Here is a 288,358-nt window from a genome sequence, read left to right on the forward strand (position 1 = left end):
TGGATTATATCGAAGACAGACGCAAAGTGCTGGAGTAATCAGCGGGTCAGGCAGCATCTCTGGGTGATGTTTCGAGTCACACAGAAGGGTCTCGACCTGAAACGTCACATATCCTTTTTCTCCGGAGATTCTGCCTGACCCGCTAAGTTACTCCAGCACTTTGTGTCTATCTTCGGTATAGAACAGTACAACACAGAAACAGACCCTTTGGCCCACAATGTCAATCCCAAATTAAACCTCTGACTGCACATGATTCATATCCCTCCATTCCCTGCGTATCCATGTGCCTATCTGAAAGCCTCTTAAATGCCACCATCGTAGTTGCCTCCACCACAACCTCTGGGGCGGTGTGTTCCATGCGCCCACCACTCTCTGTGTAAAACCCTTGCCCTGCACATCTCCTTTAGGATCAACAAACTCATCAGGAAGGCTGGCTCCGTGCTGGGGGCGGAGTTGGATTCACTGGAGATGGTCTTGATGGGGAGGATGGTCCTCAAACTGCAGAGCATCCTGGACAATACAGCTCACCCCCTCCATGACACACTGGTCAACCTGAGGAGTACCTTCAGCAACAGACTGGTTTCAGCAAGTTGCAGTACACAACGCCACAGGAGATCCTTCTTTCCTGTGGCGATCAAAGTGTACAATACCTCCCCCTTCTGTCGTGCGGTAGACTGACTCCCCTCCACCCCCTCCTCCCCAATCTTTGCACATCACCAAACCTTTCCACTCAACCTTCCTGTAATGGGGCGACCAGAGATACTGCCTGATCCACTGAGTTCCTCCAGCACTTTGTGGTTTACTCAAGGTTGCAGCATCTGCAGTGCCTTGTGTCTCCAGCAACGTGATTATAATTAGATTCCAAGGTGATGGGAGTATGTGTTTGCAAACAGATCACTGCTTCCGACAGGCACTGGTGAAGTCACAGATTGAAGGGGTTTATGCGAGGCACAGATTCCAGAGATACAGCTCCACCACTGATTTACCGGCAACTGGTGGCCCAGCACCTCCTTTAATGCGGACAAAATTCCGAGAGCGCGCTTGAAAACCCCCCCTGGAAGTCCACCAGAACGTGTGGCGTCGAGGTCGGGTGAAAAGGCCGATCTCGACCTCACTAGGAATTCCGTGGCCGATCGGTGGGTCGAATTTGCTACTTGAGACCGAGCCTCTGGAACTCCAGCCCGGCCGGAGCCGGCAGATCCGCTCCCATAGCCGACTTCCGAGGTCGACTTTGCGGACCAGGTATCTCAGCCTCTGAGCTGCCTCGGCAGGCTGTTCAAGCACCATCGGACTCCTCTCGGAGGCCGCGACTCGTGTTGGTCTGGTTCTGGTTCTGGGTGTTATTGCGAGTAGTTATCTCGCGCAGGTCGGAGTGAGTAGAGTAGTGATTACATTTTGAAGTGGGCCTTGTTGACCAAGTTGAGGAGATCTAGTTGCTCAATCCCCTTTTTAAATGACTGAACATCGGGAGCTGGATGTGTTGGGTGGTAACATATTCCATTCCCTTATCGTCCTTGGGTAAAGGGAATATTGGTAGCAAAGTTTATTGAAATTCAGCGAGTTGATGATGTAGGGACCGGTATTTTGTGTCGTTTCATGGCGGTTGGTGCTCTGGGATGATGGGAGATTTGATGGCGTGATTTTGTGAATCTCCTTGTAAATTGCAATAAGTCTGAGCTTGATTCTGCAGAGCTCTAGCGTATCCCATCCGAGAGGTCAGCATATTATTCTCGCTTGATTTGCGCTTGTAGTCATTACATACGAAACGAGCTACTTTCTCCAGGGTGATCTTGTTGTTGTTGTTGTTGAAAGGATCCGTAACTCCCCCTCCCATTCCCAGTCTGACCTTTCCGTCATGGGCCTCCTCCAGTGCCATAGTGAGGCCCACCGGAAATTGGAGGAACAGCACCTCATATTTCGCCTGGGCAGTTTGCAGCCCCTTGGTATGAACATCGACTTCTACAACTTTAGATAGTTCCTCTGTCCCTCTCTTCCCCTCCCCCTTCCCAGATCTCCCTCTATCTTCCTGTCTCCACCTACATCCTTCCTTTGTCCCGCCCCCCCTGACATCAGTCTGAAGAAGGGTCTCGACCCGAAACGTCACCCATCCTTCTCTCCCGAGATGCTGCCTGACCTGCTGAGTTACTCCAGCATTTTGTGAATAAATACCTTTGATTTGTACCAGCATCTGCAGTTATTTTCTTATATCATTCCACAATACTCCAACTTGGCTCCGGCAAAACCAGGAATCTACAAAGGCTCTGGAAGCAAGGGTGCCGGAAAATCAGCGGCGGGGCAGTACTGATGTTGCAACACTCTCCAACATTACAAACGAATCTAAAGATATACGGAACTGATTGAAGAGTATTTAAGTTTTCAACGGAGAGCTGGCGAGTGAAGCAGGGTGTAGAGGCTCATCCTCGCTCAGCCAGAGGCAGAGGCACAGGAGAGCTTTCTGCCCTATGTTGTTAATGTCACACCACGCTAGTCCAACATGCTCAATGAACAATCTTTACAGCTGACCTTTTGCAGCAAATTAAGCTGCAGTAGAGAGTGATCACAGTAGAGCAAAGATCTCTGTACCGAGAGAGAGGCATCGAGGGAGAGAGTGATGTGTTTAGTTTGGAGATACAGCGTGGAAACAGGCCCTTCGGCCCAGCGGGTCCGTGCCGACCAGCGATCCCAACACTATCCTGCACACACTAGGGACAATTTTTACATTTACACAGCCAATTAACCTACAAATAAAATCTGCAAATCAGTACGTCTTTGGATCGTGGGAGGAAACCGAGAACCAACGCAGGTCACGGGGATAACGTACAAACTCCGTACAGACAGCACCCGTAGTCAGGATCGAACCCGGGTCTCCGGCGCTGCATTCGCTGTAAGGCAGCAACTCTACCGCTGCGCTACCGTGACCACCCTAGAATTTGTAGAGGGGGAAAGAGAGGAAAAGAGGGGAAAGAGAGATATAGAGGGGGGAGGAATAGGAAAATAACTGCAGATGCTGGTACCAATCGACGTTATCACAAAAAGCTGGAGTAACTCAGCGGGTCAGGCTGCATCTCAGGAGAGAAGGAATGGGCGACGTTTCGGGTCAGACCCTTCTTCAAACTGATGTCAGGGGAGGGGGGAGGGACAAAGAAAGGATATAGGTGGAGACAGGAAGACAGTGGGAGAACTGGGAAGGGGAGGGAAAAGAGAGGGGCAGAGCAGCTATCTAAAGTTAGAGAAGTCAATGTTCATACAGCTGGGCTGCAAGCTGCCCAAGTGAAATATGAGGTGCTGTTCCTCCAATTTGCAGTGGGCCTCAGTATGACAATGGAGGAGGCCCATGACAGAAAGGTCAGACTGGGAGTGGGAGGGGGAGATGAAGTGCTGAGCCATCGGGAGATCAGGTTGGTTAAGGCGGACTGAGCGAAGGTGTTGAGCAAAATGATCGCCGAGCCTGCGTTTGGTCTCGCCGATGTAGAGAAGTTGACATCTGGAACAGCGGATACAATAGATGAGTTTGGAGGAGGTGCAGGTGAACGTCTGTCTCACATGGAAAGACTGTTTGGGTCCTTGGATAGAGTCAAGGGGGGAGGTAAAGAGACAGGTGTTGCATCTCCTGCGGTTGCAGGGGAAAGTACCTGGGGAGGGGGTGGTTTGGGTGGGAAGGGACGAGTGGACCAGGGAGTTACGGAGGGAACAGTGAGAGGGGAAGGGGGAGAGGGGAAGGGGAGAGGGGAAGGGGGAGAGGGGAAGGGGGAGAGGGGAAGGGGGAGAGGGGAAGGGGGAGAGGGGAAGAGGGGAAGGGGAGAGGGGAAAGGGAGAGGGGAAGGGGAGAGGGGAAGGGGGAGAGGGGAAGGGGGAGAGGGGAAGAGGGGAAGGGGAGAGGGGAAAGGGAGAGGGGAAGGGGAGAGGGGAAGGGGGAGAGGGGAAGGGGGAGAGGGGAAGAGGGGAAGGGGAGAGGGGAAGGGGAGAGGGAGGGTGGAAAAGGGACTGTTTCCACACTGTATCACTCTCTGACTCTGAGAGGAGGGGGAGAGGAAGAAGAGGGAAGTGAGGTTGGAGGGGGGAGAGGGAGGGGGAAAGAGTGGGGAGGAGGAGGAGGGGCTGAGGAGAGGTGGGGGGACAGGGGAGCAAGGGGGTGAGAGAGAGTTGGGAGAGGGAGAGAAAAAGTTGGAGCGAGAAATGGGAAAAGAAGGAAAGGGGGAGAGGAGGGAAAAAGGGACTGAGAGAGAGGGGGGAGGAGAGAGAGGAATGTGAAAAAAATGGGAAGGGAGAGACAGGGTGAGCGAGAAAGAGAGGGAATGGGAGAGGGGGGGAAGAGTGAGAAGATAAAAAGTGGGGAGGGAGAGCAAGAAAGAGACAGAGGGAGAGAGTGAGAGAGGTGGGAGAGACAGAGAGAGGAAGACACTGAGAGGTCGCTGCTCTCTATTCCCTGTGTGTCCGCTCCCTCTCCATTGCCCCGCAGGTGTACTCAGCACTAACACAATCTGCACATCAGACGCTGGGTTAACGGCCTATGCTTACAGTCATCTCATATTCTCAATGAGGTTGGCGCTGCCTGCAGACGTTCATTACTCTGCATTATTGTCAGCCTGGGTCTGGGGAGCTGAGGGATGCTTTGCATTAGAAAATAGAAAATAGGTGCAGGAGGAGGCCATTCGGCCCTTCGAGCCATCATTGTGATCATGGCTGATCGTCCCCAATCAATACCCCGTGCCTGCCTTCTCCCCATATCCCTTGATTCCACTAGCCCCTCGAGCTCTATCTAACTCTCTCTTAAATCCATCCAGTGATTTGCCTTCTGTGGCAGAGAATTCCACAGATTCACAACTCTCTGGGTGAAAAGCTTTTTCTCGCCTCAGTTTTAAATGGCGTTCAGCCTGGGTGCAGCGTGATGATGGACCGGTGGGCTGGCGGATTCTTAAAACTGGCGTGAAAGGATCGTTCAGGTTTATCTATCTGACTCTGTTTGTGCCTGACCTGGGGGGGAAACTGGGTGGAGGGCATTGGGGGGGGGGGGGACTGGAGTCTTCTCGGATGTGTCCGACTAACTTGCTGAGCTCATTAACCAGGCCGTCATTATACTTGATGCACAGCGCTGTCCTGCTGCTGTGGATTATATGTGCAGGAAGGAGCTGCAGATGCCGGTTTACCCCGAAGACAGACACAAAATGCTGGAGTAACTCAGCGGGACAGGCAGCGTCTGTGGAGAGAAGGAATGGGTGACGTTTCGGGCATCACCCATTCCTTCTGTCCGGAGATGCTGCCTGTCCCGCTGAGTTACTCCAGCATGTGGAGTCTATCTGTCGTGTATTCTGTAGTGCGCCTGGTGTCTCTGGGCCAGATTAATCTCTGCCCCTCATGGCCCGGAATCTGCCCTCGTAAATTTGCAACAATAGAAAACAGAGCCCGCCCGCCAAATAAAAACAGACCTGGTTCTCTTAAAAATCCCCATTACCGTGACCGTGTTGCAGCTGCCCGAATTACAGCCTGCGTTTGTAAACATTTATAGCCTGCGTTTGTAAACATTTATAGCCAGTTACACTGTTTGCAACCTCCCCTCACTGAACAGCAACAGCTTGCTCCTCAACATCGAGGGACTGGGCCACTGAACACAGAACCCATCCTTTTTCCCCTCCAGAGATGCTGCCTGTCCCGCTGTTACTCCAGCACTTTGTGTCTATCATCTGCAGTTGATATAAATCAGCATCTGCAGTTGCTTTCTATACATCGGACAGTACAGCACAAGAACAGGCCCTTCGGCCCACAATGCCTGTGCCCGACAGTGTGCCAAAGTAATCTTCAATGCCTGCATATGATCTATATCATCAGGTCATAAGTGACAGGAGTAGAGTTAGGCCATTCGGCCCATCATGTCTACTCCGCCATTCAACCATGGCTGATCTATCCATCTCTCCAAACCCCATTCTCCTGCCTTCTCCCCATAACCTCTGACACCTGATATCCCTCCATATCCATGTGCCCATCTAGTTTAGTTTCGGTTTTACAGTGTGGAAACAAGCCCTTCGGCCCACACGGAGTCTATGCCGACCTGCGATCGGGTCACCTGCACATTAGTTCTATCCTACACACTAGGAACAATTTACAGAAGCTAATTAACCTACAAACCTGGACGTCTTTGGAATGTGGGAGGAAACCGGAGCACCCGGAGAAAACTCACGCAGTCACAGGGAGGTCAAGGTCAAGCCCTGGGCTGTGAAGCAGCAACTCTACCGCTGCGCCACTGTGCCGCCCTTAAGGCCTTTTAAATCCCACGATTGTATTTGCCTCCACCACCATCCCTGGCAGCACGTTCCAGGCACCCAGCACTTTTTGTGAAAGACATTTGCCCCACACATCTCCATTCAACTACCCCCCCTCCCCACTTACCTTGAAACCATGTGCGGGCTCAGTGGACTGAAGGGCCTGGCTCCACGCTGCATCTTTAAACTAAACTGAACAAACCGTGACGTCTTTGGCGTGTGGGAGGAAACCGGAGGTCCCGGAGAAAACCCACGCAGGTCACGGGGAGAACGGTACAGGCTCCGTACAGACCAGCACCCGTAGTCAGGATGGAACCCGGGTGTCAGGCAGCAACTCCACCGCCGTGCCACCGTGCTGGGATGGTGTCCAATGGGATTGGAGTTTGGGACCGACTTGAATTCAGAAATACTACACCATCGCAAGAGCTTTCAGACAACAACAGGGCAATGAAAGTGTGACACTGAGCAATGGTCCTGGGAGGCTCTTGTCCATTGTAGAGAAGCGCACATCACACATTGCAGCATCACGACATTGGGAAACTCTCAGACTAATTCTGCAAAATCAGGTACAAGGACTCATCAAGATAGCATTTCCACATATCGGACGTAGTCCCACAAATGCGGGTTATTCACTCAACAACGTTTATTTTAAACAGATACAATACAAACAAATGCAGGTTGCATACAAGAGGCTGCAGATGCTGGAATCCTGAGCTAAACACAAAGTGCTGGAGGAACTCAGCGGGTCAGGCAGCATCTGTGGAGGGAATGTATAGGTGCCGTTTCATGTCAGGATCCTTCCTCAGGCATGGAGCAGGGGGGAGAAAGCTCGAAAAGAGAGACGGGGGTGGGGCAAATCCTGGAAAGTGGATTCAGGTGAGGGAGGGAGGGGGGTGATTGGAGAAGGGTAGATTAAGTGACAGAGGTGAAAAGGAGACGAAAGGACTTCAGGTAAGGGATAAAAGGTAAAATATAAGCTCATAAGTCATACGAGCAGAATTAGCCCATTCGGCCCATCGGGTCTACTCCACCATTCAACCATGGCTGATCTGTATTTCTGTCTTTAAACCCATTCTCCTGCCTTCTTCCCTTAACCTTTGACACCCTGTGTCAAATATGGGACTCGGGAATGGGAAGGTGGGAAAAGGAGCAGGGTGACATGGTGGTGGGAGATGGTGAGAGAAATGGGCCCAGGAGGGGGTGGGGCAGTTCTTGAAATTGGTAAATACAAAGTTCACACCGTTCGTACCAATGTTCACAAGATTGCAGGAAGTGACAGGGAATAACGTTTAGTGCAAGATGATAATTCGAGGGTCTCCAATGAGGTAGATGGTCGCTCAGGACCGCTCTCTAATTGGTGATAGGATGGTTCAGTTGCCCGATAACAGCTGGGAAGAACCTATCACTGAATCTGGAGGTGTGCAGTTTCACACTTGTGTATCTCTTGCCTAATGGAAGAAGGGAGAAGAGGGATTAAGGTGAGGCTCATCCTTGATTATGCTGGAGGGGGTGGAGGGGGAGCCCACATTCTCTTGCATGATGTTTTGCACACATTTTACACTCATCTCCTCTCCCGCCCATGGCTCCAGTATTTGCTGGGTGAAGTTCCTGGACCTTCATTTCACCTCATCCTTTAAATTGATGTCTTTGTTGTACAGCAAAACGGCCCATCGTTTACTGCACAATCAATTCCTGACTGGTACAGTTCTGTACATAAATACTCTGAACATGCATTGAGGGGTGACTTTATTGAGGTGTACAACATCAAGAGGGGCTTGGATAAAGTGAACGTTCACAGTCTTTTTCCCCCCAGAGGATCTTGAACCTGAGGGCATAGGATTACGGTGGGAGATTTAAGAGGGACCTCAGGGGCAAATCTTTCACTCAGAGGGAGTCTGTATCTGGAAAGAGCTGCCAGAGCACGCTATAGAAGTAGATACAATTAAGACTTTCAAAAGACATGGGAAGGATTTGGAAGCCTCTGGGGCCAAATGCAGGCAAACGGGCCTGGGCCAATATGCCAACTTGGTGACATGGACAAGATGGGCCGAAGGGCCTGTTTCTGTGCTTATATTACTCCCTGACTGTATGATACTCTTCAAACCTGTACCAGCTCTTTGGCTTTTGTAACTTGACATAATTGGAAAACGCATTTCATTTTTCCAGAGTAGATTTTCCACATTAACATGAGAAAGCCACAATTTTATCATCAAAGTACTAGCAACATAGCCTCCGCTCTTTGTAATTCAAGTGCTTATTTTTATATATATGGATATATACATATATCGAAAATACTCTTAAAAAAATTCTTGTAACGGACAGAAAGCTTGAAACATGACTGACTGATGGTTCCAGCGAGATGCTGATGGGTTTCAGGGCCGGGCGGGGGCTCCTGTTGGCACGGCTGGTGGTTTCACAGCTACCAGTCACGCTGGGCCCTGGGGGTGAGGGGACAGGGCACTAGCTCCCGTCTCATTCCACGCTCCTGTATTTTGTGAACAGGTTGTAGAGGACTCGGAGTGTAGACTTCAAGTCGCAGTTCACGATATCTGCAAGTGGGAACACACAGGTTTTGGATCGGGCTTGCAGTTTTAGACAATAGACAATAGGTGCAGGAGGAGGCCATTCGGCCATTCGAGCCAGCAGCGCTATTCAATGTGATCGTGGCTGATCATTCTCAATCAGTACCCCGTTCCTGCCTTCTCCCCGTACCCCCTTTTACTTAGCGTCAAGAGTCAACAGCGTTCCATTGTCATACATCCCCGAAGCAGAACAGTTACATTCTTACTTGCAGCAGCACAACAGGTATGTCAACATCGTCATAAAGGTCATCTTTATTTTAAATCCAGTCAATTGGCCCATCATTCCTATGCTGTCTCTTCACAAATGATCAGCCATGATCACATTGAATGGCGGTGCTGACTCGAAGGGCCGAATGGCCTACTCCTGCACCTATTGTCTATAAATAAGCACTCCAAATAAGTTTTACAAATAAGCTCTCCAAATAATCCCGCTCCTCGCTCTCTCCCCACCCTCCTGGAAATCTTTTCTCTATAGTTATTGATGAGTTTATTCTTGTCACATGTACTGAGAGGCAGTGAAAACTTTGCGTGCTATCCAGTCAAACCAGACTATCGATGAGTACAATCAAGCCATGCTCGAGTACAAAGGGAAATGCCAGAGCATAGAATACAGTGCACAGCACTGTGGCGTTCCAGTTGCAGAGAAAGGGCTGATCAGGCGGTACAGTGGCACACTGGTAGCACATTGGCACACATCGCGCCAGAGACCCGGGCTCTACCCTGACTGTGTGGAGTTTGCACGTTCTCCCTGAGACTCTGGGGGCTTCAGCCGGGTGCTCCGGTTTCCTCCCACATCACAAAGACGAATGAATGAATGAATGGGTTTATTGGCCAAGTATGTACACATACAAGGCAGGTTAATTGGCTTCCATTTTTTAAATTGCCCCTGATGTGTAAGCAGTGGGATAACATAAAACTAGTGTTGACGGGTGATCAAAGGTCGGTATGGACTCGGTGGGCTGAAGGGCCTGTTTCCATGCAGTATCTCAAAACTATTTTTAAAAAGTGCAAGATCCGCAATGAGGTAGGTTGGAAGATGGGCACAAAATGCTGGAGTAACTCAGCAGGTTAGGCAGCGAAGGGTTCTCACCCGAAACGTTACCTATTCCTTTTCTCCAGAGATGCTGCCTGACCCACTGAGTTACTCCAGCATTTTGCGTTGATCTTAGGGATAAACTAGCATCTGCAGTTCCTTCCTACACAGGTAGGTTGGAAGATCGGAATTTCATCCTAGTTCATGAAAGGGCCAATTCCTGTCCCCCTTCTTCTCTCCCTCTCCTTCCTATTGATCCAGTTCCCGTTGGAATGGATTTGTTGAAACTGCTTCTATTGCCCATTGAGGTGCAGACCACCTCACCCCACTGATTGGAAGTCAACCTCCCTGCCACTGGTCACGGACAAGTCCGTGCGCAGCGAGATCTTAGCAGGCGAAGGCCAGATTCTGGTGCCAAACACATAAACCGACAGACCAGCAACTACCTACCTTCTGATCGAGGTTTGGGCTTCTCCAAACCCCCGTCTTGCATGAGCTCAAAGGCGAAAGACACATTGTGGACCTGTCGAGAAAATCATGCACAGGGTTTAACCTCAAGAATTCATTAAGGGATAGAGATAGGAAGAGTAGGTGGGCAAAAAGTGTGCAAATGGAATAGGCGAGGTTAGCCTCTTTGGATGGAAGAATGGACAAGAGCAAATTATTTAAACAAAGAGGAACTCCAAAATGTTGCGGTACCAAGGGATCTGTTAGTAATAGCAGAACCAAAGAACTGCAGATGCTGGTTTATACACAATGTCCTGGAGTAACTCAATGGATCAGGCAGCATCTCTGGAGAAAAAGAATGGGTGATGTTTGGGGTCGGGACCCTTCAGACTTGTTCACTCTGAAGAAGGGTCCCGACCCAAAATGTCACCAATCCCTTTTCTGGCGGTAAAAGCACATGGAACACAAAATGTACGCAGGCAACTAATGCGAGTAATTGGGAAGGCTGGAGGAACACTGGTCTTTATTGGGAGTATGCTGCTTTCAAGCTTTTGTATCTTCTGCCCGACAGGAGAGGGGAAAATTGTGAGAAGAATCCAAGTCGATAAAGATTTACCTTGTGTTCAAAGCTGTCCGGGGTGAGAAAGAAGTTGTGCAGAGGTATGAAGTAGCCCTCTACAAGCCCCATGAGCAACACGAGATAGACACCATCGGCAAACTGTGGGAGAGAGTTGTGACAAGACGTTAGCATCAGGGCCGTCTTAACGCATGGGCCTGATGGGCACTTGCCCGGGGCCCCACGAGCATAGGGGCCCCATGCTGATCTGTGTATGTTAAGTGACTTGCAATAAATAAATACTACTTTAAAAATGTAGGTTCAATAAGTGCTTTTTTCGCAACATTTTCGGTCCCAGTGTTTTTTTCGCAACATTTTCGGTCACTAAGTGCTTCTCACAGCGATCTGTTTCGCAACAATGTAGCACCCTAAGTCTATCGCTAAGTGCTTTTCGGTAAGTGTTCCGCCGGCACGACAGGGGGGGGCTGGTAGGGAAAGGGGGGTGGGGGAGAGTAACGGTAGGGGCCCCAGTACACTGCTTTGCCCGGGAGCCCATAATGCTGTAAAAACGGCCCTGGTTAGCATTGGACCTGACCAATAACACCAGCATGAGTTGATGCGCCAATGGCTCAGGGAGACTCCCCCGTCCCCCATCATTTTCAAGGGACCAGCATGGATGGGCAGTCATCTAATGTCACCATATCTTGGCACTGCATGGCTATACTCATTAGCCCTGTTTGTACTGATCTTACAGCTCCCTTGGTTCCATAGCCTTTCGGGATTATCCGTTTTTCCAGAGTTACGGAGGTCATTGCCTCTGAGTGAAGTCCAGCTGTACCAGAACAGTCCACCTAGGTCGCTGAGGGGCTGAGATACCGGCCTGCAAAGGCCGGCCACCGAAGTCGGCTATGGGAATGGATCTGCCGGCTCCGGCCGGGCCAGAGTTCCACAGCCCCGGCTGCAAGAGGCAAACTCGACCCTCTGATCAGTGCAGAGGTCCCGATGAGGTCGAGATCGGCCTCCTCACCCGGCCGAGGCACCACATTTTCGGGAGGGCATCTGGGGTGGTTTTCAAGTGCACTCTCGTAATCTTGTCTGGATTTATAAAGAGGTGCCGGAGGTTGAGGGAAGACCACCAGTTGCCGGAAAATCGGTGGGGGACCTATAGTCCGTGGATGTGGGAAAACCCTGCGATTGCATCAGTCACAAAGGCACCTGGTCCACCAGACCCACCAGTCCATGGTGTAGACAGATGCAGCGGAGGAGCACACATGGTAACACAGCAACCAAGAGGTGACGTCACCAGGACTGACCACACAGTGTGGGCTCTGCTCCCCAGAATCATTCACACTGAGGCGGGGTCTTGGAGGAGTTCATCACAACCACATCTCAAAGGGACCAAACACTTGCATGTGGACCCAACCTAGGAGTCACATCTCCTCAAAGACGAGGTTGCCAACCCAAGACCTGGCAGCATTGAGCACCAGTGCCCCAGTCACTGGCAGACACCACTGGATGCCCCTCTGCACTGCTCTGTGGCTGGCTACAGTGTTGGCCAGAGCCAGGGGACATCTCTGGACATGGCGAGGCCACTCAGCCCCTCAGGCTCGTGCCGCCAGCCGATCCCTCTGCTATCCCTGCCCCCTGATCCACTCACCTGGGTCTCCAGCTCAGTAACCTCCAGATTCAACTTGTTCAGATGTTTATTCACAAACGTGATCAGCGTCTGTGGAGGGAAGTGAAACTGGTCACGATTCCCCTGGAGGCCGGGGGGGGGGGCAAGAGGGGGCCGCGGCCCCTAGTGACACTCCGAACGCGAGGTGGGTGGGACAAGCGTGGGGAGAGGAACAGCAAGGGGAGGGGGGTTGTCCAACAAGAGAAAGGGGGTTGGGCAAGAGGCAGGAATGGAGTGGGGCAAGAGGCAGGGGTGGGGCAGGGTACATGCGGGCAAGAGGCAGGAGTGGAGTGGGGCAAGAGACAGGGGGGGGAACAGCATAGGTAAGAGGCCAAAAGGTGGGGGGGCAAGAGGTGGGGGGGGGGTAGGAAAGAGGCGGGGCGGAAAGAAAAGAGGCGGGGGGAGAGGTGCGGCAGGGTATTTGCGGGCAAGAGGCAGAGAGTGTGGGGCAAGAGGCAGGCAGGCAGGGGACATGGGCAAGAGGCGGGGGGGCAAGGGGCAGGGGACATGCGTGCAAGAGGCAGTGGGGTAAATGGGCAAGGTGGGGGAACAAGCTAAGGATGGGGGAACAGGCAACTGGAAGGGGACTGGCATGGAGATGTGGGATGGACACAGGGAGAGGGGAAGAGGAGTGAACAAACAGACAAGGGGAGGGGAAATGGGCAAGGGGAGAGTGTGAACAAGCTTGGGATGGGGGAACAGGTAACAGGAGGGGGACAAGCATGGAGACGGCAGGACAGGGAAGGGAGGAGTACACAGGCATGGGGAGGGGAAAGGGGCAAGGGGAGAGGGGGGATACAGGCAAGGAATCACACCTTTTTGACGACATTGAGCTTGTCTGGAGCATGATCGAAGAGTGTGTCAAAGGCATCTCGCTCTGAAAAAGATTGAAGAGTCACATAGAGGGGAGGGACAACACAGGGTCTGATCAACACACACGGACATGGCTCCTGATGACAACTGAAACATGTACCGGCAGCGGGGGGGGGGGGGGCAGGAGTAGGTCGGATCCTGAACCAGGAGTAGAGTCTGGACCATTGATTCAACGACAAGCCATGCATATTTCCCCCCAATCTCAGATCTTAGCTAAAGCCCAGAGTAATTGAGTCATTCAGCATAGATAAGGGCCCTTCGGCCCAGAGTGCCTCTGCCGACCATCTGACCAGTGGAGTTCCACAAGGATCTGTGTTGGGATCTCTGCTGTTGATGATATATATAAATGACCTGGATGTAGATGGGTTGGTGAGTAAGTTTGCTGACAACACCAGGATTGGGGGAGTTGCAGACAGTGGGGAAGGATGTCAGAAGATACACCAGCATGTAGATTAGCTGCAGAAATGGAGTTCAGCCTTCAAATGTGAGACGTTGCACTTTGGAAGGTTGAATGCAAGAGAGTGTTTACTGTCAATGGCAAGAGCCTTGTTGACCGTGGGGTTTGTTGACTGTGGTCAGGGCGGGTGGGGGCAGACAGTGAGTGGGAGCGTACAATGACAGCGAGAAAAACAGGACAACATTCACAATTAATCAACACGCAAAGTCAAGCCACTTGTTGAACCAATTACTATAGAAAGACACAAAGCGCTAGAGTAACTCTGTGGGTCAGGCAGCTTCTTTAGTCTTCAGACTTTGTTTTAGAGATACCGTGCGGAAAGATGCCCTTCGGTCCAGCAAGTCCAAGCCGACTAGCGATCACCCCGTACACTAACCTACATACACTAGGGACAATTTTACAACTTACCAAAGCCAATTATCTAACAAACCTGTACGTCTTTGGAGTGTGGGATGAAACTGGAGCACCCGGAGAAAGCCCACGCAGGTCACAGTGAGAACATACAAACTCCGTACAGACAACACCCGTCGTCAGGATCGAACCCGGGTCTCTGGCGCTGTAAAGCAGCAACTCTACCGCTGCGCCACTCTGCCACCCTTGCCCATCTCTGGAGAAAATGGATGGGTGACGTTTCGGGTCGGGACCCTTCTTCAGACTGAAAGTAGGGGGTAAGGGGGTGATGAAGAATTGGAGGCAATAAAAGACCAGGAGCCATCAGGGCCAGCCCAGATGACCTCAGGCAGGGCGGTGCCTGGTAGGTCCATTGTCGTCTCTGGACGGTGTGATCTCCAGAGAAACAATATGGAGAACTGTGGAACTGGTAAAACGACTCAGGAGGAGGAAGGGGGCAAGGAGGAAGGAAAGAGGGGAGGGGAGTATAAGATGAAGTTACAAAGTTAGAGAATTTAATGCTTGCAGAAGGATCTTGACCCGAAACGTCACCTATCCCTTTTCTCCAGAGATGTTGCTTGACCCGCACAGTTACGCCAACATTTTGTGTCAATCTTCAATGTTCAAACCGCTGGGTTGTCGGTACTTACCATGTCGCCCTGACAGAGCCCTGGGAACAAACAGAACACAGCGTTAGCAATAAGCCACTGGACAGTGAGGTTACAACAACAATGCCAATTTGGTGCGGTTCAGTAGCACAGCAAGCAGTCCAAGGACAATTAAGAATGGGTGTTGAATGGTGACATTTGCCAGCAACACCTAGAGATGTTTTTAAGGTCCTTTAAGGTGAGGGCTGAAAGATTTAAGGGGGCCTTTAAGGTCGGCATTTTCACGCAGCAGGTAGACCATATCTGGAATGATCTATCAGAGAATGCAGATACAAGCAAAATATGGACTAATGCACTAATATCGATAAGAAGGTTTTATATGGACCAAATGCAGGCAAATGGGACTTGCCTCTTCTTTGGCTTCCTCTATCAGCTCATTCCAGATACGGACACCTTCCGAGTGAAAGTTATGTCCCGAGGTCCCTCGTAAATCTCTCCCCTCTCACCTTTAGTTTTAGAATCCTCTCTCCTGGAAAAAACTGTGAGCGTTCACTTTATCCATCCCCCTCTTGATCTTGTGCGCCTCAATTAGGTCACCCCTCAGCCTCCTACACTCCAAAGAAAAAAGTCCCAGCCTGTCTATAACCTCTCTTTAGACTTTAGAGATACCGCGTGGAAACAGGCCCTTCGACCCGCCGTACACTAATGCTAACATCACACGAGGGACAATTTACCATTGTACCAGAGCCAGTTAACCAACAAATCTGGACGTCCTGGTCTGTGGGAGGAAACTGGAGCACCCGGAGAAAACCCATGCGGTCACAGGGAGAACGTACGAACTCCCTACAGACAGCACCCGTAGTCAGGATCGAACCTGGGTCTCTGGCGCTGTGAGGCACCGACTCTACCGCTGTGAGGCACCGACTCTACCGCTGTGCCACTGTGCCGCACTCTCCCGATATCTTAATCCCGCAAGTCCAGGTAATGTCCTGGTGAGGATGTTTGGGGCCTGAGGGTGGATTCGAGTAGAGCCCTGGTTTGCCCCAACTGCTTCCAATCACCACGGATGACTAACAATGCCCCGGTTACCAGTTGTACGTTCAGAAGCTGGACCTGCAGTTAATCACGCAGCGGTGGAAAGACAAGTGGGTGTACATACTCGACATTCCCAGTGACCTCCTCTTGGATGTGCCGGGACTGCAGTATCCCCTCTCTCTTCTGTAGGAATAAAATGGATTTGCAAACTTAAAGCGCTGGTGTGATCAGGGTTTGTTTTAAATCTGTTTCCATCAGCACAGCAGGTTCCATCCAAGCTGACAATCTGACGATAACAGCATGCAAGACGTTTGGGCAGGTGCACGGAGAGGAAAGGTTTAGAGGGGTAAGGGCCATGTGTGGGCAAGTGGGTCTAACCTAGATGGGAAATCTTGGTCGGCACGGACGGGTTGGGTGTCAGGCCTGTCTCCTGACTGTTGCTTGACTGTTTGTGTAGAAAGGAACTGCAAATGCCGGTTTATACCGGAGAGACACAAAGTGCCGGAGTAACTCAGTTGGTCAGGCAGCGTCTCTGGGGAAGAAGGATGGGTGACATTTCGGGTTGGGACCTTCTTCAGACTGAAGTGTGACTCGATGAAGGGGTGACCTCTTCCTGACCCTCACGGAGCAGAGACGGGGTACTGACACCATCAACTCCACACAAACTCCCCCAACACAGTCACGTTCACATCCACACCGCTGTGTTCACTCCTCACCCCAGGCTCACTCACTCCCAATCACATCCGCACCGCTGTGTTCACCCCTCACCCCAGGCTCACTCACTCCCAATCACATCCACACTGCTGTGTTCACTCCTCACCCCAGGCTCACTCACTCCCAATCACATCCACACTGCTGTGTTCACCCCTCACCCCAGGCTCACTCACTCCCAATCACATCCGCACCGCTGTGTTCACCCCTCACCCCAGGCTCACTCACTCCCAATCACATCCGCACCGCTGTGTTCACCCCTCACCCCAGGCTCACTCACTCCCAATCACATCCACACCGCTGTGTTCACCCCTCACCCCAGGCTCACTCACTCCCAATCCACCAGTGCCCTGATTAAACATGTTTACCATTCTTCTGATCCATCTTCCTATCTCTCTAAGCCCCACCATCCCTATATTGTTAACTCCCTCTGGGCCCTACACACTACCTCTCTATCCACCCCCCCCCTCCCCCAGCCCATACACCCCTCTCTATCTGTAACCCAGCTCCATACCCCTCCTTATCTCTGTAACCCCTCCCTCTGACCCCGACATTTCCCTATCTCTGTGATCCAGACACTATTCCCTGTAATCCCCTCCTGTCCCTACACCCCGGCCAATCTCTGCAACCTCCTCCAGCCCACTACCCCTCTCTACCCCTATCACCTCCTCCTGCCCCTCCTCGCCTCTCTTCCTATCCCTTCCCCGCCTACATTTCGAATGGGAACCCCCTTATTATTTTTGCAAATACACAAACTGCTGGAGGAACTGGGCGGGTGGAGCAGCATCTGTGGCGTTTCAGATATACGGATAGGAAAGGTTTAGATGCAGAGAAATGGGACCAGTCCAGTGTACCAACTTGGTTGGACAGGATGGGCTGACCGGTGTGCGTCTATGTTGTATAACTCTGTGACTCTGTGACACTAATCATTACTGTGTGCAGTTGTGAGCACGGCAGTGTGGGGCAGAGGTGTGTGCTCACTGTCTGCACCTGAGAGAAGGTCCTGTTGCCCTCGGTCACCTACCTGGACAACCACAACCTGCACAGAGACGTGGTCTGGGAGTCGGATGGGTGCCCTGTAGTACTGAGAGACGGCGACCAGGAGGTGCAGTATGGCCACCAAGCTCTTCATGTGAACGCCTGAGCAGCAGGAAGAGGCAAACCCGGACGATTAGAATCGAGAGCGAGCACCCCCATGGCCCACAGGAGGACATCCCCCTCTCACTCGCAGTTCCCAGCCGTCTAGATAAACAAAGCAGCTCCCCCCTCCTCCCCCCTCCGGCCTTTCAGACCAGCGGAGCAGACCCACACCTACCCCCACACCTACCCCCTCTCTCCCTCCCTCCTCCCTCCCAATGGAACAGACTCCCTCCTCCCACCCCTCCCTCCTCCCTCCCTCCCTCCCTCTGACCCAATGGAACAGACTCCCCCCTCCCTCCCTCCCTCTGACCCAATGGAACAGACTCCCCCCTCCCACCCACCCCTCCCTCCCTCCCTCCGACCCAACGGAACAGACTCCCTCCTCCCTCCCTCCCTCCCTCTGACCCCATGGAGCAGACCCCTTCCTCTCTCCGTCCCTCCCTCCCCTCTCCGCCCCCCCCCCCTCTATGCCCCCACCCGGGGCAGCGGACCCACCGTCCACGGTCCACTTGATGCTCCGCGGGGGCAGCTTAAGAGTCTCGTTGATCTTCTCCAGGACGGTCTGAAGTTTCTGCTTCTGAGCGATCTCCGATTGCGTCACCTCAGCCACGTTTAACTTCTCCCCCTCCAGCTTCTCTGCACACGGGGAGAACGGGAACGTGAGATGGACGGAGACGCCACGCTCACGGAGCCCAGAGCACCCAGGCACAGGGCACCCGCACCACCCGGAGAGTGACCCCCCCCACTCGTCCCACGGATTGGAGGGGGAGAGGGAGACATTGGACAGGCTGAGACGTTTCTCTTTGGAGCGTCTGAGGCTGAGGGGTGACCTTATTCAGATGTTCAACATCATGAGGGACATGGATAAAGTGAACACTTTATCCATCAGGGTAGAGGATTCTAAAACTAGAGGGCACAGGCTTAAGGTGAGAGAGGAGGGACTTAAGAGGAACGTCAGGGGCAACCTTTTCACTCAGAGGATGGTCCGTATCTGGAACGAGCTGCCAGAGGTACCTATGGAAGCAGATACAATTACAAGTTTTAACAGAGGTATGGATAGGAAGGGCTTAGAGGTCTACGGACCAAATGCAGGCAAGTACATATGCCAATATGCCAACAACCAGTCTGGAGAAGGTGGGCTGAAGGGCCTGTTTCTACACTGTATGGCTCTCTTCAGAGTGTATATTTATGGAAGATTTCATTTCGACTGTTTAACAAGACGTCTGTAGAAAACCAATAACATTTATAAATACATGCAAATTGAAAGAACTTCCTTTGAAATAAAGTGAAGCGCTCGGTGTCCTTGACAAATTATATCCCCATTTGATCAAAGCAGAGATCTAACAATGGATAAATAACAACTGTGCTTTCAAATCATTTACAGTGGAAAGAGAGACGGAAAGCATTGATGTGGAGGCATCTTTGAAGCTTCAGCTGTAGCAAATGCCACAAAGGATAGAGTGGAATTGCAGCAGGGAATGGTTCCGGCTGCCTTCATCGTTTGGTGTGTGAAATGCACACAGGCTCCCAAAACCCAGCCATTTGAGATCAACCAGCTTGTGCCAGCTCTTCTATCGTGAGATTCATCCAGTCCTTATCCAGCGAGATGGCTCCTCAAGGAACCAGAATGGTCTAGATGGGCCAAATGGCCGCCCTCCATTCTGAGCAAAACACAAAGGGGTGGCACGGTGGCGCAGCGGTAGAGTCGCTGCCTCACAGCGCCAGAGACCCGGGTTCGATCCTGACCACGGGTGCTGTCTTTACAGAATTTGTACATTCTCCCCGTGACCTGCATGGGTTTTCTCCGAGATTTCCTGTTTCCTCCCACATTCCAAAACTGTACGGGTTTGTAGGTTAATTGGCTTGGCATAATTAAAAATGGTCCCTAGTGTGTGCAGGATAGTGTAAGTGTGCGGGGATCGTTGGTCGGCGCGGGCTCGGTGAGCCCAAGAGCCTGTTTCCGCGCTATATCTCTCAACTAAACCAAGTGCTGGAGGAACTCAGCGGGTCAGGCACCATCCATCGAGGGAATGGACAGACGGCATTTTGGATCAGGACCAGTCTCCAGATTTCCAACTCTATGCTTTGCGACTGATGATTCTTACCAAAGAGTTTCTGTAGGACTTGACCATCGTACAGATCTTCAGCTAAATCCTTCACGATGATCCTCTCCTCCACCAGCTCGTCATTGATCCAGTCGATGAAAACCTGGCCAAAGACAAGGCAGTAGTTTAGAAGGATCTCGACCCGAAACGTCACCCATTCCTTCTCTCCTGAGATGCTGCCTGTCCCGCTGAGTTACTCCAGCATTCTGTGTCTACCTTCGATTTAAACCAGCATTTGCAGTTCTTTCCTCCACAGGCAGTAGTTTAGTTAGAGAGACAGCGTGCATCAAGCCCTTTGGCCCACTGACTCTGCACCGACCAGCGATTACCCATTCACATTAGTTCTATGTTATCCCACTTTCACATCCACTCCCCGCACACTGAGGCCAATGTCCAGAAACCAATTAACCTACAAACCTCTGGGATGCAGGTGGGACGTGCAAACTCCACACACACACTGCACCCAAGGCCGATCTGCACTACGGGTGCTGTCTGCACGGAGTTTGTACCTTCTCCCTGTGACCGCCTGGGTTTTCTCCGGGTGCTCCGGTTTCCTCCCACACTCCAAAGGCGTACAGGTTTGTAAGTTAATTGGCTTTGGTAAAATTGTGAATTGTTCCTTGTGTGTAGGATAGTGCGGGCGATCGATGGTCTGTGTGGATTCAGTGGGCCAAAGGGCCTGTTTCCACAATGTATGTCTAAAGTCTAATGTAAAGCTGGAGGGGTGGGGGGGGGGGGGGGGGGGGGAGGGTGTAGATGGAAGGAGATGGGGTGGAGGGGAAAGAGGGAATCTTCACCCATTCACCAATCACCTCCTCTCCCTCTCTCTGGGAAAAAGCTTCTGCGTCCAAACTCTAAAGAAACATCGTACAATATCACAAATATTGTAAATTGTGTGTAGTGTGTGCTGGCGTGACGGGGATCGCTGGTCTGTGCGGACTCGGTCGACCCAAGGGCCTGTTTCCGCTCTGTATCTTTAAACTCAAAGTAAAACGTACAGACTACCTTATTGGGCGAAACACAGCATGGGTGATTGGCAGCCTGGGGAGTGAGTGAATGAATGAATGAATGGAGCGCTGTCTTGCATTGACCACTCTCACCTTGATCAGTTCCTGCAGCTTGACATCGTTCCTGGAGTTTGGATCCAGCATGGTTCGCACCTCATTCTCCTCTACGGCAGAAAAGAAGAAGGCGGTGAGGAACAGTCAGGACCCCCCCCCCCCCCCCTCCCACCCCCCCCATCACCACACGGGTGATCTGACCGGCAGCATTACGGGCGGTCTCTTACCCAACACGGTGTCCTCTCGGTCCAGCTCAATGGCGATGGGGCTGAGGGGCAGGTTAATGGCATTCTTCCCTTCCTCCTGCAGCTCCGACACTAAGACAGAGGAGGATGGCAAAGGTCAACAGCTGGACACTGAGGGGGCAGCACCATCGTGTAGTGGGTGACCACATCTGGAACTGGTGGTCTGGGAGGCATCCCTCTCTCCCCTCCAGATGTGAAGCCAAGGGTAAGAGTTCAGGCCAAATGCTGTTGCTTCTTCTTCAGTGATCAGACCCCAACCCCAGGGAAGTGCGCTCCACACTCTTCCCCCCCCCCCCCCCCCACTCCTCATTACCCGGGGTCAGTGGAAGAGGGGGGGAAAGGAGGGGGGGGAGGAGAAGGAGGGGGGAGAAGGGGGGGGAGAAAAGGGGGGGGAGAAGGGGGGGGGGGGGGAGAAGGGGGGGGGGAGAAGGGTGGGAAGACACGGGGAAGGGGTGGGAAGGGAGACGAAAGGAGAGAAGGACCTTGCAGCTGTGCCAAAACAAAAACAACAAGTTGAGAAAGACAGCAATGAGAGTCAAGAATGTTTAATTGCCATATGTACCACCAAGGGAACAATAACAATCTTACTTGCTGCAGTTTAACAGGACTGTAAAGGCAATAACACAGAGATAAATATACAATAATCAAAAATACAATAAATTAATAACCATAATACTAGGTACCCATAATACTGCCAGAACAAAATGCCCTAGTGCAACCAAAGACATATAGAAACATAGAAAATAGGTGCACGAGTAGGCCATTCGGCCCTTCAAGCCTGCACCGCCATTCAATATGATCATGGCTGATCATCCAGCTCAGTAGCCTGTACCTGTCTTCTCTCCATACCCCCTGATCCCTTTAGCAAAAAGGGCCACATCTAACTCCCTCTTAAATATAGCCAATGAACTGGCCTCAACTACCTTCTGTGGCAGAGAATTCCACAGACTCAGTCCATAGAAGATCATAGTTGTTGGGGGCAGTGTTCAAGAGCCTGATGTTTGCGAGGAAGAAGCTGGTCATGAACCTGCCGATCCTCGTTTCCAGACACCGGAACCTTCTTCCCGATGGGAGCAGCGAAGTGAGAGCTTGGCCAGGGTGGTGGTGTAGGTCTTTGGTGATATTGGCTGCCTCTTTGAGGCAGTGCCTCCTGTAGATCGCTTTAGATCCTGTAGTACTGGACAAGGCAGTGCCTACCAATCTCGGTGGTCTCTCCTCTGTTCTTGGCCGTTCGAGTTGCCGAACCAGGTCGTGATGCAACGAGTAGGTATCAACAGGGGCACAATCTCCCACTATTTCATCCTGGATACCTCCGGGTGATCAGAACATCAGCAGCACTGTCACTTTGCAAACTTTCCAGGATACCTTTCATCCCCCACATGCTCATTTTAATTGCAAACATAAACATTGGAGAAGAGTTGTGTGCCAGTATTGGTTGAATATTCTATTAGACTCTGCAGGAAGCTCTTTAATACAAGGAGAATTACCATTGTTCCATTAGCTGCTGACTCCAAGCCAAACCTCGATAAATCAAATATCCTGCTGCTATCGCAGAGCTGGCTGCAGACGCATTTCAACACTGGAATCACTGCAGTAGCAAAATTCGTGCAACGATATGCATTTGCAAACTGTTTCTCCATTAAGATCAACATGATCACCATGTTACGGCTCAATAACTCAATCTGCTTTCAGGTCGAGATGCATTGAGAAATATTGGACCGGCAGATGAATCATGAACTGAAGCAACAGAAAAGGAAATAACTGAGGAATGGTCCCAACCTGACACACCGTCTGTCCATTCCCTCCACAGATGCTGCCTGACCCGCTGAGTTAGTCCAGCACTTTGTGTTTTTACTCAGGATTCCAGCATCTGCAGTTTCTTGTGTCTCCAGGGAAAGAAGCCATTTGGCCTACCAAGCTTGGACTTATTTATCATGGCACAAAAAGTCCATTCGGCCCATCAAGTGCATGCCAGCTCCCAGAGCAAACCCGTCAGTCTCATTCCCCATCTCCTTCTTCCACTGTGCACGAGCAAAGTATTCTCTCTTACACCTTCCATTCTTTTACGCTGGCCCACACTGAGCTTAGTATAGTTTAGTTTAGAGATACAGAGCGGACACAGGCCCTTCGGCCCAACAAGTCCGCGACGACCAGTGATCCTCGCACACTAGGAATATCCTACACACTAGGGGGCAATTTACAATGTTAACCGAAGCCAATTAACCTACAAACCTGCACGTCTTTGGACTGTGGGAGGAAACCGGAGCACCCGGAGAAAACCCACACGGTCACAAGGAGAACATACAAACTCCGTACAGACAGCACCCTTAGTCAGGATCGAATTCGGGACTATGACGCTGTAAGGCAGCAACTCTACCGCTGCGCCACTGTGGCGCCCCCTAATGTTGGTTCATAGCAAACAATTAAAGAAATAGTGTAGAAAGTAACGACAGATGCTGGTTTACACAAGATAGACAAAATGTTGGAGTAACTCAGTGGGTCAGGCAGCACCTCTGCAGAAAAGGAATCGGTGATGTTTCAGTTCGAGACCCTTCGTCAGAGGGTTGATGGACCTAAGAGAGACAGAGACAGAGGTAACATTTCAGGGCAATGCAGACGAAGAGTATTAGTCTGCTGGGATTGCTCCACTGGTTGTTGCCATGAATTCAATGGGCCGAATGGCCACCCTCTGGCACATGATGAGTGTAAGTAAAATTAATGGACTTGGCAATAGTCAATTAAGTTTGGCTGAGCGGCCCACTCTTCCTTGGTACACTGTTAATGATGTACTGTAGGGAATAGTAGCACCTTCCTCTTGCCCCGTTTACCACGTCCCTTATCTCGATTCTTCGCTGAAATCTCTAATCGTAACGTGGAATTCAATATAGCCACTGCCTCTAAACAACCGCGTTTTATCCCCTGCAATATTCAGGCCCATGGCAGTACCACCCAAAGCAACGGACAAAGGCAGACTAACAAAAGAGTTCGGCTCAATTATTATTTCGTCTTTTCTCCCTTTCCTCTTCAAAAATAATCAAATCAAACTTCCATTGCCAGTTCAGAGCAAAAAAAATCAATTACCTGGAGTAACCCTTTCATGAGCTACCGACAAATGCAAAGATTACAAAGGCATAGAAAATCCTGAGTGGAACAAGTCAGCATTTACTGGGACAAAGCTTTCAATTTCATTATTTCTTTTAAAACCCACATTCTCCAAAGGATTTGAAGGAGTTTCTATCCCCATTATGAGATTACGACCCAGAGCATTGACACACGCAGACAACAATTGCTACAGCAAATAGGAATGATGATTAAAATGACCATTCAATGCCTCAACATACTGGAGGGCAGATCACACCTTACCTTTACAACAAAGTGCTCCACAACCCATTGCACTCAAACCAATTCACCTTCATACTGCCTGAGAATTGGGAACAGCCTGAAATATTTTAATAACCTTCAAGATGAGTCATTGCCTTCCTCTCAATTTGTCTTCGGTGGCTGTGTTCCTCTGCACTCTGTTAAATGCAGTACCTTTGCTATGTCTCTTTCAACACAGTGGCAGAGCTCGTACATCGGAAAGTTGTAACGCTGCATGTATTCTATCCCCTCGTAGTCGCTGTTGTTGCATCAAAGAGCAGACTTCCTGTGTATTTCTGGAGAGCAAATGCTCACCGGCTCAATAACTAAAATACTGAAAATCAAATAAGCAGGCTGTCGATCCCAGCGGGCTTTGTATTTCATCCCTTGTGTCCGTTTAAACACAAACTCATGTGCGCACACATAGGGACGCACATACATGCAAACACATGCACACACAGACATACACACAAACACACGGACATAATTGAGGAACTCAATTATAGGGAGAGATTGGGCAGGTTAAGACTTTATTCCTTGGATTGTAGGAGACTATGGGCTGACCTTACAGAGGTGTATAAAATCACGAGGGGGATAGATCGGGTAAACGCATAGTCTTTTTTCCCCCAGAGTAGAGGAATCAAGAACAAGTAGACATGGGCTTAAGGTGAGAGGGGAAAGATTTAGTTGGAACCTGAGGGGCAACCTTTTCACACAGAGGGTGGTGGGTAAATGGAACAAACTGCCAGAGGAAGTAGTTGAGGCGGGCAACACACCCATGCAACACACAGGAGTAGATTGTCTTCCTGCCCATTCATAGAGCCAGAAACAGGCTCCTCAGCCCAACGGCCATGCCGACCACATTGATTATTTTTTACACCAGTCTCATCCACCTATATCCCTCCAATCCTTTCCTATCCAGGTACCTGTCCAAATGTCTATTATATCTTGTCATTGTGTCCGCCTCAACTATTTCCTCTGGCAGTTTGTTCCATATACCCACCACCCTCTGTGTGAAAAAGTTGCCCCTCAGGTTCCAACTAAATCTTTCCCTTCTCCCCCCACCCCAACAATCAATCAGCCAAGAGTCCCAACCGGAAGCATCATTTATCCAGGTTCGCCAGAGATGCTGCCTGACCTGCTGAGTTATTCCAGCACTTTGTGTCTTTTTTTGTAAACCAGCATCATGTTTTTTACAACCACCCCTTTTGTCTTGCTGATGTTAAGGCCTAGATTGTTGAACCATGACACAGATTCTTGATCTCTTTCTTGTACTTTGTCTCATTGTTGTTGTAGATCTAGGTGACAACAATGGTATAACTGATGAATTTAATGATCGAGTTGGCATTGCACCTGGCTATACAGTCATGGGTACACAGGGGGTTGAGCACAGGATTGAGCATGCAACCCTGAAGGGCACCCTGAATTACCAGTGAGCCACGTTGGGCAGCAGAAGTTCCCGGCGAGCCACGGCCACACATCGACAGAAACCCTCCTGGAGTCATCCGAAGCCCGTGCGCTGCTCGGTCCCACAGACCAGGACCAGTGAGGAGGGTGGAGGGGGCCGGCGACGACGACGGAGGCTGGACAAAGGGACGTTTTCAAGATGGCGGCGGAGGGAGGAGAGGATCGGTGCCGCCAGGGCAACGGGTCTTTGAGCCCAAGGTAAGACTGCACTCTTAAGAACTTTGAAACTTTGTGGGTGCTAGAAACATGGCAACTCCTTGTGCACTGTCTCAGTGAAGTTACTAGAACACTACAATCGTTGCACCTTTTAACTTATTTATGATTATGCTTACCTGTAGTATAATTTTACTGGATTGTATGCGAAACCAAGAATTTTACTGTACCTCGGTGCATGTGACAATAAAGCATCATCATCATCATGTATTGAGTTTGAGGGTGGAGGATATGTTACGACCAACTCTAACTGGCAGTTCTGCCAGTCAAGTAGTCCCAAAGACAGTTGCCCATGGAGGCCCCAAGGCCCAGGCCCAAATGATTATGGATGAGATTATTTAGCATCATGGTTTTGAAGCCAAGGTGTAGACAATGACTAGCGTCCTGATGTAGAGACACAAGAAACTGCAGATGCTGGAATTTAAAGTAAAAGACAAACTGCTGGAAGAATTCAGCCAGTCAGGCAGCAAATGTGGAGGAAATTGGACAGATAATGTTTCTGGTCAGGATCCTTCTTCAAACTGATTTAGATTTTAGTCTTTCAAAATACAGCATGGAAACAGGCCCTTCGGCCCACCTAGTCTGTGCCGACCAGTGATCACCAAGAGTACCAGCACTTGTACACACTAGGGACAATTTACTATTTTACCGAAGCCAATTAACCTGCAAACAAGCACATCTTTGGAGTGTGTGGGGAAACCGGAGCACCCGGAGAAAACCCCCGTGATCACAGGGAGAAAGTACAAACTCCGTACAGACAGCACCCGTAGTCAGGATCGAACCTGGGCCTCTAGCGCTGTAAGGCAGCAAGCAGCTGTACCGCTGCATCACTGTGCCGCCCCGTTAATGAGTAAGGACCAGTTTCTGTGCTGTTCAACTCTATCTGCTACAGGAGATCTTGCTTGTTTTTAAACACAGATGCCATAAAACTGCGAGAGGGTCTAATCCCATTACTTTGGACACGGCCACTGCCCTGACACAAGCCATTACACATTTAATTGATGGAGATGATACAGAAGGAAATCTACTGACCAATTCGCTCAACCCCTCTCTCTCAAACTCAATAATCCACACTTAACAACCTCATAGAACAGCCGGAGTTCTCATACCAGCTTCAGCAGAGTTAGTCCTGGGTAACATCGCAGAGAGTAGCTTCCTGTCCCTCACGCCCACCCCACATCGATCGGGACCTTCACTGTGCTGGCTCATGGCCGCACTTTCCTCAGACGAGGATGGATGGATCGTTTAGCGTGGCAGACCGAGTCTCTGGGATTCAGAGAGTCGTGGAGCACAGGGTGCTTGTTTGGGCCGACGGCAGATGGCAGCTGGGCCAAACAATGCAGGAGTCAAAGAGCATTTTAGGTTTAGTTTAGAGATACAGCATGGAAACAGGCCTATTGGCCCACCGTGACCGTGACTGCGCCGACCAGTGATCACCCCGTGCACGAGCACTATCCTACACACTAGGGACAATTCACAGAAGCCAATCACCCTACAAACCTGCATGTCTTTGGAGCGTGGGAGAAAACCAGAGCGCCCGGAGAAAGCCCACGCGGTCACAGGGAGAACGTACAGACTCCGTACTGACAGCACCCGTAGGCAGGATCGAACCTGGGTCTCTGTCGCTGCGAGCCAGACAGCTCTACCGCTGCGCCACCGTGCCACCCTCCATTTTACTGTCATCAGGAACTGAACAATGAAATTCTTCTTTGCAGCAGCCATGCAGGCACATTAACACAAGAACCAAACATACAGCAATCAATAGTACAGTGAATTGTCAGCAATACTAGATGAGGAGACCATAATAGTGCAAACGGAAGTACAGAGTGCAAACTAAAGTCATCTTGGTTTGGTGCTGAGCAGCATGTTGTGCAATCAGGGTCTTGTTTCCACATTGTAACTCTAAAGTAAAGTCCTCAGTTTTAACCGCTTCTACCAATCTCCCCTTAACTATCCCTGCTTTCAAAGGTACTTGGAAATTCTATTGCACTTGCACAGCTTCAGGCATCGTAAAGCTCACTATGTTGCTCATGTTGACCTGTTGCTCAATTATGAAATATGCACAGCAAGATCTCACAAACAGCCACATAATAACGACCATACCCTGTTTTACCTTTGAAACCAGGAACTGCAGATGCTGGTTTACAAAAATAAAAAGACACAAAGTGTTGGAGTAACTCAGCAGGTCAGGCACCATCCCAGGAGAACATGGATAGGTGACATGATTCTTCTTCAGAGGTCTGAAAAAAGGGTCCCGATCCAAAACGTCACCTATCCATGTTCTCCAGGAATGCTACCTGACCTGCTGAGTTATTCCAGCACTTTGAGCTTTTTCTTTTACTCCAGCATTTTGTGTCTATCTTCGGTGTAAATCAGGATTTGCAGTTCCTTCCTACACATTTAGTCTGCTCCACTGCAAAATCTCAAGGTATGCCGACTTTAAAGAAGTTCTCCTCCTCTCTCCAACGAGAGTTCTGCAGCACCCTCTCTTGCCGATCCCTCTCTGTGGTTCCTCCTGCTCTCCGGCTTCCATCTATTCTGTACCTTTTCATACCTCTAGTTTCTCTCTCCCCTGACTCTCTCTCCGAGGAAGGGTCTTGACCCGAAACGTCACTGATTCCTTTTCTCCAGAGATGCTGCCTGACCCACTGAGTTACTCCAGCATTTTGTGTCTATCTTTTGTTCTGCTGTTGTTGGATTAGCGATCCATGTCTTGGCTCCAGGGCCTTGGTGACAAATTACCGCTGTTGTTCAACAATGCCATCTTACACTCTTACGCCCATCTCAAGCGAGGAAACCAAAGACCGACAAGGCCAACGGTTTTTGCTTGCTCCACAAGGCTGACCCCTGAGCTTCCAACTGTTGACCGCGTTAAACGGCCGACCCCACTCCCACGCTGAAAGGATCGCTCGCTCATAAGTTAAACTGTAGTGCTGATCTTCCAACCAAACTCATCACGACCCCTTGCACTTTTTTTTATCTGCACTTTCTCCGTAACTGTACCGCTATAATGCTGCCACACGATGCTCTGCATTCTGGGTTTGTTCTCTTTGCACTGCCTGTTGTACTTGTGCACAACTTGGTTGTCCACATGTATAGTATGATTTGATTAAGGTGGACACAAAATGCTGGAGTAACTCAGTGGGACAGGCGGCATCTCTGGAGAGAAGGAATGGATGAGGAGGAAAGTGCTGGAATAACTCAGCATTTTGAATTTGATTTAATTGGATAGTAGGCAAACAAAGGTTGTTCCCTATATCTTAGTACACGATGATAATATACCAATACCAACTTTTCCCAACTATTTTCTGTTAGTTAACCAATCTTCTATCCATGCCAATATGTTTTCAGCGACCCTCTGTGTTCGTACCTTGTGCAGTAATCTTTTATTTCACCTTACTGAACACCTTCTGGCAATCCAAATACATCACATTTGCTGGTTCTCCTTTGTCCACCTTGTTTGTCAGATCCTCAGTGAACTCTGTAAATTGGTCATTCACAATTTCCCTTTCACAAAACCATGTTCTCTCAGCTTCATCGTCTTAGGATTTTCTAAATGTCCCCGCAGTTACCTCCTTAATAATAGATCCAACATTTCCCAAAGGCAGGAATTAGGCTAACTGAGAAGGCATGAACTAACAGACCAAGAAGCAGCCTCTTCCCCACTGTCTATAGTATGGTACTTTATTTGTCACGTGTACCGAGGTTCAATAGACAATAGGTGCAGGAGGAGGCCATTCGGCCCTTCGAGCCAGCACCGCCATTCAATGTGATCATGGCTGATCATTCTCAATCAGTACCCCGTTCCTGCCTTCTCCCCATACCCCCTGACTCCGCTATCCTTAAGAGCTCTATCAAGGTCTCTTGAATGCATTCAGAGAATTGGCCTCCACTGTCTTCTGAGGCAGAGAATTCCACAGATTCACAACTCTCTGACTGAAAAAGTTTTTCCTCATCTCAGTTCTAAATGGCCTACCCCTTATTCTTAAAATGTGGCCGCTTGTTCTGGACTCCCCCAACATTGGGAACATGCTTCCTGCCTCTAACGTGTCCAACCTCTTAATAATCTTATACGTTTCGATAAGATCTCCTCTCATCCGTCTAAATTCCAGTGTATTCAAGCCTAGTCACCCCAGTCTTTCAACATATGACAGTCCCACCATTCCGGGAATTAACCTAGTAAACCTACGCTGCACGCCCTCAATAGCAAGTGACATTCATTTTTGTATACAGTTCAGTACAAATATCACTATACACAGGCACGTAGAATACCTCCGGAATCAGAAGGCTGTCATCGGGCTACTGAACAGTCCTCCCAGAAATTAGTGTGTAATCCCGATCTTCCAACCTACTTCACTGCAGCCCTTACACTTAGTTTTAATCTGCACTTGCTCTGTAACTGTAAGACTATATTGTGCACATTGGTATTTTTCTCTGACTAGCAGGTTCAAGAACAGTTTCATTCCCATAACCAACAGGCACTTGGACACTGCACAACGCTAACCACGACTAAGAACTTCTATAGACTGTCTCTGGTTGTACAAGGGACAACGGGATTTTTATTTGCACAAGTACTGTGGCTATTTATTGGTTTTTTTTTGTTTACTATCTATTATCTATGTGTATTGCGTTTATAGACCTGTTATGCCGCTGCAAGTAAAACTTTATTGTTCCGTTGTTGTTACATATGACAATTAAACACTCCTTCTCTTAATTATTGTACTTATGGCTTGATTGTACTTCGTTAGTGTGATTTGACAGGATAGCAAGCAAACAAAGCTTCTCACTGTATCTCAGTGCACATGACAATAATCAACCAATACCAGTAACTTGCCTGTGATTTCTTGCTCTGTTTCCCAACCTTCTTGAGAAGTCCCATAACATTTTCATTGTTCCTCTGCTTTTTCTAGTCTCAGAGACATAAAGTGTCTCCAAATGCTAATTTTCATTGCCCAAACATGACGGCCACTGACCTTGCCCTTCTAGGTGGTAGAGGTTGAGGGATTGGGAGGTGTGTCCAAGGTAGTAACTTCGGAGAGTGTGAGGATAGACAATAGACAATAGGTGCAGGAGTAGGCCATTCAGCCCTTCGAGCCAGCATCGCCATTCAATGCGATCGTGGCTGATCACTCTCAATCAGTACCCCGTTCCTGCCTTCTCCCCATACCCCCTCACTCTGCTATCCTTAAGAGCTCTATCCAGCTCTCTCTTGAAAGCATCCAACGAACTGGCCTCCACTGCCTTCTGAGGCAGAGAATTCCACACCTTCACCACTCTCTGACTGAAAAAGTTCTTCCTCATCTCCGTTCTAAATGGCCTACCCCTTATTCTTAAACTGTGGCCCCTTGTTCTGGACTCCCCCAACATTGGGAACATGTTTCCTGCCTCTAATGTGTCCAATCCCCTAATTATCTTATATGTTTCAATAAGATCCCCCTCATCCTTCTAAATTCCAATGTATACAAGCCTAATTGCTCCAGCCTTTCAACATACGACAGTCCCGCCATTCCGGGAATTAACCTAGTGAACCTACGCTGCACGCCCTCAATAGCAGGATGCGGAGAAAACCCACACAGGTCACGGGGAGAACATATAAACTCCATACAGACAGCACCCGTAGTCAGGGTGGAACCCGGGTCTCTGTAAGGCAGCAACTCTACTGCTGGGCCACTGTCCCACCCATTTCTAATCACCCCATTACAGGAAGGAGATGGAGGTTTTCGAGAGCATGCAGAAGAGGTTTATCTGAATGCTACCTTGATTAGAGGTATAAGGAGATGTTGGACAAACATGGTAAAGTCACATTTAAGAGACTTTTAGATAGGCACTTGGATATACAGGAAATGGAGGGATATGGATCATGTGCAGGCAGAGAAGATTAGTTTAACGGCATCATGTTCAGCGCAAACATTATGGGCCAAAGGACTTGTTCCTGTCCTGTACTGTTCTGTGATCCATGTGAAGAGTTATATGGAAACTGGGATAAAGAGAGGGCAAGGAACAGTTAGAAGTTTGATGGCAGGTTTAAAGATGCATCGTTGAAACAGGCCCTTCAGCCCACACAAACCTCCAACTAGTTCTATGTTATCCCACTTTCTCATCCACTCTCTACACATTCTGGGCAATTTACCGATGCTAATTAAGCGGTCGACCTGCACGTCTTTGGGCTGTGCGAAGAAACCAGAGTACCCCCCAGTGATGACCCCTTCTCCCATCTCCAGCGGACCCCCTCCTCTTGGACCCCCCCCTCCCCCGGTTGGCCAACTACCCTCACTAGAAGTTTTCATCTCCAACTGCCGGCGTGACATTAACCGCCTCAAATTCTCCACTCCCCTGACTAACTCTAACCCACCAGTCTGAAGAAGGGTCTCGAACCGAAACGTCACCCATTCCTTCTCTCCTGAGATGCTGCCTAACCTGTTGAGTTACTCCAGCATTTTGTGAATAAATACCTTTGATTTGTACCAGCATCTGCAGTTATTTTCTTAGAATACCTGGAGGAAACCCACACGGTCACGGGGAGAAACGTGCAAACTTCACATAGACAGCACCCAGGGTCAGGACTGAACCCGGGTCTGGCACTGTGAGGCAGCAGCTCTACCAGCTGCGCCACTGTGCTGTTTCATATCTTGTATTATATTTTGTATGGAAATGAAATCCGCTGATGTACAGCTGTATCTCCAAAACATCCCCCAGCCCAGCTCCAACTAAATTCAATTACGTTGTCAAGGTTACCTAGCTTCAGTCCATCAGACTTAATGCCTGCTGAACAATAACATTCACCTGCTCGCCCAACAGCCCAAGTGGGGACTGAGATCTGATTACTGATGTCCCCACAGTTGAGAAGGCCTCCAGCCACTCTGGACCTGGGCCACTGACAAAGAGCAAGACAAATCACGCACATGTGAGGAGACAGGAGGAGGGCTGTTGTCAAAGGGCTCAACTCAATGGGGTCAACTGTGGAGCGCATCCATTTTTCCCATTATCCCTACGGCTGTGTGTAGATGGGGGAACCCAGACTGGGTGAAGGCGGAGAGTGTTGTTCAGTTTACAGCACGGCACCAGGCCCTTCGGCCCACCGAGTCAGTGCTGAGCATCGATCGCCCATTCACACTAGTTCTATGACGCTACACACTAAGGACAATTTATGGTGGTCAATTAACCTACAACCCTGCATGTCTTTGGAATATGGGAGGAAACCGAAGCACCCAGAGAAAACCCACGCGGTCACGGGGAGAACGTGCAAAGTCCGTACAGACATCACTAGTAGTCAGGATCGAATCCGGGTCCGTGGCACAGTAAGGCAGCAACTCTACCACTGTGCCACTGTGCTGTTCCATTAATAGTGTTGACAGCTCAGTCCTCAAGTGAACAGAGGGGATTGGGGGGGGGGGGGGATGTGGAAAGGAGAGGAGCTCCTTGCAACATTAAATAGAACTTTGCTGACTATGTTGAATGGAGTTTACACAAAGTGAAGAGTGTGTTAAATACATCGGAAGGAACTGCAGATGCTGGTTTACACCGAAGATAGACGCAAAATGCTGGAGTAACTCAGCATCGTCTCTGAAGAACAGGAATAGGTGACGTTTCGGGTGAAACACTTCTTCAGACAGAGTCTGGGGAAAGGGAAAATAAGAGGAATGAAAAGGTACAGAACAAATCAGAGCTGACACTGATAACCCGGGAAATGTGGAGCCCACAATGGTTCATTGTTGGCTGTGGACGAGGTGATAACGAGGGGATATGAATAGTGAAACTAGTCGGACGACCAAGGTGAGGGAGGGATGGTGAGAGAGGGAATGTAAGGGTTATTTGAAATTGGAGAAATAAATATTTATACCACTGAGTTGTAAGCTGCTCAAGTAAAATGTAAGGTGCTTTAGTTTAGTATAGGGTAGTTGAGAGATACAGCGAGGAAACCCACCGAGTCTGCGCCGACCAGTGATCCCCACACATTACCACCATCCTACACGCACTAGGGACAATTTACAATTATATCAAGCCAATTAACTGACAAACTTGCATGTCTTTGGAGTGTAGGGGGAAACTGGAGATCCTGGAGCAAGTAGACAATCACGGGGAGAACGTACAAACTCCGTACAGGCAGCACCCAGAGTCAGGATGGAACCCGTGTCCCTGGTGCTGTGAGGCAGTAACTCTACCACTGCGCCACTGTGGTGCTGTGGTTACTCCAATTTGCGCGTGGCCTCACTCCGACAGTGGAGGTGGCCCCGGACAGGAAGGTCAGTGTGGGAGTGTGTTAAATACGGTATATTTATAGTCACCCATTCAATTGAATTGCCAGAGTGTATATCGAGCAATCCTTCTGCATGATCTACAAAGGCTTGCAACTTGTGCCTTTCTGCCAATTTCTTTGACCTGACCCATCCGCCGATCAACATAACATTTTATATAAATATTGAAAATCCTTCCTCTCAATCTGAAACCAGAACCTTAAATCTAAACTGAAAGATCAGAGGCCGTTGGTGGTGTGTGTTGGAGAATGACAGCAACAGTGTGAAACAGTAAACAAGCAATAGTTAACATTTAAACCACTGATACAGTTTATAAGTATTATTCACTCCTTCTGGGCACAGAAACACAAAAGAAAAGCGGTCCGACCAGGCTAACAAGTTAAAGATACGATCAGGTCCAAGCGAACACTTTAATGTTGGCAAAACAGACTGTTAGCCCGAGGGCTGGAAAATTTAATCACTGCTGATCTATCTCTCCCTCTTAATCCCATTCTCCAGCCGTCTCCCCATAACCTCTGATACCCGTACTAATCAAGAATCTATCTATCTCTGCCTTAAATATATCCAGTGACGGCCTCCACAGCTGTCTGCGGCAAAGAATTCCACAGATTCACCACCCTCTGACTAACAAAATTGCTCCTCATCTCCTTTCTAGAAGAAGGTCCTTTAATTCTGCGGCTTTGCCCTCTGGTCCTAGACTCTCCCACCAGTGGAAACATCCTCTCCATATCCACTCTGTCCAGTGTTGCAGTGCTAATTGTTTAGGTGCCAGAGCTGTCACTGGTGCCAGAGAAGCCGCTGTTAAATTCCCCGCTAGTTAAAACTCCCCGTTGTTTATTTTGGATTATTTTCTACAGAGGTGCCAGAGCGGCCGCTCCGGTGAACTCCAGCAGCACTGCACCCCTGGCTCTATCCAAGACTCTTCCATTAATCCTTCATTCCCTTTGACGCCCCAACCACTCAAACCTCCTGCTCCCCTCCCTCTTCAACAGCCCACCAGTCTGATCCCATTCATTCCCTTCCTCCTTGCATCCTTTAACTTTCTCTTACAACCATCCATCTGGTTCCCAATTTTCTTTGCAGGGAAAACCCACATTTTTTATCACGCTCGTAAGGTGCTTGTAATCTTCAAAGAAAGTAAAAATTTGAAGACCGAGTAGAGCTGCTGCCTTACGGCGCCAGAGACCCGGGTTCGATCCAGACCATGGGTTTTGTCTGTATGGAGATTGTATGTTCTCCCCGTGATCGGTTTCCTCCCACACTCCAAAGACGTACAGGTTTATAGGTAATTGGCTTGGTATAATCGTAAATTGTCCCCAGTGTGTGTAGGGTAGTATTAGTGTACGTGGATCGCTGGTCGGCGCGGACTTGATGGGTTGAGATTCCTGTTTCCACGCTGTATCTCTAAACTAAATTAAACTAAACACTCGTCTGTCTCCTGTGCTCCATGGAATAAAATCCTAGCCCATTAAAATAAAAGCCATGCCTTCTCTCCACAGAGGCTGCCTGTCCCACGGAGTTACTCCAGCTTTTTGTGTCTAAAATCCTAGCCTGTGCAACCTCCTCTCCCTGTGGCTCAGGCCCTTGAGTAACTGGCAACAGTCTCGTAAACCTTCTCTCCGCCCTTTCCAGCTTAAAATCCCAAATTCTCCAAGTGCCCAAAAAACCTGCAAATAACTTTGTAAATATAGAGTATGATTTATATCCCAGGTTTACAGCAATCTCCCGGAAACCCGGGATCAGTGCACTCAGTACTCCAGGAGCGTAGCGTGGTAATGTACATTGTTCCTGAAGTTGGAGTGCAGCCAATTCAGTGCAGCCCATTTAACAGAACGCCACTGTTAGGATTTGTTACGTCTCAACAAAGACTGAACTCGTGTTGCATCCCTGCAGGGAATGAATGGACAGGTGACGTTTCTGGTCGTGACCTTTATTCACACTGATTGGAGTAAGCTGAAAAAGAGAGGTGGGAGTGGGACAACCGTTCCCTCCTACTCCAATCAGTCTGAAGAAGGGAATACTATAATTAACACTACAACAGCATCTAAGGAACAATTGGACAGGTACATAGATAGGAAAGTTCAGAAGGATGCTGGCAGGTGGGACTAGTGTAGATGGGGCGTTTTCATTGACAGGGCCATAGGTCCGGTTTCCTTGCTGTATGACTCTATGACCCACTGAGTTTCGTCAGCACCGTGTAGGAAGGAACTGCAGGTGCTGGTTTGCACCGAAGATAAGACACAAAATGCTGGAGTAACTCAGCGGGACAGGCAGCATCTCTGGAGAGAAGGAATGGATGACCTTTCGCGTCAAGGGTCGTCTTCAGACTCACACTCCGGCAGCACTGTGTCTTGCCCAAGTCTCCAGCATGTGTGTCTCTCTGAACCCAAGTTGCTCCGATCTACTTTGCTGGTTCGATTGCTCTGTCCTCCCTCTGGAACACCTCTGGATTGCCAGCTGAACTTTCAATTGAGTTTGAAGAGGGAGCCAAGGGCAGGAGCTGATGTCACCGAGGCCTTATTAGGACTGAACAGCAACAGAAGTAAACGCTCTCTGCCCGGGTAATTAAATCTCTGTTCAATATCCACAACTCTCAACCATAAAAGGACAAATGACCTCACAAGGCTTCAGAGCACAAGCTAAGGCAGAGAAAGCGGCCGGCTCACAATTTTACAAACCGCTCAAGTCAGCTGGTTTTCTCCAGAGCATCGGAGGCTGGGGGGAGACCTGGTAGAAGTATGTAAAATAATGCGAGGTAAAGGGTAGACAGCCAGAACCTTTTTCGCTCACGAGTGGAGAGTTCAAATACTGGAGGGCATAGCTTTAAAATGAAAGGAGCAAAGTTTACAGGAGATGTGCACAAAGGAACTGCAGGCGTTCTTTTTTACATGGAAGACACAAAATGCTGGAATAACTCAGCGGGTCAGGCAGCAGCTTCGGAGAAAAGGAATAGATGACACCTATTCTTACCTATTCCTTAGATGTCACCTATTTCTTTTCTCCAGAGATGCTGCCTGACCCATTTTAAAGGAGATGTGTGCAGTAAGATTTTTGATTCGTGCCTGGAAGGCGCTGGTGGTGGTGGGACCAGATACAGTAGTGGCGTTTAAGACACTTTTACATAGGCACATGGATATGCAGGGAATGGAGGGATGTGGATTACCAACTGACAGAGGAGATTGGTTTAGCTTGTTAGCGTGTTCGGCAGAGATATTGCGGGCTGGAGAGATTTGTTCCTGTGCGGCACCGTGCCACATTCGATGTTAACACCGATGGAGTCACCTGAGATCACAGTTGCAGGTGTTCTCCTGTCTCCTCATCACTGCTGGACATTGACCTCATCCAACTTGTGAAGGAAAGAGATAGGGCGGATGCACAGAGTCTTTCCCTCAGGGCAGGGGTATCCAGAACTAGAAGGCATAGGTTTAGGGTGAGAGGGGGAGGATTTAAAGAGGACACGAGGGGCACCTTGTTCACACAGAAGATGGTGGTATATGGAACGTACACCCAGAGGAGGTGGTGGACACAAAGTTCAAAGAAGTGATGTGCTCGATGAGGACAAACAGTGGGCGTGGCCTGGGTTGGACACGAGACCAAGGCAGAGTCATAGTGTCACGCAGCGTGGAAATGGACCCTTTGGCCCACCTCGCCCTCACTGACCAACATCTCCCATCGCCACTAGTCCCATTGCCAGTGCTTGGCCCATATCCCTCCAAACCTGTCCTAACCATTGGGCAACCTGTCTAATTGCTTCTTCGGCAGAGAGTTAGAGATGCTGCAGCTCATCTTCCGTCGAGTGGCTACCTGCACCGGGCTTGTTCGGTCCCGGTGTGATCCCCGTGCAGTCTCCTGCGTGCAACCCAGCTTGCAGCTCGACGCATCGCTCGGTGCAGTGTACAGCTCACGTTGGCACAGTGGCCCAATGCTGTCACATAATGGTTTCACCAGCCAGAAGGGACCCGCCCACAGATCCAAACCCATCTCCAAACTCCAGGACCTACCCCCTTCTGCAACTCCATCTTTGACTTCCTGACCCACAGACCGCTATCAGTGAAGGTAGACGCAAAATGCTGGAGTAACTCAGCGGGTCAGGCAGCACTTCGGGAAAGAAGGAATGGGTGGAGTTTAGGGTCGAGACCCTTCTTCAAACTGAAAGTCCTGCCCCCTCCCTTGACATCAGTCTGAAGAAGGGTCTCGACCCGAAACGTCACCCATTCCTTCTCTCCCGAGATGCTGCCTGACCCGCTGAGTTACTCCAGCATATTGTGTCTATCTTCAATTTAAACCAGCATCTGCAGTTTTTTTTCCTACCTCTATCAGTGAAGATAGGTGACAACATGTCCTCCATGATAATTTTCGCCACTGGTGCCGTGCAAAGTTGCGTTCACAGCCCCTTACTCTACTCCCCATACATTAACGATGGTGCGGCCAAATTCTGCTCTAACTCGAATTGAATTGAATAAGTTTATTGGCCAAGTATGTACACATACAAGGAATGTGCCTTGGTGCTCCGCTCGCAAGTAACAACACAAACATACAGTAAACAATTAAGAATAAAGCATAAAATATTAAAAAATTAAGAATAAAACATTATAGTTTAAACATGCGAGTGAAATAAACCGGTGGAAAAAGAGGCTACAGACTTTGGTTATTGAGTAGAGCTACTACACACGGAAAAAAAGCTGTTTTTGTGTCTGGCTGTGGCTGCTTTGACAGTCCAGTCGCCTTCCAGAGGGAAGTACTTCAAAGAGTTTGTGGCCAGGGTGAGAGGGGTCAGAGATGATCTTGCCCGCTCGCTTCCTGGCCCTTGCAGTGTACAGTCCGTCAATGGGGGGAAGGTTGCAGCCAACAACCTTCTCAGCTGATCGAACGATTCGTTGCAGCCTCCCGATGTCGTGTTTGGTGGCTGAGCCAAACCAGACCATGATGGAGAAGGTGAGGATGGACTCTACGATGGCAGTATAGAACTGGACCATCATTGCCTGTGGCAGATTGTGTTTCCTCAGCTGCCGCAGGAAGTACATCCTCTGTTGGGCCTTTTTGACAGTGGAGTCGATGGTGGCCCCCCATTTAAGGTCCCTGGAGATGATGGTTCCAAGGAACTTAAATGACTCCCCAGATGTGACTGTGGTGTTGTTGATGGTGCGTGGGGGAGGGAAAGGGAGCTCTCCTAAAGTCTACAATCAGTTCCACTGTCTTAAGGACATTGAGCTCCAGGTTGTTACGAAGGCACCAGGATGCCAGCTGTGTCACTTCCCATCTGTAGGCAGATTCCTCCCCATCCTGGATCAATCCAATCAGGGTTGTGTCGTGCACAAACTTGAGGAGCTCCCGTCGATAAGTTTGCAGATGACACCACTGTGGAGGGCTGGATCTCAAACAATGACGAGACAGAGTGCAGGAAGGAGATAGAGAGGCTAGTAGCGTGGTGTCGGGACAATGATCTTTGCCTCCATCTCAGCCAAACAAAGGCGTTGATAATTGACTTCAAGAAGCTGGATGGAGTACGAGCTCCAAACTGCATCAATGGTGCTGAGGTGAAGAGGGTTGAGTTTAACGTTCCAAAGAATAAATTTCACTAACAATTTGGCCTGGTTCAAGCACATTGATGCTACTTTCAAAAACCCTTTACGTTCCCAGAAGGCTGAGGAAGTCCAGCCTATCTCCAATCCCTCTCACCAACTTCTACAGATGCACCACAAACGCATTCTATCGGGATGCATCACAGCTTGGCAACAGCTCTGCCGAAGAGCGCAGGAAATTGCAGAGTTGTGGCCACAAATCCAGTCCATCACACAAAACTGCCTCCCCTGCACCGATGCCATCTACACTTTAGACTGCCATCGACGCTGCCTTAGGGAAGAAGCCGACATAATCGAGGATAATCAAGCATAATTCAGTCTGAAGAAAGGTCCCGAGCCGAGACCTCACCCATCCTTTTCCCCCAGAGATGCTGCCTGACTTACTGAGTTACTCCGGCACTTAGTGTCTATCTTCAACATAATCAAGGATCTCTTTCACCATGGTCATCCCCTCTGCTCCCCTCTCTCAAGGGGCAGAAAATACAATAGGTTGCAAGCACGTACCACCAGATTCAGCAACAGCTTCTTCTCAGCAACCATCAGGCTCTTGAACACAGTGCAACACTAACCTCAGCAACTGTGATCTTCTGTGGACTGTGTCTTTGGTTGCACTGTAGACTTTTGTTTTGTACTATAATGGCTACCTAGTGCTACAGTAATATTATATTATTGATTATTATATAGTTGACAGTTTATTTCACTACTGCTCCATCACTCACACTGCGCCACAGTGTGTTCATTAAGCAAAATTCAACTTGCATCGTCATACTTTATTGCCGACAGTCTGACCTGCTGAACCAAAGGACATTCTCCCCACCATACACACCCCCACCACCTCCAACAAGTTCCTATTAACTTGTTGTATGTTGCCGAATACTCGATCCAACTTCGACAGGTGCATGGTGGTGAGCACAGTGACTGGTAGCATCGTGGTTTGGTTCAGTAACTCGAACGCCAGGAATGAAGGAGGCAACAGAGGGTGATGACCACTGCCTAGTCCATCACCAGTACTAGCCTCCTCACCACCAGAGGGATCTGCATGAGGTGCTGCTTCAAATAGGCAGCCAATATCATCATCAAAGACCCACACCCCCCTGGCCACGCTCTCACCTCGCTACTAACATCGGGACGAAGGTACAGGAGCCTGAAAACCACCAGGTTCAAGAATAGCTTCTTCCCTGCAACCATCAGGCTCTTGAACACTGCACAACACCAACCACAGCATCTATGATCTTCCAGTGGACCGTGCAGTGTGACCACAGCATCTATGATCTTCCAGTGGACCGCGCAGTGTGACCACAGCATCTATGATCTTCCAGTGGACCGCGCAGTGTGACCACAGCATCTATGATCCTCCAGTCTTTGTGTCTTTGTTTGCACCGCGGACTCGGTTTTGCACTATTATAGTTACCTAATATTACGGTCATTCGTTTATTATATTATTATTCATCATGATTAATAGAGCGGCAGTCTGGTGCAGCGGTAGAGTTGCTGCCTTGCAGCACAAAGTGTGATCCTGACTACAAGTGCTGTCGGTACGGAGTATGTACGTTCTCCGTGTGACTGTGTGGGTTTTCTTCGGGTGACAATAGACAATAGGTGCAGGAGTAGGCCATTCGGCCCTTCGAGCCAGCACCGCCATTCAATGTGATCATGGCTGATCATTCTCAATCAGTACCCCGTTCCTGCTTTCTCCCCATACCCCCTGACTCCGCTATCATTAAGAGCTCTATCTAGCTCTCTCTTGAATGTATTCAGAGAATTGGCCTCCACTGCCCTCTGAGGCAGAGAATTCCACAGATTCACATCTCTCTGACTAAAAAAGTTTTTCCTCATCTCTGTTCTAAATGGCCTACCCCTTATTCTTAAACTGTGGCCCCTGTTTCTGGACTCCCCCAACATTGGGAACATGTTTCCTGCCTCTAACATGTCCAACCCCTTAATAATCTTATACGTTTTGATAAGATCCCCTCTCATCCTTCTAAATTCCAGTGCTTTGGCTTCCTCCCACACTCCAAAGACGTACAGGTTTGTAGGTTAATTGGCTTGGGTAAAATTGTAAATTGACCCCAGTGTGTGGGATAGTGCTAGTGTACGGGAGATCGCTGGTCGGTGTGGACTCGGTGGGCCGAAGGACCTGTTTTCCACACTGTATCTCTAAAGTCTATGACAGTTAAACACTCTCAATAGACAATAGACAATAGACAATAGGTGCAGGAGTAGGCCATTCAGCCCTTCGAGCCAGCACCGCCATTCAATGCGATCATGGCTGATCACTATCAATCAGTACCCCGTTCCTGCCTTCTCCCCATACCCCCTCACTCCGCTATCCTTAAGAGCTCTATCCAGCTCTCTCTTGAAAGCATCCAACGAACTGGCCTCCACTGCCTTCTGAGGCAGAGAATTCCACACCTTCACCACCCTCTGACTGAAAAAGTTCTTCCTCATCTCCGTTCTAAATGGCCTACCCCTTATTCTCAAACTGTGGCCCCTTGTTCTGGACTCCCCCAACATTGGGAACATGTTATCTGCCTCTAATGTGTCCAATCCCCTAATTATCTTATATGTTTCAATAAGATCCCCCCTCATCCTTCTAAATTCCAGTGTATACAAGCCCAATCGCTCCAGCCTTTCAACATACGACAGTCCCGCCATTCCGGGAATTAATCTAGTGAACCTACGCTGCACGCCCTCCATAGCAAGAATATCCTTCCTCAAATTTGGAGACCAAAACTGCACACAGTACTCCAGGTGCGGTCTCACCAGGGCCCGGTACAACTGTAGAAGGACCTCTTTGCTCCTATACTCAACTCCTCTTGTTACGAAGGCCAACATTCCATTGGCTTTCTTCACTGCCTGCTGAACCTGCATGCTTCCTTTCATTGACTGATGCACTAGGACACCCAGATCTCGTTGAACTCCCCCTCCTCCTAACTTGACACCATTCAGATAATAATCTGCCTTTCTATTCTTACTTCCAAAGTGAATAACCTCACACTTATCTACATTAAACTGCATCTGCCATGTATCCGCCCACTCACACAACCTGTCCAGGTCACCCTGCAGCCTTATTGCATCTTCCTCACAATTCACACTACCCCCCAACTTAGTATCATCTGCAAATTTGCTAATGGTACTTTTAATCCCTTCGTCTAAGTCATTAATGTATATCGTAAATAGCTGGGGTCCCAGCACCGAACCTTGCGGTACCCCACTGGTCACTGCCTGCCATTCCGAAAGGGACCCATTTATCCCCACTCTTTGCTTTCTGTCTGTTAACCAATTTTCTATCCATGTCAGTACCCTACCCCCAATACCATGTGCCCTAATTTTGCCCACTAATCTCCTATGTGGGACCTTGTCGAAGGCTTTCTGAAAGTCGAGGTACACCACATCCACTGACTCTCCCTTGTCAATTTTCCTAGTTACATCCTCAAAAAATTCCAGTAGATTTGTCAAGCATGATTTCCCCTTCGTAAATCCATGCTGACTCGGAACGATCCCGTTACTGCTATCCAAATGCTCAGCAATTTCGTCTTTTATAATTGACTCCAGCATTTTCCCCACCACTGATGTCAGACTAACTGGTCTATAATTACCCGTTTTCTCTCTCCCTCCTTTCTTAAAAAGTGGGATAACATTTGCTATTCTCCAATCCACAGGAACTGATCCTGAATCTATAGAACATTGAAAAATGATCTCCAATGCTTCCACTATTTCTAGAGCCACCTCCTTAAGTACTCTGGGATGCAGACCATCAGGCCCTGGGGATTTATCAGCCTTCAGTCCCATCAGTCTACCCAAAACCATTTCCTGCCTAACGTGGATTTCCTTCAGTTCCTCCATCACCCTAGGTTCTCCAGCCCCTAGAACATTTGGGAGATTGTGTGTATCTTCCTCAGTGAAGACAGATCCAAAGTAACGGTTTAACTCGTCTGCCATTTCTTTGTTCCCCATAATAAATTCCCCTGCTTCTGTCTTCAAGGGACCCACATTTGCCTTGACTATTTTTTTCCTCTTCACGTACCTAAAAAAACTTTTGCTATCCTCCTTTATATTATTGGCTAGTTTACCCTCGTACCTCATCTTTTCTCCTCGTATTGCCTTTTTAGTTAACTTTTGTTGCTCTTTAAAAGAGTCCCAATCCTCTGTCTTCCCACTCTTCTTTGCTATGTTATACTTCCTCTCCTTAATTTTTATGCTGTCCCTGACTTCCCTTGTCAGCCACAGGTGTCTCTTACTCCCCTTAGAGTCTTTCCACCTCTTTGGAATAAATTGATCCTGCAACCTCTGCATTATTCCCAGGAATACCTGCCATTGCTGTTCTACCGTCTTCCCTGCTAGGGCCTCCTTCCAATCAATTTTGGCCAGCTCCCGCCTCATGCCTCTGTAATCCCCTTTGCTATACTGTAATACCGACACTTCCAATTTTCCCTTCTGCCTTTCCATTTGCAGAGTAAAACTTATCATGTTGTGATCACTGCCTCCTAATGGCTCTTTTACCTCTAGTCCCCTTATCAGATCAGGATCATTACACAACACTAAATCCAGAATTGCCTTCTCCCTGGTAGGCTCCAGTACAAGCTGTTCTAAGAATCCATCTCGAAGGCACTCTACAAACTCTCTTTCCTGGGGTCCATTTCCAACCTGATTTTCCCAGTCTCGACTCCTGACACTCCTGACACTCGAGAAAATCTGATCAGAGCGTCTTCAACCAAAGCAAACCCCAAACCCCAACATTAAAGGTAAAACTCAAATCAGTCGACTATTTCAGACTACATCCGTCTGTGTTCATCGCTCTTAGAGTGCTAAACTCACTCTGTTTGGCACTCTGAACATCGCAACTTGTTACGGATGCAAAACTTGCATTTATATTGAAATGCAAGATGTTTTCACAGGGCTATTATTATGGACATTTTAACTCCAACCATTGTGAGGGTTAGTGGTACGCGTTGTCAGAGGACATAGATGAGGCAGATACATTAACAACGGTTTAAAGGCATGTGGACAGGTTAACAAAGAGGAAAGGTTGACAGTGATATGGACCAAATACAACAGGCTCAGGAAGGCACCTTGGACGAGTTGGGCTGAAGGGACTGTTTTCATGCTCCATGACTCTATGATTCTATAACAAACAGATCTAGAGGAACGAGTTCCTGTACTCTCATTTTGCTATCAGACACTTTGCACAAGTGACTTTGCTCACTTGATGAGCAAGGGAACAGCAAAGCTGCACCTGTTTGTGACGGAGCACACAGAGGAAACCCCCGCGGTCACAGAGAGAATGTGCAAACTCCACACAGACAGTACACAAGGTCAGGATTGATCCTGGGTCTCTGTCGCTGTGAGAAAGCATCTCTACCAGCCACCTCACTGGTGTGGCGCAGCGGCAGAGTTGCTGCCTGACAGCGCCAGAAACCTGAGGTCGATCCCGGCTATGGGCAAGCTTGTCTGTACAGAGTTTGTGTGTTCTCTCCGTGACCTGCGTGGGTTTTCCCCAGGTGCTCCGGTTTCCTCCCACACTCCAAAGACGTACACGTTTGTAGGCTAATTGGCTTGGTATAATTGTAAATTGTCCCTAGTATGTGTGCTCGTGTGTGGGGATCGCTGGTCGGCATCAAATTGGTGGGCCAAAGGGCCTGCTTATGCACTGTACAGCTAAACTAAACTAAGCTAAACTAAACACTGTCGCACCTGTGTAACAGAGTGCAAGTGTTAAATGGCAGGAGAAATCCAGCTGCAAGTGAACTACTGGACCTCAAATTCACTGATGATACCTCCATTGACGGCCAAATCAACAACCGTGAGACAAGGTACATCAGAGACCCAGAACTTTGTGTCAATGGCGTCAGGACAACAACCTAGTCCTTCGTGAGCCAAGGAAACAAGAGGGTGAACACAACCTTGTCAGAGGTAGCTGGCGAGACTGTGGAGGCATTGGTAGTGATCTTTCAAGAATCGCCCGTGTCGGGAATGGCATAATTCTGGCCCCATGTCTAATGACCTTATGGTATGTCCTCATTAATGGAGCAGCTGTAGAGATGGTCACTTTCCTAGGCTTCAAGTTCCTAGGCTTCCATATCATTAGCAATCCAAGGAAAGACACAAAAAGTGCTGGAGTAACTCAACGGGTCGGGCAGCATCCCTGGAGAACATGGAGGCGACGTTTCAGCGTGGGACCCTTCTTCAGACTGATTACAGGGGGAGAAGAAAAGAAAATCCCTCTCACCTGTGCCCACCTATTACCTGCCACGCTTTGTCCTGCCTCTCCTCTCTTCCAGCGTTCCCCCGCCCCACAATCGATCTGAAGAAGGGCCCCGACCGGAATGATCACCTATCTATGTTCTCCAGTGATGTTGCCTGAAATGCCGAGTTACTCCAGCACTTTGTGCCCTTCCATTGCATTCATCATTACAGTATGTACACTGTTTACTCTGTAAGCTTCACGTGAACAAGGAACTTCACTGCATTCTACTATCTATATGACAATAAATTTATCAGAATCTTACTCCACCAGACCTGTGTCTCTCAGCAGAGTGTAATCCCTTTCTATACTTTCACATTGGAACCTGTCGCGGGGAGGGGGGTATTAGAGGCATTGAGCACAGCATGGAAACAGGCCTCTCCAGTCTCATTTGCTTGCAGTTAGCCCATATCTCTCCAGACCCTTCCTATACCTATGTAAAAACTGGTAATTGTAACTTTCTCTGGCAGCTCATTCCAGTTTTCCTCTGAAAGCAAAGGTTGCTCCCGAGGTCCCTCCTCAATCTCTCCCATCTTGGGGCAGCACAGTGACAGAGTTGCTGCCTTACAGCGCCAGAGACCCCGGTTCGATCCTGACTATGGGTGTTGTCTGTACAGAGAGTTTGTTCGCTCTCCCTGTGACCTCGTGGGCTTTCTCCAGGTGCTCCGGTTTCCCGCCACACTGCAAAGACACACAGGTTTGGAGGCGGCGTTGGAATGAACTGCAGATGCTGGTTTACACCGAAGATAGACCAAACAAAATGCTGGAGTAACTCAGCGGGTCAGGCAGCATCTCTGGAGAGGAGGAGTGGGTGACGTTTCGGGGCGAGACCCTTCTCCAGTCTGAAGAAGGGCCTCAAAACCGAAACATCACCCATTTCCTTCTCCCAGAGATGCTGCTTGTCCCGCTGAGTTACTCCAGCATTTTGTGTCTACCTTCAGGTTTGTAGGTCAATTGGCTTCGAAAAAAATGGTAAATTGTCCCTAGTGTGTAGGACAAGTGCTTGATCACTGGCCGGCACGGACTAGGTGGGCCGAAGGGCCTGTTTCCGCGCTGTATGTCTAAACTCGCACCTTAAACCCGCGCCCGCTAAGTTTTAGAAATCAGCACCCTGGGGAAATAGACTATGGACGTTCACTTTATGAAGAGCCACTTGATGAAACGACTAGTGTACCTTCCATAGATGCCACAGACAGACAGCTCCCCTCCCTCCCCTCCCCTCGCCCCAGTCTTTTGATCAGTTGCAGCAAAATTACTCGCAAAACTTTCGACTCGAACCACAAACTACAAGAAAACTTCAGAGGCCAGAGAGTGACACACATAACCGGAAAAACATTCCACAGTCTGGCTACACCCCAGCCACCCAGCCACAGCACAGCACAGCAGTACCGTACGTTTTCGACAGCAACTAAAGATCCACAACTTTGCACACACCTTGTGATGAGCTTTGAAAACTTTTGCAAACTTTTCTTTTCTCCACCCTAAACAAGAAGAGCAAAGATTCCGTCCCCCGGGCTCCAAGAACACACGGAAAACCCCTGTTCTTTTTTAAATTTACCTTCTTTGGCTTTTTTCCTCCTGGCCAGAGTGCCCCCGAGTTTCCCCAGGAACGACTCGTCTTTTCTGGAAGAGGGGGATTTGGGGACTGGGGATTTGGGGGTGGAGGGGGATTTCTGTGGGGAGCTGGCCATGGTCGGGCGGTGTGACTGCCTTGTCCTTGTCCTTGTCTTGTCTTGTCCCGGGAGGGAGGGAGGGAGAGAGCTGAGCTCTCACTCAGACACACAGACACACACACTCACGTTAGAGCAGGGAGTGTGGACGGAAACGGAATTGGCAACGTGTTCCGAATTCCAGCATTGGAAGGCAGCGAGTCTTGCAGTCAGAGCCCGTCTCCAAAACGCCACTCCCACTCAATCTCAACTCAATCTCAGCTCAGCTCCGGGCCCAGAACACAATCCCCTCAACCATCCAGCTTTTGTGTGTGTCTAATCTTCAGTGTAAACCAGCATCTGTGGTTCCTTCCGACACAGAAACCTGCTGGAATCCAAGGACCCCGGTCCCAGAGTGGGAGTTATGGAAAGTTACTCTCTCTCTGTTACTCTCTCTCTCCATTACTCTCTCTCTCTCCATTACTCTCTCTCTCTCCATTACTCTCTCTCTCTCCATTACTCTCTCTCTCCATTACTCACTCTCTCTCTCTCCATTACTCTCTCTCTCTCCATTACTCTCTCTCTCTCTCTCTCTCTCTCTGTTACCTCTCTCTCTCTGTTACCTCTCTCTCTCTCTGTTACTCTCTCTCTGTTACTCTCTCTGTTACTCTCTCTCTGTTTCTCTCTCTGTTACTCTCTCTCTCTGTTACTCTCTCTCTCTGTTACTCTCTCTGTTTCTCTGTTACTTTCTCTGTTACTCTCTCTCTCTCTGTTACTCTCTCTCTCTGTTTCTCTCTCTCTCTGTTACTCTCTCTCTCTCTCTGTTACTCTCTCTGTTACTCTCTCTGTCACTCTCTCTGTCACTCTCTCTCACTCTCTCTGTCACTCTCTGTCACTCTCTCTGTCACTCTCTCTGTCACTCTCTCTGTCACTCTCTCTGTCACTCTCTCTCGTTTCTCTCGTTTCTCTCGTTTCTCTCTTTGTTTCTCTCTCTGTTACTCTCTCTGTTACTCTCTCTGTTACTCTCTGTTACTCTCTCTCTTTGTTACTCTCTCTCTGTTACTCTCTGTTACTCTCTCTGTTACTCTCTCTGTTACTCTCTCTCTGTTACTCTCTCTGTTTCTCTCTGTTACTCTCTCTCTGTTACTCTCTCTCTCTGTTACTCTCTCTCTGTTACTCTCTCTCTGTTACTCTCTCTCTGTTACTCTCTCTCTGTTACTCTCTCTCTCTCTGTTACTCTCTCTCTGTTACTCTCTCTGTTACTCTCTCTCTGTTACTCTCTCTCTGTTACTCTCTCTCTGTTACTTTCTCTGTTACTCTCTCTCTGTTACTCTCTCTGTTACTCTCTCTCTGTTACTCTCTCTCTGTTACTCTCTCTCTGTTACTCTCTCTCTGTTACTCTCTCTCTCTGTTACTCTCTCTCTGTTACTCTCTCTCTGTTACTCTCTCTCTGTTACTCTCTCTCTGTTACTCTCTCTCTGTTACTCTCTCTGTTACTCTCTCTCTGTTACTCTCTCTCTGTTACTCTCTCTGTTACTCTCTCTCTGTTACTCTCTCTCTGTTACTCTCTCTCTGTTACTCTCTCTCTGTTACTCTCTCTCTGTTACTCTCTCTCTGTTACTCTCTCTCTCTCTGTTACTCTCTCTGTTACTCTCTCTCTGTTACTCTCTCTCTGTTACTCTCTCTCTGTTACTCTCTCTCTGTTACTCTCTCTCTGTTACTCTCTCTCTGTTACTCTCTCTCTGTTTCTCTCTCTCTCTCTGTTACTCTCTCTCATTACTCTCTCTCTCTCTCTCTCTGTTACTCTCTCTCTGTTTCTCTCGTTACTCTCTCTCTGTTACTCTCTGTTTCTCTCATTACTCTCTCTCTGGTACTCTCTCTCTGTTACTCTTTCTCTCTCTCTTACTCTCTCTGTTACTCTCTGTTACTCTCTCTCTGTTACTCTCTCTCTGTTACTCTCTCTGTTACTCTCTCTCTGTTACTCTCTCTCTGTTACTCTCTCTCTCTGTTACTCTCTCTCTGTTACTCTCTCTCTGTTACTCTCTCTCTGTTACTCTCTCTCTGTTACTCTCTCTCTCTGTTACTCTCTCTCTGTTACTCTCTCTGTTACTCTCTCTCTGTTACTCTCTCTCTGTTACTCTCTCTGTTACTCTCTCTCTGTTACTCTCTCTCTGTTACTCTCTCTCTGTTACTCTCTCTCTGTTACTCTCTCTCTGTTACTCTCTCTCTGTTACTCTCTCTCTCTCTGTTACTCTCTCTGTTACTCTCTCTCTGTTACTCTCTCTCTGTTACTCTCTCTCTGTTACTCTCTCTCTGTTACTCTCTCTCTGTTACTCTCTCTCTGTTACTCTCTCTCTGTTACTCTCTCTCTGTTACTCTCTCTCTGTTACTCTCTCTCTGTTTCTCTCTCTCTCTGTTACTCTCTCTCATTACTCTCTCTCTCTCTCTCTCTGTTACTCTCTCTCTCTGTTTCTCTCGTTACTCTCTCTCTGTTACTCTCTCTCTGTTTCTCTCATTACTCTCTCTCTGGTACTCTCTCTCTCTGTTACTCTTTCTCTCTCTCTTACTCTCTCTGTTACTCTCTGTTACTCTCTCTCTGTTACTCTCTCTCTCTGTTACTCTCTCTGTGTTACTCTCTCTCTGTTACTCTCTCTCTCGTGTCTCTGAAGCTACAGTTAGATGTGGAAAGGTTGCACGCTGGGAGTCCCCGTTTGCCCTCGAGTCAAGAATGTTTTACTGTTATATGATCCGATACGGAACAATGCAATTTTTACTTGCAGCAGCACGCAGCTAGGCAAACATCTGCAAAACCCACGACAAACGACAAAAAAGATTGGTATATATAAGAAAAACTAATAAGCAAAGAATAATAGTACAGAGTACCCTATCCTGCTTAAATTAAACTTGCAAGGAGTTGGGCTGGAGTGAGTGCAGACGGGTCAAGGAGTTGGGCTGGAGTGAATGTAGACGGGTCAAGGATTTGGGCTGGAGTGAATGTAGACGGGTCAAGGAGTTGGGCTGGAGTGAGTGCAGACGGGTCAAGGAGTTGGGCTGGAGTGAATGTAGACGGGTCAAGGAGTTGGGCTGGAGTGAGTGCAGACGGGTCAAGGAGTTGGGCTGGAGTGAGTGCAGACGGGATTCACCAGGTTGTTTATGGGGTTGTATATCAGCCAAATGCAGAAAAATGGGTCTGGCCCAGTCTGTCAACTTGACCGGCTTGGACAAGTTGGACTGAAGGGCTGGTTGTGCTGTGAAGCATCATGACTGTGTACCTAGAATTACACAACATGGAAACTGGCCTTGGGTCCAACTTGTCGATGACTACCAAAATGCCTGCATTTGGCCCAATTTTCTCTAAACCCGTCTTTAGGCTTTAGAGACAGGTATTTCAGCCCACCAAGTCCGTGCCGACCAGCCGTCACCCCGTACAGTAGCGCTATCCTCCACTGCCATCTCCACTGCTATGAATTCCACAGATTCACCCCCTCTGGGTAAAGAAATTCCTCCTCATCTCCATTCTAAAGGTATGTCCTGGGGCTGTGCCCTCTGGTCCTAGACTCTCCCACTACTGGAAACATCCTCTCTACCTCGGGTTGCCAACTGTCCCGTATTAGGCGGGACATCCCGTGTTTTGGGCTAAACAGGGACAGCCCTTGTCCCGTATTTGAGTGCTACCGGCAGTGTTCAGGGTTGGACCACCGGGCACTTGTGGGTTTTCATTCTCTGGTTAGTTTCCCCCCTCCCGCTCGCTCTCTCCTCTCCCTTTTTTTTTACAAATACTTTATCCCAAAAACAAAAACAAACATTCAAAGTAGTAACGTGATCAAATCAAAAGTTGCCTGTATTGGCAGTTTACAAACAAAACAGTTATCAAATTAAAATTCCGCCACCTTTGTCAATAATACATTCAACCTCACGCGGCAACCAGCGTTCACGGAAGGCCTCCAGGGTCCGCGTGGACACCACGTGTTCCCTGTCCAGGGACACGCGGGCACGGACGTAAGCTCGGAACAGGGGCAGGCAGCCGACCCCTGTGCGGGCATCGACTACCCGCTGCCTAGACCCGCAAATGGCCATCTTGGCCAGGCCCAGGAGCAGATTAACAGGGAGACCCCCTCCTCCCTCCAGACCCTACCCCCTCTGTACCGGGTGCCCAAACATCAGGAGCATAGGACTAAAATGGAGCCAAAACTTGAGGAGCAGTCCCTTCATATACTCGAACAGGGGCTACAACCTCTCACACTGTAAGTACAAATGGTACACGGTCTCTTCCTCGCCGTAGAAGTGACAGGCGGCCGACGAGTCTGTGAACCGGCTCAAGTACCTGTTCCAGGCGAAGGCTTTATGCAACACTCTCCACTCCAGGTCCCCAATGTAAAGGGGGAGGACTCCCTTATAGAGAGACCTCCACTGGGGACCGCTCCTGCCGTCAGCTGGTAACACAGACCGCCAGGGCGTGTCCGGACGGATGACGAGAGCGAAGAAGTGGAGAGTGTATAGGAGCAGCCTGTATATGACGTGCCTCTCCGCGTCACGGAACAGCGCGCTGGACATCTGGGAAAGGCGGCTCATATTGCATGGGGCCGGGAAGGGACGGGACCCGGGCCGTGGGCCCGATGAGCAATTCCGACGGAGCGGGGGTAAGCACAGTCGGAATCGCTCCACGCACATGCCTCTCCCCGACACCCACCGTGACAGGGTGAGGACCGGCCCCCCTCACAACCAACAATGCCCCCCTCCCCCTGAGGAGCAGCGCCCTGGCTGAACGTGACCAAATTCCTGGCTTTAAGGAGATCGCGGTAAAAGCCAGGCAACTCCCGCCTAGCGCGCCGACTCAAGCCCGCTACCGGGAGCCGTGTGCCCTCCTGGAGGCAGTGCCCCCTTCCTCTCCCTTGGGAGTGTTTTTAATTTCCACGTTTTAATTATGAAATGTCTCTGGCGTCTCTCAAACGCCCATCCCACCCCACCCCCACCGCCCCTGTTTGGTCGGAGGCGGAGCGCTCACAAATTCCCTGTGCACCGATGCCCCTTAAATCTCCCGAGTGCCAGCCCTCCCCGGCAGGAGCAACACCTGGCGAATTGTCAGAAAACGTAGCAGCTCTGAGATCTTATCAACCGACTCATCAGATCTGTTGCCGTTTGATCTCCATCTCGCGGCACCTCCTGCAAGATTCCTCACAAGTCCCTCCCTCGTCGCCAGCTCCCGACTCCGGGTGTTTCTCTGTACGGAGTTTGTGCGTTCTCCAAAGATGTACAGGCTTGTAGCAAGCCAATTAACCTACAAACCTGTACATCTTTGGAGTGTGGGAGGAAACCGAAGATCTCGGAGAAAACCCACGCAGGTCATGGGGAGAACGTACAAACTCCGTACAGAGAAGCACCGGTAGTCGGGATCTGGCGATGAAAGCGCTGTAAGGCAGCAACTCTACAGCTCTGCCACCATGCCACCCTGTACACCAGGGGCTCTTCACACTCCCACTGTGCCACTCTGCTGCTGGACGAGATAACTGGAAGAGAGAATGAATTTACACAGAGAAGGCTGCTTCTGAGTGAAGGGGGCGTGGAACTAGTATGACGAATAGGGTGGCGAAGCAGCTGGATAAACAAGCAACTGTGGAGGCATAAGATCGTAAGTGATAGGAGTAGGATTAGGCCATTCGGTCCATCAAGTCTATTCCACCAATGGCCGATCTATCTCTCCCTCCTAACCCCATTCTCCTGCCTTCTCCCCATAACCTCCGACACCCGTACTAATCAAGAATCTATCTATCTCTGCCTTCAAAATATCCACTGACGGCCTCCACAGCCTTCTGTGGCAAAGGATTCCACAGATTGCTTCAGAGGCAGTGGTGAGCGGCAGGAAGTGCAGCATGAAGTGCAGCATGAAGCTCTGCATCCAATGTGCCACTCCTGCAGCAAGTCAGTGTTGAATGGTAGGAATCGGACATCAATATCCACGAAACAGGAAAATGATCACAGCCAGAAATAACTTTCAGCAGCGTTGTGTGAGGCACAGCCATTGGTTCAATGGTGCTTTTATTGTCACATGTGCAAAGTCCAAACACACAGTGAAATTATTTTCTTACAAGCAGTCCAGTAGAGTATCGCCACTCCTAAGCAGATCCCCGATTAGCGAGTGTACAGAAACAGTCTACTAATCCCACATGCAAGATGCGGCTTGTTTTGGTGCCACTTTCGATGTCCAGTCCGCGCTCTCGTTGTTATGTGGTCCCCATTGCTGGCGAGCACCAGGCTGCTGCAGGCTCCAGCCATTGCCTTCCTTGGAAGTCTAGATCGACCAGCGAACTGACGTCCCTCTCCTCACCTGTCCACCAATGTCCCTTGGGGTGCCTCCTCCAGCCAACCTCGAGGGTGTGGAAGGCCCGATCCCAGCTTCCTTTAATATCTTTGGAGTGTGGGAGGAAACCAGAGCAACCGGAGAAAACCCACCTGGTCACGGGGAGAACGTACAAACTCTGTACAGAGAGCACCCGGAGTCAGGATCGAACCAGGCACAGTAAGGCAGCAACTCTACCGCTGTGCCTCCATATCGCCCGGTTACTAATCCATTGTATTATTGATTATTATATAATTATCCGTGTGGTTCTGCATTAATGAGCCTGTTGAGCTGCAGCAAGTTGGAATTTCATTGTTCAATTGCCAGTACTTATGACAATTAAACACCCAGGAGTCTTGTATGTTGTGACTGATCAGAGACCCAGACGCGAGTCTTTCACCGAACCATAACGCTCCAACAATAGAGGGTGCACAGAAATAGCAAGCCAAGAATAACTTGTCACCTGGGAACCTTGCTCCAAGGCAGACTCACCAATGAATGAAACTGGAGAATCTCAGTCAGATGATTCTCAAATCTCAAGGGACTTGATAAGAGGGTGACTTTAAGGAAATTTCACCGCCGTTAAGGAAACGTTACGGGAACCCCTACGTGATTTTATATGGGTGTTGAGAGAGCTATTCGATCAGTCCAACCATCCTCCACCAATCCCACTCTTAGTACCTACAACAGTACAGAAGTTCAGACTCTTCGGCCCACAATGTCCCCACGGAACATGTTACCAAGTTAAACTAACCTCCTCTGCCTGCGCGTGATCCATATAAGTTCTTAAGTTCTAGGAGCAGAATTAGGCCATTTACAAAAGTGCTAGTGTGCGGGGATCGCTGGGCGGCACGGACTTGTGGGCCAAAGGGCCTGTTTCCGTGCTGTATCTCTAAAGTAAACTAAACTAAAAAAAACTAAACTAATAGAGGGAGGTGCAGTCTCAATGTTCCTGCCTCCTTTCAACAGATGGCTTTGGTTAAAGAGACTCCCCCACTTCCCCCCCCCCCCCCCCCCCACCTCTCCCATCTACTGGTGCAGCTTCTCCTGGAGGTCTCTGGCGTGACCCATTTATGAACCGTGTGTGCGTGGTGGGACTCAGGACCAGTTGAACTTGTAACCCCTGGCCAACATCCAGGTCTCCAAGTCTCGGCTCTCTTCCTTGTCCTGCTGCCTCTGCTCCTCCAGTAGTGCCACCAACTTGTCTCTCTGTTCTATCACCTCCAACATCTCGTTCAGGATCTGCTTCTCCTCAGCAATCTCCTTCTCGGTTTTCCGGAAATCTGTTCAGGGAACAAAAGCATCCAGATGGTGAACCAACTTGGTAGACCACGAGTGAAGTTGGACAATATGGCGGCTCGGTGGCGCAGCGGTAGAGTTGCGGCCTTACAGCGCCAGAGACCCGGGCTCGATCCTGACTATGGGCGCTGTCCGTGTGGAGTTTGTACGTTCTCCCCGTGACCTGCGTGGGTTTTCTCCAGGATTTCTGGTTAACAGCGTTGCCAGGGCTTTGGCCCTTGTGCCGCTCCCATGAGGGTGCTGCTGCCGAGGCTGGACGCATGTTTTAGTTTAGTTTAATTTACAGATACAGCACAGGAACAGGCCCTTCAGCCCACCGAGTCCACACCGACCAGCAATCGCCACACACTAACACTATCCTACACTTACAGGGACAATTTACATTTATACCAAGCCAATTAACCTACAAACCTGTACGTCTTTGGAGTGTGGGAGGAAACCGAAGAAGTTGGAGAAAACTCACACGGTCACGGGGGGGGAACCTACAAACTCCGTACAGACAGCACCCATAGTCAGGATCGTACCCGGGTCTCTGGCACTGTAAGTGCTGTAAAGCAGCAACTCTACCGCTGTGCCACCGTGCCACCCCAACCTGATCTTTTCAAAGCTGAGGTTATTAAACCTCTGGGATTAGTATTTCAGAGACGACCCGAATCAACAACTCAAGCACCCAGGAACAAAGGAGACAACAGAGGGCGGCACGGTGGCGCAGCAGTAGAGTTGCTGCCTCACAGTGCCAGAGACCCAGGTTCGATCCTATCTACGGGTTCTGTCTGTACGGTGTTTGTACGTTCTCCCTGTGACCGTGTGGGTTTTCTCCGGGGGCTCCGGTTTCCTCCCACACTCCAATGACGTACAGGTTTGTAGTTTAAGTGGCTTGGTTTAATCGTACATTGTCCCTTGTGTATATAGGATAGTGTTAATGTGCAGGGAGCGCTGGTTGGCGCAGACTCGGTGGGCCGAAGGGCCTGTTTCCGAGCTGTATCTCTAAACTAAACAGGGGGGTGGTGGACACTGCCCGGTCCATCACAGGTACTGACTTCCTCACCATCGAAGGGATCCACAGGAGGCGCTACCTCAAAAAGGCAGGCAGTATCGTCAAAGACCCTCACCATCCCTCTAGAGCTGTGGGTTTATTGCCCATCTGAATGTGCCCCTGAGAAGGTGGGACGAGCTGCCTTCTGGAACCACTGCCTTCCTTCTGGTGAAGGTGCTCGCACTGTATCACAAGGAGGGGAGTTCCAGGATTCAGACTCAGTGTTAATGAAGGGGCAGCAACATATCTCCAAGTCAGGATGGTGAGATACTTCCCAACCCAGGCGACTATTTGCATGCTGGCCACAGAAGCAGATCTACAAACTCACACGACAATCGATCCACACTCTTAAATCTGCATTCCTCCAGCAACATTTCCTACATTAACCTTGACCGAACTTTGCTGGCTTTAACTTGCACTAAACGTTATTCCCTTAGCATGTTTCTATCTGTACACTGTAAATGGATTGACGGTAATCGTGTATTGTCTTTCTGCTGACTAGTTAGCACGTAACAAAAAGCTTTTCACTGTACCTCGGTACACGTGACAATAAACTGAATTGAACTGAGCTGAGGGTAAGGCCCCTGGATTGAGGAGGTGCCGGGGGAGTGACTTGGGCAGTGTTTCGCCTCAATTGGCATAACTTTGCATCTCATCAGCTGCCAACGTGGTGTTGCTGATCACACCTGCACTGCTGGCAGAACGTGTCTACCCAGAGTCACAGTGCGGTTTCCGAGCTGGAAGGTCAACAGTAGACATGGTCTTCTCCCTTCGTCAGCTCCAGGAGAAGTGCAGAGAACAGCGGATGCCCCTGTATATTGCTTTCATTGACCTCACCAAGGCGTTTGACTTCGTCAGCAGAGATGGCCTATTCAAGGCTCTCCCAAAGATCAGCTGCCCACCAAAACTGCAGAGCATGATAGAATCCTTCCACATCAACATGAAGGGGACAGTGCAATTCAATGGCAGTTTCTCGGAGCCCTTCGACATCCGCAGTGGCATCAAACAAGGCTGCGTCCTCGTTCCCACACTCTTTGGGATTTTCTTTGCTCTGCTCCTGAAACATGCCTTCGGCACCGCAACAGAGGGGATCTACCTGCGTACTAGATCAGACGGCAAGCTCTTCAACCTTACCCGCCTCCGAGCCAAGACAAAGGTACGTGAAGCTCTCATCAGAGACATGTTGTTCGCCGATGACGCAGCAGTTGTGTCCCACACCCAGCAGGAACTACAGTAATTGATGGACCGCTTCTATCGGGCTTGCAAGGACTTTGGGCTGACCATCAGCCTGAAGAAGACAAACTTCCTGGGACAGGATACCGAGGCACTGCCTGTCATCACCATCGACGACTACAAACTCGATGCCGTCCATCAGTTCACGTACCTCGGCTCCACCATCACCGACAACCTCTCCTTGGACACAGAGATTGACAAGAGGATCGGGAAGGCAGCGACAACTCTCGCTCGCCTCACAACTCGAGTGTGGACCAATCCAAAGCTGACAGTGAAGACAAAGATAGCAGTCTACAACGCCTGTGTCAACAGCACGCTGCTGTACGGCAGTGAGACATGGACTACATATGCCAGACTGGAGAGAAGACTCAACACCTTCCACCTTAGAAGCATACGCCGTATACTGGGTATATCCTGGCAAGACAGAGTGTCCAACGCTGAGATTCTGTCTCGTGCTGGGCTTCCGAGTATGTACACTCTACTCAGGCAGCGCAGACTGCAGTGGCTGGGCCATGTCCACCGCATGGAGGATGGCCGTATTCCAAAAGACATCCTCTATGGAGAGCTAACATCTGGGAGGAGAACCATCGGCCGCCCCCAGCTACGTTACAAGGATGTCTGCAAGAGAGATTTGAAGGTGCTTGACATCGATGTGGAGTCCTGGGAGAGCCTTGCAGCTGACCGTACAAGGTGGAGAGGTACCCTGAACCAACATCTCAAAACGGGGGAAGAGAAACTGATGAACACAGCGGCAGACAAGCGGGCACGCAGAAAGGAGCACAGCAACTTCAACAGACCAGAGACCACAACACAAATGTGACCTTTGCCACAGAGACTGTCACTCCCGCATTGGTCTCTTCAGCCACAAGCGACGCTGCTCCTGCCGAGGTGTGGAGCAAGCGGCCAACTAGGATGCATCACCCATGGTCAGCCATGACCGAGGGGGGCCTAAGAAGAAGGGGGAATGACTTGGGCAGTGTTTCGCATTGATTGGCGTAACTTTGCATCTTATCAGCTGCCAATGTGGTGTTGCTGATCATACCTGCGCTGCTTCTCCTGCTCACCAATTATCCCTGGGGATTAGGCAGATGGCTAGCAGACAATTATTTAATTAAATGCCGGCAGGAAAAGCCAGCAGTTGGTTGCTGCTAATTACAAGCCCCCAAAGCAGAGTGATTTAATTAAGACCAGCACGCCCCCCCCCGCTCACCTTCCACCGCCATCCGACTGTGGAGCAGCTGCTGCAGCCGGCTCTGGTGGTCTTCCAGCTCCAGCTCCCGAGCACTGGGAAAACACAAAGGGAAAGGAGTGGGAATGTTGCCAATCTGGGAACTGCCCACACATGAACACATCTTCCCGCCTGGATTACCCCAACAGTAACGATCCGGAATGAGAACGTCATTATGGGAAAAGCCAGGATTAGCCAGTCCATAGGTTAAAGTCAATTCAGGATGGATGAGGACTTAAATGAATACTTCCCCTCGGTATTTCCCATTGGAGAAGCCATTGTTTTCCCTGGAGTGCAGGAAGAGAGTGTTTGTGTACGAAATGATCACTGGTCGGCAGGGAGCCAGTGGGCTGAAGGGCCTGCTTCTGTACTGTATCTCTATCGTCTAAAGTATAAAGAGTATTCTAAAACTAGGGAGTTTCGGCTGAGGGGCAAGCTTTTAAACACGACAACCTCCAATAAGCTCTGAATTACATAGGTTATTATTGTTTATTTGTTTTTTATGTGTACGTGTGTGTGCGTGTATATATATATATAAGTGTGTGTGTGCGTGTGCATGTGAGCATGTGTATATACACATACACTGAGCTTTTTAAAACTTTATTATATTGTTTGCAGTGTACTATGTTTACATATTCTGTGGTGCTGCTGCAAGTAAGAATGTCATTGTTCCATCTGGGACACACGACAATAAAACACTCCTGACTCTTGACTTTTTTCATTCAGAGAGTTGTCTGTATCTGGAACGAGCTGCCAGAGGAAACAATAGAAGTGAATACAATTACGAGTTTTAAAAGACATTTGGACAGATATATGGATAGGAAGAGTTTAGAGGGATCTGGGCCAAAGTGGAGGAAATGGGACTCGTATGTCAACTTGATTGGCCAGAGAAAGATGGGCCAAACGGCCTGTTCCCGTGCGGTACAGCTCTACGAATTATATCTTGATTACAACAGTGATTTCTATAATCTGTATAATATTGATATACAGTTTAATATGGCCCCATAGCAGATGCGTCCACATCGCGGGGCTGGAAACTGGAAGTGTCCTGAGCTAATTCTGCTACCACCATCATCTATTGTACAAGTGATGGCTCCCACTGATTGTCGCCGGAAGCTTGTGCCCTTTTCAGGACGGACGATGATAGTGATGTAACATTTGAAACACGGATGATGGACACGAACGAAGAAGACAGTTTAATATCCATGGTGCATACACGGAAGCAATATCTTGATTATAATTGGAGAGATAAACGTACACTTCACAATCTACGGCATGTTTGAAATCAATTAACATGGAAACAGTCTAAAGTTTGGTAAATGTCACAACGACCAGTTTGCACGTTCTCCCCGTGACCGCGTGGGTTTTCTCCGGGAGCTTCGGTTTCCTCGCAAACTCCAAAGACGCACGGGTTTGTAGCTAATTGGCTTGGTAAAATTGTAAATTGTCACTGGTGTGTGTACAATAGTGTCAGTGTATAGGGTGATCAAGGGTCGGTGTGGACGGTGGGCCGAGGGGCCTGTTTCCGCGCTGTATCTCTGAACTAAACTAAAGTGACATCGTGAAAAATGAAATAAAAAGAGAAAATGCTGGAAGCACTCAGCAGGTCAGGCAATTAAACACATTTGACCCTTGTATGGAATACTCACAATATCATCATTTCAGCCTCGTAACAAACCAGTACGTTCTTCTCCATCACCAGTCTAAACCACTTCTGCATGAGTTGAGGTTCATCCTTTGAGTCGAACTCTGCAGATTCAGGTTATAATAATGTCCAGTTAGTGGCAGCTCTGTCCTCTTATCTGTCAGCCTGCCTACTCTTCGTAAACCAGCATCTGTAGTTATTTGTTTCTACATTCTGCCTGCTAACCAGAGTGCACTACCTTTAGTGCAAGTTCCATGAAAGACATCGTAGAGCAAGTGGATCACTGCTTATTCCTGTGGGTTGTTGAATATTTGCCATGTTGAATATTTTCCCGAATAACCCTGTGTGAATTACACAATGGCTGAATGCATAATTGGTAATATCACAGGGACGGGGGAGATTCCAGATACTGGACTATTGAGCAAGGAACAAAACGGTGGAAGAACTCAAGGGGTCAGGCAGCATCTGTGGACCAGATGGCCAGATGACGTTTTTGGTCCGGACCCTTCCTTAGATTCTTCCTCGTCTTCAGGTTCTCTTGGTATCGGGCTCCTTCTTTTCAAGAAGGGTCTTGACTTGAAGCGTCATTTGTCCATTTCTCTCCACAGATACTGCTGAACCCTCTGGGTTAGTTTAGTTTAGTTGAGTTTATTGCCACGTGTACCGAGGTACAGTGAAAAGTTTTTGTTGCGTGCTAACCAGTCAGCGGATTTATAAAGCTATGTAGCACGGAAAGAGGCCATTCGGCCCACTCATTCATGCTGACCAAATTCCTTGACCGAGCTAATTCCAGTTACCCGCGTTTGGCCCATTTCCCTACAACCTTTCCTATCCATGCATTTGCACAGGTATCTTTTAAATGTTGTTATTGTACCTGCCTCAACTACTTCCTCCAGACGTTTGTTCCATATACCCACCACCCTCTGTGTGAGAAAAAACTGTCCCTTAAATCTTTCCCCTCTCACCTTAAAACTATGCTCTCTAATTTTAGACTCCCCAACCCTGAAGGAAAGACTGTGCCCACCTAGAAGCCTCTTAAAACACCACTTTGGTATTTGCCTTTACCTCCCACCCTGGCAGTGGGTCCCAGGCACCCACCACCCTCTGTGTACACATCAAACTTGTCTCAAGTATCTCCTTTAAACTTCGCCCTCTCACCATAAACCTATGCCCTCTAGACTTTGATATTTCCACTCTGAGAGAATATTTAAATATAAATATTTTAAAAACACCCGCTGAAGACATTTACATTCTCTTCCACATTCCCAGAAAATGAACATCTGAAAATTATTTTGCTAAATTACGTGTTTTATAATGGCACACATGATTACATTTATGTGAGAAATCGGCTTTTGTGTCTTTTAGTGCTGCGATCTATATTTCCATTAAGAAGCAGTTTGCTCCCAGTGAGCCCACATGTGTTAATTGGTTGGCAGAGTTGTGTATGCAGAGTTTAGGATGTATATAATAACTTACCTCCCCCTCCCACCAGCCCCCCTCGCCCCTCCCCCATCCCGCACGGTGTAAATCTGAAACCTTTAATTAATGGTGCTGATGGGAACATTTTCTCTGCCTCCTAACACTGCCATTCAGTTGCTTTTGTTAAATCAATTCTGCAAAGCAAGAGGATGAAGTGACAAAAAAATGGCAAGGGAAACAGGGGAGTTCTTGCTGTATAAACAGAGAGATGGTGTGTGTATGGGAGAGATGGTGTGTGTATGGGAGAGATGGTGTGTGTATGGGAGAGATGGTGTGTGTATGGGAGAGATGGTGTGTGTATGGGAGAGATGGTGTGTGTATGGGAGAGATGGCGTGTGTATGGGAGAGATGGTGTGTGTATGGGAGAGATGGTGTGTGTATGGGAGAGATGGTGTGTGTATGGGAGAGATGGTGTGTGTATGGGAGAGATGGTGTGTGTATGGGAGAGATGGTGTGTGTATGGGAGAGATGGTGTGTGTATGGGAGAGATGGTGAGAACAAATACATGCCCTGACCAGACTGAGTAGAGTTTAGTTTTAGTTTAGTTTAGAGGTACAGCGCGGAAATAGGCCCTTCGGCCCACCAAGTCCGCGCCGACCAGCAATCCCCGTACACTAGTACTACCCTGCACACTAGGGGCAATTTACAATTTTACCAAGACCAATTAACCTACAAACATGTATGTCTTTAGAGTAGTGGGGAAACCGGAGTACTTGGAGAAAACCCATGCGGTCACAGGGAGAATGTACAAACTCCGTACAGACAGTACTTGTAGTCAGGATCAAACCCGGGTCCCTGGCGCTGTAAGGCAGCAACTCGTACAGTGCCAGAGACCCGTGTCGGAACCTGACTACAGGTGTTGTCTGTACGGAGTTAGTACGTTCTCCCTGTGACCACGTGGGATTTCTCCGAGTGCTCCGGTTTCCTCTCGCACTCCAAAGACATGCAGGTTTGTAGGTTAATTGGCTCTTGTAAATTGTTCCTGGTGTCTAGGATAGAACTAGTGTGCAGGTGATCGTTAGTCAACGCGAACACAGGAGGCCGAAGGGCCTGCTTCCACACTGTATCTGTAAACTAAACTAAACTAAGAAGGAACGCCTTTGAGGGATATGTGCCAAATGCAGGTAAAGCAGGCCGGACCAGAGTGCCAATCTGGTCGACATGGACAAGGTGGGCAACAGGGTCTGCTTCCATGAGGAAAAACTTTTTCAGTCAGAGAGTTGTGAATCTGTGGAATTCTCTGCCTCAGAAGGCAGTGGAGGCCAATTCTCTGAATGCATTCAAGAGAGAGCTAGAGCTCTTATGGATAGCGGAGTCAGGGGGTATGGGGAGAAGGCAGGAACGGGGTACTGATTGAGAATGATCAGCCATGATCACATTGAATGGTGGTGCTGGCTCGAAGGGCCGAATGGCCTCCTCCTGCACCTATTGTCTATTGTCTATTGTCATGCTGTACAGCTCGATGACTGTATCTGGGTACATTTCCACGTCAACACACTCTACATCTCTTTTTTAAGATAGTGTGGTGATCTGAGCACGTCTTGCACGTGTCCATGAGAAAAGAATCACCGGCTTGTTCTGTGCCACGCCACATCTGGTGCATTAATCTCACACAACAAAAGATTATCAGTTACAATGCACATTAGAGTGGTGTAGAGTTACAGGTTATTTATTCATTTTAACTTACAACTACTAACAATTAACTACAGGGGTGGGGTGGGCTGACTGATTGCACCTTGGCATGGCGCGGTAACTGGAACGCCCAGGAGTGAAGGAGACCACAGAGAGGAGACACTGTCCGCTCCTTCACGTATTGATCTCGACACCAGCAAGGATCTATAACCGTAGTTTCCTCAACAAGGCAGCTAATGACATCAAAGATGCACATCACCCTGGCCACATTCTCATCTTGCTGCTACCATGGGAAAGACGTTCATAAGTTCTAAGAGCAGAATTAGGCCATTCGGTCCATCATGTCTACTCTGCCATTCAATCATGGCTGATCTATCTTTCCTCTCAATCCAATTCTCCTGCCTTCTCCCCATATGTGGTGGCACCTAACGGCAGCGGCTGACTAGCAGTCTGTCCGTCTTTTTTTTGTTGAGTGTCGGTGTTGGGATGATTTTTATATATATATTTTTTTGGTTGTGTATGTGTGGGAGGGGGTGGTGGTGTGTGGGGGGTGGGTGTGGGTGGGTGGGTGTGGGGAACTTTTCTCTTCCTCACGGCGCGGGGTGTGGCTCGGCTGCGGCTCGGCTGCGGGGCCTAACATCCCCCGGTGCGGCTCGGCTGCGGGGCCTAACATCCCCCGGTGCGGCTCGGCCGCTGGACTTTACATCCCGGTGCGGCTTGGCCGCTGGACTTTACATCCCGGTGCGGCTTGGCCGCTGGACTTTACATCCCGGTGCGGCTTGGCCGCTGGACTTACATCGCCCGGTGCAGCTCAGCTGCGGGGCTTAACACCGCCCGGTGCAACTCGGCTGCGGGACTTAACACCGCCCGGTGCGGCTCGGCTGCGGGACTTTTCACCGCTGGTGCGGCTCGGCTGCGGGACTTAGCTGCGCAAGGCTTGGTCGCGGGCCTTTCATCGCCCGGTTCGGCCGCGAGACGTTTCAGCGCTCGGTGCGGGGACTGTGCGGGTCGGTCGGGGACGAGCTGTCTGTCCGTGGGCGTGGGGAAGAGAGGGGAAGTTTTGTTGCCTCCATCACAGTGAGGGGGTGTTTGGAGTCACTGTGATGGACGTTTGTGTTGGGGTCATGTGTCTTGTGTCTTTTTTTTTTTCTATGACTGCTATGTAGTTTCGTTCGGTACTTCGGTACCGAACGACAAATAAAGCTCTGTTATACTGTTATAACCCCTGACACCCGTACTAATCAAGAATCTATCTATCGCTGCTTTGACTTGGCATCTACAACCTTCTGTGGTCATGAATCCCACAGATTCACCACCCTCTGACGAAATAAATTCCTTCTCATCTCCTTTCTAAAGGTACGTCCTATTATTCTAAGGTTATGGCCTCTGGTCCTAGACTCTCCCACAAGTGGAAACCTCCTCTCACATCCACTCTATCCAGGCCTTTCAGAAGGTACGGGAGCTTCTTCCCAGCAACCATCAGTCTCTTGAGCTGACACTGAACAACACCAACCTCAGCAACTGTCATCTTCCAATGACTGTGCCTTTGGTTGCAATGCAGACTTTGTTTTTACACTATTATGGTCACCTAGTATTACGGATTATTAAGCTATTGTATGATTAATCATTATATATTTATGTGTCATTATATTTAAGAGCCTGTTACACTGCAGCAAGGAAATATTTCATTGTTTCATTATTGGGACATACGACAATTAAACACAAATAGGGGTGGCACAGTGGTGCAGCAGTAGAGTTGCTGCCATACAACGCTAGAGACCTGGGTTTGATCCTGACCATGGGTAGTTTCTGTACGGTTTGTACATTCTCCCTGTGACGGCGTGCATTTTTTGTGGGTGCTCTGGTTTCCTCCCACATCCCTAAGACATGCAGGTTTGTCAGTGCTTGACTACCAGTGTATAAGATAGAACTAGTGTACAGATGATTGCTGGTCGGTGCGGACTCAGTGGGCCGAAGGAACTGCTTCCACACTGTATCTCTAAACTAAACTAACCTCTTGATTCGTAACTACATCGAGGCAAAACCCACACTGCTTGCAGGATTCACTCTGGAGCAGAACATGTTGGACAAGGCAAGAAGCAAATGAAACAATTGATTGATATCACGGTCGATTGGCACAACTTGCAGCTAAACTTGATTCTGCTGCTGTTGAACAAGAACTGGAAACGCATCATCAGGGATGGAATTGAATCCAGACTCGTGTGAAGCAAACCATTTTGTGTTTAATTAAGAGTCCAGAGTGTTTAATTGTCATATGTTTGGACAACGGAACAATGAAATTCTTACTTGCAGCAGCATAACAAGCCTGTAACACAATATACATAGATAATATATAATAAACAAACAATCAATAAAGTAATAACCCTGATACTAGCGCAAAAAAAGCCCAATGTCCTCAGTGCAACCAAAGGCAGACCACAGATCGTAGATGCCAGGGGTTATGGGGAGAAGGCAGGAAAATGGGTTCAGAGGGAAAGATAGATCAGCCATGATGGAATGGTAGAGTAGACTTGATGGGCCAAATGGCCTAATTCTACTCCTTTATCTTATGAATTTATGAAGTCGGTATTGTGTCATGTTCAAGAGCCTGATGGTTGTAGGGAAGAAGCTGCCCTTGAACCTGGTAGTCCAGATTTTCAGACTGCGACATCTTCTTCCTGATTGTGCGAATAAGTTGAGAGCTTGGCCTGGTTGGTGTGGGTCTTTGATGATGCTGGCTGCCTTCTTGAGGCAGCACATTCTATAGACCCCTTCAACAGTGGGGAGGTCAGTACTGTGGTTTTCAAACCACTGCACAATATTGCTGCTCCCTGCAACCTTCCCGAGGGCTCTTGGCTTCTCCAACTCTCGCCACCTCAGCTCCTCAGAACTTAGAGCCATAGCGTCATAGAGCATGGAAACAGGCCCTTCGGCCCATAACTTGCACGAGTTCATGCCGACCAATTCACGCTGATCCCACTGATTTTATTGCACCTCACATTCCCATCTATACCCATCCTCCTCCCCCCCCCCCCCCCCCCCCCCCCCCCCCCCCACAGATTCTTCCACTCACCCCACAACACTAGGGGGCAATTTACAGCGGCCATTTAACCTACTTGCCTGCAGGTCCTTGGCATTTCAGATGACACAGGGAGAATGCGCAAACTCCACACAGGCAGTGTCTGAAAACAGGATTGAATCCAGATCTCTGAGGCAGAGGCTCTACGCGCTGCGCCTTGCATTCACAAGGCTTGGATAGAGTGGATGTGGAGAGGTTGTTTCCATGCTGTGGGACCAGAGGGCTCAGAATAAAAGGACGTTCCTTTAGGAAGGAGATGAGGAGGAATTTCTTTAGTCAGAGGGTGGTGAAGCTGTGGAATTAATTGCCACAAAACCTTTCCTCTCCACATACCTGTCCAAATACCTTTTGAATGGTGTCATCGTACCTGCCCCAACTACCTCCCTCTGATAGCTCGTTCTATATAGCCACAACCCTCTGTGTGAAAAAGATTGCCCCTCAGGTTCTTATTTAATCTTTCCCCTTTCACCTTAAACCTATGCCCGCTAATTAGATCCACCTATCCCGAATAAAAAACTCTGTGCATTCACCCTTTCTATTCCCATCATAATTTTATACACCTCTACAGGACCACATCTCAGCCTTCTGCTCTCCAAGGAATAAAGTCCTAGCCTGCCCAACCTCTCCCTACAGCTCAGGCCCTCGAGTCCTGGCAACATCCTCATAAATCTTCTCTGCATTCTTTCCAGCTTAGTTGCAAAGCATTCAGAGCTATTAACGGACTAATCGTGTTCCTGTGGGAACTAACATGGCTACTCCAAGCTTTTTTAAAAAGCACTTTGCAACTGCATGAAAAAACCTCAAATTAAAATTTTAAAAGAGAATGTTTCCGATGAATCAACAGTCGATCCAAACCGTTCTCCAACCAATGACGATACTAATAACATTTCAATGAGTAATCACATTTTGCCAGGGCTTACAACAATATATAAAATAATCATAGACCTCAATAAAAGCAAACATGACTTCAGCCTGCTAGACACGTCAAGAGGCTCAGTGTCCCTCCTGTTAAACGTGGGCGGCACAGTGGCACAGTGGTAGAGTAGTTGCCTTACAGCGCTTGCAGCACCGGAGATCCGGGTTCGATCCCCACTATGGGTGCTGAACCTTTGTAAGTTCCCCCCTTGACCTGCGTGGGTTTTCTCCGAGATCTTCGGTTTCCTCCCACACTCCATAGCCGTACAGGTATGTAGGTAAATTGGCTTGGTAAATGTAAAAAAATATTGTCCCTAGTGTGTGTAGGATAGTGTTAATATGCGGGGATCGCTGGTCGGCACGGACACGGTGGGCCGAAGGGCCTGTCTATGCGCTGTATCTCTAAACTAAACTAAACTAAACATACAACATAGTACAGTTCAGCACAAGAACAGACCCTTCGGCCCACACTGTCTGTGCTGAACATGATGCCAAATTAATGTAGGAAAATAACTGCAGATGCTGGTACAAATCGAAGGTATCACAAAATGCTGGAGTAACACAGCAGGTCAGGCAGCATCTCTGGAGAGAAGGAATGGGTGACGTTTCGGGTCGAGACCCTTCTTCAGACTGATTAAACTAATCTCCTCTGCCTGCACGTGATCCGTATCCCTCCATATCCACATGCTTATAAAAGCCTCTTAAATGCCACTATCATATTGGCCTCCACCACCATCCCCAGGCCGGCCGGTGTGTTCCAGGCATCCACCACTCTGTGCAAAATCTTGTCCTGCACATCTCCTGTAAACGTTTCCCCTTTCACCTTAAAGCTATGCCCTCCAGTGTCTAGTCTTTGCCATTTCCACCCTTGGAAGAAGGTTCTGACTGTCAACCCTATCTAGGCCTCCGCTAATTTTAGATTCTTCTATCAGGTCTCGCCTCAGAGAATAAAATAAAGTCTGTCCAACCTGATGTTCCAGCCACCCACTGCCTATTGTCTTTTAAAAACTCATGTGGGGAGAGTTTCTGTTTGCACCACCCTATCAGGCAGAGAGACCGGACTCCAAGAGGAATAAAGTCCCTTACGATAACAACACTTAAAAGACATTAGGACAGGTATATGAATGGGAAAGGGTCAGAGGAAGTGTGTAGGAAGGAACTGCAGATGCTAGTTTATACTGAAGTTAGACACAAAAAGCTGGAGTAACTCAGCAGGTCAGGTTACATCCCTGGAGAAAAAGGATAGGTGACATTTCAGGTCGGATTCCTACTTCAGATTGAAACTTCACCCATCCTTTTTCTCCAGAGATGCTGCCTGAAGGCTCAGATGGATTTGGGCCAAATGCAAGCTTAGATGGGGCTTCTTGGTTGGCATGGACGAGTCGGGCCGAAGGGCCTGTTTCCGTGTGTATGTCCTTTTATGACTCTAACTATTTAAAATTGAAAAGTCAATAAAATGACAGGCGCTGGGAATCTAAACTAATGGTGCGGCTTGTTGTTGGAAGAATCTCAGATTGGTTCGAGGGTGGAGGAAGTTGTCAGAAAGCTCTTCAACCTGAAACGTTCTGGTCAACAGTTCAAGTTGAACTGATGGCAGGTCTGGAATCCTCTTCACCAACCTCACAGTCTTTTTGAAAGCTCGTCAACCTTTTGGCTGGAAAGGGTGCAGAAGAGGCTCACCCAGGATGTTACCTGGTCTTGTAGACTTGAGTTACAGGGAGAGGTTGGGTAGGCTGGGACTTAATAGGGGACCACAAGGGCCACTCAGAGAACGGTGGGGGTGTAGAACCAGCTGCAGAAGAAGGGTCATCGGGAGAGAGTCATAGAGTCATAGAACAAGAATACAGGCCTTTCGCCCCACCTTGTCCATGCCATTGATGATGCTCCATGTAAACTACTCCTATTTGCCCATATTTAGTGCATATCGCTCTCAACCTTGCCTAAAAAATGTACCTGCTCAATTAAATGTTGGAATAGCACCATAAGTGGAAGTGATTATGGCTTTTAAGACATTTGGACTGATATATGGATCTGCAGGGTATAGAAAACTATGGGCCAAATGCAGGCAAGTGGGACTGGTCCACTATGCCAACTTGCTCAGCATGGGCACGATGGGCCAAAGGGCCTGTTTCCTTGCTCCACAGCTCTGTAGGTTCACAGAGAATGAGGGGGGCTGGAGTTTGCAATGTGTTGATTGACACTGTAATTGAAGTGTTATGACATTCCAGCTAATATCAAGATAAGTGGAGAGTTCTCTCCTGTGGCATGAGAGACTCTCAAAACTGTGTAACAGTCCGAGAAATGATATTACAAGATTCAACATTTAAAGAGTTGAAAGCTGTATAACATGACCTTGATGGAAGCAAGTTATTATAGTATGTCACTATTGTAACTGCACTTGTTAACTGTTAGCCCCTAGGCTTTCAGTAGTCATGGCAACCTGCAAAAAGCCTTGAATATGGTAGAGCTACGATTAACGTCAATTCAGAGAGGAGGGGACAGGATGAATTCTGGCCTCCCTCGGTAATGCAATCCCTGGGTGGGTGTCAAACGGTTGCCTAGTGCTGTGAACTGTGAACTGTGGGGCAGCACGGTGGCGCAGCAGTAGAGTTGTTGCCTGACAGCACCAGAGAACCCAGGTTCGATCCTGACTACGGGTGCTGTCTGTGCGGAGTTTGTACGTTCTCCCCTTTCTCTGGGTGCTCCGGTTTCCTCCCACACTTCCGCCAAAGACATGCAGGTTTGTAGGTTAATTGGTTTCGGTAAAGATTGTACATTGTCCCTTATGTGTAGGATAGTGCCGGTGTGAGAGGTGATCATGGGTTGGTGCGGGCTCGGTGGCCGAAGGGTCTACTTCCGTGCTGTATCTCGAAACTAAAACTAGGCGTAGGGAACAGGGTTTCAGAGTGTGACTTCGGGTTGGAGGCCTGTGACCAATGGCGTGTGGTGGGGTCAGTGCTGGGTCTACTGGCGTTTGCTGCAAACATTAACCAGATGGATGACAATGTAGGAAACATTGTCAGTACATTTCCAGATGGCACCAAAATTGGTGTCTTAGTAGAGAGTGAGGAAGGGTATCTAAGTGTGCACAAGGAACGGCAAATGGAATTAACACTAAAAAGTGAGAGTTATCACTTTTTGGTTTGTCAAACATTACTTTAGACTTTAGACTTTTAGACTTTCGACTTTAGACATACAGCGCGGAAATAGGCCCTTCTGCCCACCAAGTCCATGCCGACCAATGATCATCACGTACAACAGCACTATCCGACACACACTAGGACAATTGACAATTTTACAGAAACCAATTCACCTACAAACCTGTACATCTTTGGAATGTGGGAGAAAACCAGGAGAAAACCCACGCGGTCACATGGAGAACCTACAAACTCTGTACAGACAGCACCCATGTTCAGGTTCAAACCCGGGTCTCTGGTGCTGTAAGGCAGCAACACTACCACTGCACCAATGTGTGCTGCCCAGCACAAGGTGGTAAAGAAGTTGTGTGGCACACTTGCCTTCATCGGTCAGGCCACTGAGTACAGGAGTTGGTACTGCACAACTTGTTGGGAAGACGGAGCTTGGAGCATTGTGCACGGTTCTGGTCACCCAGCTAAGGGGAGGAATGTGGAATAGCTGGAAAGGGTGGTGAGGAAATTTACCGAGACTAGATGCCTTGAGTCATAAGGAGAGGTTGAGGCCCATGTACTGGCAGTGCAGGAAGCTGAGGAGTAACCCTATGGAGGTTTATAAAATCATAAAGGACATTGATAAGGTCGATGATAGTCTTCTTCCCAGGGTAGGAGAGTCTAAAACGAGAGGGCATATTTTTAACGTCAAAGAGGGAATGATTTCAAAGGGACCTGAGGAACAACTTTTTCGACAAAGAGGGTGGTGGGTATATGGAATGAGTTGTCAGAGGATGTGGAAGAGGTGGGTACAATTAAAATGTTTCAAAGATTTTTGGACTGGGACATGGATAGGAAAGTTTGAAAGGGAAATAGGTCAAACGTGGACAAATGGGAATGACTCAAGAAACATCTTGGTCGACATGGACATGTTGGGCTGACGGAGCTGTTTCCATGCTCTATGGCTCTATAACTTTCAAACTCTGCTGGACTAACCAAGGAGGCAGCTCACCAGAGCAATTAGGGTTGGGCGATTAAATGCTGGCTCAGCATCCAAAGTCCACAGCCCCTGAATGCTTAATAAAAAAATAATCAATCTTTTTAAGTGACTCCAGTCTCAGGCATTTATTCACAAAATGCTGGAGTAACTCAGCAGGTCGGGCAGCATCTCGGGAGAGAAGGAATGGGTGACGTTTCGGGTCGAGACCCTTCTTCAGACTATACTACCAGTCTCAGGCAGGTGTGTTTTCCCTTCAACTGCCCTCTGAGGTAATTGTGGGAGTCTCTCGGCCGGTCCCCAATGACCAACACAAGGCCAGCTTGAACTTTAGACTTTAAACTTTAAAGATAGAGCGTGGAAACAGGCCCTTCAGCTCACCGACTGCATCGACCATCGATCACCCCGTACACTCGTTCTATCCCGCACATTAGGGACAATTTACAATTTTGCCAAAGCCAATTAACCGCCAAACCTGTATCACTGGAGTGTGGGAGGAAACCGGGGCGCCCAGAAAAACCCCACGTGGTCACGTGGTGAACATGCAAACTCCATCCAGGCAGCACCGGTAGTCAGGATTGAACCCGCCTCTGGATCTGTAAGGCAGCAACTCTGCCGCTACGCCACCCGTGCTGCCCTGGAAGCAAGACGTGGCGGCCCCGGCGCGCGGAAGTGGAGAGGCGGCTGCTTCAGGCAACGGACTGAGCGTTTGCGGAGGTTACGGGTTGTGATACCGGCGGAGGTGGCCGCGGGAGGCCCTTCAACAGCTGGATGAGCGAGGAGATCGAGCGCAGCCTGCGGCAGCTGTACGGAGCGGCGGTGGAAGGACAGGCTCACCCCTACTTCAGCGATCCAGTGTCGCCAGGACCGTCGCCGGGCCTTAACGCGAGTAAATAAGAAATAGCTTGTCTCCTTGGGACAAGATCAGACCCTTCAAAGACTTGAAAGTTGGAAGATGCCACTGGAAGATGGCGGCTCCCTGCGTTCTGCTCCACATGAGGACCTATCGTACTCATGGACAGTATGAGTCTGGATAGCAGGCAGAACAAACATTCCACTGTATCTCTGCACACATGACAATATATAAAATAAATTAAACTAAACTAATACTGGATGTAACCTAACTTGCCCTCTGTAATCAGACTGCTGATTGGTCTTCCTGTAAGATAGGTTTAATCCTGATCTTCCAACCTACCTCATTGCATACAATGGACTTTTTCTCTGTAACTGTGACGCTGCAATGCTGTAACACTATATTCTGCACTACCTGGTGTACATGTGTAGTGGTTTGATGGGAATCATGTCCAGTATTATATGAGGGGATATCGTGCAGATAGTCCTTCACTGTATCTCAGTGCATGTGATGATAATAACCCTGTGCATGTTCATGAGTTCTAGGAACAGAATGAGGCCATTCAGCCCATCGAGTCTGCCCCACCATTCAATCATGACTGATCTACTTTTCCCTCTCAACCCCATTCTCCTGCCTTTTCCCCATAATCCCTGACACCCGTACCAATCATGAATCTGTTAATCTCCGCCTTAGAAATCTCCATTGACTTGGTCTCCATAGCCGTCTGTGGCGATGAATTCCACAGATTCACCAAATAGGAGCGCTAATGGGACATGTTGGCTGGTGTGGGCAAGTTGGGCCGAAGGGCCTGTTTCCACAGGGCCTTTTTCCATGACTATGACTCTATGACTCCGTGACTCCGTGAATGCAGTGGTAGATGATAAAGTGATAAATACCTGACTCGCCCCGAAGCACTTTCTCCAACAACACCCCACGCTCCTCCAACACCCGCTGCTTCTCCTCCACCTCCTGCAGCTGCCGCTGGATAATCTGCCAGCAAGATAAAAGGGAGAGGCATTATTTTGTGCCTGTCTTCATCGAAGGAGTATTACTCGGTTCCCTCCCATTACAGGGAGGTTGTGGAGGCTGTGGAGAGGGTAGAGTAGAGGTCTACAAGAATACTGCCTGCATCACAGGGTATTAGCTATGAGGAGAGGTTGGACAAACGTGGATTGTTTTCTCTGGAGTAATTGGAGGTTGAGGGGAGACCTGATATGATCACGAGAGGCACAGATAGGGCGGACACAGAACTTTGGAACTGTGGAGGCAATTTAAATAATAAGAGATGAAAAGGCTTTGAGGTTTCGAGGGACATGGGGGCCCTTGTGGTGGTATTTCAAGAATCACTAGAGTCAGGAGCGGTTCCAGACGATTGGGAAATTGCAAATATTACCCCGCTGTACAAGAAGGGAGCAAAGCAGAACAGTGGAAACTATCGGCTGGTTAGTCTGAATTCAGTGGTTGGTAAAATTTCAGAGTCCATTATAAAGGGAGGTTACAGAGTACTTAGAAATTCATGATAAAGTTAGCATGAAGTCAGTAGACATGAATGGCCTAATTTTGCTCCTATCACTTTTGAACTTATGAAGTATAGATAGGGTGGACATAGATAAGGCGTACAGTCTGAACTTTCTTTCTAGAGTGGGAATGTCACAGATTAGAGGGCGTAGCTTGAATGTGAGAGGGGGGAAGTTTAAAGGAGAAGTGTGGGGCATGTTTAATTTTTACACTGAGATGATACAAGCTGATACAAGCCAAAGACATTTCACTGTACCAAGGTACCCGAGGAACATGTGACAATGAAGTATCATTGATAAAGTATCATTCATTCCTTCATTCCTTCATTCCTTCATTCCTTCATTCATACCTGTGCTCTGTGAAGTCGTTTCACCTCTTCTTTCTTCAGCTGCACCAGGGCAGGGTCCTGGACCGTCCTTCGTTTCCTCGCACCGCCCTGACAGAACAGACAGAAACCTATGAAAACTGTGTCGGAAGGAACTGCAGATGGTGGTTTAAACCGAATAAAACACAAAAAGCTGGAGTAGCTCAGCGGGACAGGCAGCATCTCTGGAGAGAAGGAATGGGTGACGTTTCGGGTCGAGACCCTTCTTCAGAATAGTGAAAACTGACAGCTTTAACCTTTAACTTGGATTGGATAGGCTTGGATAGAGTGGACGTGGAGCGGATGTTTCCACTAGTGGGAGGGTGCAGGAACAGAGGTCAGAGCCTCAGAATTAAAGGACGTTCCTTTAAGAAGATGAGGAGGAATTTCTTCAGTCAGAAGGTGGTGAATCTGTGGAATTCATTGCCACAGAAGACTGTGGAGGCCAAGTCAATTGGATATTTTTAAAGCAGAGATAGATAGATAATTAATTAGTACGGTTGTCAAGGATTATGGGGAGAAGGCAGGAGAATGGGGTTAGGAGAAAGAGATAGATCAGCCATGGTTGAATGGTGGAGTAGACTTGATGGGCTGAATGGCCCAATTCTGCTCCTATCCCATGACCTTATGACCTTTAACAGCTTCAGGGTGAGCGGGACAACGTTTGAAGGGGCTGTTCAGGGCAATGTTTTTGTACACAGAGGGTGGTGGGTGCCTGGAAGTACCAGGGGTGGTGGTGGAAGCAGGCATGATGGGTTTATACACTGTGGACGGCTTGATTGTAATCATGTATGGCCTTTTCGCTGACTGGATAGCACGCAACATAAAAGCTTTTCACTGTACCTCGGAACAGGTGACAATGCAACACTAAACTAAACTAAAGTAAAGCAAACTAAACATGGATATGTAGAGAAAGGAGGGGTATGGATCACGTGCGGGCAGAGATTAGTTTAACGGCATCGTGTTTGGCATGGACATTGTGGGTTGAAGGGGCTGTTCCTGTACTGCACTGTTCTGCATTCTATAATGGTCAGCATGATAACAGGCTGGAGAGTTGCAGAGCCACGGGTTGTTCCAGAAAGGGTTGGGTCACTCTGAGAGGTGCTATATATATATAAACATCCCTCAACCTTCACCATTGAAGTTTGAGTTTCTCTGACGTTTTGCTTCAAAATGATCAAGAACCATTCACATCCCGATCAATCCGTCTTCTCGCCTCTCCCATCCTGCCCATGCACCCGTCTAAATGTCTTCTAAAGGTTGCTATTGTGCCTGCCTCCACTACTTCCTCTGGCAGCTCGTTCCAGATATTACCTCCCTCTGTGTGAAAAATGTAACCTTTAGACTTTTTGGCTTTGGAGATACAGCGCAGAAACAGACCATTCAGCCCATCGAGTCCATGCCGATCAGTGATCACCCCGTACACTAACCCTATCCTACATAACATAACATAACATAACAACACTTTATTGTCACTCGGCACAACACCGAGCGAAATTTCAGCAGTCACACAAAATACAGCAAAAAGAAAAGAACACAGGACACCCGACCCCAACACAAACATCCATCACAGTGACTCCAAACACCCCCTCACTGCGATGGAGGCAACAAAACTTCCCCTCTCTTCCCCCCGCACCCACGGACAGGCAGCTCGACCCCTACCGAGGCAAACGACACGCACAGCCCCCGCAAGGGGATGGAAGGCCCCCCGGCCGAGCCGCCCCGGGCACCGAAACGTCCCGCGGCCACACCGGGCGATGTTAAGTCCAACGGCCGAGCCGCACCGGGCACTGAAACGTCCCGCGGCCGAACAGCGCTGACGATGTTAAGTCCAGCGGCCACACCAGGGACAATATATAAGAAAATAACTGCAGATGCTGGTACAAATCGATTTATTCACAAAATGCTGGAGTAACTCAGCAGGTCAGGCAGCATCTCGGGATAGAAGGAATGGGTGACGTTTCGGGTCGAGACCCTTCTTCAGTCTGAAGAAGGGTCTCGACCCGAAACGTCACCCATTCCTTCTCTCCCGAGATGCTGCCTGACCTGCTGAGTTACTCCAGCATTTTGTGAATAAAGGGACAATATATAATTTTATTAAGCCAATTAACCTACAAACCTGTACGTCTTTGGAGTGTGGAAAAACCAGAGCACTTGAAGAAAACCCACATGGTCACAGGGAGAACGTGCAAACTCCGAACAGACAGCACCTGTACTCAAGATCAAACCTGGATCTCTGGCGCTGTAAAGAAGCAACTGTGCCACCTCTCACTTGTAAATTTCTCCCCTCTCAACTTAAATCTGTGCCCTGTAGTTCTACACTCCTCTACCCTGGGAAAAAGATTCTCATTATCCTGTCGATGCCCCTCATAATTTTATAAATCTCTGCAAGATCATCCCTCAGCCTCCTACGTCCAAAGAAAAAAGTCCCAGCCTATTGCAACCTCCCCCTGTAATTCAAGCCTGTAAGCCCAGGTAACATCCTAGTGAATGTCCTCTGCACCCACTCCAACAGGTGTAAGGAAGGGATGGGTAGCAGAAACATCAGCACACGAAGGGGCAGAATGGCCTTCCTATGCCGCACACCCCCTGCAAGGGGAAGCCTACTGGTCAAGTTCTTCCCACCCATTCCGCTGAAGTTCCGTCTGATTAACCCTTGTTTCCCCGGGTGGGGGGGGGGGGGGAAGTGCTATAATTTCTCAAAAGTGAAACACTGCAGATGCTGGAATTCTGAAATAAAGCAGAGAAAGCTGGAGATACTTGGGCAGGACATCAGTCTTGGAGGAGCTCACCTCTTGCTTGTCTTCAGATGGGTCGTCCAAGGAAGATTCAGATTCATCGTCAGCGAACTGGGAGTCCACTAGCTGATTCCCAGGGCCTGCAAAGGAAGAAGGGAGTCTGAGACAAGTCTGAACTGAGCACCATCCATGGCATTTTACTTGGGAAAGTCACACAAACCAGCTTTGTTGCATCTCCCCACCTGCTGCCCCTGCTCTGAGCATTCTCCAGCCGAGGGCAACTGACATTTAAACAATGACAAGGAACTGCAACTGCTGGTTTACAAAACAAAGACACAGTGCAGGAGCAACTCAGCGGGTCAGAGAGCACCTCTGGAGAACATGGACAGGTGGCGTTTAAGGTGGGGACCTTTCTTACAACTTCAGTCTGAAGTTGAAATCAGGCAACTATTACATTTGGACTCAGTGGGCTGTTTCCATGCATGGGGTGCTTAATCGGGGGTTATCTTTATGTATGGCAATAATCCCGCTGATCTAGGGTGGCACGTTGGCACAGCAGTGTGCTGCTGCCTTAGAGTGCCAGAGATGCGGGTTTAATCCTGACAAAAGATGCTGTCTGTATGGAGTTTGTGCGTACTACCCGTGACCCGAGTGGGTTTTCTCCGGGAGCTCCGGTTTCCTCCCACACTCCAAAGACATACAGGTTTGGAGGCAAATTGGCTTGGTAAAAATCGTAAATTGTCCCCCGTGTGCGTAGATTAGTGTTAATGTGCGGGGATCGCTGGTCAGCACGGTCTCGGTGGGCCGAAGGGCCTGCTTTGGCACTGTGTCTCTCAGTCCGTGGCTGATGTACTTCGAAAACCGTACATTTACGAATGAATTTATAAAACACAAATACATTTCAGTAAGTTGCCGCTGGGTCAGATGGGCTCCTGAATTACAGTGGCTCATTTGCCCCGTTGAGTCGTGTTGTTTCAAACTAAACAGCCCTGGGCTCAGTAGCATCTGGAAAATATATCCACATTGTGGACATCTGTTGAGGCAAAACATTTGGCGTCATACTGTCTAGTGAGATTTAAAAATAAACATTTCAAAAGGGTAATTGAAAACTATTGTAGTGTGATGAAATATTAATAACTTGCGAGCACACAACACAAATTAACAACATAAATATTCATATTTGGCCTGTGCCTGCCATATTAGGATGCCACAATCAGGGCGAAGATGCAATATCTCACTGCTTATCCCTGTGTCTATCTAAAAACCTTTTAGCTGCCGCTGTTGAATCAGCTTCCACCACCACCCCCTGGCAGTGTGTTCCAAACACCCACCACTCTCTGTGTGAAAACAAATATCTTGTCCCGCACATCTCCTTTAAACTTTGCCCCCTCTCCCCGTAAAGCCATGCCCTCTAATGTTTGATATTTCCATCCTTGAAAAAGGTTCTGACTGTCTAAGAAGGAACTGCAGATGCTGGTTTACACCGAAGAGAGACGCAAAATGCTGGAGTAACTGGAGCATCTCCGGCAGAAAGGAATGGGTAATGCCTTGGGTGGTGGAGACTCGTGATCAGACTGTGATTGTTTACTCTAGCTATGCCTCTCATAATTGTATATACTTCTATTGGGTCTCCCCTCAGCCTCCAAAGCTCCAGAGAAAACAATCGATTTTAATCTAATACCCTGAAATCCAGGCAGCTCCAAAGCCTCCAGATCCTTTCTGGAATGGGGCGAGTTTTATCTCAGGTTTCCAGCATCTGCAGTCATTGGTTATCATCCATCCACAGGCACCTGAACCTCTGCCAACCTCCCACCAGTTGTAAGCCACCTGGACTGAGTGCTCCAAGATGAGGCACTTTAACAAGACTTGCACGGGTACCTGGGGTGGGACTGAGTCCATAAGCATCTTGGAGTGTGGGAGGGATGAATGCTTTGGGCATAGACCGTTTCATCTCTTTATGCCTGACGCTCTTCCTCTTAAAGCTGATCATCAGACGACGGATATCACCCTTCGAAGTCCCCTCTCCCGCATCGTCCAAAGCAGAGGAGCCAGCCTGGCCTTCCTTGTCCTTCTCCCTCCGGTTGGAACGATGGCTGCTCTTCCCAGAGCTTCCGCTGGACCCTCCAGCTGGACCACTGGGCTTGGAGGAGTTGGGGGACATCGCTGGGCGAGGGGAAGCGGGAGCTTCTGAAGGCGACCCTCTGTCCCGGGGTGAAAGGGGAAACCGTGACCTGACGGCGCGGAGCCAGTGGCCGTCAGTCGGTGCCAGGGGTGCATCCGGGCCGGAGGTGTTGGAGGCACCGAGAGACAATCCATGGAAGGAACTGCTGGAGAAGGTCCTCGCCCACCTGGTCTTACCTTTCTTCTCCTGGGGCTGCCCCACTGTGTGAGGAAGCACGGGACTCTTGCTCTCAAAGAAGGACTTCCTAAATGCATTCACTAAGAAGCTCAGTGGTGACCCGGGAGACTCCAGGCCCGGACTTTTGGTGTGGACGCCTTCCATGGCGGGAGAGTCGAGGGGACCACTCTGGTCTGAACTTATTGAAATAGTTGGTCGGGACAAACGCGATGGCTTTCGGCCAGGATTTGGAAGGAGCATCTCCCTGGCATCGTTCTCCGTCTGCATGGCACCCCCGTCCTCCTGCTCTGTTTCCATGGCCCCGTGGCTTGTGTGCGGAGGACTCCACACCAGTGGGTGGGACGGTGCTGTGGGTGAAGGGGTGCCACCCCGACTCTCCCCTCTTGCAGAGGTGGGGCTCGTCCGGCTCGAGTCCCCCTCCCCCGCGGCATCTTCCGAAGGTCCAGGAACTCCTGACCAAGTGGCGTCTGGGACCAGGGCCTCCTGGAGCCCCGCGCTCTGCCTGTCCTCCACCTCTCCGTCGCCAGCCTCCGCGGGCTCACTGCCGCTCCAGCACGACAGCTTGTGGACGGTCCTAGGCGACTGCCATGCCGCCGCCGGCCGCAGCCTCCCGGTGGTCAGCTGTGCCGTGGACCCGGTGCCTCGGTGAGGACGGCACACGCCGTCTCCACCCTCGGCTCTCTGTTGCCGTGGTGACCTGTGAGGCAAGGAGGAACCCCTGGTCAGGTGTGACCGCACCTGAAATCAGAAGAGCTCAGGTCAACACTACATCAGTACCAAAGCACGATTTATAAGACACGTGGGCAGCTACATGGGTACGAGTGGTTTAGAGGGATAAAGGCCAAATGCGGGCAAATGGGACTAGTTTAGATGGGGCATCTGGTCAGTGGATGCGTTGGGCCAAACTCGTCCAAACTATGACTGGTTTGACCAGTCATAGAGTCATGCTATACGAGTCCATAACTAGTCAAACCAGTTACCTGGTAAACTTCATTGTGTTCTGTTAACTCCACACACAGAGTTGCCCAGTACATCTCCTTTAAAAATGCTGCCCTTCTCACCTGAAAGCTATCTCCTTTCAAATCCACCCTGGGGGAAAAAGTTCTGATTGTCTACTCTCTCTATGCCTCTCATGAATTTATATACTTCCTTCAGCTCTCCCTTCAGCCTCCAAAGCTCCAAAGAAAACCATCCAGGTTTGTCCAACCTCTCGGTAGATCTAATACCCTCTGATCCAGGCAACATTCTGGCAAACCAAAACGCCATTGTAGCTCCATAACCCTCTGTCACACCATTCCCCTCTTAATAAGATTGGACACGAGCTTTCAACCTCTACGGCCTGGTGTAGACTTGTAAAGGTGGCAACACAAGTAGATAGAGTGGTAAAGAAGGCACTTGCCTTCATTAGTCGGGGCATTGAGTGTAAGAGTCAGGAAGTCATGTTGCAGCTTTATAGGAATTTAGTTAGGCTGCATTTGGAGTAGTGCGTGCAGTTCTGGTTGCCCCATTGTGGAGGCTTTAGAGAGGGTGCAGGAGAGGTTTACCAGAATGCTGTCTGTGTTTGGAGAGGTTGGACAAAAGTAGAAACAGGCTCCTCTAAAGGAGATGCACAGGGCAAGCCTTGTTTTTACACAGATGCTGACTTAGATGTAGGAAGGAACTGCAGATGCTGGTTTAAACTGACGATAGACACAAAAAGCTGGAGTAACTCATGGGGTCAGACAGCATCTCTGGAAAAAAGGAATAGGTGACGTTTCGGGTCGAGACCTAGATGCCTTCCTGAGCAAGTCCCATTTGCCTGCATTGGATCCATATCCCTCTAAATCTCTCCCATCCATGGACCTCTCCACAAGCCCTTGAAGCAGTGTAATTGTACCTGCATCCACAGCTTCCTGGGTATCTGTAGTGAGCTGCCAGGGTGGTGGCGGGAGGCAGATGCAATAGTGACTTGAAGAGTGTTTTGGATAGGCACATGGAAATGCAGCAGACAGTGGGATATGGATCACGTGCGGGCAGAGGAGATTCGTTTACAGACTGTTGAGGTTAGCATCATGTTCGGCACTGACATCATGGATCAAAAGTCCTGTTCTTGCACTGTACTGTTCTATGTTCACGTTCATTAATCCAATCCGTAAACAAAAGCCCAGGTTTGTAATTAACCGCTGACTTGGCATAAATTACCATGCACAAAGGAATCCACCTTCCTTCTGCTAACCTGGGGGGTTCAAGAGTTGGGACTTTATGTGACAATTGTGCAAGAGGCTAGTGAGTCCACACTTGGAGTGTTGTGTGCAGCTCTGGTCTCCCTGTGCTCGCAAGGGTGTGATTAAGCTAAAGATGGCGCAGAAGAGATGGCAAGGAGTGTGCAGGGACTGGAGGGCTGATTGATACGGAGAGACTGGACAGGATGGGAGTTTTGTCCCTGGAGCAAAGGAGGCTGAGGGGTGACTCCTCTGCAACGCAAAGAGGTCCTTCTACAGTTGTACCGGGCCCTGGTGAGACCGCACCTGGAGTGCTGTGTGCAGTTTTGGTCTCCAAATTTGAGGAAGGATATTCTTGCTATGGAGGGCGTGCAGCGTAGGTTCACTAGGTTAATTCCCGGAATGGCGGGACTGTCGTATGTTGAAAGGCTGGAGCGATTGGGCTTGTATACACTGGAATTTAGAAGGATGAGGGGGGATCTTATTGAAACATATAAGATAATTAGGGGATTGGACACATTAGAGGCAGGAAACATGTTCCCAATGTTGGGGGAGTCCAGAACAAGGGGCCACAGTTTAAGAATAAGGGGTAGGCCATTTAGAACGGAGATGAGGAAGAACTTTTTCAGTCAGAGAGTGGTGAAGGTGTGGAATTCTCTGCCTCAGAAGGCAGTGGAGGCCAGTTCGTTGGATGCTTTCAAGAGAGAGCTGGATAGAGCTCTTAAGGATAGCGGAGTGAGGGGGTATGGGGAGAAGGCAGGAACGGGGTACTGATTGAGAGTGATCAGCCATGATCGCATTGAATGGCAGTGCTGGCTCGAAGGGCTGAATGGCCTACTCCTGCACCTATTGTCTATTGTCTATTGTCTATTGCATTGGAGATGTGATAGAAGTCCAGTAGTTTAGTTTAGTTTAGAGATACAATGTGGAAACAGGCCCTTCAGCCCACCGAGTCCATGCTGACCCGTGATCCCTGTACACTAGCACTAACCTAAACACTAGGGACAATTTACAATGTTAACCGAAGCCAATTATCCTGGAAGTTGACCAATTATTTTTTTTAGAGATACAGTACGGAAACAGGCACTTCGGCCCTCCGAGTCCATGCCGACCAGCAATCCTTGTACACTAGTTCTAACCTACACACAAGGGACAATTTACCGAAGCTAATTAACCTACAAACCTGTACGTCTTCGGAGTGTGGGATGAAACCGGAGCACCCAGAGAAATCCCACACGGTCGTGGGGAGAACGTACAAACTCCGTACAGACGGCATCCGTAGTCAGGATTGAACCCGGGCCTCTGGCGCTGTGAGGCAGCAACTCTACGACTGCACCATAAATGCAGGCAGCTTCACTTCCCAGCAGCCTGTCAGTCAGCCAGAGTGAGTTAACTTCTCACAGAAGGTGAGGACAGTGAATCGTACCTGGGATGGATGTTCCTGAAGTCCAGGGGAGGTGGGTGAATTCACTGCTCCCTCTCCCCCCACCTGCTCCATCTTCTTCCGCAACAGCAAGGGGAGCTCTGTGAATGAGAAACACAGGCACCAAGACCATCACTCCCAGCCTCACGCTTGAAGCCACCGTGTTGCACGCAGCTAACAATGGGCTGTTTCCTTTAACATCGTTACTTTTTAGCATATCTTTCATTCACTTGTTCTATATCTCTCCATATCACCACCTATATCTCTCGTTTTCCTTTCCCCTGACTCTCAGTCTGTCGAAGGGTCCCGACCCAAAACGTCACCTATTCCTTTTATCCAGAGATGCCGCCTGACCCGCTGAGTTACTCCGGCTTTCTGTGTCTGTCTTCGGTGTAAACCAGCAGCATCTGCAGTTCCTTCCTGCACATCTCTGGAAAACACAGCTTGGTGGTCTATCGTGCCAGGATACTTCACGAAGGGTCCCGTCCTGAAACGTCGCCTACCCATGTCCCTCCTGAGATGCTGCCTGGCCCGCTGAGTTACTCCAGTACTTTGTGTCTTTCTTTTTGTGTAAACCAGCACCTGCAGTTCCTTGTGCCGACATAGAAGGAAGATGTTTGCTACTTTTCCTTGGTCTGGGGATCAGCTGTGGTGGGCACATGGTGGGGCAATGGGAGCTGAGGTCATTTAATGAAGCTTCCAATACAAGGACATCGCAAATGCTGGTGAATTCAGCAGTTATTGCCCATCATTTCCCCTGAGGGAAGTGGGGGAAGAAGGGAAGGAGGGGGATGTAGGAACAGAGGTAAAGAGGACAAAGAGAGGAGAGAAGGGAAGAAAGCACACAAAGTGCTGGAGTAACTCAGCGGGACAGGCAGCATCAATGGAGAGAAGGAATGCCCGACTTTTCGGGTCACAAACCTTCTTCGGACTGAGTGTCGGGGAGACGGAAACTGGCGATATGGAAGGGCACAAAGAGAATGAATGTAAGGTGTGAAAACGACAAATCAAAGCAGATGCTGTTCAAGGAAATGTAGGGTGGACAGGTGACACTTTGGGTTGGGACCCTTCTTCAGACCTGAAACATCACCTGTCTATGTTTTCCAGATATGCTGCCTGACCCGCTGAGTTACTCGAGCATGATGTGTCCTTTTGCGTGAACCTGCATCTGCAATTCCTTGCCTCTACATCTAAAGCAGGGAAGAAGGTCCCATGTTGGCCAGCTGTGGTCCCCTCTGGTGAAGGTGCTCCCACAGTGCTGTGGGGGAGGGCGTTCCAGGGTTCAGACCCAGTGTCGATGAAGGGGACAGTGCGTGACTTGGAGGGGAACCTGTGGATGGTGGTGTTCCCAGGACCCCACTCTTCTGCATAGGTGTGTTGGTGCGAGAGGCAGAGGGTGTTTGGGTCTTGGTGAAGCTGAAGAGGTGGATTGCCAAGGGGGAGGTGTGTAGACCCCTCCGGGACTGGCACTACCTGCCGCGTGCGTCGCCACTGCCTCTCTGAGACAAAATGCTGGAGTAACTCAGCGGGTCTGGCAGCATCTCTGGAGAGAAGGAATGGGTGACGCTTTGGGTCGAGACCCTTCCATAGATGCTGCCTGACATAGATCCAGCACCTCCTCACATGATTGAATGATTCAGAATGTCAACTCCAATAATTTTTAAGACTAAGTGTGCATGAAGGTTGATTGGGTTACCCAATTACTTTTTAGGCCCAGTTACCTATTGCAGAAATTAATCTTTAATTGACAGAATTTCCAGGGTTGGAACTTTATCCCATCCCCCCAGGACTGTCCAAACACCTTCCAGGAGCCAAATAAACATGGTTGTCACCGCAAACCAACAGGGTTGGCTCTAACATTGACAGATCATGTGTTTGTGTCTGTATATTTACAATCAGAGAATAATCGATTTGTACATTTAATGAACATTTGGATAAGCAAAAGCTGTCGTCAGGTGAGCGTTTACTGCCCCCTTGTGGGAGTTTTAATCATAGCGACAAGATCTGCGGGTTCCTGCTTGTGTCTGAAGAAAGGTCCCGACCCGAAATGCTGCCAATCCATTCCCCCCCACAGATGCTGCCTGGCCCGCCGAGTTACTCCAGCACTTTGTCTCTTTTTTTTTGTAACTCAACATCTGTGTTTCATTGTATCGAAAGTTGAACACGTGCCTGATAGCGAGTTCTTAAAGACGAATTGAACAATAAAAATTGTAAAGAGCTTCTTTGTGTTTTGCTCAAGATTCCACCATCTGCAGTTCCGGGTGTCCTTGGAGATTAGTGTGTCAGACTGAGGAAGTCTGGCAGCTGTTATCCAAACCTGGAATACAGCATGCCCTGCTCCCACATAACCTCTAGATCCAGCCGCTAGTTTAGACTGTAGAGAAACAGCGCGGAAACAGGCCCTTCGGCCCACCGAGCCCATGCTGACCAGCAATCACCCCGTACACTAGCACTATCCTACACACTAGGGACAATTTACAATTAACAGAAGCCAATTAACCTACTGTGCTTCTCTAGAGTGTGGGAGGAAACCGGAGCATCCGGACAAAACACACACAGTCAGATGGAGAATGTACAAACTCCGCACAGACAGCACCCGTAGTTAGGATTGAACCCAGGTATCTGGCACAGTATCTGGCAATACTACCGCTGCGCCACCATGCCACCCCACAGTATCATCTGAAAGAAGCACTCCCTCAGTACTGCCCCTCCCACAGTCCGATGTTCTCTCTGTGATTAACAGGCAGGCTACCGAGAAAGATCTGTGAGAGGTGTTAAGCGATATAATATTTCTATCTTACTGTTGGAAAGTTTTTTCCTCCACTTATCCTGTCTGTCCATGGGTGGCGGCTGGAAGCTGGAAGCTCGCCTTAGGGCTGTGGGTGAGAGGTATAAAATGGAATATATTAATGCATGGGTTAAAAAATCTTCACTGGTTCTCTCGGAAACCGCTTCTGCAAAGAAGCCCGGTCCATCGTGGGCACAGCCCTCCCCTCCATCCAAGCGCTGCCTCAAGAGGGTGGCATCTTTCATCAAGGATCCCCATCATCCGGGCCGTGCCCTCTTCGCACTGCTACCATTGGGCAGGAGGTACAGAAGCCTGAAGTCCCACGCCACCAGGTTCAGCAATACCTACTCTCCCACAACCATCAGCTTCTTGAACTGACCTGCACAGTGATCTCGACCCGAAACATCATCCATTCCTTCTCTCCAGAGATGCTGCCTGTCCCGCTGAGTTACTCCAGCATTTTGTGTCTGTCTTCGGTTTAAACAGCATCTGCAGTTCCTGCCTGCACAACTCTAATCTTACCTCGACAATGGAACTCTACAGATCAACTCTTATTGCATCAATAACCCTGGACTTGGTTTTCTAATTGTGTTTCGCACGAAAGACTTGCTTTTTTGCAGTCTTTCTATTTTCACTGTCATGTCAAATTGTACATGTAATTTATGTATGATTTATGTTTTGGTGTGTTGCCTGTCTGTGTGGCCGTGAGGCTGCAGCAAGCAAGGCTTCTCATTGCACCTGTACATCACTGTGCTTGTGCAGGTGACAGTAAGCTCGATAACAGTAACTTCTATTAACAGGGCTCTGGGAGGAAGTTTGAGCAAAAAAAACAAGGTATGGGAGGATTTGTGGAGAGAAATGGACAGGTGACAAGAACCCTTGCTTTCCATCTCTCTCCATCCCTCCCCATCCTAGTTCTCCGACTAGTTTCACTGTCCTCCTGATTTCATTTTACTGATTGTATGCCTCGTTGTCATCTTCCCCTCAGCTAACAATGATCCATTCCACATTTTCCTTGATCTCGTCCCCTTCGATCTCTCGTTTTCACACCTTACCTTTCCATGTCTCCCTGTCCCCTGACTCTCAGTCTGAAGAAGGGTCTCGACCCGAAATGTCACCCATTCCTTCTCCTCCAGAGATGCTGCCTGACCCGCTGAGTTACCCTAGCTTTTTATGTCTATCTTTGGTTTAAACCCACATCTGCAGTTCCTTCCTACACATTGGTAGCTGTTTGTTGGGTGAAAACGAGCTAACAATGGCCTATTTCCTTTATCATCGTTACTTTTTTTACATATCTTTCATTCATTGTTCTATATCTCTCTTCATCATCGTCTATATCTCTCCTTTCCCTTTCCAGTGGCTTTCAGTCTGAAGAAAGGTCCTGACCTGAAACGTCACCCATTCCTTCTCTCCTGAGATGCTGCTTGACCTGCTGAGTTACTGCAGCATTTTGTGAATAAATACCTTCGATTTGTACCAGCATCTGCAGTTATTTTCTTACAGTTACACGATGTGGTCACCAGGTGGCGATGCAGTTCACCAAATGGTCACTGGTTCTCTGCAAAGTTGACTGAGGTATGGCCCCTGTCACAAGCCTTCGGAAAAGCCAAGGCCCTTCGCAGGTGGCTAAATGGTCCTCCCTCTGTGCAATGATACCAGAACCGTGATGCTCCCAACGAGAGACAAATCTCTTTCCCTCAGCGTGCGTGACTCTCAGTGGGATCGCGTTGGAGGGGGCGGGGATGTTGGAGGATGATGTGTTGGATGTGGATGGGGCTGGTGGGGTGAATGGGGAGGGCCAGGGGAACTCTGTCCTTGCTCTAACTGGGGGGGGCGGGGGGGGGACAGGAGAGGGGGAGCGAGTGCAGAACTGTGGGAGAAGGATCAACGGGGGAAATCCACGTTTATTGAACATCTCGGATCTCCTCCCACCCTGCCTGTAGAGGGAAAAGTCCCATCATGGAGCAAATGCAGCGGAGACGGAGAAGTTGAGAGGGAGATATGGCGCCCGTGCACGAGGCAGGGTGGGAGGAGGTGCAGCATCATGGTAGCTGTGGCAGCTAGTGGGGTTGCTGTAGATGTCAGTACATAGTAAGCATTTAAATGATTTAATGGAAGGGTAGTGTACACATCTCACTCAGCCAGTCGTCTTCCCGAGGGATATCCAGCCTGCAAGTTGACCAATTCGTTTTTTTTATAGAGATACAGCACAGAAACAGGCCCTTCGGCCCACTCAGTCTGCACCGACGTGCGATCACCCCGTACACTAGTTCTATCCCACACACTAGGGACAATTTACCGAAGCCAATTAGCCTACAAACCTGCATGTCTTTGGGATGTGGGAGGAAACCAGAGCACCCGGAGAAAACCCACGCGGTCACAGGGAGAACGTGCAAACTCCGTGCAGACAGCACCCGTAGTCAGGATTGAACACAGGTCTCTGGCGCTGTGAGGCAGCAACTCTACCGCTGCGCCACCGTGATTACTTTACCTTCCAGGGGCGTGGAGCTGGTGTAGCGTGGACCAGCCTCAGCTTCCTCTTCAGCCGGCGACTGGCTGCCTCTTGGTCCGGTCCCCACCGGTCTGCCTGGGCCCGAGGTGTCCAGCGCACTGGGGGGGTGGGCTGCTTCCATCTCCACTTCAGAGCTGCAGCGGATAAAGCACAACAGGAGAAGGTGAGGTACGTCCCCCACCAGGCCTAGCAGTGGGCGAACCACTCCCCCCACTTCAGCCCATGCCCCTCGAGAAGTGGCCGCCCAGCTACTCCCCCAACTGCTCAGACCCCCGAACCACTCACCGTCTTCACACCCCCTTCCCTAAGGTGCCGCCACCTACTCCCACACTTAACCCAACCTCGCTGGGTTATTCTACTGTGGTTCAGTAATATTCTAGCGCACTATGACTTTGCACTACAATCTTGCACCATTCCGCTGTTTTGCACTTGTCATTGTATGTCAAAGAGTCACAGAGTCAGAGAGTGATACAGTGTGGAAACAGGCCCTTCGGCCCAACTTGCTCACACCGGCCAACATGTCCCAGCTACACTAGTCCCACCTGCCTGCGCTTGGTCCATGTCCCTCCAAACTTGTCCGATCCATGTACCTGTCTAACTGTTTCTTAAATGTTAGTATAGTCCCAGCCTCAACAACCTCCTCCGGCAGCTTGTTCCATACACCCACCACCCTTTGTGTGAAAAAGTTATCCCTCAGATTCCTAATAAATCTTCCCCCCTTCACCTTGAACCTATGTCCTCTGGTCCTCGATTCCCCTAATCTGGACAAGAGAGAGTACAATATTATTGTATTTCATGGTTCAATAGTTCTTTATTATCACATTATCTACATTATCACATTACCGACATGGATAGGATGGGTTTGGAGGGAGATGGACCAAAGCAGGCAGGTGGGACTAGTGTAGCTGGGACATGTTGGCCGGTGTGGGCAAGTTGGGCTGCAGGGCCTGTTTCCACACTGCCCGACTCTATGACTCATTGTATTGAGGTACTGCGGAAATCTTTTTTTTTGCATACAGTTCAGTAAATTATTACTGGAGGGCATGCAGCGTAGATTCACTAGGTTAATTCCCGGAATGGCGGGACTGTCGTATGTTGAAAGGCTGGAGCGATTGGGCTTGTATACACTGGAATTTAGAAGGATGAGGGGGGATCTTATTGAAACATATAAGGTAATTAGGGGATTGGACACATTAGAGGCAGGAAACATGTTCCCAATGTTGGGGGAGTCCAGAACAAGGGGCCACAGTTTAAGAATAAGGGGTAGGCCATTTAGAACGGAGATGAGGAAGAACTTTTTCAGTCAAAGAGTGGTGAAGGTGTGGAATTCTCTGCCTCAGAAGGCAGTGGAGGCCAGTTCGTTGGATGCTTTCAAGAGAGAGCTGGATAGAGCTCTTAAGGATAGCGGAGTGAGGGGGTATGGGGAGAAGGCAGGAACGGGGTACTGATTGAGAGTGATCAGCCATGATCGCATTGAATGGCGGTGCTGGCTCGAAGGGCTGAATGGCCTACTCCTGCACCTATTGTCTATTGTCTATTGTACACATAAACACAATCTCAGAATGAGCACAAAGTGTATAGAAATAACCCACTGAGACCATATTGCTCATTTTCACCGAGCCCACAGCTAACAATGGCCTGTTTCCTTTATCATCATTACTTTTTTGCATATGTTTCATTCATTTCTTCTATATCCCTCTACACCACTGTCTATATCTGGTATACACTGGAATTTAGAAGGATGAGAGGAGATCTTATTGAAACGTATAAGATTATTAAGGGGTTGGACACGTTAGAGGCAGGAAACATGTTCCCAATGTTGGGGGAGTCCAGAACAAGGGGCCACAGTTTAAGAATAAGGGGTAGGCCATTTAGAAATGAGATGTGGAAAAACGTTTTCAGAGAGAGAGTTGTGAATCTGTGGAATTCTCTGCCTCAGAAGGCAGTGGAGGCCAATTCTCTGAATGCATTCAAGAGAGAGCTGGATAGAGCTCTTAAGGATAGCGGAGTCAGGGGGTATGGGGAGAAGGCAGGAACGGGGTACTGATTGAGAATGATCAGCCATGATCACATTGAATGGCGGTGCGTACAGGCTCGAAGGGCCGAATGGCCTCCTCCTGCACCTATTGTCTATCTCTTGTTTCTCTTTCCCCTGACACTCAGTCTGAAGAAGGGTCTCAACCCAAAATGTCACCTGTTTCTATTCCCCAGAGATGCTGTCTGACCCGTTGAGTTACTCCAGCATTTTGTGTCAATCTTCGGTTCCTTCCTACACCATATACAAGTCGCCAGGTTTTAGTGCCTTTATCAAAGACCATTATCATTTTTGCATGTACACTGTTTATATGAGCTTCATGTGAACTAGAATTTCATTGAATCCTGGTGGATGTGGCAATAAATCGGAATCTGAATCTTCCCTGGGGCTTGGGTTAAGGGAAAAAGACTTTGCAGTGTTTCAATGTATTGGCCAGGCAGACATTTCATCACTGCTGGCCTATCAGACAATTCCATCGAGCATCTGAGAGTTAGCCACATAACTGAATCATCTGTGAACACAGATCAGAGAGACCAGATTCCCTGTGTTTTAGTAACATTCCACATTGTATTATGAACTGAATTTATATTCTCGTGGTACAGTGTTGGGATTTGAACTTGTGTCCCTACATTGTTCATCCAGGCCCCCGGTCCAGAGGTGTAACTACTGCAACACTCATTACAGGGCGGCACGGTGGCGCAGTGGTAGAGTTGGTGCCTTACAGCGCCAGAGACCCGGGTTGGACCCTGACTACGGGTGGAGTTTGCATGTTCTTCCCGTGACTGCGTGGGTTTTCTCCGGGTGCTCTGGTTTCCGCCCACGCACCAAAGACGTACAAATTTGTAGGATATGTGTAAGAAGGAAGTACAGGTGCTGGTTTACACCGAACATAGACATAAAATGGTGGAGTAATTCAGCGGGTCAAGCAGCATCTCTGGAAAAAAGGAATAGGTGACGTTTTGGGTCGAGACCCTTCATCAACTGGAGGTTCCCACCTCCTTGACTCTCAGTCTGATGAAGGGACTTCACCTGAAATGTCACCTATTCCTTTATCTCCAGGTTTATAGGTTAATTGACTTCGGTAAAGATTGTAAATTGTCCGTAGCGTGCAGAGTAGTGCCAGTGCATGGGGATCGCTGGACGCATGGACTCGGAGGGCCAAAGAAGCCTGCTTCCATGCTGTATCTCTGAACTAAACACCACTGTCACCCCTCTCCATTCCCCTCCCCATGGGCCCATATTTCCCTTTCTCCCTTACGCTGTTCCCTTCCACCCATTTCCCTCCCTCTGGCTTTACATTTCACTCCTCCTCTTTTCTCCTTATCTAACGCACTTTCCTCTCCATTTCATTTCTAACTTTTGGTCCCCTACTCCACCCACCCACCAAACTCCCTCTTGTATCCACCTATCACTTGCCAGGCTTTGCCCCACCCGCACCTCTCCTTTCCCAGCTTTCTCCCCTCTCCCCTTACTCCATCACTGAAGAAGGGTCCCAGCCTGAAACATCCCCTGTCCATTCATTCCCTCCACAGATGCCGACAGATCTGCCCATTTCCTCCAGCACTTTGTTCTTTCCTTGCCACAGCTCCCTCCAGCAGCCTGAGGTATCATGTCTAGACTTACATTTGCCAGCTTCTGGTTTTAATAATCTTAGCACTGAACTCCTGTCAACCGCAAGGTCTGTGCAGCAACAATGAAACCACAGAGATAGATTTCTCAGTTTCACTGGCTCCCAGGCTGAATGACTCATTCTCCCTTCACTTCAGTCAGCAGTGAGGCATGACATCGGATGTTCGGGACAGCCGGAAGAAGCAGGGGGTCGACACGAAATGCTGGAGTAACTCAGCGGGACAGGCAGCATCTCTGGAGAGAAGGAATGGGTCAAGACCCATCCTCAGACTGAAGCAGCAGATTGTGTTGCTTGGCTGTGCAGTGGTAGAGCCCGCAGCCTCCGGGGACCCCGGTTCGATCCTGACCTCGGGCACTGTAAGCGTGGAGTTCGCTCGTTCTCCCTGTGACCGCGTGGGTTTCCCCACGGCTGATCTAGTTTCCTTCCACATCCCAAAGACATGCAGGTTTGTCGGCCTTAACCGGCCTCTGTAAATTAGGGTGCTAACCTAGAACTAGCGAATGAGTAATCATTGGTTGACGTGGACTCAGTGGGCCAAAGGACCCTTTTTCCACGCTGTGTCTCTAATCTAAACTAAACGTTGGTTAACAAAAGGTTAATCAGCATCTGTAAATTGCCCCCAGGAGCATGAGTGAGGGGTGGAAACTGAGGGGGAGTTGGGGGCAATGTGGGGAGAATGAAGTGGGGTGAGTGTAAATGAGTGATGGGTCAGTGGGCGATCTACTAACCATCCCCACATCACCCTCAGCTCCCATGCCCAGATTGCATCCCGTGAACGGGAGATGTTTTGCAACACAGATGGGATTTGGTACAATGCTCCCTCCGGCTGCTGCTCCTAATTTCGCTATTGCCATCGGGAAGAAGGTGCAGGATCAATGAAAACCGTGACCACCAGGTTCAAGAATTGCTTCTACCCAGCAACCATCAGGCTCTTGGACACTGCACCACACTTTACTCAGCAACTATGATGGTGACCTAAAAGGACACAAAGTGCTGGAGTAACTTACCGGGTCAGGCAGCGTCTCCATCTCTGGAGAACATGGAGAGGTGATGTCTCGGGTCAGGACCCTTCTTCAGAAACGTCACCTGTCCATGTTCTCCAGACTTGATGTCCAGCACTCTGTGTCCCTTTGTGTAAACCAGCATGAGCAGTTCCATGTTTCTACATGTTTCTACGTCACCCATTCCTTCTCTCCCGAGATGCTGCCCGACCTGCTGAGTTACTCCAGCACTTTGTGAATAAATACCTTCCATGTTTCTACATGAAGGTTGCCTATAAATTGTATTATTGACCATCACATAATATCTGTGTGTTATTGTGTTTGCGGGCCAATTAAACCGCAGAAAGTAGGAATTTCATTGTTCTGTTGCGCCAGTACATAGGACAATGAAACACTCTTGACATGAGTTTTGACTTACGGAACTAAAGTTTCGTATAGTTTAGAGATACTGCTTGGAAGCAGGTCTTTCGGCCTTCTGAGTCCACGCCAACCAACCAATGATCACGCGTTCACTAGTTCTATGTTGCCCCACTTTCGCATCCTGAGGACAATTTACAGAGGTCAATTAACCTACAAACCTGCACGGACGTGGGAGGAAACCGGAGCACCGGGAGAAAGCCCCTGCGGTCACACGGAGAATGGACTCCACAGACACAACACCTGAGGGCAGGATCGACTCTGGGCCTCTGGTGCTATAAGGAAGCCACTCTACTGCTGCGCCACCGTGCCGTACCATTGCGCTAGGGTGCCGCCCTGTAACTGGTGTTCAGTGGTTAAATACTGGGCCAGGGGCCTGGACGAACAAGGCAGAGACACAAGTTCAAATCCCACCACAGAACAATAGAATATAAATTCAGTTAATAATATAATGTGGAATGTTTCTAAAACACAGGGAATCCGGTGTTCTTGCACAGTCTCCCTGGTCTGTCCACAGATGATTCAGCGATGTGGTTAACTCACAGATGTAGGAAGGAACTGCACATGTTGTTTTAAACCAAAGATAGGCACAAATAAGCTGGAGTAACTCAGTGAGTCAGGCAGCATCCCTGGAGAGAAGGGATAGGTGACGTGCCGGGTCTGAAGGAGGGTCTCCACCCAAAATGTCACCTATTCCTTTTCTCCAGAGATGCTGTCTGACCCGCTGAGTTACTCCAGCTTATTTGAGGAGGCCAAGTCAATGGATATTTTTAAGGTGGTGATTAACAGATTCTTGATTAGTACAGGTGTCAGGGGTTATGGGGAGAAGGCAGGGCAATGGGGTTAGGAGAGAGAGAGAGAGAGAGAGCCATGACTGAATGGTGGAGTAGACGATGGACTGAACAGCCTAATTCTGCTCTTATGACATGAACTTATGAATTTATTCCTGTTCTCCAGAGATGCTGCCTGAGGTGCTGTTACTCCAGCACTCTGTGAAACGTCACCTATCCATGTTCTCCAGACTTGCTGCCTGAGGCGCTGAGTTACTCCAGCACTCTGTGAAACGTCACCTATCCATGTTCTCCAGAGATGCTGCCTGAGGCGCTGGGTTACCCCAGCACTCTGTGTCTATCCAGGGTTGAGACTTACCCACTGCCATCACTGGCCACCATAACCCAGACCGCCAGCATGTTCGCTCCCGTCCCGCCCAGCGCCCGCCCGGCACGGCCGCTCCCCTGGCCTGGGGGGGTCGCAGGGAGGTCCATGTGTCCGGGTGCTCGCTTAGACCTCTTGGTGCCGACTGACCCGGAGCGGATCAGAGACGCTGTGGAAGGAATGAGAGGGATGTGGTCGTCAATAAACATCCGAGGTCACATCTGCCGCACCCTCCACCTCCACCTCCGCCTCCACCTCCATGGGCAAGGCAGTACCACCACCCACAACTTCCCCTCCAACCAGTAACCAAGCCTGTGCTTGCTCCACCAATGCCTGACAGATCTCCTGTATAGTTTACTTTAGTTTAGAGATACAATGTGGAAACAGGCCCTTATCCCCATCGAGTCTGCACCGGCCAGCGATCCCCGCACACTAACGCTATCCTACACACACCAGGGACATTTTACAATGATACCAAGCCAATTAACCTACAAACCTGTCCGTCTTTGGAGTGTGGGAGGAAACTGAAGCTCCCGGCGAAAACCTACACAGATCACGGGGAGAACGTACAAACTCCGTGCAGACAGCACCCGTGGTCAGGATCGAACCCGGGTCCCGGGCGCTGTAAGGCAGTAACTCTACCGCTGCGCCACCGGTCACGGTTTTAACTCCCCTTCCCATTCCCATACTGACCATTCTGTCCTGGGCCTCCTCCATCGCCTGAGTGAGGTCTCACGCAAATTGGAGCAACAGCACCTCATATTCTGCTCGGGCAGCCTACACACCAGCCGTACGAACATTGAATTCCCCAATATCTAGTAATAACCCATCAACACTTCTTCCTCTCCCCAACCCCCACCACAGTAAGCACACTTTTCTCCCACCACCCCAGTGACCCTGCTCTTTCCCCCTTCTCTGTACACTCCTCTCCCATCCTTGAGTCTCTCATTTCCCTTCCATCCCCTCCCTCCAGTCTTCTCCTCCACCCATACCCCTCCCTCCGGCTCATATTTTGCTCAATCCTCTTGCCGCCCTCTTATTTGACACTCTTGTCTCCTTTTCACCTCTAGCCTTTGCCATTTATTCCACCCATCTGCCAATCAAGCCCCCACCACTCACCTGCATCCACCTATCACTCGCCAGATTTTGCCCCAACCCCACTTCTCCGTTCCAGTGCTCTCCTCCCTTCTCCATTAAGTCTCATCGACGTCGGTGTGGGCGTGTTTGCCCAAAACCCGGCCGGTGGAAAAATGGTAGATATTCTTCTCCAGTGAATTTTTACAACAGGCTTCTGACAATACGGAGCTCCCTCAGTGCTGCCCCTCCCACAGTGTTTGCGGGGTTACGTCTGTGCCCGGGCGGTGCTGGACAAGGACTGTGCGCTGTCCACGGGCGACCTGGGGGATTTGCGGGACCGTTGGGCACCGTGGGGGGATTGGATGCATCCTGGATAGGGATTGTAACATAGTTGTATAATAGTTCCATTTGCTATATTTGTTTGCATTGTATTCTGGTGGTGGGTTCCGTTTTGTTTTCTTGCGTAGTAAATATTATTGTTAAATTATTGAATACATTTTTTGATTTATAAACCCCCTAAAAAACAGTGCAGCGCTCCCCCAATAGGGAGAGGAGGAAGAGACAACTGGGAAAGGGAAGTGGGGGGAGGGCAAAGCCTGGCAAGTGATAGGTGGATACATGTGAGGGGGGTGATCGGCAGATGAGTGGAGTAAGCAACGACTCAGGTTTAAGGTGAGAACATTGAATAAGAACCTGAGAGACACCTTTTCCACACAGAGGGCGCTGGGCATTTGGAACACATCACCAGAGGGAGTAGTTGAGGGCTGAACCACAACAACATTGATAAAAGATCTCAACAGGTACATGGATAGGAAATGTTTAGTGGGATGTGTACGAGGGAGGTGTAAATGGGACTAGCTCAGGTAGACATCTTGGTCAGCAGGGACATGAAGGGACTCGACCCGAAACGTCGCCCATTCCTTCTCTCCAGAGATGCTGCCTGTCCCGCTGAGTTACTCCAGCATTTTGTGTAGGTCTTTGGCACAAGGGACCGTTTCCATGCTGTGCGACTCTCTAAATCCAAGACTGTATTACATTAGGTTCTTGCTCTGATCAGCTGGGCGACACGGTGGCGCAGCGGTAGAGTTGCTGTCTTACTCCGGTTTCCTCTCACACTTCAAAGACGTACAGGTTTAGAGGCTAATCGGCTTTGGTAAATTTGTAAATGAACCCTAGTGGGTGTGTATTGTGCGGGGATCGCTGGTCGGTGCGGACTCGGTGGGCCAAAGCTCCTTTTTTGGCGCTGTATCTCTAAGCTAGACTAAACTAGAAGCTGTGATCTTACGAAAGGGGTGTGTGCCTATTCCGGCTCTTAATGTTTGATAATCATTCCCCTTGTCCTTCTCACGCTTTGACCACCCCAACACAGGTTGCCATGCTGTTGGGCACGAAGCTCTCAAAACCCCTCCCTAAATTCTCCACCTCTGTCTCTCCCCTTGTAAGATGCCACTTCAACCCCATCGCTCTGACCAACTCTGTCTTCACAAAACAATAGGAATGTGGAAGATGGCGCCCCGGCCTGGCGACTCTCTGCATGCAGGTCCCAGAAGTGGATCTGCAATCATCCATTACAACCACCCAGCTCTTTTGCTGGCCTTGCCGAGACAGCGTGAAGTGTCGATGGGAGTCGATGGGAGGGAGGTTGGTTTGCGTGATGGTCTGGGCTACGTCCACAATTCTCTGCAATTTCTTGCGGTCTTGGGTGGAGCTGTTCCCAAACCATGCTGTGATGTGTCCCGTAAAAATGCTGTTCATTTAATGCCTGCCAAGAACTCAAATCTGCCGGAATGAAATGTGCTGAATAAATACTTGTGATAAGCCAGAGAAACATTGCCCTTGGCCTTGGGATGATACAGTTTCTCTGGGGTCTGGTGAGGTTGCAGAGGAAATTCAGGATGTTCCTGGATGGAATGGTTTAACTTGAGGAGAGACTGGATCAGCTGAGTTTGTTTTCTTTGGAGAGAGGAGGTTGAGGGGGATCCTGGAGAGGGCGATCGGTAGGGTAGATTGTAGTTTAGTTTAGAAATACAGCGCAGAAACAGGCCCTTCGGCCCACTGAGTCAGCACCGACCAGCGATCCCTGCACACCAACACTGTCCTACACACACACACAAGGGACAATTTACAATTATACCAAGCCAATTAGCCGACAAACCTGTACTTCTTTGTAGTGTGGGAGGAAACCAAAGATCTCGGAGAAAACCCACGCAGGTCACAAGGAGAATATACAAACTCCATACAGAAAGCACCCAGATGTTCTAGTGGCCAGAGATTCTAGGGTGACGGAGGAATTGAAGGAAATTCATATTAGGCAGGAAATGGTGTTGGGTAGACTGATGGGACTGAAGGCTGATAAATCCCCAGGGCTTGATGGTCTGCATCCCAGGGTACTTAAGGAGGTGGCTCTAGAAATCATGGACGCATTGGTGATCATTTTCCAATGTTCTATAGATTCAGGATCAGTTCCTGTGGTTTGGAGGGTCGCTAATGTTGTCCCACTTTTTAAGAAAGGAGGGAGAGAGAAAACAGGAAATTATAGACCAGTTAGTCTTACATCAGTGGTGGGGAAGATGCTGGAGTCAATTATAAAAGACGAAATTGCAGAGCATTTGGATAGTAGTAACAGGATTGTTCCGAGTCAGCATGGATTTACGAAGGGGAAATCATACTTGACCAATCTTCCGGAATTTTTTGAGGATGTAACTAGGAAAATTGACAGGGGAGAGCCGGTGGATGTGGTGTACCTCGACTTTCAGAAAGCCTTCGACAAGGTCCCACATAGGAGATTAGTGGACAAAATTAGAGCACATGGTATTGGGAGTAAGGTACTGACATGGATAGAAAATTGGTTGGCAGACAGAAAGCAAAGAGTGGGGATAAATGGGTCCCTTTCAGAATGGCAGGCAGTGACTAGTGGGGTACCGCAAGGCTCGGTGTTGGGACCGCAGCTATTTACAATATACATTAATGAATTGGATGAAGGGATTAAAAGTATCATTAGCAAATTTGCAGATGACATAAAGCTGGGTGGCAGTGTGAACTGTGAGGAAGATGCTACGAGGTTGCAGGGTGACTTGGACAGGTTGTGTGAGTGGGCGGATGCATGGCAGATGCAGTTTAATGTGGATAAGTGTGAGGTTATCCACTTTGGTGGTAAGAATAGGAAGGCAGATTATTATCTGAATGGTGTCAAGTTAGGAAAAGGGGATGTACAACGAGATCTGGGTGTCCTAGTGCATCAGTCACTGAAAGGAAGCATGCAGGTACAGCAGACAGTGAAGAAAGCCAATGGAATGTTGGCCTTCATAATAAGAGGAGTTGAATATAGGAGCAAAGAGGTCCTTCTACAGTTGTACAGGGCCCTAGTGAGACCGCACCTGGAGTACTGTGTGCAGTTTTGGTCTCCAAATTTGAGGAAGGATATTCTTGCTATTGAGGGCGTGCAGCGTAGGTTTACTAGGTTAATTCCCGGAATGGCGGGACTGTCGTATGTTGAAAGACTGGAGTGACTAGGCTTGTATACACTGGAATTTAGAAGGATGAGAGGGGATCTTATTGAAACATATAAGATTATTAAGGGGTTGGACACGTTAGAGGCAGGAAACATGTTCCCAATGTCGGGGGAGTCCAGAACCAGGGGGCCACAGTTTAAGAGTAAGGGGTAGGCCATTTAGAACAGAGATGAGGAAAAACTTTTTCAGTCAGAGAGTTGTGAATCTGTGGAATTCTCTGCCTCAGAAGGCAGTGGAGGCCAGTCCTCTGAATGCATTCAAGAGAGAGCTAGATAGAGCTCTTAAAGATAGTGGAGTCAGGGGGTATGGGGAGAAGGCAGGAACGGGGTACAGATTGAGAATGATCAGCCATGATCGCATTGAATGGCGGTGCTGGCTCGAAGGGCCGGATGGCCTCCTCCTGCACCTATTGTCTATTGTCTATTGTCACCCGTAGTCAGGATCGAACCTGGGTCTCTGGCGCTATAAGACAGCAACTCTATTGCTGCACCGCCCAGATAGTAGATGCCCAGGTCAGATGTGCATAACCTTGGGATCAGAGCACTAATCGTTATTCCCTTTGTCCTGTATCTGTACACGGTTGATGGATTGATTGTAATCATGTTTAGTCTCTGGTACTGACTGGATAGCGGGCAACAAAAAAAAGCTTTTCACTGCACGTGAAAATACACGTGACAATAAACTAAACTAAACTAAAATAGATTCAGTGTCATAGAGTCACATTGCAAGGAAACTTTCCCTTTGGCCCAATGTGATCATGCCAGCCTCCATGTCCTGTTTAACTTAGTCCCATTTGCCTGCATCAGGCCCACATCCCACTGAAACCATTCACATCCACATGGCCATCCAAATGTCAAAGTGACCGAGGATTGAGGTGAGGAGACAAGAGGGTGTCCGATAAGGAGGAGTGAAATGTAAAGCCGGAGGGAGACATGTGGGGAGAGGGGAAAGAGGGAGGATAAAAGGGAAATGGGGAACTTGGGAATGCAGAAGAGCATACAGAAGAGGAGCAGGGTTTGGTGGGGAGGTGGACGATGGTGGGAGAAAAGTGTGCACATGGGGTGGGGGGGGCTTAGTAAAAGGAGAGGGGTGCAGGGGGTGTTGCGAGTCTTTGGTTTAGTTTTGTTTAGTTTAGTTATACAGCGTGGAGCAGGCCCTTCAGCCCACCCAGTCCACGCCGACCGAAGATCCCCACATATTAACACTATTCTACACACGCTAGGGACAATTTACAATTTAACCGGTATTAAAAAGAATGAATGGTATTAAAATGAAAATAGAAAAGCCCAGCACAGGTACAGGCCCTTCAGCCCACAATGTCCCTTCAGCCCACAATGTCCCTTCAGCCCACAATGTCCCTTCAGCCCACAATGTCCCTTCAGCCCACAATGTCCCTTCAGCCCACAATGTCACTTCAGCCCACAATGTCCCTTCAGCCCACAATGTCCCTTCAGCCCACAATGTCCATGCCCAACATGATGCAAGATAAACTAATCTCCTCCACCTGCAATATCCCCTCCATTCCCTGCACATCCACCTGCCTCCACCACCACCTGACAGCGCCTGCAGTGCGTTCCAAGCACCCACTCTCCATGTAAAAAACCTGCCCCACACAGCTCCAATAAACTTTGCCCCTCTCGCCTTAAAGCTACGTCCTCTAGTCGTTCCCCTTTCATGTCCGTCTTTTGTATCGTTTGCCCGACAGGATTGAGGAGATGAAGAAATGAGTGGGTTATGAGTGGTCCTTGATCATATTGGCTGCTTCCCTGGGGCAGTGTGCAGGGTAGAGAGAGTCAATGGTGGGGAGTCTCGTCTGTGTGATGAAGTGGGCTACATCGACAACGTTAGTTTAGTTTAGAGACACAGCACAGAAAGGCCTTTCGGCCCACCGAGTCTGTGCCGACCTGCGATCACACCGTACACGAGCACGATCGTGCTCACACTAGGGACAATGTACAATTGTTACTGAGGTGAATTAACCTACAAACCTGTACGTCTTTGGCATGTGTGAGGAAATCAGAGCACCCAGTGAAAGCCCACACAGGTTACAGGGAGAACGTACAAACTCCGCGCAGACAGCAGCCGTAGTCAGGGTCCGGCCCTGGGTCTCTGGCGCTGTGAGGCAGCAACTCAACCACTGCACCACTGTGCCACTTTGCAGTTGAGTGAGGGGTGGGGTTGGGGTGAGGGTTGGGGTTGGGGTGAGGGGTGGGGGTTGGGGGTGGGGGTTGGGGTGAGGGGTGGGGGTTGGGGGTGGGGGTTGGGGGTTGGGGGTGGGGGTTGGGGGTGGGGGGGTTGGGGGTGAGGGTTGGGGGTGGGGGTTGGGGGTTGGGGTGAGGGTTGGGGGTGGGGGTGGGGGTTTGGGGTGGGGGGTTGGGGGTGGGGGGTTGGGGGTGAGGGTGGGTGGAGCTGGGTCTATGTGAAGGGGTGGGGGTGGGGGGTGAGGGTGGGGGGTGCACTGTTGAATAGCTCCTAGGTGTGAGACCCCAGAGCGGCTGGCTTGGACCCATTCCCAGTCGCCACCTTCCCCCCCCAGGATTCACAACGTCTCGTTCCACGTTGACCTTTCCAGTGGGCAGCTGCCCACCAGCTGGGGCTGATAAGCTGAATTATTCCTGACGAGGATTGTTTTGGTGCCAGCTTGTATCAGAATGTTTGCAGAACAACTTGTTCAAGCGAGTCGACCAAGGTTGCTGTTACATTGCCCCCAGGGGGTGGTTATAGTGAAGGTGAGTGGGGCAGGGGGTGAGGGGGGCAGGGGGTGAGTGGGGCAGGGGGTGAGTGGGGCAGGGGGTGAGGGGGGCAGGGGGTGAGAGGGGGCAGGGGGTGAGTGGGGCAGGGGGGTGAGTGGGGCAGGGGGGTGAGTGGGGCAGGGGGTGAGTGGGGGCAGGGGGTGAGTGGGGCAGGGGGTGAGGGGGGCAGGGGGTGAGGGGGGGCAGGGGGTGAGTGGGGCAGAGGGTGAGCGGGGCAGGGGTGTGAGCGGGGCAGGGGGTGAGCGGGGCAGGGATGAGTGGGGCAGGGGGTGAGGGGGGCAGGGGGTGTGAGGGTGGGGGCAGGGGGGTGAGCGGGGCAGGGGGTGAGTGGGGGCAGGGGTGAGGGGGGGGGGAGAGGGGGGAGGGGGTGCAGGGGGGGTGAGCGGGGCAGGGGGTGAGGGGGCAGGGGGGGTGAGGGGGCAGGGGGTGAGGGGGGCAGGGGGTGAGGGGGCAGGGGGTGAGGGGGGGCTAGTGGGGGGGGTGAGGGGGGCAGGGGGTGAGGGGGCAGGGGGTGAGGGGGGCAGGGGGGTGAGGGGGCAGGGGGTGAGGGGGGCAGGAGAGTGGAGCGCTGGGGAGCAGCGGGCAGGGTGAGTGGGGCAGGGGGTGAGCGGGGCAGGGGGGTGAGTGGGGCAGGGGGTGAGTGGGGCAGGGGGTGAGTGGGCAGCTTGCTTGTGCCCATGTCTCTGAGTCAACGTCAACATCAGCAAGTGTAAACATCCATTCCACCGCCTTTCGTTGTCTCCCACTCACTCCCCACCCCCTCATCCCCCCTCTCACCCTCTCTCTCCTCCCACACTCCCCACCCCCCCTCTCACCCTCTCCATCGCCCACCACTCACTCCCACCCCCTCATCCCCTCCCTCACTCTCCGTCTCCCACTCACTCCCCACCCTCTCACCCTCACTCTCCATCTCCCACTCTCCTCACCCCCTCTTTCTCACCCTCGTCCCACTCACTTCCCACCCCTCATCCCCTCCCTCACTCTCCATCTCCCACTCACTCCCCACCCTCTCTCACCTTCACTCTCCATCTCCCACTCACTCCCCACCCCCTCTCCCTCTTACATTCTTTCTCTCGGTCTTGTGTTGCCTTTTTGCTGACTAGATAGCATGCAACAAAAGCTCGGTACACGTGACAATAAACTAAACTCACTCTCTGCCGCTCTTACATCCCTTCTTTTTCACACACACCCTGTTTTTCTCTCAGTCACTCCTACGCCCTTTCAGTCTTTGTCAGTCTCTCTTTCTCTCTTTCTCTCTCTCAATCCATCTCTCTCTCTCTCTCTCTCTCTCTCTCTCTCTCTCTCTCTCTAGCTCACACACATCCTGTATCAGTCTCTCATTCTCTCTCTCTCTCTCTGTCTCTCTCATTCTCTCTCTCTCTGGCATACACATCTGATCCTCTCACACACCCTGCCCCTTATTGTCTCATTATTCCCCCCCCCCTCCTTTTCTCTGGCTCTCTCACACAATATCTCTCACTTCCTTCCTCTTCCTTGCAGTCCACGTCTCTTGCGCTGGCATTTATTTTACATAGTTGAGATTCCACACATTCACCGATTTGTTTGCTTAAATTAAAAAATAGATTTCCTCACATTCTTTGCAGTGCAGTCATGGATAAATGTATTTCCTTCTCGATGATCCTAAGTGCTGCAAGTTGTGGCAGATACTTGACCGCTGCACTGAGGGGTGCTGCTCTATCTGGGGGGGCTGGTCATTGTAAACCAAGGCATCGTCTCTCCTAAGACAGACACAAAAAGCTGGAGTTACTCAGCGGGTCAGGCAGCATCTCTGGAGATAAGGAATAGGTGACGTATCGGGTCGAGACCCTTCTTCAGACCGAGAGTCAGGGGAAAGGGGAACATTTTCATACCACTAGTATCCCTCTCCCCTGACTCTCAGTCTGGAGAAGTGTTTCGACCCAAAACATCACCTATCTCTTTTTCTCCAGAGATGCTGTTTGACCCTCGGAGTTACACCAGCCTTTTGTGTCTATTTTCGGTTTAAACCAGCATCTGCAATTCCTTCCGACACACCTTGTCTCTCCTCCTGGGAGAGTGACAGGTTCTCCTGACTTGCACTGGAGACTCGACAACCCGGCCAATATTCATATACTAAAACTCTCGTTTGTTTGTTTGTTTGTTTGTTCCTGAACTACAGCCGAAACAGTACACGCTAGTCCAACAATTTAGGCCCACCTCACTCACCATCGTCCCTTTGGTGCTAATGAAAGAAGTTTCATTGAAATTGGTGTTATATTTTTAAAGTTATTCACATTTTAAAGTTTAAATCTATCTCCTAGGGAGCGAGGGGGAGGGAGGGAGGGAGGGAGGGGGTGGAGGGAGAGGGGGATGGAGGGAGAGAGGGAGAGAGGGAGGGAAGGAGGGGGGGGAGTGGGGAAGAGGGGGCGGAGGGGGAGGGGGGGGAAGAGGGGGTGGAGGGGGAGGGGGGGAGGGGTGCTGCACCAATGCAGGAGAGGTTTGGGCCCAACCTGTCCACTTGGTCTAGTTTATAACAAAATTTAAAAGCCCAGCTATGGGAATGGATGGGGGTGAATGCACCATCTTTTTTCCCCAGAGTAGAGGGATCAAGAATTGGAGGACATAATTTTAGGGTGAGAGGGAAAAGATTTAATAGGAACCTGAGGGGGCAACTATTTCACACAGAGGGTGGTGGGTATATGGAACAAAGTGCCAGAGGGGGTGGACACAAAATGCTGGAGTAACTCAGCGGGTCAGGCAGCATCTCTGGAGAAAAGGAATAGTTGACGTTTCGGGTCGAAACTAAACAGGTAGTTGAGGCAGGTGCAATAAATGACACCATTTAAAAGATACTTGGACAGGTACATGGATAGGAAAGATATAAAGGGATATGGGCCAAATGCAGGCAGATGGAACTAGCTTAGATGGGGTATTTTGATCGGCATGGATGAATTTGGCTGAAGGGCCTGTTTCCGTGCTATATAACTCTACGACTAAACGAGAGTGTGAAGATAAGATTCACAGAGATGTTGCCTGGATTAGAGGGTGTGAATTGTTCGGGGAGCCTGGAGAGGCTGGGAATGTTTCTCCCTGGTGAAGGGGGCCTGAGAGAGGATCTGATTGAGGTGCGTACAGCGGTGAGAGGCATTGACTGGGAAGATAGCTGGTGTCCGCTTCCCATGGAAGCCGTGTCAAAAACCAGAGGGCATAGGTTTAAGGTGAGCGGGACCAGGTTAAAGGGGATGTGAGGGGTAGGTTTTCCACACAAAGTGGAGTTGGTATCTGGAATGAGCAGCCAGAGGAGGTGCTGGAGGCAGGAACTGTAACAATGTTTAAGACGATAGGCACAAAAAGTTCGAGTAACTCAGCGGGACAGGCAGTATCTCTGGAGAAAAGGAATGGGTGGCATTTTGGGTCAAGGACATTTAAGAGGCATCTGTACAGGTACTTTAGACTTTTAGAGATACAGCGTGGAAACAGGCCCTTCGGCCCACCGAGTCCACACCGACCAGCGATCCCTGTACACTAACACTATGCTACACACTGGGGACAATTTACAATTTTTACCGATGCCAATTAACCTACAAACGTGTACGTCTTTGGAGTGTGGGAAGGAACCAGAGCACCTGGTCACAGGGAGAATGTACAGCACCTGTCAGGATGGATCCTGGGTCTCTGGCACTATAGGGCAACAACTCTACTGCTGTGCCACTGTGCCACCCTCAATGAGCTGAGCAGAGAGGGCTATGGAATTAACGCAGGCATGGGTTTAATGTCGATAGGCACGATGGCTGGCATAGGCATGATGGGCCGAAGGGCCTGTTTCTTTGATGTACATCTCTGACTTTAACTGCGTTTACTGTGTTTTCTAAAGGATAAAGAGCGAACTGTAAATTTTCCGCTATTGATGACAAGACTGCCAAGAGTGTTTAATTGTCATGTGTACCAACAATGAAATTCTTACTTGCCACAGCTTAACATGCCTGTTACTGCAATAACACACAGAGAAATATATGATGATCAATAAGGCAGTCAATTAATAACAGCAATATTATGGTGACCATAATAGTGCAAAACCAAAGTCTGTAATGCATCAAAGATACAACCCATTGGAGATCATTATTACTCAGGCTAGTGTTGAAGAGTTGTCAGGAAGAAGCTGTTCTTGAACCTGGTGGATAGACAATAGACAATAGACAATAGACAATAGGTGCAGGAGTAGGCCATTCAGCCCTTCGAGCCAGCACCGCCATTCAATGCGATCATGGCTGATCACTCTCAATCAGTACCCCGTTCCTGCCTTCTCCCCATACCCCCTCACTCCGCTATCCTTAAGAGCTCTATCCAGCTCTCTCTTGAAAGCATCCAACGAACTGGCCTCCACTGCCTTCTGAGGCAGAGAATTCCACACCTTCACCACTCTCTGACTGAAAAAGTTCTTCCTCATCTCCGTTCTAAATGGCCTACCCCTTATTCTTAAACTGTGGCCCCTTGTTCTGGACTCCCCCACCATTGGGAACATGTTTCCTGCCTCTAATGTGTCCAATCCCCTAATTATCTTATACGTTTCAATAAGATCCCCCCTCATCCTTCTAAATTCCAGTGTATACAAGCCCAATCGCTCCAGCCTTTCAACATACGACAGTCCCGCCATTCCGGGAATTAACCTAGTGAACCTACGCTGCACGCCCTCCATAGCAAGAATATAGATACTAGAGGATTGTCAGCCCTTGGAGGCATGTGTGTGTCGTGTGACCAACTACTCTCTGGCTTGCTACATCTTCTGTAGAGGGTTCCAAATAGTTTGCAAATAAATGTCTTGAGTACAAGAACTCACATTCTCCGATTGGATTTACTGGAGGGTCAGGGCCAGTGAGTTCATGCACTTTACATCACTGAACTGCATTAAAATTCCCCAGTTACTGTGATGAGATTTGAACTCGTGTGTCAAGATGAATGGACCAAGCCCCTGGATGACTGGTGATGGCAGTGCTGTGGTTAACTTATTGCATGGGAATGCAGAGGGGTGGACTAACCCTTTCGAGACCCGAGTTCAAATCCCACCTTGGCATGTCTGGAATTTTGATGTCAGTTAATAATTCAGACCATGAGTAGCTAGCTGCTCCTTCTAATGATAACCACGAAAGAGGCCGTCATAAAAACCCACCTGGCTCACTGAAGGAGCTTCGGAGAAGGGATTCTGATATCCAAGCCCCAATCTGTGTTCAGTTTAATTTACTTTAAAGATACAACACAGAAACAGCAAGGCCGCACCGACCAGCGATCCCCGCACACTAACGCTATCCTACACACACGGGGGACAGTTTGCAATTTTACCAAGCCAAATTAACTTACAAACCTGTACATCTTTGAAGTGTAGGAGGAAACCGGAGCATCTGGGGAAAACCCACGCAGTCACAGGGAGAATGTACAAACTCCATACAGACATCACCCATAGTCAGGATCGAACCAGGGTCTCTGGCGCAGTAAGACAGCAACACTACCGATGCGCCACCGTGCAGCCCGTAAAAAGACATTTAAAAATACATTTGGGCATCTATATTGATAGGAAGGGTTTAGAGGGATACGGGGCAAATGCAGGCAAATGGAACCAACCCAGTAAGTCAGATGGGTTTGCATGGACAAGGTGGGCCGAAGAGCCTGTTTCCGTGCTGCACAGCTCGATGTCTCCCTTTGGCTGCTCTGTTCAGGGATGGTTGGTAACTACTTGCCTACCAAAGATCTACACATCCCAAAAATGAATAAATAAAAACTGGACACAGCCAGCACGCGGACAGTACAACATTTATGCCTTCGCACACCCTTGTCCATTCTCCCTGAGACCACATGGGCTACCTCCATGTGCTCCAGGTTCCTCCCACATTGCACAGACAGGTGTTGGTGTAGACACTGCATTCAAGTATCAAGTACAGGAGTTTTCAACAATCTGAGATTTGGGAGCAGCCAAAGGCCATTCAACCCTTCAAGCCTAGTCTACCATTCTTCAAAGTCATGGCTGATCGCTGATCTACGACCTCAGGATTACCACCTTTCTTGAACGACAGTGCTGTGGTTCTTGAGGGCGATGGATCGGGTGAATGCACAGTCTTTTACCCAGAGTAGGGGAATCAAGAACCAAAGGCCAGAGGTTTAAGGTGAGAGGGGAAAGAATGTAATAGCACCCCAAAGTCAACTTCTCCGCACAGAGTGTGGAGGGTAACTGGAGCGAGCTGCTAGGGGAGGTCGTTGTGGCAGGCACAATATCAACATTTAAATGCCATTTGGACAGATACACGGATTGAAAAGGCTTAAAGGAATATGGGCCAAACGTGGGAAGGTGGGACTAGCGTAGACAGGGCATCTTGGTCGGCACATGGGTACGTTGGGCTGAAGGGCCTGTTTCTGTGCTGTGTGACTGTGACTCAATGACTCTACTGACCTTGTCATCATCGAGGGATCTATGTATAGGAGGTACTGCCTCAAAGACCCATACTATTCTTCACCATCAGGTCCAAGAACAGCTTCTTCCCATCAACCACCAGACTCTTGAACACAACGCAACACTAACCTCAGTCATTATGATTTTCTATTGACCGTATCTTTGGTTGCAATATGGACTTTAGTTTTGCACTATTATAGTTACCTAGTATTATAGTTATTAATTTATTGTATTATTGATTGTTATATTTTATTTCTGCGTAATTGCATTTACAGGCCTGTAAAGCTGCTACATGTAAGAATTTCATCCTTCCGTTCCTGGTCTATTTGACAATTAAACACTCTTGATTCTTGACTCAATATCGCTGTGGTTCTTCTGCAAATGATGAAGCTTCTCCTTACCTCAGTTCTAAAAGGACATCTCCATATTCTGAGGCTGTTTTCTAGGAGTAAATATCACCAACAACCTCTCCTGGACCACCCATTTTGAAGCAATGGCCAAGAAAGCACACCAACACCTCTACTTTCTTGGAAGGCTTAGGAAGTTCAGCATGTCCCCAACAACTCTCACAAACTTCTACAGATGCGCCGCAGAAAGCATTTTATCGCAGCGCATCACAACATGGTTTGGGAACAGCTCCATCCAAGATCGCAAGAAATTGCAGAGGATTGTGGAGGTTGCCCAGACCATCACACAAACCAACCTCCCTTCTTTTGACTCCATTTATACCTCACGCTGCCAATAGACAATAGGTACAGGAGGAGGCCATTCGGCCCTTCGAGCCAGCACCGCCATTCAATGTGATCATGGCTGATCATTCTCAATCAGTACCCCGTTCCTGCCTTCTCCCCATACCCCCTGACTCCGCTATCCTTAAGAGCTCTATCTAGCTCTCTCTTGACTTCATTCAGAGAATTGGCCTCCACTGCCTTCTGAGGCAGAGAATTCCACACCTTCACCACTCTCTGACTGAAAAAGCTTTTCCTCATCTCTGATCTAAATGGCCTACCCCTTATTCTTAAACTGTGGCCCCTTGTTCAGGACTCCCCCAACATTGGGAACATGTTTCCTGCCTCTAATGTGTCCAACCCCTTAATAATCTTATACGTTTCGATAAGATCTCCTCTCATCCTTCTAAATTCCAGTGTATACAAGCCTAGTCGCTCCAGTCTTTCAACATATGGCCTTGGCAAGGCCAGCAGCATAATCAAGGACAAGTCACACCACGATCTCTCACTCTTCTCCCCCCTCCCATCAGGCAAGAGGTACACAAGTGCAAAAACACACACCTCCAGATTCAGGGACGGTTTCTTCCCAGCTGTTATCAGGCAACTGAGCTACCTACCAACAGCTAGAGAGCAGTCCTGAAATACTATCTACCTCGTTGGAGACCCTCGCACTATCCTTGATCGGACTTTACTGGCTTTATCTCGCATTAAACTTTATTCACGTTATTCCCTTTATCATGCGTTTGTACACTGTGGATGGTTCGATTGTAATCACGTATTGTCTTTCCGCTGACTGGTTAGCACACAACAATAGCTTTTCACTGTTCCTCGGTACTCTTGACAATAAACGAAACTCAAACCTAAACTGCTCCAGCCAGTGGAAAGACCCATCCCTGTATCCATCCTGTCCAGCCATTCTACAGGCACCCCCAAAACGCATCCTACTGGATCAGAGGCAGGAGCACACATACAGTGGCCTCTCCAATCCAGCGGGGTGCCTCACCGTTGGAAGTGGCACCTCTCTGGGTGAATGGGGAAGATCTGATGGGCACAATCGCAGAGAGTTCTCCACAGTCTCCCGGCCAACAGTTGTCCCTCACTCAACCTCAGGCTACCTGGCCACAATTGCATTGTTCTGAGGGATTTCGTTGTGTACAAATTGACCTCTATATACCCGAGGTAGACACGTAATGCTGGAGTAACTCAGCGGGTCAGGCAGTATCTCTGGGGAACAGAATAGGTGATGTTTTGGGTTGGAACCCTTTTCTCCACAGAGATGTTGCCTGCCCCGCTGAGTTACTCCAGCACTTTGTGTCTAACTTCAGTCTTTCCTGCACACTCTGTTTTACCCAAGGTGCTCAAAGTGGCTCAAAGATGCTCAGTTGTCCATGTTGACTTTGGATGGTGTGGGGGTTCCTGAATTGTCAATATCGACAGGGAAAATATCCCCACAGATTATCGTTAAAGAGGAGGGAAGTGAGCACCACCAGACTGCTGGCATCCTCAACTCTCGAGGCCAGTCCCAGCCAGGAGCTGGAGACAGATTAGGTGCCAGGTGCCAGGTGCCAGGTGCCAGGTGCCAGGTGCCAGGTGCCAGGTGCCAGGTGCCAGGTGCCAGGTGCCAGGTGCCAGGTGCCAGGTGCCAGGTGCCAGGTGCCAGGTGCCAGGTCGAAAACACCAAGGGTCAGGACAAAATTATGTTTAAAAGATAGTTGGGCAGGTACATGGATAGGAAAAGTTTAGAGGGATATGGGCTAAAACCAGGCAAACGGGACTAGTTTAGGGCAGCACAGTGACACAGTGGTAGAGTTGCTTCCTTACAATGCCAGAGACCCAGGTTCGATCCTGACTACAGGTGCTGTCTGTACAAGAGATTAACGGCATCATATTCAGCACAGACATTGTAGGACAAAGAGCCTCTTCCTGCGCTGTACTGCATACATTCTAACCCATTATCTACATTTTGCTTTTGATTTTTGGAAGATTATCTTGTTGCGATCTGGAACACTCCTTGGCAGATTGACTGGAATGGGTCCAACAACAACCTTCAATGGGGAATGAGGAAAATACACCACATTTCCGGGGCAGGGGATGGTAGTGGCCGGGGTGCCTTTCACAGGGCAGGTCCCCCTTGCTCTTGGCCCCCTGAGATTCTCCATGGTAGAGTAGGGACTAAGCTAGAGAACACTGAACCTGCTTTGCAGAAAGCTCCCCGAGCCCACCAACACAAGATGCAAAGGTTCGGGAAGAGAAGCCCCCTTGAGAAGCAAGAGGTTGAGAGGCCGGAACCAGGAAAGTTTTCCACCAGAGGCTGACGGGGGTGTGGTGTGCAGACCGAGATCCCAGCACTGAGGTCACCTGGAACAGGAGGGAAGATGCAAGGTTAATAACAACAGGTCCATCGGTCACTGTTGTTAGAAGACATAAGTGAGCATGGCCAATTACAATCCAATTACATGGACCACCTGAGGGGAAGAGCGCTGAGATTCAGTTGTGACTGAAGATGGACACAAAATGCTGGGGCAACTCAGCGGGTCAGGCAGCATCTCTGGAGAAAAAGGAAAGATGACGTTTCGGGTCGGGACCCTTCTTCTTCAGAAGAAGGTCTAAAGAAGGATCCCGATCCAAAACGTTACCTATCCTTTTTCTCCAGAGATGCTGCCCGACCTGCTGAGTTACTCCTGCACTTTGTGTCTATCTTTGGTATAAAGCAGCATCTGCAGTTCTACGTTTCCACGTTGCAGTTGTGGCTGGATGGGAAACAAACTGGGCACGAAGCTCTGATCTTTATTGGGGAAGCTCTGCTGATCACAGGATATCAGGGTGATGAATGGCTTGTGTCGCTGGCATCGTCTACCTGTTCACTGGATTTCTCCCACCACTTTGAATGCTCATTCACCTGTTCTCTCACCACAGGCACAGTGGGTTGCCCCCACGGTGCTGTTGAGGGAGGGACTACCAGGATTTGGACCAAGTTATGATGGAAGGCCGGTGATATGTTTCCAAGTCGGACTCAGAGGAATACCTGGTGGTCCGATGTGCTTGATGGCCGTGGGAGAGGTGGTGGGCTTGGGAGATACTTCCTGACCAGCCTGGATGAGCAACTGCAGGGCAATGCTGTTAGATGGGGAAGTAATTCAGGATGAATCTCAGCACATTGGTCTCCATATGTCCCTGAGAATTCCAACTTGCTTCATTGTTTGATAGCAAAACACAAAGTGCTGGAGGAACTCAGTAGGTCAGGCAGCATTTGACGCATCCAGACTCAGGGATAGTTTCTTCCCAGCTGTTATCAGGCAACTGAACCTTTCTATCAACAACCAGAGAGCAGTCCTGAGGTACTATCTACCTCATTGGAGATCTTTGGACTATCTTTAATTGGATTATACTGAACTTTACCTTGCACTAAGCGTTATTCCCTTTACCATGTATCTGTACCTGTGGCTGTATCTGTGGACGGCTCGATTGTAATCATGTATTGTCTTTCTGTTGACTGGTTAGCACGCAACAAAAGCTTTTCTCTGTACCGCACTCAGTACATGTGGCAATAAACTAAACTAAACTGAACCAAGGGACATGGACGGACAACGTTTCAAGTCGGGAACCATCTTCAGACTCTCCTTAGATGCTGAAGATGGACACAAAATGCTGGAGTAACAGCGGGTCAGGCAGCATCTCTGCAGAAAAGGAATAGGTGACCTTTTGGGTCGAGACCCTTCTTCAGGCTGAGAGTCAGGGGAGAGGGAAGGTGGAGGTATGAAAAGATTCAGAGCAAATCAGAGCCTGCACCAATGACCAAGGTCCTTAGATGCTGCCAGACCTACTGAGTTCCTCGTGTCCTTTGTGTTTTACTTGCTATTCCAGCATCTGTTGTTCCTTGTGTCTCCCTGGACGGACGTTAAGTTTAGCTGTGAACATCGTTGGGCATTTAAACAATTATCAAAGTCACAACTGAATCGTAGGCAAAATTCCCCTGATCCATTATATTTTTTGAATAGTCAGGATACACCAAACCCTCACTCGTTTCCAGGAGAGTATTGGGTCTGCAATCAAGAGCTCACTTGTGGCTTTTGGAGGGGAATTCACAGGGGAACACCTTCAGGAAAGAAAGAAAGAGGAAACAGGAGGTACTTTATAAAGCATCTATTTTAATTTAACATTTTTGCTTACAGCTTTTGGGTTTCATAAATAATAACATTGGCCATGGCGTGCACAGTACAGCACTGATTGTGAAAAATAAACATGTTTCTGGAAAAAAAAGGTTGCATAAACATTTTTTATAATTATATTCTGCTATGAATTAGGAACCCGTCTGTTAAAAACCTTTTTTTTTCCAGATGGGTTGGGATTAAAATATCCTTTGATTGTCATCCTTTAAAGATATGTGGACTCTGCAATAGAAGATAGAGGAGAGAGAGAGTATAGAGTGTGCAGTCTGAGAGTGGGAGCAGGTTTGACTTATAAATCACAAAGTGCACTTGCAGGTCATGCATTTCTGGGTCAATTTGCTTGGTTAATGGGCCGACAGATGATGCAAGCCTTTTCAATCTGTTAGCACACAGCCTTCCTTATTAAATCCACTAAAACAACCAGATTTTTCTTTCAAACACAGACATTGTTGGATCAGAAATGTTACTCAGAGAGGGGTTCACACTGGAAATGCCTCTTTGTTAAATCGGGAGGGAAAACAAATTTGGGGGGAATAGATGAGGCCCCCACTCATGTCTCCTCAGTACCCCATAGCTCTGCCCTTGCTCCCCCTCCCCCTAGTTTCAACAGAGACAGAGTCCCCCTAGTCCTTACCTTCCACCCCAGAGCATACAACCCATAATCCTTTGAAATTTCTGCCTTCTCCAACTGGATCTCATCACTAGCCACATTTTCCCATCTCCACCCCTTTCCCCCTTCCGCAGAGACCATTCCCTCCGCAACTCCCTGGTTGACTCATCCCTTCCCACCCAAACCACCCCCTCCCCAGGTACCTTCCCCTGCAACCGCAGCAGATACCCGGGGAGGGGGTGGTTCCCATACCTCCTCCCTCGTCTCTGTCCAGGGACCCCGGCAGTCCTTTTGGGTTAGGCACCTCTTCCAATCTCATCTACTGTATCCGTTGTTCAGGATATGGACTCTTATACATCGGCGAGACCAAACGCAGAATGGGCGATCGTTTCGCGGAACAACTTCGCTCAGCCTGCCTGAACCAACCTGATCTCCTGGTCGCTGGACACTTTAACTCTCTTTCCCATTCCTACACAGACTTTTCTGTCCTCGGTCCCCTCCATTGTCAGAGTGAGGCTAAACACAAATTGGAGGAACAGCATCTCATATTTCACTTGGGCAGCTTACAGCCCAGTGGTATGAATATTGATTTCTCTCTCTTCAGGTAGCCCCGGCATTCCCTCTCTCTCTATCCCTCCCCCTCCCAGGTCGCACTAGCTTCTCATTTTCACCCCACAAACAGCCTGTTTCCCTTATCGTCATTACTTTTTTGCACATGTTTCGTTCATTGTCCTTTATCTCTCCACATCACCGTCTATGTCTCTCGTTTCCCTTATCCCTAACCTGTCTGAAGAAGGGTCTCGATCCGAAACGTCACCCATTCCTTCTCTCCAGAGATGCTGCCTGTCCTGCTGAGTTAATCCAGCTTTTTGTGTCTATCTGGGGTAAATGTACACTGGGAGATGAACCGTGCCTGAAATGCCTGACTCCATTATGCCAGGGGGTCCTGAACATTGTTGCCATTGAAGGACTGTGGAATTTTGCACAAATAATCCCACTGTGGGGTTACACCCTCCTCCTGTGTTGAATTTAAAGAGGAGTCCAGAAACAATGAGGAACATGGAGGGGGAAAACATTTTAAGTTTTGTTTACAAATTCAGTTTGTCAAACTCAATGTATATATTTTGCATCACTTTTTTTTTTACAAAATAAAAGCATAGTTACTTCAGTTTTAGTGAATTTAAGGTAAAGAAATAAAAGAATCTTGCATCGTGCTAATATTAGTTTCATGACTCATCGCAGAAAGAATAATAGCATGCGCCAAAGAATTAAAACATCGGAAGAATATTGGGAAGATAAGGGACTAACTTCATTAGCAGGCGATGTAACTGGCTAGTTCACCGCTAATTAAGCTGTAAGAGGGCAGTTTATTTGGAAAAGGAGTAGTTTTCAAAGCTATTATTCTTTTCTCTGCTCTCTGAGTTCGGAGAGTGGATGTTTGTTATTTGTGGGTCAGGGCCACAATCGATTCGTCACAGATTTAGGGAACAGAAGACAGGGCGCATTTTGAACGCGAGGCCTGGCATGCAGTGTTACTGGCAGACTGGCGTTGGCCAAGGCACGGCCAAAGGAAGGCAGCTCATTGCAGGAGGAGACAAAACAGAGAGCAAGAGGTGGGTGAAAGTGAGAAGGGGGGGGGAGAAGAGTGAGAGACCACCAACTAAATGCACTATCACAGGAACACCGGACATGGAGAACAGAACACGGGCTTGTGGTTTACAGATTGTCATCACAACTACACCAGCCCCAATCAGTGCAAGGCTCCTGATTTGTTTTTTGACCAAATCGAAATCCGTTCTGGTCCTACCAGAGGTAGTCAAAGCCCATCCGCCCCCCCCCCCCCCCCCCCCCCATCGAGACTACTCCTGCCCCGCACCTTAGCGGGATCAAGTCCATGGCTGTTTCGAGTTTGGCCCAGAAAGCTTGACACTCAAAACTCCAGCGCAAATGAAAATACTGATCAAGTTTTCTCTCAGTAGACTTTGCAAACAAGGGTTAAAACAATCGCACTGACCTCAAGGCTATGGTCAGTTAAAAAAAACAACACATCCCTGGCGTCTGGCGTGAGGAGGGGGGGGACGGGACGGGACGGGACATCAGAACGCACGCTTCGTACAAAGCGATACATTCATGTTAAAATCATTGGCAACTGTCTGGCTGCTGGGCGACGTTGTGGAGTTTCCTACTCACAGAGCTAAAACAGCCTCAAATTCACTGACTGTGGCCTGGGCCTGCAGAGGCTCGGGCCTGACCGTGCCTGTGATTAGGGAAGATGGAGAGGGTGAGGGTGGGGAGGGGGAAACACCTGCAGTGTCAATACTCAGTGGAGCACCATGGACAGCGACAGGTGCCTTCAGTGTAGTCCTGACTGCTTTGGCCCATAACTCACTGGTTATGAGTGTGTTATAACACTCATGAGTGTTATAATCATATGAGCCTCGAGCGATTGCCTGTGCTGAACTTTATCCTAACTTAAGATAGACACAGAGTGCTGGAGTAACTCAATGGGTCAGGTAGCATCTCTGTAGAAAAAAAAAAGCCTTTCCAGAGATAGACACAAAGAGCTGGAATAACTCGGCGGGGTCAGGAATCATCTCTGGAGAAAAAGGATGGGCATCGTTTCGGGTCGGAATCCTCCTTCAGATTGAAAGTAGAGGGAAGGTAGGGAAAAAAAGATCTTCCTCCAGAGATGCTGCATGACCCGCTGAACAACTCCAATACTTTGTGCCTATCGTCGGTATGAACCAACATCTGCAGTTCATTCTACACTTCAGTTGTGAGTGGATGGGAAACACACTGGGCAAGAATCATTTTATCCTAACTTCATTGTTCAACAATCGACCGACCTTTGGTTTCAAGGAAACAAAAGCAGCGTGTTTTAAATCTACATCTCGTCATGGATCCAAAAACAAATATTTTCCTGCTTTGTCTTTCGAAAAACATATCCCTGTATAAAAGTGTAAACAGTTTAAAGCAGAACAATATAAATTTTTATTTGTAAAAATAACCCCCCGAAGAGTTGTTCTTTTGGTAACATTAGCGGTGTGTTTGTGAACCTATATTGCATAAACCCTTCAGTGCACCTGATAGCCTGGTTATCAATAGTCCACACCTGGAAGTAGTTATTAGCTCGAAGTTTAAAAAATAAAAATAAATAGCTTTCAGTTTGATCGCTACCACTTTACACCCTGTTGGTTGTCTGCCACTAAATGCAGGAGTTTTCAATGCGTTTTAAGGCCCAGGACACCGTGGAGCCATTCACTGAGATGTTCCAGAGATGAACCTCCTTCCTGGCACATGTGTAGCAGAACCTCAAACTGCACCAAGAGCAGGGGTACAGTCAGACTCAGCAGCTCGTACAGGTAGGTGTAGTCGTAGGCGTTGTTGTGCAAGTGGGTGCCGGCAGCATACAGAACACCATGCATCCAGCTAGACAGATGCCCTGGAGCACCGAGCAACAGCCTGGACACCCGCATGGGCCAGCGGAGCGCTCTCCGCGGCCACGGAGGCACGGTACCTGGGGACGCCGGCTTGGCCGCCTGGGTGCTCTCGCCGCTGGTCACCGCCTCGCCGTCGGACGCAGTCGATGACCCCGCTTCACTCTGCGGGGGGGGGGGGGGGGGGGGGAGAGGGAGAGCAAAGAGGGGCCATTAGCAACTCGGTGCGTGGTTGTAGGTTTAGAGATACAGCGTGGAAACAGATCCGAAGGTGGACAGAGAAAGTTGGAGCAGCTCACACAGCTTGGAGATACAACTTTAACATAGGTCCTAAGGGTGCTGATGTGCAGAGCTTGGTTGTTTGTACAGAGTTTGTACATTCTCCTTGTGACCGTGTGGGTTGTCTCCGGGTGCTCTGGTTTCTTCAAACACTCCAAAGACGTACAAGTTTGTAGGTTGGCACAAAATTTGGAGTAACTCAGCGGGTCAGGCAGCATCTCTGGAGAAAAGGAATAGGTGACGTTTCGGGTCCAGACCCTTCCACAAGGGTGGACCCATCCTTCCACAATGAGAGCGCAGTCCTGAACTACTATCTACCCCATTGGAGACCCTTCGATAATCTTTGATCGGACTTTATCTTGCACTAAATGTTATTCCGTTTATCATGTATCTGTACACTGTGAATGGCTCGATTGTAATCATGTATTGTCTTTCTTGTGATAGGTTAGCACACAACAAAAGCTTTTCACTGTACCTCAGAACAAATGACAATAAACTGAACTAAAAAACGAAACTAAGTCCATGCCAACCAGCGATCACCCTGTACACTAGCACCATCCGACACACGAGGGACTATTTACTCTTTTTACCATAGCCAGTCTAAAGAAGGATCTCGACCCGAAACGTCACCTATTCCTTTTCTCCAGTGATGCTGCCTGACCCGCTGAGTTACTCCAACCCCGTACGTCTTTGGAGTGTGGGGGGAGACCAGAGCACCCGGAGAAAACCCACGCGGTCACAAGGTGAACGTACAAACTCTGTACAAACAGCACCCGTAGTCACCCAAAGTTGTAGCTCTAAACTAAACTAAGACACAGAGTGCTGGAGTAACTCAGCAGGTCAGGCAGCATCTCTGAAAAACATGGATATGTGACGTTTTTGGTGGAGAATCTTCAGAATAGGTTACCGATTGTTCTATTACTGTTTTGGTCTTGGAACATCCATATTTTCCGAAGGAGGGTTCTAACCCGGAACGTCACCTATCGTTTTTCTCCAGAGATGCTGCTAGCCCAGCTGAGTTGTTCCAGCACTCTGTGTCCATCATCCATAATTTCAATACTTCCTTACAACATGGGAGGCCACTTGGCCCATTATAGGTTGTGCTAGGAATAGTCAATGGGTCCTGGTATTCTGCACACACATAAATGCTGGGAATAACATTGATCCTTTGAGACAAGAGTGCTCTGATCCAGGGTGTTGGTGGCTGTTCCCGGGAGCACCACACGCTCCAGTTACAATGGCAAAAGATGGTGAGAAACCCCCTACCTTTTTGTATGTCGGTGTTGAGGGAAGGTTCCTCCGCTTTCTTGCTTTGTTATTTAATTTACAGTACGTAAAGTGAGGCTTGCAGTAAAACTTCTCTGAAGGAAGAAGGAAGAAGAGATCAGACTATTACATTCAGAAGAGATTAGGACGGGCGTCAGGGGTTATGGGGAGAAGACAGGAGAATGGGGTTGGGAGGGAGGGAGAGAGAGATCAGCCATGATTGAATGGCGGAGTAGACTTCGTGGGCCGATGGCCTCATTCTGCTCCTTTCACTTATGAACTTATGGTTCACCAAAACGTTAGGCTTGAGTTATAAGGAGAGGTTGGAGAGTCTGGAACCTTTTCCTTTGGAGCGCAGCAGCCCAAGAGCTGCCCTTACTGAGGTGTACAAGATCATGGATAAATAATGGGGCATGGACAACCAGCATTGTCCAGGTTTAGGAACAGCTACTTCCCTACAGCCATCAGGCTATGAAACACTACAACCTGCAATAAGCTCTGAACTACATAGACTTGGGGGCATTGGTTTTATCTTTTTGCACTATTATTGTTATGTTTATTGTGTACGTGTGAGTGTGTGTGTGTATATTTACATATATATATATATACATATACACACACTGAACTTTTTAAATATTATTTAGTGTACTATGTTTACATATTCTGTTGTGCTGCTACAAGTAAGAGTTTCATTGTTCTATCTGGGACACATGACAATCAAACACTCTCGACTCTTCTCAGCAGAGCCAAGGTGTTGAAGACCATGTAATGTACGGCTCAATGACTCTAATCGATCTGTGTGCACACCCATGGAAGATTTAATTCAGTTTGCGGGTAGGGCCTCAGTGACTCCTCGAGAAGGTGACAAGCCCCTTTCATTAATAGGAACCCGAGGGGCAACTTGTTCCACACAGGGTGGTGGGTACATGGAATGAGCTGCCAGAGGAAGTAGTTGCGGCAGGTACTATAACAACATTTAACACACATTTGGACAAGAACATGGATAGGAAAGGTTTATAGATAATAGACAATCGACAATAGACAATAGGTGCAGGAGGCCATTCGGCCCTTCGAGTCAGCACCGCCATTCAATATGATCATGGCTGATCATCCACAATCAGTACCCCATTCCTGCCCTCTCCCCATACCCCCTGACTCCGCTATCATTAAGAGCTCTATCTAACTCTCTCTTGAAAGCATCCAGAGAATTGGCCTCCACTGCCTTCTGAGGCAGAGAATTCCACAGATTTACAACTCTGAGTGAAAAAGTTTTTCATCTCCGTTCTAAACGGCCTACCCCTTATTCTTAAACGGTGGCCCCTGGTGCTGGACTCCCCAAACATTGGGAACATGTTTGGAGGGATAAGAACCAAACATGCGCAAATGGACGGTCAACGTGGCCAGCAGGGATGTGGGGCCGAAGGGCCTGCACCTGTCCTGCCAGGAATGGAATAATTGGTGTATTTGCATTCCCTCTGCACCAAGCATTTCCTTTCTTAAGACGGCTTGACTGATATACGATAACCTGGCTTTAGACAAGTATTCCCTCAGAACAGAAACGTGGGAACTTTTACTTTTCACTATGAAGATGAACAAGGGCAGATGCTAGGTAATGGAGCAGATTAAATGCCTGGGGTGGCATTAACATTTGAACTAGCAACAATGCTGCCCTTCTCCCTTCAGGACTAATACTGTCCGTGCTACAGTGGCGCTCCCACACCGCTGCCTTCCCAAAGTAAAAATAAAACAGTGCGGCACTCCTTCAGTATGCCCTTCCCACAGTACATCAGAGGACCTGGGGTGGAGGGTACTGCACCGAAGGGTCCCTTGCAACCTGTTTCTAGCCCTTTTGCAGGCTGGACGAGTGTGTGTTCCATGTGTACATGGAGTGTGTGAGTTTGCAGCCTCTGTTCCAGTATCTAAAGGGGCTGCTCCTTGCCTTCTGGCTGCACTTCACACCCACCATCCTCATCATTGGACACCCTGTGCGTAGGGGTGAAGATGTCTTGGTTGGGTTGCTCCTAGGCCTGGCCAAGCTGGCCATCCGCGAGTCACAGCGCCAGGCACAAGAGGGCTCTGCCCGAGTTGGCTGCCTGCCCCTTTCCCGGGGTTACGCCCGCGCCCGGGTGGTACTAGAGAGGGACTACGCACTACCGGGATTTCCGGGATTGCAGGGTATGGCGGGAATGGAACGCATCCCTAATAAGGATGGGGAAATAGTTATTTAAGAATATTTGTTTTACTTGTACGATGGTGGTGGGCTTTGTTTTGAATTATTTAGTATTGTAAATAGTATTGTAAATACTTAAATAAATCTAATTTTGGTAAAAAAAAACACAATTTAAAAACCAGTGCGGCACTCCCTCAGTACTGCCCCTCCCACAGTTTAGACAGGCTTGGCCCGAGCACCTTCTTGTCGCCCAAGGCGTTGGCGATTTGGACGAAGGCTTTGTAGCAAAGTTTGCGGATGATATGAAAATAGGTGGAGGGGAAAGGTAGTGTAGAGAAAGCAGGGACTCTGCAGAAGGTGTTGGACACGTTAAGGGAGTGGGCAGAGAAGTGGCAGGTTAAACTATGATGAGCGTTTGTCCGCACTGGGCCTGTACTCGCTGGAGTTTAGTAGAATGAGGGGGGACCTCATTGAAACATACAGAATAGTGAAAGGCTTGGATAGAGTGAATGCGGAGAGGATGTTTCCACTAGTGGGAGAGTCTAGGACCAGAGGCAATAGCCTCAGAATTAAATGACGTTCTTTTAGGAAGGAGACGAGGAGAAATGTCTATAGTCGGAGGATGGTGAATCTGTGGAATTCTTTGTCACAGAAGGTTGTGGAGGGCGTCAGTGGATATTTTTAAGGCAGAGATAGATAGATTCTTGAATAGTACAGGTGTCAGAGATTATGGGGAGAAGGCAGGAAAATGGGGTTAGGAGGGAGAGATAGATCAACCATGGTTGAATGGCGTAGACTTGATGGGCCAAATGGCCTAATTCTACTATTCCTTATGACCTTATGATTACCTTCCTCCATACTGAAAGCGTAGGCACCGAGCCGCAGTGTGGTTGCACAGAACTCACACTTGAAACACTCGCGGTGGAAGAACTTCCCATCAGCGCTCAGTCGCTCCATGACGTAGACTCGCTTCTTGCAGAAATAGCAGATATCGCTGCCGCCCAGATTCTGGGGGAAGTCTTTCCTCATTGACCCCTGTCGAAGAGAAGCCCGCCTGGTTATTACAATCCATGCTCTGCGGATATTTACTTACATCCCAGCAGTATGAATATTGACTTCTCTCACTTCAACTAACCCTTGCTTTCCCTCTCACTCCATCCCTCCCCCATCCTAGTTCTCCGACTAGTTTGACGGTCCTGCTGATTAAATTTTACTTTGTATGCCTTCTTGTCACCTTCCCCTAACTAATAATGATCTCTTCTCCTTTTTCCTTTACCTTCATCCCCTTGGATCTCTCATTTTCACACCTTACCCTTCCATATCTCTCCATTCCCTCCCCCCTGACTCTCAGTTTGAAGAAGGGACTCGACCCGAAATGGCACCCATTCTTTTTCTCCAGAGATGCTGCCTGACCCGTTGAGTTACTCCAGCCTTTTGTGTCTATCTCCGTGGATGTGCCATCCGCGCCTTCCCTGCTCTAACCAAACCATCTCTGATCCATCACCGAGGATCCATGGCAAGTGTGCGGTTCTGCACCGTGGAACCTGAGGCCCAAAGGCCGGCAAACACCGGCATTCACCAGGAGTTGTCACCAGGAGAGCCCGGTCACAGTCAGCTCCCATTGCAGCATTACCAAAGTATGCATACATCTCATTGAAAATTAATTCATGCTGTCATTGAAAACATATAACCAGGTTGACCCTGCAACGCCACCAGGAAAATGGGCCCTCATGACACAAAATACTGGAGTAACTCAGCGGGACAGGCAGTATCTCTGGAGAGGAGGAATGGGTGACGTTTTGGGTCGAGACCCTTCTTCACTCGAAATGCCACCTATTCCTTCTCTCCAGAGATGCTGCCTGCCCGCTGAGTTACTCCAGCATTTTGTGTCCATCTTCAGTTTAAACCAGTATCTGCAGTTCCTTTCATTGGCCTTCATGGTCAGGTCAGGAACCCTGCGCTTACAACAAGTGGGGCTTGAAAGAGGCACCGACCTGGCGATTGTGGCTCCTGACTCAGTGTAATACTACTATTCATGTACTGTGTCTGAGTTGCTTATCTAAGATGTATCTCAGTGCTGATGTCCAGTGATACTTGTGCTGAGCTGTGTACAAAAATGAATGTCACTGAACCTGAAGGGGAAAAGATTTAATAGGAATCCGAGGGGTAACTTTTTCACACAGAGGGTGGTGGGTGTATGGAACAAGCTGCCAGAGGAGGTAGTTGAAGCTGGGACTATTCCATCGTTTGAGCAACAGTTGGACCGGTACATGGATAGGACAGGTTTGGAGGGTTATGGACCAAGCGCAGCCAAGTGGGACTGGGGTAGCTGGGACATTGTTGGCCGGTGTGGGCGAGTTGGGCCGAAGGGCCTGTTTCCACACTGTATCAAACTATGACTATGACTCTATGTGACAAAGTACCCTACCATACCATACCAGTGCAGCACAGAAACAGGCTTCTTCAGCCCACAATATCTGTGGTGAAAATTTACCAAGATAAACTAATCTCCTCTGTGGTTACTTGAAGTTAGAGTAATCAATACTCATACTGTTGGGTTGTAAGCTGACCAGGCAAAATATGTGCTGTTCCTCCAATTTATGTTTGGCCTCACTCTGACAGTGGAGGAGGCCCAGGGCAGAAAGGTCAGTGTGGGAATGGGAATGGGAGTTAAAGTGTTTGGCAACTGGGAGATCACGTAGGCCAAGACGGACTTACAACCCAGGGTATGAGCATTGATTTCTCCAAGTCCAAGTAAACCTTTCATCCCCTCTCTACCCTTCCTTCCCCCACCCTATTCATCGTACTAGTTTCGCTGTCGTCCTGTTGAGTTCCAATGTCTGTGTAACTAGTTATCACCTATCCCACAGCCAACAATGGACCATTGTGGCTTCCACATTTCCTTGATTATCATTGCCTTTTGCATAAATTCCATTCATTTGTCCTAAGTACCATCTATATATCTCGTTTCCCTTTCCCCTGACTCTCAGTCTCGACCCGAAATGTCACCTATTCCTTTTCTCCAGAGTTGCTGTCTGGCCCGCTGAGTTACTCCAGCTTTTTGTGTCTGTCTTCTGTTTAATCAGCAACTGCAGTTCCTCCTTACGCATTTTGTCACAACCAAGTAAGTCAGGTATACAAAACACTACTCTGAACCAACCGACACCATTGAACAATATGTTTTGGGAAAGAAACTAGTGTTAATAATGCCACTACAGATCCTGTGGTTCAATTAAATCAATGTTAAAACAACTTGCTGGGTGTTGAGATGAATGTAGTAAACATTGGTTAATAAATCAAGAAATAATCGCCATCATTGGATCTATTTCAACATCTAATCAGATAGGATCTTCAGTGGGTCTCCACCCAAAACGTCACCCATTCACTCTCTCCAGAGATGCTTACTTGTCCCGCTCCAGCTTTTTGCGTCTATCTTTGGTGTAAACCAGCATCTGCAGTTACTTATTACACATTTAGTCTCACCCTGCTGTATTGAAATGAGCATCAACACGGGTGAGAGGTGTCGAATGAGCTTCAGAACGACAGCCAGAGAGATGTGAAATCAGTCAGCACAGGATCTACCCGCTCCAGCTGAAAGCTTACCTGCTCCTGAGGGGCCACCACTGCATTGGGCCTGTGGTCCGTCCGGTAAAGTTTAACCAGAATCTCCGCCATATCTCCAATGACTGTCGAAACCTTCCCCACCGTCATCTAATCGCCAGGGCGGCGGAGAGAGAGCAGAGAAGAAAGGGCAACATAGAGAGGAAGAGGGGTGAGAGAGACAGAGAGAGTGTGTGATAGAGAGAGACAGAGAGAGTGAAGAGAGAAGACAAAAGGAAAGTGGTGGGAGAGAGGGAGAGAGTGGAGGGAGAGAGTGGCAGGAGAAAAAGAGAAAGAAAGGTGAAAGAGAGAAAGAGAGTGGTGGGAGGGAGAGAGAGAGGGAGAGTGGGAAGGGTGGGGGAGAGAAGAAAGGGGAGAGAGAAGAGAGGGGGAGAGTGAGTGAGAGAGAAAATAGATGGAGCGAGGAATAGGTGGAGCAGAGGCAAAGGGTGCAAAGAAAAAGAAAAAGAAAAAAATTGAAAGAGAAAGTGGGAAAGAGACAGATGATAGAAATCAGAGCGTAGCCTTAAAGCTGAAGCAAGTCAAGTGCTGGATAATCAGGACCAGCGAGTATCAGGCAGGCATCCGGATAACTCGCTCTCCACAAGACGCCAAGCTGCAGAGGCTCACGGCTGCGGTTAGTAACCGTCTGGACACGCAAAGCTGGTAAATGAGAGGGAGCTCATGACCCCCTGTGCTCCTGGGATGCAGGGCTCAGCTGACAAAAACCCTTCAGCCAGCGCTGCAAGGGAAGTGCCCTTTCTCTTTGAACGAGGCACAACTTGAGGAGTTCACCTGTCGGCACTGGTTGCCAAGGTCATACCTGTTGGTATTAGCTGCCATGGTCACACCTGTGGGCACTCACTGCCAAGGACACACCTGTGGGCACTCACAGCGAAGGTCACACCTGTGGGCACTCACTGCCAAGGACACACTTGTGGGCACTCACTGCCAAGGTCACAGCCGTGGGCACTCACTGCCAAGGTCACACCTGTCGGATTTAGCTGCCAAGGTCACACCAGTGGGCACTCACTGCCAAGGACACACCTGTGGGCACTCACTGCCAAGGACACACCTGTGGGCACTCACTGCCAAGGTCATACCTGCCGGTATTAGCTGCCAAGGTCACACCTGTGGGCACTCACTGCCAAGGTCATACCTGTCGGTTTTAGCTGCCAAGGTCACACCAGTGGGCACTCACTGCCAAGGTCATACCTGTGGGCACTCACTGCCAAGGACACACCTGTGGGCACTCACTGCCAAGGACACACCTGTGGGCACTCACTGCCAAGGTTACACCTGTGGGCACTCATTGCCAAGGACACACCTGTGGGCACTCACTGCCAAGGTCATACCTGTCGGTATTAGCTGCCAAGCACACACCTGTGAGCACTCACTGCTAAGGTCACACCTGTGGGCACTCACTGCCAAGGACAAACCTGTGGGCACTCACTGCCAAGGTCACACCTGTGGGCACTCACTGCCAAGGTTACACCTGTGGGCATTCACTGCCAAGGACACACCTGTGGGCACTCATTGCCAAGCACACACCTGTGGGCACTCACTGCCAAGGACACACCTGTGGGCACTCACTGACAAGGACACAGCTGCTGTCTCCCCTCCCCACCGTTACAATAGCCTGGTTTCCCAGGGGCCAAGTACTGGCTGGTCAGATCCACCTATAAGATCATTGCTCTCTTCCTTTCTCCACACATGCTGCCTGACCTGCTGAGTATTTGCAGCAACCCCTCTGCCCTGCACTCTGCAGTTCCAGCGAGTCGCTTAGTCTCTTGTTCTCTCTCGAGTCGAGAGATCGAGACTGGGGAGAGAAAAGGAGTCAAAAGTGACAAATTGCCATACGCATCGACAACGGAACAATACAATTCTTCACCAATGCAGCTTAACAGGCCAATGAACACAACAACGCACAAATAGATATATATTGATCAATAACGTCATAAATGTGTAACTCATACCACTGTAACCATAATAGTTATACCAGGTAACCATAATAGTTAACTATAAATTAGCCTCTCCTTCTCTGGAACTGAAAACACACATGATTTCTCACTTTTCTGATGAAAATCCATTGACTGTTTCCCTCTCCACAGACGCTACCCGACCTGCTAGTGTTTCCAACATGTTTTGGTTCAATTACGTAGTTGTCCTTGGGTTTATCTGCAGAACCATAGCCCGTCTGGTTCAAGAATAGCAGCCATCAGCTCCTGAACACGACACAACATTAACCTCGCAGCACAACATTGTGATCTTTGCACTGCATCGTTGGTTGCATTACAGACTTAGTTTTGCATCATAATGGTTACCTAGTATTATGGTTATTCATTTATTGTATTGTGCATTATTACATATTTATCTGTGTGCTATTGCCTTAATGGGCAGCTAGTAAACATTTCACTGTTCCGTTGTTTAGTTTGGGATACAGCGTAGAAACAGGCCCTTCGACCCACCGAGACCTCGCTGACCTCACCTCCCACACACACTAGGGACAATTTACAATCTTTACCAAGCCAATTAACCTTCAAACCAGTACGTCTTTGGAGTATGGGAGGAATCCTGAGCACCCGGAGGAAACCCACGTGGTCACAGTGAGAAAGTACAAACTACGTACAGACCTGCAGTCAAGATCGAACCCGGGTCTCGGGCGCTGTAAGGCAGCAACTCGATTGCTGTGCCACCCTTTTGTTGGTACGTGTCACAATTAAACAGTCCTGACTGCTCACTCACTGTTCCTCCCCTCGCCTCAAAATGGGGCCTCTTGCATATGGGCAGTGGGCTGTTTTGTACATTCTGTACTAACCGGGAGAATTGTGCTTCTGGTGGGGGATAGTCTTGCTGAGCTGTATCAAAAATATATATTTCACTGTACCTGGCACACATGGCAGTAAAGAAGCCATTGAACCATTGACCCCAATGATCAACCCTCCTCCTTCACTCTCCCTGACCCTTCACCTTCCTCAGCCTCCTGTGGGAGGGGCAGTACTGGACAAGTACTCGTTCAGGTCCACATTCCCAACCCAGCCGTCCCCATGGACATAACCATTCCCCCAGCTGTTCGCCATCCTCACCGAAGCCTCTTCATGAGACTCAAAGTTGCACTGAGTTGTCACCTGCCTCAGAATAACTCAGGTCAAAGGTGTGACAGAAGATATTTGCAAAGTGCAGGGGTAACTCAGTGGGTCAGGTGTCACCCATTCTGGAGAGAAAGGATGGATGACGTTTCGGGACTGGACCCTTCTTCAGACTGATGAAGAGTATGAAGAAGGCTCTTGACCTGAAACGACACCCTTCGGGTCTGCAGAAGGGTCCCGACCCAAAACATCACTCATCAGTCTGAAAAAGGGTCTTGACTCAAAACATCACCCATCCTTTTTCTCCAGAGATGCTGCCTGAGAGGGTTGACCATTGGGGTCATTGGTTCAATGGCTTCTTTATTGTCATCTGTGCCAGGTACAGTGAAATACAATTTTTTGATACAGCTGAGTTACTCCAGCACTTTCTATTTTCGGTGTAAACCAGCATCTGCAGTTCCTTTCTACTCAAAGGTGTGACAGTTAGACAGAGAGAAACTGCACGGGAACAGACCCTTCGGCCCATTGAGTCCATGTTGTCCATCAACCACCCACTTTATCATTAACGCTACACAAATTCTATTTTACTCTCCCCCTGTTCCCATCAATCCCCCTCGGATTCTACCCATCACACTTTAGGGGACAATTACAGCAGCCAATTAACACACCAACCAGCACGTCTTTTGGATGTGGGAGGAAACCAGAGCACCCGGAGGGAAATGGGTGGCAAGAGGTATGGGGGGGAAAGCAGGAGAATGGGGTTGAGAGGGAAAGATAGATCAGCCATGATTGAATGGTGGAGTAGAATTGATGGGCCGAATGGCCTAATTCTGCTCCAATAACTTATAAATTTATGAAACTCATACAATCACGTGGAGAACGCGCTAACTCCACACAGACAGCACCGGGGAGGGGGGGGGGGGTCAAGATTGAATCCGGGTCTCTGGAGCAGTGAGGCAGAAGCTCTAGCCACTGCGCCACCGTGCCGCCCATCTCTTCGGGACCATGAAGGGACGGGAGCCATGGTCTTGCTGTGGTTGCAGCAGTTACTGAGGAGCAGCTGGTGAATTGCGCACACCTGCGACTAGCAATGCGTTGCATGCACGGTTCAGGACATGCAGATACCTCTCTGCGACAGTGCTGGGCAGAGACTGTAGGCTGGGGGATGAACCTTTCACTGTGGGGACAGAGTCCAGTTGACCCTGAGTTGGGAGTCTACAACGAGAGAGAGAAGAGAGAGAGAGAGAGAGAGAGAGAGAGAGAGAGAGAGAGAGAGAGAGAGAGAGAGAGAGAGAGAGAGGAGAGAAAGCAGACAGCAATCAGCTGCAAGTCCTGGCAGACCAGAATTTGGCTCCATTCTCATTTCAGTTTTAGACTTTAGAGATACAGCATGGAAACAGGCCCCTCAGCCCACCGAATCTGTGTCAACCAGCAATCACCCCGTACACTAGCACTATCCTACACACAAGGGACAATTTACAATTTAAGCCAGAGAGATTATTAGACTAATTGCTCATTGGGTTATCACAGGCTCGATGGGCCAAACAGTCCAGAGGGAAATTACTTTCTTCAGTCCTACTGCTGATTTGGGAGACCAGAGAGTCGTGCTCACACTCACCTCAGCTCTAGCCTTGTGTTGCACACTCGATTCATCTTTGACACCGAGGAACATCCTTTCCAAATTAATGGCGGCCTCCCTGATATCACGTATCTGAGGGCAATTGTCACCCGCACAGGAAGGAAGAACAGGAGAGGAACGGAGGAGAGGTGAAGAACAACAGCAAAAGAGAAGAGATGCAGATCGGCGAAATCAAAGCAGAAGATTTATTCTCACAAGTTTATTACACGACTGACGCTAAAAGCTGCTTCGTTTATTGTACTAAAGGAACCTGGTTAACACCAGTTAACAATGCCCCGAAACTGACACAACTGAGGCAGAGCGATGTGGTACAAGACTGCAGTGAGATGCATTGCCCGAGAGCAGAATCAACAGGAACCAACAAGGGACCTGCAGAGATACTGGCAGGGGGACGTTTGACAGGGATGGACGGGCGGGATGTTAGAACATGTACAATGGCTGAATGGTCACCTGGGCTGTGGGGCTTCACAGGGAGGGGCAGTACTGAGGGAGCGCCGCACTGTGGGAGGGGCAGTGAGGGAGTGCCACACTGTGGGAGGGGCAGTGAGGGAGCGCCACACTGTGGGAGGGGCAGTGAGGGAGCGCCACACTGTGGGAGGGGCAGTGAGGGAGCGCCACACTGTGGGAGGGGCAGTGAGGGAGCGCCACACTGTGGGAGGGGCAGTACTGAGGGAGCGCCACACTGTGGGAGGGGCAGTACTGAGGGAGCGCACAGCCATCATACATCTTTCAATCGAGTGCCTGAGCTAAAGGGAGAGGCTTGGCCTGGGAACGCAGGAAGCTGTGGGGTGATCATATAGAATCATGTGTAAAGTCTTGAGGGGAAATAGATAAGGTGAATGCACAAAGATCTTTTCCAAGTGTGAGGGAAACGAGAACTAGAGGGCAGAGGAGAATGGAAAGATTTAATAGGAACCTGAAGGTATCACACAGAAGATGTGGGTTAAATGGAATGGACTGCCAGAGGATGTAGTTGAGACAGGTGCAGCAACAACATGTAAAAGATAGGAAAGGTTTAGGGATATGTGCTAAAGGTGGGTGAATAGGACTGGTTTAGACCAGGCATTTTGGTGGGCATGGACTAGTTGGGCCGAAGGGCCTGTTTGTGTGCTGTGTGACTCTAACCAATGTCACTGAGCCCTGACCTGTAGTGTGCTGTGCTCCCTCTGCCACCTTTGATACTTTACTGCCCAAGGTTCCCTTTGAGGGACATAGCAGGTGCTGGAGAAATGTTGGAGTCCCTCTCCCAACGCACAGAGAGAGAGAGTTACACAGCTGGGATGTGAAGATGCTTCCCCGGCCTGTACCCGGGGAGTGCGTGACGTTAGTCTGGGCCGTGCTGGGCGTGTACCTGCGTTGGCGGGTGGAGCAGCTGAGGCACGGCTGGAGGCATGGAGAGAGCAGAGCCATGGGTGGAAGAGGCAGCACCAGCAGCAGCATGGGATGAAGCGGAGTCCGGCAGACCCGACTGTTAGCGAGAGATGCGATGGAATGTGTGGGAGGCAACCGAGAAAACAAGAGCAGAGATGGATGAAAGCCACGTTCACGGAACGGCGCAGAAAGCCGGTCAGGATTAGCGGAGCACGCGGAGAGCCTCAGACGCTGGGATCTGGAGTCAAACACAAAGTGCTGGAGGAACTCCGCCGCCCGGGCAGCATCCGCGGAGGGAATGGACAGGCGGCCTTTCGGGTCGGAACCTGTCATTGTGACGGGCTGGGAGATGGTGGCCTGGTGTTTGTCTGTGGGGCAGAGATGGGGAGGTGTCTGAGAGCGGGCGCCTGGCCTCAGCACGGTACAGGTCAGCCCACCAGACTACAATGGCACCCCATCCTCAGCGCGGTTTGTTGTCACGATCGGGATTGGTGCGGAGTGAGTGAGGGGCTGTGCGTTCACAGGGGGTGAGTGAAGTGGAGATGGCCAATGACCCTGGGTCAGGCAGGAGGTCAAACGAGGACCGGATGCCAACAGGAGTCGACGTGTTGGAGATTGGTGGGAGTGAGTCTGAAGAAAGGCCCGACCCGAAACATCTAAATATATCAGTGGATAGAGTTAAAGCAGGGAGAGATAGATCATGCTCGAAGGCAGGAGAATGGGATTGGGAGGGAGAGATAGATCAGCCATGATTGAATGGCGGTGGGCCGAATGGCCTAATTCTGCTCCTATCACATGATCATGATCACCTGCCAATCTCCCTCCACAGATGCTGCCTGACCCGCGGAGTTCCTCGCCCACTTTGTTTTTTGACTAAATCGGGATTTGAGCCTCCTAAAGGTCGCTGGGCACTGTACAGAGACCAAGGGTGGGGTTGAATCAGACTTCAGTCACTGAGTCATTGCGCCAACTCAGCAGAGAGGCACGAAGTGGACACAGACTCTAACCCCTGGGCTCCAATCTGCAGTAGGACACGAGGAGAGACTGAGGTGACACCATCCGTCCGGCAGTGAGCTCCATCCCAGAGAGAGGGAGAGACCACGGGGTGGGAACGCACATCCGGAACGCTGAGCCAGGAGGCTGGGAATGTTCTGGCGAGTGTACAACAGGGGTTCAAGGTGGGATGGTGTTGGGGGAGATGAGAGATCAGTGCCCAGTGTAGGGGTGAGAGGTCAGTGCCCATGGGGGTGAGAGGTCAGTGCCCATGGGGGTGAGAGGTCAGTGCCCAGTGTGGGGAAGGTGAGAGGTCACATGACCCCCCAACCCACTGTTCCCCATGGGGAACAAGTACCAACCCTGTGCCCCTCCACCTAGCAGCCCACCCCTTCTGGGGGCAAGTGAGGGTGGGCAGCCGATCCCCAGAGGATAAGACATGGACCTCCTGACACCGGACAAGGCTGGATACACCCAGCGGGTCAGGCAGCATCTGCAGAGAGACAAGATTACCGATCGGAGAGTACTTTCCCCTGCAGACGCTGCCTGGCCCGTTGACCATTCTCAGTGGGATTTCTGCTTTTATTCCAGACCTCCAGCGGCTTGCAAAGTCTTTCACTTTTCACTGAATAGACGGAGTTCAGTCCAGAAACACTCTAGATGTGACATCTGCAAGGAACTTCACTTGGACAATGGTACGGTCAGAAGTGGCCCTTCAGCCCAGAGAGGCTGTGCTGTTCCATAAGATCGGACCACTGAGTGGTCCATCCGAGGTCAGCTCTGTGACCTGTACCACCCTCTGACTTTGGTTGGCAGGGTGGGCATCATGCTACCTCGTTGAGGGAGCGTTCCCGCCAGCCATGCCCGCTTGGCAACAGACTGAAGCATGGCCACACACAGTACGAACCTGATGTCTCAGCGTCCTGGCCCCAAAGAGAGCGGTCAGGTGAGCTCCTCTCTCCTTAATGCTCTTCCTGCTAAAGGGAACGTCACCTTGTGCGAGGGACAGAGCCTTCCTCTGCCGTGAGGAAGACAGGAGAGGAAAGCAAGACAAGATTAAGACTAAGGGCAAGGAAGAAATGGGGTGGCGGGAGGGTGCGAGGGGGCAGGTTAGTATCGATGTACAGATGGAGAGGGAAGGTTAGTATCGATGTACAGATGGAGAGGGCAGGTTAGAGGGCAGGTTAGTATCGATGTACAGATGGAGGGGGCAGGTTAGTATTGATGTACAGATGGAGAGGGCAGGTTAGTATCGATGTACAGATGGAGAGGGCAGGTTAGTATCGATGTACAGATGGAGGGGGCAGGTTAGTATCGATGTACAGTTGGAGAGGGCAGGTTAGTATCGATGTACAGATGGAGAGGGCAGGTTAGAGGGCAGGTTAGTATCGATGTACAGATGGAGGGGGCAGGTTAGTATCGATGTACAGATGGAGGTGGGGAGGGAGGGTTATTCCCTGGTTCCACCTCTGGGAGAGTAAGACCAACACAAAGTCAAAGGGACAACTGTGTGACGGGGATTAACCGCCAACTGTTGGGGAATGGACAGTAAGATGCAAGAGGAAACTCTCATTGTAGAAGGAGGAGGCCACTTGGCTTCACCACTGAGAGAGATCATGGCCAACCCATTGCATCTCCAGTTGTCCACCTTCCTCCCTGATACCAGGTCCTGATCCAATAAAAATCAACCTCCAATTTCCACCTGGGCTGAAAGTCCCTGAGTGCAATTCAGCTGCTCCCAGAGTAACAGGGACCGCCAGACATCTCCTCGAGTTTAGTTTAGTTTAGTTTAGAGATACAGCATGGACAGGCCCTTCAGCCCGAGTCCACAGTGGCCATCGTCACCCGTTCACACCAGCTCCCTGCTATCCCACTTTCACATCCAGTCCCTACACGATAGTGTTCAATGGTTCACGTGTGCAATGTTGCTACACGCAAGTGTGCAATCTTGCTACATGCAAGTGTGCAATCTCACTACACGCACATGTGCAATCTTGCTACACACAAGTGTGCAATCTCGCTACATGCAAGCGTGCAAATTCACCATGCACAAGTGTGCAATCTCACCACACGCAAGCATGCAAAATCTTGCCACATGCCAGCATGTAATCCCACTAACACGCAAGCGTGCAAATCCACCACATGCTAGTGTGCAATCTCACCACACACAAGCGTGCAATCTTGTCACATGCCAGCTAGCAATCTCACCATATGCCAGCATGTAATCTCGCTAACACACAACCATGCAATCTGACCACATGCAAGTGTGCAATCTCACTGCACACCAGCTCAGCGCGGCAGCCTGACTGAAGACAAGCAACAACCCTAAACAACAATAGCCACAGCTGCAGGATGGAACCGTGCAATAGTAGCAACTATGGAGCATCTCCTGACCCTGTGCATTGCATCCGCTCGGTCCTGCAGCTACAGGTCAGAGAGCGACTCCATCAACATCTCCCGTCCAAACCCTCAGCTCCCTGGACAGACGGGACACGTGGGAGGGATCCAGCCCACAGCAGAGAGAGTGATAGGGAGAATGGGGAGGATTTGCTCAAAACCACGAGAGATTCCGATGGGGTAAGTTAGGAGAGAATAGCAATGGATACATATTTGAAGGAAGAAGAGAATTACAGGACAAAACCAGCGAAGTGGAGGTGAGAGGAGAGCTCTCAGAGATGTTCAAAGAAATGCACAGTGTTGGAGGAGAACAGGGTGATTGATCAGAGCACGCAAATGAACAGAGATTAGTAAGTAATGATGCAGGGCAGGAGGGAAGCAGAGAGAGAGGAATAGAAACAGGAGGCAGAGGGAGAGAGTGAGAGAGAGAGGCAGAGAGTGAGAGGGAAGAGAGAGTGAAGGGGGTGCAGAGAGACAGTACAGAGTGCAGAGAGAGTACTGCAGAGAGTGTGAAGGAGTGCAGAGAGGGAGGGGAGAGGGAGAGGGAGGGGAGAGGGAGGGAGAGAGAGGGAGGGGAGAGAGAGGGAGGGGAGAGAGAGGGGGAGAGAGGGAGGGGAGAGAGAGGGGGAGAGAGAGAGAGAGGGAGGAGAGAGAGAGAGGGAGGGGAGAGAGAGGGAGGGGAGAGAGAGGGGGAGAGAGAGAGAGAGGGAGGAGAGAGAGAGGGGGAGGGGAGAGAGAGAGAGGGAGGGGAGAGAGTGGAAAGAGTGCAGAGAGAGGGGAGAGGGGGTGCCTTGGCAGTCCATGTTGCCACCTGACGGCGGGGGGGTCCCCAGTGGGGGTCTCTCTACAAGGGAGTCCTCCCCCTTTACATCGGGGACCTGGGGTGGAGAGTGTTGCACAGAGCCGTGGTTTGTAATAAATTTGTGAGCCGGTTCACGGAGTCGCCAGCCGTTTGTATTTTCAGCGGCGAGGAGTGTGTGAGGTTGCTGCCGCTGTACGAGTATCTGAAGGGGCTGCTCCTCAAGTTTTGGCTGCATTTTTGTCCTACGATCCTGTTGTTTGGGCACAGGGCTGGGAGTGGGGAGGGCTGACCGGGAGGGCGGGATCTCCCTGTCAGTTTGCTCCTGGGCCTGGCCAAGATGGCCATTCACGGGTCCAGCGGACGGTCGATGGTCACACGAGAGTCAGCTGCCTGCCCCTCTTCCGGGCCTATGTCCGTGCTCGCGTGACCCTGGAGAGGGAACACGCGGTGTCCACGGGGACTCTGGAGGCTGGTCGCTGCGGGGGGGTCGAGGCTATTGTAAATAAAGATTGCACCATTCTACTATAATGATTGATTGATGTATTGTGACCTTTGAGCGTTTATGTACTTTTTGGTACACTGTAATATGCATTTGTTGAATAAAGTCCTTGGAATGGGAAAAAAGGGGAGAGGGGTTTGCAGAGAGGAAGGGGAAGGGAAGGTGTGCAGATGGAGCAAGAAAGTGGAGTGAGAGTGGAAATGTCCAGAGGGAGAGAGAGAGGAGAGGGAGAGTGGGGACGTGCAGGAAGAGGTAGACTGGGTAAGTGCAGGGAGAGGGAGAGTGGGAATGGGCAGGGAGAGGGAGGGGATAGGGAGAGTGGGGATAGAGAGGGAGAGTGGGGAAGTGGGGGGAGAGGGAGAGGGAGAGTGGGGAGAGAGAGGGAGAGTGGGGAGAGAGAGGGAGAGTGGGGAGAGAGAGGGAGAGGGAGAGTGGGGAGAGAGAGGGAGAGTGGGGATAGAGAGGGAGAGGGAGAGTGGGGAGAGAGAGGGAGAGGGAGAGTGGGGAGAGAGAGGGAGAGTGGGGAAGTGGAGAGAGAGGGGAGAGGGAGAGGGAGAGTGGGGAGAGAGAGGGAGAGGGAGAGTGGGGAGAGAGAGGGAGAGTGGACAGAGAGAGGGAGAGTGGGGAGAGAGAGGGAGAGTGGGGAGGTGCAGACACTGCACACAGGTGTGAGCTCAGAGCAGCAGTATGTCACCTGTTCAAGCTTCTCCTCGAGGCGCTGGAGACGCTGCAGGACGCCTGACAGTGCGAGGGCAGCATGGGGGGTTACCGGCACGTGCTTGCCCACCCCCGCCTGCCGCTCGGCCTCCTTCACCAACTTGGCCTCCCTGATCACCTGCTCAGCACTGGCCGCCAGATCAGACTACCAGACAAAACAACAGCGTGAGCCCGTGACCAGTAACCCGGCACCTTCACCACAACCTCTGTGGAGAGGTGGGAGTGGGAGCAGGTAGGCCCAAGGCCCAGCCTAGTGCGAGGGGTGGCTGAGCCGATCACCAGAGCACAGGCTGGACACCAAACCCATTGTTACTTTGAGGTTATCATTTTTAACACGTTCAGTCCCATGAATGCAAACTGCCCATCTAATATGATGAGGTTTGGGATTGACTGATTGAAAGATACAGCATGGAAATAGACCCTTGTCCCACCAAGTCCACCCCAACCATCAATCACCTATTCACACCAGTTTTATGTTATCCCACTTTTGCACCCACTCCCTACACACTAAGGGCAATTTATCAAAGCCAATTAACCTACAAACTTGCACGTCTTTGGGATGTGTGAGGAAACCAGAGCACCCGGAGAAAACCCACGCAGACACAGGAAGAACGTACAAACTCTGTGCAGACAGCACCCGTAGTCAGGATCGAATGGCGGGGGCTTCAATGTCGGGAGCCCCGACTGCCCCGACGTGGCAACTTCAACAGCCTGACCGCGGGAGAAGACGGCAGGGGAAGAGAAAAGACATTCTGGCCTTCCATCACAGTGAGGAGGTGACTGGAGGAGACTCACTGTGATGGATGTTTCTTTTTTTTGTTTGGTGTTGGTTTGTGATTGTGTGTGTTATTACTTATTTTTATTGCTCTTATTGTTGGACTGTGGGGAATGGAATTTTGTCCAAAAGACTTGTTTTTTTGGTGACAATAAAGGTTATTCTGATTCTGCATTGGCCCAACCAGTCCATCCTGGGTCTTGTGCCGACTAGAACACGTGCGGCACGGTGGCGCAGCAGTAGAGTTGCCGCCTTTCAGCGCTTGCAGTGCCGGAGACCCGGGTTCAATCCCGACTACGGGTGCTGTCTGTGCAGAGTTTGTACATTCACCCCGTGACCACGTGGGTTTTCTCCGAGACCTACGGTCTCCTCCCACACTCCAAAGACGTACAGGTATGCAGGTAAATTGGCTTGTTATAATCGTAAATTGTCCCTAGTGTGTGTAGGATAGCGTTAGTGTGCGGGGATTGATGGTTGGCGCTGTCTCGGTGGGCCGAAGGGCCTGTTTCCACGCTGTGTCATAGAAACATAGAAACATAGAAAATAGGTGCAGGAGTAGGCCATTCGGCCCTTCGAGCCTGCACCACCATTCAATATGATCATGGCTGATCATCCAGCTCAGTAACCTGTACCTGCCTTCTCTCCATACCCCCTGATCCCTTTAGCCACAAGGGCCACATCTAACTCCCTCTTAAATATAGCCAATGAACTGGCCTCAACTACCTTCTGTGGCAGAGAATTCCACAGACTCACCACTCTCTGTGTGAAGAAATGTTTTCTCATCTCGGTCCTAAAAGACTTCCCCCTTATCCTTAAGCTGTGACCCCTGGTTCTGGACTCCCCCAACATCGGGAACAATCTTCCTGCATCTAGCCTCTCCAACCCCTTAAGAATTTTATATGTTTCAATAAGATCCCCCCTCAGTCTTCTAAATTCCAGCGAGTATAAGCCTAGTCTATCCAGTCTTTCTTCATATGAAAGTCCTGCCATCCCAGGGATCAATCTGAACTAAACTAAACTAGGTGTCTCTAAACTAAACCTAAAAAAAATTCTCTCTGTGGAAAGAAAGTGTGTGGGGGAGGGGGGATGACCTAATGGCAGGAGAGGGCTAACTGAGTGGAAGTACTGTCAATAAAGAGGAAATAAAGCTGTGATGACTGGAAATGAGCAGTTTGGCTGGCTTACCCCGGGATCCATGTGATCAAACTTTCCACACCAGTCTTCCATCCAGGGCCTTACCAGAGGCCGTACTAAAGACCCACTTCACTGCTCTCGTGAGTCCTCTGGGTGGCCTTCCCACGAGTGAAGGGTGGGAAGCTGGTTATGTGAAAATGTTGGCTCCGATGTTCACTCTCATCTGGCTGCTACCATCGGGAAGAGGGTGCAGGAGCCTGAAAACCATGAGCTCCAGCTTCAACAACAGCGTCTTCCCAGTGACCATCACGCTCGTGAACACTGCGCAACACTAACCTCAGCAACTGTGATCTTCCATGGGCTGTGTCTTTGGTCGCAGTACAGACATTGGTCTGGCACTATTATGGTCACCCAGGATTACCGATTATTGATCCATTTTATTGATTATTATGTATTATTGGTGTGTTATTGCTTTTATGGGCCTGTAAGGTGCAACAAGTAATATTTTCATCGTTCTATTGCTGGTTCATTTGACAATTAAACGCTCTTGACTTGGCAGGGGTGGCTATAGACCAAGTTTGGTAAGCAGGATTAGGAGAGATAGGTTGATGTTGGTCAGTATTGATATGGCGGGCCGAAGGGCCTGTCGCTGTGCTATAACTCCGTAACACTGGGAATTCTACATCAGAACAACCTAGCTTTTCTTAACTTGAAGCATTGCCTAAATAAATCTCTTCCATGGAAGGTGTTCCACTCTTTCTATTTTAAATCATTATATGCTGTTTGGTCTTATTTCGTTTTTGGAGATACAGCATGGAAACAGGCCCTTCGGCCCACTGAGTCCACACCGACCTTCGATCAGCCGTTCACACTAGTTCTATGTTATCCCACTTTCTTATCCACTCCCTATGCACGAAGGGGCATTGCAGAGGTGAATTAACCTCTGCACGCCTGAATCTCTGGCACTGTGAGGCAGCAGCTCTACCAGCTGCACCACTGTGCTACCTGTTTTCCTCGACATTTCTTTCCAACCCAACCCTCATTGAATGTTCCTGCAGACTGACTGGGAACCAAAGCCAGCACTGGGTTAGTGGGGTTTGATCCAGTGGACCTGTGGGCATCTGCTCACTCCCGATCCCCACGACCAACGTCACAGCCCGGTGGCGCTCGATCTTCATACCTGGCTTGTCCTTGTGCGGTGATCTGATCCTGTCGGATCCACCCGGCAGGTGAGGAAGCGGGAGTTCACACTGCACTCGGTAGGGACGGGTGACGCAGGTATCGGTGCGCTGGGAGGTGCTGTTCCCTTGCAGGGCAGACGGGGGAGAGAAAGAAAGAGGGAAGGAAAGGGAGAAGAGAGACAGAGAGAAATAGTCGGTGACTTCCATCGTTAGGAACACAAAGATGTCAGCAGCGAGAAACAGAGAGGACAAAGGTGACTCGGGCTGAAGGCTGCCTCGAGAACAACACAGTAACCGAGCTTTAAAGAGTCAAGCAGCATCAGTGGGGTGAAAGGAAATGTTGAATTTTCAGGGCGAGCCCCTGCATCAGTAATGTGCGAATCAGGCGTCATTTGTGCACACTTCACCCGCAGTGTGGGCACTTTGTGTGCAAAATGCACGAACATTGTACACACGTTTCACACACGATTCACTCAAGGAACGGAGATGAGGAAGAACTTTTTCAGTCAGAGGGTGGTGAAGGTGTGGAATTCTCTGCCTCAGAAGGCAGTGGAGGCCAGTTCGTTGGATGCTTTCAAGAGAGAGCTGGATAGAGCTCTTAAGGATAGCGGAGTGAGGGGGTATGGGGAGAAGGCAGGAACGGGGTACTGATTGAGAGGGATCAGCCATGATCGCATTGAATGGCGGTGCTGGCTCGAAGGGCTGAATGGCCTACTCCTGCACCTATTGTCTATTGTCTATTGTCTACGCACAATTCAAACAATCACACGCAATGTTGCTTGGTCCACACACGATTCACGCACAATCCCCGTTTCTGTGTGTTGTCTGAGTCCATGTGCCTGTGATGCTGCTGCAAACAAGGTTTGCATTGTACCACTGTGCCTCACCGTACATGTACACAAGGCAATAAGCCCGACTCCACGTTGACGATTCCTCCTCTGCCCCCCTCCCGTCCGCCACAGATGCTGCTTGACAAACTGAGTTCCTGCAAAAGCATATTTTGTTTTGCTCCAAATTCCAGCGTCTGCAGTCTCTCATTTCTCTGAAACTTCAGGCTCAATGGAAATCCTTAACGGAGGCTGAAGATCCAACCGACCCAACATTCCCATTTGCATCCACCACCTGCACTCTGCTCCATCACATCACCCAGGAACCTCACCTCACCCACCTGAAACTCTCTCATTCCTCCCTTCAAGTCCCAGCACAGTGACACACTCTCCCAGTCCCTCCCAGCCCAAGACTACAAGATACTGTAGACAGTGTGAATGCAGCCCAGTCAATCCATCCACCCCCACATTGACCCCATCGACACTTCACGCTGCCTCAGCAGCGCCACCAGCATCATCAAGGACCATTCCCTCCTCTCCCCTCTCCCTTCAGGCAGAAGATACAAAGGCTAGGAAGCATGTCCCGTTTGTCCAGTGAGAGAGGAACACACTGAACTCCCACCAACGGAGGAGGAAACCCTCTTCAAAATCGGCAAAGCACAAACTGTTGGAGGAGCTCAGCAGGCCAGACAACATCTATGGAGGCAATGGGAAACAGCGTTTTGGCACGGGGCCCCTCTTCGAACTGAAGGGTCCTAACCCAAACCTTCATCTGTCTAATCCCTCCACAGATGCCGCCTGACCCACTGAGTTCCTTTTCTCCAGCACTCTGTATTTTGCTCAAGATTCACCTGCAGGTCCTTATGGCCCAGTAGACTTTACTCAGCCACTGTCCGTAAAAATGACCAGATCTCCAAATGGTTGCAGAAAGACACAGACTTGATATTCAACATTGAACTGCTCCGAAACAATTCTCGTCATTAATTGCTGCTGTTAATGGACTGCTGACGCAATAGAACAAAGTACATCACAGGAACAGGCCCTTCGGCCCACAGAGTCTGTACTGAGCATGAAGCCAAGTTAAACTAATCTGCTCTGCTTCCACACGATCCATATCCCTCCATTCCCTGCAAATCTACATGCCAAAGCATCTGAACCCCACTATTGTCTCATTTGTGCCTCCACCACCACCCTTGGCATCGCAGTCCAGCTACCCACCACCCTCCGTGTAAAAGACTTGCCCCCCACACATCTCCTTTAAACTTTGCCCCTTTGGCCTTAGGGCTGTGCCCTTCGACCTTTGACATTTCCACCCTTGGGTGGAAACCTCGGAGACAGGTAGAGAATCAAACAATTAGTGAAGTGAATGCTGTCACTTTACCTCCTCCTCCCATTCCCACATTGACCTTTACTCCCATTCCCACACTGACCTTTACTCCCATTCCCACACTGACCTTTACTCCCATTCCCACACTGACCTTTACTCCCATTCCCACACTCACTTTTACTCCCATTCCCACACTGGCCTTTACTCCCATTCCCACACTGACCTTTACTCCCATTCCCACACTGGCCCTTCTGACCTGGGCCTCCTCCACTGTCAGAGTGAGGCCACACGCAAATTGGAGGAACAGCACCTCATATTTCGTTTGAGCAGCTTACAACCCAGCGGTATTAAATATGATTTCTCTAACTTCAAGTAACCCTTGCATTCCCTTTCTCTCCATCCCTTCCCCACCCTAGTCGTCCAATTGGTTTCACTGCAGTCCTGCTGAGTTTCACTGTCTCACTCGTTATCACCTACTCCACAGCCAACAATGGGCCATTGTGGGCTCCACCTTTCCTTGATCATCGTTGCTGGTTTCGGTGTATCCTTTTGCATACCTTTCGTGCATTTGTTCTTTGTACCTCTTCATATCTCTAGTTTCCCCCTCCCCTCACTCTCAGTCCGAAGAAGGGTCTCACCCACGAAATGTCACCTGATCCTTTTCTCCAGTAACGCTGCCTGACCCTCTGAGTTACTCCTGCATTTTGTGCCTATCCTTAGACATTCTGGCCACTCATTATCCAGTGGAACCTCAAACACAGTGGTGTCAGTGAACAACTGATAGAAACATAGAAACATAGAAAATAGGTGCAGGAGTAGGCCATTCGGCCCTTTGAGCCAGCACCGCCATTCAATATAATCATGGCTGATCATCCAAAATCAGTACCCCGTTCCTGCTTTCTCCCCTTATCTCTTGATTCCATCAGCCCTAAGAGGTATATCTAACTCTCGAGAAAGAGAATTCAATCCAGTGAATTGGCCTCCACTGCCTTCAGTGGCAGAGAATTCCACAGATTCACAACTCTCTGGGTGAAAAAGTTTTTCCTCATCTCAGTCCTAAATGGCCTACCCCTTTATTCTTAAACTGTGACCCCTCACCCTGGACTCCCCCGGCATGGGGGACATTTTTCCTGCACCTAGCCGGTACAATCCCTTAAGATGATATCATGGCACTCACATCAGCACAATGCACAACCATCAGACAATGGAGGCCAAACCAGTGCCCGGTGCTCCCCACTCGCTGTGAAGGGGCAGCGGTGGCAGGGTGGGCTGCAGGGAGGGGGTTCCCTGTGGCCGCCGTGTCTCACCTGCCTCTGCAGCGAGGTTCCCGCTGCGTTCTCCTCGAACTTCGCCAGCAGCTGGCTGGCCATCGACTTCACCTTGTTGTGGTTCGTGACGAGAATTGCCTCCTTCTCCTCGTCCCTGGAATTCGCCGCCTGGGTGGAGAAAGGGAACGGTGCAAAGAGCTAGAGGCAGCACAGCCAGTCACTCACTGACGCCAGCATACTGCGGCACGGTGGTAGAGCTGCTGCCTTACAGTGCCAGAGACCCGGGTTCCATCCTGACCACGGGTGCCGTTTGTATGTAGTGTGCACCTTCTCCCTGTCACCACGTGGGTTTTCTCCGGGTGCTCCGGTTTCCTCCCACATTCCAAAGACATGGTTAATTTGCCTCTGTACATTGTCCCTAGTGTGTAGGATAGAACTAGCGTGTACGGGATGATCGTTGGTCAGTGCGGACTTGGTGGGCCGATGGGCCTGTTTCCATGCTGCAGTCTCTAAACTAAACTAAACCTCCACCTCTCCCCCCAGGGCTAACAAAACCATAAACTGACCAGGAAGGGGATTAAAAACAGCAGGCAAAATTAGCGTGGAAATTCCAGCACCTCCACATCACCTTCAGACTAGCAGCAACTGTCATTTTAGATTTTAGATTTAGAGATACAGCGCAGAAACAGGCCCTTCGGCCCACCGGGTCCGCGCCGCCCAGCGATCCCCGCACACTAACACTATCCTACACCCACGAGGGACAATTTTTTTACATTTGCCCAGCCAATTAACCTACATACCTGTACGTCTTTGGAGTGTGGGAGGAAACCGAAGATCTCGGAGAAAACCCACGCAGGTCACGGGGAGAACGTACAAACTCCGTACAGACGGCGCCCGTAGTCAGGATTGAACCTGAGTCTCCGGCGCTGCATTCGCTGTAAGGCAGCAACTCTACTTAAAATATAATCTTTGGAATTTATAGTATTACAGCCCATTTCACACCCAATTTTACCGTCCTTTGAATCTGATGCTCTCCTAGAATGGTTTTGGTATTGGTTCATTATTGTCACCGAGATACAGTGAAAGACTTTGTTTTGCACAGTAACCAATCAAATTATACAATGTATGAGTACAATCAAGCCATACTCAAGTAGAACAAGTCACAAAGTACTGGGTAACTCAGCAGGTCAGGCAGCCTCAAGAGGTAGTGCAAAAGAGAAAAAATACCAGAGTGCTGAGTGTAGTGTTACATCGTTATAGAGTTAGAGTTACAGAGAAAGTCCAGATTAAAAAAAGTGCAAGGGAGGCAGTGAGGTAGATTGGAAGATCGGGACTACACCCTAGCTTATAGGAGGACCATTCAGCAGTCAGTAAACAAGGGGGAAAGCTGTTCCTGATTATTCCTGAATCTGGTGGTATAAAGGTGCTTTCACACTGTTGTCTCCTCTCCTGACGGGAGAGGGGAGAAGAGGGAATGAGCAGGGTGGGAGTGGTCACTACTTGCTTCCCGTTATCCGGAGTACATTGCCCACCTCCACCCCCATACTGGGAAGATCACCGGCGGGCGGAGTTCCCCGACTTGTACCAGAGCCGGGACTTGTTCAGGGAGGGAACGACTCCCACCACGAAGGCCCCACCATCTCCCCACTCACCTCCTGCCAGTCCGTGGTAGTCCTCTTCCTCCGCTTGTTTGCCGCGTCCTTGTCTTCACTTTTCTTTTCCTGTTGACAAGAAACAAGGCATCAAAAACCCATCTCCCACTTGGAGCACACCTAGACCCTTCAGCTGTCTAGTTCCTTAGTATCGATCCAAACAATTCCATGCAATGTGAGAAACATCTTTCCGAACAACTGGGGTACAAACATTCAGGCCGTTACTCTGTGATAGCTTTTCATTAAGCAAATGACAAACTAACCCCTCTGCCCAACTGTCTCCCCACACCCCTGTATCAATCCCAAAACTAACTCCCTGCTTTCTCCCCACAACCCTATATCAATTCCCAACCTAGCCCCCCTGTCCAGCTCTCTCCCCACAGCCCAATATGCCAACTTGGTCAGCATACACTTGATGGGTTGAAGGGTTTGTTTCTGAGCTGTGCAGCTCTGTAACAAAATGGAAGATAGCTCCGGTGATTCCATTATTTAAGAAGGACACCAGTGAAAAGCCAGGGAACTACAGGCCAGCGAGCCTTATCTTAGCGGTAGGGATATCACTGGAGAAAAGCCAAACAGATGAGTTTGTGTACATTGGGAAAGGCCGTGGCTGATCAGGGAAAGCCGGCATGGCTTTGTGCAAGGGAAGCCTGCATCAGTAATACAAGGTTTTTTGAGGAGGTAATCAAGTAGCTTGAAGAAGGCAGAGTGGTCAGTGTTGAAAATATGGACTTTAAGAAGGCATTTGACAAGGTCCCGTGTGGTAGGCTGGACTAGAAGGTTAAGGCACAAGACGTCTAAGGTGGGTTGGCTGTGTAGGAAAATAACTGCAGATGTCTGTTCAAATTGAAGGTAGACACAAAATGCTGGAGTAACTCAGCGGGTCAGGCAGCATCTCAGGAGAGAAGGAATGGGTGACGTTTCGGGTCGAGACCCTTCTTCAGACTGATTTCAGGGGAGTGGGCGGGATAAAGATAGGATGTAGTAGGAGACAGGAAGACAGTGGGAGAACTGGGAAGGGGGAGGGGAAAGAGAGGGACAGAGGAACTATCTGAAGTTGGAGAAGTCAATATTCATACCGCTGGGGTGTAAGCTGCCCAAGTGAAATATGGGGTGCTGTTCCTCCAATTTGCGGTGGGCCTCACTATGACAATGGAGGAGGCCCATGACAGAAAGGTCAGACTGGGAGTGGGAGGGGGAGTTGAAGTGCTGAGCCACCGGGAGATCAGGTTGGTTAAGGCGGACTGAGCGAAGGTGTTAAGCGAAGCGATCGCCAAGCCTGCATTTGGTCTCGCCGATGTAGAGAAGTTGACATCTGGAACAACGGATACAATAGATGAGGTTGGAGGAGGTGCAGGTGAACCTCTGCCTCACCTGGAAAGACTGTTTGGGTCCTTGAATTGAGTCGAGGGGGGAGGTAAAGGGACAGGTGTTGCATTTCTTGCGGTTGCAGGAGAAAGTACCTGGGGAGAGGGTGGTTTGGGGGGGAAGGGAAGAGTGGACCAGGAAGTTACGGAGGGAATGGTCTCTGCGGAAAGCAGAAAGGGGAGGGGATGGGAAGATGTGGTCGGTAGTGGGATCCCGTTGGAGGTGACGGAAATGTTGGAGGATAATTTGTTGTATACGACGGCCGATGGGGTGGAAGGTGACATCACCCATTCCTTCTCTCCTGAGATGCTGCCTGACCCGCTGAGTTACTCCAGCATTTTGTGTCTACCTTTAAGGTGGGTTGGCTCCAAAACTGGCTAATGACTGGGGTCAGAGGTAATAGTGGATGAATGCTCTTCACATTGGAGGTCTGACCAGTAGTGAAGCGTAGGGATCGGTATGACGTATATTAACATCTTGCTTGTGATTCTAGGAGGTGTGACTGGTAATTCTGTGCGTGACACAGAAATTGGGGATGCTGTGGATAGCAAGTAAGGTTGCCCAAGCCTACAGCAGGACTTAGATCAGAAGGGTTGGGCAGAACATTGGCAGATGGACTTTAATCCCACCCTGTATGAGAGGATGCATCTTGGGAAGTCATGTTGGGGTAGGACATATATAATAAATGTTCGGGAGCTAAGGAATGTAAATTCCTTTAGGGTGGCACGGTGGCACAGCGGTAGAGTTGCTGCCTTACAGAGCCAGAGACCTGGGTTCAGATCCTGACTATGGGTGCTGTCTCAAACGGACTTTGTACATGTTCCCTGTGACCTCGTGGGCTTTCTCCGGGTACTCCGGTTTCCTACCACACTCCAAAGACGTACAGGCTTATAGGTTAATTGGCTTCGGAAAGATTGAAAATTGTCCCTAGTGTGTGTCGGATAGTGCAAGTGTACTGGGTGATTGCTAGTCGGCGCCGACTCGGTGGGCCGAAAGGCACGTTTCCACGCTGTATCTCAAAAGTCTACAGTAAAGTCTAAGTGAATAGAGGTCCAAGTCTGTAGTTGCCTGAAAGTTGTAACACAGTTAGGTCGGGTGGTGAAGAAGGCATACAGCATGCTTGCCTTCATAGATCAGGGCGGTGTAGGAAGATAATGACTGCACAGGAGAAGGTGCAGAGGAGATTCACCAGGATGTTACCTTGACTGAACGAAGTTCATAATCAGGAGAGACTGGATAGACTGGCTCTCCCTGAAGTGAAGAAGGCTGAAGGGTAACCTGAGAGGACTTATATAATATTATCAGAGATATAGATGAGATGGGTAGTCTGAATCTGTTTCCCATGGTATCAAAAACAAGAGACAGAGGTTTAAGATGAGCAGAAAGGGGATCTGAAGGGTAAGTTTTATAGACAATAGACAATAGACAGTAGGTGCAGGAGTAGGCCATTCGGCCCTTCGAGCCAGCACCGCCATTCAATGTGATCATGGCTGATCATTCTCAATCAGTACCCCGTTCCTGCTTTCTCCCCACACCCCCTGACTCCGCTATCCTTAAGAGCTCTATCTAGCTCTCTCTTGAATGTATTCAGAGAATTGGCATCCACTGCCCTCTGAGGCAGAGAATTCCACAGATTCACAACTCTCTGACTAAAAAGGTTTTTCCTCATCTCTGTTCTAAATGGCCTACCCCTTATTCTTAAACTGTGGTCCCTGGTTCTGGACTCACCCAACATTGGGAACATGTTTCCTGCCTCTAACATGTCCAACCCCTTAATAATCTTATACGTTTCGATAAGATCCCCTCTCATCCTTCTAAATTCCAGTGTATACAAACCTAGTCGCTCCAGTCTTTCAACATATGACAGTCCCGCCATTCCGGGAATTAACCTAGTAAACCTACGCTGCACGCCCTCAATAGCAAGAATACAGAGTGTTTAATAGCTGGAACATGCGACCAGATGAGGTAGTGAAATCAGACCTAATAAAATGATATTTAGAGACACTAGGCATGGATATATTGGTGGTGCTTAAGAGGCTTTTAGATAGGCATATGGATATGCACAGAATGGAGGGATATGGAGCATGTACAGGGAGAGGAGACAGATTTAATTTGGCATCATGTTCAGCATGGACGTTGTGGGCCGAAGGGCCTGTTTGTGTGCTGTACTGTCTGTTCAATGTCCAACGTAGGATGTGGGCATAACGGCCATTAGGGTCGATGGGCAAAAAGATGGGCATGGACATGATGGGCCGAAGGGCTTGGTTCTGTGCTTTACTGTTCTATGTTTGATAAAGGAATTGGGTATAATGGCCATTAGGGTAGATGGACAAAGGATGAGCATGGACATGATGGGCCGAAGGGCTTGGTTCTGTGCTGTCCCACTTGCTGTTGTTGCCCCCCCCAACCCTCCCTGGGGGGGGGGTCGAGCCCCACATTCACCAATCTCTCAGGAGAGAGAGGAGTCCCGCCTGTGTTTACAGCTGTGGTCTCCCACTCGGGCCTTGCCTCCTCCAGCTGCAAACCTCTGTCCCACACCTCCTCCCTCGCCCAGCCCTTGAGGGGTTGGCCACAGGCCGGGCCAGCACACTGTGCACACCTTGGGAGTCCGCTTCCTGGGCAGCAGGTTGATGACGTTGCAGAGGGAGTTGGATTGCCTGGGTTGGAGCGCACTAATGTCGTTGCTTCCTTCCTTCCTGAGCTTGAAGACAGCTGCTGGCAACAAAAAAAAAACATCATTTTCTCGTCAAGCTCAACCCGTCAACGTGAATGGCAAAAGAAGCAGGAGCAGTTATTTCAATTTATCGTCACATGTACCGAGCGAGGTACACCAAAAACCTTTTGTTGCACGCTACAGCGGAAAGACTATACATGATTACAATCGAGACATCCACAGTGTGCAGGGACACGATAAAGGAAATAATGTTAAGTGCAAGATAAAGTCCAGTAAAGTCCGATTAAAGATAATCCGAGGGTCTCGGGGAGGTTGATGGTAGCTCAGGACCACTCGCTCGTTGGTGATAGGATGGTTCAGTTGCCTGATAACTGCCGGGAAGAAACTGTCCCTGAATCTGGAGGTGTGCGTTTTCACACTTCTGTACCTCTTGCCTGATAGGAGAGGGGAGAAGAGGGAGTGACCGGGATGAGACTCGCCCTTGATTATGCTGGTGGCCTTGCCGAGGCAGTGTGAAGTGTAAATGGAGTCAATGGAAGGGAGGTTGGTTTGAGTGATGGTCTGGGCTGCGTCCATAATTTGCAAATTTGTAATTTCTGGCGGACTTGGGTGGAGTTGTTCCCAAACCATGCTGTGATGCATCCCGGTAAAATGCTTCCGACGGCGCATATGTGGCCTTGAAGATGCATCAGTATCATTTATTGACCAGCTGGGACGTACTCAGGAACAGCAGCCTGCCGGGACTGTGGGAGCAGCTTCAAGTGTGAATAGTGAAAGGCCCGGATAGAGTGAATGTGGAGAGGATGTTTCCACTAATGGGAGTGTCTAGGACCAGAGGACATAGCCTCACAATTAAAGGATGTTCCTTTAGGAAGGAGATGAGGAGGAACTTCTTCAGCCAGAGGGTGGTGAATCTGTGAAATTCATTGCCACAGACGACTGTCAATGGATATTTGTAAGGCAGAAATAGATAGATTCTTGATTAGTACGGGTGTCAGGGGTTATGGGGAGAAGGCAGGAGAATGGGGTTAAGAAGGAACGATAGATCAACCATGATTGAATGGTGGAGTAGACGTGATGGTCCAAATGACCTAATTCTGCTCCGATCACTTATGAACTTATGAAGAGGGAGAGCAGTGAGTGGTGTTTGTGGACCTGTGAGGGAAGGTAATGGGGAGATTAGGTGAGGAATGATGAGTCACATCCCACCCTCATCTGCTCCTGCAAACCCACAGCCGGCAATGGCTCAGGGTTCAAGGTCTGATCACTGTTTGCAGATTCCACCATGTCCTCGCCCCTCCCTGGCTCTCCAACCTCTCCCACACCCGCTCTAAACGACTCTTGTTCATTCATGATGTACAGGGGGTTCTTGGGATCCATGTCTACGGCTCTCTGAGAGTGGCAACACAAGTTGATCGAGTGTCCAACTTTATCGGGCTTCATTGTTACACCATGTACTAAATGTTGTGCCCTCTATCTGTGTACTGCGGAAGGCTTGATTGTATTCATGTAGAATCTTTTCTTTGAATGGATAGCACACACACAAAAGCTTTTCACTGTACTTCGGTCGACGTGACAATAACAAACTAAACTAAACCAAACTTCTGGCGCTCCTGAGAAAACAATCCAAGTTTGTCCAATCTCTCCTTGCAGTTAATGCCCTCTAGTCCAGGCACAGTGGTGCAGTGGTAGAGTTGCTGCCGTACAGCGCCAGGGACCCAGGTTCGATCCTGACTACTCTGTACAGAGTTTGCATGTTCTGTTCTCCCTGTGACGGCATGGGTTTTCTCCAGATGCTCCAGTTTCCTCCCACATCCCAAAGACATGCAGGTTTGTTGGTTATTTGGCGTCTGTTAATTGTAAATTGTCCCTAGTGTGTAAGATAGAACTAGTGTATGGGTGACGGCTGGTCGGCCCGGATTTGACCTGGGCCGAAGGGTCTGTTTCCACACTGTGTCGCTAAAACATTTGGGTAAACCACGTCTGCACCCTCTCGGAGGCCTCCACACCCTTACTGCAGTGACGCGACCAGAACTGCACGCAATAAGCGACCACAATATCTTTTCCAGTCGGTTGCGATCAGGGAGTCTTGCCTGAGGTTGCAGTCTGTCCAGGGCAGACCTTGACCCAACTCAGGGGCACTAACTGCAGCGCCATGACCGACACCACCGGTTCGACGCTCAGACACGTGCCGGCACGGTGGCACAGCGGTAGAGCTGCTGCCTTACAGCGCGTGCAGCACCGGAGACTCGGGTTCAATCCTGACTACGGGAGCTGTCTATACAGTTTGTACGTTCTCCGCGTCACCTGCGTGGGTTTTCTCTGAGATCTTCGGTTTCCTCCCACACTCCAAAGAAGTGCAGGTTTGTAGGTTAATTGGCATGGCATAAATGTAAATTGTCCCTAGTGTGTGTAGGATAGTGTTAGTGTGCGGGGATCACTGATCAGCGTGGACATGGTGGGCCGAAGGACCTGTTTCCGCGCTGCATCTCTAAACTAAACTGAACTAAACAATTACTCACAGCCAACGGATGAGGCATTCCCTCGGAAGTGCTCGTAGAACTTGGAGAGGTACATGACCATGCTGAGCTTGTCCGGCCCCTCAGCAGAGGCCATCTCCTTGCCCGTGGTGACCGGAGAGATGCCAAACTCCTGCTCCGCAATGTCGAAGGCCAGCTGGTTGTTCTTGGCTGCATCCTCTTCATTCAGCAAGTCAAAGTCACTGCGGAGCAAAGGACAAGGTTCACATCAACAGGGTAGGGGCTGACACCAGCTCACGCCCAAATACAGCCCCCCATCTTCACCCTTTAGTTTAGAGTAGATGTGGAGAGGATGTTTCTACTAGTGGGCGAGTCTAGGACAAGAGCTACAGCCTCAGAATAAAAGGACGTACCTTTAGAAAGGAGATGAGAAGGAATTTATTTAGTCAGAGGGTGGTGAATCTGTGGGATTCATGGCCACAGATGGCTGTGGAGGCCAAGTCAATGAATGTTTTTAAGGCGGAGATTGACAGATTATTGATTCATTAGGGTGTCATGGGTTATGGGGAGAAGGCAGGAAAGAGGGAAAGATAGATTAGGCATGATTGAATGGCGGAGTAGACTTGATGGGCCGAATGGCCTAATTCTACTCCTATAACTTATGAACATAAATTTATGACTTTAGAGATACAGCATGGAAACAGGTGACACTCATAATCCCAAACCTAACCCCATCACACCTCCAGCCCACACTGGCAGAGATGATGCCAAAGGTGTAACGTACATGAGGTGCGGGCAAAAGTGGTGAATGATGGCACACAGTGCCAGGCCGCTGTGCCAGGAGCTGGTCAGGTCGCTGATGGTCACGTTGTGGTAGCTCTCCGTCTGTTTCTGACACCAGGTCAGCAAGCGGTTGGGACGTATCTCCGAATCTGCAATAAACAGAAGGACATGCACGCAGGCAGGTGAGTGAGAGAGAGAGATGGGAGAGGCTGCACACTGTGGACAGTTTGATTATAATCATGTACGATCCTTTCACTAAAGATAGACACAAAAAGCTGGAGCAACTCAGCGGGTCAGGCAGCATCTGTGGAGAAAAGGAATTGGTGACGTTTTGGGTCAAAACCATTCTTCAAACTGAGAGTCAGAGGATAAAGCCAACTTTTCCGCTAACCGGATAGCACGCAACAAAAATGCTTTTCACTGTACCTGGTACATGTGACAATAATAAACTAAACTGTCCTGGTTTGACTTCCCAAATTGCAAAACCTCATTTATCTGAACGAAACTCCATTTGCCAATCTTCAGCCCTCTTGCCCCGCTGATCAAGATCCCACTCTCATCTTGATAATCCTCTTCATTGTCTACGATACCACTTACATTAGTGTCATCTGCAGACTTGCTAATCATGCTCTGAAAGGTCCTCAACTAAACCCTGGACACAGATGTGACTTACCACGGCGAGAGACTTTAATAGACTTTCGAATGGAGTTGACTCTCTCCAGAGGACAGCTCTTCAGATCAGTTGTAATGTAGAGTTGGCGCACCTGGAGGAGGTGAAAGGAAATGTTCGATTAATTCCCTTCAGCCCTGAAGCAGACCGCTTAGCAGTCCAGTTAGTTAGTTCTAAAACACAATGCACTGTGTAGAGGGATACGAGAAAAATCTAGACAAATGGGAGTAACTCATTGGTCGGCACGGTGGCGCAGCGGTAGAGTTGCTGCCTTACAGCGCCAGAGACCCAGGTTCGATCCTGACAATGAGTGCTGTCTGTACGGAGTTTGTACATTCTCCCCATGACCTGCGTAGGCTTTCTCCGGGTGCTCCGGTTTCCTCCCAAGCTCCAAGACGTACAGGTTTTTAGGTTAATTGGCTTGGGTAAAATGATAAATTGTCGCATGTTGGATAGTGCTAGTCTGCGGTGTGATCACTAGTCGGCATAGACTCGGTGGGCCGAAGGGCCTGCTTCTGTGCTGTATCTCTATGTATATAAACTATGCTCAGGAACATATTTCATTCAGCATGTACAGGTTGAGCCAATGGACCTGATTCTGCACTATATAGCTCAACACAACACATTATCCCTTACAGTGGGGAGATTCAATTGCAACGTAAAAAGGTAACTGGATGGACATTGAGGGAGATTTTTGTTTAACAGTGAAGAAAGAAGAGAGTGTAAAAGTTGGCACATCGTGATGCAGCTGTACAAGTCGTTGGTGAGATCACACGTGGCGTACTCTGAACAATTCTGGCTGCCCAGCTATAGGAAGGATGTCATTGAGTTACAAAGAGAGCAGAATAGATTCACCAGCAGGTTACCTGGGCTTGTGAACGTATGTTACAGCGGAGGAGGCTGAGGGGGTAACTTTACCGAGGTGCACAAGACGAAGAAGGACATGGATAAAGTGAACGCTCACAGTCTTTTTCCCCGGGGTGAAGGATTCTATAACGAGATGGCACAGGCTTCAGGTGAGAGGAGAGAGATTTAAAAGGGACCTCAGGGAAACTTTTTCACTCAGTCCGTCTGTATCTGGGATGAACTGTCAGAGAAAGGTACAGAAATGGATGTGATTGCAACTTTTATAAGATATTTGGACATGTGTATGGATAGGAAGGGTTTAGAGCAATATGGGCCAAATGGAGGCAAATGGACCCAGCCTATAATGACGACTTGTTTGGCAGAGACAAGATGGGCCGAATGGCCTATTTCTGTGCTGCACAGCTCCGTGACTCTAGAGCGGGGAATTGATTGGAGATACATTCAAAGAGCTGGCACAGCCTGTGTGAAGATGTTTGTTTCTGTACTAGATCTAGCACTGGAGATGACCCTTCACACTGACCAGGAGAAAGCGTGGTTGGCAGAATTGAGGCTGGAAGGTTCAAAAGTCCAGATGACAATTCTGCTCCACTCTGATCGTACCTTCTGGATGTTAATGTGGAGTTGCCCAGCGCTCGAGTGCTGTAGACTCACCTGGTGAGGCTGGACGCAGTTGGAGTTGAGGTTGGGATAGCGCGACATGGGATCTATCGTGTACTGTTCAAAGTTCTTGCTGATGTTCTCAGTCGTGGTTTGAGGCAACAATCGGTAAATGCTCTCCCTGGAAACAGAGGCATGGATATTCAGTCAGTGGTAATCTGGAACTCACTATTTGGAGCACTGTGAGCAGTTTTGGGTCCCATGACTGAAGAGGGATGTGCAGGCATTGGAGAGCGTCCAGAAGAGGTTAACCAGAATGATCTCGGGGATGATTGGGTTAACATGCGATCAGTATTGGACGGCTCTGGGCCTGTGCTTTATGGAGTTTACAGAAACATATAAAATTATAAAATGACTGGGCAAGCTAGATGCAGGAAAAATGTTCCCATTGTTGGGGGAGACCAGAACCAAGGGCCACGGTCTAAGAATAAAGGTGAGGCCATTTAAAACCGAGATGAGAAAAAAACTATTTCACCCAGAGAGTTGCGAATTTGTGGAATTCTCTGCCACAGAAGGCAGTGGAGGCCAATTCACAGGATGAATTTAAAAGAGAGTTAGATAGAGCTCTAGAGGCTAGCAGAATCGAGGGATATGGGGAGAAGGCAGGGATGGGTTACTGATTGTGGATGATCAGCCATGATCACAATGACTGGCGGTGCTGGCTCGAAGGGCCAAATGGCCTCCTCCTGCACCTATGTTTCTATGTTTCTATGTTTTTACGTTTAATAATAATAATAATAATAATAATAATAATAATAATAATAATAATAATAATATTCATTTATTGTCATTGCAACGAGTACAACGAAATTAAAAAATAGCCAATCCTGACGGTGCGTACAAACATATATGCAATAAATGCAAAAACAAATAAATACATAAATACAATTAAATACAATTATATTAAGTACAAGATTTTTTAACGGTGTTGCCTAGTGCAAAGGTAGTGTTCAGTTCTCGTATGGCCCTGGGGTAAAAACTGTTCTTAAGTCTGTTTGTTCGGGATTTGATCGACCTGAAACGTCGACCAGAGGGCAGATGAACAAACAGACGGTGGCCGGGGTGGGATGGATCTTTTATTATTTTGCCTGCTCTACTGAGGCAGCGTAGGCTGAACAGGTGCTCCAGGGAGGGCAGTGAGCAGCCGATGATCTTCTGGGCCGTCGTGATGACCCTCTGAAGGACCTTCCTGTCCTTTTCTGAGCAGCTGGCATACCATGTGGTTATACAGTATGCCAGCACACTCTCGATGGAGCAGCGATAGAAGGACAACATGAGCTTCTCCTGCAGGTTGGTTTTCCTGAGGATCCTCAGGAAGTGGAGTCTCTGCTGTGCCTTCTTTACTGTGGTGATGGTGTTGGTAGACCAGGTAAGATCCTCTGCGATGTGCGTACCCAGGAACCTGAAAGCTGGTACCCTTTCCACACAGACCCCATTGATGTAGAGTGGGTCGTAGTCTACACTGGTTTTTCTAAAGTCAATTATAAGTTCCTTTGTTTTGGAGGAGTTCAGGACCAGATTGTTCACTGAACACCATGCTGCCAGCCTTTGGATTTCATCCCTATAGGCTGTCTCATCTCCTTCTGAGATGAGTCCAACCACAGTCGTGTCATCCGCGAACTTGATGATGGTGTTGGTGGGATGGGTGGGGGCGCAGTCGTGAGTGTAGAGGGAGTAAAGGATGGGGGAAGAAATGAGGGGGAACCTCATTGAAACTTACCGAATAATGAAAGGCCTGGATGGAGTGGATGTGGAGAGGATGTTTCCACTAGTGGGAGTCTAGGACCTGAGGCCATAGTCTCAGAATAAAAGGATGTTTCTTTAGAAAGGAGAAATTTCTTTAGCCAGAGGGTGGTGAAGCTGTGGAATTCAATGACACAGACAGCTGTGGAGGCCAAGTCTTTTGCCATCTTTAAGGCGGAGATTGACAGATTCTTGATTGTCAGGGGTTATGGGGAGAAGGCAGAAAAAGGTGGTTGTGAGGGAAAATTAGATCAGCCATGATTGAATGGCGAAGTAGACTTGATGAGCTGAACGGTCTAATTCTGCTCCGATGATGTAGGAAATTATGAACTTAAGAAGAGCAAATCAAGGTAATCATTAGGAAATCGGATCAACACTTGTGGGAAAGTAAGGAACAGGACAATGAGCAAAGAGTGGGGAAGTGGGAAACGTTGGAATGCCAGCATAGACTTAAGGGCCAAACAGTCTCTTGCTGTGGGTGGCACGGTGGCGCAGTGGTAGAATTGCTGCCACACAGCACTTGCTGCACTGGAGACCCAGGTTCGATCCCGAATCCTGGTGCTGTCTGTACGCATTTTATTCGTCCTCCTTCCCTGTGACCTGCGTGGGTTTTCTCCGAGACCTTCGGTTTCCCCCCACACCCCAAAGTCGTACAGGTATGTAGGTAAATTAGCTTGGTATAAGTGTAAATTGTCCCTAGTGTGCGTAGGATAGTGTTAATGTGTGAGGATCGCTGGTCGGTGCACACTCGGTGGGCCGAGGGGCCTGTTTCCGTGCTGTATCTCTAAAACTAAAACTTTAAAAAAAACTAAAACTGTGCTGTATGTATTCTGAACTGATGCCAATACGCACAGTGGCATTTGATAGACTTTTGGATAGGCATCTGGATGTGCAGGAAATGGAGCGATATGGATCTCAAACAGGTTGATGAGGTTGGTTTATCTTGGCATCATGTTCGGCACAGACATTAGTGCGATGTTGTAATCACTGCTGCACGGTGGCGCAGCGGTAGAGTTGCTGCCTCACAGCGCCAGAGACCCGGTTCAATCCTGACTACAGGTGCTGTCTGTATGGAGTTTGTCTGTTCTCCCCGTCCTTTAGAAGGATGAGAGGAGATCTTATCGAAACGTATAAGATTATTAAGGGGTTGGACACGTTAGAGGCAGGAAACATGTTCCCAATGTTGGGGGATTCCAGAACAAGGGGCCACAGTTTAAGAATAAGGGGTAGGCCATTTAGAACTGAGATGAGGAAAAACTTTTTCAGTCAGAGTTGTGAATCTGTGGAATTCTCTGCCTCAGAAGGCAGTGGAGGCCAATTCTCTGAATGCATTCAAGAGAGAGCTGGATAGAGCTCTTAAGGATAGCGGAGTCAGGGGGTGTGGGGAGAAGGCAGGAACGGGGTACTGATTGAGAATGATCAGCCATGTTCACATTGAATGGCGGTGCTGGCTCGAAAGGCCGAATGGCCTCCTCCTGCACCTATTGTCTATTGTCTATTGTCTATTGTGATTTTCTCCGGGTGCTCCAGTTTCCTCCCACGCTCCTAAGACCAACAGGTTTGTCGGCTACTTTGGCTTTGGTAAAAATTATAAATCATCCCTAGTGTGTAGGACAGCGCTAGTGTGGGGGGATCGCTGGTCGGCGCGGAGTTAGTGGGTCGAAGGGCTTGTTTCCGCGCTGTATTTCTCAAACTCCACTAAATGATTGCACTTCTTTGGTGAACATTTCTCCAGCTGCCCAACGCTTCAGGCCATCCCGAGATCAGGAGAGTTCCTGTCTGCTCAGTGAGCCTGCTGCCGCTGCTGTGCCCTGTCCAACGCGGCAGCGTGTCAGAACAAGACCGTGCAGCAGCAACACACAGACTGCCAGAGCCAAAGCTGCTGCTTCAGTGTCTGAGCGTCACTTGAAAATCTTCCCATGTTATTGGGAAAGAACCCAAGGGAAAGATGTCGGAGTCTAGCTGCAAGAACTTGCGCCAAAAACACATTCTTGTGTTATCTCTGCATCAGACAGACCGTGTACAAACATTACACTTAGAGGGGTTACAAACTCGCTGGCTGGATATCACCCAAAATACACAGCTCACTCCTTCGAGCCGTGCTGATTAGAGCGCTGCCTGTCTGTGCAGGAACAGAAACAAGGTGGGTTTAGCAGCCTGTTGCCTCCCAGTCACACAAAGGGGAACCACCATCTAGATGGGGCATAGAAATATAGACATAGAAACATAGAACATAGGTGCAGGAGTAGGACATTCGGCCCTTCGAACCAGCACCGCCATTTAATATGATCATGGCTGATCATCCAAAATCAGTATCTCGTTCCTGCTTTTTCCCCATATCCCCTTATTCCTTTAGTCCCAAGAGCTAAATCTAACTCTCTCTTGAAAACATCCAGTGAATTGGCCCCCACTGCCTTCCGTGACAGTGAATTCCACAGATTTACAACTCTCTGGGTGAAAAGGTTTTTCCTCATCTCAGTCCTAAATGGCCTACCCATTATTCTTAAACCATGACCCCTGGTTCTGGAATCCCCCAACATGGGGAATATTTTTCCTGCATCTAGCCTGTCCAATCTCTTAAGAATTTTATATGTTTCCTTAAGATCCCCTCTCATCCTAAATTTCAGTGAATACAAGCCCAGTCAACCAATTCTTTCATCATATGTCAGTCCCGCCATTCCGGGAACTAACCTGATGAACCTACGCTGCACTCCCTCAATAGCAAGAATGTCCTTCCTCAAATTAGGAGACCAAAACTGCACACAATACTCCAGGTGTGGTCTCACCAGGGCCCTGCACAGCATCTTGGTCAGCACGGACATGGTGGGCTGAAGGGCCTGTTTCTTGTCTGAAGAAGGGTCTCAACACAAAACGTCACCTGCCCCTTTTCTCCAGAGATGCAGTCTGACCCGTTGAGTTACTCCAACTTGTTGTGTCCATCTTTAGCCTGTTCCCACGCTGTGTGACTCTCTGATTCACAAACCCATTCTCAGATCAGGCATAGATAAAAAGCACTGGAGTAACTCAGCGAGTCCGGCAGCATCTGTGGAGAAATAAGAGATGGGTGACGGACCGGGTCGGGACCCTTCTTCACACTTCCCACTGACTTCACACTCTCTCTCTCTGACTCTCTCTCTGACGCTCACAATGACCTTGTCCACTGCAGCAGTTCTCAGGTAGGACATCACCCCTCAGGCCATCGATGTGCATTGGAATCAGTGGCCAGCCTGGGATTAACTGGCTGGGACCCACATCCACTGGGACCCACATCCACTGGGACCCACATTCACTGGGTCACAAAGATGTCTTTCAGCTCCTGCCCTTCTGTGCCATTAGGAGGGACCTACATGGCAGCCCCATTTGCTTCAGTAACCCCACTCTCGACTACCCCCCAAGGCAGAAAGCTCCAGGTTTTCACAGATTCACTCGACTGCCCAGGAGCAGAGACTACAGAGGGTGGAAGACACTGCCCGGTCCATCACAGGTACTGACCTCCCCTCTATCGAAGGTGTCTAAAGGCGGCGCTGCCTCAAAAAGGCAGCCAGTATGATCAAAGCCCCACACCACCCTGGCCACGCTCTCATCTCGCTGCTACTATCCGGATGAAGCTCATTATCACCACCAGGACGAATCTCGTTATCGCCATCAGGAAGAAGGTACAGAGAAAGCCATCACCACCAGGTCCAAGAACAATCTGCCCAGCAACCATCAGGCCCTTGAACACCGCACATCACTAACCTCAGCAACAATGATTGTCTGCGGACTGTGCCTTTGATTTGCACTACTGACTGCCGTTTTATGGTTATTAATTTAATGCATCATTAATTATTATATTTATCGGTGCCCTCTTGCGTTTACGGGCCTGTTTAGCTGCAGCAAGTAAGAATCCGTTGCCAGTACGTGTGACAATTAAAATGACACCCTGGGTCACACTTCACAACATTGCTGTTGTGCCAGCGCCTCAGACTTCATTGGGTTGTGGCCTGTGGTTCCAGCTCCCAGTCAGGGAGTAAGTTTACTTCTAAACTGGTAAACTGAATGTTCATGGGGGCTAAGGAGTTGAGGCGTAGGAGTTGCGATGTTTTAGGTAAGATACGTATGTGTCTCTGTTCCGACATTCTCCCACCGTCCGAAGCAACTCCCTCTGCCAGCAGCAGCCAGCGGCGGCTGTTTTATCGGGAGGCTAATTCCCAGGAATCATTCCAATCCTGAGCCCGGGCATCGAGACTTGCTTTGGCTCCGTCACCGTGACAACACCGGATAACAAAAGAACTTCTAATCTATGTTTGGTGAGAGTCTGGACTATTTCTTCCTGGGCAGACATACAAGTCCTTCACCCAGCTTGTTGTTCCAAACATTCGGTTGCCACCTAGACACCACTTACTCCCTGACGGAGCTCAAGAGGATCAGCAACGAGCCTCATGGAATTTTACAGAGGCCATTCGGCCCCACTGCTCCATGCCAGCTGCGAGCCCTCTCCACGTCCCGCTTCCCTTTAAACCTCACCAAGTGCAGGTGGGTGTTGGTCTGTGTGTTGTTTCTTGATGGCTTCAGACACAGACACAGCGGAGCTTCAACTGGCCAACTGACGGCGTGGACTCGGAGGGCCGAAGGGCCTGTTTCCACGTTGCATCTCTAAAATCTAAAGGATAACACAATGACTCCTCCACTCACCTCTCCGCCAAAATCTCCAGCGTCGAGACCTTCTCTGCCCACCTCTTGACCATCCAGGCCGTGTCCATGGCAGCCAGGAACCCGCGAGCACACCCAGTCCCCATCGGCCAAAAGGGCTGCAGTTGGTTCAGAGAAGGGAAGATGGTTCAGAGAGACATCGGCACCCACAGGGAGTTCCCAGCAACCACGATCGCCAACACAGGCTGGGCATGTGCACAGCACCCATCCTTCCCGAGATATGTAGGAAGGAACTGCAGATGCTGGTATGTACCGAAGATAGACACAGAATGCTGGAGTAACTCAGTGAGTCAGGCAGCATCTCTGAGAGAAAAGGAATAGGTGACATTTTGGGTCGAGACCCTTCTTCACACTGAGAGTCAGGGGAAAGGGAAAGGAGATATATAGACGGTGATATAGAGAGATGTAGGACAAATGAATGAAAGATATGTAAAAATGTAACAATGTACACCATGGATGGTTTGATTGTAATCATGTATAGTCTTTCCGCTGACTGGATAGCATGCAACAAATAAGCTTTTCACGAGTGGGAGGGTCTAGGAGTAGAGGTCATAGCCTCAGAATTAAAGGACGTTCTTTTAGGACGGAGATGAGGAGAAATGTCTTTAGTCAGAGGGTGATGAATCTGTGGAACTCTTTGCCACAGAAGGCTGTGGAGGCCGTCAGTGGATATTTTTAAGGCGGAGATAGATAGATTCTTGATTAGTACGGGTGTCAGAGGTGATTGGAGAAGGCAGGAGAATGGGGTTAGGAGGGAGAGATAGATTAGCTATGATTGAATGGCAGAGTAGACTTGATGGACTGAGTGGCCTAATTCTACTCCTATTCCTTATGACCTTGTGACTGTAGCTCGGCACACGCGACAATAAGCTGAACTAAGACTTGCCTCCAACAGACTGTCGCCGACGAGAGCCACCAGCAGCCGGTGTCCAGAGCGCTCCCGCACCAGCGAGGCATTCTCCGAGGCATACATGCAGGTGAAGTCGAACATGGCCACGTCCGGCTGGTCCATGTGGTTCACCGCGAAGTCCAGCGCCGGCAGCTGGTAGTTGGTGGCAAAGTCGGCCGCCTCGCGGGCGTAGGACAGCAGGGCCTCCTGGTTCACGTTCTCACTGCACAGGAGCATCTCTGTATCCACGTAGTCCTGTGGGGGCAGGAGGCGCATAGGGGTCAGTCAGCCAGAGGGTCCCCACCCAACCGGCCACTGTCCGGACGCCCAGGGGCAGCTCCGAGTGGTCAGTGGGGCAGTGACCAGCCGCCAATTCTGGGGCAAAGGCAGGAGAATGGGGGGGGGGGGGGGGGTTGAGAGGGAAAGATAGATCGGCCATGATCGAATGGCGGAGTTGACTAGATGGGACGAATGGCCTAATTCTGCTCCGAGAACTTATGAACTTTTGAATTTACACACAGGAAGATCCCATGATGCAGGGTCATTTAAGGTGGCGCAGCGTTAGAGTTGCTGCCTTACAGCGCCAGAGACCCGGGTTCGATCCTGACTACAGGTGCCGTCTCGGTTCAGTTCTCGGAGCAGAATTAGGCCATTCGTCCCATCTAGTTTGTACGTTTGTACGGAGTTTGTACGTCCTCCCCATGACCGCGTGGGTTTTCTCCAGGTGCCCCAGTTTCTGCCCACACTCCAAAGACATGCAGGTTAATTGGGCTCTGTACATTGCCCCTATTGCTTACGATAGGTTATGGGTGATCATGGGTTGGCAGGGACTCGGTGGGCCGAAGGGTCGGCTTCCACGCTGTAGCTCCAAACTAAACTAAACTAATTAAACTGCTCTGTACAGTTTTAGTTGCCCTGCTGTAGGAAAAATGGCATTAAGCTGGACGCTGGAAAGGGTGCAGAGAAGATTTACAAGGATGTTACCAGGACTCAATGGCCGGAGGTATGGAGAGAGGTTGGGTAGGCTAGGACTTTATTCCTTGGAACGTAGGAGGCTGAAGGGTGACGCTATAGATGTGTATAAAATGAGGACAGGAATAGATGGAGTGAATGCGCAATCTTTTTCCCAGGGTTGGAAAATCAAGATCTAGAAGGCATAGATTTAAGATGAGAGTGGAGAGATTTAACGGGTACTTGATGGACAACTTTTCCACACAGAGGGTGGTGGGTACATGGAATGAGCTGTCAGAAGTAGTTGTGCAATAACTACTCTTCACAATACATTTGGACTGGCACATGGATGGGAAAGGTTTAGAAGGGCATGGGTCAAACGCAGGCCAATGGGAATGGCTTAGATGGGGCATCTTGGTTGGCATGGGCAAATTGGGCTGAAAAGGCTGTTTTCTCCAGCCCTCAAGTCCTGGAAGCGTCCTTGTAAATCATCTCTGCACTCTTTATAACTTCTTCTCCGTCAGGACAGTTCGTCTGTTTGTTTTTATGTCATGACTGTTTTTGTAAAGCGTCTTTGAGCACTTGGAAAAGCGCTATATAAAATAAATGTTTATTATTATTATTATTATTAATGTATCTTTGCTATAACAGGGTGACCAAAGTGCGGCCTCATTGTACAATTGTCTTGTACAACTGCACGGCAAGATCTCGTGAGGACACAGTGAATTAGGGGACCTTTTGAACTCTGACCTTGCTGGGCCTTGGCCTCCACTGACCAGAAAGAGGTCCCGATGCCCTCATGCCCCACCCTGCCTCACCTCGCGCTTCCTGCCCCACCACCCCATCCACCCTGAAAGATGAGGGCTCATTGACCAGAAAGATGCCCAGATGCCCCCCCCCCCCCGCCCCACCTTACGCCACACTGCCCTTCCCCCACCACCCACGCCATCCGCCCGCCCTGGGAGGTGTGGACTCACATTGACGATCACCCCTTTGTCCAGGAGGCTCTGTTTCTTTGCAGTCATCACAAAGTAATGGGTGTTGTCCTTGTAATAAACAATGTTCTCCAGATCGATCCCTGAAACAGGAGCACACAATCCAACATTGGATGAGCACGGAGCGCTCACACGGACATGGGAACTCTTCCTGCTGGGCCCCTTCCCCCCACCTTCCACCCCCAGTGTAGGAAAATAACTGCACATGCTGGTTCAAATTGAAGGTAGACACAAAATGCTGGAGTAACTCAGCGGGTCAGGCATGATCTCAGGAGAGAAGGCTGGTAGCTCTGTCCCAGGTTGACAGCACCCATAAGATCTTCAAGACTACACGGAGTTTGTACGTTCTCCCTCGAGTTTTTCCAGGTGCTCCGGTTTCCTCCCACACTCTAAATACGTACAAGTCTGTAGGTTAATTGGCTTCGGTAAAGATTGTAAATTGTCCCTAGTGTGTAGAATTGTGCTAGTGTTTGGGGATCACTGGTCGGCACGGTCTCGGTGGGCTGAAGGGCCTGTTTCCACGCTGTATCTTTAAACTAAACTAAACGAAATTAAGCTAAACTAAACTAAACAAGATTATTCCTTGGACACAGTAACGGGAGACCCAGGAACGTTCTGCAGAAGGATCAACTCTCCATGTTCTCCAGAGATGCTGCCTGACCCGCTGAGATACTCCTGCAGAAAGTAGCCCGATCCATCACAGGTACTGACGTCCCCATCATCGAAGGGGAACTACAGGAGACGCTGCCTCAAAAAGACAGCAAATATTATCAAAGACCCACACCACCACCCTGACCACGCTCCTACCTTTGGGAAGAAGGATATAAATCATGTGCAGGCACAGGAGGTTAGGTTAACTTGCATGATGTTTGGCACAGACTCACAGGCTTAATGTGAGACAGGAGATATTTAAGAGGGATTGCAGGGGAAAGATTTTCACTCAGAGGGTATTCCGTATCTGGAGTGAGCTGCTAGCGAAAGCTGTAAAAATGGATTCAACTATGAATTTGAAAAGGCAATTGGACAGATATATGGATCGGAAGGGTTTAGAGGACTATGGGGGGGGGGGGAATGCAGACAAATGGGGCTAACCAAACAGGCCAACTTGCTCGGTGTGGACATTGTGGGCTGAAGGGCCTGTTCTGCACTGTACTGATCTACATTCTATGAGCATGTCCCTCCACAGATGCTGCCGGATGCACAGAGGCCTTCCAGCAGTTTGGTTTACGCTCATGGTTCCAACTGCTCGTGTCTCGGGCCCACCTGTGTCCTCCTTGAGGTCCTGGAAGAACTTCTGGTTGAAGATGAAGGCGACCCCGCTGATCTCCTCCACCTTGGCCTCGGCCGTGGTGTTGCGGTTGATGAAGTTGGCCGTGATGGCGATGGCCAACTTGCCCCGGAACTCTTTCCTCCTGAATCCTGAAGCAGGAACGTTCCCGTTAATCCCCGTAGAGTCACCGCCAACCTCCCCCTTGCTCCCCACCGACTCGCTGAGAGGCACGCACGCTGAGTACCGCGGGCAGGTCTGGTCGCCCAACTAGAGGAAGGATTTCATCAAGTTGGAAAGGGTGCAGAAGAGATTCACCTCGGATGTTACCTGGGCTTGAGGGCTTGAGTTACAGGTTGGATTCGGCTGGGACTTCTTTCTTTGGAGAGTAAGAAGCTGAGGGGTGGCCTTATTGAGGTGTGCAAGATCACGAGGAGAGTGGATCGACTGAACGCTTACAGTCATTTTCCCAAGGTAGAGGATTCTAAAACTGGAGGGTAGAGGCTGAAGGTGAGACGGGAGAGATTCGAGGACCTCAGGGGAAACGTTTACACCTGGGGTGTAGTCTGTATCTGGAATGAAGGGGAAGCAGTAGAAATGGATACAATTACAAAACTGTTCAAATGCAAGATATGTGGATAGGAAGGGTTTAGAGGGATAAGGGCCAAATGCAGGCAAGTGGGACGAGCCAAATATGCCAACTTTGTAGGCATGATAAGGTGGGCCAAAGGGCCTGTTTCTAGTCTGTACAGATCCCGTGAGCCAACTCTCTGTCAACTCTGCGCTCAGAGGCTAGTTCAGAGAGGCTTCTGGTTCAATGGTTCCATCCTGCCCAGCACAGGCCAAATCCCAGGGGAAGTGGGGGGAGGAGGAGGAAACCTCTATTGTCCCCCTCACCACTGGTCAGAAATACCAAGGGCAAGTGCAGCTCTGGCTGAGGGTAGAGAGGGGGGGGGGGGTAGGTTCGAGGGAGTGAGGCAAGAGGAGTTGGGCAGAGGTTGGGGTAGGGATCGGGGCAGGTGGGAGGGATGGAGAGTGGAGGGGGATGGGGATGGGCAAGGCAGGATGGGGGGGTGGGGAGGTCTGAGGAAATGAGGCAGGAGGAGGTTTGGGAGAGGCACGGGGAGTTGAATAGAGGTTGGGGGGATAGGGATCGGGGCAGGCGGGAGGAATGGAGGGTGATGGAGGGAGAGGCAAGGCTGGGGGAGGGTAGGAGGTCCAGGGGAGGGATGGAGGGGGAGGGAGAGGCAAGGCTGGGGGAGGGTGGGAGGGATGGAGGGGGAGGGAAGGCTGGGGGAGGGTTGGAGGTGCAAGGGTGCAGGCGGGAGGGATGGAGGGGGAGGGAGAGGTAAGGCTGGGGGAGGGTTGCAGGTCCAGGGGAGGGATGGTGGGGGAGGGAGAGGCAAGGCTGGGGGAGGGTGGGAGGGATGGAGGGGAGGGAGAGGCAAGGCTGGGGGAGAGTGGGAGGGATGGAGGGGGAGGGAGAGGCAAGGCTGGGGGAGGGTGGGAGGTGCAAGGGTGCAGATGGGAGGGATGGAGGAGGAAGGGAGAGGTGTGGGGGGGAGGGGAGACAAGGGAAAGGAGTGGGGCAGAGGGGAGGGGAGGGGGAGCTGTGAAGGCCACTTCTCACCTTGTAAACTCTTCTTCCGCCCGTCAGCCCCGATGATGACGTCGAAGGTAAACTGGGAGACGGGGTGGTCTTTGGGGTGAAGCTCAGCTCTCCAGCCAATGCCTAGACACAGAGGTGGGCATGGGGGGGGGGGAAGATACATCACCAGGAACACACGTGAACTTCACAAACACCTCGACAACCTGTCAACATCGCAACATAAACCCAACATCCCCACCGTCCCACACACAAGGGTGAAGTTCTATGGACTAAAACAAACTGCTTGCAACACTCAGCAGGTCAGGCAGCATCTGAGGGGAGAGAAGCTTTTAATTAAAAAAAGACACAAAGTGCTGGAGTAACTCAGTGGGTCAGGCAGCGTCTCTGGAGAACATGGATAGGAACATGGATGGGTCTGAAGAAGGGTCTCGACCCAAAACGTCACCTCTCCAGAATTGCTGCCTGACCCGCTGTGTCGATCTAGTTCCGTCCTACACATTTTGGGTCGGGACCCTTCTTCAGACTGGAATAATATTTGTGGCCAGTGAACCTTCTCTGGAGCATTGCGACTGAAGGGCGGCGGTAATGATGGCGCGGCGGTAGAAGTGCGGCCTCATCGGGCCAGAGATCCGGCTTCGATCCTGACCACGGGTGCTGTCTGTACGGGGTATGTAGGTTCTCCCTGTGACTGTGTGGGTTTTCTCCGGGTGCTCTGGTTTCCTCCCACACTCCAAAGACATACAGGTTGGTAGGTTAATTGCCCCTACAGTGTAGGACATAGAACTACTGTATAGGTGATCGATGGTCGGCGTGGACAGTGGGATTTTCCACGCTGTATCTCTAAGCTAAGCTAAAGCTAAACTAATACACACATACACCAGCCACACGATTCCTACACCCTCCAACACACTGACTACCCAACACCCCTCACAACCCCTTCCCACACACAGCCACACTCTCCCCCTACACATGTCTGTACACACTCCCTCACACGCACTGTGCACATACACCAACATGCGTGCTCCCACAATCATTGTCGGCAAACACACTTGTTTGCTCACACTTACTCTCTGCACGCACACGCACACACACACACAGGTGCACACACGGGCACACGCATACGTTCATGCGTGCAAACACACACAGACACGACACCCACTGACACAAAGATCCATCATCGTACCAGTGTCAAAGAATGCCTCTCCAGCTTTTTTGAACGACTACCAACCGGTGGCCCTCACTTCAGTGGTCATGAAATGCTTCGAGAGGCTGATCATGAACCACATCTGTGCCCTCCTCCCTCGCAATATGGACCCACTACAGTTCACATACCGTCCGAACAGATCCACGGATGATGCGGTCTCCCAGGTTCTGCACACCGCTCTCTCTCATCTTGACAGCCAGAAGGGGGGCTGTGTGAGGATGCTGTTCATTGACTTTAGTTCAGCTTTCAATACCAGAGTCCCCACCAGAATTGCTGAGAAGCTGCTGAAACTGGGGCTTAACACTCCCCTGTGTGCCTGGGTCCTGGACTTTCTCACCGCCAGGCCCCAAGTGGTCAAGATGGGGAGACATACATCTAGCTCCCTCACCCTGAACACAGGATCCCCCCAGGGCTGCGTCCTTAGCCCCCTACTGTACTCCCTATAAACACATGACTGTGTGGCCAGGTTCAGCTCCAACTCCATCATCAAGTTTGCTGATGACACTGTGGTGGTGGGCTGGATCTCCAACAACGATGAGAAGGCCTACCGGGAGGAGGTGGCTGATCTGGCACTCTGGTGTCAGGACAATAGCCTCCTCTTGAATGTCATAAAAACTAAGGAGCTGATTGTAGACTTTAGAAGGGCTAAACATCCAAGGACGTACATGCCACTGGAGATAAATGGGATTACTGTGGATAGGGTGAGCAGTTTTAAATACCTGGGAGTCCACATCACAGAGGATCTGACATGGACAACGCACATTGCCGCACTGGTGAGTAAGGTAAGGCAGCGCCTTTACCACCTCAGACAGCTGAGGAAATTCAGAGTCTCTCTGAGGATCCTTCAGTGCTTCTACCCTGGGGCTGTAGAAAGCAACTTGTCCGGCAACATCTCAATCTGGTTTGGGAACAGCTCTGCCCAGGACAGGAAGGCCCTGCGGAGAGTAGTGCATTCGGCTGAATGCACAATGGGAACTACACTCGCCCCCCTGCAGGACCTATACATCAGGAGGTGCAGATCCAGAGCAAGCAACATTATGGGGGACCCCTGCCACCCCAGCAACGGACTGTTCCAGCTGCTACGGTCAGGCAAACGCCTCCGCTGTCACACTGTGAAAACAGAGAGGATGAGACGGGATTTCTTCCCACAGGCCATCAGGACTGTTAACTCTTATATCACCAGGGACTAATTTACTGTATTCATTTATTTTTTGTGTTGTGTCTTTTAAAAAAAAATTCTATTCTGTTTTGTAGTTTTAGCACAATCCGCAGGCATTGCCACTTTCATTTCACTGCACATCTTGTATGTGTATGTGATAAATAATGTAGACTTGACTTGACACATGCAGACACCATACACTTGCAGACATGCAGATGCGCAAACACGTGCAGACACGCACAGACATGCAGACACGCACAGACATGCAGACACGCACAGACATGCAGACACGCACAGACATGCAGACACACACAGACATGCAGACACGCAAACACAGACACACGCAGTTTGTGCCATGCACAAACTCGAAGCAGCCACCCTCTTTGTCGGAACGCTGGGACAGGCTGTGTCCTGCATTCTGGGAATTCCAGAAATATTTTCCAAGCGGAGGTTCTATTATTACCTTCGGAGACGCTTATAATCCGGACCTCCAGTGACCCGTGAGAGGGGCCGAGCCTCCGCCCACCCCTTGCCCCTTGCCCCTGGGACTCCACACCCACACAATTCCCTTCACATCAAAACAATCCTTCAGCCTAAAATAGTCAATGGAAGACCAGCGGGCAGCTTAGCTTAGTTTAATTTATTGACAGTATGAATACAGGCCGTTCAGCCCACCAAGTCCACACTGAGCGGCAATCATAGATTTAATAGGAACTAGAGGAGCAACCTTTGCACACAGCACAGCTGATGCAGGGTGTAAGGGATGAGCTGCCAGGGGAAGGAGTTTAACATAGAGTTTGGCGACACAGCATGGAAACAGACCCTTCGGGCCACCGAGTGCTTGCGGCCATTGATCACACTCGTCCCACTTTCCCAACAGGCGAAAGTTACAGAGAAGGATGAACCGCACGTCACAGTGAGTGTAGGAAAATAACTGCAGATGCTGGTACAAATCGAAGGTATCACAAAATGCTGGAGTAACTCAGCGGGTCAGGTAGCATCTAGGAGAGAGGGAATGGGTGACGTTTCGGGTCGAGACCCTTCTTCAGACTGATGTCAGGGGAGCGGGACAAAGAAAGGATATAGGTGGAGACAGGAAGATAGAGGGAGAACTGGGAAGGGGAGGGGAAGAGAGGGACAGAGGAACTATCTAAAGTTGGAGAAGTCAATGTTCATTCCGCTGGGCTGCAAGCTGCCCAAGTGAAATATGAGGTGCTGTTCCTCCAATTTCCGGTGGGCCTCACTATGGCACTGGAGGAGGCCCATGACAGAAAGGTCAGACTGGGAGTGGGAGGGGGAGTTGAAGTGCTCAGCCACTGGGAGATCAGGTTGGTTAAGGCGGACTGAGCGAAGGTGTTGAGCGAAGCGATCGCCGAGCCTGCTTTTGGTCTCGCCGATGTAGAGAAATTGACATCTAGAGCAACGGATACAATAGATGAGGTTGGAGGAGGTGCAGGTGAACCTCTGTCTCACCTGGAAAGACTGTTTGGGTCCTTGGATGGAGTTGAGGGGGGAGGTAAGGGGACAGGTGTTGCATCTCCTGCAGTTGCAGGGGAAAGTGCCCGGGGAGGGGGTGGTTTGGGTGGGAAGAGACGAGTGGACCAGGGAGTTACGGAGGGAACGGTCTCTGCGGAACCCAGAAAGGGGAGGAGATGGGAAGATGTAGCCAATAGTGGGGTCCCGTTGGAGGTGATGGAAATGTTGGAGGATGATTTGTTGGATATGCTGGCTGATGGGATGAAAGGTGAGAACGAAGGGGATTCTCTCCTTGTTACGAATGAGGGGAGGGGGAGCAAGAGCGGAGCTGCAGGATGTAGAGGGATATGGGGAGAAACCGGAGCATCAGGAGAAAAGCCATGCGGTCACAGTGAGAACGTGCAAACCCCACTTAGACAGTGCCCGAGGCCAGTATTGAACTCGGGGTCACTGGCACTGTGAGGCAACGCCTTTACCAGCTCCGCCACTGTGCACTTACTCTCTGCACGTACTCTAACTCTTGCACCTGTTATTGTCCAGCACTGTTTAGACCAGTACAATAATCTTTAAATGCCATTATAGTACATTGATAGGAAAGGTTTAGAAATGGACCCAACACAGACTCGGTCAGCATGGACGAGTGGGCCGAAGGGCCTGTTCCTGTGCTGTACAGTTCTTTGTCAGTGGAGATAGTCACAAATAGTTGGAGTAACTCAAGCGGGTGAGGCAACATCTCTGGAGAAAAGGAAGTGGTGACGTTTCAGATCGGGGCTCTTCTTCAGACCTGCCTGACCCGCTGAGTTACTCCAGTATTTTGTGTCCATCTTCGGTGTAAAGCAGCATCTGCAGTTACTTCCTACACGTGTTGCCAGTGAGGAGAGTGCAGGACGACAGGGAACGCTCATGATGGATAAACAGCAGAAGTGTTTGCACAGAAACCTCTGTGGACTGATCTAGATATTTTGAGTAGCTGGGTTGATGAGCGCACTTGATGTGTGGGCTTAGGTCAATTTGCACTTCATCATTTGTACATCTTGATGTGGTGATTCAAGGAACAAATGGAAGGTTTCAAATGTCTCAGGGAGCACAGAAGGTGTAAGGGATACCCAGCCCTGCGTCAGAGGTCCACAGCACAGGGCAACAGCGGCTGCCATCACTCCCAGCTGTTGTAGGCAGCCGCAGGGAACGGCTGGCTGCCCGCGCCAACCGTCCCGTCCCATCCCTCCCCACAGGGGCGGAAAGGACAGGGGGAATCTGGTGGCTAAAGCAATGGAATCAACAGGGCAGAGAGTGGGCGGGGGGGTGGGGGGGGGGGGTGAGGGGAGAGAACGGGGGTGAGGGGAGGGAGGGAGGGATCGGGAGGGGGGGCGAGGGGAGGGAGCGGGGGTGAGGGGAGAGAGCGGGGGTGAGGGGAGGGAGGGAGGAATCGGGAGGGGGGGGGCGAGGGGAGGGAGCAGGGGTGAGGGGAGGGAGGGAGGGATCGGGAGGGGGGGCGAGGGGAGGGAGCGGGGGTGAGGGGAGAGAGCGGGGGTGAGGGGAGAAGGGAGGGATCGGGAGGGGGGGCGAGGGGAGGGAGCGGGGGTGAGGGGAGAGAGCGGGGGTGAGGGGAGAGAGCGGGGGTGAGGGGAGGAGGGAGGGATCGGGAGGGGGGGGCGAGGGGAGGGAGCGGGGGTGAGGGGAGAGAACGGGGGTGACGGGAGGAAGGAGGGATCGGGAGGGGGGGCGAGGGGAGGGAGCGGGGGTGAGGGGAGGAGAGAGGCGAGGAGAGAGAGCGGGGGTGAGTGGAGGAGGGAGGGATCGGGAGGGGGAGGGCAAGGGGAGAGAGTGGGGGTGAGGGGAGGAGGGAGGGATCGTGAGAGGGGAGGGCAAGGGGAGGAGGGGGGGTTGGGAAAAGGAGAGGTCAAGTGAAGAGGCCCAGAGGGGGGAGAGGCCAGGGGGTGGGGGGGGGGGGACACCTGGGGAGAGGGAGGGAGGGAGGGGCGAGGGGAGATGCCTGGGGGGAGGGGAGCAAGGGGAGACACTGGAAGCCAGAGGCTCCATCTCTGGACGTAGGTTAATTGGCTTCAATAAAATAGTAAGTTGTCCCCAGTGTGTGGGGCAGTGTCAGAACACGGGTGATCACTGGTCTAACATGAGGGGTCAGATGCTGCAGTCAATTCAGCAGGAGGAATTCAGCAGGTCAGGCAGCATCTCTGGAGAAAAGGAATGGGTGGCGTTTCAGGCTCTTGACCCGAAATGTCACCTATTCCCTTTCCACAGAGATGATGCCTGTCCCGCTGAGTTACTCCAGCATTTTGTGTCTACCTTCAGTGTAAACCAGCATCTGCAGTTCCTTTGCACACAGGTAGGAAGAGGCACTGGTCCCGGGCTGGTGGCCAGTACGCGGGTGTGGGTGAGGGGGTGCCCAGTGAAGGCCATGGGGAGCAGGGGCTCCGTGGGTGGGGAGAGAAGCTGCCGACTGACCTTGCATCTGCTGGTCTTCGGGGGGCTCCAGTAACTGCATGAAGCCCAGGTTGGCATGGACCTCCACCCCCAGGAGAAGCGCCACCTTGACCAGGATCAGCTGCAGCTGCCGAATACCTGTCCGCGGAGGAAGAGCACGGCCATTAGTAAGTGGGCACCGGCCTCTCACGCCCCAGCGCTGAGAGTCGTGGATGCAGCCCAGTTCACCGCACAAACCAGCCTCCCCCCCAACCACTCTTACCATCTACAGATGCACCCAGCATCCGATCAGGATACATCACAACAGAGCATCAGCACTGCCCGCGGCCTGAGGAAGTTGCAGAGAGTTGTGGAGCAGAAGGGTCTCGGGCAGAAGGTACAAAAGCTTGAGAGCATGAACCACCAGGCTTAGGAACAACTTCTTCCCTGCTGTTATCAGACTACTGAAGGGTTCCAGCGGTATGAATATTGATTTCTCTAACTTCAAATAACCCTTGTATCCCCTCTCTCGCCGTCCCTCCCCCATCCTAGTCGTGGTACTAGTTTCACTGTCGTCCTGTTGCGTTTCACTGTCTGTACAACTCATTATCACCCAGCCCACAGCCAACAATGGACCATTGTGGGCTCCACCCTTCCTTGATCTTCATTGCTTTTTGCGTATCTTTCATTCATTTCTTCTATATCTCACTGCATCACCGCCAATATCTCTTGTTTCCCTTTCTCCTGACTCTCAGCCTGAAGAAGTGTCTTGACTCAAAACGTCACCTATTCTTTTTCTCCAGAGATGCTACCTGACCCGTTGTGTTACTCCAGCTTTTTGTGTCTGTCTCCGGTCCCCCCATAAACTAGGTGTAGTCCGAATCTTCCAAACTACCTCATGATAGACATTGCACTTTTTTTTTAAATCTGCACTTTCTCTATCACACTGTAACTCTAAATTCTGCACTCTGGTATTTTGCCTTTATGCACAATCGGTTAGACTTGTGTTTGGTTTGATTGCACCCATGTTTCAGATGATTTGACAGGATAGCACGCAAACAAAGTTTTTTTTTACTGTATCTTAGTGCACGTGACAATAATAAACTAATACCAAGCAGATTGGATTGAAGATAGACACTAAAAGCTGGAGTAACTCCGCGGGTCAGGCAGCATCTCTGGAGAAAAGGAATAGGTGCCGTTTCGGCTTGAGACCCTTCTTCGGACTGAGAGTCAGGGGAGGGGGAAAAGAGAAATATGAAAAGGTACATTGGACAAATTAATGAAAGGTATGCAAACGGACAAATGAAAGCCAGCAACGATGATCAAGGAAAGATGGAGCCTCCAGTAGTCCATTGATGGCTGTGGGGAAGATGATAGCGAGTGATACAAACAGTGAAACACAGCAGGACGACAGTGAAACTAATACAGTGACTAGGGTGGGGGAGGGACGGAGAGAGAGGGGGATGCAAGGGTTACTTGAAGTTAGAGAAATCAATATTCATACTGCTGGGTCGTAAGCTGCCCAAGTGAAATATGAGGTGCTGTTCCTCCAGTTTGTGTTTGACCTCTCTGACAGATTGTATTTTTTATATATACAATACTAATTGGTAGATGGAATGTGATAGGTGAGGGGTGAAAGTTACTGTGGTCATCAGGAGTTGAGGTTAGATCAGCTATGGTAGTATTCCGTAGCAACACAGGATTGATGGGCCCAATGGCCTATTCCGTATCAGATCACCAAAGGCTCGTTAACAGTGAGTGCGAAGAGCACGAACATGTGATGAGCATTTGACAGCTCTGGGCCTGTACTTGCTGGAGTTTAGGACGAGGGGGGAATCTCATTGAAACCTACTGAAGACTGAAAGGCCTGGATAGAGTGGATGTGGAGAGAATGCTTCCACTAGTGGGAGAGTCCAGGACCAGAGGCCACAGCCTCAGAACAAAACGATGTACCTTTAGAAAGGAGATGAGGAGGAATTTCTTTCGTCAGAGGGTGGTGAATGTGTGGAATTCATTGCCACAAATGGCTGTCAATGGATATTTTTCAGGGGGGGGGTTGATAGATTCTTGATTAGTACGGGTGTCAAGGGTTTTGGGGAGAAGGCAGGAGAATGGGATTAAGAGAGGAAGAGATAGATTAGCCGTGATTGAGTGGCGTAGACTGGATGGGCCAAACGGCCTCATTCAGCTCCTTTATCTGAACGTATGAACTTACTGATGTGATCGATGGCCCCAGCACAGAACTTGCCGTGGAATTTCTTGGCGCCCAGGGCACGGAGGTCGTGGATGGTAGACGGCCAGAGGTGCAGCACGTTGTTCCTGCCGAACGTCTCCCTCTTCTCCAGCACCACCACCTTACAGCCCAGGAGAGCCAGCTCAATGGCCGTGCGCAATCCACACGGGCCCGCCCCGATGATCAGGCACTGGGGGAGAGCACAGGCAGCCGTCACAGGAGGGCACGGGGGGGGTGGGGGACAAGGGGAGAGAGTGAGAGGGAGAGCACAGGCAGCCATCACAGGAGGGCACAGGGGGGGACAGGACAGGGGGAGAGAGCGAGAGGGAGAGCACAGACAGCCATCACAGGAGGGCACAGGGGGGGACAGGACAGGGGAAGAGAGCGCAGGCACAGGGGGGGGGGACAGGACAGGGGGAGAGAGCGCAGGCACAGGGGGGGGGGGACAGGACAGGGGGAGAGAGTGAGAGGGAGAGCACAGACAGCCATCACAGGAGGGCACGGGGGGACAGGACAGGGGGAAAGAGTGAGGGGGAAAGAGTGAGGGGGAGAGCACAGACAGCCATCACAGGAGGGCACAGGGGACGACGACAAGGGGAGAGAGCGAGAGGGAGAGCACAGACAGCCATCACAGAAGGGCACGGGGGGGGGACAGGACAGGGGGAGAGAGTGAGGGGGAGAGCACAGGCAGCCATCACAGGAGGGCACGGGGGGGGACAGGACAGTGGGAGAGAGTGAGGGGGAGAGCACAGGCAGCTGTCACAGGAGGGCACGGGGGGGGACAGGACAGGACAGGGGGAGAGAGCGAGGGCATAGGGCGATGGGGGGGGGAGAAAGTGAGGGGGAGAGCACAGGCAGCCATCAGAGCGAGGGCACGGGGGGGGACAGGACAGAGGGAGCGAGTGAGGGCACAGGGGGGTGGGGGGAGAGAGCAAGGGGGAGAGCACAGGCAGCCTTCAGAGGGAGAGCACTGGGGGGAGATAGTGGGAGAGGGACAGGGTAAGAGAGTGAAGGGGGCATATAGGGGTAGGAGGTCAGAGGGGATGGGGGGCTGTGGGAGAGGGTACAGGGGAGGGCAGAGAGATCCATCAGAGCAAGGGCACGGGGGGGGGGGGGGGGCAGGGGGAGAGAGTGAGGTGGAGAGAACAGGCAGCCGTCAGAGCAAGGGCGGGGGGGAGGAGGGGGGAGGCAGTGGGAGAGGGAGTATAAGGGCAGGTGGTCAGAGGGGATAGAGGGCTGTGGGAGAGGGTACAGTGGAGGGCACTGGGAGTGTGGGGGTAGTGGGAGACGGACGGGGAGAGAGTGAAGGGGAAAGCACAGGCAGCCGTCAGGGGGAGGGCACTGGGGGGATAGTGGGAGAGGATACAGCAGGGGAACAGAGAGCAGGGTCATGCGGGAGGGCTTGCCATTGGGGGGGAGCGGGAGGGGGACAGGGGAGAGGGGGAGAGCACAGGCAGCCATCAGAGCAAGGGCACGGGGGTGGGTGGGGGCAGGGGGAAAGGGGAGAGGAAGAAATGGCACCAAGGGGGAGCATCAGCCAGTGTAGTTATGGAACAGGGAGAAACTGGGGAGAGAGGGTGGGGGAATGGGAGAGGGAGAGGAAGATGTTGGGGGGTGTGCCTCAGTGTGGGGGGGGGGGGACTGGAAAAAGGAGGGGGGGAGGAAAGGAGAGGAAGAGGGGAGGTGAGAGGAAAGGGATGGAGGCAGGAGAGCAGTTGGGTGGGGAAAGAGAGGAAGAGAGAGTGGGGGGGAGTAATGAGATTGAGAGGGCAGCTGGAAGAGTGGAGACCAGGGTGAGAGTGAGAGGAAGACTGAGAGGGAGCGGGAACCAAGGAGCGGTGATATGGGTGGGGAGGGAGGGTGGCACATAGGGTTACAACAGAGCTATGCGTGGACGCACAGATACAGAAGCCTTACACGGGGCATTACTGCCATTGGGTCAACACGGTGAACACACAATCACTGTTGTACAGGGAAACAGGTCAGGCAATGATTAAGACATCACATTCTCTATACAGACATCAACTGAGGGACAGCCACACAAAGGTCATCATAAAGTGCCATGGGATCTTTTGCACTACCATTTTATACAATGCGGCACGCACTCAGTACTGAGGGAGGGGCAGTGAGGGAGCGCCCCACTGTGGGAGGGGCAGTGAGGGAGCGCCACACTGTGGGAGGGGCAGTGAGGGAGGGGCAGTGAGGGAGCGCCCCACTGTGGGAGGGGCAGTGAGGGAGGGGCAGTGAGGGTGGGGCAGTGTGGGAGGGGCAGTGTGGGAGGGGCAGTGAGGGAGCGCTCCACTGTGGGAGGGGCAGTGAGGGAGGGGCAGTGAGGGAGCGCCCCACTGTGGGAGGGGCAGTGAGGGTGGGGCAGTGTGGGAGGGGCAGTGAGGGAGGGGCAGTGAGGGAGGGGCAGTGAGGGAGGGGCAGTGAGGGAGGGGCAGTGTGGGAGGGGCAGTGTGGGAGGGGCAGTGTGGGGTGGGCCCCACTGTGGGAGGAGCAGTGAGGGAGGGCCCCACTGTGGGAGGAGCAGTGAGGGAGGGGCAGTGAGGGAGGGGCAGTGAAGGAGGGGCAGTGAGGGAGGGGCAGTGAGGGAGGGCCCCACTGAGGGAGTGCCGTACTGAGGGAGGGGCAGTGAGGGACTGTTTTTTTTAACCAAAAATAATTTAAATCAATTATTTACAAGAATAATATGTACAATACAAAAATAATACCAACAAACCCACCAAAGCAAAAAAATATTCTTAGATATCAAATATACTGAGTATTAAACAACTTCACTCCAAAGACGTATGTAGGTTAATTGGCTGGGTAAATGTAAAAAAAATAAAAATTGTCCCTAGTGGGTGTAGGATAGTGTTAATGTGCGGGGATCGCTGGGCGGCACGGACTTGGAGGGCCGAAAAGGCCTGTTTCCGGCTGTATATATATGATATGATATGATATGATATGACACAATCCTTGTCATGGATAAATTCCGCCCCCACTGTGCCCAGTGGTCCTGGAAACCCCCCAGAGTGCCCGTGGGCAGTGTGTAGTCCCTCTCGTACCCCCCCCACCCCCCGGGCGCGGACGTAACCCCGGAAAAGGGGCAGGCAGCCGGCTCGGGCATGGCCCTCTCGTGCCTGGCACTGTGACTCGCAGATGGCCAGCTTGGCCAGGCCCAAGAGCAACGCACCAGGACATCTTCACCCCTACGCACAGGGTGTCCAAAGATGATGATGGTGGGTGTGAAGTGCAGCCAGAAGGCAAGGAGCAGCCCCTATAGATACTGGAACAGGGGCTGCAACCTCACACATGCTCCATGTACACGTGGAACACGGATTCTTCCAGCCTGCAAACATGGCAGGCGGCTGGCGAGTCTGTGAACCGCAAGAGAAACAGGTCACAAGGGACTCCTCGGTGTAATACCCTCCACCCCAGGTACCCATTGGAGAGGGGCAGAATCCTTGCTTAGAAGGACCCACCCCCGCTGGGGGGTCCCCTCATGACCAAAAGGCAATACTGTGGGAGGGGCAGGAGTGAGGGAGTGCCGCATTTTAAACCAAAAATAGATACAATCAATTATTTACAGTAATATGTACAATACAAAACAATACAAATAAACCCACCACCGCAAAACAAGTACAACAAATATTCTTAATACTGAACATTAAACAACTATTTCACCATCCTTATTAAGAACATATTCCACCCCCCGCGGTGCCCAGCGGTCCCGGAAATCCCACAGGGAGCGCCGCACTGTGGGCGGGGCAGTGAGGGAGCACCACACTGTGGGAGGGGCAGTGAGGGAGCGCCGCACTGTGGGCGGGGCAGTGAGGGTGCGCCGCACTGTGGGAGGGGCAGTGAGGGAGCGCCGCACTGTGGGAGGGGCAGTACTGAGGGAGCGCCGCACTGTGGGAGGGGCAGTGAGGGAGCGCCGCACTGTGGGAGGGGCAGTGAGGGAGCACCGCACTGTGGGAGGGGCAGTGAGGGAGCGCCGCACTGTGGGAGGGGCAGTGAGGGAGCGCCGCACTGTGGGAGGGGCAGTGAGGGAGCGCCGCACTGTGGGAGGGGCAGTGAGGGAGCGCCACACTGTGGGAGGGGCAGTGAGGGAGCGCCGCACTGTGGGAGGGGCAGTGAGGGAGCGCCGCACTGTGGGAGGGGCAGTGAGGGAGCGCCGCACTGTGGGAGGGGCAGTGAGGGAGCGCCGCACTGTGGGAGGGGCAGTGAGGGAGCACCACACTGTGGGAGGGGCAGTGAGGGAGCGCCGCACTGTGGGAGGGGCAGTACTGAGGGAGCAACACACTGTGGGAGGGGCAGTGAGGGAGCGCCACTCATTCAGAGTGATGATGGTTTCAGGAGGGGAGACTGCTTTGCCAGTTCCACGTGCTTGCCAGGTGACCCGGTGCTGTGGAACCTCTTGTGAAATTCCAGTGCCGTTGATTCATCAGATCCGCTGGGATTTGGAGGGGTTCCAGCTCGGGGAGGGAGGGAGGGGCTGCTGCCTTATTTGGTGATTTATTGAATCTTGCAGAAAATGACATAACCAACCAGGATTCCAGTCACATCATGAAAACAGCTCATGGTTATCGCCAGCACACCCGCACACCACAACAGACAGACCCTGACACACACACACACACACTGAGAGCCGCATTGCGAGAGATACCAGCTGACCTATGAAACACCCGCCCCATCAACTATGCTCTGTACCTCTGACACCTCCCCAGTGTTCACACCACTCTTCGCCTCTCACTCTACATTTTATCTGCTCATCACTCGACAGCTCGTGGGATCATGCTGTGCACAAATCGCTGCCGTTTCCCACTTTAATACCACAATTGCACTTCAGAGAGTTCATAAGTTCCTAGGTTATAGGAGCAGAATTAGGACATTCGGCCCATAAAGTTTACTCCACCATTCAATCATGGCTGATCTATCTTTCCCTCTCAACCCCATTCTCCCATAACCCCTGACACCCGTACTAATCAAGAACCTTTCAATTTCTGCCTTAAAAATATCCATTGACTTGGCCTCCACTGCCTTCTCTGGCAATGAATTCCAGATTCACCTCCCTCTGACTAAAGAAATTCCTCCCCATCTCATTTCCAAAGGTACGTCCTTTTATTCTGAGACTATGGCCTCTGGTCCTAGACTCTCCCACTAATGGAAACATCCTCTCCGCATTCACTCTATCCAGGCCTTTCACTATTCAGTACGTTTCATTGATGTCCCCTCCTCCCCTCATCATTCAACTCCAGCGAGTACAGGCCCAGTGCCGTCAAACGTTTATCATATGTTAACCCAGTCATCCCCGGAATCATTCATGTCAACCTCCTCTGGACCCTCGCCAATGCCAGCACGTCCTTCCTCAGATATTGATGGGTGGCACGGTGGCACAGCGGTAGAGTTGCTGCCTTACAGCGCCTGAGACCCGGGTTCAACCCTGACCACGGGTGCTGTCTGTATGGAATTGTACGCTCTCCCCGCGACCTGCGGGGGTTTCTCCGAGTTCTTCGGTTTCCTCTCACCCTCCAAAGACGCACAGGTTTGTAAGTTAATTTGCTTGGTATAAATATAAATTGTCCCGAGTGTGTGCAAGATAGTGATAGTGTTAGTGTGCAGGAATCGCTGGTTGATGTGGACTCGGTGGGCCTGTTTCCACTCTGTATCTCTAAACTAAACTAATTGGGAGCCCAAAACAGCTGACAAAGAGCGCCTGTGGAAACTGCTGTTGCAGTGCCTTTCTATTGTGTGGCTGCTGCCAGGATCTGGAGCATGTTTTAAACCTCATGCCCCCCACACCCAGGCTCCCGCTACCTTCCCTGTGACGTTGTCCTCCTGTTGGTCTTGGCTCACCTCTACTTCCCAGTTCCAGGCACCGGGAAAATTAATCAACAATGCTCACACTGAGCGGAAATATTTTGCACTGAAAATGATTATTCCTTTGCCTTTACATTCAGGGGACGGGAGGTCCCAGAGGAAGCTCCTTCCCTCAATCTGTAAACCAGCCTTCGTGCAAAAACTGCCCTTGTTTCCATCCATCATTTTTCCATCAACTGAGCTGGTTTCCTCTTCGCTGGTGTGTGAAGCACACACATCAGGAGGAGAAGGCCAATCAGCCCATTTACCGTGCTGTCTCACTACTAGCCCACGTTCCCACACTAAATCCCAACCCTGAGAAGAAACCTGAACTTCATCCAAAATGGGCAATGTCTACCATTAGTAATTTGACTGGTATAGGGAAGGGGAGCACAGTGGCGCAGCGGTAGAGTTGCTGCCTTACAGCGCCACAGCCCTGGGTTCGATCCTGACTGTGGGTGCTGTCTGTATGGAGTTTGTACGTTCTCCCTGGGTTTTCTCCCGGTGCTCTGGTTTCCTCCCACATTCCAAAGGCGTGCAGGTTTGTAAGTTAATTGGCTTCTGTACATTACCCCTAATGTGTAGGATGTGAAACTAGAATAACATAGAACGAGTGTGAACTGGTCGGCGTGGGCTTGGTGGGCCAAAGGGCCAGTTTCCATGCTGCATCCCTAAACTAAGCTAAAAGGAAAGATTTAGAGGGATATGGGCCAAATGTGGGTAAATGGGACTAGCTTAGACGGGGCATCTTGGTCAGGATAGACAAGACGGGCCGAAGGGCCTGTTTCCGTGCTATGTGACTCAATGAATCTGCCCCTTCAGCCACAAGGAACAGTCTCCGTGGCCTAATAGAGTCCCACTCCAAGAGGCGGCAAGGTTGGGGAAAAACCTCCCAGCACTGAGCCGTGAAACCAAGACCGCATCTCCTCAACCGAGACAATGCAAAGGAGCATACGCTGATGTTTCAGAGCAGAGCTCTCCACGTCTGATCCACCACGGTCCTGGTGCGGAAGCATTGGGGGGGGGGGGGGCAGAAGAGATTGAGCAGAATGTTGCCTGGATCAGAGGGTATCAGCTACAAGGAGAGGTTGGACAAACTTGGATTGTCTGCTCTTGAGCGTCGAAGACTGTCGGCAGACCCGACTGAAATATATATAATTAAGAGAGCCATGGATAGGGTGGACAGTACCAATCTCTTCACCCAGGGTGGAAATGTTAAAGACGGGAAAGGCACAGCTTTAATGTGAGAAAGGCAAACTTTAAATATATGCGAGACACGGTTGTTGTTTCTACACAGAGAGTAGTGGGTATCTGGAATGAGCTGCCAGGGATGGTGATGGATTTTAGATGGACACATGAATATTGAAAGAATGGAGGGATGTGGATCATGTGCAGGCAGAGGAGATCAGTTTAAATTGGCATCATATTCAGCACGGATGCTATGGGCTGAAGGGCATGTTCCTATGCTGTTATATTTTCCACGCAAATGCAAAGCATTGGTTCAAAGCATTCACTTAAGTGACAGGCTCAGATCATCAAAGCTCAAAGCGATGTGTCATAGAAACATAGAAGATAGATGCAGGAGTAGCCCATTCGGCCCTTTGAGCCAGCACCGCCATTCAATATGATCCTGGCTGATCATCCAAAATCAGTACCCCGTTCCTGCTTTCTCCCCATATCCCTTGATTCCGTTAGCCCTAAGAGCTATACTGTATCTAACTCTCTCTTTAATGCATCCAGTGAATTGGCCTCCACTGCCTTCTGTGGCAGAGAATTCCACAGATTCACAACTCTGAGTGAAAAAAAAAATCTTCATCTCAGTCCTAAATGGCCTACCCCTTATTCTTAAACTGTGACTCCTGGTTCTGGACTCCCCCAACATCAGGAACATTTTTCCTGCATCGAGCCTGTCCAATCCATTAAGAATTTTATGTTTCTATTAGATCCCCTCTCATCCTTCTAAATTCCAGTGAATATAAGACCAGTTGATCCATTCTTTTGAATATGAGCCCAGTTGATCCATTCTTCACAGTGTTGTTACAGAGAGGGGAGGAAGGATAGTCCTGAGAACGTGTGGGTGATGTTCCTGACCAGTACCAGCCCCAGTTAATCCCGTTTGAGCTGCTCTATTTCCAAAGTTCAAAAGAATGTAAAAGAACACAAAGTGCTGGAATAACTCAAGGGGTCAGGCAGCATGTCTGGAGAAGTGTTGTGAAAGAATGTACATTTTAGGAGGTGACTCTTTGGATTCAGGGGCTGGACAAGAACGTGCCCTTTGCAATGTTACCTCAAAACACTCCAACATCACAGGATCGAGGAGCTGCAATCTTTTGCAAACGTTGCAATTACTGACGGGCCGCGGAGATTTCTTGGTGCCTCACCAAATAGTTTCCACTTGTTTTGTAACAAGATTCTTGGCTAGAGATAGTTATGTCCACACTTAGCCCAGCCAAACCTTCCCCTCTTGCCAAGGAATCTTTAGAGATAAAGTGCAGAAACAGGCCCTTCGGCCCACCAAATTCGCACCAACCAGCGATCCCCGTACACTAGCACCATCGTATACGCTAGGGACAATTTACAACTTTAACTGAAGCCAATTAACAGCTTAGTTTATTTTCATGTGTACCGAGGTGCAATGAAAAGCTTTTATTGTGTGCTAACCAGTTAGCAGAAAGATCATACATGATTACAATCAATCCATTTACAGTGTATGGATACATGACATTTAGTACACAAAGTCCGATCAAGGATAGTCCGAGAGTCACCAAAGAGGTAGATAATAGTTCAGGACTGCTCTCTGGTTGCGGTATGATGATTCATTTGCCTGATAACAGGTAACCTACGAACCTTTATGTCTTTGGAGTATGGGAGGAAACCACAGCACCGGGAGAAAACCCACGCGGTCACGGGGAGAACATACAAACAGCACCCATAGTCAGGATCGAACTTGGGACTCTGTCCCTGTAAGGTGGCAACTCTACCTCTGCACCACCGTGCCTCCCAGTCGACCCCACTGTGATACCAGAGTAGCTCAACACCCCAATAGAACTCAGCGGATGCAAGGAACTGCAGATGTTGCAATCCTGAGAAAAGCAAAAAGTGCTGGAGGAACTCAGGGGGTCAAGGCAGCATCTGTGGAGGGAATGAAATGATGAAGTTTTGGATCAGGACACCTTTTGAAACTGATGGAGTCAGGGGAAAAAAGCTGGAAAAGAGAGGTGGGGTAAGGCAAAGCCAGGCAAATGTTAGGGGGAAGTAAGCAAAGATAGGACATCTTGGTCAGCATGGACCAGATGGGCCAGGTTTGGAGCTGTATGACTCTATGAATCAAAGTTTTATCTTCGGTGGGAGAAATGAACATTTTGGATCAGGATCTTTCTTCAGACTGCCTGAAAACAAGCCCAGCCTATCCATTCTCTCCCCTTAACTAAATTCCTCAACTCCAGGCAATGAGGTGAATCTGGTATGGGGAAGGAGCAGGAATGTAGTGAATGCAGAGACTGGATTAGTCATGATCTTACTGAATGGGGAAGCAGGCTTGAAGGGCAGAGTGGCCTTTTCCTGCTTCATCTGTTGCGATGCAAGTGTCCAGGAGGATGGAGTGCACTCACCCACACACCCTGCCTCCACCAATTCCCTCCTATCCTACTGCATTGTGCACCTTTTACAAGCCAGGTGGACAGAATGGTGAAGCAGTCATTTGGTGAGCTTATCTTCATTGGGAATGGTATGGAGTAAAGTGACAAGAGTCATACGGCGTGGAAACAAGCCCTCCGGCCTAATTTTCCCACACCGACCAACATGTCCCATCTGTAGTATTCCCACCTGTCTGCATTTGGCCCACATCTCTCTAAACCAGTCCTATCCATGTACCTGTCTAAATGTTTCTTAAACGTTGCGATAGTGCGAGAGTACTAAAGTTGGGACATCATGATACAACTGTACAGGTCGTTGGTGAGACCGCACTTGCAATACTTTGTGCAGTTCTGGTCATCCATCTGCAAGAAAGATGTGTTTAAGTATACACTGGAATTTAGACTTGTATACACTGGAATTTAGACTTGTATACACTGGAATTTAGAAGGATGAGGGGGGATCTTATTGAAACATATAAGATAATTAGGGGATTGGACACATTAGAGGCAGGAAACATGTTCCCAATGTTGGGGGAGTCCAGAACAAGGGGCCACAGTTTAAGAATAAGGGGTAGGCCATTTAGAACGGAGATGAGGAAGAACTTTTTCAGTCAGAGAGTGGTGAAGGTGTGGAATTCTCTGCCTCAGAAGGCAGTGGAGACCAGTTCGTTGGATGCTTTCAAGAGAGAGCTGGATAGAGCTCTTAAGGATAGTGGAGTGAGGGGGTATGGGGAGAAGGCAGGAACGGGGTACTGATTGAGAGTGATCAGCCATGATCGCATTGAATGGCGGTGCTGGCTCGAAGGGCTGAATGGCCTACTCCTGCACCTATTGTCTATTGTAAGTTGGTAAGGGAGCTGAAGAGATTCACCCGGATATTTACCTGGACTCAGGCTTGAGGTACAGGGAGAGGATAGGACTACTTTCTTTGGAACATAGGAGGCTGAACGGTGATTATATTGAGGCATACAAGATCATGAGGGGCATGGATAAAGTCAACATGTGCAGACATTTTCCCCAGAATAGAGGATTCTAAAACTAGTGGCCATAGGCTTAAGGTTTGAGGAAAGAGGTGGAACGTTTATAAAGTTATGAGAGGCACAGATAGGGTAGACTGTCAGACCTTTTCCCAATGTGGAAATATAAAATACTGGAGGGCATAGTTTTACAAGTTCACATTTGAGGAGTAGAATCAGGCCATTCGGCCCACTCTGCCATTCAATCATGGCTGATCTCTGCCTCCTAATCCCATTCCCCTGCCTTCTCCCCATAACCCTTGACACCCGTTCTAATCAGGAATCTCACCATTAGTGCGAGGGCAAATTTTAAAGGAGGTGTGCGGGGTAAGTTTTTGTTTACACAGAGGTTGAGAGTGTCTGGAGCCCACTGCCAGGGATGGTGGTGGAGGCAGACACAGTGGCATTTAAGAGACTTTACCACAAGCACATGGATATGCAGGAAATGGAGGGATATGGATTATGTACAGGCAGATAAGAGTTGGTCTTGGTATCAGGCTCGGATGGACATTGTGGGCCGAAGGGCCTATTCTTGTGCTGTACTCTTCTATGATACACTTGCAGGGTGCCGGGTGAAGGGTTTTTAAGCTGGAATCAGGTCAGGGCTCATCTCCAGTGAACCTCAGACCCAGCCTGGTACCAGTGAAATCCAGTGATTCTCCGAGTCCTCATGCTCAGAAACTCCCGACCAAAACCCTCACAGAAGGGCACAGGCCCTTCAGCCAAACTCGTCCGTGCCAAACAAGATGCTCCATCTTAGCAAGTCTCTATCCTGTGGAACTTAAAGGTTTATTTGTCTCGAAATACTCCCCCCTCAGGCATCCCCATTCGACTTTAAATGTATCATTTGTCCTGTTTTTGTAGGGACGATCACAAGGCTGCCACAGTGAAGGATGGATGCTCTTGTAGTCAGAACCACGAGGCACATTCTCCCACAGACTAGAGCCATTTAGTGGCCATTTACTCACTATTGTCCCACACATCGACTGCCCCTTGCCTGAAGGACTCACCGATGTCATACAGTCATCAATCTATACAGCACGGAAACAGCCCCTTCCGTGCCGACCAAGTTGGCATTCTGACCTATCAATCCCTTATCTACCATCTACAAGTGCTCATTTGTCTCTCTGCCTCTACGCAATCATTTCCTCTCTTGTTCATCGAAATACAAACCAGATAGAATCTTGGCCTCTTCCTGCAGAGTGAGAGAGGAAGGAAGGAAGGAAGATTTTTCTGATAATTATAATCTCCAAAAGCCTTTCATAGGTTCATGTTATGAGCAGAATTAGGCCATTTGGCCCATCAAGTTTACACCGCCATGCAATCATGGCTGATCTATCCTTCCCTCTCAACCCCATTCTCCTGCTTTCTCCCCATAACCCCTGACACCCATACTAATTAAGAATCTGTATTCTAAGAAAATAACTGCAGATGCTGGTACAAATCGAAGGTATTTATTCACAAAATGCTGGACTAACTCAGCAGGTCCGGCAGCATCTCAGGAGAGAAGGAATGGGTGACGTTTCGGGTCGAGACCCTTCTTCAGACTGATGCCTGATGACTGATCAGTCTGAAGAAAGGTCCCAACCAGAAACGTCACCCATTCCTTCTCTCCTGAGATGCTGCCTGACCTGCTGAGTTACTCCAGCATTTTGTGAATAAATACCTTCGAAGAATCTGTATTCAATAGCTTTGAAAAGATGTAACCTCTACATGGCAGGGAAGATGGTGGCTCATCTGTCCCAGCAAACATGTACTAACGACTAAAAATCATCTCCATCACCGTCTGCCTATGGTCTCCTGCGCTGTTCCAATGAGGCCCAACAGAGGTTCAAAGACCAGACTTCATTGTACGACTGAGACCAGTGCAGTCCTCAGGACAACAAGGAACTCAATGGCTTCAACCTCTCACTCCGTGGATATGAAGGATCCAGTTTACATTATTTACCCATTTGCTCAGTTTTCTCTTTCATAGAGTCACAGGACATGGAAACCGGCCCTTTGCCGACCAAGATGCATCATCTACATGAGCCCCATTCGCCCGCATTTGTCCAACATCACTCCAATCCTATCCATGTACCTGTCCAAATGTCTTTTAAATGTTGTTATTATACCTGCCTCAACTACCTCCTCCGGCAGCTCATTCCATATATCTACCACCACAATATGAATAAATTTGCCCCTCAGATTCCCATTAAATCACTCCCATCTCACCTTAAACCTTTGCCCTCCAGTTCTTGATTCCTACCCTGGGAAAAAGGCACTGTGCATTCGCCATATCTGTTTCTCATGAAACTCTAACCAAGGTCTGAAGAAGGGTCTCGACCCGAAACGTCACCCATTCCTTCTCTCCGGAGATGCTGCCTGCCCTGCTGAGCTCCTCCAGCATTTTGTGTCTATCTTTGGCGTAAACGTGCATCTGCAGTTCCTTCCTACACATACATGTAACACCCTGCACCTTTCTACTACAAGATCATTGCTCAATCTGCTGCAATAAAGTCCTAGCCTGCCCCACCTCTCCTTATAGCTCAGGCCCTCCAGTCCTGGCAACATCCTTGTGAATCTTCTGTGCACTTTTTTCCAGCGTAATGGCATTTTTCCCAATAGCAGGGTGACCAAAACTCAACACAATAATCCAAGTGGGGCTTCAACATTTTAGTTTTCTTTTTAGCTTTTACAGATACCATGCAGAAACAGGCCCTTCGGCCCATCGAGTCTGCGCTGACCAGCAATCCCCGTACACTAGTACTATCCTATACATGAGGGACAATTTACAGAATTCAATTAACCTACAAGCCTACACGTCTTTGGAATGTGGGAGGAAACCGGAGCTCCCGGAGAAAACACACGCGGTCACGGGGAGAACGTGCAAACTCCGTACAGACAGCACCCCTAGTCAGGATTGAACTCGGGTCTCTGCCGCTGTTAGGCAGCAACTCTACCGCAGTGCCGCCCATAACTTGACGAGCCTTCAGAGAATTTTTCTATTTTAGTTTAGCAACGAGTCTAGTTTGTCTTTTATTTGGTGATGTTGGCTGGGAGCTGAACACTAATCAAGAAACCAAACAAGGTGCGTAAAGGGCAAACATGCCAGACTTTCTGTGAACATTCTTCAGTTCCTCCCTCTAGCAGTGCTTGAGATGTCTCCATACAAGGTGAGTACGGGCTGGAATGTGCTGCTCATGTCCGGACCAGGCAGCGTCCTGGTTAATTGGGCCAGCGCAGAGCCAAGCTGGTCTCCTGGGCTTACACTCTTTGGGCTGAGACTGTTTACCTGGTCGTAGGGAAAGTGCACATAACGGTCCTGAAGGGATAAATGCCAAATGGCCGAGTGAAGGAAGGGAGGGAGGGAGGGAGGCACAGAGGACTCGGCACTAACCGTCCAGCATCTGTAGACACAAGATGCTGCCCAATGGGCGGCACCATGGCACAGGAACACCCAGAGAAAACCCACAAGGTCACGGGGAAAACGTACAAACTCCGTACAGACAGCGCCCGTAGTCGGGATTGAACCCGGGTCTCTAGAGCTGTAAGGCAGCAACTCGACCGCTGCGCCACCATGCCACAAAAACATGCCGCCCCTAATGCTGTGCATTTGTACACTGTGCAGGAGTGCAAACATGCCTGTACACAGTCTTTGTCTTTTCACTGTCTTATATAAATGATGTGTAATTTATATATAATTTAATGTAAGGCAGCAACTCTACCCCTGCTCCACTGTGCCGCCCTCTTAATGTGGAGGTAGATGCTGTTTGGTGGAGTTCCTCAGTGCTGGCAAAGGGAACACTGTTCTTCTTATCATGCATGTTAGTGACAGAGCGTACGGGACACAACACCAAATCTACAGTTGACACAAAAGCTGGAGACATCGTGAACTGTAGGAGGATATTAATAGTCGACTAGAGGATGCAAGACTGATGCAGCTGGTGAGTGAGCATAGCAGTGGAGCCGGCGATGAAACGTGACGCTGAGAAATGTGGAGTCTTATACTTTGGTAGGAAGAATGAGAAGAGGTGATATGAAGTAGAGGGCGCATATCTGAAACCGGCTCAAAATTAGAGAGGTACGATTAGAGGGAGATGATTGAAAGTGGCAAGGCTTGGAAAAAGTGGTTAAAAGTGATATATGATCCTTGCCTTTATAAATAGAAGTTCTACGAAGCTGACTGAGGTTTTTCAAGAAGTAACCAGGAGAGTTGCTGCCTTTCAGTCCTGGGCCTCTTCCATTGTCAGATTGAGGCCAAATGCAAATTGGAGGAACAGCACCTCATATTCCACTTGGGTAGCTAACACCGCAGTGGTACGAACATTGACTTCTCCAACTTCAAGTAACCCTTACTTTCCTTCTCTTTCCATCCCTCCCCCATCCTCGTTCTCCGACTAGGTTCACTGGCCTCCTGATTAAATTTTAATGATTGCATGCCTCCTTCCCCTCAGCTAACAATGATCCATTCCACATTTTCCTTGAGCCTCGTCCCCTTTGATCTCTCATTTTCACACCTTGCCCTTCCATATCTCTATGTCTCCCTCTCTCCTGACGCTCAGTCTGAAGAAGGGTCTCGACCCGCAGCATCACCCATTCCTTCTATACAGAGATGCTGCCGAGTTACTCCAGCATTTTTGTGTCTCTCTTTGGTGTAAACCACCATCTGCAAGGCAGCTAATCTATAGCCGTGCCACCGTGCCGAGCTGTTGGGTAAATGTGGGGATAGGCAGAGAGAGGGAAGACAGACAGAATTTTCTTCCCAGGGTGGAAATCCCAAAGGGCAGAGGACATAGCTTTAAGGTGAGAGAGATAAAGTTTGAAGGAGATGCGTGGGGCAAGTCTTTTCTCACACAGGGAGAGGTGGGTGCCTGGGACATGCTGCCAGTGGTGGTGGTGGAGGCAGATACGATAGTGGTATGCAAGAGGCTTTTAGATAGGCACATGGGTATGCCGGGAGTGGAGGTAGATGGATCAGGTGCAGGTGGAGGAGATTAGTCTAACTTGGCATCATATTCAACACTGACATTGTGGGCCAAAGGGCCTGTTCCTGTACTTCTTTGTTAATTCTGAGCAGTGTAGGATTGGAGCAAGTGTGCATTATATGGTCAGTGCAGTCTTGGTGGGAAGGTGGTGCAGTGGTAGGGCTGCTGCCTCACAGCGCCAGAGACCAGGGTTCGATCCTGACTATGGGCGCTGACTGTACGGAGTTTGCATGTCCTCCCCGTGACCACATGGGTTTTCTCAGAGATCTCTGGTTTCCTCCTACAGGTTTGTAGGTTAATTGGCTTGGTATAAATGTAAATTGTCCCTAATGTGTTTAGGATAGTGCAGGGATCGCTGGTCGGCACGGATTCAGTGGGCTGAAGGGCCTGTTTCAGTGCTGTATCACTAAACTAAACTGGGGACTAAACTAAGAAGGGCCTGTTTCTGCGCTGGGCGACAGACACAAGCAAGCGGCCCTGCGCCACACCAGGGGCAGGTCCTGTCGAGAGTCTAAGGGATGAGCAGGGAGAGGGCGAAGGCACACAGAGATCCTACAGTGATGCCCGAGACCACAGAGTGCCCTCAGCGGGGGACAGGGCAGCCAGAGGACACAGACTGATGTTGTCTGTGCAGGGACCGCGGCGGAACAAGGGGAATGCCTTTCCGCGCACTCGGTCGCTGCAAAGTGTTTCCTGGAGCCAGACGTCACGGTCAATTTACAAGAACAATTAGACAATTGGTTGAGAGAGGGAAGCTTGTCCGGCTGTGTGGACTGTTCATGCAGAAATAGAAAAATACAAGAGGTCAGGAAGGCACTGGCCACAGGGAGAGCTCTCTAAATGGGTCAGCACTGCTACAATGGGTTGAAAGGCCTCTTGTGCTGCTGTTGATGTTGTAATACATTATATTTCCACTCACCCATCAGCATAGGGTTAATATCAACTAGTCATCGAGTCACAGAGCTACCAGCACAGACACAGGCCCTTCGGCCCATAGTCATAGTCGTCCAGTGTGAACCAGGCCCTTCCACCCAACTTGTCCATGCCGACCAACATGTTCTATCTACACTGGTCCCACTTGGCCCATGTCCACCTCACCCATGCTGAAGAATTTGTCTAACTGAGCCTGCGTTTGGCCCACATACCTCCAAACCATTCCTATTCATGTTTCTGTCCAAATGTCTCTTAAATTGTATCCGTATCTACCACTTCCTCTGGCAGCTCATTCCATACACCCCCCCCCCCCCCCACCCTCCACCACTGTGAATGTTGCCACTCAGGTTCCTATTAAATCTTTCCCCTCTCACCTTCACCCTTGCCCTCAAGGTTCTTGATTCATCAACCCTGGGGAAAAGGCTGCCTGCGTTCACCTGTATCTGCCCATGTCATTTTATACACCTTTATGGTCACCCCTCAGCTCCCTATACTCCGAGGACAATACCTCCCTCAGTACTGCCCCTCCCACAGTGTGGCGCTTCCTCACTGCCCCTCCCACAGTGTGGCGCTCCCTCACTGCCCCTCCCACAGTGCGGCTCTCCCTTACTGCCCCTCCCACAGTGTGGCGCTCCCTCACTGCCCCTCCCACAGTGCGGTGCTCCCTCACTGCCCCACCCACAGTGCGGCGCTCCCTCACTGCCCATCCCACAGTACGGCGCTCCCTCAGTACCGCCCTGTCGTGTCAGACTGGATGATGTATTGAGATCTGTGGGCGGACTTTTGGAACTGACCTTTCTGACTGCAATGTCTTATTCGTGGCCGATGCATCACTTTTACAACACTGTGCTTCTAACTGAGAACGTCGAGTTGCTTCAATCTCTGTGGTGCTCCCACAATGTTAAAAGGAGAGGGATGGTCATGAGTCAGAATGAGCCAACTCTACATCGACGGCGTCAGGCAGTGACTAACTCACATCGTAACATTGCCCTGACTGCAGGCTAAAAAAGGCAATGCACGAAATGTAATGATTCACCAGCAAGGTGACAACTGGACCTTGGAAGGTGACAATTGATATCAGGGATGGACTTTGTCTGGGAACACACAGCAGTGCAGGGTTAATGTCCAAGCCAAGGCCATCACTTAGTACAGGCTAGTCAATAGTTTGTCTTTGAGTTTAATAGTAAAATAGTGCAAAGATTGGAACGCAAATAAAAACACAAAGTGCTAGAAAGACTCGGTATTTGTAAACATCTCAGTTGAGGATAATTAATTACAACCTTAATTCATTCTCGTTCATATTTTCTTCCCCTCGCCCCCTCCCTCCCTCTCCACCGAGTCTGTGCCGACCAGCGATCATCCCGTACATTAGCACTATCCTACACACTATGGACAATTTTACCAAAGCCAATTAACATACAAACCTATACGTCTTTGGAGTGTGGGTGGAAACCGGAGCACCCGGAGAAAACCCATGCGTTCACAGGGAGAACGTATAAACTCTGTACAGACAGGGCCCGCTGTCAGGTTCGAAGCCGGGTCTCTGGCACTGTAAGGCAGCAGCTCTACCGCTGTGCCAGTGTGCCACCCACATATGGTTTATGTTTCCAGGGGTCCGATCAAACTCCCAGCTCGTTTCAGTTCTCTTTGCCACAGTGACAAGCACTCACCCATCAGTGGCCCGCGAGCACTACCCTGACCCCTAGAGAGGAGGGGACAGGGTGTCAGACTCGGCCATTCTGTCCCAGGGTGGTTCCACTGCCATTATAACTGTAAAATCCACCCCCCCCCCTCAATCCAAACACCTCTCCTGTCCCACGGAAACCACACCGCGAACATCTGCGGGATTCTGCCCCCAAATATAAGGATACCAGCTCGGAATAGCGAGGGACAGAGGGAGTAACGAGGATGGAGGCATCACTGGTGCTCTTGCCATTTAAGGTGGTAAACCCGATCTCTGGAATTCAGAGGTTATCTGTGCCAGGTCACTGAGATTTTCCATAAGTGTCTGCCATTGATTAAACGTTCCACAGCTTCACCACTGAAAGCACTTGCAACCTGATTCAGGAACAGCCTCTTTCCGTGCTGTTATCAGACTTCTGAACAGTCCTCCCATAAGCTAGGGTGTAGTCCCGATCTTCCAACCTACCTCATTATGGCCATCACACTTTTCTTTATCTGCACTTTCTCTGTCACATTTTATTCTGGTCTCAGGTAATTTTCTCTTTGAACTGCCTCTTGTACTTGTGTGTAGCTCAAGGTTAGCTTAGAGATACAGCATGGAAACAGGCCCTTCGGCCCACCGAGTCCACGCCAATAATTGATCACCCATTCACACTTAGTTCTATGTTATCCCCCTTTCTCATCCACTATACACACCAGGGGAGATTTACAGAGTTCAACTAACCTACATACCCGTACACCTTTGAGACGTGGGAGTAGAGCGGAGAAAACCCATGTGGTCACATGGAGTACGTGCAAACTTCACATAGACGGCACCAGAGGTTAGGATAGAAGCTGGGCTCTGGCGGTGAGAGGCAGCAGCTCTACCCGCTGTAAGGTACGCATGATTTGACAAAGCTTTTCACCATACCTCAATACACGTGATAATAATAAACCAATCCCAATGTCAGCCGGGAGGGGCACTTTCCTCTCGTCCAGCGTGGGCCCAAACCAGTCTCACAAGCACTTGCAATAACAGACACTGATACAAACAGACACTCAGCAAAATGCCACCCATCTGAAACGCAAATCTGTTTCTCTCTGCACTGTTGCTGATGGACCCTCTGAGCATTTCCACAAGTCACAGATGCAGAATTAGGCCATTTGGCCCAGCAAATCGACTCCGCCATTCAATCATAGAAACATAGAAACATAGAAAATAGGTGCAGGAGTAGGCCATTCGGCCCTTCGAGTCTGCACCGCCATTCAATATGATCATGGCTGATCATCCAACTCAGTATCCTGTACCTGCCTTCTCTCCATACCCCCTGATCCCTTTAGCCACAAGGGCCACATCTAACTCCCTCTTAAATATAGCCAATGAACTAGCCTCAACTACCTTGTGGCAGAGAATTCCACAGATTCACCACTCTCTGTGTGAAAAAAGACTTTCTCATCTCGGTCCTAAAAGACTTCCCCCTTATCCTTAAACTGTGACCCCTTGTTCTGGACTTCCCCAACATCGGGAACAATCTTCCTGCATCTAGCCTGTCCAACCCCTTAAGAATTTTGTAAGTTTCTATAAGATCCCCCCTCAATCTTCTAAATTCCAGCGAGTACAAACCGAGTCTATCCAGTCTTTCTTCATATGAAAGTCCTGCCATCCCAGGAATCAATCTGGTTCCCAGGAATCAATTTGGTAATGGCTGGTCTATCTTTCCCGCTCAACCCCATTCTCCTGCCTTCTCCCCATAACTCCTGATACCTGTACTAATCAAGAATCTGACAATCTCCGCTGTAACGATTTCCAAAGTCGGCCTCCACACCGTTCTGTGGCAATAAATTCCACAGATTCACCACCCTCTGGCTAAAGAAATTTGTCCTTATCTTTCTAAAGTACCTCCCTCTATTCTGAGGATGTGCCCTCTGGTCTTAGACTCTCCCACTGTGGAAACATCCTCACCACATCCACTCTATCCAGGCCCTTCATTATTTGGTACGTTTCAATGAAGTCCACTCTCATCCTTCTAAACTCCAGCAAGTACATGCCCAGAGCGGTCAAACGCTCATCATACGTTAACCCAATCATTCCTGGGATCTCTCTCGTAATCCTCCTCTGGACCCTCTCCAATGCCAGCACATCCCACAATACTCCAAATGCAATCTGACCAGTGCCTTCATGTTCATAAGTTATAGGATCAGAGGTAGGCCAATTAACCCATCAAGTCTACTCCGGCATTAAATCATGGCTAATCACTCTTTATTGATTTTAAGTCGCAGCATTAGAACCCCTGCTTTTATATTCTAGTCCTCTATTTAATTTGCCTTGCTGACCATTGACTCAACTTGCCAATTAACCTTTTGGGAATCCTGCACCTGCATTCCCAAGTCCGTTTGCACCTCTGATTTCTGAACCCTCTGCGCATTTAAAAATGGGCAGTGCAAAGGGACTAGGGGATGCTGGTTGTCACTACCAGCCCCCCCCCCCTCCACCCTGGGACAGTGTGAACAAGCACCCCTCACCTGAGTGTCCGGACACGCGCCACCTTTCTTGTACTCCTTGTGATTGCTCTGTTTGTCCAGTTTGCTCCAGAGGGCTTTGGCCTTCCAGGTGTTGAGCTTGGATTTCAGCGTAGAGTAGAACATGCGATGGTCGAGAGGGTCGAGGTCCAGCTGGCGGCTTAGGATGTGGAAAGCCTGCAGTGTTCCCCGGAACGTCGACGCCTGCACAAAGTTCTCAAAGAGCTGCCCGGCCTGGCTGCCTTTATCGACATCGTTTTCACCCATGGCTCGCGGGTGGTGGCAGGTCAGGACAGGTCAGGTCGCCACCGCTCAGCCCCGGCCCGAAACACCGACGTTAACCCCCACGCATCACCGATCCTGAAATGTCGGCAAAAACAAAGCACGGTTAGACCAGCATAGATGGAACCCTCGGCAGAAATCTTAACACAAGGAGCACAGAAGTAGATCCAGATGCTGGTTTACACAAATACCCCACAAAGTGCTGGTGAGACCAAGTGTAGACTGGGCAACTCTTTCACCAAACTATTTGCGCTTGGTCCTCCAAGGCCTGCCGGAACTCCCAGCTGCTCACCATTTCAACTCCTCTTCCCATACCGATCTTTCTGTCCTGGGCCTCCTCCACTGCCACAGTTTGGCTATGGGCAAACTGGAGGAACAGCGCCTCATAGTCCACGAGTAGCTTACAACCCAACGGTATGAACATTGATTTCACCAATTTTAGCTCACTAACCAACAACAACTCATGCCCCTTCCCCGTCCCCTGCCACCTAGATCCATCCCCCTGGCTTTACATCTCGCATCTCTTTCCTCTGAACCTCCCAGCACTTCATTTTCTTCCCATTTCTGTCCTTTGTCCAACCGTCTGCCCATCAAAGACTCCTTCATATGTGTAGGAAGGAACTGCAGATGCTGGTTTAAATCGAAGAAAGACACAAAATGTTGGAGTAATTCAGCGGGTCAGGCAGCATCTCTGGAGAGAAGGAATGGGTGACGTTTCGGGTGAAGACCCTTCTTCAGACTGATATTCTTCCTCCTTCACGTGTTCATCTATCATTTGCGCGGGTTTGTCCCGCACCCATCTCTCATCCAGCTTTCTTCCCCCGACTACAATCGGTCTGAAGAAGGGTGAAGGCCCCCGACCTGAAGCATCACCTATCGGTGTTCTCCACAGCCACATTAAGAGGTTAGAGTCATGGAGTCACACAACACAGGTGAAGGCCCTTTTGGCCATCCTGGCCATTCCAACCCTGACTTTGGTTGGACTGTGGACTTCAGCTTTGCACTTAGTTACCCAGTGTTACAGTTCTTAATTTATTGTATTATTGATTACTGCACATTATCCGTGTGTGTCATTGCGTTCATGGGCCCATTCAGCTGCACCAAGCAAGAGTTTATCATCAGTACTAATGACAATTAAACACTCGTGACTCATAACATCATGGGAGCAGAATTAGACCATTCAGCCCATCGAGTCTACTCCACCAGTCGATTATGACTGATCTATTTTTCCCTCTCAACCCCTTTCTTCTGCTTTCTACCCTTCTGGTGGAAAGTAAAGGAGTCTGATGGGAGACTCGTCAGAACGTTTATCACTGTGTCTTGGTACGCAGGACAATAATACTAATCCTTGCCTGGATAATGAGGTCTCGACAAACTCTTGAGAAGCTTGGTGGCATAACGGTGGAGTTGCTGCCTTACAGCGCCAGAGACCCGGGTTCGATTCCGACTACAGGTGCTGCCTGTACAGAATTTGTAAGTTCTCCCCGTGACCTGCCTGGGGTTTTTTCCAGGTGCTTTGGTTACCTCCCGCACTCCAAAGACGTACAGGTTTGTAGGTTAATTGGCTTTGGTAAAGATTGTAAATTGTATGCAGGAGAGTGCTAGTGTACGGGAATCACTGGTCGGCACAGACACGATGGGCCGAAGGGGCTGTGTCCGTGCGGTATCTCTAAACTAAACTAAAGCTCAACAACGTCCAGGACAGTTGGCTCAGAGGATCAGGTTACCAAGTCTAACCGATTATTATTTTATTATACAATTGGTAATTGTACCCTGATTTCTTGTGTTGTGGTGATTACGAGCTTGTTAAGCTGCAGCAAGTAAGAATTGTATTGTTCCATTGCTGGTGCACATGACAGTCAAAGACTGTTGACTCAGCGTTACACCGGCCTGGATCATACACCTGCCTCCCCACACAGGCCACACAGCAAGTGTGGAGCCACAACTTGCAAGCGTGCACCTGGGAACCGGCCAGGTTGCAGAGCAACACCGCACATTCCTCAACTTGCCCAGTTTTACCTGAGCTCTTTCGCACTAAACTAAACTGGGTAAGAAGGAACTGCAGATGTTGGTTTACACCGAGGATAGGCACAAAATGCTGAAGTAACTCAACGGGACAGGCAGCATCTCTGGAGAGAGGGAATGGGCGACGTTTCGGTTCAAGACCCTTCTTCAGTCTAAACTAAAGTGTTTATGTATGTGCTGTTATGTTTGTGTGCCATTGTGTGTTCGTTTCTTAGTACCTGAACTGATGTACAGCACTTTGGTCAACGTGGGTTGTTTTTAAATGTGCTATACAAATAAAATTGACTTGACTTGAAGACAGCGTGGTGGCACAGCGGTAGCGTTGCTGCCTTACAGCGCCAGGGACCCGGGTCAATAGGAGGAGGCCATTCGGCCCTTCGAGCCAGCACCTATCCTGACTGCGGGCGCTGTCTGTGCGGAGTTTGTACGTTCTCCCTGTGACAGCGTGGATTTTCTCCCGGTGCTTCGGTTTCCTCCCGTATTCCAAAGACGTACAGATTGGCTTTGGCAAAAATTGTAAATAGTGCTACTGTGCGTGGTGATTGCTGGCTAGCACGGACTGGGTGAGCCCTAGAGCCCGTTTCCACATTGTATCTCTGGAAAAAAAAGTATTCCAACAGCTCAGACAGCTGGGAATACTGCCAATCCATCAGCATTTCCTTTAGAATCTACGAGTCGGGCAAGACGTTCGTCCCAGGGCTAGGCCCTCTGGTGAGCAGGCCCAATCTTGCACTAAATGTACTCTTTATCCTTTATCTGTACACTGTGGTCTTTTCTTTGACAGGGTAGCACACAACTAAAGCTTGTCATTGTACACTGGTACACATGACCACAATAAACTCAACTAAACTTGGCATTTTAGGTTAGTCCCAACTGCCCACATTTCACCCCTATCCCTGCAACCCCTTCCAATCCGCACTTCTGTCCAAAGGTCTGGTAACAGTCACCACTTATTAATTGTTATAAATATATAATTTCCATAGTGCCATACACATCCCATATCCTTACACACGAAGAACGTGTTTCACCCCGGTCACCCCCTCTTCTCCCCTCTCCCATCAGGCAAGAGGTGTAAAAGTGTGAAAAGACACACATCCAGATTCAGGGGCAGCTTCTTCCCGGCTGTTATCGGGCGCCTGGAACACGCTGCCAGGGATGGTGGTGGAGGAAGACACGATAGTGGCGTTTAAGAGGCTTTTGGAAAAGAACATGGATATACAGAGAATGGAGGAACATGGATCACATGAACGGAGGAGATCAGTTCATCTTGGCGTGATGTTCAGCACGGACATTGTGGGCTGAAGGGCCTGTCCCTGTGCTGTACTGTTCCGTGTTCTACCTCCTCCCTCCAGTTTTCCCCCCACGTTGGAATAGCGGCCGCAAATTACCCCTTGGTGTGTGGTGGGAGAATCGGGGGGAATATTAATGGCATGAGATATAACAGCTGACAAGGAAATAAGTGGGGGAATGAGGTTGATGGATTATGCGCCCAGAGGCTGTCATCACTCGATGGGCTGAATGGCCTTCTCAGTCACAAGGAAATCTGAAGCGATGAAATAAATACGTTCTTCCCAGTACCCAGAGGTTAATATTCAAATCGGTCAACGTGCCCCACACAAGTGGATAATCTGATCAAAGTTTTAGTACTGCGTGGGAGCTTGGTGTGACCAACAGTTTAGTTTGGAGATACAACGTGGAAACAAGTCCTTCAGCCCATCCAGTCCACATCGTCCATCCACCACCATCCATCAAGCCTGAAGAAGTGTCTCGACCCGAAACGTCACCTATTTCTTTTCCCCTGAAATGCTGCCTGACCCGCTGAGTTACTTCAGCATTTTGTGTCTATCACCCAGCCATTCACATTCATCCACTCCCTGCACACGAGGGGCAATTTTACAGAGGCCAGTTAACCAACAAGCCCCGCAAGCCTTTGGGATGTGAAAGGAAACTAAAGCCCCTGAAGAAATCCCAAGCGGTCGCAGGCAGAACACTTTATAGCCTCAGAATAAAAGGACGTATCTTTGGAAAGGAGAAGGGATTTCTTTAGTCAAAGGGTGATGTGAATTTGTGGAATTCATTGTGGAGGCCAAGTCTTTGGGAATAAGGCGGAGATTGACAGATTCTTGACCAGTACAGGTGTCAGGGGTTATGGGCAGGGAAAGATAGATCAGTCACGATTGAATGGCGTAGACTTGATGGGCCGAATGGCCTAATTCTGCACTTAGAACTGATGGACATACAAACTCCACACAGGCAGCACCCAAGCACAGGATCAAACCCCAGTCTCTGACGGTGTTTAGGCACCAGGTCTACCAGACTCACCACAGCCAACCAACTGATATTATACAACGGTCACATCACAGAAACTGCCTGAACGGGCAACGGACAAGTTAGGGGAACCCCGAGGTTGTGAAAAGTGCCACAGAGATGCAGAGGTGTTCAGAGACCGAGCAGAGGGCAGAGCCTTGTTGAAAGGCAATCTGTGGAATGGGGCATCCTGTTCTCCACACTCTGTGATCTGAAGGAAGGAGGAAGGTTTCTCCTTCGTAAATCAAAAGCAGCAGCACAGTGCACACCCCTGACACGACATAACTTTCCCCTGACACAACACGTCTGAATTCTACACCTGTCCAGAGCCCAGACACAAAGAGCTTTCTCCTGCCCGAGAGACAAGCCGGTGGAGACTCAGTAACTCCCTGACCGCACACACACACACACACACCAGGCGACAGATACAATATCCCAGGGCACAATATCCCAGGGCACACAATCACTGAACTCAACTGCTGCAAAGTTTAAACTTTCTGTCGGATGGGCGAGTTGAGGCTGAGCGTTCCCTACCTGCGCGGCTGTACCCACACACAACGTTGCTGGGTCGCCCCGAGGTCGGGCAGCCCCACGTGTAGCGGGCAGTCACTGTAACAAGCTGAGCCCCCAGCCCCACGTGTAGCGGGCAGTCACTGTAACAAGCTGAGCTTACCCCCAGCCCCTCGACTGGCCACTGCAGCTTACGCTCTGACTTGGCACATGGCTCCCAGCTGATGTAACCCATCCCAGAGACACATCAGTCATCTCAGGTTTCATAACTGGGCCGGGACTGGAGCGTTCATCAACTCCACTGGCGGCACCCTCTGTATCCCGAGCTCAGGGCGAGAAACCCGGCAGCGAACTCCCGACTCCAGCGCCCGGTTAACCCCAGGCATGTCCGTCTCCATGGCCAGTCACAGAGAGAGAGAGAGACAGAGAGACAGAGAGAGACGGAGAGAGACAGAGAGAGACAGAGAGAGACAGAGAGAGAGAGATAGAGAGATAGAGAGATAGAGAGACAGACAGACAGACAGACAGACAGACAGACAGACAGACAGACAGACAGACAGACAGAGAGAGAGAGAGAGAGAGAGAGAGAGAGAGAGAGAGAGAGAGAGAGAGAGAGAGAGGCAGAGAGAGAGAGAGGCAGAGAGAGAGAGAGAGAGAGAGAGAGGCAGAGAGAGAGAGAGAGAGAGAGAGAGTGGCAGAGAGAGAGAGAGAGAGAGAGAGAGAGAGAGAGAGAGAGAGAGAGAGAGAGAGAGAGAGAGAGTGGCAGAGAGTGGCAGAGAGTGGTAGAGACGGGGAGAGTGGCAGATTTGGAGAGAGTGGCAGAGACGGGGAGAGTGGCAGATTTGGAGAGAGAGAGAGTAGCAGAGACGGGGAGAGTGGCCGTGACAGAGAGAGTCAGAGTCGCAGAGACAGAGAGACAGGGGCGCAGAGATAGTGACAGTCACAGAGAAAGTGGCAGAGCAGCAGAGACAGTCACAGAGGCACACAGACACAGAGAGAGTGACAGTAACAGAGACACAGAGAGTGACAGAAATAGAGACAGACAGTCAGACACACAGGGAGAGTCGCAGAGAGAGACACACACAGATGCAGAGAGGTTCATAGAGGCAGTGACAGATACAGAGAGTCACAGAGACAGACAGAGAGTCACAGAGACAGACAGACAAAGAGAGAGAGTCACAGAGACAGACAGACAGAGAGAGTCACAGAGACAGAGAGAAAGTCACAGAGACAGACAGAGAGAGAGTCAGAGACAGACAGAGAGAGAGTCACAGAGACAGACAGAGAGAGAGTCACAGAGACAGACAGAGAGAGAGTCACATAGACAGACAGACAGAGAGTCACAGAGACAGACAGACAGAGAGAGAGAGAGTCACAGAGACAGACAGACAGAGAGAGTCACAGAGACAGACAGAGAGAGAGTCACAGAGACAGACAGACAGAGAGTCACAGAGACAGACAGACAGAGAGAGAGTCACAGAGACAGACAGACACAGAGAGAGTCACAGAGACAGACAGAGAGAGAGAGAGAGTCAGAGACAGACAGACAGAGAGAGAGAGAGAGAGTCACAGAGACAGTGACAAGACACAGAGACAGTCGTAGAGTCACAGAGACAGACAGACAGACAGACACAGAGAACCAAAGTCACACAACAGGGAGACCCTTTGGCCCACCTTGTCCCTACTGCCCAAGTTGGCACGTTACCATTGCATTTGCCCACATTTGGCCCAGAACCATCTAAACCCTTCCTATTCAGGTATCTGATCAAATGTCTTTTAAATGTCGGAATTGTATTTTTGCTCCCAACACTACACACACCTGAACATATAAAACACAGAACATACGGCAGGGAAACAGGCCATTCGGCCCACAACACATGTGCCATACACGATGGGGTTTTTTTCCGTTTTTTTCTTTCGGCATCTGAGGTGTAATGTATGTTTTGTGGCTAGTCCAAGTCTATGAGCCTGTGCTGCTGTAATGCAGGATTTCTACTGTACCTGTACCTCACCCTACTTGGACAGATGACAGTGGACTTGAACTTGGAAATATAGAGGTGGACAACCTTGTACAGTAGACTGAGCATTGGCCGAGCGGGGCTTGGACTGAGAGTGGGAAGGTGGGATTAACCCGACATTCCCCTCTGCTGCACTGGATGTGACAGAGTGAGTAAATGGACACAAAGTGCTGGAGTAACTCAGCGGGTCAGGCAGCATCTCTGGAGAACATGCACAGGTGACGTTTCGGGTCGAGACCATTCTTCTGACCCTAAACTTTGCCTATCCATGTTCTGTAACTCAACACCCAAGCGCGAAGAATACAGGAAACATAGAGCAGAGAACAGAACAGCACATGAACAGGCCCTTCGGCCCACAATGACTGAGCCGAACATGATACCAAGATAAACTAATCTCATCTGCCTTCACATGACCCAATTCCCTCTACTCCCTGTGTATCCACATTCTTATCCAAAACCTTCTTAAAAGCCACTGGTATCTGCCTTCATCACTACCATTGCATTCCAAGCACCCACCACTCTCTGTATATAAAACTTTGCCCACACAGTCGAGCCTGGTCCATCACCGATAGAGGACCACCATCAAAGGGATCTATCAGAAGTGCTCCTCCAAAACGCAGCCAGAATCATCAAAGACCCACATCATCACTATGCCCTCTGCACTGCTACCATCAACAAACCATGCCCACCAAGTTCAAGAACACCTTCTTCCCAACAATTCCCAACACAAACCTCAGTATCTCTGATCTTCCCTGAACTGCGTCTTTGGATACACGACAGACCACTATGGCTCCCGAGTATTGCAGTTATTAATTCATTGTACCATTGATTATTACATTTATCTTTGTGTTATTGCATTTACTGGCTGGTTAAGCTGCAGCAAGTATCACAGCACGTTGGCACAGCTGGTAGAGTTGCTGCCTCACAGCGCCAGAGGCCCGGGTTCGATCCTGACCACGGGTGCTGGCTGTACGGAGTTTGGATGACTTCCCTGTGACCGCGTGGGTTTTCACTGGGTGCTCCAGTTTCCTCCCACACTCCACAGACGTGCGGGTTTGTAAGCTAATTTGCTTTGGTAAAAAATTATAAATGGTTCCCCTCGTTGCGGGTAGAGGATAGTGCTGGCGTATGGGGATCGCTGGTCGGTGCTGAAGGGCCTGTTTCCGAGCTGTATCTGAACTAATAAACTAAAACTAAAGTAGCAATTTCATTGTACCATTGTCGGTGCACATGACAATTAAACTCTCTCGACTCTTTGGCTCTCGAACAAGGATATGGATGGAAAAAGAAGCTCGCCTTACAAGCATTACGCAATGCCTCACCACGCTTCCCCTGGTGGGCTGTAATTACAGCTTAATTATAGCTCACAATGGGAAGCACTGACTGTAAGCAAGGCACGTAGGCTCCTGGAGCAAAGGGCCTGTACAACGGTAGAGTTGCTGCTCGACAGAGCCACAGACCCGGGTTCGATCCTGACCACGGGTGCTCTCTGTATGGAGTTTGTACACTCCCCCCCCGTGACCTGCGTGGGTTTTCTTCGGGAGTTCCGTTCCGGTTTCCCCCCACACTCCAAAGACGTAAAGGTTTGTAGGCTAATTGGGGATTCTGTAAAATGGCCCTAGAGTGTAGGGTAGTGGTAGAGTGTAGGTAGTGGTAGAGTGTAGGGTAGTGGTAGAGTGTAGGGTAGTGGTAGAGTGTAGGGTAGTGGGAGAGTGTAGGGTAGTGGTAGAGTGTAGGGTAGTGGTAGAGTGTAGGGTAGTGGTAGAGTGTAGGGTAGTGGGAGAGTGTAGGGTAGTGGTAGAGTGTAGGGTGGTAGAGTGTAGGGTAGTGGGAGAGTGTAGGTAATGGTAGAGTGTAGGTAGTGGTAGAGTGTAGGGTAGTGGTAGAGTGTAGGGTAGTGGTAGAGTGTAGGGTAGTGGGAGAGTGTAGGGTAGTGGTAGAGTGTAGGGTAGTGGTAGAGTGTAGGGTAGTGGTAGAGTGTAGGGTAGTGGGAGAGTGTAGGGTAGTGGTAGAGTGTAGGGTAGTGGTAGAGTGTAGGGTAGTGGGAGAGTGCGGGTAGTGGGAGAGTGTAGGGTAGTGGGCGGGTAGTGGTAGAGTGTAGGGTAGTGGTAGAGTGTAGGTAGTGGGAGAGTGTAGGGTAATGGTAGAGTGTAGGTAGTGGTAGAGTGTAGGGTAGTGGTAGAGTGCGGGTAGTGGTAGAGTGTAGGGTAGTGGGAGAGTGTAGGGTAGTGGTAGAGTGTAGGGTAGTGGGAGAGTGCGGGTAGTGGTAGAGTGTAGGGTAGTGGGAGAGTGTAGGTAATGGTAGAGTGTAGGGTAGTGGGAGAGTGCGGGTAGTGGTAGAGTGTAGGGTAGTGGGAGGGTGCGGGTAGTGGTAGAGTGTAGGGTAATGGTAGAGTGTAGGTAGTGGTAGAGTGTAGGGTAGTGGGAGAGTGTAGGTAATGGTAGAGTGTAGGTAGTGGTAGAGTGTAGGGTAGTGGGAGAGTGCGGGTAGTGGTAGAGTGTAGGGTAGTGGGAGAGTGTGGGTATCACTGGTCGGTGGCCAAAGGGCCTGTTTCCGCGCTGTATCTCTGAACTAAACCTCTCGCACTCCCTCCCACAGAGTCCTTGGTCGCTGGTGTGTGGCAGTTCCCCACTCCATGTAAACACATGTAAACACTGGGTGGCGAGGAGGTCTTTTGGCACACTGGCTTTCGTCATGCAGAGAATCGAGTATAGAAGTTGGGATAGACACAAAATGCTGGAGTAACTCAGCGGGACTGGCAGCATCTCTGGAGAGAAGGGATGGGTGACGTTTCGGGTCGAGACCCTTCTTCAGACTGAAAACGGGTCTCGACCCGAAACGTCACCCATCCCATCTCTCCTTCCTGCACATAGAAGCTGAGATGGTATGTTACACTTGTACAAGACGCTGGTGAGGTCGCAGCTGGAGTATTGTGTTCAGTTTTGGTCACCCTGCTTTAGGAAAGCCATCATTAAACTGGAAAGAGTGCGGAGAAGATTTACAAAGACTTCAGAGCTTTCGGGAGAGGTTGGGACTTTATTCCTTGGAACGCAAGAGGATGAGGAGTCGGGGAATCAAGAGCCGGAGGGCATACGCTTAACGCGACAGAGGAAAGACTTAACAGGAACTTGACATGCACCTTCTTCACACAGAGCGTGATGGGAATATGGAACTAGCTGCCAGAGAATGGAGTTGAAGCAGATACAATAACAAAATTTAAAAGACATTTGAACAGGTACATGCGGAGGAAAGGTTAGTGGGATATGTACCAAATGCAGGCAAATGGGGCACCTTGGTCGGCATGGATGAGTTGGGCCGAAGGGCCTGTTTCCCTGCAGTTTGACTCTATGACCAACGAGACAATGAACACCACTTTCCAACATCTGCAGTATTTTGGATTCCCAACCATAAATCACTCACTGGTTTAATTATAGTGTAGGAACAAGGAACGACAAGTGCTGGTTTACAAAAGAAGACACAAAAGTCCAGCGGGTCAGGCAGCATCTCTGGAGAGCATGGATAGGTGATGTTTTGGGTTGGGACCCTTCTTCAGTTTAATTACTCTGCAAAGATCACCTCGACGTCACGGCATCGGCTCCCAAAACCTGTTTGCCAAGTGCCTGCGTCACAGGGAACACGACAGAGGGAGGGGGAGAGAGGGAGGGGGAGAGAGGGAGGGGGAGAGAGGGAGGGGGAGAGAGGGAGGGGGAGAGAGGGAGGGGGAGAGAGGGAGGGGGAGAGAGGGAGGGGGAGAGAGGGAGGGGGAGAGAGGGAGGGGGAGAGAGGGAGGGGGAGAGAGGGAGGGGGAGAGAGGGAGGGGGAGAGAGGGAGGGGGAGAGAGGGAGGGGGAGAGAGGGAGGGGGAGAGAGGGGGGGAGAGAGGGGGGGAGAGAGGGGGGGAGAGAGGGGGGGCAGAGAGGGAGGGGGAGAGAGGGAGGGGGAGAGAGGGAGGGGGAGAGAGGGAGGGGGAGAGAGGGAGGGGGAGAGAGGGAGGGGGAGAGAGGGAGGGGGAGAGAGGGAGGGGGAGAGAGGGAGAGGGAGGGGGAGAGAGGGAGGGGGAGAGAGTGAGAGACAGAGAGGGAGAGACGGAGGGGAAGAGAGGGAGGGGGAGAGAGGGAGGGGGAGAGAGGGAGGGGGAGAGAGGGAGGGGGAGAGAGGGAGGGGGAGAGAGGGAGGGGGAGAGAGGGAGGGGGAGAGAGGGAGGGGGAGAGAGGGAGGGGGAGAGAGGGAGGGGGAGAGAGGGAGGGGAGAGAGTGAGAGACAGAGAGGGAGAGACAGAGGGGAAGAGAGGGGAGAGGAGCAGAGAGGGGGGGGAGCTGGAAGAGAGGTGGGAGATGTGGGGGCAGAGGGAGAGGTGGGAAGGGAGGGAAGGAGAGGGGCAGAAGGGGAGGTGGGGAGGGGAAATGAGAGATGGTCAGCATGCAATACCAGAATTGCTCGGCAGTTTCGTGGACAGGGACTGGAGAGCGGGACTGTGGCCGAGCGAGATGTACTCTCCCAGTGGGACCCATTAGAGCATTATCTTGTGTAAACAAGCCGAGGGAGAGGAGCGGATGATTGTCGAGGTGATAGCCATAGGCTGACGTTGGCCTCAGGGACCAGCCTGCCCGTCAACGCGAAGAGTTTCACGACAGCGAGACATATCTGAGATAGTGTTACTGCACTAAGTATAGGCCAACAGATACACACAGCTCACTGCCTCAGGCCATAAAGAAATAAATAGAATCCAGGATTCATCGGGCACTTTAAAACTGGATACACTTCTGACGGTATTCGGGAAGATGCTGGAAAGCTGCAGCAGCAACAAAACTATTTTTATCGTGCGGCACAGTGGTAGAGTTGCTGCCTCACAGCGCCAGAGACCAGTGTTTGATCCTGATCATGGGTGTTGTCTGTACAGAGTTTGTAAGTTCTCCCCGTGACCGCGTTGGTTTTCTCCGGGTGCTCTGGTTTCCTCCCACACTCCAAAGACGTACAGGTTTGTATGTAAATTGGCTTCAGTAAAATTATAAATTGTCCCTGGTGTGTAGGATAGTGCTAGTGTACGGGGTGATCGCTGGTTAGCAAGGATGCGTTGGGCCGAAGGGCCTGCTTCCGCACAGTATCGCTAAACTAAACAATTGCACCTCGCGATTTAATCATAATGAAAGTGCACCAGAGTCTCCAAGAAGTTTGAAGTGATTCGGCATGTATCTGAATATTCTAACAAACTTCTACAGATGTACTGTAGAAAGGGAAAGTCCCAATGTGCTGGAGTAACTCAGCAGGTCAGGCAGCATCTATGGAGAACACGGATAGGAGACATTTCGGGTTGCCACCCTTTACAGAAGGAAGACTTATTCAGTCAGAGGGGTCCCGACCTGAAAAATCACATATCCATGTTCTCCAAAGATGCTGCCTGACCCGCTGAGTTACTCCAGCACTTTGTGACCTTTCATGTAAACCAGCATCTGCAGTTCCTTTTTTCTACTGTAGAACATATCCTGACTGGTTAGATCATGGACTAGTATGGCAATCCAGATGAACAGGAACGCAAGAGGCTGCAGAGAGTGATGGACTCACAGGCCTCCCCACCATCAAACGCACCCACACGAGGCGCTGGCTCCAGAAGGCGGCATCTATCATCAAGGATCAAGGGGCAGGAGGTACAGAAGCCTGAAGTCCTGCACCACCAGGTTCAGGAACAGCGAGCTGTCTACAACCGGCAGGTTCCTGAACCAAGCCTATTCCACGCTCGGCCATGGAACTCCCCTCACCACCTCCAGCGGTGAAACCATGGGATCCGCAGTCTCCAGGAGGCTGGGATCGGCAAAACGCTGAGACCACCACATGGTGCCGGGCCACAGGTGACTGACCCTCGGCAAGGAGAAATCTCACCGCCACAGCCGCAGAGACAGAGTCATACAGCACAGAAACAGGCTTCTCGGCCCAACTAATCCCTGCTGACCAACATGCCCCTTCTAAACTGGTCCCAATTACCTCCATTTAAAAACTCTAAACGTTTCCTATCCACACATGCATTTTAAATATCATTATTCCACGTGCCTCAACTATTCCCTATTGGCAGCTCATCCTTATATCCACCATCCTCTGTGTGAAAAATTGCCTCTCCAATTGAATCTTTCCCCTGGTCTTCCAGCCTTCGTCTCCACCTCCACTCTCTGCTCCCCTCCCCCCCCCCCCCCACTTGGCTCCATCTGCTCTCATCCCCCTCCTTGCCTGGTTCCACCCATCACCTGCCTGCTCCCGTCTCCCCATTCCCCCTTCACCTCTATCATGGCCACCTTTTCTACACTCATAATCCGCGACCCAAAAAGTCAACCACCCATCTACCGCCACAGCTGCCACCCGACCCACTGTGTTCTTCCAGCAGTTTGTTCTCTTTGCAATGGGACTGACTGAAAGCTCTTTCAAAGAGCTTTAGACTTTTAGAGATACAGCGCAAAAACAGGCCCTTCGGCCCACCAAGTCCACGCCAACCAACAATCACTCTGTACACTAACACTATCCTACACTCCAGGGACAATTTACAAATTTACCGAAGGGAATTAACCTACAAACCTGTACGTCTTTGGAGTGAGAGAGCAAACCGGACAAACCCACACAAGTCACGCGGAGAACGTACAAACTCCATACAGACAGCATCCGTGGTCAGGATCGAACCCGGGTCTCTGGCGCTCTAAGGCCGCAAGTCTACTGCTGCACCACTGTGCCGCCCCTGGCCAGCACAGACACAACGGACCAAATGGCTTCCTTCTTGGACTCTGCGATACGTTCCTTAGAGTACCCTTTGCAAGTTTGCCAATACAAAAACTGCACCTTTTTCTTTAAGTACTGAAACACCAAAAAATGTGACACTTGGTCTGGTAATTATTAAATAAAATATGGCAAGTATGGCAAGTCCTCACATTCCAGCCATCGCTACTTATCACTGGTATCAAAACAGGGACCCCCCTCCCTGCATAATCTTGCAGAAATACTTCAGATCTTTATTGTGGCTGAGCTAGGAATCAAAAACAGTCGCCCCTGTAGACATTGCACTCTCCTCCCCTCCCCTCCCCACTCTTGGACCATCTTTGAAGCAAACAGCACACTCAGCTACAAACCACAAGAGATGTCCAAGGCAAGGTCAGCCATCTTATCTTCATGCCTGGGATTGGTGGGATTTGTTTTATAAACACACAAAACTCTCTCCCGCACTACACTCAAGTGTATTGCGGCAGAATGCATTTATTGGCCTGGGGCTGCGAGATTATGGAAGAACACAAAGTTATCTCCCTTTATCGCAGTACGTGTAGATAGTGTTCGTTAATGGAGGACAAAGCAGACTGCAGTAACGCAAGGCCTTGTTGCTATGGTGACACGAGGAACTGCAGACTCTGCAGAAAACAAAGTGCTGGAGGAACTCAGCGGGTCAGGCAGCATTTGGAAGGGGGAATCAGGATTTCAAGGTCAGGGATCCTAGGATGACAAAAGAGGTAGTAAATTTGGTCAAAAAAAATAAGGAGGTGTATGTAAGGTTGAGGAACAAGAAATCAGACTTGAGGACTATAAAGTGAGTAAGAAAGAACACAAACAGGGAGAAATAAGGAACTGCCGGTGCTGGTTTACAAAAAATAAACTGCTGGAGTAACTCAGTGGGTCAAGGCTGGCCCACTGTGATATTTCAGTACTTTAGTTTAGTTTAGAGATACAGCACTGAAACAGGCCCTTCGTCCGAGTCCATGTCAACCAGCGATCTTCGTACACTAGCTCAATCCTACACAGACAAAAGAGACAATTCACAATCTTTACTGAAGCCAATTAACCAACAAACGTGTACATCTTTAGAATGTGGGAGGAAACCGGAGCAACCATAGAAAACCTCCCGCGGTCACGGGGAGAAAGTACAAATTCAGCACAGACAGCATCCGGGGTCAGGATCGAACCCGGGCTCTGGCGCTGTAAGGCGGCAACTCTACCGCTACACCAGCGTGCCGCCTGAGACACTGTGTGCCATTTATTTAACTCAAGCAGAGAGGTCGGAGGGCCAGAAGTGGGGTATGAAATGTTAGAGTTGAATGAAATAAAATCAAGGGTTTTCATACACATATTAAAATAGGAGGGGAACCAGTGAGAAGGTAGGACCACTCAAGGATAAACCGAACTCAAGGAATTTGCCTTGGAGTTAGAGAATGTAGGCGAGCTACTAAATGAGTACTTTGCACTGGTATTCACCAAGGAGAAGGACAGTGAGATCAGTGTGAGGAATGTTAATGTGCAAGGTCAGTTTGATATCAAGAAGGTGGTGGTGTTGGGGCTCTTGAAGCACATCGAGTTGGATACATCTCCAGGGAGCTGTTGGTAGCTGTCCCAGGTTTAGTTTAGTTTAGAGACACAGCGCGGAAACCTTTGGCCCACCGAGTCCGTGCCAACCAGCGCCACCGAGTCCACGCCAACCAGCGATCCCTGCACACTGACACTATCCTACACACACTAGCGAGTCAATTAACCTTCAAACCTGTATGTCCTTGGAGTATGGGAGGAAACCGAAGATCTCTGAGAAAACGGGCAGGTCACGGGGAGAAAGTACAAAATTCCATACAGACAGCACCAGGATCGAACCTGGGTCTCCAGCACTGCAAGGCAGTAGCTCTACCGCTGTGCCACTGTGCTGCCCGTAGGTTATAGGGTAAGGAAAGAGGGGAGATTACAGGGGCTTTGATTAAGATCTTATCACCTTCTCTAGCCACAGGCAATTTCTGGAGGACTGGAGTTGCTTTGTTTAAGAAGGGAAGTGGGGATAATCCAGGAAAATATAGGCCAGTAATCCTCACATCAGTGGTAGGAGAGGATTCTTTGGGATTTGATCGCATTTCATAGCATGTGTTTGTTTAGTTTAGTTAGTTGAGATGACTTTATTGTCATGTGTACCAAGGTACAGTGAGAACCTTTTGTTGCTTGCTAACCAGTCAGCAGAAAGACTATATACATGATTACAATCAAGCCTTTCACAGTGTACGCAAACATGATAACGGGAATAACGGGAATAATGTTTAGTGCACGATAAAGGCCAGTCGAGTCCAATCAAAGATAGTCCGAGGTTCTCCAATGAGGTAGATGGTAGGTCAGGACTGTTCTCTAGTTGTTGGTTCTCTAGGGTGGTTCAGTTGCCCGATGACAGCAACAAGTATGGAACGCGCCTTCCTTACAACTAAGCTGGCTTTGTTTCGAGATGGTGGTGAGCCTGAGACACTGTGTGGGGTTGTGGCAAATGATGGTGGCAGTCAGAAGGCTTTTAGATCGGCACATGGACATGCGGGGAATGGAGAGATATAGATCATGTGCAGGCGGAGGAGATTAATTTAACTTGGCATCAAGTTTGGCACAGATGGCACGGGATGAAGGGTGTGTACCTGTGCTGAACTGCTCTACATTCCAATCACAAGCCTTTACCACCTTCTCTCAGTAGACCTTCCCTTCATCTGAAGAAGTCTCGACCCAAAACGTCACCTATCCATGTTCTCCAGAGATGCTGCCTGACCCGCTGAGTTACCCCCAGCACTCTGTGTCCTTCCCCTATTTCCCTGCAACATCAAACCTTTTGATGCGTCTCATGACTCTGAACCCATCTCTGAGTCATTTAATTGCTTGCAGCACATTGCCCTGGAAATGTATTGCAAGAGGAATGGAAATGAATGCTGCTTGCCGAAAACCGTGTTTCTGGAGTAGTGGAGATAATTTTCATTCAACAGCCTTTAACCAAAATGTTAACTAAAGAAGTTAAAGAAATTCCACCCCATCACCTTCCCAAAGGAACGCCCTTTAATTCTGAGGCCTACACTCTCCCACTAGTGGAAACATCCTCTCCACATCTACGCTATCCAAGCCTTTACCTTGATCCCACCAGGTATTCCTCTCCGGCACCGACCGTCTGCTGAAATGTTCCTTCTCCAACTCCCAAGTGCTTGGATGCAGGAAGGAGGCAGGATTTCCCTTCCCCTGCCCGTCCTGACATGCAGCAGACACTAATTACTTTGCCATCCTGATGTCAGTCTCGCCCTTCCTCCCGGGGGCATTGCAACCTCTCAGCACACGATCTGTGGGCCATCTGCATGTCCCGTCCAATAGGAGTGTGGACACGCTCCCCCTCAGGACTGTGCGGCCAACCCCAGCTCACCCGCCCTGCACCAGGCAAGCTTCAGGGAGCTGCCAGTGACTACCGCACAAGCAGCAACAAGAAGACGCTCCAGAGCCTTGACTTCCGCATGAGACTCAGAAAGTTTCGGCAAGTCTCCGAGGACTCTTAATAACTTCTGCAGATGCACAGCAGAAAGACCGCATCAGCACTCATCAGCTACAGCTCTGCCCAAGACCCCACGCAATTGCAGAGAGCTGTGGACGTAGCCCAGTCCATTACACAGACCGGACTTCCCACCATCGACTCCATCTAAGCTTCACGCTGCCTCAAGAAAGCAACCAACATAATCGAGGGCCTTTTTTACTCCAGTCATTCCCACCCCTCATCCTCCTGCACTCTGAGGAACAAAGCCCTAGCCCAACAAAGCCCTAACCTCTCCCTTCAACTTAGTCCCTCAAGTCCTGGCAATATCTTGGTAAATCTTCTCTGTACCCTTTCAAGCTTGACAGCATCTTTCCTATAACATGTTGCCCAGAACTGAACACAATACTCTAAATGTAGCCTCACCAACGTCTTATAAAACTGTAACGTGACCTCCCAATACTCAATACTCTGACTGAAGAAAGCCTCCTTGGCCTCACTATAAGAAGTAAAGTGGATGAGCTTGAGGCTCAGTTAGAGATTGGTAGATATGACATTATGTTACAGCGACTTTGCTGCAGAAGGATCAGGACTGGGAACTGAATATTCAGGGTTATACGTCCTATAGAAAGGACAGGCAGGTGGGCAGAGGAGGTGGGGTAGCTCTGTTGGTGAGGGATGAAATTCAGTCCCTTGCGAGGGGTGACGCAAGGACTGACAATGTAGGGTCACTGAGGATAGAGTTGAGGAATTGTAACGGTAAGAAGACACAAATGGGAGTTATCTACAGACCCCCAAACAGTAGCCTGGATATAGGGTGTAAGTTGCAGCAGAAATTAAAATTGGCATGTAACAAAAGTAATGCCACTGTGGTTATGGGGGATTTCAACATGCAGGTAGACTGGGAAAATCAGGTTGGTTCTGGACCCCAAGAAAGAGAGTTTGTAGAGTGCCTGCAAGATGGATTCTTAGAGCAGCTTGTACTAGAGAGGAGGCAATTCTGGATTTAGTGTTGTCCAATGAACCAGATTTAATAAGGGAACTCAAGGTAAAGGAACCGCTTGGAGGTAGTGACCATAAAATGATTAGTTTTAATCTGCAATTTGAGAGGGAGAAGGTTAAACCAGGAATGTCAGTGTTGCAGTTAAACAAAGGGGACTATGAAGGCATGAGAGAGGAGCTGGCCAAGGTCGAATGGAAAAGGATCCTAGCAGGAATGACGGTGGAACAGCAATGGCAGGAATTTCTGGGCATAATCCAGAAGATACAGGATCATTTCATTCCAAAGAGGAAGAAAGATTCTAAGGGGAGTAAGAGGCAACCGTAGCTGACTAGGAAAGTTAGAGATGGAATAAAACTAAAAGAAAAGATGTATAACATAGCAAAGAGTTGCGGGAAGCCAGAGGATTGGGCAACTTTCAAAGGGCAACAGAAGGTAGCAAAAAGGGCAATACGGGCTGAAAAGATGAGGTACAAAGCGAAGCTGGCCAAGAATATAAAGAAGGACAGTAAAAGCTTCTTTAGGTATGTTAAGAGAAAAATAGTAAAGACAAATGTGGGTCCCTTGAAGGCAGAAACAGGTGAAATTATTATGGGTAACAAGGAAATGGCAGAAGAGTTGAACAGGTACATCGGATCTGTCTTCACTAAGGAAGGCACAAAGAATCTCCCAGTTGTACTAGAGGACAGAGGATCTAGGGAGACAGAGGAACTGAAAGAAATTTACATTAGGCGAGAAATAGGGTAAATTGGGTAGACTGATGGGACTGAAGGCTGATAAATCCCCAGGGCCTGATTGTCTGCATCCCAGAGTATTCAAGGAGGTGGCTCAAGAAATCATGGACGTATTGGTGATTATTTTCCAAAGTTCAATAGATTCGGGATCAGTTCCTGTGGATTGAAGGGTAGCTAATGTTATCCCACTTTTCAAGAAAGGAGCGAGAGAGAAAACGGGGAATTATAGACCAGTTAGCCTGACATCGGTGGCGGGGAAGATGCTGGAGTCAATTATTAAAGAGGTAATAATGGTGCATTTGGATAGTAGTAACAGGATTGGACCAAGTCAGCATGGATTTATGAAGGGGAAATACTGCTTGACTAATCTTCTGGAATTTTTTGAGGATGTGACAAGTAAAATGAGTGAAGGAGAGCCAGTGGATGTAGTGTACCTAGACTTTCAGAAAGCCTTTGATAAGGTCCCACACGGGAGATTGGTGAGCAAAATTAGAGCACATGGTATTGGGGGTAGGGTATTGACATGGATAGAGAATTGGTTGGCAGACAGGAAGCAAAGAGTAGGAATAAACGAGTCCTTTTCAGAATGGCAGGCAGTGACGAGTGGAGTGCTGCAAGGCTCGGTGCTGGGGTCGTAACTATTTACAATGTATATTAATGATTTGGATGATGGAATTAGAAGTAACACTAGTAGGTTTGCAGATGACACAAAGCAGTGTGAACTGCAAAGAGGATGTTAGGAGGTTGCAGAGTGATTTGGACAGGTTGAGTGAGTGGGCAGATGCATGGCAGATGCAGTATAATGTAAATAAATTAGGTTATCCACTTTGGTGGCAAAAACAAGGAGGCAGATTATTATCTCAATGGTGCCAGATTAGGTAAAGGGGAAGTGCAACGAGACCTTGGTGTCCTTGCACACCAGCCACTGAAAGTAAGCGTGCAGGTACAGCAGGCAGTGAAGAAAGCTAATGGCATGTAGGCCTTCATAACAAGAGGGTTTGAGTATAAAAGCAAAAAGGTCCTTCTGCAGTTGTATAGGGCCCTGGTGAGACCACATCTGGAGTATTGTGTGTAGTTTTCGTCTCCTAATTTGAGGAAGTACGTCTTTGCTATTGAGGCAGTGCAGCGTAGGTTCACGAGGTTAATCCCTGGGATGGAGGGACTGTCATATGAGGAAAGATTGGAAAGACTGGGCTTGTATTCACTGTAGGGGCTAGTGGAATCAAGTGATATGGGGAGAAGGCAGGCACAGGTTACTGATTGTGGATGATCAGCCATGATCCCAATGAATGGCGGTGCTGGCTCGAAGGGCCAAATGGCCTCCTCCAGCACCTATTTTCTATGTTTCTCCGTTTCTATCCACCTGTGACAGGTGCTTTGGTTTCCTCCCACATCCCACAGACCTGAGGATTTGTGGGTTAATTGGCCTTCTGTAAAATTGCCCCTAATGTGCAGGGAGTGGATGAGAATGTGAGGTAACGATGGTCAGCATGGACTGGGTGGGCCAATGGGCCTGTTTGCATGCTGTATCTCTAAACTAAACTAAACCCAGATCCAAAAAATGATGCTCTGATGCTCTGATGTGTCTCAAGTGCGTCATACCTTTGTTGAACGGGAATTTAAAATAAGAATGAGCAGATATTTTTAGTTTTTAAAGGTCATGCATCATTAACTACCTGAAGATCCATTCTGAAAGAGATTATCTATTGCACAACAGAGGCACACCCAGGTAATTGACTCTACAGTTTCGCAAAAAGATCATCACTTGCGAGTTGAATTTGGTTTAGACTCAACCTTCCTGCTGCTCATCAATTCTCACGTCATCGACAAACTTACTAATCAGACCCCACCTACATTTTTGTCAAAACAATTATAAGTGATAGGAGCAGAATTAGGCCATTCGGCCCATCAAGTCTACTCCGCCATTCAATCATGGATGATCTATCTCTCCCTCCTAACCCCATTCGCCTGCCTTCTCCCCATAACCTCTGACCCACACCACCAATCAGGTGACACAGTGGTGCAGCGGGTGGAGCTTTGATCCCGGCCTCAGGTGCTGCCTGTGTGGAGTCTGCATGTTCTCTGTGTAATAGAGTCATAGAGTCTTACAGCGTGGAAACAGGCCCTTTGGCCCAACTTGCCCGCAGCGGCCAACCAGTCCCAACTACACTGGTCCCATCTGCCTGTGTTTGGCCCTTATCCCTCTAAATCTGTCCTATCCATGTACCTGTCCAAATGTTTCTTAAACATTACGATTGTACCTGCCTCAACTACCTCCTCTGGCAGATCCTTCCATAGACCCACCACCATTGTTTGTGAAAAAGTTAACCCTCAGGTTCCTATTAAAACATTCCCCCCTCACCTTAAACCTGGTTCATGATTCCCCCTACTCTGGCCAAGAGAATCTGCGTTTCACCTGGGTGCTCTGGTTTCATAGAAATATACAAAATAGGTGCAGGAGTAGGCCATTCGGCCCTTTGAGCCAGCACCGCCATTCAATATGATCTTGACCGACCATCCAAAACCAGTACACTGTTCCTGCTTTCTCCCCATATCCCTTGATTCCGTTAGCCCCAAGAGCTATATCTAACTCTCTCTTAAATACATCCAGTGAATTGGCCTCCACTGCCTTCTCTAGCAGAGAATTCCACAGATTCACAACTCTCTGGGTGAAAAAGTTTTTCCTCATCTCAGTCCTAAATGGCCTACCCTGTATTCTTAAACTGTGACCCCTGGTTCTGGACTTCCCCAATATCGGGAACATTTCTCTGGCATCTAGCCTGTCCAATCCCTTAAGAATTTTATACAGGTATGTTTCTATAAGATCCCCTCTCGTCCTTCTAAATTCCAGTGAATACAAGCCCAGTCGATCCATTCTTTCATCATATGTCAGTCCTGCCATCATGGGAATTAACCTGGTGAACCTACGCTGCACTCCCTCAACAGCAAGAATGTCCTTCCTCAAATTAGATGACCAACATTGCACACAATCCTCCCACATCCCAAAGATGTGTGTTGGTCATAGGTTAATTGTCCTCTGTAAATTACCCAGAGTGTGTGGGAGAGTAGTTTATATAGAACTGAAGTGAACAGATGATCAATGGTAGGCATGGACACTTTGGGCCGTTTCTTTCAATAAATTGATTGATTGGTATGTTACAGATAACAGTGGTCCCACCTTCAGTCAGAAAAGCATCCCTCCACCATTATCTCCGTCTTCTATGATCAAGCCAATTTTGGATTCAATTTACCAACTCACCAAGATCCCATTGTAATTGAATCTTCCGGACCAGCCTGCCATGATACCTTGATAAATGCTTTACTAAAATCCATTGGGCAATATACACTGTCTTGTCCTCAATCACCTTGGTCACATCCTCCAAAAACATACGAGACTGAACCTCCCCAATACAAAACCACCTTGACCATCCTTAACCAGTTCATACTTTTCCAAATGCAAATAAATCATGTCCCTACAACCACTTGTTTTCTACATTGAATTTAATAAAGCATTCAACAATACTTTAGTGAAAGGCTTGGCTCGAGTGGAGGCAGAGAGGGTGTTTCCACTAGTTTAGTTCAGAGATACAGCTCAGAAACAGCCTCTTCGGCCCACCGAGTCCGTGCCGGCCAACGATCCCTGCACACTAACGCTATCCCACACACACTCTGAGCAATTTACAATTGTACCAAGCCAATTAAACTACAAACCTGTACATCATTGGAGTGGGAGTGGAGGGGTCTAGGACCAGAGGGTACAGCCTCAAAATAAAAAGACGCATCTTTAGAAAGGAAATGAGGAGGAATTTCTTTAGCCAGAGGATGGTTAAATCTGCAGAATTAATTGCCACAGATGGCTGTAGAGATAATATTTGGGTATTTCTAAGGCTGAGATTGACAGATTCTTGATTAGCAAGAGTGTCAAGGGTTACAGGGAAGAGGCAGGAGAATGGAGTTGAGGAGGACAGATAGATCAGCCATGATGGAATGGTGGAGTAGACCCGACGGGCTGAATGGCCTAACTCTGCTCCTGTGATGGATGAACAGGGTAGGCTGCTCTGGATGGAAGCTGGGTTGCTGGAGCTGCTGTATCACTGTGCACCAGGAAGCCGGTACATCCTTTCTCCAAACAGGAAGCTCCCGTGGTTTGCAGCACTGCGAGATCTGTAATGTTTTTGCCAGAGGCTCACTAATGTTGTGGCAGATGTTTCCCATCCTTCCTTGGGTGGAGTGAGCTGTGCCAAACATCCTGTCACGGAAGGGATCTACTGGAGGTGCTGCCTCAACAAAGACCCTGGCCACACTCTCTTCTCACTGCCAACATACAGCAGCCTGAAAACCGTGACCGCCAGGTTCAAGAACAGCTTCTTCCCTTTAACCATCTGGCTCTCAAACTATACTGTGCAACCCTAACCACCAAAGATACTCGAGGAACAAAATAGACCACTCGACTCTGAAAAATGTAGTATGTCATGGCGCCATTTTAGTAGGCAGAAACATTTAAAAAGAAAAATAACAGAAATCTGTGAATTGATAGATGAGGTATATTCTGCATTTTAATGGTATCATCACACATCCTGTTCCCCCACAACACTGATTACACTGCGAGAGGCATAGCGATCGGCAGGTCTTGCCTACTAAAATGGCTCCTTTGCGTACTACACTTCAGTATACGCAATTTCAATGGGGTGGTCCATCTTGTTCCTCTAGTATCTTTGCTAACCACTACCCTACCTCAGCAACGATCTACAATGGACTCTGTTTAGATTGCACCATGTATTTTGGTTTACACTATTATGGTCTGGTTACCTAGTATTACGCGGGAAGGGCAGTACCGAGGGAGTGCCGCACTGTGGGAGGGGTTAGTGAGGGAGCGCCGCACTGTGGGAGGGGCAGTGAGGGAGCGCCGCACTGTGGGAGGGGCAGTGAGGGAGCGCTGCACTGTGGGAGGAGCAGTGAGGGAGTGCCACACTGTGGGAGGGGCAGTGAGGGAGCAGTGCACTGTGGGAGGGGCAGTGAGGGAGCGCCACACTGTGGGAGGGGCAGTACTGAGGGAGCGCCGCACTGTGGGAGGGGCAGTGAGGGAGCGCCGCACTGTGGGAGGGGCAGTGAGGGAGCAGTGCACTGTGGGAGGGGCAGTGAGGGAGCGCCACACTGTGGGAGGGGCAGTACTGAGGGAGCGCCGCACTGTGGGAGGGGCAGTGAGGGAGCGCCGCACTGTGGGAGGGGCAGTGAGGGAGCAGTGCACTGTGGGAGGGGCAGTGAGGGAGCGCCGCACTGTGGGAGGGGCAGTACTGAGGGAGCGCCGCACTGTGGGAGGGGCAGTGAGGGAGCGCCGCACTGTGGGAGGGGCAGTGAGGGAGCGCCGCACTGTGGGAGGGGGAACACTAAAGAAACGGGAACTAACACTCTGACTGCCCCATTCATGAGCTCAGGACTTTTCACAGTCCTCTCACATCCATTAGATGTTTGTAGAAGGTGGCGGGAAGATTCCCAAAACACGCTTGTGATAACAACAGGGAGAGCTGTGTTGGTAACCTTGACGGGAACACTTTTCTCACCCACCAAGGACAATTCCCATGATTTACATCAAAATAGTGCCTGCCTGAGATTATACAATGTTATACTAGGAATCCGGAGGCCCTGAGCTAGTAGGCTAGGACAGGCAGAGGTGAGGTGGGGTGACTGCATTCACACACAGTAAATGGTGTGTCCCGGCCAATGCAAAACATTCTTTAACTGTAATTCTTTTTGTGCACAACCCGCAGGCATTGCCACTTTCATTTCACTGCACATCGTGTATGTGTATGTGACAAATAAATTTGACTTGACTTGACTTGGTAGAGCCCTGGAGAGTGTTGCAGCACGAGAGATCTGGGAGTGTAGGTGCACGGTGCCCAAAAGGTCAAGAACATTTCATTGTTCCCTTGTCTGTACATATGACAATGGGATTCTGTGCCAAGCACAGACTAAGCGATCGTTTCGCTGAACACCTTCGCTTAGTCCACCTTGGCCTGTGCGATCTCCCGGTTGCCAAACATTTTAACTCCACTTCACATTCCCGTACTGCCTTTCTGTCATGGGCGTCCTCCACTGTCAGTGTGGAGCCAATCGCAAATTGGAGGAACAGCACCTCATATTTCGCTTGGGCAGCTTACAACCCAGCGGTGGATTGATTTCTCCAACTTCAAGTAACCCTCACATTCCCCCTCTCTTTGCTCCTTCCACACCGTGGTCATCCTGCCTGTTTCACTCTTCGTACCCCTTCGTTATCACCTCTTCTACAGCCAACAATGGACCGTTGTGGGCACCACCTTTCCTCATCGGTGCCAGCTCCAATTTGTTCTGTACCTTTTCATACCTCTCCCCTGACTCTCAGTCTGAAGAAGGGTCCCAACCTGAAACGTCACCTCTTCCTTTTCTCCAGATGAGATCATGCCTGTACAGTGTTCAGTTCTGCTCACCCAGCTACAGGAACAATGTCCTTCAGTTGGAAAAGGTGCAGAAGAGATTCACAAGGACGTTACCTAGGCTTGAGAGCCGAGTTATAGGAAGAGGGTTGCGCAGTCTGGGACTTTTCCCTTTGGTGTGTTGGAAGCTAACAGGTGATCTTATTGAGGTGTACAAGATCACGAGGAGCATGGATAAAGTGAATGCTCAGTCTATGGGTGGAAGGAGAAAGATGGAAGATGAGGAGCAATATATGACTCAGTGATGGGAGACAAGTGTATGGAGGACAGGAACGGGAGGTTGGTGGGTGGGTGGTGACAGAAATGGGAGAAATGTGTGTGCACTGGGATGGGGAGAGGACCTGGGTGGGTGGGTGGGTGGGAGAAAGGCGAGGGGGTCAGAGAGGAGAGTATTTAAAATGAGAGAATTCATTGTGCACATCACTGGGTTATTGACTCCCCAAGCCAGCTACCTCCCTCCACAGATGCTGGCTGACCCACTCCAAGACTTTGCGCTTTTCATCAGCTCATCAGGTATAGGAGCAGAAATAGGCCATTCAGCCCATCAAGTCCACTCCACCTTCCAATCATGGCTGACCTATCTCTCCCTCCTAACCATATTCTCCTGCCACTTCCTCATAACCTCTGACAGCCATACTAATCAAGAATTCGTCAATCTCCGCCTTAAAAATATCCATTGACGGCCTCCACAGCCTTCTGAAGCAATGAATTCCACAGATTCACCACCCTCTAACTAAAGGAATTCCTCCTCATCTCCTTTCTAAAGGTATGTCCTTTTATTCTGAGGCTGTGGCCCCTGGTCCTCGACTCTCCCATCTTTTGCTGAAGATTCCAGCATCTGCAGTTCCTGGTGTCTTGAGGGTTCAATAGGTCAGGCCATCGAGCAGTAAAGTGTTTAGTGATGGTCCGTAGATCGCGACCTTGATCCTCTTAAAGGAAGAAAAATGCCGACTCCCCTGCCCCCTTCCAGCAGTCACTCCTTAACGTGACTAAACGCAGGTCTGGCTGCTGCTAAATCCCCGGGGTTGGCAGGGCAGGATGGAGATTTACAGACAAGTGCGCATTGTTCCTCTGCAGTCATGAGGGTGACCTGCCGTTCTCCAGAGGCCTCTCGTGGGATTTCGAGGAGCGGGGCACCCGTGCGGACACAGCTCGCCCCCACCACGTAGCCATCGCAAGGCCACTGCCGAGTAGGAAGGGTAGGGGGTGGAGGGGGTCAAAATCCCCACCCTGCCAGCCACTACCTGTCCAGTACTCCACCCTCAGATCAACATAACCAACTGGCTGGGATCTCACTGCTGTTGATGGGATCTTACGAGTCATCGAGCCGTGGAGCATGGTGACAGGCCCTTCTGCCCACCTTGCCCATGCCGACCAAGTTGACATACAGAGCTCGCCCTTATTTGGCCCATATCCCGCGAAACCCTTCCAATCAAATATTTGTGCGTGTCTTTTAAAGGTGAGAGGTGGGGTTGCTCAGGAGGGCGTGCACGGCACTGTTCAACGATTAAACACAAGCTTTTCCTTTTGGCCATGTCTCGTAACTGTGGGCAGTCTTTAGACTTTAGAGATACAGAGTGGAAACAGGCCCTTCGGCCCACCGAGTCTGTGCTGACCAGCAATCACCCCATACACTAGTATTGTAAGTTATCCCTCGAGAGTAGGACAATTTACAGAAGCCAATTAACCTACAAACCTGCACGTCTTTGGAGTGTGGGAAGAAACCAGAGCTCCCAGAGAAAACCCACGCAGTCACAGGGAGAACATACAAACTCCATACAGACAGCACCCAAAGTCAGGATCTCTGGCGCTGTAAGGCAGCAACTCTTCTGCTGCGCCACCCTTGCCACCCGTTCTGCTACTAGGTCAGGTGGCTTTTGATGAAGGCCGCTCCAAGCAGGCTTCAGGTGCATCAATTGCACGATGAGGTGTTAACTCAAGGCCCCGGGATGTGGACAGGGTCAACTCTGTCCAGACTGCATCATTGCTTTGGTTGATATTACTCAGACCACAGTCTTGAAGAGCCACAGGAGAATTCTATCCCAGGGCAATATTAACCAAAGCAACAATGGACTAGGTGGCACATCGGTAGAGTCACTGCCTTACAGCACCAGAGACCCAGATGCTGGCTGTATGGAGGTTGTGCCTTCTCCCAGTGACCTGCGTGGGTTTTCTCCGGGTGCTCCCGGTTTCCTCCCACACTCCAAAGACATACAGGTTTGAGGGTTAATTGACTTCTGTAAAAATTGTAAATCGTCCCTAGTCTGTAGGATAGTGAGAGTATGTTGGGGGGGGGGGTGGGGGGGTAAGAAAAAACATATATATATATATATTTATTTTTTTTAAATCGCTGGTCGGCACGGACTCAGTGGGCCAAAGGGCCTGTTTCCGCGCCATATCTTTAAGCTGAAAAATTAATCCTGTCCTCTGCCCTGCAGCTGACAAAAGGGGTTCAGTTTTGTTCATCCCCTCTCATTTTGTTCATCCCCTCTCATTCAAGTTCTGTCTTTGCATCGTCGAAGGGTCTCAACCTGAAGCGTTGATTGTCCACTTCCCTCCACGGATGCTGCCTGACCTGCTGAGTACCTCCAGCAGCTTTCCTTTTTTTTTGCTGACACAGCACAAACCACAGACCCATCTGGAGGGGAGGGGAGGTGAGGGGAGGGGAGGGGAGGGGGGCACCTTAATCAACATTCCCCCACCCTGCAACATCGAGAGTCCGGGCAACGCGAGCTTAGTTTGGAGGAGGGGTTTCTGGCGATTGGCAGAGTGGCCAATTCTCTCTGAACCCTTACCCCTGGGCCGAGAAACCATGGCAACTCACACCGACCATCTGCCAACGATCAACAACAAGGAAGTGTTGTTACCTCAACATACAACACAACGGATGGTAAACACCCCAGTCCGGAAGTAAGGTTTACATTTTAATGAGTGAAAGGTCTTGATAGAGAAAATGAGAGAAACAAAGCTTGAGTAGCTCAGTGACTCAAAGACCAAAGGGCAGATGAGATGAGATCTGGGTTCCCTAGTTAATGATTCACCAAAGGCTAGGATGCAGGAGTAACAGGCAAGTAAGAAAACTAAGTTTTGAGGTTTGAGGTTTAAGGTGAAGGGGGAAAGATTTAATAGGAATCGGAAGGGTAACTTTTTTTTTTACACAAAGGGTGGTGGGTGTATGGAACGAGCTGCCAAAGGAGGCAGTTGGGGCAGGTACTAATGCAACATTTATGAAACATTTAGACAGGTACTTGGCTAGAACAGGTTTAAAGGGATAAGAGTCAAACGCAGGCAGGTGCGGCTCGTGTAGATGGGGCACGTTGGCCGCTGTGGGCAAGTTGGACCGAAGGGCCTGTTTCCACGCTGCAAGACTCTACGACTCTAAGATTGATTGATAATCTGACTGAGTGGTGCCACAACAACAATCTGCATCAGCACGACCAAGGAACTGATTGTTAACTTCAGATGGGGGAAGTCAGGGATCCATGAACCTGTCCGCATCGATCGTTTGGCACGGCGGTCGAGAGAGTCAACAGCTTCAAGTTCCTGGATGTGTAAATCTCTGAAGATCTGTTCTGGGCCCTGCACATTCACGCAATCACAAAGAAAGCTCATCAACGCCTCGACTTCCTTAGAAGATTGAGGAGATTTAGTATGTTGCCGAATACTCTATCAAACTTCCACAGGTGTAGGTAGGGAGCATACTGACTGGTTGAATCACAGCCTGGTTCAGCAACTCGAACTACCAGAGTGCAGACACTGCCCGGTCCATCACAGGTATTGAACTCCCCACTATCAAAGGTATCTATAGAAGGCGCTGCTTCAGAAAGGCAGCAGATATCATCAAAGACTCACACTATCCTGGCCATGCTCCCATTTTGACACTCCCATCAGGAAGACGGTACAGGAGCCGGAAAACCGTGATGCCAGATTCAAGAACAGTTTCTTTTCAGCAACCATCAGGATCTTGAACACTGCACAACACCAGCCTCAGCAACTATGATCTTCTATGGACCGTCTTTGGTTGCACAACAGACTACAGATCTGCACTGTTATGGTTACCTAGTATTACACATATAAATTTATTGTATTATAAATTATTATATATTTATCTGTGTGTTATTGTCATAACAAGCCAGTTAAGCTGCAGCAAGAAAGAATTTTATTCTTCTGTTGCCAACACTTTTGAAAATGAAACACACTTGACTCGAGTCTTGACATCAATATATAACTACACCCACCCTCCATCCTTCCATGTACTGTGTGAAAATACCTAAACTTTAACATTTATATCCTTATTTTCAACTGACGTCAAACTCTTGTCATGACTGTGACTCCACTTAGCCTAATAACTTTTACCAAGCCCTCTGCATTTCTCCAATATCAGCCACTGGGTTATAATGATGGCTCCACCCTTGGTGACCCAGAGCTCTGGAACTCTCTCTCTCTCTCTGCACCTCCCGCCCTTCCCTTGCCTCCTGAAGCAGCTTTCCGAGCCCCAAATGTTCAGCTTGCTGTTTTACCAGTTCATCCTGTGTGCAAGTGATAGACATGTAATGAAACTGGTCTGAACAGCTCCCGCCGATGAAAGTCAGACCGAAGAAACAAGCCGAGCTTGTCGACATCACGGAGGCTTGTCATATCGAGACTTGCTTCAGAGGAAGATTAGGGCTACATTCCCAGAATGAAACTCCGGATACGATCAAAGCAAAGTCGAAACAACAATAAGTCAATGAAACTTATCAAGGGCAGCAAAGTCCATTAAATGGCAGTTCTGAGAATGATGTACCCAACAACAAGGGCCTTCACTGGGAGGGGTATCGAGAGCCGTCTTTGGTAGGACCACTCTTGGAGTGACAGTGTGCAGTTCTAGTCCCCCAACTATAGAAAGGATGTCATTTTAAGTTGGAGAAGGTGCAGAAGAGATTCACCAGAATGTTGCCTGGGCTTGCTAGCTCGAGTTATCGGGAGGTTGGATAGTTCAGGACTTTTATCTTTGGAGTGTAGGAAGCTCAGAGGTGATGTTATTGAGGTGCACAAGATCATGAGAGGGGGGGGGGGAATAAAGTGAATGCGTACTATCTTTCTCCCAGAGTAGAGGGCACATGCTTAAAATGAGAGAGGAAAGATTTAAGAGGGACCTCAGGGCGACCTTTCACTCAGAAGGTAGTCCGTATCTGGAACGAGCTGCCAGAGGAAGCTATGGAGGCGGATACGATTTTGACTTTTAAAAGGTATTTGAACAGATATATGGATAGGAAGGGCTGAGAAGGCTATGCAAATGCAGGCAAATGGGACCAGCCCTGTGTGTCAACATGGTCAGCATGGGCAAGGTGGGGCGAATGGCACATTTCCAAGGTCTTCAGGTCTATGACTCCATAACTCTGTGCTGTCACACTCCGAGATGATAACATCAGCTTCCAATTCCATCACGGAGGTTTCTCAGAGTTGGAAAAGCAGCGGTTTTATGAGGCCTTTAGATGGGCGGGTGGATATGAAGGGATATGGATCACGTGCAGGCAAAGGAGCTTAGTTTAAATTGGCATCATATTTCAACAGACAGTGGTCTGCCCGGAAACCTGGTGGTTTTCCAGGTACTGGAGCCGCCCGTGAGGGAATGGTGGCGGCTGGCACATTCCGGGGGTTAGCAGTTTGTGCCGAGGGATGTGATGAAGAGACACGACAGCTCTTTGGGGAAGGACCACAGTCTAGGGTCCTCCTGCCATTGGATACTGAGAGGCCCGGCCCTGTGTAAACCTTTCCAACTGACCACTGATGGTATGTTGTGAATGGTGGGTTGATATCATGTTGACATCATGTGAATACTCCAGGCAAGTGCAGAGATAAATCATATTCAGCGAATGACGTAAATGAACGTCATGTTGTAAAATTGAAAATGTATATATTAGGGAAATAAATCAACTCTCTGGTCTACTTAGAACCACTTATTGTTATGGTATATAACAGGATGCGGTGAAAAACGTTGCATGCGACTCAGTCAAATCATGACATACGCAAGTACAACAGCTGGCAAAGAGAAATATACCACTGTGCAGAATATAGTTTACAACATTGTAGCATAACAGTCAAAGAGAAAAAGTGAGTTATGGGCTGCATGGTGGTGCAGTGGTAGAGTTGCTGCCTTACTGGGCCAGAGACACGGGTTCGATCCCGACTACGGGTTCTGCCGTACGGACTTTCTACACTCTCCCCGTGGGCTTTCCCCGGGTATTCCGGTTTCCTCCCACACTCCAAAGACGTGCAGGTTTGTATGTTATTTAGCTTCGGTAAAGATTGTAAATTGTCCCTAGTGCGTAGGATAGTCCTAGTGTTCGTGGATCGCTGGTCAGTGCGGGGCTCGGTGGGCCAAAGGGCCTGTTTCCGCGCTGTGTATCTAAACTAATCTAAAGAGAAAGTCCAATGTCCATAATGAGGTAGGTTGGAAGGGCAGAACCACACCTTAAGCTTGCCCATCCACTTTCTCCCCAAAGAAGGTACGGTGAGCTGTTCTCTTGAACAGCTACAGTCCTTCCGGTGAAGGTACTCCAACTGTGCAGTTGGGGAGGGGTCCAGGCTCTAGACCCAGTGGCGTTGAGGCAACGGTGTTAGATTTAGAATAACAACATTTAAAAGACTTTGACAGGAAAGGCCAAAGGTGGGCAAATGCAACAAGCCTAAATGGGGCATCAAGGTGGGCATGGATGAGTTGGGCTGAAGTTTAAACCAGCATCTGCAGTTCCTTCCTACACAGTTGGGCTGAAGGACCTGCTTCCATGCTGCAGCCTCTAGGCCTTAGGCAGCCAATATCAAAGATCCACATCACCCTGGCCACACTCTCATTTCACACGCACCAACGGGAAGAAGGTACAAGAGTCTGAAAACCATGACCAGCAGGTTCAGGAACAACTTCCTCCCAACAACCAGCAGGGTCTGGAACACTGCACGACACTAACCTCAGTTACGATCTATGGACCTGCCTTTGGTTGCACCAAGGACTTTAGTTTTTTAAATACTTGTATTGTGGTTATTAGTTTATTGATTTTTTTGTTTATGATAACTTATCTGTGTATATTGTGGTTACAGACTTGTTGTGCTGTTGCACGTGAGAATGTCACTTTTCCGCAGTCAGTATACATGACAATTAAACGCTCTAGACTCTCGCTTGCCTCTGAAGTCAGATGGTGTGAGACTCGGGGGGGCATCTAGAGGGACAAGGCTTATTAGAACTGTCCATAGCCAAGACCCATCCTCTTTGCCACTGAGCCAATGGTCTGGTTCCTGTCCTCGTTTGTATCTTTAGCAGGATCCCATCCAGCTGATAAATTATTTCTAGATTTAAACAGCTTCAAAAGGAAACCAATCAATTTCCTGAAAGTTTATTAAAACCTCTTTGCTGCTTAAATTCTCGCTAAGTAGTTTATCTTTCATTTCCTCACATTAGTTACAGTAATACAATACTGCGAGACTGATACCAATTCATTAATTAGAAATCGCCCTCAATGCCAGTAGCAACGCTACAGGAATTATTTTCAAGTTAATGAACTTAATGATGTCACATTGTGGAAGGCATCACACAGAGAGACACACACACACACGTGTGTGTGTGTGTATACACACGCACATCAACACAGACATATACATAGGCACACAGACATACACAGACATACACAAACACAGACATGATCACACACACACACATACACACACACACACACGCGCACGCGCGTCATGTATATAGAAACATAGAAAATTAGGTGCAGGAGTAGGCCAATCAGCCCTTCGAGCCATCACCGTTATTCAATATGATCACGGCTGATCATCTAAAATCAGTACATTGATCCTGCTTTTTCCCCATATCCCTTGATTCCTTTAGCCCCAAGAGCTAAATCTAACTCTCTCTTGAAAACATCCAGTGAATTGGCCTCCATTGCCTTCTGTGGCAGAGAATTTCACAGATTCACAACTCTCTGGGTGAAGATGTTTTTCCTCATCTCAGTCCTAAATGGCGTACCCCTTATTCTTAAAATGTGACTCCTGGTTCTGGACTCCCCCAGCATCAAGAACATTTTTGCTGCATCTAGCCTGTCCAATCATTTAAGAATTTTATATGTTTCTATAAGATCCTTTCTCATCCTTCTAAATTCCAGTGAATAAAAGCCTAGTAGACCCATTCTTTCATCATCTCCCCAATTCCCCGTTTTCTCTCTCCCGCCTTTCTTAAAAAATAGGGTTATATTGGATCAGTTCCTGTGGACTGGAGGGTAGTCAGAGTCGAGAGAACATTAGAAAATGATCACCAAAGCATCAATGATTTCTAGGGCCGCCTCCTTGAGTACTCTGGGATGCAGACTATCAGGCCTTGGGGATTTATCTGCCTTCAGTCCCAACAGTTTACCTAACACCATTTCCTGACTAATATGGATTCCCTTTAGTTGCTCCCTCCTACTAGATCCTCGGTCCCCTAGTATTTCTGGGAGATTGGTTCACTAAAGACACAAACAAAGTACGCGTTTAACAGTTCTGCCACTTCTTTGTTTTCCATTATAAATTCACCCGCCTATGATTGTAAGGGACTTACATTTGTCTTCACTAATCTTTTCCTTTTTGCATATCCAAAGAAGCTTTTAGAGTCTAATTTTATATTCCCCGCAAGCTTTCTTTCATGCTCTTTCCCCCCCCCTCTTAATTAACCCCTTTGTCCTCCTCTGTTGAGTTCGAAATTTCTCCCAGTCCTCTGGTTTGCTGCTTCCTTTGGCCAATTTATATGCCTCTTCCTTGGATTTAACACTATCCTTGATTTCCCTCATTAGCCGTGGTTGAGCCACCTTCCCCGTTTTATTTTTTTCGCCCGACAGGGTTGAACAATTTTTGGAGTTCATCCATGCGGTCTTTAAATCTTTGCCATTACATCTCCAACGTCAACCCTTTAAGTATAATTTGCCAGTCTATCCTAGCCAATTCCCATCTCATACTTTCAAAGCCTCCTCTATTCAAGTTCAGGACCCTAGTCGCTGGATTAACCGTGTCACTCTCCATCCTGTTGCAGAATTCCACCATGTGATGGTCACTGTTGCCCAATGGGCTTTGCACAACAAGATCGCTAACTAATCCTACCAACCCTACAGTCTGAAGAAGGGTCTCGACCCGAAACGTCACCCATTCCTTCTCTCCTGAGATGCTGCCTGACCTGCTGAGTTACTCCAGAATTGTGAATAAATACCTCATTACACAATACCCAGTCTAGGATAGCCTGTCTTCCCATCGTATCTTTTACATATTGGTTTAAAAAACCATCCCAAATACATTCTAGGAAATCCTCCTCCTCAGCACCACTAATTTGGTTGGCCCAATCTCTATGTAGATTAATATCACCCATGATAACTGCTTAATGTCACCCATGATAACTGCTTAAAGTCACTCATGATAAGACACACATGCACAAACACACACACGTTTATACACATACAGACATAAACACACTCTTTCTCTCTCCACACATCAGAGAGCACTCTCACACTCTCACAGCACATGCATCAACCCTGCTGTCCTCATTTAACTGCAATATTTTATTAATTTTCAGGTACTGCAAGAGAAGTTTCCCTGAACTGATACGATCATTACAAACCTCTGCGACTGTGTGAAGCAGTTTAACACACTAGGGTGCTGTTTTAATTGTGCCAGGACCTTTGTCTACACGACCCACCCCCACCACTTCCACTGAAAACTTACTTATCTCTTTCTCTCTCTCTCTCCCTGCTCCGACAAACGTGGCAGACCTGGAACACAAACCATTTCTCCTTCCACAGACGCTGCTTCACTTGCCGAGTGTTTCCACCATTTTTGTTTGGTCTGTATTTAAGAGTCAAGACTTGTCCTGCGGGTCACGGTCGAGGTCGGGGTGCTAGAAAACCTCGCTCACTCTTGCTAATGGATACGGGAACCCAATGTTGTTTTATTCAAAATCTGTTTTGAGTTTCCAAAAGAGTTTTGGACGTATTTCAAACTCTTAAATCAGCCCAGCAGCATTTGGACACCTTTCTGAGCAACAACTCAGAACGAGTCATCTACAAGAGAACCAGTGTCTATCACACCCAATTGCCTCACAATTCATCTGTACTTTTGATAATATCAGGCGAATTATAACTCTGCTACAGACAAAGCTTCCGCATCAGAAAACCTTTAGAGCTGTAGAGATGCACAGGAAAGAAACAGGCCCTTCAGCCCACCTTACCCATGCTGACCAAGTTGCCATTCTGGGCTAGTCTGGGCTACAACTTTCTAAACTCTTCCTATCCATTGATCTATCCAAATATCTTTAAAAGTCATAATTGTTTTCTTCCTTTCCCCTGGTAGTTCATTCCAGATACAAACTACCCTCCAAGTGAAAAATTGCCCCAGAGGTCGCTCCGAAATCTCTCTCCTCTCATTTTAAGCCTGTGCCCTCTAGTTTTAGAATCCTCTATCCTGGAAAAAAGACTGCGAGCTTTCACTTTATCCATGACCCTTGTGATCTTGTACACGTCAATAAAGTCACCCCAGCCTCCTACACTCCAAAGACAAAGGTACCAGCCTATCCAACATCCCCCTGTAACTCAAGCCCATGAAGCATCCTGGTTAATTTCCTCTGCATCCTTTCCAACCTAATGACATTCTTGCTGTGGCTGGGATTTTCTGATAGCGGGTTATTAGGTGTGGTGGAGTTTTGCCTTATTGCTAAATTCAGAGGCCTGATTCCGCAATGGATTCTGCACATACCCAAAATGGTTAAACATCTATCTCGCCAAACGTTAATAAACCTGGAGCACGTGGGCATTCCCCAAACCACCATCAGAGATATAGACTGCGGAGATGATAGTATTTTGACTTGTGACATGGCTCCCTTTATATCGGCAAGATTAAATGAATCAAGGAAAGCTATATCTTGGAGTATTTTTTTAAGAAAAACAAAGTGCTGGAGGAACTCAGCGGGTCAGACAGCATCTGTGGGGGGACATGAGCAGGTGACATTTCAGGTTGGGCCCTTCTTCAGACTGATGGAGTAACGGAGAGATAGGTGGTGGAGAGAGGCGAGGAGAAGGGGTGGGGCAAGGGACTGGCAGATACAGGCGAGGAGGGGTTGATTGGAAGACGAGTCAGGTGGGAGGAAGGGTGGAGAGAGTAACTGGAGGGAGGTGGAGAGAGTAACTGGAGGGAGGTGGAGAGAGTAACGGGAGGGAGGTGGAGAGAGTAACGCGAGGTGGAGAGATTAACGCGAGGTGGAGAGGGTAACGCGAGGTGGAGAGAGTAACGCGAGGTGGAGAGAGTAACGCGAGGTGGAGAGAGTAACGCGAGGTGGAGAGAGTAACGCGAGGTGGAGAGAGTAACGCGAGGTGGAGAGGGTAACGCGAGGTGGAGAGGGTAACGCGAGGTGGAGAGGGTAACGCGAGGTGGAGAGGGTAACGCGAGGTGGAGAGAGTAACGGGAGGTGGAGAGAGTAACGCGAGGTGGAGAGAGTAACGCGAGGTGGAGAGGGTAACGCGAGGTGGAGAGGGTAACGCGAGGTGGAGAGAGTAACGGGAGGTGGAGAGAGTAACGCGAGGTGGAGAGAGTAACGCGAGGTGGAGAGAGTAACGGGAGGTGGAGAGAGTAACGCGAGGTGGAGAGAGTAACGCGAGGTGGAGAGAGTAACGCGAGGTGGAGAGAGTAACGCGAGGTGGAGAGAGTAACGCGAGGTGGAGAGAGTAACGCGAGGTGGAGAGAGTAACGCGAGGTGGAGAGGGTAACGGGAGATGGAGAGGGTAACGCGAGGTGGAGAGGGTAACGCGAGGTGGAGAGGGTAACGCGAGGTGGAGAGGGTAACAGGAGGGAGGTGGAGAGAGTAACGCGAGGTGGAGAGGGTAACGCGAGGTGGAGAGAGTAACTGGAGGGAGGTGGAGAGAGTAACGCGAGGTGGAGAGAGTAACTGGGGCTGGAGTTGATCAGCGGAGAAGGCAAAAGGGTGCAGATGGTGGAATCTGATGAGAGAGGAAAGTGGGGAGAGAAATGTTGAACCAGTTGGAGGGACGGTGGGTGGAAGGAACCCCGGGGGAGGGAGGAGAGGCTGACAAATGGTGGACACAGAGTGGGGAGCAGTGGGAGATAGCAGGTGGAGGAGGGGTAAAAAACTGGGTGATGGGTATGAAGGGAATGGAAATACAGGCTGTGTGGGGAGTGGAGCGGGGAGAGAGTGGTGGAGGGAATAAGCCCCCAACACTTCCTCCGACAGCTGGTTCCATTTTAACGGCAGCCTCTGTGAGAAACCTGCACCTCGGGACCCCTTTAAATCTTTCCATCTTTCCCCTCTCACCTCAAACCCATGCCCTCTGGTTTTAGACTCCCCAGCCTTGGGGGAAAAAAAGCCTGGGACTGTCAACCCCATCGATGCCCCTCATGATTTATTAAACCTCTAAAAGGTCACCCCTCAGCCTCCTTCCCTCCAGGGAAAACAGTTCCAGCCTGTCCAGTCTCGCCCTTATAACTCAAGTCCCCCGGTCCCGCCGACCATCTTGAAGAGCTTCTCTGCACCCTCTCCACCTTCCTGTACTGTGCTGGCCAGAACTGAACAAGATACCCCAAGTGCTGTCTCACCAATAGTTTCATGTTCATAAACTCCAGCAGCAGAATAAGGCCATTCAGCCCATCACGTCTACTCCGCCATTCAATCATGGCTGATCTATCTTTCCCTCTCAACCCCATTCTTTTGCCTTCACCCTATTACCACTGGCTGCCGTACTAAACAACTGCTCAAGAGGTCTCCTGTAGTCAGTGGCCCGACCCGTGAATGCAGGCAAGCCAAAGGCCCTCCTCACCACCCACTTCGACCCAGGATCTGCTCAACTCATTATACGAGAAATGTGCCTTGTGATCATTCAGTGAACTGCCTCCGATGAGAGTGAAACCTATAAATAAAGCAGGGAAAGCTGTGCACTGACAGCACACAACATCTTTCATTGTCTCTCGATACACGTGACCAAAGTAAACCAATACCAACACCAGTACCACTTGTGGTCAGACCATTTCCGTTACGGTTGCAGCAAGATAGACACAAAATGCTGAAGTAACTCAGCGGGGACAGGCAGCATCTTTGGATAGAAACATAGAAAATAGGTGCAGGAATAGGCCATCCGGCCCTTTGAGCCAGCACCACCATTCAATATGATCATGGCTGATCATCCTAAATCAGTACCCCGTTCCTGCTTTCTCCCCATATCCCTTGATTCAGTTAGCCCTAAAAGCTATATCTAACCCTCTCTTGAAAGCATCCAGTGAATTGGCCTCCACTGCCTCTGTGGCAGAAAATGCCACAGATTCACAACTCGCTGGGCGAAAAAGGTTTTCCTCCTCTCAGTCCTAAATGGCCTACCCCTTATTCTTACACTATAACCCCCGGTTCTGGACTCCCCCAACATGGGGAACATTTTTCCCCGAATCTAACCTGTCTAATCCCTGTCTGTCTGAAGGCGGCGCTCATTCATTCTACCCAGAGATGCTACCCGGCCCGCTGAGTTACTCCAGCATTTTGTGTCTATCTTTGGTTTAAACCAGCATCTGCAGTTCCCTGCTGCAACAGTTACAGCAAGTCTGCCTTATCTTAATCTACCCAATAGTGACCACAGTCCACGTTCCTTCTCCGTCATACATGGCTCCTAATCACTGACCTTCTGTTTCAGCGACTGTTCTCTGGGCACTGGACATTCTGCATTCTCTCCATTTACACAAAGTTCTGTTTTACAACTTGTTATAAAGTGGACAATGTAGGTTGTATGTAGGTTGACACAGGGTCAACAGTACAATGAAATGTATTTGACAAGACAACGGGTCACCTCAGCAGTAATATTCCAAGGATAAATAAGATGAAAAAATGACATTAGTAAGGTAAAAAGATAATATTAAAATAATCAACATATATGATGTGAAATGTGTTTATGAGTTCAGAAGCCTGATGGCCTGGTGGTAGAAACTGTTCTTCAGTCTGGTGGTACGTGCAGCCATACTCCTGTATCGTCTGCCTGACGGTAACATGGAGAACAGCCTGCGTGCTGGGTGGCTGTGGTCCTTGATGATGCTGCGTGCCTTCCGCAGGCACCGCCGGTAGAAAATGTCCTGAATGGCCAGGAGACAGTTGCCAGTGATGTGCTGTACAGTCTTCACCACTCTCTGTAGTGATTTATGGCTGTGGGCAGAACAGTTCCTGTACCAGACTGTAATGCAGCCCGTCAGCAGGCTCTTGATGGTGCATCTGTAGAAGTTTGTGAGGATGCTGGCGTTCATGCCAAACTTCCTCAGTCTTCTCAGGAAAAAGAGCCGCTGGTGGGCCTTCTATGTTATTGTGTCCGTGTGCAGTGTCCAGGAAAGGTCCTCAGTGATGTGCACACCAAGGAACTTAAAGCTGCTGACCCTTTCAACCTCAGCATCACTGATGTGGATGGGGAGGTGTCCACTCCCCTGCTGTCTCCTGTAGTCCACCATCATCTCTTTAGTTTTGCTGACATTGAGAGATGTTATTTTCCTGGCACCAACTGTTTAGTGCCTTTACCTCCTCTCTGTAGGCCGTCTCATTGTTGTCTGTGATGAGGCCCAAGATGGTCGTGTCATCAGCAAACTTTAGGATGATGTTTGAGCTGTGCTTAGCAGTACAGTCGTGCGTGAACAGGGAGTACAGGAGAGGACTGACCACACAGCCCTGTGGTGTGCCTGTGTTGAGGATCAGTGAGGAAGAGGTGTGACTGCCAATTCTCACCACCTGGGGCCTGCCCGGCAGGAAATCGAATAGCCATCCGCAGATGGGGGTCTCCAGGAGCATGGGGATGAGTTTTGAGGGAATAATAGTGTTGAATGCCGAGCTGTAGTCAATAAAGAGCATTCTCACATATGTATTTCCTTTGTGCAGGTGGGTGAGCGCAGTATGTATTGCCATGGCGATGGCATCGTCCGTGGCCCTGTTTGGTCTATATGCAAACTGAAGAGGGTCCAAGGTGTCAGGGAGAGAGGAGCAGATGTGAGTTTTGACTAGTCGCTCGAAGCACTTCATGATGACTGATGTCAGTGCAACAGGACGGTAGTCATTTAAACTGGTTTCTTTGGAACAGGAACGATGATGGATGCTCTGAAGGAGGTGGGAACCACAGACTGACTCAGAGAGAGGTTGAAGATGTTGGTGAACACCCCTGCCAGTTGATCAGCACACGCTCTGAGGGCCCGCCCTGGAATACCATCCGGCCCCACACACACACACATTCCACTTCATCAGCAACATTTCTGCAAACCATCCTTTGCAGGTTCATTGGCTGATTTACACCAAAGATAGTCACAAAATGCTGGAATAACCACGGATCAGGATAGGTCAGAACATGGATAGGTGAAGTTTTGGGTCGGGACCCTTCATCTGTCTAACGATTTCAGACTTTTTCATCTGAAGAAGGATCCCGACCAAAAACGTCACCTATCTATTTTCTCCAAGGACGCTGCCTGACCTGCTGAGTTACTCCAGCACTTTGTGTTTGTCTCATCTGAGGATATACTTCCGTCTGAAATCGGGTCCCAACCCAAAACATAGTCGGTCCATTCCCTCCACAGACGTTGTCTGAGCCGTTGAGTTCCTCCAGCACTTTGTTTTGCTGGCGATTTCAGCATCTGCAGTTCCTTGTGCCAACATTTTGCTGTTCCGCTGTGAAATATCCTCAAGGTAATCCTACTTTGAAAAAGTTCTCCTCCTCTCTCTGAAGAGGGCCTCTGTGATTCCATGAAGGAAATTGTGACAAACACATTCTCCTCTCCGACCCTGGTCTGACCTAGACCCAGACTCACTGCAGTCTGAAGAAGGATGCCGACCTAAAATGCTAGCTGGAATTCCCTCCAGAGGCTGCCTGACCTGCTGAATTCCTCAGGCACTTTGTGTTTTGCTCAAGATGCCAGCATCTGCAGTCTTACGTTTCCATATCGTCCTGTCTTTCATCCAAGTCATTAACTTTGATTAAATTAGACTGGAGACTAGAGCCCTGTGGGTAGTTACTCATTACCAATCTAAACAAATCCTTTACAGTGCCAGAGACCTTGGTTCGATCCTGACTATGGATGCTGTCTGTAAGGAGTTTGTACATTCTCTTTGCGACCGCGTGGGTTTTCTCTGGGTGCTTCAGATTCCTCCCACATCCCAAAGATGTGTAGGTTTGTAGGTTAATTGGCTTTGGTAAATTGTAGTGTGCAGGATAATATTAGAGCATGGGATGATCGCTGGTCAGCATGGATTCGGTGGGCCGAAGGGCCTGTTTCCAAGTTGTATCTCTAAACTGAATGACCAGTTTCCTTTGCACAGTTTGTTAGTTAACTGATCCCTTAACTATGCCAATAGAATAGCCCCAATTCAACAAGGGCTTGCGCAGTCACCTTTAACGTGATACCTTGCTGCTTGCCTTCTGGAAATCCAAATATATTCATCTATAAGTTCACCTTGATCCTCGCTGCTCAGGCATTCCCAAAAGACCTGAAACAAGTTTATGTAAGGTGTGATTTACTCATGCATGATATGATTTGACTGCGTAGCACACAAACAAGAGCCTTTCACTGGATCTCAGTACACGTGACAATAATAAACCATTACCAGCATCAAACCTGCCAAACACAATTGTCAACACATACTCTATTAGCAAGGAACACAAAGTGCTGGAGTAACTCAGCAGGTCAGGCAACATCTCTGGGGAACGTGGAAATGGTTAGCCTCCCTTCCATTGACTCCATCTGCCCCTCGTTGCCTCGGCAAGGCCACCAGCATCATCAAGGATCAGTCTAACCCTGGTCACTCACTCTTCTCCCCACTCCCATCAGGCAAGAGGTACAGAAGTGAAAACACACACCTCCAGATTCAGGGACACTTTCTTCCCAGCTGTTATCAGGCAACTAAAGCTTCCTATCACCAACTAGAGAGTGGTCCTGGCCTACCATCTACCTCATTGGAGATCCCCGGACTATATTTGATTGGACTTTACTGGAATTTATCTTGCGCTAAACATTATTCCCTTTATCCTGTATCTGTCCACTGCAGACGGCTTGATTGTAATCATGTATTGTCTTTTTGCCGACTGAACAACACGCAACAAAAAAGCTTTTCACTGTATCTCAGTACACGTGACAATAAACTAAATGAGGTAACATTTTGAGACGTGAGAGTCCTCACCAACATCTTGTGCAACCAGAAACCTCAAGTCATACAACACAGAAACAAGGTAAAGTCATTGAGAGATCCAGCATGGAAACTGGCACTTTGCCCGACATTCCAGACAACCATCAAGTGCTCATCAACACTAATCACACTTGGTCCGTAGCCGTCCATGTGTTGGCTGATCAAAGACATTTGAGATCGATGATTCTCAAATGTTGTTAGAGTTCCTGCCTTCATCTTCCACCCCCCCCCCCCCCCCCAGAATGTGTTACAGTCCAAACTTCCTCAATTCCTCCTCACATCCCGTCGAAACTTCTCACTTCAAGCCCCTGCCCTCTGTGGTCTCAGACACTTCTGCTTCCTACAGCCTGCCTGTAACAAGCCTCTCTCGCCCTCCTCTACCTCTCCGTACAGAGTAGCTGCTGCATTTCTGACGAGGGTGGCGAGGCTTCACCAGGCGACAAGGCCTTCGAGGAGCAGTGGGAGGAAGAGGAAGGAGGCTACAGAAATGCAAGCTCCCCCTCTTCCACACAAGCCCCACCAGCAGCAGCTGGACAAACCCAAGCCAGGCCAGCAGGGAGAAGTGGCTGGTCACCATGGCTACTGCATGGCCTAAACCATGCCAGCAACACAGGCCCTGCACGGGTTCCCAGGCAGTTTAGTACAGTTTAGAGATGCAGTGCAGAAACAGGCCCTTCAGCCCTCGAGTCCATGCCGACCAGTGATCACCCCGTATACTAGCACTATCCTGCACACTAGGGACTAGCACTATCCTGCACACTAGGGACAATTTCACAAGTTTACCAAGCCAATTAACCTACAAACCTCTATGTCTTTGGAGTGTGGGAAGAAACCGGAGCACCCGGAGAAAAGCCACGCAGTCACGGGGAGAACGCACAAACTTCATACAGACAGCACCCTTCATCAGGATCGAACCCGTGACTCTGGCGCTGCGAGGCGGCAACTCTACCGCTGCGCCACTGTGCCACCAGCTGAAAGCAGCCCCTCCTCATTGTCAGAGCCCCCTCCCCACAGAGCCTGGCTGTCGCCTCAGCAGAGGAGAGGTGGCCTGGGAACATATTCCCCTGGGAAGAGATGCTAAGAGTCCTTCCTCTGGTCAGAAATAGCTCGCTCCATAAATACACCCTGCCGCACAGGCTGTGGTGCAGGGCTGGTGGAGATCAGGTTCAGTGGGGAGATTACACAGGCGGCAAGGGAGATAATGAGTGAAGATAGACTCAAAGTGCTGGAGTAACTCAACAGCTCAGGCAATGAGTGAGTGGCCAGGAGATAGACTGTGAGCCAGGACACAGGCAAGGGCAGCTGGCGTAACGGCTGAGAAGAGAGGGCACCACACTGCACCCATTCGCTATTCCCCCCTCCCTGCAACCCACTCCAGCTCTTACACCCCTCCGTGTCTGTAACCCCCTCCAGCACCTACACCTCTTCATGTCTGTAACCTCCCCCCCCTTCCCCCTCAGCTCCTCCACCCCTCGCCATCTCTAAACCTCGCTAGCTCCTCCACTCCCTCCCTATCTCTGTAACTCCCTCCAGCTCCTCCACCCCTCCCTATCTCTGAAACTCCCTCCCAACACTACACCCCTCCCTACCTCCATAATCTCCACTCAGACCTCTTCATCAGTCCTGTCTGCATGCCATCAGCTACCCATGTCCACATTCAGGGTATCTGCCCTAAGTCTCACCCTCTTCATTTTAAAACTTCTTAAAACATCTGCTGACCTCCTTTTGATATCCCGTCCCTGTTCACCGAGGTCAGGTGTCAAGAGTTTAATTGTCATATGTACGCACAACAGAACAATGAAATTCTTACTTGCTACAGCCGAAAGTACCCGTAAACTCAAGAATACACAGATAAGTATATAACAATCAATAATGCAATGTTTATAACCTTAATAGAGTCATAGAGTCTGGAAACAGGCCCTTCGGCCCAACTTGCCCACACTGACCAACTTGTCCCATCTGCACTAATCCCACCTGCCTGCATTTGGCCATATCCCTCTACACCTATCCTATCCATGTACCTGCCTAAATGTTTCTTAAACTTTGCGATAGTACCTACCTCTCCTACCTCCTCTGGCAGCTTGTTCCATACACCCACCACTCTTTGTATAAAAAAGTTACCCCTTGGATTCCTCTTAAATCTTAAACCTATGTCCTTGATTCCCTAGTATTCAGTAATACTAGGCAACCATACTAGTGCAAACAAAGACAAGTCCACAGAGGATCAGAGTTGCCTAGGTTGGTGTTGTGCAGTGTTCAAGAGCCTGATGGTTGCTGGGCAGAAGCTGCTCTTGAACCTGCTGGACGCTGTGATCACTCCTAGTGGACGGGCACAATGAGGGTGCAGTCAACAGATGCTGCTGTGGTACTTCTCTTCAGTAACGTTGTCCAACTGTGTATTGGCAGCAGGGCTGCCAGTTCTAATAGGAATTCCTCCACACCAGCCAACCTCCCCTGGATTATAAACTACACAGAGTGGCACTGTGGTGCAGCGGTAGAGTTGATGCCTTACAGCACCTGAGACCTGGGATCGATCCTGACTGTACAGTTTGTACGTTCTCCCCGGGACTGTGTGGGTTTTCCCCAGGTGCACCCGTTTCCGTCCATACTCCAAAGACGTGTAGGTTAATTGGCTTCAGAGAAAATTGTAAATTTCTCCAGTGTGTAGGATATTGCTAGTGTACAACTAATCAATGGTTGGCATGGCCGAAGGGCCTGGTTCTGCACTGTATCTCTAAATCTAAAGATTATCCATGAGTTATACAACTCAGAAATAGGTCCTTCAGCCCAATTCATTCTTGCCAGTTGAGATACTCCATCTAAACCTTTCCTATCTATTTACCTGCCCTAATGTCTTGTAAATGGTGTTATTGAAACTGCCTCAACTAAATAATCTGGCAGTTCGTTCATATATGCACCACCTTCTTTGTGAAAAAGTTGCCCCTCAGGTTTATATTATATCTTTCCCCTCTCACCTTAAAACTGTGCCCTATGGTTCTTGATTCCCCTACCCTGGCAAAAAGGTTCTGTGCATTCACTCTATCTGTTCCTTTCATGGTTTGATATAGCGCGGTAAGGTCATCTCTCAGCCTCCTGTGCTCCAAGGAATAAAGTCCTAGCCTGCTCAACATTTCCCCATGGTTAGGGCAATATCCTTCTATGCAAGGAATGACACAGAGTGCTGGAGTAACTCAGCAGATCAGGCAGCATCTTGGAGAACATGGACAGGTGATATTTCAAGTCAGGGCCCATTTCGAGTCAGGGCCCTTCTTCAGATTCCAGTTTGATTCAAACAGCATGGAAACAGGCCCTTCAGTCCAACTTGCCCACACGGACCAACATGTCCCATGTACACTAGTCCCACCTGTCTGCATTTGGCCCATATCCCTCTAAACCTGTCTAATTGTTTCTTTAACATTGCAACAGTCCCTGCATCAACTACCTCCTCGGGCAGCTTGTTCCATACATTCACCACCCTTGGTGTGAAAAAGTTAACTCTCGGATTCCTATTAAATCTTTCCCCTCTCCACCTTAAAGCTACGTGTCCTCTGGTTCTCGATTCCCCTCGGCTGGGCAAGAGACTCTGTACGTTACTCCAGCATTTCTGTGCCTTTTCCTGGTAAACCAGCACCTGCGGATCCTTGTTTCCTTCCATCCCAAGTTCTTTACAGCATTCCACAGGCCAACATTCCTCCACAATATCAGATGTTCCCCAGTATCCCACTAACATCACAGGCCACAAATGTCAATCGCTCTCACATTGCTGGGCACAGAGTCTCTTGCCCAGCCGAGGGGAATCGAGAACCAGAGGGCACATAGCTTTAAGGTGGAGGGGGGAAAGATTGAATAGGAATCTGAGAGGCAACTATTTCACACCAAGGGTGGTGAATGTATGGAACAAGCTGCCCGAGGAGGTAGTTGATGCAGGGACAGTTGCAATGTTTAAAGAAACAATTAGACAGGTTAGCAAAGGGCTCAGGGTGTCTGAAAGGGAGGGATGAGAGCGGCGCTATAGAAATCCAAGTTGCGTCTTGGAAGTGTTTTTAAAAAACAAATCAGTTTTCCAATATCAGTTGCCTCCAACACACAAACATACACAAACTCCTGGAAAATCTCCCGCGGCGTCGCTTTATTAATAGCCGGCGTCAGGAATAGTTCTTGCTGAGCTGTTTGTTCCTGAGGGGGTTAATTATTAAACAGCGGCACTTGGTACAAACCCGGCCTCCCCTCCCCTCCCCGACCGACACACACACACACACACACACATAGCAGGAGCCGAGGGATCCGGAAACTATCAGCCTTATGCCGGCTACAACTACAAATAAAACAACTGCAATCACTCTGGCGTGAACACACAGCGCCCGCCCGCCCGCCTGCCCGACACTTGTTGAGAGCACACAAGTCCGGCAGCTTGGTTGGTTTGCACTTACTGAGTGAGCCGCTTGTCAGCCGCCGCTCCTCGCACCACAGGCTGGCTGGAGGAGTCAGTCCCTTAGACACCGAGCTCGCACGTTCAAGTGTCTGACTGCGGACAGCACAGTCAGTGCTGGTGGAGAGGCGCTGTCTCCTGCCCACTCTCACTCACACACACACACAAACAAGTTCCTCCCTCCCTCCCAGCTGTGCACTTTCGGGTTGGGCTGAGAGCAGTCACAAGGTGGGAAGTCTCTCGTATGCAGAACAGTACAACACAGGAAACAGGCCCTTCGGCCCACAGCGTCTGTGCCGAGTGAAACCAGCCTCCGAATCCCCAGCCTGAACAAGAGCCCCAGCACGAACTGTTTGTTGCCAGTCCAATCCCTCCACACATACTGCCTGGCCCGCTGAGATCCTCCAGCACCAAAAAAAACACGTTTTTGCTCAGGATTCCAGCATCTGCAGTCTGTCTCTCTCAGTCTCTCTCTCTCTCTCTCTCTCTCTCTCTCTCTCTCTCTCTCTCTCTCTCTTTCTCTCAGGATTCCAGCATCTGCAGTCTCTCTCTCTCTCTCTCTCTCTCTCTCTCTCTCTCTCTCTCTCTCTCTCTCCCTCTCTCTCTCTCTCAGTCTCTCTCTCTCTCAGGATTCCAGCATCTGCAGTCTCTCTCTCTCTCTCTCAGTCTCTCTCTCTCTCTCTCTCTCTCTCTCTCTCTCTCTCTCTCTCTCTCTCTCTCTCTCTCTCTCTCTCTCTCTCAGTCTCTCTCTCTCTCTCTCTCTCTCTCTCTCTCTCTCTCTCTCTCTCAGGATTCCAGCATCTGCAGTCTCTCTCTCTCTCTCTCTCTCTCAGTCTCAGTCTCTCTCTCTCTCTCTCTCTCTCTCTCTCAGTCTCTCTCTCTCTCTCTCTCTCTCTCTCTCTCTCTCTCTCTCTCTCTCTCTCTCTCTCAAGATTCCTGCATCTGCAGTCTCTCTCTCTCTCTCTCTCTCTCTCTCTCTCTCTCTCTCTCTCTCTCTCTCTCTCTCTCTCTCTCTCTCTCGTCTCCATTAAACTAATCTCCTCTGCCTGCACGTAATCCAAATCCCTGCCTCTCTAAAAGCCTCTTAAATGCCACTAATATCTGCACCCACCACCGCCGCCCCTGACAGCCTGTTCCAGGCACCCTCTCAGTGTAAAAGAAACTTTCCCCTCGCCCCTTAAAGATATGGCCTCTAGTCTTTGACATCTCGTCTTTGCATCCTGGCAAAAAAAGGTTCTGATTGTCTACTGTATCTATATCTCTATAATTTATGTACTTCTGTCAGGTCTCCCCACAACCTCCGAATTTCCAGTGAAAACAATCCAAGTTTGTCCCACTGAGTTACTCCAGCATTTTGAGGGTAGTCTGTATCTAGAAGGAGCTCCCAAAAGAAGCTATAGATGCAGATATAATGTAAAAGATATTTAAGCAGACAGATGGATAGGCTTTGAAGGGTTATGGGCTAAATTCAGGTAAATGGGACTAGCTCAGCAAATGGGACTAGTCAACTTGGCCAGCATGGGCAAGATGGGACAGAGGACCTGTTTTCGTGCTGTACAGCTCCATGCCTCAATAACTCTTTGAGGAAAGAAATTCCTCTGAGTTTGGGCAGCACGGTGGTGCAGTGGCAGAGTTGCTTCCTCACGGCGCCAGAGACCCGGGTTCGATCCTGACTACGGATGCTCTGTACAAATTTGTACATTCTCCCTGTGGCCACCTGGGTTTTCTCCAGGTGCTCTGGTTTCCTCCCAAACTCCAAAGACGTACAGGTTTGCAGGTTAATTGGTTTCGGTAAAATGGTAAATTGTACTTGGGGTGTAGGATGGTGCTAGTGTGCGGGGTGATCGCTGGTTGGCACGGACGCAGTGGGCTGAAGGGCCTGTTTCCATGCTGTATCTCTAAAGTCTAAAGCCTTGTATTTAAGTTTTCCCATGTCCTGGTCTGTACTAGTTGTACAGGGAGCAAGAACGGCCACATTGAGGGGGAAATAATTCACCCAAGCCTACCACTGTCAGGCATTTTCTCCAAGGATGTCAAATAGACTTTATTACCATATGCACAAGTACAGCGAGGTCAGGTGGAATGAAAACTTTGCTTGCACCAGCATCACAGATACAGAGATCCAGGCCAACACATAAAAACATAAATGATACATAAAATGAGCAAGTGAATAGAAAATGACTGCAGGCAGGACGTGTGTGTAAAACACAATGAGGGAACATTCCCCTGGTAGTGCAAGAGGCAGTCTCAGTGCCACCCGTCAACCCAGGTGATGCTGTACTGAAGCTATTTCAGTCGTTCCCCACTACCACTTCAGTAAGGTGTGCACCGCTCCTGCAGATGATCATAGAACAAACATACAGCAGGGGAACAGGCCCTTCAGCCCAACTCGTCCATGCTAACTGAGATGCCCCATCTAAGATAGTCTCATTTTCCGGCGTTTGGCCCATATCCCTCTAAATCTTTCCTCTCCATGTACCTGTCCTTTATATACTGTTCTAGAAGTGCCTTAGCTACTTCCTCTAGCATCTCGTTCCTTACACCCACCCTCTTCTGAGTGAAAATGTTGCCCCTCAAGTTCCTGTTAAATACCACGATCACCTTAAACCTTTATCCTCTAGTTTTGGATTCTCTTACACTGGGATAAAGATTCTATGCCTTCACCTTAACTGTTCCCCTCATGATTTTATACACCTCTATAAGATCACCCTTCAGCCTCTTACGCTCCAAGGAGTAAAGTCGTCATCCTGAGAAAAGACTCTGTGCATTCATCCTGTCTTGGAACATTGGAACAGAAGAACATGGGGGGGCAGGGGGGGGTAGAGGAGGGGTTGTAGATGCTCCTTCACAGGGTTTCTCTGCGTTACTGGAGGAAACACGGGAGCAGGTTTGACACAACAGGCTTTCACAAACAGTAATTTGAGAATGAGCACATCTATTTGTGTTCGCCGAGGGAAATGGAATAGCTCAGTGAGATGGTTCCTCCTCTCGAAGATTCACCTGAAGGATGGGAACAGTGGGGACAGCTGTAGAGTTGCTGCCTTACAGCGTCAGAGACCCGGGTTCGATCCTGACTACAGCTGCTGTCTGTACAAAGTTTGTACCTTTTTCCCCGTGACCACGTGGGTTTTCCCCGGGTGCTCCGGTTTCCTCCCACACTCCAAAACCGTACAGGTTGATTGTCTTCGGTTAAAATTTGTAAATTGTCGCGAGTGTGTGGGATAGTGCTAGTTTACGGGGATCACTGGTCGTCACGGACTCAGTGGGCCGAAGGACCTGTTTCCAAGTTGTATCTCTAAACTAAACATAAACTAAACAAAAATAGGCAAGAATTTGGTTTAACGATGCTTGAGGTAGTCAGAGTCTCCTGCCGTGCGGAGCTCCCTCAGTCACTTGCCCCAGGTGTGGATCATGAGCCACACCTTCCCAGTCAGAACACATTGACACACCCGCCAGAGCTGTAGTCATTGAGTCATCGAGCTCCTCCGCACGGAAACAGGCCTTGTCCATGCTGACCAATTGACATTCTGGGCAAGTCCCATTTGCCTGCAGTTGGCCCATGACCCTCTAAACCCTTGCTGTCCTTATATAAATTGAAGATGAAAAACACCACAAGTACTGGCCTCTCCACCGTCGAAGTGATGTACAGGAAGTGCTGCCTCATAAAGGCAGCCAATATCATCAAAGACCCACACCACCCTGGCCACACTCTCATCACGGGAAGAACATACAGGAACTGAAAACCGTGACATCCAGGTTCAAGAACAGCTTCCACCCAGCAACCATTGGTCTCTTGACCACTGAACAACACTAACCTCAGCAACCATGATCTTCCATGGACTGTGCCATTGGCTGCACTGCAGACATGTGTTTTTGTACTATTACTGTTACCCAGTATTATGGTTATGCATTTATTGTATTATTGATTATTATATATTTATCTGTTGGTTACTGTGTTTATGGGCCTGTTAAGCTGTGGCAATTAGTAGGAATTTCAGTTCCTAATTGGGCGACACAGTGGCGCAATGGTAGAGTTGTTGCCTAACGGTGCCAGTGACGTGGGTTCAATCCTGACTACGCAGTTTGTGCATTCTTCCTGTGAACGCATGTGTTTTCTCCGGGTACTCCGGTTTCCTCCCACATTCAAAAGACGTACAGGTTTGTAGGTTAATTGGCCCCAATGTGTAGGATAGTGCTAGTGTGTGGGGTGATCACTGGTCAATGTGGACTCGGTGGGCCAAAGGGCCTGTGTATCTCTAAATCTAAAGTAGAGTAGAGTTCATTATTAGGTTGTCGATACATACGACAATATATACTGATAATACTTTTGACTCTCTCAGAATAATTCAGAGAGGATCATACTGTGCTGAAAACAAAGTGCTGGAGAAACAGCAGTTCAGGCAGCATTTGTGGAGGGAAATGGACAATGTTTTGGGTCAGGACCCTTCCTCACTTGACCTACAAGACCTTTAGTGAATGGGAGGGCCCTGAGAAGTGTTGGACAGCTGTGACATCCAACAATACAAGTACATCGCTCCCTGAAAGTGGTGTCACAGGTACGTCAGGTAGCGAAGAAGATCTTTGGCATGCTGGCCTTCATCAGTAAGGGCATTGAGTGTACAGGTGGGGATGTTATATTGCAGAAGAAGCATCCTGACCCACTGAGTTTCTCCAGCACTTTGTGTTTTGCTCAGGATTCCAGCATCTGCAGTTTCTTCTTGTCTCCAGAGTTATGTGATGTTCTACTGAGCATGGCCATCTTCATATTACTCCTCCTCCAGACTCCCCCCGTTGATAAACTCTGGTACTACAGCACTGCACCAACCAAGGTCAACAAACAGATATCACAAAATGCTGGAGTAACTCAGCGGGTCAGGCAGCATCTCAGGAGAGAAGGAATGGGTGACGTTTCGGGTCGAGACCCTTCTTCAGACTGATGTCAGGGGAGGGGGTGGGACAAAGAAAAATGTAGTTGGAGACAGGAAGACAGTGGGAGAACTGGGAAGGGGGAGGGGAAAGAGAGAGACAGTGGAGCTATCTAAAGTTAGAGACATCAATGTTCATAGCGCTGGGGTGTAAGCTGCCCAAGCGAAATATGAGGTGCTGTTCCTCCAATTTGCAGTGGGCCTCACTATGACAATGGAGGAGGCCCATGACAGAAAGATCAGACTGGGAGTGGGAGGGAGAGTTGACGTGCTGAGCCACCGGGAGATTAGGTTAAGGCGGACTGAGTGAAGGTGTTGAGCGAAACGATTGCCGAGCCTGCGTTTGGTCTCGCCGATGTAGAGAAGTTGATATCTGGAACAGCGGATACAATAGATGAGGTTGGAGGAGGTGCAGGTGAACCTCTGCCTCACCTGGAAAGACTGTTTGGGTCCTTGGATGGAGTCGAGGGGGGAGGTAAAGAGACAGGTGTTGCAGAGGAAAGTACCTGGGGAGGGGGTGGGTTGGGTGGGAAGGACAGATAGATCAATTAAACATAGTACGTGTATATCTTCACGGAGGAAGACACAGATTAACTCCTGGAAGTAATGGAGTGGAGTGAATATGCACTCAAAAGAATTAGCATCAATGACCTATCAGTACTGGAGAAATCAATGGGAGGAAAAGGGGATGATTTCCTAGCTCGACTGACAAGGTTCTGCGTGTTTGCTGCTCTGGAAGGTTGGATAACATGGGAGCCAAATAATTGGATATCCATGGCCTTTTTGGTAGGAAGCAGAGGGTGGAGGTGGAAGGCTGTTTTTCAGCGTCTGAAGAAGGGTCTCCACCCGAAATATCACCCATTCCTTCTCTCCAGAGATACTGCCTGTCCCGCTGAGTTACTCCAGCTTTTTGGGTCTATCTTCGGTTTAAACCAACACCTGCAGTTCCTTCCTACACAGCTGGTGGTGATGTGTCTCAGAGATCGGTGCTGGGCTCATCTGTATCTAGGCCAGGTTAGTAAGATCACACTCAAACAGATGTTGTCGTAAACAGTGAAGATGGTTATCAAGAATTACAGCAGGATCTTGATCAGCTGGGCAAGTGGGCTGAGGAATGGCAAATGAAGCTCAATTCCAATAAATGCAAGGTGATATATGTTGGATCGTTAAACCAGAGTAGGAACTTCATGGCAGGGCCTTGGGGAGAGCGGTAGAGCAGAGAGAACCAGGAGTACAAGTACACAGTTCCCTGAAAGTGGTGTCACAGGTAGAAAGGTTGGGTGAGGAAGAGCTTTGGCACGATGGCCTTCATCAGTCAGGGAACTGAGTATGGAAATTTGGATGTTATGTTACAGTTGTACATGACGTTGGAGAGGCTGTACTTGGAGTATTGTGTTCAAAGTTGGTCACCCTGCTGTAGGAAAGATGCCATCAAGCTGGAAAGGGTGCGGAGTAGATTTACGAGGATGTTGCCAGGACTCGATGGCCTGAGCTACTGGGAGAGGTTGGGTAGACTAGGACTTTATTCTTTGGAGTGCCAGAGGCTAAGGGGTGAAGTTATAGAGGAGTATATAATGATCCCTGTCTGCTGCCTGTGCATATGACAATGAACCACTCCTGACTCTTGACGTTAGGCAGTAACAGGGCCCAAGGGGAGGTGTGAACTATGTCGAATTGTCAGTGATTCACCCGCAGTGGCAAAATAATCTCCAAACGATCTATTTATACAACGATACGTAATATCTTCAGAATAAACACGCAGGTTTGTTTTTAAAATGTCTACCTCGTGGCAACGGCAAAGATTGGAAAATGTTGTTTGTGGAAGAATAATCAGAGTAAGAGGCTAAATTCTTAGAAACGCTGAAACTTTAATGACAAGCAAGTGGCTGAGATTTGTAGCTCACCTCCAATGGACCTTGTGAGACTGGCTTAGCAGGTGGCCAGCTGACTGCACAGCTTTCTTTGTCAATAAATTCCTACAGAATTTTCAAAACATAAAAATAAGCACAAGCTGAAAAAAGTAGATCAAGGACTTTGCTTCTTAATATCACATTCCAACGTAGAGGAGAGGCCATTCTCCTCTTTGGGAACCCACCAGTCATTTAAACCCCCACCCTCCCTGCACCCTCCCTTAATCCCCACCCTGCCTGCACCCTCCCTTAACCCCCACCCTCCCTGCACCCTCCCTCAACCCCCACCTTCCCAAAACCCCCGCCCTCCCTTAACCCCCACCCTCCCGTAAACCCCCACCCTCCCATAACCCCCACCCTCCCCGCACCTCACCCATAACCCCCACCCTCCCAAAACCCCCGCCCTCCCTTAACCCCCACCCTCCCTTAACCCCCACCCTCCCTGCACCTTCCCTTAACCCCCACCCTCCCTGCACCCTCCCTGCACCCTCCCTGCACCCTCCCTCAACCCCCACCTTCCCAAAACCCCAACCCTCCCTTAACCCCCACCCTCCCAAAACCCCTGCCCTCCCTTAACCCCCACCCTCCCGTAAACCCCAACCTCCCATAACCCCCCCTCCCATAACCCCCACCCTCCCCGCACCACACCCATAACCCCCACCCTCCCAAAAACCCCGCCTTCCCTTAACCCCACCCTCCCGTAACCCCCACCCTCCCATAACCCCCACCCTCCCATAACCCCCACCCTCCCCGCACCACACCTGTAACCCCCACCCTCCCAAAGTCATGCAGATACCCATGCTATCTGCTCCACACCGTCCCGTCAGCAGGATGTACTGATCAACAGGGGTTTTTTTTTAATGAAAAATATTTATTCAAATATTAAAATAATATATACAATACAATAAAACCAAAACAGAACCCACCACCAGAATACTATACAAACAAATATACCAATTGAAACTATTATACAATTATATTACAATCCCCATCCAGGATACATCCAATCCCCCGCGGTGCCCAACGGTCCCGGAAATCCCCCAGGGTGCCCGTGGACAGCGCGTGGTCCCTCTCCAACACCACCCGGGCGCGGATGTAACCACGGAAAAGGGGTAGGCAGCTGGCTCGGGCAGAGCCCTCTTCCGCCTGGCGCCGTGAGTCGCGGATGGCCAGCTTGGCCAGGCCCAGGAGCAACCCAACCAGGACATCTTCGGCCCTCCCCCCTCTCCCCTACGCACAGGGTGTCCAAAGATGAGGATGGTGGGTGAAAAGTGCAGCCAAAAAGCAAGGAGCAGCCCCTTTAGATATTGGAACAGGGGCTGCAACCTCACACACTCCATGTACACGTGGTACACAGACTCTTCCAACCCGCAAAAGTGGCAGGCGGCTGGCGAGTCTGTGAACCGCGCGAGGAACAGGTTGCAGGGGACTCCTCGGTGCAATACCTTCCACCCCAGGTCCCCGATGGACTGATCACCAGGGTGTCCTGATCACAACAGGGCGTACTGATCAACAGGGCGTACTGATCACAACAGATGCATTGGGAAGATAGACTCCAAAATGCTGGAGTAACTCAGTGGGTCAGGCACCATCTTTAGTCTAGTTTAGTTTTAGTTTAGAGATACAGCGTAGAAACAGGCCCTTCGGCTCACCGGGTGTGCGCCGACCAGCGATCCCTTTTATCATTTAATTGATGATCTTTTGCTGCTCTTGCCTTCCTGAGCCGCTGCAGTCCCTCTGGTGAAGACAGACACAAAACGCTGGAGTAACTCAGCGGTCAGGCAGCAAATCTAGAGAAAAGAAATAGGTGATGCTTCAGGTCAAAACCCATCTTCAGATTCATTTGTCTGTGAAGAAGGGTCTCTTAAGGCCCGCTGAGTTACTCCAGAATGTTGTGTCTATCTTCGGTGTAAACCAGCATCTGCAGTTCCTTCCTACACGACCCTCTGGTGGAGGAGCTCCCACGGAGCTGATGGGGACGGAGTTCTAGGATTCAAACCCAGTGACGGGGTGTTGGATCGGCGATCTATTACCAAGCCTGGATGACATTCTCGGGGAATCTGCAGGTGGTGGTGTGGTGCTGCAGACAGAGTCAGACAGTCATAAATGTTGTTGTCATGGGACAATATCAGACCTTCTCTGTGAGATGCTGTGGACCCCTGGACAAGCTGCTGCACACCAGCAAATTGTTGTTGATGGCTGAGACAGGTCTTTGTGTGGTTCTGGAGAGGGAGGTAGCTGTAATTGAACACAGACCCTGACAGGCTGTTCTGACCCAGTATCAAGAGAGGTCTTAGACACCGCCAAATTCAGGGACGGTTTCTTCCCAGCTGTTATCAGGCAACTGCGCCATCCAACCAACAGCTGAAGAGAGGTCGTGAGGTCGTGAGCTCCTCGATATCTACCTCATTGCAGATCCGCACTCTCTTTGATTGGATTTTATCCTGCATTAAACTTTAATCACGTTATTCCCTTTATCATGTACCTGCACACTGTGGATAGCTCGATTGTAATCATGTATTGTCTTTCTGCTGACTTGTTAGCTCACAACTAAAGCTTTCCACTGTACCTCTGCTCGCGTGACAATGACCTAAACTAAACTAAACGAGTGAATGGCGCAACACCGGATGAGATTACTGTGCTAACTCTTTGTTGGAACAGGCAATTCGTCCATTTCTCCCAAAGTCTGAACAACCCTCAAGATGCCATTAAACTGGGGAGAGTGCAGGGAAGATTTACAAGGACTTTGCCAGGACTCAGGGGATTGAGCTACAGGGAGAGGTTGGGCAGACTAAGTCTTTATTCCTTAAAGCGCAGGAGACTGGGCTATGTAAAGGATCTTACAGAGGTGTACAAAATCAAAAGGTGAATAGATAGGGTGAATGCACAGTATCTTTTGCCCTGAGTAAGGGAATCAAGAACTAGAAGGCAAGGATTTAAAGTGAGAGAGGAAAGATTTAATAGGAACCTTAGGGGCCACCTTTTCACTCAGAGGTTTGTGTGTTTATGGAACGAGCTGGCAGAGGAAATAGGTGAGGCAGGTACAAAAACAATTCAAAGGCATTTGGACAGGAACGTGGATAGGAAAAGATAAAGGGATATGGGCCAAACGTGGGCAAATGGGACTAACGTAGACTGGGCATCTTGGTCGTCATGGACAAGTTCAACCAAAGGGCATGTTTCCGTGCTGTATGACTCTATGACAATAATCCCCTTTGGAAAGCTTCTGTTGAACCTGCCTCCATCACCCTTGCAGGCAGCCCGTTCCCAATCACCACAACAGAGGGTGGCTCAGCGGTAGAGTTGCTGCCTCACAGCGCCAGAGACCTGGGTTCCATCCTGACTATGGTGCTGTCTGCACGGAGTTTCTATGTTCTTCCTGTGACCACGTGGGTTTTCTACGGGTGCTCCGGATTCCTACCACATTCTAAGGATGTGCAGGTATGTAGGTTAATTTGCTTCTGTAACTTGCCCCGAGTGTGTAGGACGTAGAACTAGTGTTTTGGCGATCAATGGCCGGCGTGGGCTCAGTGGGTCGGAGGTCCTTTTTCCACGGTGTATCTCTCAGCTAAGCTCTAATTTGCTTTATTTCCAAGCCCTCTGGTCCTTTTGCCAATCTCTCTCTGGTTACCAACACTTCAGTTTCTGCGAACACGTTGTATTTTACTTCATCGATCAAATTCCCCCTTGGTTTTCAATGCCTCTATCAGGTATCCTCTTAACCTTCACTGCTGCACGTCACGTCAGTGACTTCTGCATTTACAAAGCTCGCTAAACAAGGTTAGTATTTCTAGCACTTGGGACACTGTTCAAGAACAGGAATTTCTTGCCTGCATACTCAAGATTCCTCAGTGCCATCACCTCTTTGATTGCCCGTCTCTATTTTCGGTTTTATCTGTTAATGTGACACTCAGATTCGTGCTTTTGCCATTCAGAGGAGGCTTTGACCTTCTCCGATTTGCGAAGTCAATCTGATGTCCAACAGAGGCGGGAAAGGGAACATACCAACAGTTCTCGGAAGTTAAAGCGAAAGTACGCAGCTGGTGTTTACTGCTCAAACAGGTGACTGGAACTAGGTACCAAGGCCAAGAATGTCCATCATCTGATAAACACCCTCCCTCACCTGTATCCACCTATCACTTGCCAGGCTTTGTCCAGCCCCCACCTCTCTCTTCCAGCTTTCTCCCCCCTTTTGAAATCAGTCTGAAGACCCAAAACGTCGTTTTCCCTCCACAGATGCTGATGACCTGCTGAGTTCCTCCAGCACTTTGTTTCTTGCTCAAGAAGTAGAACATACTGCCTTAATCCCACTGCCATGGGAAGGTAAGAGATTTATTGGAGATTTGATTCAGTTGGCTTAGGAGGAAGTAGTGGGGGTAGAAGGAAGGTACTTCCTCAATCCTCAGTGAGTGTCAGCACAAGCCCATAGGGAAAGGACACGAGAAACGGGCCGATGGGCCGCAAGTAACGTTTGCTCCACATGAGTCCCTGGCAATGTCTGCCTTCAACATGATAGTCTGACCTTAGTCCCATTGCTGGGTTTCCCACCATCACTGTCCTGAGGGTCACCATCAATATCCTTGAGGTCACCATTAATGTCCTGGGAGGTCATCATCAATATCGTGGGGATCATCATCAATATCGTGGAGGTCACCAACAATGTCATGGGAGGTCATCATCAATATCGTGGGGTCATCATCAATATCATGGGGATCATCATCAATATCGTGGGGATCATCATCAATATCGTGGGGGTCACCATCAATGTCGTGGGGTCACCATCAATGTCGTGGGGGTCACCATCAATGTCATGGGGGTCACCATCAATGTCGTGGGGTCACCATCAATGTCATGGGGGTGACCATCAATGTCGTGGGGTCACCATCAATGTTGTGGGGTCACCATCAATGTCGTGGGGTCACCATCAATGTCGTGGGGTCACCATCCATGTCGTACGATCACCATCAATATCGTGGGGTCACCATCAATGTCGTGGGGGTCACCATCAATATCCTAGAGGTCACCATCAACCAGAAGCTCAACCAGATCAGGGATGCAGACCCTGTGGGTCAGAGGTCGGGTATCCCTCAGTGAAGGACTTGCCTGACATTCCAATATCATCAAAGTTCACACCACCCTGGCCACGCTCTCATCGTGCTGCTACCATCGGGAAGAAGGTACAGGAGGTCCGTGACCTCCAGGTTCAAGAGCAGCTTCGGCCTCACAACTTCAAGCTCTTGAACGCTGCACAACGCTAACCTCAGCAACTATGATCTTCTGTGGACTGTCTTTGGTTGTACCACGAACTTTAGTTTCACATTATTATGGGCACCTAATATTAATTTATTGTATTCTTGATTATTTTCTACTTTACCCTTTAGATTTTAGAGATACAGTGCGGAAACAGGCCCTTCAGCTCACAAAGTCCACGCCAACCAGCGATCACCCCATACAATAGCACACACGGACAATTTACAAGTTTACCGAGCCAAGTAACCTACAAACCTGTACGTCTTTGGAATGTGGGAGGAAACCAGAGCATCCGGAGAAAAACCACGCGGTCATGGGGAGAACGCACAAACTCCAAAAGGACAACACGCATGGTCAACATCAAACCCGTGTCTCTGACGCTGTAAGGCAGCAACTCTACCTCTGCACCACCGTGCCGCCCTTAAAGCCTTCGTGACTTCAAAACACCTCAGAGCAGTTTCCAGTCAATTGCGTATCTTGTCCTGAGGAAGGAAACTTCAGCAAGTAGTTTGCAAACACTTTAAAGTAACGACCAAGGTGTCGGCTCTACAGTCATGTTAACCAAGGGATAAATATTGGCCCATGTTCAGAGTGGAGATCTTTAACACCTTCTGATAATAACAATGGATCCATAACTCGAATAGCAGATGGAGCATTGCCTCATCTAACAATTCTCAAGCAAAACTAAAACCAATTATTGTTAGTCTGTATTAATGACATAGGGCTGTACAGCAGAGAAAAGATCCTCTGGGCCATCTTGTCCATGTCGACCAAGTTGGCATACTAGGCTGGTTCCATTTGCCTGCGTTTGGCCCTCTAAACCCTCTCTATCTATATGTCCCCTCAAATGTATTTAAAGTCATAATTGTATCCTCTTGTATAGCTTCCTCTGGCAGCGCAGTCCAAATATGGACTATCCTCCGTGGTCCATCTTAAATCTCTCCCCCTCACCTTAAGCCTATGCCTTTTAGTTTGAGAATCCTCTACCCTTGATACCCTTGGTAACACTGTGCGTGTTCACATTATCCATGCACCTCATGGTCTTGTGCACCTCAATAAGGTCACCCCTCAGCCTTCCAGGCTCTGAAGAAAAAAATGCCAGCCTACCCAACTTCTCCCTATAACTCAAGCCCGCAAACCTGGGTAATATTTGGCATAGGAAGGAACTGCAGATGCCGGTTTAAACCGAAGATAGACATAAAATGCTGGAGTAACTCAGCGGGACAGGCAGCATCTCTGGAGAGAAGGAATGGGTGATGTTTCGGGTCGAGACCCTTCTTCCAATATCTGGTGAATCTCTTCTGCATTCTTTGCAGCTTAATGCCATCCTTCTTCTAGCTGGGCGACCAGAACTGCTCACAGTACACAACACTCCAAGTGCGGTCTCACTGACAGCCTTCAAGAATCTCGCTGCCACTCTAACACACGTGCACGCGCACACACATTCACACGCACAGACACACACATGCACACACGCACACTCACACACACACACGCACACTCACACGCACACTCATACACACACTCACACACACACTTACACACACACGCACATACACACACAATTACACACACACACACTCACTCACACACACACACACACACACTCACATACACTCTCATACACTCACACACACGCACACACACACTCACACACACACACTCACACACGCACACGCACACACACACTCACACACGCACTCTCTCACACACACACTCACACACGCACACACACTCTCACACACACTCATACACTCACACACACGCACGCACTCTCACACACACACACTCACACACACACACTCACACACTCACACACACACACACACACACACACACACACACACTCCGACTGAAGTATTTCCCAAATTGCCACGCTGTCTTCACCTCTGAAATACTTTGCTGGCCGCAAGTTCTTTGAGACTTCCTGCAGAGGTTGGAAGATGTTGCACAATCTCTCTTAAATTAAATGAAAACTTCTGAAAGGGACGAAGAGTTCCAGCTCCCCGCAGCCGGTCACAATGTGCTGTAGAATCTAATGTGAAATCTCTGAGCAAGCTGATGATGAAGAGAAGTTACATCTGATGAGCCAGTAACTAGTTCACCAAGAAATGCTAACCCTGGCTCAGGATGAGCATAGATCATTTGAGTTATCATCAGCATATAAAAACACGAGCCTTCCAGAATGAGTAGTTGTTTTATCTGTCAGACGTCACTGAGACCACCCCAGGGAAGATGTCCGTCAGGCAGATCGTAGTCTCTGGTGAAGTGGGCTGTGTGCCAAGCATTGAGGGAGGGGCAGAGCAAATGCCCAGCACGGACATTGTGGGCCGAAGGTCCTGTTCCTCTGCGGTGCTGTTCAATGTTGCACAGAGGAGGAGGGCTGTGGTTGTTGGAGGTCAATTGTCACAGATCAGGGACATCCATGTGCAGGCGGTAGAGTCGCCGCCTCACAGCGCCAGAGTCCCGGGTTCGATCCTGACTACGGGTGCTGTCTGTGCGGAGTTTGCAAGTTCTCCCCGTGCTGCGGTTTCCTCCCACACTCCAAAGATTGTGGGTTAATTGGCTTCGGTAAAATTGTACATCCTCCCTAGTGTGTGTGTAGGATAGTGCGAGAGGTCAGCGCGGACTTGTTGGACCAAAGGACTTGTTCTCTAAAGTCTAAAAATGTTCTTCAGCTCAGTGTCTTGGCTGAAGGAGTGGAGAAATCCAGTGGTAGAGTGGAAGGGGACGGGAGATATGAAGGCCTTCCTTCCCCAGGCCCGACAAAACCCTTCCCCTTTCAGTCGGGACACTTTCTCCACGCAGGAATATAACCTGATGTCACGTTGATGTCACGCATCTGAGGTTAGACTCCCAGAGTGCGGCTCACTGACACAAGGGGGTGGAATTTGCAGTCTGCGTCTGTCCCCACGAGAGGTGATCTCATTGAAACAAACACACAATCCTTACAGGACTCCAAGTGAGAGTATGTGGAGGTTGTTATCCCTGGCCTGGTATCTGCATCGAGCTGCCAGAGGTGGAGGCAGCAACAATAACAACGTTTTAACGGTACTTGAATCAACAGAGAGATGAGATTAATGTAGGTAAATGCGATTGGTATAGATACACTCAATGGTCAGTATAGAAGTGTCTGTAAACAAGAAAGTAGAACAGTACAACACAGGAACAGGCCCGTCAGTCCACAATGTCCTGAACAAGATGCCAAGATAAACTAATTTCAATTGTGTGGGCGTTCCAGTTTCTTCCCACATCCCAAAGACACGCAGATTTGTAAGTTAAATTACAGTACCTATGTAGAATTGCCATTGGTGTGAAGGGAATGGATGATGATGGACAATAAGGAAAATGTGATAACATAGAACTAGTATGGACAAATGATCGATGGTCGACATAGACTCGGTGGGCCGAAGGGCCACTGTCTAAAAATCTCACCTGCCTCCATGTGACCCATGTCCCTCCATTCCCAGCAGATGCTGGGATCCTGAGCAGAAACACTGAGTGCTGGAGGAACTCAGCGGGTCAGACAGCATCCATGGAGAGATTGTTAGAGTTTCAAAGTTAGGGCGGAAAGGAAATTTCTTGAGTAGACGCGTTGAATCTCGGGAATTCTAATGGCTACGAATTGAAACACTCATTGCTTTCGTGAATTTAAGACGACAATTGTTTTAAATATTAAAGGAATCAAGGAGATATTAGTGTAATGCAATGGTTAAAACATAATTTTAATCTCAAATAAAGTTGTCTGCTGACAGCCCCGATGCCAAGCAATCCTGAGGAAAACAATTGGGTGCTTTGAAAAATAATATTGCTGCTTAGACGCCTAGCAAATCGTGCAGCTTCAAGGACATGAAAAAGTAAGACAAGACAAACATTTCTTCCCAGAGATATCCGAGATTTAGCTCAACTAAACAGCCCCTGTTCCCATCCCCAGTTGAAGAAACATAGTGGACTGTCGAAAAGACACACAGTGCTGGATACTCGTCACACAGCATCCCTGGGGAACATGCTTCAGCTCAGAAGGAGAGTCTCGACCTGACTCATCGCCAACCCCTTGTTCTCTAGGGATGCTGCCTGACCCTTCTGAGTTACTCAGCAATTTGTGTCTTTCCTTGGTAAACCAGACACAGCAGTCGACGGTCCCAGCCTGGATCTCCTTTGGAACTCTCCGAATTAGACGCCATGGGTTCAAATCTTGCAGAAACAAGAAACTGCAGATGTTTGTTTACAAAAAAAAGACACAAAGTACTGGAATAGCTCAGCAGGTCAGGCAGCATCTCAAGAATACGTGGGTATTTCGGGATCAGTCTGAAGAAGGGCCCCGACCTGAAATGTCACCCATCCGTGTTATTCTGAGATGTTGCCCGGCCCGCTAAGCTGCACCAACACTGTGTGTACTTCGGTTCAAATCTTGCTCCTGGGACTTGTTTGGACCTTAGACTTTAGAGATACAGCGTGGAAACAGGGTCTTCAGGCCACCGAGTCCCGGCCGACCAACGATACACTAGTTGTATCCTACACACTAGGGACAATTTACAATTTACAGACGCCAATTAATCTACAACCCTGCACGTCTTTGGAGCGTGGGGGGAAACCGGAGCACCCGGAGAAATCCCACGTGGCCACAGGGAGAACGTACAAACTCTGTACAGACAGCAATCATAGACAGGATGGAACCCAGGTCTCTGGCGCTGTCAGGCAGCAATACTATTACTGCGCCACTGTCTGCCCCGAGAGAGGGTGTGTAATTGTGTAAAAACAAAGGTCTGTCAGAGGGAATGAGGTGTTTTCCCTTGATCAGTCTTTAATTTGAAGCTGTCCTGCTGAATATAAATCTCCCATTGCCTGCGGGATGCCAGAGGAACTTGCCCTGAGCCCAGCAGGTGCATGGTAACACCACCACCTGCAGGTTCCTCGTGGAAATACCTTCCCCTTCCCTCCGTACCCCTGCATCTAAAGCCTGGAATAGTCATAGTCATACGATGTGGATGTAGGCCCTTCGGTCCAACTTGCCCCCATCTACACTGGTCCCGCCTGCTTGCGCTTGGCCCATATCCCTCCAAACCTGTCCTATCCATGTTCCTGTCTAAATGTTTCTTAAACGCTGCCATAGTGCCTGCCTCAACTACTTCCTCTGGCAGCTCGTTCTATACACCCACCACCTTTTGTGTGAAAAAGTTACCCTCTGGTTCCTATTAACCCCCCGCCACCCTCACCTCAAACCGAAGTCCTTTGGTTCTTGATTCCCCAACTCTACGCACGAGACTGTGCGTTTGCCCAATCTATTCCCCTCATGATTTTGTCCAACTCTATAAGATCACCAATACTTCCCAAGGACGTCATACCTCAGGTCAGCAAGTGGTGGGATTGACGGGGAGGTTATGCCCAGTAAGCCCGAGAGGAAGGACAGGCAGCGGCAGATTAATGAACATGCTGAGACTGATGTGTTTATTTCAACACAAAGACCACAGAAGAGTTTCACCGGGGCAGCTGTAAGGAGAGAAGACAGTAGGTCAGGCAGCATCTCTGGAGAACATGAATAGGTGCGGTTTCGTCAACAATTCATGTTCTCCAGATTCGCTGCCTGACCCTCTGAGTTACTCCAGCACTTTGTCTTCTGTTGTAAACCAGCATCTGCAGTTCTTTGTTTCTAGCTATAAGGAGAGATTGGACAAACTTGGATTGTTTTCTCTTGAGTTTCGGAGGCTGAGAGCTGATATGTTTATAACGTTATGAGAGACATAGATAGGGTAGACAGTTGCAACCTGGAAATGTCAAAGACGAGCAGCGGTAGAGTTTATTTCCTCACAGCGCCAGAGACCCGGTTTGATTGTGACTTTGGGTGCTGTCTGTACGGAGTTTGTACGTTCCCCCCGTGACCTGCGTGGGGTTTCTCCAAACTCTTCGGTTTCCTCCCACACTCCAAAGGCGTACAAGTTTGCAGGTTAATTGGCTTGGTATAAATGTAAAATTGTCCCTAGTGTGTCGTAGGATTGTGCTAATGTGCGAGGGTCGCTGGTCGGTGCGGTTCCGCTCTGTATCTCTAAACTAAACTAAACTAAACTACAAGGCACAGCTTTAAGGTGGGAGAGGCACAGTTTAAAGAAGATGTGCAGGGCAAATGTTTTTCGCACAAGAGAGCGTTGGGTGGCTGGACCGAACTGGACCGAAGTGGTTGAGGCACTTAAAATAGTGGCATTTAAGAGGCTTTTAGATGGGCACATGGGATAAGGATCACATGGAGGGATATGGATCACGTGCAGGCAGAGGAGATCAGTTATCCAACATGTTTGGCAAAGACAGGGAATTAGAATGGAATGAGGGTAGTTAGAACAGTGCCCATAATATCTGTGCTGCACGTGATGACAAGTTGAGACTAATCTCTGCCTGCCCGTGATCTATAGGACAAGCCCCTTGTCCTTGCACCTGTCAGTGAGGATCAGCTCATTCTCCAGTCCCCTGAGCGGACACAGCACGGACTGACCCTGACACAAAGCCCTCCCCAGTACAGACCCCCCCCCCCATCCCCCGCGCTCCCAGATGGGCTCACACCAAACGGGAATGGGTGCAGGAACATTTGAACAGATATGTGGATACGAAGTGTTGGTAGGGTCTTATAAAGAGAGGTTGGACCATAGGAGGCTGAGGTGTATACGATCATAAGTATAATTTTGGGTCATAGTCTTTTTCCCAGGGTAGAGGATTCTAAAACTAGAGGGCAGAGGATTAAGAGGACTGGAGAGTCCTTCAAGAGAGATCCGAGGGGCAACTTTTTCACAACCTGACCGCGACCCGAAACGCCACCTATCCATGTTCAGAAATTCAGCCGGACCCGCTGAGTTACTCCAGCACTTTGCCCTTTTTCGTAAAGCCACGTCTGCATTTCCTTGTTTCTCCTTGATCACTGCGCACCATTCTGTCCACTTGTGCATCTGGCAAGTAAACGACTTGTCTTGTGTGGGAACTTAAGAATGATGCAACAGTTGGAAAGATGATCAGCCATGATCATATTGAATGGCGGTGCTGGCTCGAAGGGCCAAATGGCAACTCCTGCACCTATTTTCTATGTTTCTAAAACGAACTGAAAACAGGAAATACGCCCAGTTTCAGTCCACAGCCGGGTTCCGCAAATAACCGCCCGCTTCTGCAAACTCCCCACATTTTGCTGCAAACTCTCTCCCCCTCTCCGCAAGATTCCCGGTTGTTTCTGCCTATTTCCGCAAAATCTTCGCGTTTCCGCAAACTCCCGGGTACCCGTGCAGTCTGAAGAAGGGTCTCGACCCAAAACGTCACCATTCCTTCTCTCCAGAGATGCTGAGATACTCCAGCATTTTGTGTCTATATTCGGTGTAAACCTGCTTCTGCAGTTCCTTCCCACACATGTAGTTTTATTGTTGCAAAAACGCTCCGCCCGTTTTAAAGTAAAATCTGCTAATGCTTTTAAATTGCACTTTCTGTAAAATGCCGCGATCTTTTTGCGGTTTCATTCTGCAAATCCTCCGCGCATTTCCACCAACCCGCCTCGTCTCCCGCTCCCCTCCCTCCTCTCTCCTCTCTCCCCTCTCTCTATCCCTCTCCTCTCCTCTCTATCCCTCTCTGTCTCCCCTCCCCTCTCCCCTCTCCCCCCCTCTCCCCCCCCTCTCTCCCCCCCCCTCTTTCCCCCCCCTCTTCCCCCCCCCCCTCTTCCCCCCCCCCCTCTTCCCCCCCCCCCTCTTCCCCCCCCCCCTCTTCCCCCCCCCCCTCTTCCCCCCCCCCCTCTTCCCCCCCCCCCTCTTCCCCCCCCCCCTCTTCCCCCCCCCCCCTCTTCCCCCCCCCCCTCTTCCCCCCCCCCCCTCTTCCCCCCCCCCCTCTTCCCCCCCCCCCCTCTTCCCCCCCCCCCTCTTCCCCCCCCCCCTCTTCCCCCCCCCCCCTCTTCCCCCCCCCCCTCTTCCCCCCCCCCCTCTTCCCCCCCCCCCTCTTCCCCCCCCCCCTCTTCCCCCCCCCCTCTTCCCCCCCCCCCTCTTCCCCCCCCCCTCTTCCCCCCCCCCTCTTCCCCCCCCCCTCTTCCCCCCCCTCTTTCCCCCCCCCTCTTCCCCCCCCTCTTCCCCCCCCCTCTTCCCCCCCCTCTTCCCCCCCCCTCTTCCCCCCCCCCCTCTTCCCCCCCCCTCTTCCCCCCCCTCTTCCCCCCCTCTTCCCCCCCTCTCCCCCCCCTCTCTCTCCCCCCCCTCTCTCTCCCCCCCCCTCTCTCCCCCCCCCTCTCTCCCCCCCCCTCTCTCCCCCCCCTCTCTCCCCCCCCTCTCTCCCCCCCTCTCTCCCCCCCTCTCTCTCCCCCCCCTCTCCCCCCTCTCTCCTCCCCCCTCTCTCCCCCCCTCTCTCCCCCCCTCTCTCCCCCCCCCTCTCTCCCACCCTCTCTCTCCCCTCCTCTCTCCCCTCCTCTCTCTCTCCCCTCCTCTCTCTATCCCTCATCCTCTTCCTCTCTCCTCCATCTGTCTCCTCTTTCCCCCTCTCCCCCTCCCTCTCCCACTCTCCCCCCTCTCTCTTCCCCCTTCCCCCTCTCTGCCCCCCTCTCTCCCGTCGCCTTGAATCCCCGCACGTGGCGCTCCGGGCTGTGGCGGCAGCGCAGCTGATTGGCGGAGCGGCCGGTGGGCGGGGCTGAGGGCGGCCAGTGGGCGGGACTGTGGGTAAGTGGGCGGGGCTGTGGTATGTGGGCGGGGCCGTGGCCGCTATGCGCTGCCGGTGCCGCTACAACATGTCGCGCTCCGGGCCGCCACCGCCGCTGCTCCTCCTCCTCCTCCTGCTGCTGCTGCTGTTTGTGGGTCATTCCGGGCCCTGGTCCTGGCCCCGGAGGCCGGGCTGCGGGAGATGCTGCGGGAGGTGGGCGAGCTGACCGAGGACACACAACGCAAACTGCAGGGAGCCGCCCGGGAGGTGCGAGCGCAGCCGGGGAGGGGAGGGGTGGGGGGGGGGGGGGGCTGGTGCATCGGCGGTGCGGGAGGGGGTGAGAGTGGGTGAGGGTGCGGGAGGGGGGTGAGAGTGGGTGAGGGGGGGGGGTGAGAGTGGGTGGTAAGGGTGGGTGGGTGAGGGAGGGGGGTGTGAGAGGGTGAGGGGGGGTGAGAGTGGGTGAGGGGGGGGTGTGAGAGGGTGAGGGGGGTGAGAGTGGGTGAGGGGGGGTGTGAGTGGGTGAGGGGGGGGTGAGAGTGGGTGAGAAAGGGGGTGTGAGTGGGTGAGGGGGGGTGTGAGTGGGTGAGGGGGGGGTGAGGGTGGGTGTGGGAGGGGGTGAGGGTGGGTGAGGGGGGGTGTGAGTGGGTGTGGGGGGGTGAGGGTGGGTGTGGGAGGGGGTGAGAGTGGGTGCGGGAGGGGGTTGTGAGTGGGTGGGGGGTGTGAGTGGGTGTGGGGGGGTGAGGGTGGGTGTGGGAGGGGGGTGAGAGTGGGTGCGGGAGGGGGGTGAGAGTGGGTGAGGGGGGGTGAGGGTGGGTGTGGGAGGGGGTGAGGGTGGGTGCGGGAGGGGGTTGTGAGTGGGTGGGGGGGGTGTGAGTGGGTGTGGGGGGTGAGGGTGGGTGTGGGAGGGGGGGTGTGAGTGGGTGAGGGGGGGGTGAGGGTGGGTGGTGAGGGTGGGTGAGAGGGTGCGGGAGGGGGATGAGGGTGGGTGCGGGAGGGGATTGTGAGTGGGTGAGGGGGGGTGAAGGTGGGTGTGGGAGGGGGGTGAGGGTGGGTGCGGGAGAGAGGGTGAGGGTGGGTGAGGGAGGGGGTTGTGAGTGGGTGAGGGGGGGGTGTGAGTGGGTGAGGGGGGCGTGAGGGTGGGTGCGGGAGAGAGGGAGAGGGTGAGGGTGGGTGTGGGAGGGGGTGTGAGTGGGTGGGGGGAGGGTGGGTGCGGGAGGGGGGTGAGGGTGGGTGCGGGAGAGAGGGTGAGGGTGGGTGTGGGAGGGGGGTGTGAGTGGGTGAGGGGGGGGTGAGGATGGGTGCGGGAGAGAGGGTGAGTGTGGGAGGGGGTGAGGGTGGGTGCGGGAGGGGGTTGTGAGAGGGTGTGGGAAGAGGGTGAGGGTGGGTGTGGGAGGGGGGTGAGGGTGGGTGCGGGAGGGGGATGTGAGAGGGTGCGAGCAAGGGGTGCGAGAGGTGGGTGCGGGAGGGGGGTGAGGGTGGGTGCGGGGGGGGGTGTGAGGGTGCGGGAGGGAGGTGTGAGAGGGTGCGGGAGGGGGTGTGAGAGGGTGCGAGCAAGGGGTGCGAGAGGTGGGTGCGGGATGAGAGAGGGCAGGTGCGGGAGAGGGGGGAGAGTGGAGGGGGGGGGTGCATGTGGGAGAGTGAAGGGCGGAAGGACGGGTGTGTGAACGGGGGATGTGAGAAGGTGGCCAGATTGTGCTGGAAGGGGATCTCTGGAGGGAAGGGTGCAGGAAGGGGTGGGGATGTGTGGGGCAGCCGGGAGAGGGCAGATGTGGCTGGAGGGATGGTGCTGGGGGACAGGGCGCCAATGTGGGTGGGACAGTGATGCAGGAGAGGATGACGGGTTTGGGTCTGGTGTGCAGGTAGGTGTGGGGTGCAATGGATGGGTGTGATGGTGCAGATGGTTGTGGAAGGGGGGGATTTAGCTGAGGGTTATGTGAATGGGTGGGTGGGGACTAGTCTAGGGTGCGGTAGGAGCAGTGGGGTTGTGCCGGCTGGTGTGCAGATGAAGGGTATGATGGTAGAGGTGGGAGACAGTTCACATTGTCACCCAGCTACAGAGGCGTAATGTTGAGGTTCTATAAGGCGCTGGAAAGGCTTCATTTGGAATTCTGTGAGCAAATGTGGGTGGTGCTGTGGGGTTTGGGTAGCTGGGTGTTGGATTGATGAGGTTGGAGTGGCTGGGACTTGTTTCGTTGGTGCAGAAGGTGTGGGTTGAGGTTGGGGTTAGGAGTGGGGGTAGTCTGGCTACTCTGCCCTGCTAAGGGGCCTTGTCTTCTGGCCGCGTCCACAGATGGACCTGATGCCTGAGAGGCCTCCCTGGGACCAGGAGTCAGTGCCCAAGGAACATCCCAATGAACCCATCTCCCTTCTGGGAACCGGAGACCCACCGCATGGACTCAGCGGGAAGCCGGCAAGGTAGGACCCGAGCCGACCCAACCCCAACCCCGACCACCCCAGGGAGGGCACTGCCCGGGGGCTGGAGTCGGCAGCCAGGAGCTGTCTGCGGGGATCTCTTGCTGTGCAGATGGGGTGTGGGGAGGTTGCTGCCGAAGACAGAAGCCGGCCATTCAGCCCATCTGAAGAGCTGTGCGATCAGCTGCCACCACCCGTCAGCAGCACCTGTGCTGGGGAACACTCCCCTGCGCTCCTCTGGCTAATTCCATGCTCCTGGTCACCCTCGTTCTTCCGGTGGTGCAACCCCTCCAGTACCAGTACTGGTGTTCCTGCTCCTTCCCAGGGTAGGGGTCTTTCAGTCCTGCTCCAGAGACCCCAGCAACTAATGATGACTGGTCATCTCAAAGAGACGCTGTGGGAGGGGGGGGGGGGGGTGGTGAGGGAGCGTGTTCAGCTGCAGGGTCAGAGCTAGGATTAACCTCCAGTGCTGGGGGGGGGGGAGGAGCTGGCACTAAAGGAGTGCTGTGGTAAAGGGAGGGTCTGCACTGTTGGAGGAGGTTCATTGAGCTTCTTAGCGAGTCCTGGACAACCATTGAGACACCGGGAGCAGTCCCTCTCCAGTGAATACACAGAACCTGCTCCTTGACCCACATCCATGAAACAGCTCAGAGTCATCCTCTCGCCCCTGTTTGGGAAACCTGTTTACAACAAATGGGCCATCGCTACCTGTGGTTCAGACATGCTCGTTGGAAGTTTGTGCGAAGAAGGGGTGGATTTTAGAACAGAGAACAAAGTACTGCACCAGAATAGTCCCAATGGCCCACAATGTCCATGCTGAACCTACTGCCAAGTTAAACTAATCACTGCCCGCATATGATCCACATCACTCCATTTCCTGCAGTTCTAAAACTCTCTTAAAGGACTCTTATAGTATCTGCCTCCATCTTCACCCCCCTCCCCCTCCAACAGCTTATTCCAGGTAGCTGCCACTCTGTAAAATAAAATGTGCCCCCACACCTACATTACAGCCCAGGAATAGGCCTCTCGGCACACGTCGTCTGTGGGGAACATTATGCCAAGTTAAACTAATCTCATCTGCCAGCACACAATCCATATTCCGCCATTCCCTGCATATCCATGTGCCTGTCTGAACATTTCTTAGAAGCCACCATGGTATCTGCTTCTACCACCATCACGGGCAACGTGTTCCAGGCACTCACCAACCCTCTGTGTGTGTGTGCGTTAAAAAAACCCTGCCCGGTACATCTCCTTTGAACTTTGCACCTCTCGCCTTAAAGCCCTGCCACCGTGCCGCACTTATTTCTTCTATTGCTTCCGCTGGCAGCTCATTCCAGATATGGACTACTTTCCCAGTGAAAAGGTTGCCCTTGGGGTCCCTCTTAACCCCTGTCCCCTCTCAGCTTTGGCCTATGCTATCTAGTTTTAGTGACCTTTCCACCCTGAGGAAAAGGATCCTGACTCTCTACCCAAACTGTGCCTTTGTCTGAAGAAGGGTCTTGACCCAAATTATCACCCATTCCCTCTCTCCGGAAATGCTGCCTGCCCTGCTGAGTTACTCCAGCATTTTGTGTCTTATCTTCTATGCCTTTCATAATTTTATATTCTGCTATCAAGTCTCCCTTCAACCTTCCGATGAGGGTCCTAGCTGTGGTTTATACGGCTTGCTGTTCACCTAGCGGGACTGCCATCCATCATCTCCAAGCTTCTTGCAGCTGCGAGTGGCGCCTTTACTACTGGCTGCCGAGGGCTGGAAAATGTGATTCGCATCTCTGTGGTTTCATTCCAATAATAACAGCAGCATTCTGCAGGCGGGAAAGCCACAGGAATGATGAAACCAAGCCATCCCTAGACCAGCAATGTGAGAGACGCCTCTCCACAATCCCCCACCAACTCAGCATGGAAACAGGCCATCACCCCACCTCCTCCACGCCAACCATGTTGGCATATTGGGCAAGTCCCATTTGGCAAGTCACTGTAAAACATTCTTCCTCTTCTTCTTCTTCTTCTTCTTCAGCCCTTTGCTTCTCTAGGGAGCATAGGCCATTCACAAATGTTCTCCACCTCACTCAGTTGTTGGCGGTTCTTTCGAGATCTCCCCAGTTGAGCCCACTCCCAGACATTTCTGACTGGACACCTCTTCTCCAGCTGTTCCTTGGGCAACCTCTTTATCTTTTTCCTTGGGGGTTCCATTTCAGGGCTTGCCGGGTGATGTTTGTGGCAGGTTTTCTGAGGGTGTGTCCAATCCAACTTCATTTTCTCCTCGAATTTGTAAGTCAATGGGATCGTGGCTTGTTGTTTTCCACAGGTCCACATTGGTCGCTTTGATTTCCCCACTCCATGTTTTCCCATTGCTGCCTCATATCCCCCGCTTTGGCCTCCAATCTTGGCGTTGAAGTCACCCATTAGGATAATTTGGTCTCTGGCTCCACTACTTCCAAGTAGGTGGTTGAAGCTGTCATAGAATCTGTCTCTGACCTAATCCTCTGCATCGTTGGTGGGTGCATAACATTGGATTACGTGGGCTTTCACTCTCTTGTTGTTGGTTTTGAAGGTTGGGGAGATGAGGCGAGAGCTGATGGGTTTCCATGCAATTAGAGCCTTTCTAGTGTACTTCGTCGTCATGATGGCCACTCCCTCCCTCCGTATGCTTCGCTCCCTCATCTTCATGTCCGGAGTAGATAATGGACTGCCCGCTGGTCAACTTGATCTCCCCTGACTGTGTCCATCTTGTTTCTGCCAAGCCCAGGACTGAGAGATTGTAGCACACCATTTCATTGGCAATAGTGGCAGCCTTGCCAGCCTGAAACATGGTTCGGATGTTATAATAATAATAATAATAATAATAATAATAAACATTTATTTTATATAGCGCTTTTCCAAGTGCTCAAAGACGCTTTACAAACAGTCAAGACATAAAAACAAACAGACGAACTGTCCTGACGGAAAAGCGGCGAACAAATAGCGCCAGCGTCCTCTCACGTCAGGGTCCGGCAGTAGACGATAAAAAGCATAAGACACACAATTACAATTTTAACACAAACAGCCATCACAGTGATTGCTCCAGGCACACCCTCACTGTGATGGAAGGCAAAGAAAAGTCTTATCTCCTCCTCATTCTTCTCCCGTGGTGCCACGAGGCGATTGAGGCTCCCAACTTTTGAAGCCCCCACCGGGCGATGGAAAGTCCCAGGCCGAGCCGAGCAGGCCGATGAAGGTCCTGAGCCCCCACCGGGCGATGGAAAATGCCGCGGCCAGGCCACGCAGGGCGATGAAGGGCCTGCGAGCGGGTCGATCATGCCTCGCGCTTCAGGGCGGTTGAAGCTGCTACGGCTGGAGCTCCCGAAAGCCGGTCGCCAGCCAGGGACCTGCGAACTCCCGATGTTGCGGGCTGCAGGGCCCACGGCCGAAGCCTCCGAGATGGTAAGTCCAGGCCCTGCGACCGGAGTCTTCAAGGTCGATCCCAGCTGGAGGCTGCCGACTCCACGGTGTTAGGCCGTAGCGCGAACGGAGATACGACACGGTAAAGGTCGCATCTCCGTTGAGGAGGAGATTGGAAAAAAAGGTTTCCCCCACCCCCCCACTCCACAAGGATGGATTTCTTTGGCATCAGGAGGTGTGTCAGCTTCCCAGTGCCCTTGCGGGTTTGCCTGGGAAGCGTCATGTTCCCCGTCGCTGGGGCACCTTCTTCAACCAGGTGTGTAATTTGGTTTTCATTCGTCAAAGTTTCTGTAACTCACACTTTTTTCCAGGTTGGGGTAGTTAACCCCCACACCCAACTCCTAACCAGGAGGACCAAGGACTGCTTCGTCTGCCTCCTCACCCACGACCTGTCCAGTTTGATTGAACCTGCCAGGGATATAAAACCCCATCCGGCATAGCTCACAGGAGCAGGCAAGCCTCTCCACCACGGCAAGGTTGCAGTGAAGTGTAAAACATGCTCATCCATATATCTGCCCAATGCCTTTTAAAACTTATAATTCTATCCGTTTCTTGAGACGATACTATAGAGATAAAGTGCGGAAACAGGGGTCACCCCGTACATTAACTCTATCCTACACACTAGGAACGTAACAGATGCTGATTAACCTACAAATCTGTATGTCTTTGGGGAAACTAGAGCATCCGGAGAAAACCCACGCGGTTAGTAGGAGAATGTATAAATTCCGTTCACACAGCACCCGTAGTCTGAATCGGACCAGGGTTTCAGATACTGCAAGGCAGCAACTCTACCGCTGTGCCACCGTGCCGCACTTATTTCTTCTATTGCTTCCGCTGGCAGCTCATTACAGATATGGACTACTTTCCCAGTGAAAAGGTTGCCCTTGAGGTCCCTCTTAACCCCAGTTCACTCTCAGCTTTGGCCTATGCTATCTAGTTTTAGTATCTGCTACCCAGGGACAGACTATTCACATTATCCATTCCCCTCATGATCTTGAACACCTAAATAAAGTAATTCCTCAACCTCCTGGAACTCCGTGCCCAGTATCATGTTCAGCAGAAGGACTGCAGTGATGACAACTCATCCCCACCTCAAAGGCCACAAGGGCCAGGGTGATCAACACCTCTGTTGGCGACGTGGGATTTGGGTTGTGGAGGTTGGTTTAAGGACCTGATAGCTGCAGGAAGGTAGCTGTTCCTGAACTCCTGTTGTGGGACTTCATGCCTCTGTAACTCCTGCCTGACAGGAGTGAGCAGTGGGCTGAATGGTGGGGATCCTTGGCGATAGATGCCACTCTTCTTGAGGCAGTGCCTCATGTAGGTGCTTTGGATGATGGGGAGGGCAGTACACGTTATGGACCAGGCTGATTTCACCTCTGGGCATTGGCCCCAGTCGGCTTTGACATGAAAACCTCTGTACACGTTGTACACTTATTGCCTCACCCGTGCTGTGCTCCCCGCTGCGTGGGTAATTCTTGTTTACATCACTACCTCATGTGGTGGGATCTAGGTAGATCTGGAGCCATTCGGATCTGTCCCAAGTTTAGTTTAGAGATACAACGCAGACACAATCCCTTCGGCCCACCTTGTCCGTGCCGACCAGTGATCCCTGCACACTAACACTACCCGACACACTGGGGACAATTTACAATTTTTACTGAAGCCAATTAACCTACATGTCTTTGGAGTGTGGGGTGGAAACCGGAGCACCCGGAGAAAACCCACGCTGTTACAGAGGGAACGTAAAACTCCGCAGACAGCACCCGTAGTCAAGATTGAACTCTGGTCTGTGGCGACGTGAGGCATCAACTCTACCGCCGCGCCACAGTACCGTCCTTGGTGCCAGCATTGATGGATCTCTGTCCCTCTGCAGGAATGTATCGTGGATGAAGACTGCAGGGAGGACCAGTTCTGTGAGACCAACCCGCTGGAGCCCAAGTGCCTTCCACGCAGAGGAAGTGAACAGGTTGGTGGCACTGGCTGATTCCCAGAGAGGGGATGGAACAACTAACATTCACGGGAACGTTGAACAGGACAAAATAAGAAATGAAATATTCAGAGAGTGGGATCAATTCCAGCATATGATGGGTGGAGCAGCCTTAACACATGGTGTGGTTCCATGTGATCTTTCATAAAGCATTACAGCACAGGAAGAGGCCCTTCGGCCCACCTCATTCATGCCAACTGCAATGTCCATCTAGGCTAGGCCCATATTCCTCTACTTTCCTCTCCCACCAAAATGCCTTTTAAATATCGCCTCCGCCACCTCCTCTCACAGCTTGTTCCATATATTCACCACCCTCTGTGAAAAACGTACTCCTGAGATCTCCTTTAAATTTCTCTCTTCCTACCTTAAACATGCGCCCACAATTTCTGGAATCCTCTGCCCTGGGAAAAAGACTATTTATCCTAGCCATGCCACTCATAACTTATTATACCTTTATGAACCTGACCAGTTTCAAGAACAGCTTCTTCCCATCAACCATTAGGCCCTTGAACACTGCACAACACGAACCTTAACAAATATGATCTTCTATGGACTGTGTTTTGTTGCACAACAGACTTCAGTTTTACACTATTATGTAGCGTACCAGCACCTCCTGTGTATGTATATAGTGTGAATAGTGTATCCAACACCTCCTTTAATCCGGACAACCCCCCCCCCGGTAGTCCCGTTCCCCCCCCCACCCCCTAAAATATGGTGTCTAAGCCAGGTGAGGCAACAGATCTTGACCTCATTGGGACTTCCGTGCCGATCAGCGGGTTGGATTTGCACCCTGCAGCCGGGACTCTGGAACTCCAGCCTGGCTGGAGCCGGCAAATCCATTCCCATAGCCAACTTCCACAACTGAAATTCCTATCATCGCCACCTGCGGCCGGGGCTCTGGCAATCTGACCCATAGCCGACATCCCAGGCAAAATTTGCAGGCTGGTATCTTGGTTCCCTAGCAGCCAAGGCGAACCATTCCAGTACTGTTCATCTCCTCTCAGAGGCCGTGAACTCCGGATCCAGAAAGAACAACATTTATGGGCCTGCTATGTAAGAATTTCATTGGTACATTGGACCAATAAACATTCGACTCTTGAAAATTCAGCGCAAGTAAACCACTGATCAAGTCCCAAACATTCTCCAGTTCACCTGCCTCGTCTCAGCCTCCAGTATGTTTCTTCCCTTCATCAGCTCATCTCGTTTTCTCTTGGGACTCTGAAACCTGGCCAACATCTTCCCAACAACTAAAGGTTTGAACTGTTAATTTGTTATGTTTTTTCAATAAGAGATTTTGCCTGTTGGTTAACATTTGGTTTTGAATTTTCCCAGAATTGTACTCGTGACGGGCAGTGTAACAGGGGCCACCTTTGTATCTGGGGAGAGTGTCGAGCGAACGCAGTGAGGGGCCAACTGGGGTCCATCTGTGAGCAGCAACAACAGTGTGGTCCACACCTGTGCTGTGCCTTCCACATCGGTGAGTTCCCCACACAGACGGGACTCTGCTAACTCCATCGTACACAGACATCCCCCCACAATGGACCACACTTCTATCGCACGCCAAGTTTGTCGTTCAAAAAAGGCAAAACTTCAGTAATCCGCTCCCTGACCATTCCAAAATCCCAATAGTTTAGCACCTCCCCCTCATACAATTCCTGAATCCTGTGCTGCTTTAAAACTCCTTAAGGCCCTTTAAACCTCTCAGGCCCCATTTCTTGAACTCTCTTTAAACTCCTTGGGGCCCTATTTCCCGTATTCCCTTTAACTCGCCGGGACCCTGTCACCACACTCCCTTTAAACACACTGGGACCCTGTCACCACACTCCCTTTAAACACACTGCGACCCTATCACCACACTCCCTTTAAACACACTGGGACCCTGTCACCACACTCCCTTTAAACTTGCCCGGACCCTGTCACCACACTCCCTTTAAACACACTGGGGGTCCATTCAACTTATTCCTTTTAAACTTTGTGAGATCCTGGTCCCTGCCATCTTTAAACTCGCCAGGTTTGCTTAAGTGTTTGTTGCTGTGTGATATTTTAAAAGGTGAATTAGAAGTGCATTGGAGTGTTCATAAGATACAACCTGATAGACTGGATGATCAGCTGGTCCTCAGTGCACCAGATTCACAAAGCTTTACTGCAGTGGGAATGTGTAGTTATTGGCACAGAACATGAACTGGCTTGATGTCGGTCACCAGGGAGGGCGATGGGTGGAAGTGGCCAGGGTGGTGGGGGGAATGAGAAGTGGGGAAAATAACAGGAAAATATGGGTCTGGGGTGACATTTGAGCCTCTTCTGGGGGTGAAAAGGAGACAAGGGTGTCAGATTAAACTGAAACATATATTTCAGATGTGAATAAATTTTAATCTGACTAACTGATAATCATCTCAAAAAGACAAACTCTCATGAGCCTCAGGCCCTGTTATAATTACAGGGACAAGGAAACTCATAATAAACAACTCACGTTGAATGGTTTATTGTCCTAGTGGCATACCTGAACAGTCAGAAGCACTAAATTAGATCTATTCATTGATAATGATAATTCATAATGTCATTAAGTTGGAAAGGGTACAGAAGAGATTCACAAGGATGCTGTCTTGACTTGCAGGCTTGTGTTATATGGGGAGGATAGATAGGCTGAGACTTCTCGCTTTTGAGCGTAGGAGGCCTTGTTGAGGTGTACAAGATCACAAGGGGCATGGATAAAGTGAATGCTCAGTCTTTTTTCCCCAGGGTAGACGATTCTACAACTCGAGGGTAGAGGCTTAAGATGAGAGGGGAGAGATTTAAGAGGTACCTTGGGGGCAATCTTTTCACAGAAGGTAGTCCGTATCTGGAATGTGGTGCCAGAGGAAACGGATACGATTACCACTTTTAAAGGGCATTTGGACAGATGTGGATAGGAAGGGTTTAGAGGGCTATAAGGCAAATGAAGCTGGCCCAGTATGCCATCTTGGTTTATTTAGTTACTTTAGAGATACAGCACAGAAACAGGCCCTTTGGCCCACTGAGCACGTGTTCACCCCGTACACTAGCACTGTCCTACAATTTTACCAAAGCCAATTACCCTACAAGTCTGTATGTCTTTGGAGTGTGGGAGGACGCCAGAGCACCCGGAGGAAACCTATGCAGTCATGGGGAGGCCGCACAAACTCCAAAAAGACAGCAACCGCAGTCAGGATCAAACCTGGGTCTCTGGCGCTGTACTCTACTGGAGCAACTCTGCTGCTGCGCCACCGTGTTGCCCTGATGGTTGGCGTGGATGAGGCTGAAGGGCATGTTTCAGTGCTGTACAGCACTATGAAAATGAATATTATTTATTAATTAAAACATTACTAATTTTGGTCACCTGGTGCGTGTGCTAACTTTGATTGCCTGTGACACTGCATCGCTGGCAGGGTCTCACATTGTATTGGTTTTGCTCAGACCTCTTGTTTCCTGTCTGCACCCCTCTGGCTGAGAGAGGGCGGCCATGTCACGACCCTGCCCACCAGCTGTTGGACCTGGTCACCTGGGAGATGGATCCGGACGGAGCGTTCGACCGCTGCCCCTGTGCCAGAGGACTGCTGTGTCTGCCAGAAGGGTAGGTTGGCTTTGCCTGTTGGCCAGGTCAGCACAGTGACACAGCAGGTAGAGCCGCTGACTCACAGCGCCAGAGACCCACGTTTGATCCTGCCCACCGGTGCTGTCTGTGGGAAGTTCTTACATTGTCCACTGTGTCCCTGGGTGCTCTGATTTCCTCCCACGTCCCAAAGATGTGCAGGTGGGCGAGTTAAATGATCCCCAGTGCGTGGGTGAGGGGTAGAATCTGAGGGCGGGAAAGTGGAGAGAATAAAATGGGTGGCTGAAGGTCAACACGGACTTGGTGGGCCGAAGGACCCATCCCTGAGACAGAGCGCAGAGAAGAAACCATCAATGGGTCACAGCTTCTGACAGTGATTCCTGGCTTCAAAACACACTGAAATCCTGACCCAGTGCCAACGCAAGGCATGGCACTAACCTGGGGGCAGCAGTGAAAGGGATTGCTGCACTGCACAATATCCCCCGAAGTGGTCCAACATACACATCTCTGGCCAGAGACATTTTAGATATTCAGCATGGAAACAGGCCCTTCAGCCCACCGGATGCATGCTAGCCACTATCCACCTATTTATGCTATTTCTACCATCACCGTTTTCTCCCTACATCAAACTCCCCAGATTTTATCACTCACTCACAATACACAGCAGCCAATTACCCTGCTGGCACATACATCTTTAGGATGTAGTCAGAGTTGTACAGCACAGAAACAGGCCCTTCAGCCCACCTTGTCCATGACAACCAAGTTGGCATTCTGGGATTGACAACATGCTGGGGTAACTCAGTGGGTCTGGTAGTATCTCTGGAGAAAATGGATGGGTGACATTTCAGATCAGGACCCTTCAGATTCAAGCATTCTAGGCTCGTCCCATTTGACCCAGATCCCTCAAAACCATATCGTTCCAAACCTCTTAAAAATTGTAGCTGTGTCCACATCTACAACTTCCTCAGGCAGCTCATTCAGAATACAACTACCTTCTGAGTGTTAAGAGTGGTCTCGCTTAAATCTCTCCCCTCTCACCTTGCTTGCAGGTACAAGGGCTGAGCAGCAGAGATGTGCTCTATTTTTGTGAAGACAGACCGTATTACATGGCAATTGCTGAAATCTTTTCCTACCCCCCATTCTCAGAGACACCTTGATGTCCGCGTGCAAGGACCACAAGCAAGCAGCGGTCACGAAAGACCTCTCCGACAACGCGGAAATGGAAGACCTGCCGGCCGGCCGTCTCTCAGTATGGGAGGACCCCAGTGACAGAGAACATCACCAGACGGCAGCAGCTAAGGAAGAGAAAGCTGAGCTCAGGACCGCAGTTAGTGCCATGTTGGGTTCCATCAGGCAGCTCCACGAGTGGGAGAATCCAGCAGGAACTGAAGAATATGAGGTTGAACAGGTGTCAAAGCTAGCGGAGGTGAAGGAAACAGGAGCTGATAGTCACAGCTAACCTTGCCCTTCAGTCCAAACTGGGTCTTTTAACCGCCGCTGCACAGTAGAGAAAGCAAGGAGCACATAGAGGCTGTGTTCCACAGAGAAGCTATTACTTTAGCAATCGGATGAAAAACGCGTAGATTCCTTGGTATTTTTAGGAACATCTTTAGTTGGTTAGTGATTTGGTCACAGCCGCTAAATTAGGCACCGGTTCAAATTCTTTGACGTAAGATTGGGTCGCTGGTGATGGATTTGGAGCAGTGCAGGCCGTTTGATTCTTGCTGCATTCCAGTTAAACGTCGGGAGCAATCTGCTGCTTCATCTGCACCGACCACACAGTCCACTCCATAGGCTCCAAGTATGTGCTTAGCCCGCTGGCAGCAGCCTGTTGCTTTTTCTAAAACATATTTTGTGTACCAGATCTGTTATCAATAAAAAGAACATCATCTGGAGGTCGCAGTGAGACCTTGTGTCATTCATACTTATGCAAACTATACAGCCCAGAATGGGGTGCTCAGCCCATTATCTCTGCTGCTGTTATGAACTACAGCAGCTTTCTCAGGGCCACAAGCAGCAGCCATTTGACCCATTATTTTTCTATACTCCCAGGAGAGCAATGCCCTGCATGTTCCTCGTTTCCCAGCGCATCTTTGGGATGTGGAGCACCTGGTCTTGGAGAGAACAAGGGAAGCACCAGGACAAGATCAAAGGAGGTCCCAAGGGCCAAGGCAAGAACACTGCCACCTATTCCTCTATTACTAGGTGTTTTTCCACCTGAAGCTCACTCCTTAGGGTGACACAGTGATAAAGCTGTAGCCTTACAGCACCAGAGACCCTGGTTTGATCCTGACTCCTTGTGCTCTTTGTACGTTGACTGCGTGGGTTTTCTCCGGGTGCTCCAGTTTCCTCCCACACTCCAAAGACGTACAGGTTTGTAGGTTAATTGGCTTTGGTAAAGATTGTAAATTGTGCCTAGTGTAGGATAGTGCTACTGTGCGGGTCGATCGCTGGTTGGCACGGACTGACCCGTGGTGGCGATGTATCTCTAAAGTCCTGCTATTTCCCCCACAGCCAATCTCCCCAGGTGTTGCTCTTCCTGAATTACAAAGAGAGCTCAGCTGGTGATCCAAGATGGTGTACGCAAAGGTGAGAGAGGGAAAGTTTAAAGGAGATGGTTTTACAGTTGTGGGTGCCTAGAACAAGCTGCTGGGGAGGCAGTGCAAGCAGATAAGATAGCAACATTTACAAGGCATTTAGACAATTGTGAACAGAATGAAGGGTTTTGACCATGGGAAGGGAGATGTGCAGTTGAAGATAACATGGACATGATGGGCCAAAGGGTCTATCCCCGTGCTGTACAGTTCTGTGTACTACATATGCAGAATTTTAATGTCTCACAGCACACTAAAGGTAGTTAACTTTTCTCCACCCCCTTACAAAAAAAGGCCAATGCTTTCTCAATGCGGGCTATAAAATGGCATTCGAACCCTTCAAAGTCTGCTGATGCTGCCGTGCCTGATTCGAACAAGTCCGTACAATACTGGTATATGCTATAAAGCACAGTAACAGCCACATCTGCTGTGTACTCTGTGTAGTGCCAGGCATCATTGTGGTTCTGGGTGTCTGGCAGTGGGAGTGAATGTCCTACTGTACCGAGTGCAATCTATCCCCGAGCGGCTCCTTCCAACTACTCCAGTACCCAACCATTGTCGGGGCTGAACTCCAGTATTAATATTACTCCAGTCACTGCCATTCCCGGCCCCTACACATTCAATGCAGAAACTTTCCAGTATGAACATTAAACCTGCTCCAGAACTAATCTGCTCCCACTCAGTCTGAAATGTAAACCAAAGCCACATTCATTATTGAGTAAAAAACTGCTGAGGAATTCAGTGGTTTAGGCAGCATTTGTTGAGGGAAATGGACAGCGATATTTCAGGTCAGGACCCTGTGGTCTGAAGTTTGGAGTTTGTATCAGTGGTTTCCAGCATTGGCAGTTTATTGTGTCTCCAGTCACTTGTTTGATTCTGGCTTTGAGTGGTCTAAAAAACAATCAGAAAAATTACACCATGACCATGGCCAACTGCCCAGCACTACAAAATACTGGACACAGGGTCAGACGAGAAAATATAAGCTTCAATGAGTAGCCACAGCCTTTCTGGTCTCCCACCAGTAAGGGCCTGTCCCATTTAGGCGATTTTAAGGTGACTAGGCTGTCGCCGACAGTTCGCCGGGGTGTCGCGGGCATGATCGTGAGGAGTCTTCCAAAGATCATAGTGGATTTCGGCACGTCGCTGAGAAATCAAATGGTTTGAAATTTTTCGGCAACAGCTGGCTTGTCACCAGGTATCGTTGCTTATTGCGGTCGCTGTCGCCTGCTGTCCCCAGGTTTGATAGGTTCTCTTAAGATGCATTTAGAAGCACATGATATTAAAATAAGTAAAATCATTTCAAAATACCATAAAATGCTTGTGTTTAACGAATTTATTTACCGTCAGGATATTTGACAGGTAGATTGGAGGCGACAGTTTGACGGTCAGGTAAGCGTGGGATTTTTTTTTTTTAATACAGCTATTAGTAAACTGGAAGTAAATCCAGTTTATTTCTTGTTACAGTGAAGCTTGGTTTTTAAGTAACCCATACAAGGAGTTATAGTTCAAAACTCTCAAGTACTTACCGACTTGTCAGTGATTTCAGCGAAAATTAGGACGCCAGAGAAGCATTGACAGCGTGGGAATTTCACGATGTTTCAGGAGACGCTGTAATCTCGACCTGACTCGGCATTGTCGTGGTCATTGTCATCGGGTAAAAGAAAAGTTTGGCGATCTGTTACGACTTTGGCAGTCGCCAAAATAATCGCCTAAGTGGGACAAGCCCTTAAATCTCCTCCACTCCAAAGTACTGACAATTTTTCCCCACAGTACAGACCCAGAATCGGACACCATTATGGTGATGAATTAAGGCATGAACAATTCTAACCCACTAAAATGTATCATTTGTCAAGTAGAACCATGATGCTGTCATTGCACACTGGTCTTCTGCGGTCAGGGTATCGAGTATAGGAGTTGGGACAAAACACAAAGTCCTGGAGGAACTCAGTTGGTCAGGCAGCATTTGTGCAGGGAGTGGACAGACAACGTTTCAAGACGGTATCCCTCAGACTGGTTGGAGTAGGAAGGAGAAAACTGGAAAAGAGTTGGGGGCAGGACAAAGTCTGGAAGGTGGATACAGGCGAGGGAGTTAGGACTTTAATATTACAGCCGTACAATATGTTGGGCATGTCACATTTGGAGTACTGTGTACAGTTCTGGTGCCTGCTATAGGTAGGATGTTATTAAACTGGAGGCGGCAAAAAAATGATTGATGTTACTGGGTCTGGAGGTTGAGTTACAAGAGGTTGGATGTGCTGGGTGTTTTTCCCTGGGGCATAGGAGGCGGAGGAGTGACGTTATGGAGATTTATAAAATCATGAGGGGGGTATGGAAAAGGTGAAAAGCCAGTCTTTTCCCCACAGTGGCAGTCTAAATCCAGAGGCCATATGTTTAAGCTGAGAGGGTAGTTTTATTCCACACAGAGTGGTTGGTATGTGGAATGAGCTGGCAGAGGAAGTGGAGGAAGATAGTACAATGACATTTTAAACTTAGGCAACCTCGTTGGCTTGGATGAGTTGGGCTGAATGGCCTGTTTCAATGTGGTGTAATTCTGACTCAAAATCTCACAACTTGGAAGTTTACACATAAAATATAGACTTGAATAGACTACCATGGCTTTTCACAACAAGCAATACAAGCTATTAAAATCACCACACAGCTTGATTCTATGGCCATAAAATGCAAACTTGAGAATAGAATGAATAAATGTTTTATTGGCATGTTACTCTTTTATGAACAGCATCAGGTATGAAAAAATATTCACCAAAATGCATTTTTGATGATCCGTTTGCATCATTAAAAACTGGGAACTCTTGCGAAGTTCAAAACAGTGGTGGAGGTTTTGCAAGGGTGGAGGTTCCACTTCGCGGAAGAGTGTTTGACCTGATTCCAACCTTTAAACATGAGCATTGTTTCAACTGCTTCCTTTTCTTTCAACTGATTGAAATAAATTCACACTTAAAGAGAACAAACTTCCCTATTCTGTCAAGTGAATTAAATACAGCATCAAATTATAATCAATCTATGTTTCCTCGTGGAACAAGATTCACAAACCAATGAAACCATTTGATGCTGGATCACAAAAGGTTGAGCATACATAATTGAAACCCAGGGTGGATTTAGGAGACGATTTAAACCAAGGTGATTAACAAAGGCAGAAAGGTTATCAATGTCCAAATATCAACCAAACAGACAAGAAAGAAACCCTGAAAAACACAGTTGTGAGCAGCCCTCTTAGAGTGCACCCACCACAGGCGCGGTGTAGCATGGTGTGTAACTGAGGCAGACAGCGTGGGACATCTCCACCCTCACCTTATCTATCCGCCAAGCTGCAACTCATTTGGCTGTCTCAACATCGGCCGGGCGATATCAGTGCCGGATCCTCAAAACCAAAACTGGGGCTAAAGACATAAGTTACAATCACGTCTCTGACAGCACACAGGGGCACAGGTTTTTAAAAGCCACAAGCACGGAACTTCCAGCCAAGCAAAAGTCGCCGAGAACACTCGTTCATTTGGTTCCGAACCATGCCCTTTCCTCCAGTTCTAATGGCACTCTAATCCCAAAGCGCTCCCTCCCTATCCCGTTTATAGTACGTCTTATTTTATAATTCATCAATGAGAAACGTGCTCATACGTGAATAAAATAAATGACAAATTCTTCGGACTGTGCACAGCTTTTATTCAGCTACAAAATCCCTTTTGCGAAGGGGGTCTTGCTTTTCCAGCGAGTATGTGCATAGCCCAGGTTAGATTCAATCTCTTCTTTGTGGTTTGCACAGCCTTGTGAAGTTTACAGCCCTGTAGACTGTAGTGCACAACATGATTCAGAGCCAGTCTTCCCCATTGGGCTTGTGATTGGTGGGCATTGTGCCATTCAGTGCTGGTGTCATTAGGTAGACCTAATGAAGAAGGGGGCAGCCACAGGAGTTCTACGCGGCAGTGGTGAATCAGTTCCGTTTGATCAGCAGGGCTGAGCTGGGCCAAGCCAGGCAGGGTCTCAGTCCTGGCTGGAGTCTTTACTGGGGCTGCCGTCCAAATAGATCTTCAGTGCTTTCTCCTTGCGGGGAGAGTAGTTAACCCGGTGGCCCAACTTCTGCAGGCGGCTGCTCTCTTTCTTCAGTAGCCCGCTGCGTTGCTCTTCCGTCAGGTCCATCAGCTGCTCCGTCTTGTCCCTGGGGAGGGACAGGGGATAGTCAGAGGTTTGGAGAGCATGCTTTGAAACACAACAGTGGAAAGTTGGGACTGGTTTATTTTGACCAAGATGACTTCTCTTTAATTAAAACCACCTCTTTTAATTAAGCAGTTGATCGCATGGTCTTACAAACCCCAATGTCAAACACTGCTCTCGTTAGCAGTTACTTTTGTTACCACTTACTCAAAGCCTACATTGTCACACCTGAAATACTCTCCAGTCTGAGCTCTGTTGTGTGAAGTGATTACCAGGCAGATAAGGTTCAAGGACTTGCTCAATGTAGGTGGGACAAGGAGAGTGCTGTCTCCACCCATCAGCCACCCCCTGCCCTGCCTGTGGAAGAGTCTGCAGTCTCCACACTGGCCCACCCAGCCCACAGAACCAGACCGGGTGCAAGTCCCCCTCGATCCCGAGACACTGCCTGAGAAGAAGAAACTAGCCTGACAGCAAATGCAGATGCAAACTGCTGTTCTGTAATAACCTTGCAAACTGAAATACATTTTTATTAATACTTTGTACATAGTTTTTACAGTGATTTATTCCCATATGCTCACCCTAAAGCTGCAAACCTTTCAACTTGGCATCAACGAAATCAGAATGTGAAACTGGGTGGCACATCAACAATGGGGTTGGGTCCAGATCACCAACACTGCCCGGAGGGGTGGTGGAGGCAGGGACACTCACAGCAGTTTAGTCGTATTAAGTGAGCTTGAGAAAACATAAAAGCTATTGGCCAAAGCCAGGCTCTTAGAGAGGTGCCTGTTGTCCAGCACCGACAGAGTGTGCACTGTATGACACAAAATGGCGGCACTGCCCTAGCAGCTGCAGCGGCTCACCTGCGGTCCATTTGTCTTTGTGTTTTTGTTGTTTTTTTGGTCTTAATTGTAGTTGTGATGTGGTGTTTTTGTGTTTGTGTACTATGTGTGTATGTGGGGGGGAGGGGGAAACTGTAACATTGTAAATATGTGTCCCTTCCGAACGGAGACCCGACCTTTGTTTTCTGGGCCGTGTCTCCGTTCCTGCTGCGGCCTACCATCGGCCCAACTCCTGGAGCTGGCGGCCTCCAGGGCTCTGGTTCGCAGAGCCCGCGGATCGGACTTACCACCACCGGAGCCGGCCGTCTTCGGAGGCTGCGGGAGCGGCTGCGACTCGCCTTAGGCTCGGGCCGCGTGGATGCCGACATCGGGAGCTCCGGCAGTGGCAGCGGGTTCGCCCGCCCCGAATCGCGGGGCTTGGGTCGCGGACATTTCACCGTCCGGCGCGGCCTAAGATATGCCGCGGGATATTTCTCTGCTGGGCGGGGGCTTCAATGTCGGGAGCCACGACCGCCCCGACGTGCAGCAACAGCGGCAGCAGCGTGTTCGCCCGCCCCGGATCGGACTTATCATCGGCGGAGCCGGCCGTTTTCGGAGGCTGCGGGAGCGGCTGCGACGCGCCGCGCCTTGGGCTTGGCCCGCTGTGGACCGTCCGGTGCGGCCTGCAACCACAACAACCTGACTGCGAGCGAGGACAGCGGGAGAAGGGAAAGACATTGTGGCCTTCCATCACAGTGAGGAGAGGACTGGAGGAGACTCACTGTGATGGATGTTTCTTTGATGGATGTTTCTTTTTTTGTGTGTTTTTGGGGTTGGGTGGTTTGAGTGCCTGTTTGATGCTTTTATTGTTGGACTGTGTTTTTTTTTTTTTTTTTGGGGTTGTGTAATTTGAATGCCTGTTTAGCGCTTTTATTGTTGGACTGTGTTTTTGGGGGTTTTGGGGTTGTGTGATTTGAATGCCTATTTAATGCTTTTATTGTTGGACTGTGTTTTGGGGGGTTTTTGGGGTTGGGTAATTTGGGTGCCTGTTTAGTGCTTTTATTGTTGGACTGTGTTTTTGGGGGTTTTTTGGGGGTGTAATTTTGATGCTTATTTAATGCTTTTGTTGTTGGACTGTGGGTGATTGAATGAACATTTTGTTCAAGATGGCCGCGCCGTTGTATTTGGCTGCCTGCCACTGTATGTTTCTTTTTTTTTCCTAGTCAGATGTGCAGCACTTTGGTCAACGTGGGTTGTTTTTAAATGTGCTATACAAATAAATTGACTTGACTTGACTTGACTTGTATATTGTGGGTGAGGTGTTGAGAGGATAGGTGTCACAGTGCGGCCCCACTCACTGAACCCGGGTACCTGTAGAAGATGACTGCTCCGTCGTCACAGATGTAAAGTGGCCAGACATTCAGGGTGGTCACTTTGGGATTCCAGTCCAAATCCTGGTGAACCTCCAGCACTGAAATGTCACAGGGAAATGTTCCCCTGCCCTGTGCAACACAAGATAGAGCACCATTAATAATTATCAACAATGCCTGTTAATTCATTTAATTAAACACATTGCTTCACAACAACTGGCTGCCTGTTGATGAGAGGAGCCTGCTGTGGGTGAATCTGCACCAGAGGGAGGTGGAATAGATAATTACCACAGGTCATTTAGCATTTCCCATGCTTGTGCACCTCTTCACAATTTAGTGAAGACAAATCTAGACAGAAGGATATGTTGAAGATTGACAAAGTGCTGGAGTAACTCAGCGGGTCAGGCAGCATCCGTGGAGGGAAATAGACAGGCGACATTTCACAAATGCTACCTGGCCCATTGAGTTACGCCAGCACCATGATTTCTCATCTTCCAGCATTCGTAGTTGCTTGTGCAATACAATGGTGGCATCGTACTCCACAATTACCAAAACAAAATCAGACAATTACTTTAGTCTCAGTTTAGTTTAGAGAACCAGTGCAGAAGCAGGTCCTTCGGCCCACTGAGTCCACGCTGACCAGCGATCCCTGCACACTAACACTATCCAACACACACCAGGGACAATTTACAATTTTACCAAGCCAATTAGCCTACAAACCTGTACGTCTTTGGAGTGTGGGAGGAAACCGGAGAAAACCTAAGCAGATCACAGGGAGAACGTACAAACTCTGTGTGGACAGCACCCGTGGTCAGGATCGAACCCGGGTCTCTCGCGCTGTGAGGCAGCAACTCTACCTCTGCACCACCGTGCCGAGTCAAAAGTGTTTAATTGTCATATGTACCAGTAATGAAACAATGAAATTCTTAATTGCCGCAGCTTAACAAGCCCTCAAACGCAGTAACACAGATAAACGCATAATAAGCAATAGTACAATAAATTAGTAAACTTAATACTGGGTAACCATAACATTGCAAAATCAAAGTCTGTAGTGCAAGAAGCAACACAGCCCATAGAAGATCACAGTTTCTGTCTTAGTTAATGTTTGAATTAATATAAAAGCATTAACAGAGACAACCTGAAATGCCGAGTATTTTCAGCATGTTTTTAATTAGGTGTTCCAGCACTTTTGATATGTTTTAAAGAACACTCACCTTGGCGAATTCCACATTTTCCATGGGAATCTCACTTACTGCGTGTAACTGTGGGAGACAGAACAAATGAATCATCATCCAAATGGGCACATTTCATCAGAACCACACTATGCTCGAGACTACACTGCTATTTGACTTCTTTAACCACTTGCCTTGATTGATCTGCAGCAAGCCCCTCAAAGTTACATTCATAGGGCTATACAGCATGAGAAAAGGTCCTTCGGCCCACCTTGTCCATACCAGGCATATCCCATTTACCTTCATCTAAGCAGCAAATAGGTGAATTGATGGGTGAATGAGAGTGAATGTGTTGCAGACGAAAGGAAAATAAGGAAGCAGTGAAAATGATTTGCGGCATTGCTCTGTTGGAAGCTGTTGGAAGCTGGCATGCACCCAATGGGTTGAGTGACCACCTTCTATGCCATATTACGGCATGTCTCATTTATGCCCTTTTCCTCTAGTCTTCTAGTTATTTTTCTCAGTGCCAATCCAATTCACTTGAAATGGATTCATTGTTTCCATCACCCCAACCGACAGTGGGTTATAAGATCCAACAGTGATAATTTTAAGCTCCAGCTTCATCTGCAAGTTAATATCCAAATCCAAACAGCCAAAAAAGTGAGCCAAGTGAGGTGGCAATTGTGTGAAGCTGAGATCAACCAGTGTGAAGTAGCATAGACCGACCAGTTGATGCTGAACACTCATGGCCCACGTCAAGCTGAGCCTAAAGTCCTGTTTACACATTACTTAGAGTTATACAGCACAGAAACAGACCCTTCGACACAACCCGTCCATGCTGACCAAAATGCCCTGTTTTAGCTAGTCCCATTTGGCTCATCTATCATTATTATTATATTACTAAAACTCATCTTGTGTGTCTGCGTACGTATATAAATTTCATTGCATATTTGTCTGTTCCCGAAACACAGCAAAACGGTTCACGATAGCGCAACAATTTTAGTACCACCTTACCGTTGTCCTGCGGTTCAAATGGTTGTTATATTTTTACCGTTTTTCACATTTTAAACTTTATAAATCACCCTTTTAAACTTTAATAAATCCCCTTTTCACCTGCCCTGCCCATCAGACACGTTTGACGTCACAATGGGACCCGCCCGAGTGACGGCCAATGAGGGGTTCCGCACCTGTGCAGTTGGGGGAGGGTTGACCTTTCCCCCCATGGTGCAGCGCGGCGTCAGAGAGAAGGCGAAAGAAGATGGCCACCGGCAGGCCGCTCTCCTGCTGCTGGTCACCGCTATTGCCGCCGTGAGTGGCTCCCTCCCCCTTTTCCTCTCCCCCGGGGGAGACTCAGAGCAGGAGGAAGATGGTCATCGTCCCCGTCGTCTCATCGTTCCCCTCCGTCTCCTCCAGCGCTCATTCAACCGATGGCGTCCAACAACAACGGCGGCCGTTCTCCTTCTCACCCTCCTCCCGCTCCGCCATCTTGTGCGCGTCTCTCCCCCCACCGTGCTGCCCGCTGGGAGGTGTAGTCGCCCCTGCTCCTGCCCAGCCCCAGCACCCAGACCATCACTGGACTATAACCCCCAGTGGGCAGTGCGGCACACTCACACACACCTCCAGGGTAATAAATATAATATAATCTAATAATAATATTTAATATATAATCATGTAAGAATATAAAATGATATATTGTATGTCCATTAATCTATCTATATATATATATATATATTTATTACTAAATCTCATCTTGTATGTAGGTTTCCTAAGAGTGGAGGGGGGAGGGAGGACGGGGGGATGGAGTGAGCGAGTGGGGGTGCCAGAGCGCCCCTGTGAGTGGAGGGGGGTGATGGGAGGAGGGGGGGGGGGGATAAGAGGGGTTGAGGGGGGATGGAGTGGGTGGGGGGGGGGGAAGTGGAGTTGAGGGGGGATGGAGTGGAGTTGAGGGGGGAGGGGAAGTGGGGAGTGGGGGAGGGGTGGGTGCTACACCAATGCAGGAGAGCTTTGGGCCTAACGGATCTACCCTGTACTAGTATCCCTCTAAACCTGTCCTATCCATTTACCTGTCCATTTAATTGTTGTTCGGGTTCATAATTTATAGGAACAGAATTAGGCCATTTGGCCCAACAAGTCTACTCTGCCATTCAATCATGGCTGATCTATCTTTCCCTCTCAACCCTATTCTCCTACCTTCTCCCCTTAATCCATTGTTATAGTATCTGCCTCAACCACTTTCGCTGGCAGATCATTCCATATACTCACAAACCTATGTGTGGAAAAAATTGTCCCACGGGTTCCTGCTCAATTTTTCCCCTCACACCTTAAAGCTATGACCTCTGGTTCTTGATTTCCCTACTCTTGGTTGTTATAACTGCAGAGTCGTTTACCAAATCACAGGAGCTCAGCAGTCAAAGATTTACCAGGATGCAGGGTTAGATGGATTTAAAAGCAAGTGTGACAACAGGCGACCAACCTTCTCCTTCAGCTCCTCCACACTGCTGCTCTCCAGGACAACCTCTTGGAAAAGGTCGAGCTTCATCTGCGACGGCCTCCATCGTCTGCTCAGCACTGCCAGCTGGGACAGGGACTTCATCTTCTCAGCTTCTGCGAGGAAGGCCGACAGAGTTGGAACAAATAGTGAAGTGGCAATTATTTTCTGCCCTGTCGAAACCGCTCAGTGGTGCTGCATTTGTGGTCACTCACTGGTAAAGTGAGGGCAAACTTCCCTTCAGTTAACTGATCCACCCCATTCTCAGCAATGACGCATTGCAGCCACTGTTAGTGTTACTGGCTTACTGTAGCATCTGTCCCACAGCCGCTGCCATACAGGAAGGGAAGAGAAGGCCACGGGATTCTGCCGGGAAACAGGCCTTTCGGCCCAACACATCCATACTGACCAAAATGCCCCACCTAGGCTAGTCCCATTTGTTCCTCTGAACCTTTCCTATCCATGTACTTGTACAAATGTGTTTTAAACGTTATTGTACCTGCCCAAATGACTACTTCTGGCAGCTCGTTCCATAATACCCACCACCGTCTGTGTAAAAAGTTTCCTTTCAGGTCCCTACTTTATATACCTCTATAAGATCACCCCTCAGCCTCCTGCACGAGGAATCTTCACTGCACTCTTTCTAGCTTAACGGCATCTTTTCTGTAGCAATCTAGAGTTATTCCAATCCATACCACGTGTAAGGCAATCATAATACCAAAGGGCTATTGAACGTACTGGATTCTACAAATACTTTGGCAGAAATACTTGATTCTACACATACTTTAGCAGAGAGTCAATAGCCCACAGAATTACTGCCCAAGTTTCCTACCCTCCATTGTCATGTTTCTTCACATAGACCCAACATGGCTTCCTGCCCCTCACGTGTGCTATACAAATAAAATTGACTTGACTTGACTTGACGTGTCAAATTAAAGTCCTTATTCAGTCTCACTGCTCTCCGGCCTGAAACTCCTCCCAACAACTTTCTAATGCTGCAGCTTCTTGTCCACGCTCCCTGCATGGTGGAC

At 49.7% G+C, this 288,358-nt stretch overlaps 4 protein-coding genes across 7 annotated transcripts in view; 1 reads left to right on the top strand and 3 right to left on the bottom strand.

Annotated features, from left to right (window-relative positions):
- Positions 1–6,889: 6,889 nt before the first annotated feature.
- parvaa (parvin, alpha a) lies at positions 6,890–48,134 on the bottom strand. The gene is made up of 13 exons (XM_078414794.1): positions 47,855–48,134; positions 21,158–21,247; positions 20,970–21,040; positions 19,870–19,972; positions 18,260–18,400; positions 17,649–17,764; positions 16,038–16,096; positions 14,921–14,940; positions 13,366–13,427; positions 12,533–12,601; positions 10,936–11,037; positions 10,323–10,395; positions 6,890–8,806 (listed from the first exon to the last, which is right to left on the bottom strand). Exons 1-13 carry the CDS (start codon positions 47,985–47,987, stop codon positions 8,730–8,732), a joined length of 1,116 nt encoding a protein of 371 aa, XP_078270920.1. The 5' UTR covers positions 47,988–48,134; the 3' UTR covers positions 6,890–8,729.
- Positions 48,135–55,333: 7,199 nt separating this feature from the next.
- Positions 55,334–242,700, bottom strand: mical2b (microtubule associated monooxygenase, calponin and LIM domain containing 2b). Of its 3 annotated transcripts, XM_078415258.1 has the most exons (37): positions 242,584–242,700; positions 195,356–195,712; positions 174,758–174,965; positions 172,585–172,701; positions 166,304–166,405; positions 164,670–164,825; positions 163,389–163,489; positions 161,458–161,715; positions 160,554–160,669; positions 154,131–154,257; positions 152,616–152,706; positions 151,944–152,091; positions 151,202–151,401; positions 148,605–148,717; positions 144,638–144,706; positions 143,025–143,153; positions 139,563–139,688; positions 136,451–136,618; positions 132,966–133,076; positions 131,046–131,162; positions 129,674–129,766; positions 129,181–129,270; positions 124,970–125,077; positions 122,215–122,401; positions 119,197–119,291; positions 117,732–117,816; positions 94,942–95,116; positions 88,689–88,843; positions 86,211–86,285; positions 83,413–83,510; positions 79,305–80,523; positions 77,481–77,566; positions 74,674–74,760; positions 73,703–73,796; positions 60,728–60,827; positions 59,061–59,134; positions 55,334–55,565 (listed from the first exon to the last, which is right to left on the bottom strand). In XM_078415258.1, exons 2-37 carry the CDS (start codon positions 195,617–195,619, stop codon positions 55,381–55,383), a joined length of 5,727 nt encoding a protein of 1,908 aa, XP_078271384.1. In that variant the 5' UTR covers positions 195,620–195,712; positions 242,584–242,700; the 3' UTR covers positions 55,334–55,380. The 3 variants fall into 3 exon arrangements, with proteins under 3 accessions (XP_078271384.1, XP_078271382.1, XP_078271383.1); XM_078415256.1 differs by lacking the exons at positions 55,334–55,565; positions 59,061–59,134; positions 60,728–60,827; ... (13 more) ...; positions 136,451–136,618; positions 139,563–139,688 and having other exon boundaries at positions 116,111–117,816; XM_078415257.1 differs by lacking the exons at positions 55,334–55,565; positions 59,061–59,134; positions 60,728–60,827; ... (24 more) ...; positions 154,131–154,257; positions 160,554–160,669 and having other exon boundaries at positions 161,540–161,699.
- Positions 242,701–263,395: 20,695 nt separating this feature from the next.
- Positions 263,396–276,584, top strand: dkk3b (dickkopf WNT signaling pathway inhibitor 3b). The gene is given in 8 exon segments (XM_078414796.1): positions 263,396–263,465; positions 263,468–263,574; positions 265,598–265,691; positions 265,694–265,722; positions 271,034–271,126; positions 272,480–272,624; positions 274,580–274,736; positions 275,862–276,584. Coding segments are annotated over 8 exon segments (1,008 nt in total). The 3' UTR covers positions 276,175–276,584.
- Positions 276,585–280,032: 3,448 nt separating this feature from the next.
- Positions 280,033–288,358, bottom strand: part of usp47 (ubiquitin specific peptidase 47) — a 108,119-nt gene continuing 99,793 nt past the window's right edge. For both annotated transcript variants that reach the window (XM_078415260.1, XM_078415259.1), the window contains exons 25-28: positions 287,313–287,443; positions 284,882–284,929; positions 283,669–283,799; positions 280,033–281,483 (exon numbers count right to left, since the gene is read on the bottom strand). In XM_078415260.1, coding sequence (XP_078271386.1) covers positions 281,309–281,483; positions 283,669–283,799; positions 284,882–284,929; positions 287,313–287,443 — 485 coding nt within the window. In that variant the 3' untranslated portion in view covers positions 280,033–281,308. The remainder of the gene's footprint in view (positions 281,484–283,668; positions 283,800–284,881; positions 284,930–287,312; positions 287,444–288,358) is intronic.

This window comes from Rhinoraja longicauda, chromosome 18, assembly GCF_053455715.1.
Source record: "Rhinoraja longicauda isolate Sanriku21f chromosome 18, sRhiLon1.1, whole genome shotgun sequence".
NCBI classification, from domain to species: Eukaryota; Metazoa; Chordata; class Chondrichthyes; order Rajiformes; family Arhynchobatidae; genus Rhinoraja; species Rhinoraja longicauda.

Excerpts from the sequence above, each read along its gene's own strand:
- mical2b (XM_078415258.1), bottom strand. The coding sequence starts at position 195,619 with ATGGGTGAAAACGATGTCGATAAAGGCAGCCAGGCCGGGCAGCTCTTT. Across the intron at positions 95,117-117,731 it reads GGCCAAGCCGGCGTCCCCAG|CGTCTCTGATCCGCTCCGGG; the intron begins GTACCGTGCCTC and ends TTCCTTCCACAG. Across the intron at positions 83,511-86,210 it reads GAGGAAAAAACTTTCCAACA|AGCTCCCCTTGCTGTTGCGG; the intron begins GTAAGATAGAAA and ends TCTCATTCACAG.
- parvaa (XM_078414794.1), bottom strand. The coding sequence starts at position 47,987 with ATGGCCAGCTCCCCACAGAAATCCCCCTCCACCCCCAAATCCCCAGTC. Across the intron at positions 16,097-17,648 it reads TGCAGGTTGTGGTTGTCCAG|AAGAGAGAGGGGATACTGCA; the intron begins GTAGGTGACCGA and ends TTATTCCTACAG. Across the intron at positions 13,428-14,920 it reads GGCTCTGTCAGGGCGACATG|AGCGAGATGCCTTTGACACA; the intron begins GTAAGTACCGAC and ends AATCTTTTTCAG.